General features: G+C 41.8%; 2 protein-coding genes and 1 long non-coding RNA gene across 6 annotated transcripts; 1 reads left to right on the top strand and 2 right to left on the bottom strand.

Moving 5' to 3' along the window:
• Window positions 1-44,334: 44,334 nt before the first annotated feature.
• Window positions 44,335-53,143, top strand: LOC125316899. The gene is made up of 2 exons (XR_007199894.1): window positions 44,335-47,003; window positions 49,465-53,143. It is a non-coding gene; the product is annotated as an uncharacterized LOC125316899 (long non-coding RNA).
• A 52,494-nt stretch (window positions 53,144-105,637) lies between these two features.
• On the bottom strand, window positions 105,638-184,261 carry FER1L6 (fer-1 like family member 6). Of its 2 annotated transcripts, none has more exons than XM_048287186.1 (41): window positions 184,166-184,261; window positions 164,552-164,634; window positions 163,724-163,850; window positions 163,051-163,105; window positions 162,824-162,955; window positions 162,076-162,138; window positions 157,379-157,457; window positions 155,719-155,875; window positions 154,450-154,636; window positions 152,652-152,844; window positions 151,271-151,620; window positions 148,509-148,617; window positions 146,581-146,761; window positions 143,489-143,609; window positions 142,094-142,194; window positions 141,339-141,429; window positions 140,452-140,571; window positions 139,236-139,388; window positions 137,713-137,899; window positions 137,033-137,157; window positions 134,961-135,095; window positions 134,270-134,419; window positions 131,009-131,119; window positions 130,181-130,342; window positions 129,293-129,476; window positions 128,920-129,116; window positions 128,235-128,357; window positions 128,064-128,103; window positions 126,178-126,293; window positions 124,921-125,052; window positions 123,787-123,912; window positions 122,616-122,743; window positions 121,166-121,336; window positions 119,845-120,005; window positions 116,808-116,950; window positions 116,149-116,237; window positions 114,135-114,233; window positions 112,133-112,374; window positions 111,660-111,823; window positions 110,368-110,468; window positions 105,638-106,241 (listed from the first exon to the last, which is right to left on the bottom strand). In XM_048287186.1, exons 1-41 carry the CDS (start codon window positions 184,183-184,185, stop codon window positions 106,055-106,057), a joined length of 5,595 nt encoding a protein of 1,864 aa, XP_048143143.1. In that variant the 5' UTR covers window positions 184,186-184,261; the 3' UTR covers window positions 105,638-106,054. The 2 variants fall into 2 exon arrangements, with proteins under 2 accessions (XP_048143143.1, XP_048143144.1); XM_048287187.1 differs by having other exon boundaries at window positions 128,920-129,110.
• A 30,232-nt stretch (window positions 184,262-214,493) lies between these two features.
• Window positions 214,494-242,896, bottom strand: FAM91A1 (family with sequence similarity 91 member A1). Of its 3 annotated transcripts, none has more exons than XM_048286596.1 (24): window positions 242,726-242,896; window positions 240,883-240,967; window positions 240,041-240,192; window positions 239,191-239,248; window positions 237,523-237,590; window positions 236,192-236,305; window positions 234,046-234,136; window positions 231,648-231,710; window positions 230,452-230,558; window positions 229,651-229,689; window positions 229,434-229,546; window positions 228,411-228,529; window positions 227,883-227,995; window positions 227,599-227,685; window positions 227,043-227,175; window positions 226,206-226,354; window positions 225,613-225,747; window positions 223,367-223,480; window positions 222,372-222,444; window positions 220,998-221,147; window positions 220,414-220,521; window positions 220,030-220,153; window positions 218,913-218,982; window positions 214,494-217,591 (listed from the first exon to the last, which is right to left on the bottom strand). In XM_048286596.1, exons 1-24 carry the CDS (start codon window positions 242,795-242,797, stop codon window positions 217,415-217,417), a joined length of 2,514 nt encoding a protein of 837 aa, XP_048142553.1. In that variant the 5' UTR covers window positions 242,798-242,896; the 3' UTR covers window positions 214,494-217,414. The 3 variants fall into 3 exon arrangements, with proteins under 3 accessions (XP_048142553.1, XP_048142554.1, XP_048142555.1); XM_048286597.1 differs by lacking the exon at window positions 242,726-242,896 and adding an exon at window positions 241,265-242,417; XM_048286598.1 differs by lacking the exons at window positions 214,494-217,591; window positions 218,913-218,982; window positions 220,030-220,153 and having other exon boundaries at window positions 220,457-220,538.
• Between the last annotated feature and the right edge of the window lie 718 nt (window positions 242,897-243,614).

Below are 243,614 nucleotides of genomic sequence, written 5' to 3'. Positions count from 1 at the left end.
TTCTCGGCATTACTGACCACCCATGCAAAACGAATATTTTTTGCTAGTTTTCTCCACAATCTGTGTCTCTTTTTTTTCCCCCCATAATTTTGAAGAACTATTAAATGTTCAACTCACAGGAGCAAACTCTGATTTTGCTGATCTTAGTGAATCAATTTATAGAAGCTGGCAGTTTTGTCAATAACATTGCTGGAGGAATCTAGAGCATGTTAGCTTGTCATTCTGTTTGCAGGGTAGTATTTGTCTCATTTAACTGTGGCTGTCTAGAAGTTGCACATCCCTCTGAGCCACACAGGGAGTCAGAGAGGCACCTCTGGAGGATGTTGCATTCCCCTGCTTTCAAAGAGGAAGAATAGCTGACTAACTGTAAGTTATGCCCCAAACTACACTTGTGGGTGAGGTGAGGTAAATCCAGTGTCAGCACTTTATGGCTTTTGAACTGTGTTTAGTTTCTGGCTCCTCAGGACCAGATCCTGTGCTCATGGTGTATCAGACTGTGGGGCTGTTTGCTACCCAGTGTGGGAGAAGGTGAGCCAGCAAAGCCTGTTGCACATCTGAATCACAGGGGTGATGCAGCCCAGTGAAATGGGCATTTGCAGATGTGATGGATACCTCCTGGGGCTGTCCCACGTTAATTTCCCTGACTCCTGGGACTTTTGACTGCATGGTGATTTTGATACATGGCTTGTAGGGTCTGGAAGATGAGTGACTTTTGCAATCAGTGTAAGTGTAGAGAGGAATAATAGTGGTGAATGAGAATTGATTTTAACATGACTATGCTCCAACTTAGAGTAAACTCAAAGCTAAGAGTAAACTCAAAGTCTTTCACCTTCAGGACTAAACACTATGAAATTCAAAATAAAGGCATTGTTTTTGGTTGTGGTGTGGGGTTAGCAGAGTGGCATTTCTGTTGGCAGACAATAAAAGGGCTGCTGTCCTTTACTGGAAAAACAGGGAGACTGTTGCGTTATTGGCCTGAAAGAAGTATAGTGCCTTATCCATATTGGAGACTTGGCTCAATGTCTTAAGTGACTTTTGGAAAAGCAGCTCAGACTCTTTGCTAAACTCCTTTCACAGCCTCTAGTTCCCTATTCAGCTTCAGAAACTTGGCAGAGCAGATTCTGGCAGTGGTATACCAGATCTTCTAGACAATTTGAAGCACATTTGACAGGGCTGTGACCAGAACACAACAGTAAATGGAAAATGTGCAAAGACTTTTTGAATTCTGTGAACAGACAGCAGGGCCTCAGTCCAGTGGCTGCTGGTCTGATTCTCCGCCAGGTGATATGCACAGATTGCTGTGGGCATTTTTTGTCTGTTTAAGGTGCATGATGAGTGTCTGGGTAATTGGGGAGGCTCCTTTTCCAGGAGCATAAGCTCTGGTTAAACTTGAGCAGCTGCTACGGGATGAGCACCCATTGTGTGCACAAGACCTCGGGTAAACTCGTGTTGTGCTGAGGCCACTCCAATTTATTTCTTGTGATGAGCCCTTTAGTTAAAGTTTATTCGGGCCTATCTGTGCATAGGTACAGAGCATCTAACTATAGATATGGTGCATTCCTGCCCTCTGCAATGCTGTAGGTGTATTATTTGTCTATTTACTTGGGCTTTTAACACCAAAGTACATATGTAACTACTAAGGATCCAGTCTGGTGAAGCTGGAATCACTCAGGTGTGGAAAGTTACAGTTCAATGTCTCCCTGCAGCAGTGTTCTGGGGTAAAGGGTTCATGGTATCTGAGGTACAGGACCAATAGCAAGTAAGGTGTGAATGGCCCTTCAGTCTAGAAGACGAGGATTTACTGTAGGCACAGGATTTTTTTTACCAAATGATAATAGAGATTTCTCCTTATGCTGTGGAAAAATTGGTGGTTTTTTGGTCACAAGTGTGGCAGATTTTGTCATGACATCGAGAGGTTTTCCATCCCTGTTGCCTCAGTGTGACACTCACTTGTCCTGTCATAGCTTCAGCCTGCCTTGCTGACCTGATGTTTGGCCTCTAGTCATGTGGGTGAAGAAATCTGCTGAGGAAACTCATTCATTGAGGAGCTGCTGGCAGACAGCATCAGTGACAGCAAAGGGTTCCAGCCAAGTCTGGCACCAGGAGAAATTGGGTTCATACCAGCAACAGGGAGATGTTGATGCATTTAAAAGACAATTTGGCACTGGACACAAAACCAACTGTCATAGCAACGCAGTGCTAAGTCCAGCTACTCATACTGAATGCTTGGTGCTGTGGAAGAGAGGTCTTAAAAATTGTTAGAAGCTCACAACTTGGGAAGAAAGCCCCGTGGAGTCAGTGAGGAAGGAGAGGCAGGAGGAAAAGAGGAAAAGTAGCACTGAAAGTCATGGTGGTTGAAATGGGATGTAAGCTTGTTTCAGAAGGGTTGTGACATATATGTGAGGGATGCCTACTGCTGTGGAAGTTTATTTGGAGTGCACAGAATGGATGGGTCAAACAGGGAGGTGTGAGAGAAAACAGTATTTGGGTGTTAAAAACTGGTCTGACGGGGAGGGGTAAGTGATGAGTCAGCAGGACAGAGGGCAGATGAAGGAGGGATGAGAATTCACTTCTAAGAAATTGATAGAAATAAGGAAAAAATGCTTCAGAATGTTGTCAAATTAACCAACATATCAAAACTTCATAGGGATGTGTGGACTGTTACGGATATTAAGGCAGGCAGTAGGAATGCCCTTGCCAGTATTCTTTGGGCTCTGATAGTGGGTTGCTGTGAAATAGTGTTGCTGTGAAAATCAGAGATGCTTTGGTTGAAGAGCTTGAGACACTGCATTTTGTTGCTCTGATTAACCTGCTTGAAAGGTTTAGATTCTGCATGACTTTCCTTGTGATCTTGGGGTTGTTTTAGAAATGTCTGGCATTTTGTTGCAATTTGGCAGAGATGTGCAGCTTTTTGCATTTCAGAATGGAAATTGATTAAATTGGGGGCTAATCTGTGTAGCTCAGTAGCAGATAGAAGTCAAGAAATTTCACTCTCACCTGGCTTCAAACGAAGCCATCTTAATTAACATGCATTTCATAACACATGCTTAGTCTTTATCATTAATCTTAATATAGATCATGAGTTTAAGTCAAGAGGCAACAAGAATAAGTCAGCATATGAATGGCTGTGGCACATTCTTTTCACTCAGGAACACATTTATCTTGATGACATCTCTGCTGGAGTTCCAGCAAAAGTGCTTTTCCAGGGGAGATAGGGGAAGGAATAGCTACTTACCTGATTGTAATACAAACCTCGCTCTGATGTTAAATTGGTTATTCTTAAACAAAGCAGGAATGTGTGTTGTTCTAGATAAGCATAAAACTGAATTATAATTCAAGGATCATCATTATTTAAACTTTAAAACAGTGTAATTTGTCCTGTGCTACATGTGCATCACTTCTCTCTAGTTCTAAATGAATTTGGGTACCCTTCTACAGACATGATGGGCACAGTGGTCAAGTGGAGAGTGATGGATGTTGTTTATCCTGCCTTTAGCAAGTGGACAGTGAAGTGGACTGAAAACTGTCCGAATATCTGGACACAGAGCCGTATTCAGCCAGAGGACAGTCACTGCTGGTGGCCCAGGGGTTGATACTGGGGTCACAACTGTTTAACCTCATTGTTAATGAACCTGGTTGATTGTGCTGCTGTGTCAGCACATTTGCAGATGATATGAAATTGGGAAGAGTGGCTAATGCACCAGAGTTGTGCTGCCATCCAGGGGGACCTGGACAGGCTGGAGAAATGTGACAGGATCCTCATGATGTCCAACCAAGGGATATGACAAGTGCTTGCACTGGGCAGGAGTAGCCCCATGCACTGCTACAGGCTGGGGCTGACCCCAGAAAGGCCCTTGGGGTCTTGATGGACTCCAGGATGACCATAAGCCATCAATTGCCCTTGTGGCAGAGGTGACCATCTATGTCTGGGACCTGTGCCCAAAGATGGGCTCCTTGTTACAGGAGAGACATGGACATACTGGAGCAAATCTAGTAAAGTGCCATAAAGATGGTTAAGGAATGGAGCATATGTCATATGAGAGGGCTTTAGAGAGCTGGGATTATTTAGTCTGGAGAAGGGAAGGTTCAAGGGGAAGGTTCAAGGGGACCTTATCCATGTGTGAATACTTGATTGGGGGGGAGGGTAAAGAACAGAGATCTAGTTCTCAGTGGTCCCCTGTGTTGGGACAGGAAATTCTATTTAACCATAACAAAACACCCAACATTTTATTGTGAGAGTGATGGAAACTGGATCAGGTTGTCCAAAGAGATTGTGGAGTCTCCATCCTTGAAGATACTGAAAACCTGACTGGACACAGCACTGAGCAACATGCTGTAGGTGACCCTGTTTTGAGAAAGAGGTTGGACTAAGCCACCTATAGAGGTCTCTTCCCACCCCAGTCATGATGTGATTCCATGGGTAGGATATATTTTTGTTACCATGTGAAAAAAAAAATTCTTCACTGGAATGAAACTGCAATTGTTCAGATGGTTTCAGTAAAAAATAGGAGTAAAAAGCACTGTATAGCTAAAAGTTCATTGGTAGTTAAAACTTGAAAACATTGCTGTGTTCAAATCCATGTTTTATCTTTTACTGGATTGTCAGTTCTTGTCAGAGGATCACAGAATCATAGTGGTTTGGGTTGGAAGGAACATTAAAAATCATTTAATTCTGCCCCTGCCACCATGGACAGGAGATGCCACCCACTAAGTCAGGTTGCTCAGGACCCCATCTAGCCTGGCCTTGGAAGAGAATGAAGGGAATTTGCTTTGAACTACACTAAGAGAGTTTTGGTGGTGGAAGCCTGGCGTGGAAAAAGTGACTTTGAATTTCTTAGCAGGATGAGCTCTTGAAAGCAGCCTATCAAGTACATGGTGTTACCTGTGTGTGTGATGTACCACAGCTGGGGGGAATTCCTAGAAGAGCTTGTCTGCTTCTGTGCTTCCCAGCCAACAGTAAACGGGACCAGGATCTCTACTGCTTTTTAAACACATCTGATTTGTTGCTCACCTCCTTTTTGTGTGTTTATTCCCAGAGGTGTTGGCTTTCTAAGTTGGTTGGCTCTGAGAAAGCTGGGGGTATAACAGCTGCAGGATCTGATCTCTCTGGAATGGGTTTCTTATAACACGTGAGAAATGCAGTCTAAAACTTCAGTAGCTTGCAGGGCTTGGCATGAATTAGCTCTTGTGGGTCCCTTCCAACCTGAGGTATTCTGTGATTCTCTTCTGGGCCAAGTTTATCTCAGTGCAGCCACTGAGCATTATTCGTACCCTCTGGGCTGTTCCCTCCTGTAAGCCATGGTTTTGTAATCAAGCCTGGAGAGTATTGATCACTGGAAGGTGTAACTTGGCGGTTTTGAGGGCTCTCTTTGAACTGGAGGTGGCAGCAGTGGGAGTGGGCATTTATTTTTGTCTGGAGGGGAGAGAAGAAAACTGAAGAATTTTATTCGAAACCATCTTTGTTATTAATGTGTGGTTTAAACAGTGGCTGGGGAGGGGATATAATCTGCAGTTGACTGGTGGTGGGCATAAGAAAAGGACTGGTTGTAGTGTAAGTGAAAAAGATGCTGGCAAGAAGAGCTTCTGAAGTACTATCTGCTGAATAGTAATCCTGGTTACAGGCACCCCCAGTGTAATTAGTGTGTGAGTGGGCTGTGGGGCTGCAGCTGGAGAAGAGAATTTTCTTCCGAATATATTTATCATTGTGAATAAAAACGTGGAGAGGAGGTGGGTTTTTTATTAACGAAAATTGCTGCACATCATCAGCTTTATACAAATATTGGATAAGAGACATGTCTTGTGCACAATGAGATGTAAAAGCTGCTGGAATAAAACTTGGAAAACATAAAGGCTTTCTGTTCTGTGCAGTGTGGGGAATGCATGGGCCTGACATGATGAAAACATGTTTTTTACAGCTGTCTGTGTTAGACTCCTGGATCCCAGGTTTCTTTTACAGTCAAGACTTTTGGACCCATCTGGAAGTAGTGTGAATTCACTATACCAAAGCCTGCATCCACGCAGAGATCCTGCAGTAACCCTGTACCTTGGGAGTATATAAAATGATGCTTGCTCTGCAGGATTTTCTGGATAAGCCATAGAAACTTTATGTTGATTCCTGTCCCTGGAGATGCAAGGTTGGATTTCTCCATCAGGAAAGAAATCCTGCTACTCCTGCATCGACAAGGAGGAGGTAGACCCTTTCTTCTTTACCCTTTCTTCCCTGACTTTCACATCAGTCATGGCAGAGTCAGGCCCTTGGCCTTTCCCTGCCCAGAAGCTCTAGGGGTGAGTGATGAGGACTCATTTCCAGTGGGACAGAAAAAAGTTCAGGATGGGCTAATTTCCCTCTGTTTCCTCAAACTGTGCTGATGCTCAACCCTATGGCACCATCTCAGTACTTAGTTAACATTCAGGCTGGTGCAGAGCTGGTGAGAGTTGTCTCTGCACTCAGGCTGGACACTGGAGGAGGCTTTCACCAAGCACTGGGGCAGGAGGTAGGGAAGAGTCAGGGTGCAAAATACACAAGAACAGAGGATGATGAGACAGTCAGTGATTGCTATGAATCATAGTTGGCCTGGTGGAAGGCCCACACAGGGTGGGTCAGGGTTGGATCCTGGATACTTATGTATGCCTGCAAGGACCTAAACTTGAAATTTAGAGGAAAACTGAAGATTTCCAGAAATTCTGAAACTCAGAAGAACTGCAGCTAACAAATCCTTTTGTGTTTATCCTTAGAGTTTCCCAGGGGCCAACTGCATCAGTGTGAGCCTCCTTCAGCAGCCACAGCAAGAGCTGATACTTGCTGTTGGTGAGTTCGATCCCATCTTACTGCTGGAGAGAGCTCCTTTTTCTTGATGTCTGAGGGTGCCTTGAACTCTGAATATTTAAAATTCAGCATGAAATGAGGCTGGTCTTTTTAAGTGCAAGAAAGTTGTTGCTGACAAGTTTGCAACAATGTGTAAACAAACAAGAGACGATAGGGAGCAAGAAATGTGTCTGTGGTTATAAAAGTAAATGTAAATATTAGGCTTAGAGAGAACCAGAATGGTGTTGCAATCAGTTCTCCAGGCTGTTGGTTCCCTACCATTTCATGAGGCTTTCCTGCTGTGCCTTTGTACAGAGGCTTTTCAGGTTGAACCTGACCCTAACACTGGTCAAGACCAAGGAAACACAAAGACCAGAGATGAGCGGATCACCAGAAGTGAGCCTGTGAGACCAGCAGCATTACAGAGAAACCACATGCAGGATTCACCCATTCAGACCCTCTCTCTCTAATAAGGATGCTGATAGAAAAAGTATTTAACTCTCTGTGGTAATTAGAAAAGGGAATGGTGAGACTTAGTTGCCATTCAAGAGAAGAGAGGCAGCCAGGGCAGAGAAGTGTGCTAGTACCTGTCTGCTGGGGCTTGGCTACAGCCTGGGCTTGAAAGCTGGAAGGAGGAAAAAAGGAGCTAGGTGAAGGGAGACTTTCAGAAATTTCTTCAGAGCAGCCTGTCTTGGGCAGATAGAATGTCTTTGGTGCACTGTAAGACCAAACACAGACATGTTGCTGAGTTGAACCTGCAACAGAGATGCCCATGATGTCATTTGCCTTTTACATAATGTGGACTTAAGAACAAATATAACTTGGAGGCAGAATGAGGACTATGCAGCTTGGTGAGCAGTTAAATTTTATTTCTATTTTTTGAAACCTCTGTAAGGACTGCTGTAAAATCTTGGTCATCACCTTGGAGTTTTTGGTATAAACATGAATTAATGAGTAGCAAACAAGAGGGCAAAATGAAAATGTGTGAACCATTATAACAGCTTTGGAAGAGAGAGCTGTCTCCTGGGTCTCACTAGCAGGTTCTCCTGGAGTACAAGGCTATTTACACCAGGGCTGCTCAGCAGCTGAGCCCTCAGGACAGACTCACAGACACCACAGTGCAGCTGCAAATCTGATGTGGAGAGCATCTTCCATGTTTTTGAGAATAATGGGCTAGTTGCATTGGTATAATCCAGCTGTTTCCTGCATTTGTGCTGCAAGCCAGTCATCCTTCACAGGTGAATGACCAGAACTAAATGGCCATCACCTGCATGGGAGCATTTTAAATGTTTTGTATTTTGCAGCATTTCACATTAGCTGGAATAAATTCAATCTTCAGGTGGAATATATTCCCAGTGGAGAGTGTAGTTTCATCAAAATGGAAATGTTCACCTGATACCTGCTGATTTTTATGGATCTCTAACTGGAAGATCTCTTTTCTTCCATTGAAATGCCTTAAGTGTTTCCTTTAGACTTACGTCTGCAAAGAGGTTATTGTATTCCCTTTGGTGTAATACAATATTCAAACTTGAGTGAGTGGAAAAGATGCAAATGGAAAGTGCCAGAAGGAGCAGAGAGAGACTTTGTTCTGTAAGAAAGGGGTTGAAGTTTCATGTCAGAGGCACTACTGGCAATGTTTGTGCTGATTAATAATACATTTTTGTGGGGGAATTTATTGTAAATAAAATGTAACTTAGCTGTGATGTTTAATCTTAAGGTATGGTGTATTTAGGGGTTTTATCAATAAGAATTTGGAGCAATTGTGAGATTACATAGTCTGATCTCATAGACTCCTGGAATTCTCTTCTAAATTTTGTATATTATTCCCTTAAACTGACACTTGATACATTGTGTTGGAGCTTGAACAGATAGAGGTGGACTATAATGTGAGATAAACCATGGGCACAGAGGAAGAGAATGAATGAATGCAAGAGGTGAGCAAGGTGATGCATTTGAAGGCCAGTGCTTTTCTAAGGCACAGAGGAGGAACCTGGCCTGTGTCCCAGAGCTCCATCTACCTCTCTCTTCCTTTCCGTAGTGTGGAGGGGATGAGTGGAGGGCCCCAAACCTCCTGCCATGAAGGTGCGGTGCAGAAGGTGCCATTGCTGGTGACTGCCTTCCCACAGCCTCCAGCTCTCAGAGGCCAAGCAGCATTTCTCTGGACCACCAGGAAGCAGGCATGGCCTGGTGCTTGGGACCTGACGTGCCAAAGGGACAATCTGCAGTCAGCCCCAAGCAATTAGTTTTGAAGAGACGCTGTTGTTTTGTAAAGATGCCAGGCTCTGGATGGAGTCAGGATGTGGATTTATTTATTCAAATTAATTCTCTTGCTGGCAAACAGGATAATTCCCTTTCCAGGCGCTGCTGCAGGCACTGACTGTGGTGCCACTGCTCAGCACTAAGGTAAACCAAACCCCTTTGGGGGACCCTGTGTAAGCCCCCAAAAATCTCGCTTGACAAGACACTTAAAAGGGTTTAGTTGTTCATGTACTCTGAATTAGACACATGGGAGAAATACCAATGATATTCCCAAGAGGTCAAAACAACAGAAAGAACTCTACTGGCAACTTTAGAAAAATCAAAGAACTTCGACAAAAGATTTAGAGCAGCATTCAGTCAACATAAAACACTTCTCAAAGCATTAAGTTAGCCCATTCAACTAGCAAAACTCTAAACCTGATTTTAAGTTTTCAAAATCCCAAGAAGAGAGAAAGTGAGAAAGACAGAAAAGATAGAAAAGAACAAACATAACTACCACTCCTGGTTCCAGCGGTGTTCAGCTGATAGAAATTCTAAGAGGAGGTAGGGTCAAGATGTGCTCGCCTCATGTCTCAGGTTAAATACCCTTTGGCTTTCCTGGGCTCATCCCTTAGGTGGGACTCCCAGTCATTTGGCCTCTCAAGAGCTGGGCTAGGAGCTCCAGAGGTGGGTGTGGAGTGTTGCCTCTGGTGTGCCAGGGATTGTCAGCCACTGCAGAGCTGGGATACAGGCTGGGGGTGTGGGGTGTGTGGGGCAGGGCAGGCCTTGGCTCTGCTGAGGTGATGCCCTGCCCCTTCCCCCCAACACCTGCCCGAAATATTTCGAGCCAGCAATGCTTCCAGCCTTTCACACCCTGAGGTGCTGCCCTCCCCTTGGCAGGCACACATGAACAACCGTGTAGAGTGGGGTTGCAGAGAGCTGGCCCTGTGCTGTCCCACCACGGCACAACAAGGGCTGCATGTGGGATGTGTCCAGCCCCAGTTGTGTCCCAGGCAGACAGTGTAAGGCTGGGATAAAAACTGCCTCCTTTACCAGCTGTATATATTTTTATGCAATCTTCTTTCCGCTCATAATTTTTCTACACCTTGACTTAGCAATTTCTGACTTTCATCTTTCTCCAAAATTCAGTTCTTTTGACTTGAATGGAGCAGAGGAATGAATAACCTGAGGAAAGATGGAATGATTTCGTGTCTAAGGGAGCTGAATGCTTTGTTCAATATATTCATAACAAACTAAAAAGGGGAATGATCAATGGCAGTAAGCTTTTGGGGGCAGTAAAAAAATCAGACCATGTGTGAAGAATTCAAAAAGGATCTTTGGAGGCATAATGACTAGGCAGAAAACCATGAGATTCCAGTATTTGTAATTGTACAGGGATATATGTGGTGAAAACTAGTCCTAACGTCATGTACAAAATATTTGGCTCTGAGCTGACCATTGCCATTCAGGTGAGATTTACCTGGGCTGTGACAGCTTGTCAAGACATTGTCTTGGTTGCTCAACAGTGGTCAAAAAAATAAGTCAAGGTGCCCAGGGATTAGTAGGAAGAGGACAGACCAGCAAATTCTAGGACTCTGAGCAGTCTCAGGCAATCAGGATAACAACCGATTCAGGATATGGAAAACTCCAGTCAAATGTGTCATGTGAGCATTTAAGTAATGGTAAGCAGGTGTTATTCATAAGGGTATGGCTATACTGGAGTACAGGCAGAGCAAATTTATACCCTAAACCCATTAGACACTTACCTGTAAGCATCACTGCTGGTGTTATGCACAGCAGAAAATTCAGTGATGCAATGTAAATTTTTACTGGCTCAAATTCAAGACTGAGTACATTATTCATTAGAAGCAAAGGTACTACTGAATTATTCCGGGCTTGCTGAACAAGTGTTGAAAATCCAGCAACACCACACTAACTTAAGTGGGTTTTTTTTTAATTATACCACAGCCTGCAAAGCCAGGGCCCTCTAGCTGTTGCAGCTTTCTCTATAGGCTTGGTAGCCTAAAACAAATACTTGATGCTCAAAATATGCATATGAGACATCAATGGGTTTTCTTGATCAATGGCTTCATGATAATGTGTTGCAGCTTGTTTGCACATTTCCAGCAGCTTGGGGAGGATGTCTAAAAGTGCCGTGGCAGGTGCTGATAGCTGAGATGGCAGCAGGATCACCCTGCTCTGGCTGTTCTGTGTATTTATGGAGGAAAAAATGTCTCAATCCTCTCCTCCTGAGAAGGTTAAGACACCAAGACAGTCTCCCTGCTCACACACACGGTTCTCCCTCCTAGTTGCATCCTGGGCAGAGTGAGCCCAGTGGGTGCTGCCAGCAGATGCAGATGTTGCTGCACAGCAGTAAGGAACTCTCATTTCCAGAGATTGTAAGATATGTCTGGTGTTTGTTAAAGGCTGAGCATTATTTACCCTGCAAATGAGATTTATAGAATTTTAAAGAGAAACTCTATGCCTTTGGGGGAAAAGAGATTTTATGTGCTATTTTCAGGGTTACTGAATTTTTAAAGCCTTCCTTAGAGAGTGGGTCACATTTTCACCTGGCATAAATATTGTGCAGTTAATGTGAAGCATATACTGGCCTTTTGCCAAGTGAACACCTGACTTTTTATGTAACTTCCTAAAATCCATTGTAAAAATATTTTCTTGTTTTTCTCAATGCAAGGATTTTCTTGCTAGGGGGGAGGGTAACTGTCCAGTTATGCACACAACATTGACTAAAAGACAACATAAATAATGAAAACGGGTTAAAATGTGTGTCTGCTTTCTCAGAAGCCTTGGCATGTTGTCTAACTGCATAAATACACAACTTTGGGTCAGGTTTCTGGCTGTTTGAACTGGTGGTTGATGTACAAGGTATTCCCTTTCCCAGTATTTAGAAGCATTAGAGTGCAAGCTGTCAAACTTGGAAATGGAGTTAGTGGGAAGAGAGCTGGTGAGATGGTCAGACATAAATGGTATCTTTGGGAAAATCACTGCTGGCTGAGGAAATGTCATTTGTAGAACAAGACAAAACATTGTACCTTATTAATTTAACTGAACAGGGAAATAAAAGCACCCTTTTTATGCTTTTTTGTTTTTCCTTTCTGTGTGATACAGTGATAGCACTACAGACTTCTGGCGCTACTAGTTCTGCTTCCCAGAGTGAAGCCCCTCCTGCTATTAATGGGTGCCATCCAGCTTGCTGAAAAAAGCCACAGCAAAAGTCTGATTAAATTCTGTTGATTTCATTAAAGACCTCTGTCGACCTGCACTGTCCTATTCCTGATAGGTGATGGGCATCACGCAGGAAGACCCCTGAGCCTGCAGAAGCCTGCAGGGATTTCTGTGTCACTGTCAGCTGGGTTGAGGCCAGCACAGGTAATTGGCCTTTCTCATACTGATAAGGTGCTGCAGTTATCTCTGGCACGGTCTGAATGAACAGTGCTACGTCTGTACTTTTTAACTGAATCTCCAATGACTCTGTCAACAGCCATCTTTTAGGGCTCCTCAGCATATTGCTCATGTCCACCTGACAGCTCTTAGACATTCACTTAAAGATCTCATTGCTGAGCTTTTCAGGGGCCTCTTGCCCAGCAGGACCTTTGCCATTTTGGGAAGACCTTCTCAAAAGGACCTGTAATTTTGTAATTTTATTTTCTCTCTTAAATGCCCTTATATTCATTGATTCAAATCTTCAACTATGAGCTAAGTGCATTATACCCTAAAACCATTCCAAATAGCCAAAATAATTTTCTCTACTTCATTATAAGTTTCCCTGGCTAGCTGTGTCACATGGGTTCTCAACTGGTTGTTAAATAGCAAAGCAAAAATTGTTTTTATGCCTGTAGGTTAAATACAGGCTAAACACATCTCACAAATGAAATTTCCAAATTAAGCATGGATATACCTAATCCATTCTGATTTGGCTTTTCTGTGGTTACCCATACAGATAAGAATTCCTATTAACTAGTCTGATTTATCTCTCTTTCCAACCCCTTTCAGATTAAATAATATTTTTTTTTTCTATTATGACAGTATTATGCCATTAAAAATTACGGGCAAACATTAGATTTAATCACCTCAATGTTTTAGAGGCAAAGTTTGATTGATGGACTCCCAGGACAGCTTCTCAAAATAAGTTTTCACCTATCTTCACACAACATACTGTCATGACACATTTTTGTTAGGCAGGTAGCAGTTATTTGGATTTTAAAAAGTGCTCTTGAACTTCTTATCTTCAGTTTTAACTTCTAGATCTGAGTCTGGATGTCCAGCATTTTACTTGTCAAAGCAATTAAGTCTATCATCCTGAAAGGTCACATCTGGTTTAGTTTAGCCTTTTGCTTTTGGTAGTTCAGTCTGCCTAACTTCTATAAGTAGAAACCATCCTTCATGTTGGTGATCTAATCAACTGATTTAATGCTTGAACCATGTCTGTTATAAATTATTTTCTTAAATTTAACTTTTTAACTCCCTAGCCTGTTAAATAACAGTCATCTGGTTGGTTGAGGTGAACTGTAGTCAGTCAGAAGGTCTCTTAGGTATGAATCATCATTACATCAAGTAGTACTGACAGCAAAGTAATACTGCCTATAATTTAAAACTTGAGAACAATTTACACTGGAAACCACGCTGACCTATTAAATTTGTCAAATAAAGCTACAGGACTGCCAGAGGCAGACAAAGCAATAAATGAGCCAATAACACCTTTGATCAATGCTTTGTGCTTTTTCAAGGAAGATCCTTTTCAAGCTCATATTGCTATTACTAAAAAATGTTTGTCTATCTTTCTGTTGCAAGATTTTTAGAAATTGAGGGTAGAATTAGACTCATGGTGTCTAGCCACATCAAACCCCTGGCCCCCCATATTTAGTGGAGGAAGGGAGACCTCTCTAGAGATGAGCTATTACACCCACACAAATCCCTGTGTTAGGATGGGCTCATGCTTTTCTTTTGGAACAGCTAAATGTTTAGAATCACACAGAAAAACATTTTACTGATGCCCACTTCAAATGGATTCAGTTATCATTTGAATTCTGTTAAGGTTAAGAAGCTTAGATTCTCTCTTTCAGATAAGTATCTGGCATAAATATTTTATTGACTCCAGTCATATTTTTATGGGTCCCCATAAAAAAAGTCTCCATTTTATTTGTCAGACTTTTACAGGAAAATGGATGGACTCTGAAAGTCCATACCAGTACTTTCTCTTCTATCTTTTTCCTGTAAAGTTAGTTTGCTTAGTAACATAAATCCAGCTGCTCAGATTGGGAAATATGTAGAGGTGGGTCCTTCTAGGAGCTCTAAAAATATTAAAATTAATACATAACTCCCTAATGATCTGCTTTAGGATCTGATTTGCTAGGCAAGGACATAAACCCTAAATCTCTCTGTGTAAGTTGGAAATGCTTACCCTGGATGGAGGATAGAGCCTTTGCTTTTTTGTAAACATGGGCTGCCAGAACTTGTCAGTTCAGCACCAGGAACCAGCCACTAGCACAACTGGGAAAGGTGAAGGAGACTAATTAATGTATGGCTCACCTGATTGCTCACTTGATCAAAGATCATCAATCACCCTTATTAATGTGATGGCCACAACTCACATCTGTAACCTAAATGGGTTTGTGCCCTTGTTGGGGCAGCAGAGGGATGTCTGACGACCCACGGTTGCCCTGCTTGAAATAGGAGTAGCAGAAGGCAGGAATTGTCATCTGTACAGAGGGGATGTGACACAATGAGGGGGCCCAAGCACAACACAGATTTTGTCAAGCACCTGGTGCCTCAGCTGCTGTCCTTGCTAGGGGAGCTCTTCCACTCTCTCCTTGTGCAGAGCATTAACATCATAACACACATGGTGAAGCATCACCGCAGGAAGAGGTTTAGGAAGGAGATGAGGTGAGGTGCCTGTAAATACAGGTGAGTGTTTTTCCCTGGGCAGATGGACTGCAGTTAATGACAGTCCAGGTCCTTCCATGAACAAAAGCATTTATATCTGAAAATGAAATGGTGAAAGAAGAAACAAACATGCTAAAGTGATTGCAGAAACCTTACACTGGTGTTTAGCACTGGAAAGTTATTTCATGGGTTAGCAAGCATAGTCCCGGAAGTGATGTTCTTGCAAAGGGGTGCTTACAGCTTCCTCTGTGACCTGATAGAACCTATCAGATGGCCAGTTTGAATATGGACAATTCTTTAAGCCACTTAAAATTGTGACCACCTCTGTGATCCACACTTAAGAATAGAAACTCCCCCCCACAGCTCTCTCTCGTTTCCGGTGCTGGGACAGGTGGCTGCGGGCCCCGTGTGGGGGCCAGCGGGCCCGGCCCAGGCCCTGCTCGGGCCAGGCCGGGTCGGGCCACGGCCATCCTGGAGCCGATGGGCCCTGTTCTACCTGCAGAACCCCCCCCACATCCCTGGTGTGGGCAGCCGGAGCAGCTCGGCTCCCCCCCCCCCCTCCAGTGTGGCCAAGATTCAGCTGAAGCTGCACCGCTGTCCGGCAAAAGATCATGTGACCAACAGTGATAAGCAACATTCCAGCTGCAAGGCCTGGGTGAGATTAACCTTTTTAGTGCTGGGAAGAGCTGAAAACCTGAGGGAAGAGAAAGAGGAGATGATTAAAGCTGAAATTCTGTTGTGAAGCTATGATATATCAGAGTATCCCGTTGTAATTTCATGAAGATATGGGGGATGGAGTGTTCAACTCGTAAGCAAAAGCACCTGTGCTGAGATAGGCAGATGCTGATGCAGCTGTAAGTTCATGAGAAGTTTGAACAGGGAGAGATGGAAGCGATGAGGACTTTTGCTCCAAATGGGAAAGGAGAAAACCTCTGTTCCTAGAGATGCTCCCAAAGATTTCTTAGAGATGAAATGCTCCCAGAGATGGGTAAAGAGAACTTTTGTTTCTGAACGGCTCAACCTTAAAATTGTACCCCAAAAACCTTCAAGAGTGGACCCTTGAAAGCAGTTGTGGGAAAAGCTGCAAGTTGGGGGAAGGGACTCACATGCGGGCAGAGAGACTCCTCTTCCCTAAATGGACTGAACAAAGTTATTTGGAAGTGGGCGGCTGTCTCGTTGTCATAATGTTTTCATAGCATGGGCAAGAGAGACTCCTCTTCCTAAATGGACTGAACAAGGTTATTATGGAAGTGGTAAACAGACTGAACATCTGAAGGGTTGTCTTTTTACATTGTCACTGGGAGAAGAGAGAAAGGTGGGGGGAGGAGAAGAGTTCTGAAGGTGTGGTATGATTTATTTTCTTCTTTTAGGTCTCTTAATAAACTTCTTTATAGTCTTTCAAGATTGGTGCCTGCTTTGCAGTTCTCCTAATTCTTATCTCACAGAAGGTAAACAGTAATGAGTATTTTGGACCAAACCACTACATCACCAGGTGTCCTATGGTGGCAGAGGGAAGCCAGATGTTTCCTGCAGGAGTAGCAAGTACCAGCTACTTTCAACAACCCAAATGCCTGTCAAGTGTTCTGATACGCTGTGCTAGAAGCCAGAAGGAGCAGTGCACTGGAAAATGAATAGAGCAATGAGTTTCTGATGGGGCAGTCAACAAGTGTTATGGGCATCATTTTATCCTAGTGTAAGAAAGAAACTTTTTACAGTGAGAACAATCAATCACTGAAACAACCTCCTCAAGGATGTGGCAAAGTCCCCATCACTGGAGGTTTTCAAGGTGTGATAGGATATGGTGCTATGTGTCTTGGTTTTGGAGACAAAACTTCAGGAGGAAACACTCCAGAATGAGTGTCTCCTCCAAAGGGAAAAGGGCTTCCCCTTTCCCTCCACCAATAAGACAAGTGAAAGTGGAAAAAAACAAACTGTTTATTAACACACAAACAAAACAGGGTAGAACAGGATTAAAAAACCCCTGAAAATACAACGAATTCCCACAAAGGGAACAGACACGCAGGCTCGGACCAGCTGGGGCCACCCCGCGGGCCAGCCGGGGCCACCCCTGCAGGCTCCGCAGACTGGCGGGGAGGGAAGGGAGGCCGTAAGGCAAGGGGAGGGAAGAGGAAAAAGAACAAGAAAAAAACAAACAGAACCTTTTCCCAGCTAGCTGGAACACGCAGGAAACCCAGAAAAGCAGCACAGTGCTCCCAGCGCTCCCTCCCGAGCCCCACCGAGCTCCCCAAGCCCCCGAGCCGCTGGGCTGAGCCGCTGAACCGCCCCGCACTCGGGTCCTGCGGCTCCGGCCCCGCCCCCGGGTCCATCCTGAAGGCACAGCGTCCTTGGGCATTGAGCGGATGGTTAAGGAATGAAGGGACTTCATAACATCACCCCAGGACACTAGCTAATTTCATCCAGGCTCCCCTTTCCACAGAAGGTTGCCCCAGGTGACCTTTCAACGTTCCCTTCCTGACCCGGTCTATGATTCTAAAAGTGGAAGCCCTAGTGACATGGGCCTGGATGTGGGTATGTAAGAGCCATCAATTTGTTCTTGGGATTCAACTGTGTGTTATACTGATCAAACTTATCTGAGGAATTTGCACTAAACTTTCTTAGGGCACAGTTGCTGCTGAAGGATGCCAGGAAGAGACATTCTGCTTCAACATTTGATTGCCCATACCAGAATGTGCCAGAGCAACTCTACTTGGGCAGGACAAGGTGAGTCAAGAGTAAATACATTGCTGTTGTTCCTGTGCAGGAGTAATTTCTACCTCATTTGATAGAAAGCCAAGCAGCACAAATCTTACCTGCTTCCATCATTTTCCACACTTCAATTTTGCACTCTTGAAATTCAAATTTCCTTTGGTTGCTTCACAATACCAGGTTAACACAACATTAATGAAATCAGAAGCATTTTTTCCCTCTGAAGCCTCATGCATTGATTAGTTGGGAGGTGGCAGAAGAAGAAACAAATGTTTGTATATCCCATTCCAAGCAGCTAAAGCAGTGTGCAGGTTGCTGATTTTCATTCCAAACACATCCTAGTGATGCATTCCACACTGGGGATAGCACAGCGTGAAGGAGAGGTGTTCAGGATAAAGATCAGCAGTGCTATTCCTCAGTCTTGTATTTGTGAGCTAGTGAGACTACAGAGTCATCACTACAAAACTCCACTTATTGCACCAGTGTCACTGAACATGTGTTGCTTCAATCTACATAGGGAACTGGAAAACATCAGGAGAGGCTTTAACCAGTCCCAGGATTGTTGTGATTCTCCTTGCTGAGCCCTTCCTCACTGGGTCTCACAGCAGCCACTCTTAAGTACAGATTGTCTGCAGCATCAAGGCACTGCAAGGAAAGGGCCAGGGCAAGCTTGGGAACTCACTGGAGACCTGAAAAGTAGAGTGATTTCCTGAGCTCACCCAGACCAAGAGATGCTTCTGAGCACACCCAGGCCCAGGAGTATCCTCATTCCCATAAACACTTGTACAAGATTTAACCAACACTTCACCTGATGTCAGAGTTTCATCCCTCATGGTTTTCCACCATTATGGCTCCTTTCTTCCCTGGCTTTATATTTTCCATTCCTTGTAATGTACTTAGCTCCTTTTGATAGCCCACTATCTTTCTTCTAATTTATAAATATTTTGATAACAAAACCAAACCTGGAACACAAGCTAGGATGCAGATATTTTCCTTTTGTTAATAAAGATCCAGACAATCCCAAACCATTTTGGGGCTGACTCATTTGCTACCCTTGCAGCATTTGATGGACTGCCAAGCATCCATAGCATCCAACTTCTAATTGTTGAGTTTGTAAGCATGTTTAATATGGAAAATCTGCCAGCTCCAGACTGCTAACAGACTTCAACATGGGCCACAGTTTGGAAACTGCTGCAATGCAAAATAAGAGCAGTAACTGTGTGACACTGTTTGGTAGATGGTGACACTGTCATTCAGTTGTGGCAGAAATGGAGCCTGCCATATTCATCCATACTGTCCTGTTGCAGGTTGACCATGACAGGGAAAGAAGTGGATTTGCCTGTGCAGCTGATGTAGAAGTGCTTCTTCTCTGTGTATACTGGGACTGTATAGTTACCTCCAATGAACCCAAACAGTATGTCCTAGTGACCCCGGCACTGTGTTCCACCAAGAAAGCTGGAGATACCTGCTTTGAAAGCAGGGAAAGTTTTCCCAAGACAGACCCATGTCTCTTTATCCCGCTGAAACCTGCTGCAACTCTAGGAGCAGACTAGGCAAGGATGATCACTTTCCCCCAAAATGGAAGGATTTGATCTAATCTAGGGGAGGGGAAAACATGTCCTCCATTCCTTGATCAGGCTTTGTGGGTGACCTTCAACAGCTGTTTTCAGCTCTGTGCCTCAAGTGCCGACTTCTAGAAAGAGGTAATGGCACCGACCCACTTGTCCCACGTGGGTCAGAAATATCCAGACAGGCTGGGTAAGCACCAACAGTGCTTGTGGGTGGGAAAGTTGCCAATCACTGGTTTCTGGTGGCTTCCATTCAGTAGCAGGGGAACAGCTCTTGTGTGATGGAGAATTGAGACTCTGTCTAATGGAGAATAATGGCAACTTCTGAAAGTTTTGTTCAAAATCAGGCTGAGAGCAAATGATCTGGTTTATGATTACTCATATGGGCTTGGTTAAGAGATGAGGAGAGCTGTGGCTTCCTCTCCTCCTGTACAGAGCAATGACAAAGCATCAAATGACTGTGAGAAGTGTCAGTGCAGGCTGGAAGTAATGAGCTGCACCAGCAGGATGCAATTGGAAGGGGCAGGGGCCAAGAAACCTTTGCAAGGTGAGCAGATGAGTAGCAGTAGTCTCCATATAGATGTTGCTGTTTTTCTCACAAAAATGCCTAAGAGGCTTAAGAGGTTAATCAGAAATTTGTGAAGGGATGCCTGGCAGCTGGCCAGTGCTTTATGAAAGACAGCAGCTTCCTTAAAATAAATGAGGCTGTTAACTAATCATTGGGTTCTTGGCATATAGTTATCAATATGCATAGGCAAATGAGCAAATGAATAATTTTATTAGCTTATTCACAGTGGTTTATACTCAATGAATGCTAATTTAAGTGTCAGTAAAAATGTGAGGTTAATTCTGGCATATCTAATTATAACATAAATAGGTTTTACTTCTCACTATTGAGATACTCAGTTAAAATCTAAAGTGAATAAAATGACTGTGAAAGCCTCCAGTACCCTGCAGAGTCTGCAGGCCTCATACTTGAGGTGGAGGGCACTGTTTTATGCCCCACCTGCCCTGCAGAGGCAAGCAGAGACAGGTATGGGGTGGGAGGTGAGCTGGCAGCTCTCAGGAATGACATTTCCTCCCTGGTTTGCATCAGGGATTTGGTGCCGATGCAGCTCTGTGTGTGCGGCCAAGCTGTGCTGGCACTGTATGAAAACACGCCAAAGTAGAGGTGCAGCTGCAGAGCTCATAGTAAGTGGGATATGAGGAAGAGGAGGAATGGAAAGTTGCTGATATTTCCAGGCTACAAATGAGATATGAAGAGGGATAAAATTGTTTTGCTTAAGTCATGCAAGGCAGTACTACTGGAGCACTCAGCTTCTGCCTCCTGCACCCCAGCCCAGCATCTCACATGGGTCCTGCCTCTCAGCTTCTCCTGGCTCAGTCCTATGGCAGGGGAAGTCCTCTTTCCTCTTTTTTTCCTTTTTTATATGGCCATATTTTTATATGGGCATATTTTCCCATATTATGGCATCCAAAATAGTTGTGTGTTATTTTTTTTTCTCTTTCCCTGTGGTTACTCATGAATAAAGAGCAGCAGAAAAGTAATTACAGTAAATAAATGCTGATTACAGTGTCAGACTGAAGCGGTGAATTGTGAGGGTGACAGTTAACTCTCTGATTCATCTGCATTATTTTTGGTTTGTGAATATTTTAAAAAATCCATAGCTCATCAGTAGGAATCTGTGAGTCAGGACCCAAGGCTTTTCCACACAACATGATACAGTGAAGAAGTTACAGGCAGAGATCAATGAGTGAAACTCAGGGGACTTGTGTAGTCCCATGGAGAACCTGGGAGGCTACTGCTGGATGGGGAGGTCCGTGCCACCGGTGTGCAGTGCTGCAAACCTACAGCCTGTTATTAGAAATAAGTCTGCAGTTGGAGTTCAAGAATTTTTTAACAATATGTAACTTCTCCTTTGGGGTCATGTGAAAGACAATATGAGCATAAGCACATAGGAGCTGTCCTTGAGGAACAGCCTGCTTGAGAAACTTAGTTTGTAGATGCTTTTACCGAAATCCCCTTCTGCCTTCCCCATACAAATCAGGATTTCAGCCTTCCTGTATTGACTTCAGCTGCTAAACGTGTGTTAGTCTTACAAGAGCACCATGAAGAGTTTAGCAAATATCACAAATTAAATGCTCAGTTTTATGCCAAAAATTAATATCTCCATAAATGAAGAAATGATCCCAGATTGACTGGAAATAAATAAAACCAGCAAATAGTAAACCAGCAAATAGTGTCCAACAGCAAATAGTAGAACAAAAACATATCTTGTCAGCTTTGTGCAGCAGCCAAGATATTCTTGAAAAAAAGAAGAGTAGAAAACAATAGATGATTATACTGTTTATTCTTTTACCATAACAGGTGCACATGAGGAAGGGGTACAAAGAAAATGCTTTTTACAAACCCACTACCTGCAGCATCAAATCAACCAATGTTGTTAAGAAAAAGAATGGACTTGAATGTTTGAAAGGCAGCAAATGTCTGAGTGTGAAAAGGACAGAGATGGCTGGTCTGTCTTCAGAATCTCTGAGGCAACAGTGATTTTAGAATTGGATATTTCTTTTGATTTGTAACTGTTCTGTCTCAGATGAGTCATATCATGGTTATCCATTCTCTTTGCTGTGTTTTATGGTGGTAGCATGTTCCTTAACTCTGAGACTCAGATTTACTGAATGTTCGACAAGTAATGCCTCCTAAATCTGGAAGAGGATGAGCAAAACCTGTCCAGTAGAGATTGGAAAAATAATTGAATTTTACCAAGTTGAAACGAGCTTTTCTGGAGCAGAACTTTGGCCTGTATTGAGCTAACTCTGATTTCTTTGAACTCAATAGGAATACAGAGCCTGTGTAGGGCACTTTTAAGAGTCTCAATGAGTTTATTTTCATAGTATCCTGAGAATACTGCTGTAGTCAGATGCCTCTGGCCTGAATTCATGTTTTCTCAAATGCTTTTATGTGGCTCAAGGTAAGGTGTCTGACATTGTCTGTTGAAGAGAAGGTGTGAGTTGGCAGATGCTGTTTCTTTGCAGACTGTGGTGCCAGAGGCCTTGGGGTGGGGAACAGCTCACCCTAGCAGAGAGCAAGGGAAAAAGCTGCCATCAGCAGAAAGCTTTAAGCAACAAAAGTATTTCAGAGTTGTTAGATGTCCTGTGGCATTCACCCAGCCATTAATCAGTACCACAGAAATGCACACACCTACTTACGTGCTTGTTGGCAAAGCTGAATTTGCTTAATATGATTCAGCCTCTTCTTAGGGCATAGAAATCACTTTGCAACTTAGTTCTATAAATACTGTACTCATACGGAAACTGTCCCCATGTTTTACTGCCTACACCTCACTCACATGTATAGCTCTATCCTCTACTTTCTGCTCCCTATAAACAGTTCCATAGGATCCCAAAAGGTAGATTCAACACATCACTGGAAACCCTCTCACTGACTGCAGTGTGTTTTGATGTGGGTTGTAGGTGAGTGATAGAGAAGATACAAAGTCAGGTTGTTAGAAAAAAACCCCAGGATTTCTTGTTGTATCTTTGCTACTGTGCAGTTGTATGGGATTTGTTTCAAGTCAGCAATGAAAACACCAGTTTTCAGAACAGTTTCAGGGAAGAGTGATCTTCCACAGCTGACCTGTTACTTCTTGTTTCAGAACAGTAAAGTAACCAGATTCCGCAAAGGACACTTGCATATAAATGCTAATTTACCACAGGTCTGCTAGTGATCTCTCAAAAATGAAATACATGCAGTGTCTGCCTCTACTGAGAGGGGAAAGATATGTCTGATATTTGCAGTAAATCAATAATCTTCTTTCTGTCTCTCTATACTTTTGTTTATTCAACTGTAAAACAGAATTTAAAAATTCTTGCCCAGCGAGCCTATTTTAAACACTAATATCTGCAGAAATGTGTTCTGAACTCTGAACAGGAAGTATTTCTTATTCTAAGTGAAGAGGAACACTAAATTTCAACTTCAGGTTTCATTTTTTTCATCAATTCACCACAGCAGCAAAATTTGACAGTCTTACATAAACAAATTTTCTTTTTGGATTTAAATAATGAAAATAATGGCTAAAGGAACCAATAAACAATTACTACACTGTTTCCTTGCACTATATAGAAAATTTTGAGTAAAATTGTGATGGAATAAATTTCTTTGCTAATGGCAAGGTATTAATAAGGAATACACATTTTTAATGAGGAACTCAGTGGAGGTGATAGGCATGGTGTTCCTCTGTGCAGAGCACCAGGGCTGCCATGGCTGATGTTGGCTTCAGAGCTGGCTGCTGTGTGTTGTGCTGATGTGCCACCTGTAATTTTGTGTATATTGTGATTACTGCATGTCTGTATCTGAGCAAGTTTTCTAGACCCACTTTACAGTCCATGGGGGAAAACTGACAGTCTCAGAATTTTCTTCATGTCATTCTATAGTTTTAGAATTAAACTACATTTAGAAATACTTAGAACGAAACATATTTAGAATATGTTGTTTGGACAAAGGTGCCTGTTTCCTTCCATTTAACATAAAAACAGTCCATGCTAACCAGCTAAGAAAGAGAGATAGAACACTCAGTGAAGTGAGTCTCCTGTTGTGCTGATTTTGGCTGGGATGGAGTTAATTTTCTCCACAGCAGCTGTATCAGGCTGTGTTTTGGATTTGTGCTGGAAACAGTTGATGAAGCACTGATGTTTCCATTATTCCTGAGCACTGCTGACACAGAGTCAAGGCCTTTTCTGCTCCTCACCCCACCAGTGAGGTGGCTGGGGGTGCACAAAGAGTTGGGAGGGGACACAGCCAGAACAGCTGACCTTAGCACTGGTGGCCCCTTTCTGCCATTCAGCTCCAGACAGGGCATGGGCTCCTGGGCCTGGTGCCACATATGGAGGCCAATATGGATTTGGTAAACTGAGATGAAAGAAAATTGTATACTAAAGGCTTGCCCTCCATTCTCACCATGGATTCATGGATGGGGAATTCAGTAGTTAGCAAAGACAGAAAGTTGTGAAGTCCACTGCCAATAAGTTATTCAGAAAGGGCATATGCTTCCTTGAAACATACATTTTAAAATACTACCTTGTCTCGGTTTTGAAAAGACAGGTGTCTGCTAAGGAAGGCAGAGGCCCCCCTTGAAGTGGCAGATATAACCCCTTTTCCCTCCAAGTTATTATATTTTGAAATCAAGAGCCTTTAGGCGAAGATGTGGGAAATAGGAATAACAGTTCTTTACTATATATATATATGTATATAACCAGTCAAACAAAACAACAACAACTATGGCAGTAACAGCAAACATAAACCCAGTCCCAGCCTTCTCGGCTGTCGGGCCCTTTCCCCTCGGGTGCAGTTCCGCTCGCAGCCGGTAGGGGCGCTGGCGGCTCCCGGTGAGCAGGGCAGGTGCGATGGTTCCCCCGCGGCTGCAGGGGGCGCTCCGGAGCGAGCTCGGGGAGCACGCGGCACTGGCGGCCTGGGATCCCGGGAAGGGATGGGACAAAGGCTTCACAAACCCCTGGGCAGCTGATCCCGGGCTCTCGGGAACAGCAGGCTGAAACGGCAGGGACGAACGGCAAATCCCGCGTGGCAGACGAGATGTATCCAGATGGGAAAAAAACCACGGAGGCCCAGGCAGGCAGGGCGAGCAGGGCTACAGCGTAGCGAAAACTCGAAGCAGCAGCGGAGCAGGGCAGCCACAGCTCGGTCTCCAGCAGGGCAGGGAAAGCGGCTTTTGGGGTCCCGGCGTTGCTTCCAGCAGGAAGAAAGAACGGCCAAAAAGAAAGAAGCAGCAGCTCCTTTCTCTGCAGCTTCTCTCTCCGGACGCTCAGAGCGAACTGTCCCCACACCCAGGTGTAGACAAAAGAGTAGCCAGGCCCGCCCCACTCCCCTTTTTGTCTTTCTTAAGTACAGCTATTTGTCCCCTAGCAACATGCATATGGGAGAAAATTCCTTTAACAGGAAAACCTAAGACTAAACTAAAACCCCAACATACCTGGAATAGTTTACTTTTTTCCCAATCATTTACCTACAAGATAAATATTCATGATGATTTCACTGCATGTCATTGATAATGTCACTTGCTGATGTGGGCTACATTATCAGTCTTGGGAAACTTATTTTCCATTAGGAAGAGTAAATAGATCAAATCATGATTAGGTTAAAAATGTTGCTGGTTTAAGGCCTTTCTTGTCAGTTTAATGTCATTCCTTTGAGACCTTTGCAAATCAAAATATTGATACCATGATCTGAATAGTCAGAATATCTTTTCTGACTGGCATGTACACTTTTGCTCTTCTGACATCTCTTATTCTCTTGATTCTCTACATTAATTAATCCTGTCTGTCAAAAACTCCCCACAAATCTCTTGGTGTGGTCTATGTCCAAAACCATGTATTTCCTTGTAATGTTGGGGCAGTTATGATGGTGAGAGCTCAGACAGGCGGCTGCACTCTGCTCCTTCCGGCTGTCTCGGGAATCTTGAGGAGGACTCTTCAGTGGCGTGTGTTGCCTCTGCAGATCTCAGCCTTCAAACGAAAGTTTACAACATGCTGAGGAGTATTTCTAACAGCTGTAACTTTTGTTCTCTGACACCCAACAGATGTCAGCACATTTTAATGCTTTGCTGTCAAAGAACTATCGATCTCACTATGGCATGCTTAGAAATGTGCTTTCTTTATCCAGTGTAAAGAAACCGGTTCTTTAATGCAGTTTCCCATATTCAAATGCATTCTTTTAAATTCTGTCCATTTTACCAAGTAGTCCAGATCACTTTGCAAAGTAAGACATTCTCTTGCTTGCTTGCTAGTTGCCTGATCTTGTTATCTGCTGCATATTTTACCAGCAAAACGCATGTGTCGCAGTCAAAGCATTTATTTAATGCTGGCTCAGAGTCTGATCTGCAGGAGCCTGCAACAAACAAGTCCCCTTTGGCACTGTTGATGCCTGGGCACACTTGAAGACCTATATGTGACCCAGCCTTGAATGTATCTAATCATTCATAATCACAGAATCATAGAACGTGCTGAGTTGGAAGGGACTCACCAGGATCATCGAGTCCAACTCCAGGCCCTGCGCAGGACACCCCAAGAATCACACCATGTGCCTCCAAGCATTGTCCCAACGCTTCTTGAACCCAGACAGTCTTGGTGCTGTGACCACTTCCCTTTGGCAAGCCAAAGCCCAGAGTGGGCTCCACATGAGGCACGGGGTGTACACCTCTGTCAGGCAGGTTGATTGATGAACACACTTGTTGTGGTTTAACCCCAGCCAGCAACTCAGCCCCACACAGCTGCTCACTCACTCTCCCAGTGAGGTGAGGGAGAGACCAAGAGCAATAAAAATGAGAAAACTTGTGGGTTCAGGTAGAGACAGTTTAACAGGTAAAGCAAAATCCGCATGCTCAAGCAAAGCAAACCAAGGAATTCATTCGCCACATCCTATGGGCAGTCAGGTGTTCAGCCATCCCCTGCAAAGCAGGGCTCCATCACGCGTAACTGTGACTTGAGAAGACAAATGCCATCTCTCCAAACATCCCCCCACCTTCTTCCTTCTTCATCAGCTTTATGAGCTGAGCACGATGTCATATGGTGTGGGATGTCCCTTGGGTCAGTTGGGGTCAGCTGTCCTTGGTGTGTCCCCTTCCAGCTCCTTGTGTACCCTTGGCCTCCTCGCTGGTGGGGTGAGGAGCAGAAAAGGCCTTGACCCTTTCTCAGCACTGCTCAGGAGTAACAAAACATCCCTGTATTACCACACTGTTTCCAGCACAAATCCAAAACACAGCCCCATACAGCTACTATGAAGAAAATTAATACTATATCAGCCAAAACCAGCACAATATTGCATAACACTCAAGTGGCTCAGGAATATCTAAGAATATATACAGTGTATAGATCTGTAATCTTGTTGGGAAAATGCCCAAGCCTTCCTTTTTCACAAGCCTTTGCTGAATTACAGAGTCAGATCTGCTGATCTAGACCCTAAATTAAATGGTTGTTTTACTGATCTGAGATAACCTTCCTACAATGTACAATACCTGGGGTCATCATGTTCTTTGGGCGCTTCAGCAGCGTTTCAGCCCCATGGTGCTTCCCCTAGTTTCCTTAGAGATGTTGAAACATCTCTGCTTCCTCCCTCCAGGGGTCTTGTCTGCAAATTTTAGCATGTGGCACCTCACCTCCTCTTCTGTTCTTCCTGTGGGTTGAACACCATGGTCACCAACATCATATGAATTAAATATATCCCTCTGCTTCAGTCCCAGTTTGGCACGGGCAAGACAAAGCCCAGAGTGGGCTCCACACGAGGCACAGGGTGTCTGCTCAAGCACCAGCAGTGCCTGGACTGCAGCTCCCAGCCCAGACAGGCAGGAAGCCTTGCCCTGCCACAGCTTCTGTTGGGACAAGTGTGCAGGAGTGGCACAGTACAGTCTGTACCTACTTGGTAGAAAACAGTACTAACGTGTACTATATATTTCACAGTGCCTTGGGAGCTGAAAAGCTAAACACTTACACAACAAGCTTGGCAACTGTCTAAACCTACACATCTAAACCTGATGAGAGCTGAAGATTTTCATATTAAAATATTGCCAAAATCAACGTGTTCTAGTGCAAAAACTTGCAGTATGGCTGTACGTAGGATTTTCTCTCTGGCTAAATGACTCTGTAGGCACAGCCCAAAGCAGCTCATGGTAAGGACACGGTTGGCCCTTTTGGCTGCCAGCTCATGCTCTTGGCTCAGTTCAGCTTCCATCAGCCCAAATGAATTTTAGAACTCATGGCTGTCTTAAGTGGGCAGTTTAGTCAGAAAAGCTGTCTGAGTCAGCTGGTGTTTCTAGGATCACTCCTGGTGTCAGTGTGGGATAAGCACAAGGAAAGTGGTGGCTCCTCTGCCACAGAGTGCCACATGTGAGCCATCAGCAGAGCCAGGACATTGTCCCCGGCAGTGACAGGAGCTGGTGCCACACAGGCAGGGCAGCAGACACTGACTGGTGCAGGCTGGTGCTTAGGCTGGCTCTGGCATTTGTGCAACACATGGACTGAGAACTGAGACCTTCTCATTTCAAGGCTGTTTCATCCAGGTTTCATGGAAAAGTTGCTGTATGAAGTGCTCAGTCATCTGGCTCTGCTACAGATCAGACTTGAGTTATGATCTGAAATCGAAGGCAACAAGATCACAGGGGATGGTATTCAAGATTTTCCTTTATTGCTTCTGTCTCTTGTCTCTCTCAGAGAATCACATAGGAAAAGGTAAAAAAGCATGAATTTTGCAAGGTGCCTCTTTGGAAATGTTTTGGCAATATTTTGATATACTTGCAAACTAAGTTATAGTGAGGTTTTGTCCATTCATTTCTCCTAGATAAATATCTCAGAAATCGGAGGCACTTTTCAGATTCAGCAGTACCAAGGGAGACAGCAAAGATGATGGGTCAGATTTGGGTCTGCTTTTTAGTGCAGGTCTACTTGTTTTCCTGGTACAGAAGAGGGACTTCAGCTAACAGCCATGACTTCAGAGAAATCAGGGCAAATATTTCAGGGGAGGTTCCAAGATGCTGCCTACTTGGTACCTAACCTAGAAAACATCCTTTTAAGCAAAAAAATTAAACTCAGAAAAGGAATTTTTGTGGTCTGAGCTGTACCACAGGCTGCTGCCTGTACCTGAGCACAGAGTCTAACTCCCTGCATGTTAACCTTCTCTGTGCTTTGGAAAATGGAAATGTGCCACTGGAAAATTTCTCCTGGAAAAGGAGATGATGGGTGTCCTGTGCTGCCATAAAGTTTCTGCATACTGGAATGAGTTTCCTTTAATATGATTACTTATTTGAGGTGTGAAGGACACCAATAACTCTCTCTAATTTGATGGGAGTTGTAAGCACTCAGTCCATTAAATACGGAGAATGGTGTGTAGAGGTGGGTAAACACACATCATCTCATAAATACAAGAGAAAGCTGCAGTGCTTTTTCCTCCTAGTCTGACACACACATCAAATCCTATACACATATTTTTCAGCAGCATTTCACTTTTTATAAGGCAACCACATTACCGGAAAATTAAAATTAGCCATAGAGAGACAGATCCTGCAAATTCTTTGGAGTGGAGGGAGAGAAAACGGACAGAGTTTTATCAGGAAATTAAAATCAGGCTGGCTTTATTGCTTCATCAGGTGTTATTTATTGCAATGGGCTTGTTTTAACTCCAGCACTCATTTAAAGAAAAGCCTCAAACCAGCCATCTGATCTGAATGAACAAACTGACTTCCCAATGCAAAGCCATTCACAGAGTGTGCAGCAGTTTGCTCAGTAGCTCAGTTTGTGCCACAGAATGAATGGGAAGGTTTTGCCAAGCAGTTTACTAGTCTTTTGCCTTTATTACAAGCAGAGGTACTGACAAGAATGAAGCTGTATCCATGAATCTCCATCCTGCTCCTTCTTTCCTGAGGTGGCTGTGGAGACACTGTCCCCAGGATGTTGCTCTGTGTGTGTGTGCAACTGCAAGAGGACCAAGACTGTACCAGTTTGTGCCTGTCTACTGGCCCCATTTTCTTCACTTTCCAGCTGAGCACTGAGCCTTGTTGATTCTCCCCACTTTTCCTTTGGTAAAACGTGGGATAGCCCTAAATACAAAACCTGAACCCAATTTTTTACCAAGCTTGAAAGCAGTTCACCCATAAAATTATTGCTTCTACAGTCAGGTTTGATTATTATTAATCAGCTGCTAATCAAAAAATAACATGTTATATAAACAAACTGCTACCACCCCCAGCCTCAAAATTTATTTTTTGAAAGATATTTTTGCATGGAGTTAAAATACTCCTGTTGATAGATTTTCACTCTGCCTCCTCTACACTTCACAGATAACAGTGGAGTTATATTTAGTGACAGAGTCTGGTGGTAGTGAGGAAGTATTTCCTGAGGAGGCTGTTACTGGTGTGTGTTTAGGTTAGAGCTGCAGACACAATCCTGCCCCACCAGCGTGGGCAGTGAGAGTCTCAGTGGCATGGGAATGCCATGACAGTGTGCACCTTTATTCTGCCTGCACCACTAAAGACAAACAGTGGACGACACTTGAATGGGAGAGAAGTCATCATGTTCCATGGGTGGGAGCACTGAAGTCAGGGCAAGAGGCACAAATTGTTGCTAATTCTGCCATTTTCTATAGGATCATATATAAATATTAAGCAGACAGTTAATTGCTATGAGCTTTTAGGAGCAAGGGAGCTTTTACATGGTTTTACAAACTGTCTAGCAGAGTGGGAGTATCAGCTTGGCAGGGAGCTATACAAGGTGAAGTCTTTATATTATAGCACAACTACAATGGACTAGAGAGAAAAGATGGGCAAGAACAGAGGCTCAGTGTTAATTCGGGGCTCTTATTCCTCCAAGCCAGCATGTGGTGGAAGGAGAATGGGGGAGTGAAATCCCCCTGAGGGCAAATAAGAAAATAGAAGATGAAAGTTGGAGCGAAGCGGTGATACAAAGGTCAGACAGGTCATTTCCATGGGAGCCATAGGGGGTTGTGAAGAGACAGTTCCCATCAAACTGATACAGTCTGTTCTCACAGTACCTTGCACTTCAGCTGCCCAAAGGCACCCTGAACCCAAACTGTTTGAACAGAACAGCTCAGCCTGGTTTCTCTGTGTAAACCATGAGAAGTCCTATTCAGTGGTTCAAGCATCAGATCTGGAGTTGAGACCTGGTCGCTTCACCTCTATTTATAACACCTCCTCACCCCTGCCCTTGCCTGTGCTGTACTCCACTGAGAGGGTGAAGTCACAGCTATTGCTGACAGAACTGGTCTAGGCTAGAGCTTAGCTAAGTGAGCAAGTGGGTTTGAATTCTTCATCTATTTCCTTTATGCCTTGTGTCACTTAGGACTCATAACTCGAACATGCAGAGCAAGCAGACCAATGTTGCTGAAGCCAGAGGAGCATCATCCTGAGCGCCTGCTCAGGGCAAGGGGCTCCTCGCCGTGTGTTGTGTTGTCACCAGGAGAGGAGACAGTGCATTTGCAAAGCATTTTGACTCCTCCTAATAACGAGGTTATAAATAAGGCAGTGGAGTATCTTTCTTTTCATTTGTGCTTGATTAGGGCTGCTTCAGCTTCTAATGTACTTTGGAATGGTAGCAAAGCTTTACTATTAAACAGTCCAAGTCTCCTGCTGAATCTCTGGGTGAACTGAGGACTGGAGATACTGCGGCACCACACAGGTTGCTCTGGCTCCATGATGGGAAGAAACCCCTGTAGCAACAGCCCTGGACATAATGTTTCCTCTCCTGCCACAGATTTTTGTGGCCCTGGCAGTTGCTTAATGCCTGTGGCTGGATGAGGATAAAGGCACACATCTGTACTTGTTCCCTGATGCTGAGCCCAGCTGCTGCGGGGTGGCCCATGTCTTCCAGGCAAACTTCAGATGGTGTAGCCTGACCACATCCAGTCTGTGTGTTGACAATGGTGTCAGCTCCACGTGCAAGCCTGAGCCATGTCTGGGGATTATCAGAGACAGTGCTTGCCAGCACTATCGTGACAATTTAACAATATGGAAAATTGAGAACCTGTGCCAGGGAATGTTTCCTTTGGGCTTTCCAGGCTGAGGCACATCTTTACATCAGCAGAGGTAAAATTGCAAAGGTGCACACACATGTATATGCATAAATTATATACAAGGCATAGTTATGAGATTAAATATAGGAAACATTTTTTAGGTGCTTGGATTTATAGCAAAGATATTTAGGCCCTAATGGTCTAAGAAATGTCAGTGGGAATTCAGTATATCTCCGTATTTGCAGATCTAGGCCACAGTCCTTGTCCCAGAGGGGTTATAGTCCCACTAGATACTTCTCTGCTATCAAGAATGAAGGACCAGCATAAATGATGATGTGCATTTTCCTTTGATCCTTCCCCTGCTTGGGATTCTCTTCCTTTGATAAGCCAATCACTCTCACATGCTCCCCCCACTGTTCTTTTTTTTTTCCAGACCACACAGAGGAAGCTCAGAGGTACTTGCAGTGATTTGAGTGGGCTGATTAGCCTTCACCAGCCCTCAGTGCCCCAGGTATGGAGCTGAAGGCCATAAATCTCATTCAAATTGCCATCTTAATGTGGTTTCTTGAGGCTCTTTAGGCTGGGGTTTGGATGGAGCTGCTCACTGCGTTCATTCATTTTTCTTACTCTGTTGCAGATTTCACCAGCTTACTGGTCTATATTTAGGTCAGCTTCATAAAGCCTGATTTCTGTTCTAGGGCTTCATAAAGTATCAATTCTGTTCTAGTCTTCATCTGGGAAAACGGTTGGAGGGGGCTGGATGACAAATGGATGAGACTGCATGGATCTCCAAAGTGAGTGTTGGTCTGTGGCTCTTACTTAGTGCCTTATAACTATTTGCAAAGACTTGTGAATTGCAGTAAGCTGTGTGTGAGAGACAGAAATTGTTAAACATTGCTAAAATCATTGAAGGACTTTTGCCCACCATAGCAAACAGCAAAGACAGAGCTGAACATCTGTGAGCACCGAATCCCATCCCTCCCCAAATATGTCTAATAACTGGAATTTGGACTGTGACAGGAACTTGAGATAAGATAAAGGACATACTGCTGTCCAATCATCCCAGATCTAGGGAGGAGAATGAATCCACAAGCAATACTGGAAGAGAGACTGGAATGCTGATGGTTCAAACATTCAGGGGGGAAGCTGCCAATGTGCAAAGGCGCAGAGGGTGAGCACAGCGCACCTCAGACTACAGCTGGTGTTGAACGAAATAACAAGAGGCAAACCTTGTGGGGCGAGAATTGTCTCCTTGTCCTTACTCCAGTGAACTCAGATGTGTTAACTCCCCTGCTGGGGAAGTACCAGAACACTCAGAAGTAGCCTGGAGGTGTTCATCTCTGCTGATGGGCCACCATGGGCCGTAATGGACTCAACTGCACTGATGCAAGAGGCAGCTGTGTCTTCTTAGAAGGTGTCAAAGACTTCCAATCCACAACATTACATCATCCAGTTGAAACTCCCCGCCCCAGGGGAGGTATCTGGGCATTCCTGCTTGAGCCTGAGTGAATAGAAATCAGAGTTTGTGTTCTGGGGGTTTTTTCACCATCTGATTGGTCCAGTCTGTAACTCCTGCTTTGACTAAGACTGTGACCATCACTTTGACCAATAAATGTCAAAATTGCAACAGCTGTGCCTCTTCACAAGGCCTATGTGTGGTGAGATATTTCTATTCTTTTACTTTTCTTTCTTACACATTTTCTTAAGTGATATTTTTATGCTTTTATATTGTCATATTACTGTAGATAACAGCAACCAAAATGGCTACACGCCTGTTTCCTGTGCAACCAAATTGTTCTACATTAAACCCTACATATGTATAACTACAAAAAAATCCAATAAACCGATCATTCAGTGTTGTTTCACTCTAATCCACCCCAAATGAGTGGAATACTGAGGTGTATTGATAGTATGGGCTAAAAGTGTTTAAAATGGGGTGAGTGATCCAAGGCTGGCTGTAGGGGGTGAACTCTCCTTTAAAGGTGGCACAGTGGGGGCTTGGCTGCTGGTGGGGAAGAGCAGAAAGGGAAGAAAAGCAGATAGAGTTTAATGGCAAATGGTTTTCTGCTTTGTTAATCATGAAACAAGGATTTAAAAAGGAAGTCTGGGTAGCTGTGAGGTCAGACCTGGCAGCAGTATGCACAACCTCTGCCATAAGAGTGACAAGGAAGAAGCTGGAGTTGGGTGAAGAAGGAGAAAAGGAAGGCAAAGCAGGCAAAGAAGAAAAGAGGTGTGAAGGCTGAGTGGGAGAAAGGGAGAACAATTAAATGATCATAAAGCCTGATCTACATTTGTACAAGATGTATGGTTTTTACAGATTCTCAGAAGAGAGAAAAGTCTGCTCAGAAACAGCTTTATCTGTCACTTTGCAAAGCAAATCTCTTTTTTCACACTAGTAGGGAAAAGCCATAAAACAGCACTTTGCAGAAGTGAACTGAGTTCCCATGATCAGCTAGACTCTAAACCCGTCCTCATCAGGCTCTTTTTCTGTACTAGGGACCTCATTCATGTCAGTTTTTGAATCAAGCAGTCGAAGTGTAGCCCTTCAGTGAATTGGAAGGGATGAAAAATTAGAGGTCAGAACAATCTTATTATAAATGAGGAAGGAGACTTACCTTTTCTCTGGATCCATAATCTGATTTTTCCATTGTAGCTTTTCTCCAAACATTAAATGTCCAAGAAAAAGAATTTAGTTTAATGGTTAGATAATAATTTTCCAGATGGTTTCTATTAAATTTGAAAATTACAAATATCTCAGTTAAATTTAAAAAAAACATGCTGTTCCTAATAAATTTCAGCAGACATCTGCAAATGAGGCAAATCTTATGTAAGGCAAGTGCTTGAGTTGCAGGAATATTGAAAAATAGAGGAAAAGTCTACATGTGCATCACTATGCACACACATAAATAGCAACAGATGTTAATATGTAGGCAACCATCCTTTGGGGTGTTTGCCAATTAAACCAGCTCCAAAGCTGCCTATATTCCCATCACGCTGAGAAGGGATTCAGCTTGCAGCAAAGATTTCAAAGTGTCACTTAATTGTGTAGTGTAGTCAGGGCCAGTCAGACTTCACAAAGCCTCATGGTGTGGGAAAGGTAAGTCATGAACCTGAATGGGTGAGAAGGAGATGTGAACTTTCCCCCCATGTACAACAAATTGTGGTGTGTCTGCAACTGGTATTTGGGAGGAAGCTTCATTTTTATCATGATTTAAAAATCCTAGTACAAACCCCAAGCAAGGATTACATTTCCTTTCAGCAGCACTAATTTGCCATTCTATGAGTCCCAGCAGGTGTTTTGCCATTGCAGTTTTTGTGTGTTTTAGAGTTTGTATTTTTCTGACTCCCATTTTAATTTTTTTTCTAGAGTTCCCCCTCTGCAAGGCCATTTTCTTGCTCTTGGCTCTGCTGGGATGAAAGAGAGGTCAAGTGCAGGGGCCAGCTTTCCCATGCTGTGCCTGGTCCTTCCATCTGCAGCAGCCCCACTGGAGAGGGAATCCCCCTGACAGGAGCCTGGAGCTTGTGCAGGATCCCTGGGGAGTGCCTATGCTTTCCTTCCACACATTGCTACCTGCTTGTTAAATTCCCCAAGCTATAAAGCTGGCCAGGAAAACAAGCATGTTATTTGAAGCTAGAGCCCTACTCTCATTTGAGCTCCCATAGGAGCTGTGGTGATATTTTAGGAACTCAGGATGGCTGAGATGGTTTGCCTCTCTGAAATGTGAATGTTCAGGGCTTTGTTGCCTTGTTAAATAATAAAGTTACTGACTGTCAAGTGCATTGAAGACCTGGGATGAAAACTGTCTCCTCTTAAGCAATCTCTGATTTTAGTGTGATGGTGGTAGGCTGCCTGCTAAGGCTCTCTTGAAACTGGTAACCCAGCTCCCTGTGAGGCCTGCTGTGACTCCAGACACGTGATGTCTTAATTTTCAGAGAGCAGCAAGCAGATCAGTCAACAGCTTGCAGATCAGAGGACAATGCTGCAGCAAGAGGGAACTGGGACTTCAGTATATTGTCTAATAAAAACAAACCCAGCTAACTTGTTTTCTATACAGGACACAGCCTGGTTCTTAATGCTTTATTTATTCTGCAGCTGCATAGCAATGTGGGGTTTGAGTTTGCTTCTGAAGAGGAGCTGAGTGCTGCAAGGTCAGGTCATGGCACAGAAGCACCTGCTGTGCCAGGGGAAGGCTACAGGAATTTAGAAGCATTTGGGTCTAAGACATCTACTTTGTTAGAGTACAATTTCCTTTCCAAATCTATTTCCAGAAAGCAGAAGCTGTAGGTCACTGCCCCAAAAGCTTCCTGCGGGAGGAGGGAGTAATCTAAACAGAAGGGACACTCAAACAGAGCTGGGAGGACCAAAACAGGGTACTGGTTTCTCACACAGCAAAGCTGAAAGATCCCACCTTTGGATGTCAGTCTGTGCCTTTCCCCAGGTTCCCCCTCCTTCAGGTGTCTGTTCATGCTTCATCTGTCACCCCATGGCAGATGAAAGTAAAATGTTGCTGGTAAGATTTTCTCTCCACTGTTGCTGACAAGCAAGCTGTCCATTGCTTATCTTTAACACTGTGCTAGAGATCCCTGCTCATCTGTGTGTACTGCTAAAAGTCTTGCAGCTGATATGGAAATGTCTAACGTGTCTGCATTCCCTGGACCTCGCATTACAGTGGGGACTGACATTTCCTTTAGAACTGAGGTCAAAATCCATATAAAAATAAAAACCCTTTATCAGATGATATAAATGAACTTGCTCCATAGCTGGCCTGAACCTCCTCAGTATCCACAGCAATCAGGTCAGTAATATTTTCTAAGATAACAAGGTTCCAGAATAAAAGCTTCTCTGTTCCCAGAGCACTGTTGGAAAATAAAAGCATCCCTTTTTATCCATCCAAGATCCAGTGCTTTGTTCCTGCCCTGTGAGCAGTACTAGCATCTTCCCCACAGGTCAGTCCAGCTTTGAGATCCTGATGAGTGTTATACTACAGATTTGTTGGCACTAAGCATTGGTGGCGTTCCAGGCTCCCTTGTCTGATTTAGGTGGCAAAATCTGACCCAAGGATGTTGAGAACTAACGCAACCGGGGGCTTGTCAGCACAAGTCCCGGTGTGCCCTCGGGCAGAGGGGACGCAGCGCTGGCCTCCACAGCGTCCTCGCTGGACGGCTCAGTGGAATCAGCGTGAGATGGGTGCGTGCGCTGGCTCCTCCTCAGAGGAAGCACGTCGGGCAGCCGGTGGATTGGGCTCGCGTTAGTCCGGAGGCAAAGAAGGCGGGAGGGGCTCCTGGTGTGAGTTCCAACAGGTTTATTTGCAGGAGGGACCAGGGACCAGCAAAAAGCCCCGAGGAGACGCGGGCTAGCCCCCTTTATGGGGGGGTGGAGTAAGGCAGGGAAAAGGAAAACAACCAATGGGGTACAAGCAGAGGGGAGGATACAATTTTTCAGAACAAATGGGGAAAACAGGGAGGCAGGAGTCGTAACAGGGAACCAATTAATAACTACAAAAGGGAGAACTTTCTGGAACAGGGGGAGGTAATTTAGGATTGGGAGGCACCCAGGGGGAGGTAACCTAGACCGCAGTGATCTCTTCTGGTGACTGACATTTGATGGTTTCAGCCTGAGAGCGGGCTGAGCCACACCAACAGAGAACATCTGGAGGAACTCAGGACAAAAGCTGGATGGAACAGCCTTGTCCCAGAAGTGGCCTGCCTGCCAAAGACTCTTCTCCCAAAACTTTCTCAGTGTACTGTTATCTATTGTCATCATTGTCACCACAGTTATTAATAATTTGAACCACTGTACTGCTTTGAGTATATGTCTATTCTAGGAAGAGGATCTCCCTGAAGTAGAGTGCATCTATGTGTAGCAAGAGATGGTCCATGCAATGGAGAGCTCACAACATAAATATGTGAGATTGGAGGCTGGGACAAAGCAGGTGGCAGATCCTCCACTCAAGGCTCCTCTCCCTGTATTAAGCTCTACCCTACTTATGAAACCCAGAAAGATCTTTGGCAACCATATGCTGTTAGTAGGAAAGCTCAATTGTTCTTAAATCCTTACAGGATGTGGCTTAGCAGGTAGGAGTGTACATCCATCTCCAGCTATTTAGGAGTTAGCCATCTCCTCTAAACTAGTTTTCCATGGTATAACTTTGAGAAAGAGATAGGAACATATTGACTGCATTCTTTGGCTACTCTCTTCAAAGTGTAATGAGTGCTTCCTTTGGGAGTGCCCACCTGCTAACAGAAGGTGCTTAGGTAGGTCTCTCAGACTAGAACTTAACATCCATGTGATCAGATTAATTGAGATTATAAACAAACTTGTGGAATAAGTGACAGAAGAAAATGCTGAGCTGTTGGTAAGCAAATAACTGCTGAGAAGTTTCAGGAACTCCAGCTGTATCGTTTTAGGATATCATTAGATTAGTAAAGAGCACCTCAACTACATGCTTTGGAAAAAGGGGTGTTTCTTCCCATGTCTTTATGGAGGTTGCAGATCTCACCTAGCAACAGATGTAGCTGGAGTTTTTGGACCTCTTCCTCAGGACAAAGCCTGAAGGTTTAAGCTACCTGAAGCCCCACTGATGAGTGGTGGGTGCTGGTGGCAACAGAGAACATTAAAAGCCTCAAAGAAAAAAGATTAGAAAATCTGTAGAAAGGGGCAAGAGAAAATATTAAAATAATCTCAACACTTTAATCCTCATCCCATTTTAATTTAGGACTGTGCTCTGTTAGCATAAAAATACCAATTACATTTATTTTTTTAAGGCTTTGGTGAGTAGACTGACCCCTAGACTGATGCAGTCATCAAGCATACTTCTGTTCTACACAGAGGTGAACAGATGACTTTTTTTGTGTGTGACTGTTTAAGAAAACCCATTTCTGCAAACAGGGGATGTCAGGCAAGTTAGTGGAACAAACTTCTCCTTCTGTAACAAATTAATTGTCTGGCAAAACAGAGCTTAGTGTCAGGTTCGTTTCCACTCAGCTCAGGTAAATTAATTAACTTTCCAGTGTGTTACTGGAAAACTGAAGGATATGCTGGTGTTTCTGGATGTGTATGACATCAGAACACACATTGCAAGTGGGACCAGGAGCCTTTTCCTCCTTGCTGATATCAACATAACCCCTGTCATAGCTCAGTCTGGCTTGGATGGCAATGAATCAATGATGGATACTTTAAAAAGATAGCTGTGAAATCCCATTGAAGAGTAAAATATTTGGGGCTAGGAAAAGCCATTAATGACCATCTCAACCCTCAGTAAGGCAGAGGGAAAGATTTTCAATTGGTTAGGTTCAGATGCATTGTATTGTATCTGATTATACTGGTAAAACAATGAAATACCTTTTTATTGCTGACTGCTAATAAAAATATTTTTGTATTAAAACATTAAATCTCATTAACTAGAATTAGAAATACATATATCTATGTATTTTAAATGGATATGTGCTGCTGAATATGAGCAAAAATATTGTGATTACTCCCATTTGGCTGCAGACATGTTTGATGAAGACTCTGTCTAAGCTTTGGAGAGAAACAGGGACTTCAAGGGCTCATCAGACTAATTTTAGGCATTTGCATTATGATGAGATGGTCAAAACCTTAAAGACTCTATAGCTCTGTGCTGATTGAAATGAAGAGGTAATGATTAACACAGAGGTAAATGTCTGCATTGAAGGCATCCATATTTCCTAAATAAATCTGACTGTATTTTTACTGAAAAACTTTTAGTATTAAAAAAAAAAAAAAAAAGGCATTCCTTAGAAAAACCTGGAAGAGTTTGTAAATTGGCCAGGTGAAATTCCCAGGCTCCTTTGTCATGCACCAGAAATTACAATGGGAAAAAACTCAACTTTGAGTGCTCTGTGCTCCTGGGATTTTACTAAATAAGGGCATGCAACTGCCAAGTGAAGACTTACATGCAAGCTGCATTTGAACTACACTTCATAGAGATTAACACTTTATTGAGTTAATCAGAATCTATATAAATTTAGGTTGCTTTTTCTCAGATGTGGAAGGGATGGTAAGCAGAGTGAAGGCAGCAGAGGCTGTGAATAATGATAAATATACATGACATGTCTTTGTTATAGTAAATAGGATTATTTCTGCCAAAATCAGTGCTCTGTTTTAACTTGAATATTCAGCCAGGCCTATTATTATACTGCACAAATTATGTGACTTAAAACTTTTCATCTGATGCCTGTCTTAAAGGCCAGGAAAATTCAGTGAGAGAATGGCATGAACTACAAGCATAACAGTTTTCCCTCTGACTCAAGATAGCCGTGTATCAGCAGTGTTCCCAAGTCAGTTTATTAATCTTCAGCGTGCAAAGATATTTTTTAGAAAAGGTTGAAGAGAAAAAGAAAGAGAAATCAAAATTGAAGAGTTGGTGAGATGCTGAAATGCAACATTTGCAAGATACTATTTAGAAAATTTCACATGCAGAAGGAATTTTGAGAAAAGAGAGCTTTTTCCAGTGCTACTTTCTCAGAGCAGAATTACCTCTTTGTGAAGTTTTCAGTCTCATCTGCAGTGCTGAGGTTTTGTTCTCCCCTCCACCAGGGCTTCAGGAGCTCATGGGGTTCATTACACAGCAGGAAGTCAGGAGTATCTTCTGTCCTGCTACAAGTCAAGTGGGCTGACCACAGAGGAGCTGGTGTAGTGACATCTGGAAAGAGATACTCAAACCTGACATGAATACTACCTACAGGTAGTGAGTATAAACTTACCTGAGTCTTCTGGGGGGAGCCTCAAGAGGTGTCCCATGGACCTCAGAGCCAGGGAAGGAGGAGACTGGGGCATGGCTTGCCTTGGACTCCACTGCTCAGTGTGGAGCTGGCTCTCAAGAACATGGGCCTCTTTCACCCTGTTGTTCTCTGTCCTTCTCTCACCCTGGGCTGGGTGTGGTGTGTGGGCAGCATCCCTGCAGGAACACCTTATAGATCCATCCCAGCTGGGGTCATAATCCTGCTCTGCAGATCAAGGATGCTTTTCCTCATCTCCTCCTGCTGCACAGGAAGGGTAATGATGCCAAGTAACTTATAAAACTTCATATCCAACATATTTTGGCTTCTTTCTGCATTCATAGAGAGCCAAGTGTGTCTGACCATTTTCTCTGTTTATAGGCAGGGCATGGAAACAACATCAAGGACATGTGTAGCTGTGCAGCTTAGATTGCGGAATAAACCAGCAAGCACTGGCACACAGAGCTACATATGGCAAAGGTACACAGCCCCACACAGCAAAGTCTGTATGATATAATGATGCCAAGTCCTATAGCTCCCTCTGGAAGCTTTGGGTATGTCTTTCTGGGCACCCAGGAGTGCTTGACCTCATGTGCTTCTCCTTTGTGCCTTTTTCTTCTACTTACTGCTGATGATAAATTGCTGTCTGACATAGAGAAATAACTGGGCCAAAGTACACTCAGGCAGGAAGGAGAAAAGGAAAATGTGTGTTATATTTATGTACATTTTATAGCTGCCACAGAAGCACAAGCTTTGATGTGCAGTATTTTCAGGAGCTCAAACCCTAGTACTAATTGTGACGTGAGTGGTATTTACCATGTATAGGTTTTCCTTAAGGGGGATAATGTGAAGTCATCACTGCTATCCAGACTGGCATTTTCGGAGAAGGGCACCCTCTGTCCCACAAAATCCCTTGTGCCTTGTGTACCCCCTCCCTTGTGCTGGTGGCAGCAGCTCAGCTATGTACCAAAGGTTAGCTGCTGAGTCACTGGAACCAAAGCAGCCAAATAGTGACTTACTTGAAAGCTACTTGTTAGGAATGGTGATTCACTGATTTGAGGTCTCTTTCATATGACTTTGAGAGTAATTTGATTACCCTTCTTTCCTGAAAGATTTTTTTGATTTCATACTTTTCCAGGAACAGGAGCAGCAGAGCAGCCATACCATGCTGGATGCTCATCTTGGCAATTTCCAAAGTGCTGTGAGCAGAGTATGTCAGGAATCTTGTTTCTAAACAACCACTCAAGTTCTTCTGCCTCTGTAAAAGCTTCCAGGCTCCTTATTCTGAAAGCTAGAAAACTTTTCCTATGCATAAATACATTAAACCTCTCTGTGCAAACTTGGGCTTTTTGACTTACCTGAGGAAGCTGCCCTAGCACTTCCTTGGACTGAATCTGCTTTTCCCTGCTCTTGTTCCACAGACCTACAGTCACTAAGTCAGTCACCCTGTCTGCTGTTAAACATTGAAATTAATCCCCTACTTGTTATTTTGGCAGTATCCTCATTAGGCCAAGTTCTTTCTGATACGGCTTTCAGCTAGGAGAAAACCAGCTTTATCTGAGAACTGCCTGGAGAAACTCAGTGTGAGTTCCAGAGTACTTACACACAGTGGATAAGCATGGCTTGGTAACTCACAGGTGACTGAGCGATTTAGTAGAAGAATCAGAAACAGAGCTGCAGCTTCCTAATTAGCACAACTTGATATAACTTAGCAGAGGGCAAAATCCCACTTGGTTTACCCAGGCTCCATGTGCTGTACAGTGAAAGGTAATTATTGGAGCATGATTTTTTACAGGATGTGACAACAGTCTCTCTAAGTTCTTGGGGTTCAGATTAATTTTTTCATTTCATATCTGTCTGGTACCTAGCACACTTGTTGTTTTGTCTTATCATAGAGATTCCAGTAATAACATCATCATATTCGTAACAGCCCCTGCATTTTCTGACCTGTATTTCTCTTGCAGACAAAAACCATATAAATACAGTCTCATGGAGCAAAGGTGCAGTCTGGGCTATCAGCCTGGGATGGAAGAAGAGAATTATGCTTTACTCTTTTGGTTTTCTGAATTGCAATCCCGCTGAGCACAGCTGGGAATTGCATTAAATCAAAATATTCAGGACAGAGCTGAAGACTTTAGTGCACACGTTGTCAAACACTGCCTCACATGAGAGAAAGTTTCCCTGACTTGGTTGGAAGAAATAGTGTCTTGACTGTACCTTTTATTTTTTAACCCAGACAGGGAGATGTAAATAGCCCAGGCCAAGGGTGCCATGTATCTGGAGCTGCAGAGCAAATTAATGAGCTGTAACAAAAGTGGAAAAAGAGGTGATTTCTTGCAGCATCAGATTGCAAGTTACAGACTATAGATTTTGTGTCCAAAAGAGTTGAGGAGTGCCTGCAGATGTGTTGAGCAGGATCTGACTGATCATGAATCATCAGAATTCCCTGACATGGGAGAAGGAACTAGCTTCCCTTATATTCAACCAAGAGAAACAGTAATTTCTACACAGGATCCCTAATATAGACACCCACATTGACTAGAAAGGAATTTATGGGTGACATGACTCTACCTTCATCTATAATTAGATCATGTATTTCATTTGTGATTTCATGGCTGCTCATACTCAAATGTCCGAAAACCCCCAACTTTGCCCTCCGGGTGGTCACTCAGGGTGGCTTTCCAAGGACAGTCCTGGCCAGCTGGTTTGTCAATACAGATCTGCTTCGCACTTGCCTTGGCTACATAAACTGTCTTGCAGATCAAGAGGCGCTATCCTAATGTGGAAAGGCTGTTTGTATTCCTGTTACTGTTTTGATTCTATTCCCTGAGCTTTCTCCATGCATTGAATTAAATTGAATGTGTCTGTTTAGGCTAACAAGAGAGACTACATGAAGACTGGGACAGTGAACAAACTGTCTTTGTAAATAGGGTAAATATGTGCTTCCCATGCAACACACAAGCCCTTAGGGGAAAAAAAAAAAAAAGAAAAAGAGGCAGTTTTGAATCTCTCTTTCATCCTCATGAAAGTAGCTAGGAACACTTGTTACCACTTGTTTATGAATTGAACTTGATTTAGTGATTTAGGAACCACTTACCTCCACATTCTTGGAATGAAAGTGGTTAAAAATTAATCCAGGTGGTTTACACTTCAGGAACTGGCAACCTGTCTAAAACAAGCTTTCAAACACTGGAATCTTCTAGTGTTATTGGCCACTCAGAAATGACAGAATTATTCTGGAAAAGATCTCTTAAAACAGAATTGAATGTTCTGCAGTAACTCAACTGTTGAGGTCCTTATCAGCCAGTGGCAGCTTGAGTCAAATACAATCCACAGCAGATTGAAACTTCAGAGCATTTGACACTTATGTGCCTGGGAGGGATTTTGGAGCTGTGAGTTGATATGTGTTTGGATTCCTTGAACTCAGTGAACTTGATGCCTGAAGAGGCCACCTAAAACAGAGACTAGACAAGAATAAGGGAATAAAGGTAGGTATTTATTTGAAGGGCCTTCAAATGTACACCCTGGGGAGCCAGAGGCTACTGCAAAAATGGACCCCAAGATAGACAACACGTCACGAGTTCTTCACACTTTTATAAGTTTGGGTCATTTGCATATCAGGGTTAATTCTCCAATTAAGGCTTCAGTCAATGATGTAGTTTCCCCAAGCCTGCCCCCCCTTCAGAGGCTTTGGTTTACATTTTGGGCCTAGGACAGTCTGAGTGTCCTTGGAGAGCAGGCCCAGAGAGGCTTTGTTATGTCTACCTAGCATTAGAGAGCAGAAGTTAACAGGCTACAAGAAACTTCAGAGTTACACACTAGGCAGTACAGGATTTAAAAAATATAAAAGTTAAAACCTAAGGCATCAAACTGAGTAAAGGAGAGTGTGATGGTAACAGATGCCAATGCCCTTGCTTCCCAGAGGCTGGAGCAGGAGGTGAGCACCACAAGGGCCTGAGGAAAGGGCTTTCTGATGCTTTTTGGTGTGACTGAGAAGGGATTTTCCTAATAAGAAAAGTAAATCAGTGCAGTGATTAGCCAGACCTACTATCACTGTTTTTGCTTTCTTTGCAGCTGCTGCCCTTGTGGCACAAACCCCACTGCAGCAATAGAGTGATTCCTGCCTCTGCCTTACAGGAGAGACAGCCTGGACTCTCTCCATCAGTCAGATAAACTTGTTGGCTTTTTGTGAAGGAATGCGTTCTTTCAAACAATAGTAGGGGAACCACAGCAGTCCTTACAGCTCTCGGTGAGACACCAGATGTTATATTTAACACTTTAAATATACAAATGCAACTGTCTTTTTGTTGTATAGCTTAGTAATGAGAACCTTTTTTGCCAAAATGCCTACAAAAACAATTTCTGCTAGCCTGCCCTGACCTTCCTGTTCCTCCTCTCTGCATATCATGCTGAGAAGCGAGGAGAGCTGTTAGAGGGCGGGAAAAAAAACAAGCAGCGCTTTTCTGGTGTTTGGATTGCTGTGGTGATTTATGCACAGGGTTATCTGCTGGAGCTTAAGGGAGCAGCAATTATAGATCTCAGGTCATCAGATTAGTTCTCAAGGGGCCAAAAGCTCCCCTTAGGAGTGGTGACAGATTCAGCTACCAAGCTCTGCCTTTCATGGAGCATCAGCAGTCACTTTAGAAGGCCAAAGGTTTTGCTGCAAATGAGATTTTTTTTTAAAATTTGCCGCAGAGCAAAGAACCAGAAAACAGCAGGTCTTGCCCCAGGGCACGTCCATTACTGGGAGGGGATGAAGGAACTGTGTTTCTGCAGAGCCAGTGGGGCTGGTCCCAGCTCCCCCCAGCCCTCCCCACCCAAACAATGGTGCCTGCCTTCGCAGGGAGTGTTTGCACAAGTGCAGCACGATCCAGTCTCTCCCTTGCCATGCTCTGTGCTGGGCCACTTCCAGCTGGGAGATCTTCAAGGACCTTGAGGACTTGTGCTGCATCTCACAGGGAATAAGCAGTGCCTTACATCTGAGTGTGCTCAGAGCTTATGGGCTTCCCCAGCACCAGTGCAGCAAAGATTCATCCCATGTACAGGACAAGATCTCTCTGCTGTGCCTTTGCTATGTGGGAGGTAAGATAATGTAGCTATGTCTGTGTGGCCCCGATGTGTAACTGATTGAAAGGGCAGCAAGAGGCTGATCAAAATTATTATTTATACTTGTGAATTGAACTGAGTTAAACCAGACAGCAAAGATGCTGCGAGCAATAATGGGCAGTATTTTCCTTGAAATTGCATTGAAGTTTTATCACTGCTGCTGTTGAATTCATATTCTTAAGAGACCCATTCAAACAATGGGCTGGCTGGTAAACGTGAGCCACCATGGCCCAAAGCTGGTCCCATCACTGATGTGCAGACACCAGGGCAAAACAGCACTGTGTTTTTAAAGCAAGGAACTGGATCATTTTATTTGAAATAACCAGTTAAGTAAAAAAATCAGTTCATAATCATTGGTTGTTTAGTAGGCAGTTAAAGAGAAATGCTGTTCATTAGATAATCTCATTAAAAGCCAAGGAAATCAAGCAATTTACTGACACCTATGCGGGCTATTAGTTTGCTCATTTCCATTGATTTGTCTCATTTCACATTTCTGGAATAATGCTTACCATCCCTTTCCAAGAAGCCTATAAATTATGGTATGCACCGTGCAAGCTCTGTCAGAGAGGCTCTAACACACAAAATATTCTCTTACTTCAATAAACAATCGAATGTTTCCCTAAGAAAACACAGCACCTTATGATCTTCTCCTTAATGAAGTCAGAGTAAGTTTTGTAGTACATATGGAATTTCCATATCCAAGGAAGATGGAAAGCTGGCTCTGATTTTGGAATAAAGAAAATTATTTTCTTTATTAAGCAGGGTAACTTGGGTATTGACTGGGCAATGACCATGTCCTGTAGAAGTTTTCAAAGAGAAGTAAAACTGATTTTGTAGAGGGTGACTTGGGAACGCCATCTCAGTCTGTCCTGGTCTAACTACTGATGCTTTTGCATTTGAGGTTGAGGCTCCTCAGGCTGTTGCAGATTCACAGTCACCATTCAAATGTGGCACCTGAAGGTGACAAAAGCCACAGTTTGTGGACCCGGGGCCATTATGGAAGTTTCCAGCTGCTATAACTGTCCTGTCTGATGCAGAATAAGTATCCTTCATAAATTCACCAATAGGAAAAGAAACCCCTGTGCTTTTCTCTGTATGTCTGTCTGTGCCCTGAATTCTCTCTCAGACATTGTCTCCAGTAGCCCTCAGCCAAAGAAATGCCTTTTCTATTTAACCCTAACAGATGATACATTTTATATCTGCTTTAAACTCGCAAAGTTCTTTGGATGCATTATTTATTTTCTTTTTTCTTTTTTTCGCTCTTTTTTTCCCCCAGTGGATAGATTACAGTTGTCCTGCTTGGCAAAGCACAGAACTGAGATGGTTTCTCTTCATTCAGGCTTGCGATGAGTAACTTCACAGTCCCATTTTCAACATTGACTTTAGTCATTTATATCCTGACAAGGTGAACTATCTCCTGCAATCTGGATCTAACTAATGTGATGAAGGATGTATGATAAGTTACTCTAATAAGTTCTAAGTTCAGAAATACCTGTCTTGGTCTTGCCTAGATTGTGATCCAGAAGAGGTTTATGGTGATTGGCAGTACTGTGGGAATAATCATTAACAACACCTTAGGGCTTCTTAGGACTAGAAAAATTATCTTGAGTAATTCAACTTCACAGCACATCTGAGAAGGTGAGTGATGATTTGCCAGTCTCTGAGACAAGAGAAAACTGAGCTGTGCTAGTTTACCTCACACCCAAGTTTCAGAGCCCAAACACAGCCCCAGTTTTGTTTGCTAACCTCTGAGGCCACTATTCACTTACAAGTGGAGTCCATCCATTTAGCTGGCCATGTGAAAAATTTTGTTGGTTTGTTTTTGGTTGGGTGTTTTTGTCAAAACCTTCTGATCAGAAGCACTTTCCTGCATCAAATGTAAAACTGGCACTCAGAACCAAACTCTCTGAACTACATTCCCAGCACTGCCTGCAGGAGTTTGGCAGGGAGTTCAGTGGAAACAGAATAACGTTCATATTTCAGCTACTGTAGATTTGCATTAAATAGCCAAAGTATGTAAAAAAAAAGTTGCTTAAATGCAAATGAAGCTCTGCCTCAGTACAGTTATGCATCTTAAGATGCCAAACAACTTCTCTGTTCTAGCCATGAAATAACAATATAACATTGGCAGCATTGCGTACTTGCCTTGCAGTCCCAGAATGCATGTGGAACTCAATGAAGAGCTGGAGAGAAATATGTATGCTTTCTGAATGCCTCATGAGCCACAATGAAACTTAGCACTTCTGACTACAAAAATATCAGTTGTCATATTGGCCTTTTTTTAAGGCAGTGGCTTGCTCAAAGCTTCTGATCCAAATGGAGGATCAGCATGCTGCTATGTGGTATGTATACACCTACAAACTAATGAGCTTACTTCCCTTAATCCTTGAGTGGAAACTAATTAGTCTTTATAAAGTTAATGTAAACTGGATAGAAATAGAAATATTGGCTGCTGGGACTTTTAAAGAATGCTCTATATTTCACTTTTTATAAGCATTGAATAAAATGTGATTGATCAAAATGTACAACCACATTATGAAGATAAATGTCTGTGCTGTTTGTGCACATTAAATATCTCCAAACACATAATACAAATAGGGTAAAACAGATTTTGTTCTAAAACATTCCCCAGATAGCTTATGTAGGTGCTTTGTTCCTATGTCTGAAGAATCTAAGAGCAATTCTTTAGTGAAGGTCATTATTGATTTACAGAAGATGTATATATTTAGAATTTGAATAAATAAACAGCTAAAAAAATTAATACTCATAAAAACTGAAGTTCTTCCCTGAAGAACATTGGCCTTGTCAGGTGTTCCAATTTTAAAATACCTAGTGATATTTTTAACCCAAAATTATGCTATTTATGGCTCAATATGGCTTTTAATTATTTAGGCTAATATTTTTGGTAAACAGAATATGACATCAAAATACTTTCCACTGTCATCAAACTTTTTTTTGACATGCAGTTTCAAGCCTCCAAGATTTGGAATTATTGTCTTCATCTAAAAATGACTTTTTTATCCCTAAGATGAGAAGGCAACTGTATAAGATATTTGTTGTTCATGAAAGCATGGCTTGGGGGTTCATTTCCCTTCCAGGCTAATCCCTTCTAGGGACAGTTAAATCTGTTATTAATATCCTCAGATGCCCGGCAGTGGCTGTGGCGCTTGGCCAAAATGTGGCCTTATGTACCTTGATAGTGGTGTGTGGTTTGGAGTTGTTCAATATTTTATCATCCTTCCACACTGTTGCTGGAAGCCCCTGGATATCGTTTAGCCTGCTGATGACACAAAGTAGATGTTTTCTAATAGTGCTTAATGTGGAAAACAGAGCAGCTGAATTAGACAAAGCAGTGTAATGAGGTGGTAAATAATCTTGTCAGGTGTTGTCTTAATAGGCAGTAGAAGGTAGTTACCTCCAAAGGGATCCCCAACTAATTAATTGTTAGCCAGACAATTCAGCTCACTGGTTGTTCAGAGAACCTCAAATGCTGTCACATGCTCCTATGGGCTAATTGCCTTAGCCAAGGGCCTTCAGGTGATAAAACCTTGTAAACATAAATACGATTGATTTGACCACTGGTTCTACCCATATTGAAGTGTGGATTTAACCACAGTAATTAGTTTTAAATTTTACAATAAAAGGAACTGGCTGGAGCATCATGTGGAACTGTAAATACAAGGTAGACCCAGGTTCTGGTTATATTAATCGCAGAATAGTTAGGGTTGGAAGGGACCTCTGGAGTTTGTCTAGTCCAACCCCTGATCTTCTAGTCCCCTTGTGGAAAGGTACTGCAGTAATGTCAGATTTTTTGTGTGACTTCAGGCTGATGCTGACAAATTTTCATAACCTTCATGCTGTTACAGATCTGTCCTACAGAGCTGGAGGGACCAACCTAAACAGATCCTCCCGGGTGACCATGTCTCTCTGGCCCGGGTACCAGTCTGGTCTACAAGGAATTTTCTCCAAGAAGAGTTGTGAGAATGAAAACTGAGTTTCCTTTCCTCTTACATGACTGAAGCAGCCAAAAGCTGTTGGAGCCCTCACTCGTGTTGTGTGTGAGTGAGGCAGCGCTGCCGGTCACTGGCTGCCCATGTTTGTCATGGGTCCCACTCCAGAATGGTACATGGGTCTGGTGTGATTGGAGTGTCTGAGGATGAGCTTAGAGCAACAGTGGGGATTCATCTTCTGAATGGTCTCAGCTACTAACAGCCTCATTGCCCTGGCCTGGTCTGTTCTCCTTACAGTACAATTGAGAGAACAGCCAGGGCTTGGGCCATCTTGTGGAAAAGAGTTTTCAGCACACTGAAGTGCTGCCAAGGGATGTTAAACCCATTTGCTGGGTAAAATGTGCCTCCTGCTAACCCCAAGTGTGGTTGGTTGCTTAAGTACCCACACTTGCCTTCCTTCAGCCACAATCCATGTGCCTCACATGCTCACATTTGAACCCTCCTGCTCAGAAGCTGCAGTGCCTGGAAATGTCCCAGTCCCTCAAAGTGCCTCCTGCTCTTTGCGTGCACTCACCTTTGCATGCACTCGGGAGAAGAACAGTGTTTCAGTGACACAATCACTTCTCAGGAAGACCAGGTAAAGCCATCAGAATTGGCTGGAAGGAGGTGATGCAAACCATCAGAGAGCCAAGACCTCACTGACGAATTACCTTCAGAGGCAAGGTCAGGGGTCACTGAATCCACTGATTTTGTTTTTCAGAGCCTCCAACAATTCACTTTCTTTCCTCACTGAGATGGCAGATGCCAGTGCATTGGCAGTGAAAAAAGGAATTCTGCTGTTGAAATAACTCACTAATTTTAAGAGCATGACCTGAACGGCACAATGGAGAACTGATGATGTAAAACCAGAAGAGAGGACCTAAAATGTGTTCCCCCATCAGTACTTTGTAGTCAGCTTTGTAACATTAAAAAAACAGGCTTTTGTGAGAATGCAATCCAACAAACCCCATTTCAAATGAATAAATCAACTTTCCCTGATGGCAAGCTATGTGCAGTACTGAAGCATTTAGCGTAGCTATGGTAACAGTATCTTCCTGCTAACAAAGAAATAAGCTGCAATCAGAGAAGGATTTGTGAACAACCAATAAGTGGGCATCCAGACAACAAGAGTTTGTAGAAAACAGTGTTGCAAAGTTCTTGGACATGAGTGTTTGTAATACACTATTTCGGTGTTACAATTTGATTCTGAAAACAGCCAAACCAGCACTTGCTTGGTTTGCTGAAGGGGCATAACTGGGCCAGGATTACAGCTTTTTGTCATTTGTAAAGGTTGTGGCTTAACTCTGCTTTGACAATTTTCAGCTCCTGTGGAAAAAGTCTCCTGAACTTTTCACCCAGCTGATGTTTGCTCACAGCCTGGATGTGCATACACAGAGCTGCCCTGTTCCTGTCATGGCTCAAGGGACTTTTCCTACACAAATCTCTGGAGATCTTGGAGAGAGCGGGTTGTTGAGGGACAGTAATTACAACATGGTGGTGGTGGGCAGCCACAGGTTCTATTACACAACTGTCTGCCAGGCTGTATCCCCACAAGGCATATCCATCATACTCTCCATTGCACATCCAAAAATTCATACCTGCACTGTGTTTCTCTCAGGTCACACAGCCCATCCTGGCATAGTAGAGCAGCTGTGTCAGACTGTGTGGTGCAGACTGTTCTGGTACTGCCAGCACCTCTGCTGGTTAACTTGTGCCTGCCCCTCAGATGGCTGCTGGGAATCAGCAGATGGCTCATCCCCAGGTCCCCAGCAATGGCACATCTCTCTTGGCTGCTCAAACAGCGTGTAAAACACGGTGTCCATTGATAACAGAAATGTTTTCTGGGCAGTTTCCATCCTGTTCATACAACCTTTCTGTTGGTCATTTAAATTGCCAGAGGCTCACACTGTGAGCACCCAGCATCTGCTCCTTTAATAACATACTCTTTTCCTGCTGTAGGGCAGTTGTTATATTTGATATATTTCTTCATTTTCCAAGGAAGTGACAGTATGGAAGATTTTAGGAAGCATTCAGCACTGCAACACTGCCAGGATGAGTATGTCAGCTTGGAGGAAGATATCCTTGCCCAAAGCTTTCAAAAACATTTTGTTGTCCCTGTGGTCACTAGCACATGGACATCACTGGTGTCAATGTCACTTCCTTGATTATCTGTGCCTCTGCTGGGTTTGTGACAGAAGTCTAAAATCATGGGTCGAACAGAAGAAGTAAATAAGAAAGAAAAGGTGAGTTGGCTTCACAGCACAAACGAGGAGCACTGCATAGAGGGTTCAAAAGAAACATGAGATTACTGTCTGCAACACATGGCTGACTGGTGGGACTCTCACTGCAGAGTGACACTCTGGGACTGGACAAGTGTTTCCTTGAAGATGGGAGAAATGGGAATAACAAGCCTTACTCTCAGCTCCTGAAGTCCCTGAGCAGCAATTCCTTGGAGGTCTCCAGGACAGTGTTACATTCTGGTTGTCTAGCCTTCTTTGTCTTAATAGCCCGCTGGCTGTTATCAGAGATGGAATAACAAGTTTTCTTAGGCTTTAGCTTCACACACTGTGCTTGTCCTCACCTGCCAGTGCTGCAGTGCCATGGTAATGTGCACTGAGAGCCCAAGATGGAGGAGGAAGCAGTGCCAGGAGATATTTCATTTTTTATTCTGCAATGGAAAGAGAAATCCATGTCATGGACCTGGGCTGTTATCTCTGCTCAAAATAATGATGCACTGCAGCCAGGCACACCACGTGGCTCTGCCTGTCTGTTGATGGCTGCACTCACTGGGAAGGTGTCCAACACCAAGCAAAATGCCCTGAAGCAGCAAACCACTGTGGCTGGGTTCTGGAGCAGAACTACATAATTTCTTTGCCTGAAGGCCAGTGGGGTGAGCTGGGCACACTGCTATATCAGCATGGCTTGCCCACCATGAAGACCTCAGGAATGATACATTTTCTTCAGTATTCCAGGAGACCTCTCACCCTGGGAATTCCCACTGCAATCACATCCCAGGAGGGTGGGCTGCCCATGCAAAAGGGAATCAAGTGGAAAACATGGCATCAGAAAAAAGGATGTTGAAAACTCTTATTGGCAGCATTTCACCCGTTTACGGCAGACAAGCTCTTTGATTTGATGCTGCCCACTGCTCTTGATACCAAATGGGGTGACCATGCCTGAGTTTGACTGGCTAAGCTCATTTTTCTTCTGAGTTTGCTGGGCCTTGTAGTATGGTACTTAACACTTTTCCTCCATGTCTCACTGAGAGAGGTTGGATTGTGTGGTTATTATTAGCACACATTCAGGCTCTTAGCAGCTGTAGGACACAAGCAGTAGCACATGTAAGGAGATTGGGTAATGTGACCTTTTGTTTGTGCCAAGGTATGGGCATGAGTTCAGAGATACAGAAAGTACCCTGGACCTTTCTTCCCTCCCTTGTTCTATTTACAACCTGAGTGTATTTAGGGTACAGGGACATGAATCAAAACTGACTTAGACTTTACTTACCGCTGTAGTTGCAGTTCTTATTTTGACCCCATTAAATATTTTCTTGGAAGACTGATTTCCTTTGGCTCATTCATTGATCATTTCATATGAGAAGTATCGAGGAATTTATTGATTTTTTTTACTGCTTTGCCTCTACAGTTAATTTTATAAACTGGTTCTTCAGACCAGTAGGTGGACAGTCAGTATTTCAATGTAGCTGTTACAGAAAGGTGTGTACCTGGTGCTATCACAAAATGCTTTGGGGAGTGAATCAACCAGTATTTGTCATGTGTGAGCTTAACATGCTCACTAAACAGCCTTTTCATGCTGTTTCTTTCTAAAATAGGAAATGATGACGTAAAAGATGATCATCTCAATAATAATATTTAGGAAGTGTATATCACCTTTCACCTCAAGATATAAGTGTTTTATAAACTACTAAGACTCAAACCTAGCAGGGTGTTATTGTAATGAATATTGAGACATCCTACTTCACCTTGAGCTGAAAATAGCCTTGAGGATGCCAATAAGTTTCTATTATAGACCTCCCTATGGTGAGTGTTAGCAGGGGTTGAGCTATTACGAACAGGATGGGCAGTCAAAAATTAAGGTCAAAGTAAAAATTGTTGTGGTTTACAAAGACAACAAAAGTAGTTTCTTTTCCAAATGCCCCTAAGGAAAATAGGATTTTTGTTTTATTTTTATTAATACAAATGGTTATTTAACTAGCATGGGAAAAGATCCCCTTCTTAAAATTTCAATTGTAAACCAAGCTCCAAAGTCCATCATATGATTTTTTTTCATTGTTTTATTTACTTAAATTTGTTGGGGAGACACTTTTTTTTTTAAAGCAGAAGTGTTCACATCATCATGTGATTTCAGAAGGTCTAGTTTTAAGTAAAACACCAGGTATTAAGAGTTTTATGATAAAATGATAAGAAGTAGCAAAAATTACAAGAGAATTATTTATTGAACCTAAACCAAGTCTTGTTCAGTATTTCTTCATGGATCAACAGGAGTTGTAAAGGAATATGAATTGTTATAAAACAATGTCAGCAGAGGGGTAGGGAAGGTGATATAAATTCTTACATAGAAAAGAATGAAACCAGGAGACATTTTAAATTTCTGAATGGGATATGACACTAACTATGTTGTAAAGAGCAAAGGTGTTGTGAATAGGAAAGTTTGCATTTCTAGTTTCACTGTAAGCACAACTTTAGTATTTCTGATGTTGCTATAAATATCCCATCCTAGTGGCACTGAACTTCAACAACTAAAAATACTAATAAGGTCACAGAATGATGTTTTTGTCAGTATTTGTTGGTAAACTCAGAAGGAGCATGAAACTCTGTCAGAAAAGAGTTTTAAAGTGTCTTTAATAATCCCATGGCATCCTTCAGGAGTTTATCCAGGTTCAGGTCATTACAGCCCAGTAGTTGCTGGATTCATCACAAATTAAACTAGTGATAACCCATCAAACATGCAATTTCCATCTAAATTGGAAATAGCTACTAATGATTTTTATTAATGGGTTTAGTATAGAATGATTAGATACTGTTCTCATATACATGATGGGCTTTTCACCCACTCAGACAAGGATATAGTTTCATTTGGAATTTGCTGTATGAAAACTGTGGCTCTTCTACCCATAAAAGCCCTTGAGATTTCTAGCTAGCCAAGGGCTTTTTGTATTCTAGTTTGATGCATTTTTCTGACTTGGTCTGTTTAATCGTGCTACTCTCCTGCCTTTCCTGTTACACAGCAGAAAGATCAAGGAATGAGTTTAAAAACAATAAAAGGTCCCTTCTCTTTCTTGATTCAACAACAGAAACAGACAGCTTGAAAAACCTGGAAGCTGATGCCTGCTATTTTATTTTCTGCTTTTTTTTTTTCAGCTGGGAACATTTTTCTTTTGCTACTTGACCAAACAAGTACCCTCCCCCCATATTCAGCACTTGCCTATTTTATGTGCAGGCATAAAGGCAGCTTCAAGCTTCAAGGCCGTAACTGAAGCACACACTTTATTGCCCATTTCTTGGTAAGATGTGACTCGTCCTCAAAAATAACGAAAACTATACTCTCTGAAATGATTTGTGCCACCTTTGCTCTTTCTGTAACATTGCTGGGACAAATCTTGTGCACACAACCATTGCCAGCACCACATGTAGGCCCATAGCAGTCAGGTGTGCAGCACGGACCATAGCTCTAACTGATGAAATGAGTTTAAACCCATTTAAACGTGCACTGGAGCTTTCAAGTTGATTAGGAATCTTTAATATCTGTGTGAAGTGGCACAGACAGAAATATGTTGTTCATGAGAAGAGGCCTCCACTCAACACAGTTCCTCTTCCCATCTAACTTGGTGGCATATCTTCATGGTGCTGGGTAACAGAGATGTGATGCAACCTTCTCCCTGTCATAGACAGGTGACAGAACTCTTGACTCAGCTCTGAAATGTCTGTATTTTTCATATGGCAATGAATTAACCCAACCAAAGCATTCCTGTTTATAAAGGTTGGCTGAACCTATTCCCTGTAAAGAAAAATCCCCATAGCCAGTGATACAGGGAACAGCTGAAGAGACACCGTGGTTAGATACCAGTGCAAGAGGCAGTTCCAGTGCACAGCCCTACAAGCTACATTCTGACTTCAGAAAATTATAGGAGAGACATATTCATTTCTTAAAATGCTTCTCTTGGCACATGCTTGTATCCTGGCTTGTGAACCCACCAGCTGTATGGTAATGTCCTGATGGATTTGGCTCTGCCTGTACCTTGGAGAAGGTTCACCATGGGTAGCACAAGGAGCTTGAAGGAGCACACCAAGAATAACCCTCCTTAGTCAAAGCCACCCAGCTCGAAGGAAAGTGGGAGTCTGTCGTGAGAGTGATGGAAGACAGAGGGGCTTCAGGCAGCCTCCCATTATGAGTTATGTGTTTAGCATTATTTCTAGAGCAGATGCAATTTAATCTCCTTCCAGTCAATACACAGACATTTGTTTTCTGCTTAAGTCAGGTATATACCTCAGAAAGATATATAGAGCTGTTATTCTAAAGCCACTTTTCCTTACACAGACAAAAAAGTCAGGAACAAAATATGCTTGGATGTTTTGGTAGATACATTTTTGAGGAGTACAACTCAAATGCTGTGGAAACTTAGGTAGCTGGCAGGAAAACAGACCAACTCTGTGCTGCCTTCAAAATCCCTGCATTTTTAACTCTTTTTTTGATGTCTCTGTTTTTTACCACAGATATTGATTCTGTCAATTCTGATTTCAACCAGGCTGCATGTGAGAGAAAAATGAGGTCTGAGCAGATGGTTGACATGAAATAAACAGTGAATTACTCCACAACTGTAGGAAGTCCAGCACATTCTGCAATGCTCTAAGTCTACAGGTAATATGGATGCCAAAGCAATCAGACTTGAGGGACACTCAAACATTTAGGAATAGATATGAAGTATACAGCCTAAAGACTGAAATCCTTGATCCTATGAACAGAAATGCTTTATCAAAATTTCTATAGATTGGACTTCTTGTTCCCCTCATGATAAAGCAATATGGACAGCATATATTGAGGGAATATGTAGAAATCCAAATTTTACTTGTCTCTGCAACAAAACTTTCTGCAGAGGGATAGACCAGATATCCCAAGGTACAGGGCTTGATTATTTTAAATGACTGAACAGGAGCTAGGAAAAGATTAGACAATTGTCTTGATAAAAGTAGTACCTGTAACCAGAATAGACAGAGTGAAAGCAGTTCTGCAATAGATTTCTAGTTTATAGTTTGGGTCACAAGTTAATCAGTACCTGAAAGGACATCGACAGAAACCATTTTTCAGGGCAAATCATTGCATGACAACCCTGGGGACAGCAATTCAACTTCTGGATCCTCCAGAGACGGCTTTCCTCAGAGATGGAGGACCAGGCTTCGAGTGCTAGATGGGGTGAAGCTGACCTGGTAGTCCCTTGCTTGCTGTACGTCCTACCTAAATGCTTGATGAAAAAAAGCATTAAAAATTGTGTGTGCTCACCATGAGAATGTGTTGTGGCTGGCATCTAGCTTGAGTGGCTCCATCCCACCTATGTAGCACCCCTCTGTGCTTCTGGGTAGGAAGAGAGAAAGCATAGTTTATGGTATCTTGCCTTTATACAACACACCACCCGATTTCAGTCATGAGCGAATATGAAAAGACGGTGTCAGTGGATCGACGCCGTGTTTATTCCACAGGGTCCCTCATGGACGGCTCAGGCGGCGCTCTGCCAGCACCCACGCGTGCACACAGTCTCACCTTCGCAGGTGGTCGCGAACAGCCGCTCACACCCACAGTCTGTGCACGAACCGGAGACAAGAGAGGCGAGAGGGGCTCTCTGCATGCGATTCCAAGGCATTTAATGAAACCAACACACTCGAAGGAAGCAGGGACAAAGAACCAAGAACGAAAGGCACACGTGGTTTTAACCCAAAGGGTCCCAGAGACGGCCTCAGAAGCCAATGTCTGAGGGCTAGGGGGCAGAGGCAAGGGTGAGTGACACAACAGGAGCCAATGGGAGAAGGGATAGGAGGGGGGAGAGAGTCAGTGACCAGTGGAATCTCGGTAAAGGGAGAACTTTATATCACAGAGGTTTAGGGAGAGATCACTTTCAAAGCAACGTGGGGGTGTAAAGTGGACTTTGCCACTGCAACAAGTGAAGTGTTCCCTGAGCCAAAGTTATCCCGGCAGTTGCTGACTTTGCAAAATATTTTGGAACCAAAAAGGTGAAACATACTAAATAAGTGCAGAATTTTCTTATTTAATTGAAAATTAAGTAGTTCTTGGATGATCTGGCAGTGCTAAATCCTAACGGTAATTCTTCTGGCCTGAAATGTTTCTTCCCCAGTTTAATCTAGGTCAGAGAGAAAGCTAATTCAATATTGCAGCCATGAGTATTCTGCCTGGGTGGATTAATGGACTATACTGAGCTTCTACCTCTTCCCCCATGATACTGGGTCAAAGACCTTAGTCAGTAATTATTAATACTATTGGCCTACATTCCTGTCTACTTGTGTATATATATATTCTGTAAAATTATTTTCTTCAGTTTTAGCCTGGTGAAAGGGGCTCTTTGATGTTTTCATTTACAAGCAGACAGCTGGATCACAGGCCATCACATAGAACTGTGGCTCCTGGGCTGAACACAGCACTGCCTGTCTCCTCTGAATTTTAGCCTGATAGGCAGCAAAGCATTCCCTCCATCCCAAGCTTTTAAAAGGCAGGCAGAGAGATCTGGGCCTTAAAATCTGGATGGCAGTTTTAACATCATTTAGATTTGCAGTCTTAGGGGCTGGCATAACATTAAGCCTGTTGGCCTAGGGAGAGCTGGGGAACTGGAAATGATTCAGGGCTGAGCACAAGCATAATCAATCAGTGAGGACTTCTCTCTCCTTTCCTTCCAGTATTGTTTTCCAGCACTATTCTTGCCTTTTTCCTGCAGAAGAAGGGACTGATCTGCTTTGTTTGCTGAAGCAGTTGTCAGAGTGTTCCAGGACATGAGCATTTCAAACAGCTACACTGGGTGGAATAGAGGATTCCTTGGGTTGGAACCAGGTCTTCAAAACAGCCACATAGCTAATACTAAATTTTCATTTTCATTAGTGCTATCACATCAAGTGCTCTGTAGGGAAAAAATGGCTAAACTTTACAGATACCATTTAGTAAAAATGAAGAAGGAGGTCAATTTATTAAGTAATGATCTTCATGACAATTCACCTTTTCACATACTGCAGTTTCAAAATGGAGAAGGCATGGGACAAATTTCCATGTTTCCTTGACTCTGACAATTATTTTCATTCTGAAAAGCCTACATGTACCATGAAGTTTTCAACAGGGGCTGGGGAGAAGCTAAACGTAGGAATTTGGATAATACTGGAGGTTTTAGCAGGATGCCAAATTGCTTGCTTTTTGGGTCGTTCACTTTGGAAGGTATTTACACTAGTTGTTCATGTATTTTGATGGACTGAACAACTAAATGGAGTCCTTGTGAAACAGAAATATAATCATGTTTAATTTGATGAGGAAACAGGTGCTTCCCAGCAGTCTTACTCCTTTCACCAAAGACATTGTTTAGATACATTGAAAGTATGTTGAAGTATATCATTCATGACTGTTCTCGCTCACAATTAGCTCCATAAGTAAATGCTCAAATATCTGTAAATGGGAAGATAATTTATCGTGAGCACAAAAGATCTATGAAGAGCTTTGATATCGTTCTTGTATGAAGGAATTACCATTATCAAAATACACATTTGGCTGCTACTGTTTAGGGCAGCTAAATTTTGACAATCTGGATGGAGAATTGATGCATTTTGCAATGTTACTCATAGTTTTCATCACCAGACAGAATCATGCTTTGTCTGCTCTCAGGGGTGCAGCCTAAACATCCTAACAAATACATTTTCTTGTAAACAGGACAGATTTTGGTCACTTGAAATACAGAGGGAAACACCTAACATAGCTTCTTCAGACTTTTTTGCTTTATCTTTATTTTTTATCTTGTTTTGTAGTGACCTTGGTAATAACAAGTAAGTTAGGAGACAGGATTTTTTAAGTCTTATTTCCAGTATGGCAAAGTTTGTAGAACTGCATTTCTGTCTGTCAGTGAGTTATTGCCACCCAATACTTCTCAAATCTGCCTGTTTCATCAGCTTTGACAAAGATAAGGAGCCTGAAATTTGGTTAAGTGCCAGTAAGTTTCAGAGACACAGAGAAGAGAAAAATCGGTCAGTTTCACCTTGGCAATAAAGTTCTCTGTGAGAGCTCCTTGGCTACATGCTTGGTTTGACTCACCAGCTTTCTGCAAGAGTGAGGACACAGGGCAGCATGAGTCTGCTGCCTAGGGCTTCTCTTCTGGTTGTTCTGGTTTTCTTTGCCCCTGGAACAAACCAAAAAATGATGTTTCTGTGGAGGGCTGTGAGCCCTCGGCACAGGAGCCCTCTGCACTCCAATGGAAAGAGGCCTGAGGGCCAAAAGAATCTCCCCAGAGATAAGCAATCTTCCTTGGGTCCCACATGCCTTACTTCTTTATGGTAATAGCCTGTACCCAGCTGGGTAATTGGTTTCTACCCCACCCCCTGCCCTTCCCATAAAAAGCCCCTGTTCCCCCCCTTGAGGAGGGGGTGTTTGTTCCTGGCTTCACTGTCACAGGGGCTTCTGGACAATTAAAGCTGCCTCTGTGGAATTGCCAAATGAGGCTCCTGTCTCTCTGTCCCCGAGTTCTCCTTGGGTGATTTCACAAAGAGCTGATTCACAAGAGCTGGAATCACTTGTAGCTGTAAAATTGCTACTCTTGCTAAAATCACCTGTTGCTCAGGGAGGCCTGCCATCACCCCTGGAAGAGTTGTTCTTTGCAGGATGTTCTCTCTAGGAAGGTCATGGCATACTGGTGCTGACCAGCATTGGACCTCCTGCAGTATGTTTCTATCTTGTATTCTGGATAGGCATGGCCAGGTTCAGAGAAGCAGTTCCTTTGTGCATGAAAGGTTCTGTTAAAGTAGGATACATCAAGCTTTTACAGCACCCAATTAACAGGTAAGTTGCCCAAAAAGCAAGAAGTGATGTGCCAGAATAATTCCCTGTTAACAGAGGTTGATTTTGTTGACTATCCCAAGCTTTTATTGGTATCATTCTGCTTACAGACTGACAATTTAGTGTGACTGGAACAGCAACACGAGTGAGCTGGACTCATGGACATATCTGTGACATCCCTGCCTCCCTGATAACAGATGTGGTCATCCTTAGTCTGTGAGATACTGTAGTACACTGAACACCCTCTTTTCTCCCCGTTCACCTTTCTAGGCCTTTCTTCCCTGAGCACAAGGGCCTCCCTTTACCCGAGGATGCTGTAAGCCCCAAAAAGGTCACAAACAACACGAAAGCAATCGAAAGGACCAAGAAATAGTGTTTACCTATTTCCAAAGTCGTACTTAATATCTCTTTTGTCCCTAAAGTTTGAGGCTGTCAGGTCTCCAAAATATGTCCATGCAAAGGAGTTTGGGTCCCACAGCTGAAGTTGTCATGATGGAATTCAGATGGATTAGGGTACCAGAGGTACCAGATTGGGTACTGGATTAGGGTACCAGAGGTCATGGCCCAACATGACTTGTAGCAAAGGAGCTCTGTGTTCCCTTGTTCCTTTGAAGTTTTTCTCCAAGAACTAAGGGAAATCAGAAAAAAGTCCTCTCTATTTCCCAGATCTGCATTGAAAAAGGGCAGCCTTTTTCTCCCTGGTTATTCTCAGCCTTATGCGCTCAGAGACAGAGCCCATAAATTTACAGAAAAAGCTCATGCTTTTTCCCTAGGAGAATAGGAAAGAAGGATCAAACAGATCTCCTCCTGGCACTGAATTCCCTCTCTCCTTTTCTGTAGTCTAAGTCAGCTGCTCTTCCAAATTTTCTATCGCAGTATCATGGCACAGTTGCTAAAGCAAAGCTCTGTTAAAGTGGTTGTGTTAGGTCTTGCCAGGGCACACAGCCCAGGTGAGGGGATCTGCAGGCATGTTACAAAGCTGAAGCATTTTGATTTCACTTACAATGCCATTCCAAGGGTGAGGTTAGCAAGATTATATTCCTTCCCTGCCCTCATCTTTCCTAAGGGGATGCGCAACCCGCAATTAAGAGCCACCATAATTGCAACCCGTGCTCATCAGGTCTATGGATGTGCTGCAAATAATAGCACCAGCATGGGGAAGCTGCAAGTCAGCAAAGATGTTTCCAGGAAAATAAATTTCCCCTTGCTCTTCTGCCCTCTCAAACTATGCTCCCCAGAGCTTCTTTGAGTGGGATGGCAGAGCACTGGGGCAGCCAGCTGGGAGTGCTGTGAGCTCTGCAGCTCTCCTCTCTGCCAAAAACAAATCAGAAAACCTGCAGTGAGTTCAGGAGCTCAGAGCCAGCATGGAGAGCTGAAAGGACTTTGCAAAGCAGAGATTAATTTCTGGCAAAGGATGTTTGACATTCATGAGCTATTAAAGCTTTCGGATATAAAAAGCACTGGCCTGTTTTATTACGGGTGAGCCCAGCTAGCTGGGTTTCTTTGCCGTGGGAACTGAAATGCTGCTGCTTTCTGAACCCACAAGTCAGTTTTATAACTCTGCTCAACTGCCATTTCTTTGCTTCCACTCTTCACTGCATGTGCTTGGGTCAGAGCTGAATGACGTGACTGGCATTTGTTCCACATCTGGATCCTGTCACTAGAAATGAAGATATTTTTAGCCTGAGTTGAATCATTGCTATTCTTAGATTTTTGGCTGGAGCTTCTGCTGTATTCTCCCTTCTTCTCCATCTTCTATCTCCTGAAGGTTTTTGGTTTGTTTCTCCCAAAGCTCACTAATGAGGGTGTTGGGAATATATTGCTGCTAGTAGAGGAGGGAGTGTTAGGATTGCTCTGAATTTTAAAAGACTATAAGAATAATGTGCAAGTCTTTCTGTAAGAAAGCATAATCACTGCATTATTGGAGGGGGGGATGTTACTTTTAAAATCTGTCTCCAGATTTTGTCTTACAGGTAGGATCTTGTCTTGACTTGCTTGGACTAGGAAAAGCATAAAGGTAAGATACATATAGCTCCTGACCTCTTAAATGGCAAAAAATAAAACAAAGGAGAGATGAAATGATCAGAGATCCCTGAATGCATCAGCATCACCATGAAACCCAGCTCTTCTCAGCTGGGAGTGAGGTTGTCTTTGCCCTGTGTCTACAATTGTTCTTGCTCCCATTTTGCCCACCATTGTGCAACCTTCTGAGAGAGCTGGTGGTTTGAGATTGTGCTATAGGGGAAAACAAATGAACTGATAAAATCTTTTATTTCCCTTCTTTTATTAGAAGCAGATATCTTAAATTAATGCCAAAGCTGTCATTTAAAGTCAAGCGTCCTCTAAATTGTCCAATTTAATTTAGTTGGGGGGAGCTCATTTCATTGTAACTGGTTATAAAAATATGTAATAATGAAGTTGATAATAATAATAATATACACTGCTCAGGCATTAACAGGGCATGATTTCTCTTGAGTTATTGCCATGCCATGAAGCTGCCAGCTGGGGTCCATCCCCAGGGCTTTAAGGCAGCCAAACACTAACAAGGAAGTAGGTGGGTGCTGTACTGAGATAGTTTTTAGTACAGAGGCACAACAGCTCCTTCCTTTTAGCAGCTTGGCTCAGTGGCTGTCTCTGAGCTGGTGGTTACTCAGGCAGGAAGGTGAGGAGAGAGTTCAGTCAACCCAGGCTTGCCACTTCCTCCTCCACAGGGCATTTGGGGACTGGTGGATGATTATACAGATCCCCATAACAAAGGGGGATTGAGCAACATGGTGACCCTCAGAGCTGCCTCTTTCCTGCACTCTGTCCACCCATCAGGAGATATATCTGCCCTTACCAGGAGCTCTGAGCAGCTTGTATTAGCAGCTACAGCTGCAGGAATATCAACATACCCAGAAAAACATCTCCTTCCTCTAGCTTCCCCAAACAGTTTCTATTCAGCTGGGACGCAGTGGAGTTCAGTCCTTCCCTGTGCCTAGGATATGATTTTCCACAAAACCCTCAGGACAGAAATGGGGAAAATATCCTTGCGGAAAACTTAATTCTTCTTCAAAAATTAGGAACCAAAGAGTTTGCTGAAGACAGAGAGGTGTGCAAGTATGTTGGTCTATGTAGAACAAGAGTTTTCAGAGCATTATAAAGAAGACAGAACATTGACTATGAGAGATAGTCTCTCTTGGCCTCACAGGAGGCTATCTGGGAGCCCCTTATGCATTTGCAGGCTGTCTGTCAAGGCTGATTGTACAATCCAGCAGAAGTACTTTGCTGTGCACTGGCTGTAACAGTCTATAGGGCTTTATTCTGCTTCTCACGAGCAGCTCTGTGGCTGCTGCCTCCAACTCAGTGTACCTCCATGCAAGGACTCCAGGTTGTGCTGGATGTGGGTCACTCAAACTTCAGCAGCACCCCAATACATCACCCAGCATCCACTCCTCTGAGCACAGGGTTATGGTCTCCCCTTGACTTGTAAACTGCTCAGATTGAAACTGTTGCTCATAGGGAAGTGATGAAAAATGGCACCCCAAAAGCAGTCTAAGATACCAGCCTTGCTTTTCAAAAGGCTGTTACAAGCAGAAAAAATGGTAGCACAAGAACAGATGTGTTACTGACAGTCACATGCTTTTGAATGCCTATGTTTGCAAAATTCAAGGGTGAGATTAACAAATTAACAAGGACATAGTTTTAAGCAGTGTGCCTGCATGTGTAGCTGTGTGTACATGCTTTGTTCGGGTTTCTAAAATGCAAAAGTAGCAGAAAAACCTTACAGGTTTTTGGGTTTATAACATGGCACATGCAAATACTTTTCTTCAATTCACATTTCTGCTTCTTTTGTTATCCTAAATCGACTTTTATTCCATTAAACTGTAATAGAAATCTATAATCCTACCAGCTACCTGGAGCAGAGAAGAAAGCATATTTGCTGCCATTCCTTATCAAATCCCAGTGGCAGAATATGGAAGTAGATTGTGTTTGTCAGCACAAACAGCACTCCTTTCAAACAAACTCAGGAGGACACAACAGTGAAACATGAAATTGCTTTCAAGGTAGGAAGAACAAGATGACAAACCAAAGTGTGCAGCTAAACATAATAATAGATTTGATGCTGTTGGGCCACCTGACATCAACCATTGCAATAACATAACAGTGCGTCGCTGCTTCTCTTACTGGCCACCCTGAAAGATAGATGTAGCTGTATCCTCCATAAGACAGTTATACAAAAATAGATCACTTAATTGCATTTTAATGCATCTAAAATTATAAAGACCTGAGCTGCAGAAGGAAGGCTTCAGTTCCATTTTTCTGTATTGGAGGTAATCAGATTTCTGTCTCTGAAGGTTTGCTGCCCATTTATGACCCTTACCAACTTGTCATGTCCTACCCCAATCAGCTGCAGTATTTTCATTTTTGAAGGTTTATGAAAGTTTGGAATTTTCAGCTGTTGTTTGTTTATTCAGCCACTTACACAAGAAAGCAGCTGGAGAGTTGAGAGAAGCCTGAGCACATTTGGGACTGGGCTGTGACATGACAGATTTTAGTTGCTTACACACAAATGCATCATCTTAATGTGGGTCTTGGTTTGATAGAGCAGGGAAAGCAGGCTTCTCCCACAGCTGCAGCATGGAAATAAAAGGAGAGGCAGTTTCCATGTGGAGTTACTGCTAAGCTAACCCTGCACACAGCTGGAGAAAGCAGATTTAATACGTTCTCTCAAAAACTCAGTTTCCAAATAGAAGAACAACAGAAAAATTTCAGCTAGACTTGAACAGAATATACATCTTAATAGTGCAACTGCCTACTCCCTCTGTCCTCTCAGAGGACCCACTGAGAAAACAACAGACTTTTCTAAGTATTACATGTCTCAGTAAGAGAAGCCTTGGTTGGCCTTGGGTGGCCCCATTTCGGATCTCTGAACTCTCCTGTGATCTGATGACGATATTAAACATGAGCAGGGACACACCAGCTCCTGGTCCTTCTCTAGTCACACAGCAAGCCCTGGCTGGTGAACACAAGGGACCTTGAAAGGTCATCTGAGCCTCGATGCGATTATGTACCACCCGGCCTCATCATAGCTTGAAACCCCTCAGTGACGGGGCTCCACCACACGCCTGCAGAGGTTGTTACAGTGTGTCATCATTCTCACTGTAAAAAATGTCTTTGTTAGATCGAGAAGAAACTTCTTATTGTGCAAGTTGTACCTGCTGACCTCCTCTCTGTGTGCCTTTGTGAAGAGACTCCCATCCTCTTTGTAGCTTCCCTTTAAGTATTGAAATAGTCTGATGAGTCTCCCACTGAGCCTTCTCCAGGATGAAAAGAACTATTTCCCTCCACCTTCCCTCACAGGGCAGGTTCTCCAGCCCTCTGAATATCTCCGTGGCCCTCCTTTGGACCCTATCCAGTCTGTTCATGTCTTTTTTGAATTGTAGGAACCGGAACCGTAGAAATTATCTCCAAGCACAGGTTCATCTTTAACTGTTGTCCTTGTTTTTGTTGTTATCCCTCTATGACATTATCATCCATATGCAGCTTTTCATACACAGACCACACAACAACTGCAAGTGAAGATGAGAATTTGAAAAAATGTCCACTTGAAGGAGTGTCTTGGTTTGAAAGACAGGTGTCTGCTAAGGAAGGCAGGAGCCTCCCTTGGAATGGAAAAATGTAACCCCCTGCCCTCTGAATTATTATAATTTTGAAATTACAGGGCTTTCAGGCAAAGATATGAGAAACAGGAATAACAGTTCTTTACTAGTATATATAACAAGGCAATAATACAGAAACACTGGCCTAAACTGCCAGAGTCAGGATATGACCTGACACCCTGCTGGGCAGGGTGGTGGCAGCAGTCCAGTTAAATGGTGGCTGCAGTCCTCTTGAGGTGATAGATGTGATTCTGTTGAAGCAGTGATCCTGTAGAAGGATCTGGTCTTCCTCTGATGGTCCAGTGGTGGCTATGTAGCTCTTGTCCTCTGAGAATCCAGTAGTAAGGGCTGACTGTGGTGTTCCAAACCTCAGATTATATCCAGGTAGGAAAGCTTGGTTCCTCCCCCTGGGCGGAGCATCTCACAATGGGATGATGTAATTTTATGAGTCAGGTAGTGAAGCTGGATGGCCCATTAACAAAAGATATCTCTCTGGAGGGAGTTATCAGGGATATGTCATGGAAGAGACAAAGAACACTGCCCCACCTGGTTTCAACAGATGGTGATAGAATACATACTTTTGGTTACATCTTACATTGTAACCTAAGACAAGGAGTTTTCAAAGTTTGCAGAATATGGGAAATATTCAGTACATAATCCCTCAGAAAGTTTAGGTGAAAGGTTATTATTCTTAGCTGTGAAATGACACTTCAGAATTAGGGCTGTAATGGCTGCAATTTTAATCTTAATGTGTAGCACTGAAAGATGCACATAAACATTTGCTTATAGTGAGTGTCAAGTAGTAACTTCTGAAGCAGCTTCAGGGAGGTCTTGATAATGCTTAAAAATACACTTGTCTCCACTGCAAAATAAGAAGTGTGAGTTACTTGTGACAAAGCAGGAGAGAGCGCAGAAATGCATTTTGAACTTCTCATATAGCTTAATTATAAGCATCTTTTCCATAAGAAATTAGGATTTGACAGTGTTCCTGAGAAGATATTTTTAACTGATGCGTCTTGAATGTAGTGACAAAGATCCTGTTTACTATAAAAGGGCAGAATCATGCACTTAATGAAAATACATGAGTTTGCAAAAGGTAATTTCTTTCCTCCAGTCAGTTCCATAATATTTTTACTACTGCAGCATCTTGTTGTAAAGCATTTCAGTAAGGTTGAATGTCAGGTTCAGTGCGTGTCTCTTTCTCTAACACTTAATTTGGTGTTTTAGTGCTGAGACTTTCCCTAATTAAAAGTTATTTACATGGCATAGAAAGATTGTTCACCAGATTTTTTTTTAATAGATAAATTAATTCAATCACTTGCAAATTTGGCAATCAGTTGTCATGCAAACTGAGATGATCCTTAGACTACAAATTCACCACTTTGCATTCCAACTCTTCTCTGGCTTTCCCTAGCTCTTTTAATCATGAGGTTATGCAGACAACCCTCTTGTGCTTGTGCCTCTGCCTCTTTCTTATTTTAGACTTTGCATTCTTTTTTCCCAGTATTCTCTTGAAATCTGGTTTCAAAGTGCCATGGTGCTGCCGGAGTTACCGATGCAGCAAATAAACACCAAGTGAGGTTTACTTCAGCAATACAGGCTGATTAAACATGTTTACCTCTGATAAATCAATATGTGGAATAGTGTGTGTGGGTCAGGTCACCCTGTCTCCCAAAGAATAGAGTACAACTTGAAACAGAACTGACAAAGGCAACAAGGACGATCACGCTGCCTTAGTATGAAGAAAGGCTTTAAAAGGGATTTCAGTCTGGAATGAAAACAAGAGAGTGGATGTAACAAAAGAGAAAAGGAAAGTATTCATTTCTTCTCACAATCCATGCCACAGGTAGAGCTTAGTTAAATGCCTAGGTCATAGGTTTATATGAGAGAAGAGAACACACTGTTTGATAGGAAGTGCAACTTCACAGCTGGGCTTCTTAAAGGAGCTCAAAAGTAGAAACAGGCTCTGAAAGGGAATAGATAAACTCACACCGTAATGAACTATCAGCAGGTATTAGACACAGTTACCTGTGTGAAGCTTCTGTCTAAGACATCATCAAAGCACTGTTTAAAAACATTAAAATTATTTCCAGATGGTTAATTTGGATTTGCTCCACTCTGGTCCTGAAGACTGAACACCCATCAGCAGTGGGAGTGCTTGGGGTGTTCCAGGAGCACAACTCAGATTCATTTCAACTGAAAGAAGCTCAGATCCTGTCCAGCAACACTTGGGGACACAGACTGAAGCAGAATAAGACAATCAAGAAATTGTTTTCTGAAGTGCTTAGATGTGAACTGCAACATACATGACGGCTCACCATTATACAGTTATGGATAAAGCACTTCAGTGATTCACTTTCTTTGGAAGGGGAGGATGGAAGAAAAATTATCTCCCCACATTAGTATTCAGATGACATAAATACATGAAGTGCATTAAGTGCACCTAATTATAGAAAATGGCCTAAGCATATAGTAACACTCTGGAGCACCCACAGAGGTGTTCACGATGACCATGTGGAAAATGGCCTTTGAGTGAAAAATGACTTTCCCTCTCATGGGTGGAAAATGGGTTTGGCTTTTAAGGCTGTCACCAAATTTTCAAATTTTGTACCTGCAGGGACCTGTTTTCATGGTATATGTCTGTCTTTCTTCCTCATCCAACAGCAGAGATTTTAAGGGTGACATACAAGTAGTCACTGATTAACAATTGACTGAGGATTAGGTCCAGGCTTTTAAATTCCCTTCTTTTAAAACAACACAGCACATAAAACCTTCCTTGCTTTGATATACCAGAAAAGGAGAAAGAAAACAAAGGAATGTTGAAATTCTGAAATTTGATCCTCTTTAATATGAAGATATTGCTGCTGTTCACAGTTAGTTTACCCTACAAGTTCTTAGAGCATATAAAAAAAGTGTTTGAATTTTAAAATTCAGAATATATGTAGGAAAACGTGTTTTCCTCAGTTGACTGGCTCCTAATGGCACAGTGACAATGTAGGAAAAAAGCTAGACATTTCTCCAGCTTGTGAGTTCTGTTTTTCTGGGTTTTTGTCTGGGCTGCAGTGACATCTATTAGTTGATGAACAGTTATTTCTCTCTGAGCATCACTCTTTTTCTAGAGAGGGTAAATCTCATGGTTTGAGATGTCAAGAATCTGTTGATTCTTATGGTGTTGAACCTTATGACGTTGCTCCTGGTTTCCAGTTGGTGTTATTGAGGAAATTTTATTTCTTGTGTATTTATAATAATTTCACCCTTCTTTCTGTTTTTAAAAGTCTCTCCTCCATGACAGTGTGGCAAATTGAAAATACAGCCAGAATAAAATGTACAGGCTCAAGCAGCAGAAAGCAAGCAAAAAGATGTTAAAATATTTATTTGAAGTCTTGAAAGGATTATATCAGTGGCTGATTTTTTTGGCCGGAACAAAGATTTTTTAAATGCAGCCATTCACTTCCACCTCACCTGGGAATGTTCTTGGCAACATGCATTTCTAAGAAACATGAATTCTTACAGGAGTCTCACTGGATTTGCTCTTAATTTGCTGATCAGTTAACATGAAAATGATAAGTAGGTAGCAAGCTAATATTCTTCAGTTGATTACTTCACATAATTTTACATTATATTGATAGTGTTTCTATAGAAATGTTAGGAGGTGGGCACAACATATGAACAGCTAGACTAAAAATAATCAGAGAAAATAATCTTATGGTTCAGAATTATAATTTGAGCACCTGGCTTGGTGTAATAAAATGGTAAATAAAACCAAACAAGAACAGATCACAAGGCAGACTTGCAAGACTCCAGTCTGCTTCTTAGTAAGCAATCAGTCAAAAAAGCATATTAAAGATTGCTGATGAGAAGCAGTATTCAAAAGAAAAACTGGTTTGCCCAAATTATTTGTTTTGTATTTTCAACAAAACTAATCACACATGTTATTGTAGCCAGGAAGGAGGGAGAGCATCAGGATTAATTTCATGGGGACAGAGCTGTTTAGATCCACAGGTCATGTCAGTTCACTTCAGTCTCTGGGAGTCAGTAAATCTGTTTAGTTTTTCCAGCTTTTTCACAGAGGCAGATCAAGTCTAAGCTTGGCACATATCCCAGCTGAACTCTGAAATAGCTCCTTCAAAGGACCAGGTACTTCTAGAGGTTCTTATTAATTTGTTTTATGAGCACTACTAGGGAAACTATTCTCACTGCTATTTTGCAGGTGGGTGGCAGTCCCATAGGCAGGGAAGGACTCAGACACACAATCCAGTCACTGTTTCAGCAGATCCATGGTCCTTTTTCTTACTTTGGAGACTGTGGCAAATGTGATTCAGTTTGATTTTCTTTGATCCTGACTCAAATACTAACCTGTTTGGAACTGTTTCACCAGAATAGCTATCTTGCAAAGATGTTTCATTATACATAATGAAACTAAGGCAAAATTGTTCAGCAGCCTATTAATGCTGGAAAGAATTCTTCAGGTAAATTCAGCAACTGGTCAGAAACTGGAGATATACAATGGTACCTCCAGTGCACGAAGCTACCAGCAACTAAGAGCCAGCACCAGTCCATGCGAGGTGTCAGGGCTCACTAACCACAACAGTAATGCTCTTTTCAGTCTGCCTGGTAGGTCACCAATGGAACAACAACAAATATTTTTGCAAGCCCTGTTCTGCACCTTTTGGTAGTACTGCTAGATGGAAAAGCCCAGAGGTAAAAGCCCAGCCTTGCAGGAGTTTCAGTGTTCTTGGGGATCTTGCAGACATCAGTGAAAGCTGTGTGCCTTAGATCCTTGAAAATGTGGGTCCTGGCTTTTTGCACCAAGAATCTATAGTTTCAGTTGAATTAAATTAAAAAGACACATCTGATTATATCCCATCGTTTCTGTGTCTGTTTCCCCATCTGTACAAGGCATATACACCTTTTAATGACTTTTTTGGTTGTGAAGTCCCCTGTCTAAGTCAGGTAGATTGATTCCACCACTGGAGAGATAGAGGGGTGAATCCAGTGCTGCCCCTTGGATCATCCATCCTCCATTCTCATCCCACAGGCATGTTCAGAAGTCCAGATGAGAAATAAGGCTAGGAAAAACAGGACATGTTTCAAAGGCTCATTGGGTGATTGACGGAACTGCTTTGCCTAAACAATCCATTCAGAAGAGTTGGTTGTTTTCTGAGTCATGATGGCTGCTGAGATGTATAAAGAACTTCAGACTATTAATTACTGAAGAATCATTCAACCTGAGAATTGAAGTTCCCATACGAGAGACAGCAAAGAGAAAATAATAAAGGAGCAGCATGTCCCCAGTTGGTACACGTGTTTGAAAGGAAGATGTGAATGGGTTTTATATTAAGAGTAATCCAAAATTTCCATCACTTCATGTTTGATCAGAGGGACTGCTCCAGCTCTTGACAATTTGATTCTTTTGTCATCTGAGTACATTCAGCCCTACAAATACACAAAATTGGCCCTAACAGAGGCAACATACAGAGTGACCCTGTCTTTCTACCATTTTGGCTTTATGTAGGAGAAAGAGCCTTTTTCTAAACTGTCAGCATGGTATTGTAATTCTTTGTCTGAATAAATCCTCTGCTGGATATTCAACATTTCTAAGAAGGAGCTGAGGGAAATAATTTTCCATGATTAAAGGTTTCTGAGATGTTTTTGAGCATCCACTCCCACAGTTACTGCAGTGTAACTCATCAGGCAGACTGTAAACAAAGACTTAATTGTTGTTGACTAACTCAAAGTTTTTTGAACATCCACATGGGATGAACTTTTCCCATGCTGAAAAAGTGACTGTAAAAACCATCAAAAAGGAGGCAATCCCATCATTCAAAATCTGCTGTATATAATTCATCCATGTAAAACCATGCTTAGTGCCTCTGCCAATGAATCCAACAGCCTCCTCCCACCCTGCACCTCTGACCTGAAGCACAGGCATACTTTTGAGCTCTGATAAACATTTCTATGTATCTGTGTCTAAAATACTACAAGGATTGACTATGAAGGTTCATGGGACAGTTTTATCTGTCTCAGTAAGAGTTTTTTGGGAACCTTAATGTCTATAAGTCTTTTGCTCTTGCTAGTATAGGATAGCTGGGAATGTAGTGTACCCACCACAGACCATTAATTTAAAAAGTTTCTCCTGGACAGAACCCAATACAATTTTTTAAAATAAAGCAATAACATTGTTAAAATCGTCATTCCATGTGCCATTTCATAGCAGCTATAAAACATAGTGCTAAAGTTTAAAACTGTTTAGTGTTTCACATTTCTTGAGAAATGTATATCATCACCTCCTAGGTCGATAAAACTCTAATCCTTGTTGTTCGATGGGTTGTGGGTTGCTATAAACCTTTCATTTCCTGATAGTCTACAACTGGATGTTGCCATGATTTATGTAATGTGGATAAAATGCAAGAAGAAGGGATGTAATATTAGTATATTTAAATTCATTTACCTTTTTTTTCCACTCATATTTTTATCCCTGGTAAATTATATCTGATAGTCCAAAACAATGCTCTCACTGTGTTGGTTTGAGTCCTGAACAGACAAATGATAACAAAGTGGCTGAAGACATTAGAAAAAGCCAAAGAGGAACTATGTATCAAAAGTAAGTGCAAAATCTTCAGTTTGTTTTCAGTTATTATTCAGAAAGATGTCCGAATTGATTGACTAGTTCTACCTCCCATCTTCTGGTGGCTGCTTTCACATATCCCTAGTTCCTGATTTGGATGGTCATATTTGACACAGACTGAGCTCCTTATTCCTTGTGCTTGAAGTAAAACTTAAAAAATAAATGTTATGATTCAAATATCAGACAGAATGCAAATTAAAAGGATAGTTTTTTCTAGATGTGATAGCTTTAAAGACACTGTTTGTGCATCTGGTTCTTGGGGTTTTTTGGGGTTTTTTTTGATAGCTATTGGGATTAGCATTCAAGAAAGATGGTCCCAAAGAGCTAATATGGAAACCGTTCGGATGAGAGCTCTTTATCCAGAGACCGGTTTGTCCAGTGCTTAAAAGTTCTGACCAATTTTTCATGCTATGGAGAATTCATCTTGCTACCTAGAGAAAAGACCAGAACTGCAGAGACCACTGCTGGTAGTGCCAAATCCTCTCCTCCCAGTCTTGGGGCAGCTCTGGGCTGCTCCTGCAGACAGCCCATGGGGTGAGACTGTCACTGAAGCTGCTCTGCAGTCCTGTCTGTGATCCCAGGTCCTGCTGCATCCCAGCTGAGGAGGACTCATAAACAGGCAGAGAGCAGGAATGCATCAGGGCCTGGGAAGACACTTGCTCCATTTTTTCGTAACTGAAATTTTGGCAGAGGAAGAGTTTTGTGTCAGTTTACAGCCTGGTTTGTTTCCAAAGTGAAATCTAACCCCCTTCACAATGATGAAACCACCTATTTGTCCAAAGGCTCTATGGGATATTTTTGTATAAATGCCAGCCTCTCAGTGAAATAAGGCAGGGCACCAGCAATAAGAGGGACTGCAAAGCCCCCACAAATTATGACAATAAGGAGGGGATTTGCTCCAAACACTAGCACGGCACACATGAGATCAGTGCAGCCCTTTTTAAAGCCTGTGGAAGGACAAAGGTTTGTGGAAGAATGGTTTCTTGGGCAGCCTGGGGCAACACAACCAATAGAGACTGGGGGTCCAAGGGACCAGGTGGAAACTCATCAAAATTGCACCCCTTCTGCTCCCACCACACAGCACAGAGGGAAAAACCTCAGCACCAAAAAATCTGATCTATCAAATTGCTTGCTGCTGGAGGCATTGCTAATATGGGCCATGAAATGGCCTTAAATGTCTTTATTTTTAAAAGCACATCAATTCCCAGCTGTATGTAAGACTGAATGACCATAATGATTTTAGTACCTTCTTAGTACCTTCTTTCCCCATCTGTAAACCAAAAATAGTAACGCTAAGCCTAACAACAGATGTGGTGAGGCTAAATTAACTTCTCTCTCTCATCAAAGGATACAGTTTAGGACCACTGCCTTTGATAATGCTATGCTCATACTCCTCACTAGATTTATCCCACTGGCTGTTTTATCTGATATCTTTGAATTGTAGGTGTTAGATAGAAAATAAATGGAAAAATATTTTCGGGCTGAAGAGTAAAGCCATTATAAATTTTGCCAACCATTTCATAAACAAGAAAGTGATAAACCCCCTAAAGACTATTTTAAAAAACAATAACAAAAGCCAATGGGATTATTTTCACTTGCCATCTGGTTTTTATTCTTTAAATGCACAGATATTAAATCCAGGAAAGACTGTTAAATAATTCGTTATGATAGTCTGAATGGAAGGAGCTTAAACTTCCTCCTTTGGACTCCTGGTTGAAACCTAACAGCATGTGTTTGAGTAAAACAAGCCTTCCAGAAACACATCTTGTTCGGCTGAGCTTTCCAGAGAGGCAGAAGAGTCTGAGATCCACACAAAGGTTTAGAATGGGAACAGCTTACAAGTAAATATGAGATTTTTTCATTGCCAAATATGACCCACCTCAGCATTAGGGACCTTCAGAAAAATACATTGTGAAGCCACAAGAGTTGGCAGCTAGAGGAATTTTAAATGATGGATGCTCACTTCTTGTGTTGCTTTTGAACCATTAAGCTGATGTTTGCACCTTTAGTTTCATGAAGACTTTCTGCTTTTGCTCCTGACCATTCACACAAATGCTCTCTCTGACAGAGAGTGTACAACCCAGACATCATGCTTGGAGAAACACTCAGAATTCATTCCCCACCAATTTCTAGCCCTGTGTCAAAGCAGGTTGATTTTATTTTTTCCCTATTTTATGAAAATAACTGTCTTCAACATGGGATGTATATGACAGATGAATAAAACAGGTTAGAGACCATATATGAGAGATACATCCTAACAGAAATTAAAAATGCACCCATAAATTTTCTAACTTGCCCTGTGACATGCTGCTACAGATGAGAAGATAATAGGCCATGACTCTTCTGCCTCATTCCCATCTCTGGTACAGCTGCAGTGTAAGGGCAGTGGGACCATCTAGCTTGCAAAAAGTGCTTTCCCACAGAAAGACTCCCCTCAAATCAGAGGTCCCCTGATTTGGAAGTAAGGTCTCCTGATTTAGAGGCAAGGTCATTCTTCTGTTTCTAATTGTCAACTCTGGTCTAATTTTCAGAGTGTTAACAGGGCATCACTTTATGGTTTGCTGATTGAAGATAGCTATGCGAGCAGGACATCTTCTTGAGCTATTGCATGGCAGGCCCTGCTCCAGCACTTAAAACTGGAGAAGGCAGGAAGTACCTACACATTTTCTCCCTCTGGATTGGATGACTGCATGACTTTGGTGTCAGATTTTGGGCATGGCCCACTATGGCACATGACAGATATTAGGCCCCATGCAAACAGAATGAAAAGACAGCACTGGATGGAGAGGGCATTGTTAATACTGTCTTATTTTACTCTTTGTGGTCAGTGCTGCAGACTGCAAACATATCTGTGTGAGAAACTCACTTCAGCTGCTGCTTGAACCACATTTTCTTGTTATTTTCATATTTAGTGGTCTGGCTTAGACCACACACATATTACAAAGTGTGTTACGACATGCGGCTGTTGCTGCTGATTGATCTTTGGTTTACCAATGCCACAAAATTTCTCCACATATCTCCACTACTCCACACCCCAAATCCTCCATATTGTTGCACATATATATATTACTATATATGGGACTATTAGTCCCATAAACCTAAATTTCCTAAACCCAGGTTTCCAACACCCAACTTCCTTCAGCTGATATCAACTTCCTTCAGCTATAGTGTGGGAGAACAAGCTGAAGGCCTATTCTCACTGGGAAATGAAATCTCATTTTTCAAGTTCACAGTCCCGTGCTTCCTCCACATCCTGCAAGGACAGGAATGGCTCTTTTTTTTCAAATGTATAGATTTGTCTCTGGCCATGCCATCCATTGAGGCTCCACATGGCCCTGCAGTCAATCATAACCTGTGCTAGAAGTGGATTTTTAAATGGGTCTTCTATGTTAAGCTGTATAATTGATAATATGATGATGAGACAGAAAAAAAAGGAAAATAAATGTAAGCCTGTTTAGAAATCTATGTTCCTTTTGAACATAGATTAGAAATTAGACTTTGCCTAATTTTCTGAATGCAGAGTAAATTATTTCTGTGTGTAGATACAGAAAAGAATTGCCACACAAATGATTGTCGTAGGTGAAGCTTAGATTTTTCAGACTGACTGACTGGCTTAGATAGTAACCAAACAGTGGAGATGGAACAAGTTACCTCTGGTATGTCGAACTGTCCAAGTTACTGCACTATGAAGTAAAGCCCCAAAGGGGAGGTAGTAGGTCAAAATACAGTGGAAGACAATACAGACCAACTTTAATGACCAGATAAAAAAAGATTGTCCCATTACTTTCTGAGTGGTAAGACACAGTTATTAATAGCCAAGTTTACTAAGATTTGTCAAAATCACTTTGGATGCTCATAGAACATTCTTGCATCTCAATCTCTTTCTTAGTCAATGAAGACAGACTGTGGGGAATAATTCTGCTTATTTAAACACTGTTGTAAACAGAAACAAACTGAATGTTAAATCTTTCTAGTCTACTTTGCAGACTTCTGTGGGTGTCTAGATGATGCAGTCCAGGAGGAGACATGGAAGACATTCTTCTACAGAGAAGCCAGTACTTAGTCAGAAGAATCCTGCCTGTTAATCCTCCCAGTTAAATCTCCTTAACACACTTTTTATCTGGACCTTGAGTTGCTTAGGATCATTTCAGATCATCCAATCCACAGAAATAAGAAAAGTTTGAGTGATTTTTCAAATACCTGTCCAAAGACTGGAGACACGAACACAGGTGTGCACCAGAAATCCCACACCCTCAAAATTCCAGAGTTAAGTCTGTAAAACTATTACCACAAATTCATGCTGATTTTCATCAGTACCATTTATTATGTTGGAAAGTACTTAGAGGATAAAAGTAATTTAGTAGTAATCATGCTCTGAAATGGAATTAAATTACTTGAGAACTTTAAAGCTTTTCTTTAAGTTGAACTCTTCTTCCAGATTATGCACATTACTTTTCCTTTTGAAAACATGCACAACAACATAGCCCTGACTTAAATGCACAGACAATACAGTCCCACACATGGGCTGTGCATTTTCTTGTGCAAATGAGGTCTGGTCTTGCAACCACTGAATGTGAATGAAAAGATCTATTAACTCTGGTGTGCAGGACCATGATCATGGGTACCTGTGAATGTGATTTTTGATTTTTCCCTACCACTATCACTCAGCTTCTAAGACTTGCAGGACATAACTACACCAATTTTTCCGCGGTAGAAGTTCCAGTCAATTGGTGTGAATTAGTGTCTCCTTGTCTTTCTGGCAAGGAAAGACATCCCTTTCATTAAAGGAATAATGTGGCAAGAAAGCAGACTACACATTGGGGTTTAGGTTTTTGAATTATGTCAGGAGCATTCACACAGTCTGAACACACCGTGGTAAATCATCCTTGCTTTCCCCTCACAACCTGTGTATGGAAGAGACAGGTATTTAAAAGATTTGAGGAAACTGTTATAATCAAATGATTGAATAGAGAGGATTTCCCCATCCTCTTTTCCCCCGTGCTGCTCCTTCTGTCTCTGAGACTGTGAGAGCTGGCAAACACTAGCCCCTTCCTTGCCCAGGCAGCATGTTTCAGAGAGGCTCCTGATATTTTCATGTTTCAGGAGGTTCCATCTGACATGGGAAAAAAGGACTTAAGCAACTGACATCAATGGAGAATGGAGTACCACAGAACTTGCCTGTTTGTGCCCCTCCTGCTGCTCCCATTGGATTCAGCCTGTGCATTCCTCTCAGTGCTGTGCAAGCAGAAAGCAGTGTATGTCCAAATGTCCTTGAACATTTCCCAACACATTGCACAATCCTTGTGTCAGTGTGAGCTGGGAGGTACGTGACCTCCTCATGTCTTGGGAGAACATTTGATACTGCCCACACTCCCTCACTGGCATAGTAAGTGCTGGCAATTTGTGATCAAAGAGTACTTTGAGCTTCCTGGGAGCAGTGGGGCGAGGTGGAATGCCAAGGGGGATGTTCTTCTCCACCCACCCTGGTGCAGACCCAAGGGAACCACACAGCTGTTGTGTGACAGCCTCCAGAAAATCCTTTGAGGACAGGGAAGTCCAGTCACAGATGCTGGGCCATTGTTCATTGGCCTCTAAGAAAACCCAAATCAAACAATTATACAGTAAATATATGTCATCTTCCAGATGGAGATGTGCAGGCTCTGGGACTGGGTTTAGCTTGCCATGAAGACAAGGATGTCCTCTGCCTTTGTGAAGCCAAGACCCTTGTACGCAAATTGGAGGCATTAGAGTTTTTTCCAAAATACATTAGGTTTTAATACGCAAAACATAAACCATGTCTCAGATGATGAAATGGGTTGAGCAGCTGGTAAGAAAGTCCTCTCTTGAGGACTATTAAAGCAGGAACATTTAGATACATAAAGGCCATTGAGTAAAGGCCAACAAAAACTCATCCCCTGACAAGCTGCTGTTTAATTCTGCTACAATTTTTGTCTCTCTGGGCCATGCTCCTGGACTCTGAGCAGTGCCCATGCACTGAACACTGGGGACATGGTGTCTCATTTTACTGCTGCAAAGTCAGAGTGATTTGGTGCTAAAATTACTCGTGTTGCGGGGTGATTGTGGACCTACACCAGCAACTGGACCCTGCAAGAGCATGGGACCAGGCCATGTGCATTCTGGGGACACTGTTTGACAGTGGCTGAATACGAACCAGCATGTGCCCAGGTGGCCAAGAAGGCCAATGGCATCCTGACTTGTATCAGAAACAGTGTGGCCAGCAGGACCAAGGCAGTGATTGTCCCCTGTCCTTGGCACTGGTGAGGTGACACCTCAAATTCTGTGTTTAATTCTGGGCCCCTCACTATAAGGAGGACATTGAGGTGCTGGAGCATGTCCAAAAAGGGCAACAAAGCTGGACAATAGTCTGGAGAAGTCTGATGAGGAGCAGCTGAGGGATCTGTGGTTATTCAGCCTGAAGAAAAGGAGGCTCAAGGTTAGGTCAATGTTAGGTTAATGTTTGTATTCAATGATCTTAAAGGTCTTTTCCAACCTAAATGATTCTATTGTCTCAGAGTTGAATCGGGACAGAATTATTATCAATCAAATTCCTATCTTTAGGTGTATTCTTGCTTTTTCACAGGGGGACAGGCTTCTATATCTAATGGTATGGAATTGTGCAGGACAAATTTCATGATAAAGGATCTCTTTTGCCCTCATAATTGCCTAAAAGACTAAACTATCAGTAGGGTAGAGGAATTTTCCTTTAAGCAGAGACTGAGCAGTAATGAGAGACTGAAAAGGATTTGAATGCCGTAGTGAACATTAAGTTCCTTCTTCTGTTCTTTATTTAGATTATAGGCAAGCATGTAGCCAGATAGACAGTTAAAGATACCAAAATCATAGAGTTTGGGGAAATTAAGTATTAGGGCTTGGCTTGACCTGAACTCATATGAAAAACTTCCTTTCAACATTTATTATTGTCTTGAACACTGGGATTAGGCTGTACTAAGCACTGAGGAAAAAAAACCCCAAACCCAACAACACAAAACTAAACAAAATCCCTGCTGGTATGAATTTACCATCTGGATACAAGTGACACTGAGCACAGACCACGTACAGAGTCTCTCATGCCTGTGTTCAGAGCTGAGGTTTTGGTCCTAACTGATCTACCCTCAGATTTTCACCTGGATTCCCAAAGCTATTGTTTCTCACCACATTTGTAGAATCATAGGAAAATTCAGTGGCAGGGGTTCTTGATTCTCAAAAGTGGCCCACAGATATATGGTTGCATGGGATACATTAGAAAGGAATTACATTAAAACCAGATTTAAAATGTCTTGAACAAAATAGGAGGTAGTGTTTCGTAAGAGATATGTACACTGCAATCGTGCACAGCACTTGAAATCTCATTACGCTCCACGTTTTGTGTGCTGTGTGAGGAGATCTGCAGCAGAGCATGGTGTCCTGTCCTGGCTGAGTGCTCAGCCTGATCCTGACTGACTGAACCCTCACTCGTTCAGAGGAAACATGCATAATGACTGAGAAAAAGCAAATTACGAAAAAATTTCAGAAGAGAAACAACTCAGTTGTTGACTTGTGCTAAAAATACTTGCATGGTTAACACATAGGACTGTGAGATCCTGGGTCATGCATGTGCCTCACAGGGCCTAGAGTCATGCGAGTGAATGAGCAGTAATTCTCAAATGACCTTTTTCCAGTGTGTTAGGGGAGTATGGCTGGAGGTATAAATCACTGTGAAAGCTACCATCATTTGCAAGCTAACACACTGAACAGCTGTGTTTTTTTCCACTATTAAGTCAAGTGCAATTACAACCTACAGTAATCAAATGTGAAGATAATGTTTAAAATAAGAACAGCATTAGGAAGTGGAAAAAAAATAGGAAGCAGAAAAACCCAGTGTGCTCTGTAGCCTGGAGGAAGGCAGAAAGAACTGGGACATATTTCTGCATTTTGTTCCCTTATGTCAGTCAGTTCCACACAGCACATACTGTGGAGGAACCGGACGAACAGACATAAAATAGCAACAAGACCACAACGTATGAGGAAACGTAATCCAGAGCCCAGAGCAGGGCAGAACTGGGAGGTGTGACTGGGAGGGGTGTCAGCGGCTGTGGCAATTCCTTACAGAGAGGAATTCAGCCAGTTTAAAAATAGAAGTTGTCAGGCAAAACAGAAAGTCCTGGATACAAGCAGGTGGCTGCAGCAGATTTTTGTGTGAAATGATAAGGTGGAGGAAAATTACCATCTTCATCCAACCTTTCTGTTTCTTGAAATTGAGAAGAAGCCAGGAAAGCTCATGGAAATCTCTTGCCTTCCCACTGAGCACCCTTTTTCATGGAAAAATTAAGATAATGTGCAATATGAACTATTGCTGCTTCTCCAGTTAGTGTACTGATGTTCTCTTTGCTCCCACAGTTTGCAAGGTCACATAGAGGCCGGATACTCTTCCAAATGTAAGATGTAATTTACTGCCTGTGTCAAAGGTTTTTTTAGTTTCTCCAGGGCTCTGAAACACTCATCCTCATTCCTGCTAGCACTTGGAGACAGTTGCTTCTGGCAAGGAAGGAAGGGATCTATTCCTGAAGTAACCAGATTATGTCAGAAATGGGAACAGGCAGAAGCAGACAAACAACAGCCAGTGCAATCTATCAGTGATTCCCGCGGCTCTTAGCAAACAGCCTTGACACGCTGGGTGCAGGAATTTACCATCAGTGTAACCAAATAAAGCTCCATGCACTGCAAGAAGAACAAAGAATTTTCTTTGATTAGATGCTACATGTAAACCAATAAACATATCGTCAAAGTACATGCTTTTGTAGATAATTTGTTTTAAAAAGAGTGGACATAGGTTTTTGTGACAAAAATACCTCTGCTGTACAGGGAAAGATACATTATTCCTAATTTTGGATGACTACAGTGCTTGTTTATCTATCTGAGCTCCTGACTGCCAATGGAAACAAAAATTAGGCAGTTTAAAATATGATTTATATAGTGTATTTTAGATATTCACTTTAGAGTGACATAATGGACAGTTGTAACCACTGTTAAGAAAAGCCAGATGAATGTCTCTGACATACTGTTCTCCACATCTGGTCACATGGGAAGGAGTAGTTTAATCTAACAGACCTTGGCCTGTGTAGACCAGCACTGCCCAGTAGCTATAACCTCCTGCCCAATGTGGATGGGCTGGTTTATTTAACCTACAATGTTTTACAGTCATCTGGGACAACCTCACTGGTCTGCTCAAGCTAGCAATGGGAGGATTATGTAACAGACCCATGCCTTTGGGGCGGCACTGTCTGAACCAGGTCTCTTTTCTGGACTGGTATTGTATCTTTGTATTTTCAGGGATGCCTGAACTCTCCACTTTTCATTCCCCAAACAGCAATAGGGACTGCAAGAGCTGTACTTCAAAGTGTATCACCAGGAAGACAAGCAGTCTAGTCTTTTCCTGTTCCTTTTCCTGTTCCACTGGAAAAGGTATTGACAGCAGTATATCAGCCTACAAAGTTCTGAGGCATAGATAAGGTCCCCCCAAATCCTTTGGTTTTCAGCTGCACACCCTGATATACTCTGGTGTGTAGGTGACTAATTTCCACTTGGTTTCTTCTGTAGATCTATCCTGCTCTCTTTGTCTTTCTCCTGAAGCTTCTTGCCATTTCTTTTAGTTATTTTTTTCCACAAAATGTGTTCATTTTGCAAATTTATAACTGTTCAAGGGCAGTATGAAAGGCATGAAGTAGGCCTGAAATCAGAGTCTGGGTAGGACATTTCCAATTAATTTCCATCCTTTGAGTTCCTCAGAAATGGCAGGTTCCACCACTGGGAAACTCTAGCATTTCTGACCTTATATTCCAAATTGAAAAACCCCAAATCAACCAGGAAATCTTAAATCTTATACCAGTACAGGCATTTTCACCTGTGGCTGTGTGCTAAGGGATTAAGAGGGAAGTTTGAATTCTGCAAAACAAATATTTTTCAAAGGAAAAATGTTAGTTATGATATTTTCAGCCACAGATAAATGAAGTCTATCTCTTTATTCAGATCTGACTTTCTTCACTAAATTCACTTGGCAGGATACTGGCTTAAGAGAGATTATTTTGCCAGCATGCTGTTGTGCAGCATTTTCCAATTTTGTTCAAATAGCTTTTCCCCAGATAGCCCATGGGTAGGTGGTATAAACAGTAGCATATATATTGCAATTACCTTTCCAATTTCAAAGAAAGTTCAAGTTCACTTGCTATTGCAATGTCTATCTGGCAAATGACTTCTAGTCATAATCTATGATGCTACCTTCTGTGTTTGTGCAATTAAAAAGACATGATCAATCTTAAAAATATCACGTTGTAATGCCACTAATGACCTTGTCTGCACATTCAGGGGATGAACACTTTGCCTGTATTCCTCTTATAGTAATGAAGTGTCTTTGTTCTTGTTACTGCCTTTTCTGTGGAAAAGGTAGGAAATGTTAAATACATCTCTGGCGTAAACCAATGCATCTTATAAAGACACAGATTTGATTAAGTGGTTTTGAAGTGGTTTTCTCCAACTGATAGAAAATATGGATACGAAGCCTCAAAAGTGCAGCACAGGATACAAAGGGAATTTGCTCAGTTCATCTGTTAGAGAGAGCAATATGTGTGCATGTATTTCCATACTCAGGATGCAGAAGGGAGGGGGTGTTAGGATCCAGTTATTAAAATTGTTAGAGATATGCCTCTGCCCTGACTAAGATGCAAACGAGACCATGTGCCAAAGTCAATAGTATGGATTGTATTTAGCAGTAAATATGAGGTAGAGAGAGAGAAAGAAAGAGAAAAGGGGAGTGGGGGAAGAGAGTGATGGAGAGATAGATTAAGTAGAAAATGTCACCACTCCATGGATCCCAACAGCATCCTGTTGATCCTCTTCTTCTGCTCTTCTTGGTGGTGGGTGTCCCACTAAACACAGAGTTTAGTGGATTAATATATGTTCAGACTGGGTGGGAATACCCAGGTACCTCACCTTGTTGGGGGGAAGTTTGGAGCTGTCTCTTGCAAGACTCTGGATCTGTTGCATCATTTGGCATCACATGCAGCCTCTCTGGTGCCAGGCCTCAGGAATGAGTCTGGGGTGCTTTGCGTGTCTTTGATGGTTTATGACAACTCTTCAGCTGCCTATCACATAAATGTCCTCTGTGTATGTGGCCTTCCCATGGTGGGGGCTTTTACAACTGAGACAGTTTGTGTAAGGCAGGATGGGTGTTCACTCCCTCTGACCAGAGGTTACACCACACACCCAAAACCCCTCCTTCTCCTGCCTTGGTTGGGGGGGAGTGTGTGCAAACCTGGCCTCAGCAAATGAGTCTATGGGCTATGGCCTCTCCCAGTCCGAACCCGGCCAGGGCTGAGTATCAGGGCAGCTGCTGGCTTTGGCTTTCCTTGTGGATACATTCGTCTCCTTAGACCTGGCACAGCTTGACTCACAGTCCAGTTCTTATCAGGAGGCGTATCTGGGTGGGGAGTGGGCTTTGGTGGTTGCAGCTTCTTTAACGATGTTTAAGCCATTAACCATAACTTTTCAGTCTCTCACAGGGGGTTTTATATTGTGGGCAGTAGAACATGAGCTTCTTCAGTATCTTCTGGGTCCTATGTAGAACTACCAGAGCACTGCCAAGCAAGCCAGTCCCATGGGGACTTCAGCCATCACCTCACTTCACCTCTGTCCTGGCCTTCTAATATTTCCTCTGTGAGCAACAGCTGCGTGTCAGGGTAAGCTCTGCTCAGGACGAAGATTGACTGGCATCCTCCTCCCACATCATTCTGGCAAAAGATCTTTGACCTCTGCTCCTCTTCCCTTCCTTTCTTTCCCAGTCTGCTTCCTGTAAATTCAGTTCTCAGGGGAAAAAATGTTGTTGTGACACCTGTAAGTGAAATGAATAATGGTAACTCCTTTTATCTGAGATTTTTGTGCTTCTGAAAACACTTCAATGAAGTCTGTAAGTTGGCATCTCATTTTTTCTTTGGCTGAGGTCTCTGAGGCATAAGGGCAAAACAAGGACTGTAGGGCAGTATCTGTGCCAGCCTGTAGACACTGAAGACTAGGATAGGAATAGAATAGCATAGAACAGAACAGAATGGAAGAGAATATTTTGGTTGGAAGGGACCTACAAGGATCATCTAGTCCAACTGCCTAACCAATCCCAGGGCTGACCAAGTTAAAGCATTTTGTTAAGGGCATTATCCAAATGCCTCTTAAACACTGACAGGCTTGGGGCATTTACCACCTCTCCAGGAAGCCTGTTCCAGTGTTTGGCCACCCTCTTGGTACAGAAATGCTTCCCAGTATCCAGTCTAAACCTCTCCTGGTACAGCTTTGAACTATTCCCACATATCCTATCACTGGATCTCAGGGAGAAGAGTTCAGCCCTCTTCCCTTGCCCTCATCAGGAAGCTGCAGCAATGAGGTTGACACTCAGCTGCCACTTCTCCGAACCAGACAAGCCCAGAGTCTGTTGCCACTCCTCACAGGACATGTCACAGGATGTGCCTTCCAGCCTTTTCACCAGCTTTGTTGTCCTTCTCTGAACACACTCAAGCACCTTCACTTCCTTCTTAATTGTTGGGGCCAAGAACTGCACACAGTGCTCAGGGTGAGGCTGCACTAAGAGCCTCAGCAGTGGGATAATCACCTCTTTAGATATCTCCATTTGAACTCGACACCTTAGCTTCCCTTTCCAGTTAGCAGACAGAAGTAGTCTGAGTCATCATGCCTATGGTAGATAAGATGAACTGCAGCCATTCCTCTCCACTGATCAGAGGTAATGCAGTGATGACAAGCTTGGCAGCAGATATCTGTGTTTTAGAAGCTGATGTAGAATGAGTGGCATTTTCTCCATTTTGATAAATGTCAGCATTCTCTGGCATTAGTTTTGATACACCATCAAGACTACCTGCTGCCCTGTGATGAATGTCATGTTCAGGCTCAGCTCCAAGGTAAGGATGAGACTGATGTTGCTTGGTCTGGGGTGTAACTTCTAGGTCTTATCTAATGTCTTCAGCAAACTTTGTGACTGAAAAGTTCCACAAGGTAGTTGACTACAAAGGACATTTGCCAGCCTTTAACTTGTGTAAAAGAGTGAGAAAACAAGATGAAAGAACTGTTTTTGTGGTCTTGATATTACTCAGCATTAGAGAGCTTTAGAACCAGTTAGCCTTGATTAAGGAGGGTAAAAACCAGGAAAACAGAACGAGTGAACAAGAAATTTACTTTTTAGACTGTGGTAACTTTTGAAAACCCTGTCCTTCCTACTCATCACATTCCAGTGTACATCTCTTGAGAGACACAGTTTTTTCCAAGTGTGGGCCCTTGCCAATCCCAGGTTAAAAAATGCCCTGTTCTGAATTACCACAGATTATATAATTTACTCATTGTTAGCTTCTTCACCAGAATGTTTTGGAAAACAGCATTTGTAGGACTGGCATTATGCAGAGCCAAGATCTCTAGGTAGTATGAAAATGTCATATTCCTTTTCACTTTATTTTCAGTTTTACGATCTTGCATGATAAACATAAAACAAATTACTTCTCACTCATTGTATCTTCCAGTAAAGAAGACCCAAGCCATATCTCCAGGGTAAACAGTGTAAAAAGAGTCGCATAACATTGTGAGACACCTTGTCTTGGCACAGCCAGCTGTCTTTGGCTGAGAGAAATTACAGTCATCTCATCTTTGCCTGTACTGCCACTGGGATACATATCTTCTTGAAGCAGTTACTCTCAAATTCCATTCGAGTCCCTTGTGATAGTCATAGTACCACAGAAACCATTTATCAATGCCCTAAAGGTCCATTTTGATTTATCTAGAGGAAACAGGGAGATAAAATATTATAATTTCTTCCTGATTAAAGAAGTCCCACATCTCAGATTTAATTTTAATGGGGTGGGAGGAGGGGTATGTTTAAAGAATCATATCCATTTGGCTGAATTAATTATTGAGATTAAAAGCTCTGACATAATCAAGCAGGAAAGATGAAATCATACTGGGAAGCAAATACTGTATTTGGGAATCAAGACACTTATTTGCATATATGCCACAAGAGGAAGATAAAGGACAGATGGCTTCTTGATCATCAATTCAGTTTTCATCTTGTCAAGTCTTACAGAGATACCAGCTTTGCAGGCCAGGTCAAAAAAACCTAAACCAGTAAATTGAAGTGTAAAGAAGGATTATGTTTGGTTTTTATATCAATCTTGTGATTCTCTGTGCAGGATAGAATCAGCTGCCCCTGAGCCATGCTGGGCCTGAAATCAGTTAATTGTGTAGGCACAATTTCTGTATATTCAATGTCATCTTCTTCATATGGGATAATATTTAAATTCCTATCTGAATGCCAAAACAAACAAACATACAAGCAAAAACCCAACAAAAAATGTTGAGAGGAAGTATAAAGCCAAGAGGAAAAGGATTTTTATGTCTTCCGTTCAGCCAAGTCTGAAAGCCATGGGCTGAGTGTTCCAGTGGACCAACATTATCTTATGTTGGGGTTTTAGGAGCTCTCCTGGTTTTTTTTTCTGTTAAAGGAATTTCCCCCATATGTATTGCTAGGGGGACAAATTGCTGGGTACTTAAGAAAAACAGAAGAGCTGGCTATGGGGGTGGGGTGCATCTGGCTACTCTTTTGTTTCACCTGGGTGTGCGGACAGTCGGTCCCTGGCGTTTGGATGGAGAGGGAGGCTGTTCCGTTGGCTGCTTTTCCTTCTGCCAGAGAAACCCCAGGATCCCAAGCCCGCCTTCCCTGCCCCACTGGGAGCTGGGCCGTGGCCGCGCTGCCCGCACCGTTGCTTCGAGCCTTTGCTATGTTGTAGCCGTGCTCACCCTGCCTGCCCAGACCTCCGGGGGGTTCCCCGTTTGGATACATCTCGTCTGCCATCTGGGATTTGTGCTCGTCCCTGCTGCTCCAGCCTGCCATTCCAGCCTGCTGTTCCTGAGGGTCTGGCCGGACACCGGGATCAGCTGCCCAGGGGTTTGTGAAGCCTTTGTCCCATCCCTTCCCGGGATCCCAGGCCGCCAGTGCCGCGTGCTCCCCGAGCTCGCTCCGGAGCGCCCCCTGCAGCCGCGGGGGAACCATCGCACCTGCCCTGCTCACCGGGAGCCGCCAGCGCCCCTGCCGGCTGCGAGCGGAACTGCACCCGAGGGGAAAGGGCCCGACAGCCGAGAAGGCTGGGACTGGGTTTGTGATTGTTTGCTGTTACTGCCATAGTTATTGTTGCTTGTTTGACTTGTTGTACACATATAGATATATAATAGTAAAAAACTGTTATTCCTATTTCCCACATCTTTGCCTAAAAGCCCCTTGATTTCAAAATTATAATAACTCGGAGGGAAGGGGGGTCGCATCTGCCATTCCAAGGGAGGCTCCTGCCTTCCTTAGCAGACACCTGCCTTTCAAACCAAGACATCTTACAAGGCACATAAGCATCTCTTAGCAGAAGTAGCTCAGATCTGATTGAGCTGCTCTCTCATCTCACAGTGCTCATGAACTGTTTCAGCTGTATTACAGGATCATGCTTGCTCTTCGTAGAAACACAAGCAGAACAAGCAGTTTAAGAGTTCAGGCTTTGCTTGTTGCCTAAAGGTGAGCTAGCTGATTAATTGAATGGATTTCTTTGTTATCTAGAGAGATGACTGCTCTAGACCTTACCTGCTGGCCACATGTGGAAGGAAAGACAGAGCATGATCCTGGAAGTAACTGAAATACCTGTACTGGCTATTTTCTCAAAAATATTCATTCTCAAAAGATGGACATGCCTTAAAGTTCTGGGTACTGAGTTTAATCCTACTGAGGAGTCTTTGGGGAGACACGTGCTGACTTCAGAAGCAGCTGAATTGTGCCTAATTTCCCCAATGAATTACAATGGAGTACCCAAATTAACTGCTGTCACATTTTATATATATAGGGCTATAATCATTTAAAAATGGACATGATAAGAATATGAAGGAAAACAGAGATGTCCTGTGCTGTTATATTCACTTCCTGTGTGCCTGTACAGAGGGGAGATTGCCTAGACAAAGCAGTGTGTGTGGGCACAGTGGTCGGTCAGCACAGGAGTACGTGCCCACAAAGACAGAAAATCTCTGTCCTTGGAGATTTCCAAAACTCAGCTATGCAAGGTGCTGAGAATCCTGATCTAACTTTGAAGGTATACATGCTTTGAGCAGGAAGCTGGACCAGATGATTTCCAGAGGACCCTTCCAAGATAAATGTACCCAAATCATGAGACTGTATAAAGCTGCTGAGAAGTTTGAAAATGCAGCAAGAATAGAACAAACCTACTTGATGTTCTGAAAAGAAACAAAGAGTGGAAAGTTAAAAACCCCAAACTACAAGCCTACCATCATTCTTTCAAATTGTTTAATTGCCCATAATAATAACTTAAATCAGTCATCTTTTCCTCTCATTCTGTGTGCTAATGCTAGAGCAGAGTAAAAGTTTTCCCTTTTTGCAGCTCTACAGTTTCCTTTTTTCCTCTTGTGTCCCACCCTTACACATCTCTGTCGTATCTGTTCACTACCACAAGAAAACACACTGCAAGAAGTTGCATCTATTGCCATACTCTGCCGTCTCTGAGTTTCATGAATTTGAATCCATGAAGTTTCACAGAGTGACACTTTCCTTTATACTCCAACCCAAATTCGTGAGGATATTTGGTGCCCTCCTACTCCTTTAGGCAAGGCAGACTGCCATGTAGGTGTTGTTAGATCTTCCACAGCTCAGCCCATCACCCCAGCCTCTCAGATGTTACATTTCTCTGCCGCTGAGATTTTACAAATCCACTGACAGGGTCCTACAGTGCCTACCTAGGGTTAAAGACTCACAAAATTGCAGGTAAGAGCCTCACACTGTGTTTGCCTTGAACAGAGAGCTTTATGAAATCCTGTTGGTACCTTCTGCTTGCTAATGGACCACCAGACAAAAGTCGTAAAAGTTCTCTCTCCAAAAAGTATCATATATGGTTATATAAATGTATTGGGATGGAGGAACATCAGCAGAAAGGGGGAGTGGGAGTGGGACACTGAGAGTGTTGCACAGAAAGGAGACAGGACACCTAAGTAGGTGACCTGGAGGGAAACAGAGGATAAAGTCCTGTCTGGGACCTGTCTGTGGCTCATGACCCACCCATGTTCATAAATCCCCATCCCTTTTAGGAAAGATGTAGGTTCAAGTCTGAAACTTTCTAGGAGATGATTGGAAGGGCAAAGCTGACCACATTTAAATCTTTGAAGATTTGGTGATGTGTACACCCTCCACCTGGACTGCCTCTGTTCTGGCACAGGAGTGACCGGGCTGCTCATGGGCTGCAGCATGTCCATAGGGACAGCACGGTGCTCAGAGCTGAGGAGCAGTGCCTGATCTCTATGCACCAGATCTCCATGGTGGAGGTGCCAGCAGAAGGCACTCAGATATGCACAGAGTGGTCCCAGAGTGGCTGAGAAGTCTGTGCCCTGCAAATGTCTCCTTCTGTGCAGCACTTCTCATGAGCTGTTCTCCAAACACAGCCAGAGAACAGGAAAGCAGGTTTCATTTCACACTGATTTTTTAAAATGGCGATGGATAAATATATTTAATTACATGACTGTGAAATAAATACATTATTTCAGCCAGGATAGTGGGGAAAAAAAAAAACCCAACCAAATTCAGGTGGGAGCATGAATCAGATTATTTCCATCAAATTCCAAAACTTCTGTGCAGAGGAGATAGATGGAAACTCTACAAAGTACACATTTTCTACTCTAGTCCAGTGTGTAAAAGGGTTCAAATCTGCCTAGAGAGGACAGAAAAAAATAGGAATCATGTTGGATTTTCAAGTGAAAAAAATATTATAAGGTTTTATTTTCCACAGAGTAAAATTAAAAGCAAGGAAGAACAAGTCACAAACCTCCAAGTGGAACCAACTTTTGCTGGTGTAGAGGGAGGCAGCTGACCCAAATCACCAGAAGGGCAGTGACACAGCTGGAACTGGACAGCGAACCTCCCACATGCACCTATTCTGCCTCCCATGTGGCTGTCCTTCATCAGTTCTTCTCCCTGGATCAAAAACATTTTATCTGGTTAATTATTTCTAGAGCACTTTTCGCCTGCCATATCACTTGTTCTGAATTATGTGTGAGGTATAGATGAGAAAATATGTGTATTGTGCCTCTGCACCAGCAAGGAAAGCTGCTTGTGCAGTCTTGCTTTCCACAATCCACATTTTCCAGACATACAACTTTCCCTTTTTCTCTCTGTTCCCTTCTTGAGAATTTCATTGCCTTTCACCTAAACTTTTGCTCATTTCCTTCCTTGTATCTTCAAAAGCAAGGAAAAGAAAAAAAAAAAAAGAGGTAGACATATTTAATAGCTGAATTTTCTGGCCGAAGAACACTGCAGCAAACTCAGAGTAAAAAGTAAGTTTCACAAATTTCAGCTTTTTAATGAATGCCAGATAGAGCTCACTGAAAGAAATTAAGATGTAAGAATTTGGTGCTGTGAAGGAGGTTTTATTGGTATTCTGTCCTCCTGAATCATCAACACTGTAAAATTATGAGCTCTTTTGTCCATAGTGATACATGAGGGATTAATTTGGTCTTTCTTGCTACTTTATAACGCTCTGGACAGCAGGTGTTACATGACTCAGACTGAAGCACAGTTTTGCTGAGCTATGGGCTCATTGCCTCTCAGAGGGTGGCCCCTCAATGCACACCTGCAGGGAAGCGCCACAACCTCCTCTTTTCCCACAAGCTCACAGGACACGGGCACAAAGATATCAGCATTGAAACTCCATCAAATGGGCTGTAAGAGGAGCAGGGAGGAAGATGAAGGAGGGAAAAGGTTAGCTATAGAGTTGAGCATTTCTCCAAGTAGTGCCTGAGAAAACACAAGGACACCATTCTTATTTACACCTATGGCATTTGTGGAATATAATTCATGCATTACACTGAGAATTGAGGTGTTGGGCTGGAGAGATGGGGCCAGTGCTCGAGTCCTGGTTCTGGGATAGTGTGTGCCACCAGTTCCCTTCATGGACCTCACTCAGTCATCTCCTCTTAAGACTCTTCCATGGTGGGTCACTCCCAGGGCTTGCTTAATGCAATATCACTTTTTTTTATAAAAATCCCTTGTATCTAACCCTTTAAATCTGAATTAATATGTAGCTATATCTTTTTAATATCCACTTACAATTTCCCTCTAGAAAACATAATATCCATTTTACAACCAGTATATTAATTTCTTCCACTAGTAGAAACCAGTTTCTCTTACACATTTCCTCTGTTCCAGCCTTGGAATATTTTCATGCTGCTTTGACACAGATAAAAAACCTGTAGCACTCTGTAGAAAATGTGGGAAAAAATTAATCTTATTAAATCAAAGAATACATTAAAACAGAAACAGACTTCAAAAAAGCTTCACTGGCTATGGTTAGTCAAGGTGCAACCTCTCACGGTGGAATGCTGGTATCATTCTATGGACTTTAATAGAAATAAAAGGAACTGAGTGAAATTTTAAATGGATTCAAAAATCTTTCACCAACAAATTTCTGATCCAGAATTGCTCTTAATTAAGTCCTTCATTTCTTTTCATTCACCACTCTCTGGATACCTGAATCACTTTTATTGCACCAGAAGAGGGATCATGAAATAATTTATAAAAATAATCAATCTTCTGCCCAGCCTGTCACAAGTAATCCGCTACTAACAGAAGTGGGAGGCTGAGTTTGCACTGGAGACAGTCGTTGGTGGATACTGTAATGTGGTACATTTTTCATCTGATCTACAAAGTTCACTTAATAATTGCCATCTGACCTGAGGTCAAGATAAGACACAGAATTTAGATGACATGCAAATAAGTCACGTCTGCCCCTTTCTTGGTCTTTGAGGTTCTGTCTGAGCAGAGTTTTTTTTTGTTACTGTCTCCTCTGCTCATATTCTGCATGTAATAGCCCATAATGTTACTCTGCATATAATGATATGTTGGAGTAAAAAAGAAGTGTCCTGATACAATAACATATCTTCCACAATTCAGTGTATTGTGCACTCCCAAAGTATCTTTCAACTGGAAAGCTTTAAGAACAACTTTATAGATCCACTGGGATTAACAATGGAGAAAATAAACGGATTTCTTTCACCATTTTTTTCTTTCTCCATGGCTGGCTGCAGTACATGCCTAAGAAACAGGGACAACAGAGCAAGTGACTGGATCTGCCTGACTCCCCCACCTTTCTCCAAGTGATACAGCTTGGCAGGTTACACCAGACTAATTGTGACGGTGACTTTTGCAGTTAGACTACATGGCCCCTGAGGGTACCCTGCTGCCCTGTTCAGCAGGAATGAGGTCTCAGCTGATGCATTTGGATACATTCAGAGTCAAAGACCCAGAAAAAATAGAAAGGTCTTGAAATATATGTTAGGTTTCTATTAGGGAGAAAGAAGTAATACCCCCTTCCACCCCAGGATGGGTAGAATAAGAAGCAATCAAGGAAATGTGAAAGATTTTACATATTGGAAAGCAGGAAACACTTTCTGTGAGAGCAATAGATGTTCTACTACCTTCTCACCTGCTCTGAAGCAAGGATCCTTCTAATCCTACAATTTCCTCTATAATAAACACTTGTAAGTTTCCTCAATTGTAATTGCTTGAGATAAAATTTTCCAGCCTGGGAAATCTCCCTGGACCTGAGCTTTAGTCAAACTTTCAGCCCAAGCAGCAACAAAATTTTATGTTCTACCACTTGTCTTGACTCCATTGCTAAGTTGGACTGGAAGGATTTGGTTTGGAAAAACTGCAGTCTTTGCTGTTCCCAGTCATCCAATCCAAACTGGAAAAATTACTTTAGAAGACCCCAAACCTCAATACGTACCTGTGGTGGATGGTTAGGCTGTGGTACAAAGAACAGAGACAGTGTGCGGTAAGACAGTCCCTAGTACCAGAGACTTCTGTTCAGATCACGGTGAGAAAAGAAGCCTGTCTCAGAATGCATTGTTCTCTTATGTTAATCTACCCCAGTTGGCTGTTGGCTGCTCCGCCTCCTTGCTACCTTATATGTTTCATATCCCAGAAAGTTCTCCACTCCAGGTTCCCGCCATTGGCCTTTGCCCCTCACCACTCCCCCAAAGCTTCCCCATGGGTCCCCATTCCCTAGTCTTGCCTTTTTACCGCCCCCGTACTTAAACCTAGACCCTCCATTGGTCTCAGTCTTTGCCTCTGGGATCCTTCACAGTGTGGAAGCAATAAACCGCTCCTGTGGAAATCTATGCAAAGATCCTTCCAGCCTCTTTGCTGTCAACTTATATTACTGAAGCTATCCATGCGTTTGTGCGTGCACGTGTGTGTGAGTGGATATAGCTGATCCTGCTGAGTGCCTTCGCTTTGGAGACGCTTTTTAGAGATCGCTACACCTTGCACTCAGGCACAGAAGCTGCGGAGCTTGAGATAGAGATACATACCCAACAGAATTTGTATTTTGTGGTTATCAAATAGAAAAACTCTGCATTCAGAGAATTGAGCTCAAATAAGTGATGTTTGAGCAGGTGTTGAAGAAGTTCCTTTTACTGGTTCTTTTGACAGTAGGTGTAACACTCACAAGGTCTTTAATGTCTCACATGTGGCTTTTTTTCCATTGTAAATGAAATGAAAAAGTGATGCAAGTGTGGCTACATCTCAAATAATTGGTATAGGACCTATCTCAGGCCCTTGTCTCTGCTTAAACACTCTTCTTGAATTTGGAAACTGAGATGAAGCACAAGCTTTTCCCATCTATTTGATGTCAGCCTGCCAGGATTGCTAAATCAGCTGCTCCTGTTGCCAGAGTGCTGTACAAAGCTTCTGCACCTTCACCTGCCTGAGGGGAGATAGCCATTCAGATCCTGTCGGCCTTTCTGAACAGGATGTGCTCCCTGCTGCCATTCATGGAACCAGCATCCGGCTTCTGGTCTGGTTTCATGATGAAATGGGCTTTTTATCAATCAAACACCTACTTGCAACACAGTTTAATTCTTCAGCTATTATTAACTTTAATAATAGCAATTAGCAGATTGGAAGAGCCTACTTGACTTCTGAAGTCTCTGCAATGATTTTCCTGCTATCAAAGAACAGCAAAGTCCTGAACCCTGATAGAAATACAAGAAACATCTGTATCAGAACAGCTGTGGAAATGTGACAATGATATCACCATTTGAACAGAAATAAACAGCTATCTCATATTGTGCAAAAGTGACTGATGGGAAAATGCTGTGATGATAGCAGAATCATGGTATTTTCCCTTGGTCAAATAGAGGGGTGAGATAATTCCCCCTTTCTTCATGTTATCTCAGATAGGTCACGCCCAAGCATTGGCTGAGATGAGGCAATGCAGTCTGTGTGAGGACAGAGAGATACTTGCTGGGGCAGTTGTGCTGGGCCTGGCAGTGATCTCACAGGATCAAAAGAGAAAAATACTCTGCAGGAGGAAAGACATGAGTGTTTTGGGGACTTCCTTGCATAAAACTTTTCATTCTGCTGTACAAGGGAGGCATGTGCCAAGAGCAGACAATGAGAGAAGGGTGCCTGGAGCTAGAAGCTGTCGCTCAGGTGCTGGAGAGGGACTTCTGTCTGGGAGCTGGCACTGGGGAAAACTGTCTAATGAGCTGCATTTGAAGCTCTGCAAGAGGCATAGTGTCACTCATCCTGGGTGGCAGGTCCCAGTGGTACTGCCTGTGCACATCTCTAACTCCCCTGGTGCACAGGCTTCTCACTTTCCCAAGACTTCTCACAAGGCAAGGCAGGGGTGGCAACATGACGGATTTAGTTCAGCCAAGCCAAATTAAGGTAGCTGCACTTCAAGTAGGGGAAAAGATTACAGAAGAGAAAGGCAGAATAAATGAACCCAATCTCAGTTAAATGAACCCAACCTCAGATCCTACCTGTGTAGAAACATTCCTCCCTGGTAGTTGCTGAGATGCCCTGAGGCTTTTCTCATCTGAAGAGCAGAAAGAAGTTCAGGCATTGACACTCCTCTTCCTGCATGCTGCTTTCAGTGTTGAACCCTAAAAGGATTTGACCTCTGAGGTCTTAGCCCTGACCAAATACCTTCCATATCCCTCCTGTGGTGGCTGTGGCTGAGCTCTCTCTTGCTCTTTTTATCTGTGATGGGCCTCCTTCCCAGCTGCATTTGAATTCTGCTTGCTAGTTCTTCCCTGTGGTAGGAAGGCAGCCTTGGCTCAGATTATTGTTATATTGGACCATCTGGTCTAACAAAAGACAGGCTCCAAAAGACAGGCTTGGAGGGATAATGTGCAAATGTAACAGGACTTCTCTTGTCCTCCTAGGCAGCCCTTCAGTTCTAGAGTCTTCTTAGGCTGAAGCTTTCCTTCTGAATTCCTATGACTCACACTTGTAAGACACATTTATTGTACAGACACCATGGGAAACCCACGGCCCTGCTGGACTTTATCTCTCTACAGGGACCTAGAACTACATCACTAATGCAGAGGCTGGAGTTGTCCAAACTGCTCATTCCCACACCTGCCCACACACTGCTCACAGAGGACCTGCTGGGAAGTCAATATCTATTTATTTATTGTGCTGTGGGGTACAGAGGAAGCAGCTGAAAAGTTTTTCATTACCTTGGTCACTACCAGAAAGCAAACTTTTTCCTTGATTTAAGTAACTATGAAGGCACACTTTCTGAGTGCCTAAAACTCTTTGAAGGGTTTTACCACCTCCCTGACTGTGACAGTGTGCTTTCCCCTCTCCCTTTTCCTGCTTATGCAATAGCCACCAGTGGTGGTCATGAAGGCCATGTCCAGCTTAGAAAGAACAACACAATAATTAAGGGCCATAAATCTTGTTCAACAGCTGAGGACTAGTTGAGCATGTGCCAACCCAGAATACAACTGGTGTGTAAATATGACTATGCCAATCATCCTACTCCATAAATAGCAGGCAGCCCAGGGTCCATTGGATTCTCCTGCAGGGCAGCAGGCTGCATGACACAATCTCCCCTTGTGTAGGGATGCCTCCCTAGGTTACTCTCGAGGCTGACAGATGCTTACATGCTAAACTTTGAAATCTTACCTAAGGGATATAAGGAATTGATTGTGCCTATATAACCCTCTAGACATAAGTGGTTGACTGAGTCTGGGACTAAACTTGGATCTGGCTGCACCTACATCTCCATCTCCTAACCACAAAGGTTTGATTGGCGGGTTTATTAAAATAGCTTGTTCTTGGTCAGTGCTGCTGTGCAATCTGAACTCAGGAGCTCTCTCTCCACTGTCACTCTGAATTCTCTGCTACGTACTGTTTGTTCCTTCTTCCAGCATTGAAATGCTCATGACTAGGAGGGTTCAATTCTGCAGCCACTGACTGCTATAAATGCTTCATGGCATCTCCTGCCCCATCTCAGTATGTCCCATAAGGTGTTATTTGCAGCCAGAGCTCATATCCAGGCTTGGATAAGCATCTTCAGATCTCCTGGAGAAGATGGGCTGGTGAGGTCCTCGCATCAGGTGCTGCAGGGGGGGATGGTGGTGTGAGCACAAGCAACTGACTGTGCTGCTTCTGCTCTGCCTCCCAGTGCCTGCACCACTTTACCCGTGCAAACGGGGCATCTCATGGTGGCCCTGCCCTCATGTCTCCAAGGTGATGTCTCTCCATGCCACCCACTGCTTCAGAACTGCACCCTGACAGCCTGGATGGGAGAAATTGATCCCCAGGGTTGCAGTCACGCTGCAGGAGTTTAGAGGAGCTTTTTTTTTTTTTTCCCCAGAGAGGTTTATTGTGGGCTTTTTACCAGCCCCCACCTCCCCCCTCCCCCCCCCCCCCCAGCCCTCATGTTGAGTTCTGCACTACAAAAGTCTGAAAATGTGAAATACTGAAGCTACTTACAGCTTTTTTATAATGGAGCATTCAATCACAGTGGCTCTCTCTTTGCTGTGTGCTCTGTTTCCTCCAACATACAAAACTGTGAGAAGCACATATATTTGATGAGAACCAACAGAGGTTTTTTCAAAGCTTTCAGCTGCAAAGTTGCTCTCAGTCTGCTGACTGTTTGAAATCTAGCAATCTCAAGCCCCACACACACCAGAAACAACTCCCACTGTGTTCAGCAAGAGCAGTACTACTTTCGTATGTGTTGCTTTGGCAGAGAGTCATTTCAGTTTAATATTTAAGCTGTGCTGGGGATGATTGACCACACAAAACATATTGTCTGCTAATTAGTTAATTGAGCATGAATGCTGTGGCATACCAATGTTTCAGGGGCTCTTTGATGATGGGTCTCATCATCAGAGCTTTGCAAGGTGTGAGCAGGATGCATTCCAGCTGCACACAGTTCAGCAGATACCTTGCAAATGCCCACATGCCCCACTTTGTTTGCTTCCTTTTCAGTTAAGTATGTGGTAGCAAGTAAAACCAGCTCACAAGGGTTCTTGTATAAAAGACCTTAGTGCCCTGAGATGACAGGTGTTTTGATGGATTAAAAAATGGAGATCACAGTCAGGCACATTCAAAAATCAAGAGCCTGGTAAAAGCTCTGAGTTAATGTAATTATAAGCAGTGCAATCAAAGAGCTCTCACATATGAAGGACTTGCCAGTTGCCCCAGGTTAAAAGAACATTTTTTGTTGACAAATTCACCCTGCTCTCTCAAAAGCATGGAAAAAACCCCCATACTGCCTGTTTTTCTGATACAGGTATCATCATTTATTTAATTCAGTTACAAGAGAAACTACCAGTGGTTTTGAATCAACCATAGCCTTTGAAAAACTTGTAAAATACACTGAACTGCCTACAGACCCACAGAGCTGAGATGAGACCAGATCATGTAGGATTGAGCTATTGCTGTCAGACACTGACCCTGATCAGTGCTGAGGAGCCTCAGCATCGTCAGAGGCTGTCCTCAACCACACATCCCACAGGGCAGCCTGCTCCAGTTGATAAGCCTGCTCCTGTCGGTATCAAGCTGCTCTGAAACCTGGAGGTAGCAGGATCAGCTGTGCTTCTGTTGTGGGTTGGAATGTGCAGGAGCAGGGTTCCAGGTCTGGGTCTGATTTGTGCTGCCAACCCTGCTCGTAAAATGCATTTTCTTAAACTAAATTTCACTTTCTTTCCAAGCAGGCAAGTTTCCCAGTCCCAAGGACTGCAGAGATATGAACCACCTGATTTTATAGTTTAATTTACAGCCAATAACAGAAGAAAGTCAATAATACAGGCTCAGTAATCAACATGCTGTTGGCCTCACACGGAGCAATGATGAGCAGAGATAAACCAGGTATGTTCTGCTTTTCATTGCTGGAGGAGGAAGAGCTTGTTCCATCAGTATTTAAAATTAAAGAAGAACCCAAAATGTTGCTTACGTCCAAAGAGGGAATGACTTATGTGCTCTTGCAGTAGTGGGAACAGGTGGTACAGGGGAGAAGAAACAGGAGTTTTAGAAGGCCACTTGGCAATGGTGAGTGTTTAATTTTAGTAGTGAGTGAGACCTGATTTGGAAACCTTGTCTTGTGATCAGGGACTGCAGGAAAAACCTTGTGCCCTTGAAGGATGCAGAGGAGAGGTCTGAAGGCAGGGAGTCACCCAAAGGTAATTAACAGGTAGAATTCATGCTCTGCTTGTCCTTCAGCCTCACTGTATGGGTTCAATTAACAAAGCAAGGCGTGATCAGCAGGGCTCGTTAAGTATTGCAGCCGTTACAAGTCCAGACTCAAACAGAGAGCTGATATTTCTCTCACAAGGTGTCAGTCCCCCAACCTGTCTGGGAGTCCTCAGGATGCTCATGGGGACTCATGAGGAACATCCTTTCAGGGTAGCAAAATGAATGGGAGTAAATTCAGAGTCAAACCTGTCACTTTTTTGTGAAGCTAATGAAATGTAAATGATTGCAGCAACCGGGGTTTAGTTTTGTGTGCAGCAAGATCATTTTCTTCCATGAATAAATCAGCATATCTGAATACTAACCAAGTGGAACAACCTTTCAGGCATCTATCAGACCTCTTTTATTCTGTGCCTAAAAAAAGTTTTGTGCGTGGCATAAGCAATGGACTATCTGGGATCTGACACAGACTGAGATGCCACAGGGAATTTAATCAGCACCCCAGTGACCACAGGGGCAGGAGATCTACAGGTGCAATTTCCTTCTTTGGCTCTAATGGGAAGCCACCTTGGACAACCTAACATCTGCTAGGAAATAATTTGCCCGACGTAGTAATAAAAGGCTTTGGCAAGGAGGAGTTCAGCTACACAAGATCTCACACTCTGGAGTGTGTTTATGATACAGACCCCCAAAGACTGATGGAAGAACTCAGCTGCTGCTGGGTGGGCAGATGACTTTGATGGCTCACAGTCCAGCCAGAGACAGTAAAACCAAGTTCTCATTAGTCTCTGCTTCCCTATCCATAAATCCAGCTGACTTCTCAAACCACTGAATGGAAATGGAACCACTAAAGCTAATCTATAAAATTTCAGCCCCCAAACTAGAGATATTGTGTGGGAAAGTGAGGTTTTCAGAAATAAAGATGCTTTAGCTCTTGATCTGAGGGCCTGTGGGGGCTCTACAGTCACTGGAACATTAGAGGGTTGTAATAGGATTTGAACTACAAATATAGTTCTTCCCTAACTTTTCCTTTTTATCTCCCTGTACAATCTTTGGTTTTACAAACTAAAAATGTCTTGACCAAAAACCTGTGGAGACAGTCGAAAGCATTAAGCCTTTCTATCTTTCCTCTCCCCATCATAGATGCTACAGAAAAAGAAACAGATATGCTGACAAAGCATCCCAGCTCCACTTTCCAGGCTGAAAAGTTTTTCCTGTCCAAAACTCCAACAACTGTTCCTGTTTTTACAGCACATGCGTTGACTCCACACTGCAGAGGTCTGTGGTGGGCGTGTCCTTCAAGGGCACATCTATCACCAGTGATAGATGTTGATCCAGGATCACATGCACAGCACTGGTTAAGGCAGATGTTCAACTCTCTTAAGGTTCTATCATGGCCCTGGGAGGGAAAATCAGAATGCTTGGCTTTGAAACCCATCCTCCATATTGTCACATTTTAAATACCCAGTCCAATAGTGCTCCTCACAAATAGCTACTGCAGCTCCTTGTGCCAAGAACAGGAAGACCTGGCCGTGGTACTTCAAAATCCAGTGTCCAGAGCCATGAGCAAATCCACTTTGTGGTCATAGCTGCTGATGGAATATCTGTGTGAGCTGCATACCATCAGCGTTCAGTCAAAGCAGAGCTTGGGACATGCGAACCATTTCCAAATAAAGATGATGAAGGGGAAGAAATGTGCTAACTGAGCAGAACAAATCCTCCTAAAGTGTTGCTCTTATTATCACTCTTTTCTTAATATATTGACTTTTCTGCACTGTATTCACCGCAGTTGTGTTCCAAGGCACTAAAATAGCCTTTGAAGCTGCTATAGTGTAGCACTTTTGCACAAGCTGTGTGCATCCATCTGCGCTGTGGGTACCAGCTCCAGAGAGCTGTTGGTTGAAGGCAAAGCTGCTCTCTTGGGTGAAACTATTCACACACCAAAAGCAAGAGCATAATGATTGTGTCAAGAGGCTTTTGAAAAGTGTTTTGTTAAGTGCTTTGGTGAGGTTTTATTGCTATGGCTAATCAAAAGTTCATCACAAGCACTAAACACAGCCAATGTTTATTTGCTGTACAGTCATATTGACAGGCCAGTGCTTTGTCAGTATATTAGAACTGTGTGCTGGTTTCTGGAGAGGATTAACTATTGCTTATCTGTCAGGAAAAAGAAACATCACTAACAAATAAGTAAACAAACAAACAAATCCTTGTCTCTCATGTTGTATCAGCCTTTGCATTTGGCTCTTTTTCTAACATTTTTCTAAAATCTGGCATGTAAGTTGCAGTGCAAAGCTAATCAGTGTGTGCCAGCATGCTTTGGGCATGACAAACCTATCTGGATTTTCTGGTGCCTGAAATATGTCCCTTGGCCCAATGGGGGCTTGCAGCTGTAACCACTGCTCGTGGGTGCAAGGTGCCTTGATCCAGGATGAAGGGCTGAGAGGCAGGGCTTCCAAATATGGCTGCAGGACCATCTGCAGCCACTTAGGCTGCAAGCTGCAAAAGTGGGCGAGGGATTCCTCTGAGATGTGGTGTCCCAGAGTGGCTGACTGCCCTGGTTCAGGAACTGAGGGCACACAGAGACCCTTAATGGATGAGAACTTCAGAGAATGACAAAGAACTAAAGGAAAAGGAATCCACTGGAAGAAGGTTATGACAGTACAACTATACTGTTTGACTATCCCACCTAGCAGTGTAGACACCCGACAACTTTCTAGTCTGTATTCATTATATATTTTTATATATATTTCAGTATTTCCCAATCTCCAGTGATTCTCAGTTTTGCCCACTAGTGGATACCAAATTTCTGTACGTCCCTGTCTTAAAAGACATTTGGGAAAGAAGTCTTACAGCACTTGTTGATATCACCTACAGGTCTGGCATGTTTTCAGTATTTGAATGCTGAGGGAAAATCAGGCTGCACATTTAAATTGAAGGTGGTTTCCCTCCTCTCTGTCAGTCTCCCCTTCACTCCAACTTCTGAGGCAGCAGTTGCCTGCAGTGCACTTGCAGCTTTCCAGTTGCTCCCTGGCAGGAGCCAGCTGCTTGGTAAAGAGCTACAGCCACCCCTGCAGCAAAAAGAGGCATTGCTGGGAGCAGTATTCTCTTGTGTTGGTGGGTCAAGCACAGCCCTTTTGAGGAGCTGCAATATGAAAAAGTTCTGAGCTGTGATGGGCAGGTAACTCCGAAAGAACAGCATGTTGGAATTAGCCAGTTAATGAACTATCAGTGTCATCACAGAGAGTTCAGCCAGGGCCACTCTTCGGTCAGAGGGAAGGAACATCCAGAGATCTTTCTGGCTTGTTCCTAATGAAGGCAGCCTCTGTTCCTGACGTGGAGTCCTGGAGCCACAGCAGAGGCATCCAGGAAGCAGACACAGAGTTTCTGCTAATCATTGTAGCTCTGATTAGTCTTCATAGCTGCTTACAGAAGTTCTTAAAAGAGAGGCTGTCTGGAACAGTTCTATAAATTAGCCTTTCTCCAACAGAAATACATGAAAATTTATTTGTTTGCTATTGAGACAGAGATTAATTAGAAAATGGAAGGAAGTGGCTGTCATATACCAAATGTCTGGGAGGCTGGAACCAGATCTTGGGTTGAGCTTTTCCCCAGTCACAAATAGCTGATAAAAAACATAACAACTAGTCTGGAAGGAGACTGCACTTTGGAGCTGATGGCAAGCAGGCTATTCAGCCAAGACAATAAAAATCCCTTTGGAGGGGGCAGCTGGCACACAGAGCAATGAGGAGCTCTGCCTGGCAACCAAACCCCCTTTCTGTGACTAATATGTGAAGAAAGCAAATTCTTATATCACCTTGTCAAGGGATTTCTTTCTTCCAAATATAAAAATCATTTTAACATAATGATTAGTCACTATGAGACCAATCTGCTGGCTCCAGTGCAGTTTGCAGGCTGGGAGCAAGGCACAGAATATTCTGCAGAAATCAGAACAGAGCAGACCACAGTCCAGTGCTTCACACAGTCCAAGGCAGCAAGAACAAGCAAGCAGAGTAAGGACAGATTAACACAACAGCTGCCATGCAGGATCAGGACCTCTGACCTGACACACTAGAAAAAATTCAGATGCATTGCCTTTTTGGCTGTCACAACATACTCCAGTTATCAATATTTATCTCTCATCTTTTGCACCAAAATAGTTTTATTTGCTCTCACTGGAGCTTTTAAATTTCATTTCCAAAACTCATGGTATGATGAGACATATTAGGAGAAACAGTATTATTTTTCTGTTTCATACAGGTTTAGTTGCAATATAGCACAAAATTTAAAATGTGGTTTCAGATGAATATGTCACACATGGTGTGTGAGCAGAGACTGCACCAGACAATGGCCTGGTGCAGAGGGATATGAGAGGAAGAGGGACTCCAGGGTGATCAGCACCTTTCCATATCACTTGCTTTAAGGCAGATTCAACCCTGTAATTGTGTTCTAATTTCTCGGTCATATTAAATACACTTTCTAAAGGAAAATAAACAGAAAAATTCATTCACTGTGGTCCTTTGCCACATGTCTAGTTGTAATCTACTCACATATCTGGATAATTTAGTTATATTTATTATATACTTAGAACATGAAATTTAGAAGAAAAACTGAGTAACAATTTGCCGGAAGGAGTGGGGATGGAATGCTTTCACCTTGCCTTATCCATCTGCCACTATCATCTGTGGAATGGGAAAGAGGCACTTTTAGAGCAAGTTGTCCCATCCAAAATAAGCCTCCAAAGTGCTCTTCAAAGTAAGGTATTGATACCTTGAGAGACCACCTAAAAACAGAGACTAGACAGGAGTAAGGGAATAAAGGTAGGTATTTATTTGAAAGGCCTCCAGAGGTACCCCCTGGGGAGCCGGAGGCTACTGCCAAGATGGACCCCAAGATGGATGACAGGTCACGAGTTCTTCACATTTTTATAAGTTTGGTTCATTTGCATGCCAGCATAAATTCTCCAATAAAGCTCCAGTTAATGATGTAATTCCCCTCAGCTTGCCCTCCTTTCAGAAACTTTTGGTTTACACATTTTGGGCCTAGGACAGTCTGAGTGTCCTTGGAGAGCAGGCCCAGAGAGGCTTTGTTATGTCTACCTAGCATTAGAGAGCAGAAATTAACAGGCTACAAGAAACTTCAGAGTTACACACTAGGCAGCACAGGATTTAAAAAATATGAAAGTTAAAACCTCCCTGTGGAAGTTTCACTGACATCTATTTTCCAGACTGATTCCAGACTAATTACTTTGTTGTAGGCCAGAGGGGAACACAGAGGCTCATTGCACAGTCATAACAGGCCAGGTACAAGCAGTACCAAACAAGCTTCCTTTGGAAATGGCCTCTGAGAATTATCAAGGTGCTGCTTTTCTATTCCTGCACCCTGAGCTTGGCAGAATTATCAGCATTTATAGAATCTCTTTGTCTTGCCTTTTGATACTTTAAAATGTGCAAAGGGTGCTCACACTTTGTATGAGTGGTGCATGGTGGAAAGCAGTTTCACAAAGGTTGTCTTTACAACAGGTCTGACTGTGGTCGACACTGGGGGAGGTTTGGATGGCTAAATTCAAATTCATAACCACTCATCTGAAGGCCAAGTGGGGTCATTGAGTTATCAAGCCTTGCCTTATGCCTGACACGGGTAGCAACATTTTATGTATTCTTAAGCAGGATGAGGATTTTCACAGTGACAACTGTGCAAGGCTTTTTCCCTTGTTTTCTTTAATACTCCATGGTTTGTTCCACTCTGCAGCCCTTCTCTTTTCCATTGCTCTTTGCCTTTGCTTTTCAAGCAGCAGGATTTTTCCTGTTCCCTGTCGTCTACAAGGATCATTTGTTACCACAATGCCCATGGATGAGTCTTCATCTTCCTGATCCCTCTCCTCCAGAGACCACCAGCACTGTCAAATTGCAGCTGGAAAAAGGTTCTTTCAGTCTCTGCTACTACATCCCTGTCACGGGCACTTAGCTCATTTATGAGTGTGTGAGATGTTTTTGTAGAACACAGCATTTTTACCGAGAGGTGCAGGATAAATTCTACACAACACCAAATGAGACCATTTAACTTTAGACGTCTTTTAATAATACCTTTTATCTAAAAATATGGCATTATAAGGTTATTGAAAAACAGTTAAAATAATTAATTACAAAACTATGCAACGACTGTATTATACATTTACCTTTGTGTAAAGATTTGACCTTAATATTTAATCGCTCATCTGTAATAATAAATACTTGACTGAGAAATCAGTTTCTGCATTGCATTTAGGAATTTACTCTTAAATTCAGTTTTAGGTACACAATGACACTTTCAATAATAATGTCAATAAAGCTGCAGCAGTAATGACGTACATTATTAATATACATCATTAATGTACATTAATGATAATGTACATTAGGGATGGGTCTTAATGAGTATTCAAAGAAGATGTTCAAATATTCTGAGAGCTCCCGTTTCTGGTGTGAATAGTTATTTTTCTTTTTCGAAAGAATGAGATGTTTCAGATTAATTAATTCTTTTTGCCTGACTTATTTTTAGTGGAAGTTTTCATATTTGATTGACTACAATGAGAGCCATGATCTACCCTCTTCCTATAACTATCCTTTCACTAATTGCACCTGGCAGTGTGTAGATGAAGAGAACCAGAAAGACAACGAGAATAAGCAGAATTATGCCAATGATGATGTACTTCTTGTAATTCCTCCAGATCAGGTGATACAAACACTTGAAAGGATTTACAAACCAAGAGAAGGACGTGTCTGGTCGGCTAAAGGGGAAGAAAGAAAAAGAAAATCTTTTGTTAAGGCAGATCCATCTCTTTCCAAAATGATCCCACTGCAAAATATATATTTGAGTCTAAAAAGGACCTTTAACTCCTGGGAACCCACTACAGAGATTAGAGGGAATGTCCACAAGTTTCACAAGCTGTTGGGTCACTTCCACCCATTCACGAACCCAAGCTCCACACACCCCTTGTAATGAAATTCCAGCTCACACATCATAAATACTTCCATTTATGTCATGATATAGGGTTTAAATTTGAAAACAAGATCATGATAAACCCTAAAGAAGAAATGCAGGCATCATGAACTTGAGTACAAAAGCTTTCTTATAATTTTAAGAAATTTAGCATCACAAAAGTGGTAATGAACTGCTACAAAAAAATCTGATTGCACAGTGATAGTCATGGTTCCAGAATAATCAGAGCCAGCTCAGATCTGGCATGTGGCCCAAAATGGTGTAGTTTTAGAAGGAAATTTAAAACAGGCCTCCTGAAAACAGGAAATGATGAAATGAAACCCAGATGGTTTGCTTGTGTACATAAAAAAGAGCCTCCTTCTGCCAGTGGAGAATATCTGTATCCCACAATCCAAGTTTTTCCAAATGTTGCCCCATGTGTTCTCCTCCACACCCAGAAGTTTTTTCACACTGTACAACAAAGCTGACTGCATACAGAGAGGAAAACAATGTTCTACTTAGGAAAAATGTTGGCCTGGTCTCTCCTCTGATTGGGTGGGCACTGTGCCTCTCACTCCAACAGCCCTACCCAAGGCAGCATCTGTCAGCTTTTTCGATGGGATGACCCAATGAACGCAGTGGTGTGGGGCAACATTAACACCTGAAAAACTGGGGCAGGTTGTCTTTCTTATCCAATGTCACCATAGTTGTGCAGATAGTGCAGCAATAAGGAAAATGAAATTAACTGAGGGTCACAAAAAGCTGTGGCCGTGTCTCACTCCGGAACGGTGTTTCAGGAATTTAAGCAATCTTAGTTATCTGATGAACTCAGCATTCAGGCAGTGGGAGTGAATGCCAATGTGACAGAAAGTCTGTAAATCCAAAAGGCCAACTGAATATCTTTTAATGAAAGACTGAGCTTCATACTGAGGTAGAAATGACTCAGAAATAAATCATCAGATTAGCCCTCCAGGTTAAAAGGAATTATTAAAAAACTGGACACTCTGAAGAATAAAACTACTTGAGTAACAAGACCCTTAATCTGCATGTACCAACTGCTTGAGGACTTTTCATAACCCTTAAAGGCTGGGGAAAAAAAAAAAACCCAGACTGTTGCTTATTTAATTTGTTTCCTTTGCAATGTAGGCAATAGAATTCATTATCAGTTATAGTAGTGCATTTATTGTAATAGACTGCATCCGGAAAGGCATCCTGTCTTGATCAGCAGAAATGAAGAGATGAATAACCTCACAGTGCTCTGGCCAGGAGGAAATTACACTCATTGAACCTTATTCTCCTTTTACATGTTTCTCTCTCTAGTTCACAGACATTTAATCTTTGTCCACCTTTGCTTTGGTACATTAGAGTCTGCTACTGTCTATAGCTCCTAGAAAATAATTTTTGTTTTGAAATTATTTTGTTTCTTAATTAGAAAGAAGAATTTTGCAAAACAATCAGAAAATTTGTCTGCTTCTCTGGGTGTTCCTATGTGATGAGGAAAAAAACAGAGTGAACCTGCAGTAGTGGCATAGAGACGTGGAAGTCTTGACAAAAAGATCCTTGAGATCCATTCCTTCCTGAAGAGGACTCATTTGAAGGGTAGAATCAATTACCTTTTATCTCCCAGCTGATTGTGACTACTCTGCATGTATGAACCACATATTGCATCACTTGGGGGTACTGAGCTTGATGCTCCGAGGCATCAAGCTGGTAAACTTTAATACCTTTAAACTTAAATGAAACTGGGGCTTGCAATGTCTTCAACTATTTATTTTCCTTCCAGTGAGTGAGTGTCTAGCTAAAATATTTTTTACTATTCACATGCTATATTGCTTTAGTAACCTTAGGATTTATTTTGTCTAACTTTAAAACCTAGGTGCTCAGTCTGGTCATTCATGGGCTGTCTGCATGGGGAGAGGAAGGACCTTCTGGAGGCCAAGTCATCTCTTTCCCCATCTCACATCTTAAGATATGTGTGGTAGGTAGATGGGATGACTCCCCCACCTGTACCACGAGCAGCTGCAAAAGGAGCCTGAATATTTTGCTTCTGAGATGGGTAGTGTCAAATGACACTAGCCCCACCCTACTTTTGCTTTAATTGAGGCATACATCTCAATTAAGAATAGAGTAGAACTAGAGCCATGTGTTGGCTGTGTATTCACACCACAAAAACCACTGATTACTCAGTGCAAGATTTGGAGGAAGACTCTGGTTTTGTGGCTTCTGGGTCAAAGCACCTCCAGGCTGTGCAGCAGAGAAGGGGCCACCAGGCTGGTGACAACCTTTTGGCCCAGCAGCACATTTGCAGATAAAATGCCCTTGAGCTGAAAACACTGGGAGCCCTAGTCAGCCATGGGTGCATGGGCTGGGTCTCAAAAAATGAGAATAAAATGAGACAGTGCCTTGTGCATCCTGTCAACAATCTTCTGGACATGTAGTCTTTCTACTACACTTGACACTCCCTCTTAAAACTCCCTAGGCTGATTGCTTTCCACTACATGTATTTCAGAGCTATCCCCACTCCTCTCTCCTCTGAAAAAAGTGCTTTAGTTTCCATTACTGGGTGTCTTTCAGGCAGACACCTGTCAGGCAAAGCTTATCCTGCCTTTGGGTAAAGGTGTTGAGTGAAGTGATTGACTAAAGTCTTTCCAAGGCTTGTTTTAAAAAATGCTCTGATACCTCTGACCTGACAATTCCTTTATGCTGCTTCCTCTTTTCTCATATTTATCCTGAGATATATCTCAGACCAACAAAATTAAACAGAATTACCATTATGACTAGCAATTGAATTTTAGAAATTTTGGTAGCAGGAAATATAGCATCAATTCCTCTCAATTTTTTTATCTAGCTCATTAAAAAAGTGCTCAAATGTTTTAGTAGAACAAAGCATTTGAGCCAAAACAGATTAAAAGTACTTTTTTTCTGAATGCAAAAAACTCAGCTGATATTTTTTTAATGTGACAAATACTGAAAGATAAACTGCTGCTTCTAGATCATTTGCCTTAGTTAAAACACTTAAAATGTCCTCATTAAAAAGTCTTATGATGAAAAATAAGTGTCTTCATTCTTTAAGTATGAAGAAAAATAAAATTAGAGACAGAATTTTGAAGTCATAGCCTTTGTGTGTCTACAGAAGGGCAATGATGCCAGTGAAAGCTCTGGAGCACGAGTCTTGGGAGAAGCAGCTGAGGGAACTGGAGTTGTTTATCCTGGAGAAACAAAGGCTTATTGCTCTTTACAACCACCTGAAAGGAGGCTATAGCCAGGTGGGAATTGGTCTCTTCTCCCAAGTAACAAATGACAGGATGAGAGGAAATGACCTTGAGTTGTTCCAAGGAGGGTTTAGACTGGATATTGGGAAAAATTTACTGACCAAAAGGACATTGAAACAAGCTTCCCAGGCAAGTGGTGGAGTCACCATTCCTGGAGGTATTTAAAAGACGTGTAGATGTCATGCTTAGAAACATGAGTCAGTGATGGATTTGGAAGTGCTGGATTAATGGTTGGACTCAATGATCTTAAAGATAATTTCCAACCTAAATTATTGTATTATTAATATAATAAATATAATCCATCTGATCTTTATAGGTGACCAAACTGAGATGTTAGCTGTATGTGTAAACTGTGATGATTTAAGATATTATCACGTGCCACATCAGCTATGGAATGAGGTCATGTGTGAATTCTAGCTGAGGACAAATGTGCAGCTATGCAATTTATTTGGGCTTCCAGAGGAAGACATTTAAGCAAACCTGGAAGGTGCTGCCAGCAGGAGTGCCAGCCACCAGGCCATGCACAAGCTGGACAAATTACTTGCTGAAGGTTGCAGCATGAAAGAGAAGAATATCCAGGAGACCAGAGAGGACACCTGTCCTTCCCCATCTCCTGCTGAATGCCCCTGCCCTGGCATCTTTAATGAGTATGCTTCTACTCACTTGGGTTTTTCCAAGGGCTCGGGCTCCTTTCGAGCTTTGCCTACTGGATTCTTCTCGGCTTCTTCTGCTGTGACCAAGTGAAACTCGGCTTCTACCTTGCCCTGGATCAGAGAGAGAATAGTAAGCATCCAATCCTGGGTTATTATCATCACTAATTCACAGCAAATTCCTCTTGTTGAGAAATGATGGAACCAGTTCAGGGCAAAGGAAATTGAGTAAGGAAAATAAGATAGTCTTTGCTGTTGAAGAGAAAGAACAAAGGAAAACCCATGCACAAATTCCTGACTTATGCTCAAGGACCATGAGGAAAGAGAGGTAAGATATTTTCTTCCATTAATATATTTTCTCCTTCCTAAATTATAACATAATTAATCTGAGAAGATGTCTTCTACATATCACACATTCTGGCAGAGCTGAATATCTGAGGTAGAAACTGTGTTGCTGACGTGGACCAGATGTAATCCATCTGCAGGGGGAAATTCAGCCAGTCACAAGTGCTGGGGCCATTGAGCTGTGGGTCTCAGCTCACAAAAGGAACATGGGATTCCAGTAACAATTAAGAGCAGATGAATCAAATCAGCTTTATAGAATCTGTGATGGATAAAAAACAGACAAATGGCTTTACATATATTTGTGATTTTCCTACCCTATACCTTTGTGGATGGTATTAATCTAAAGTGTTGATCTATGGCCACTAGGTGGGATTCAGCAGGAACAGGGATGAAAGAAGGTTGCCAATAAAAGGAGTAAAGGTGGAAGCAGGGAAGAGAGTGGACCGAGAGAAAGGGAATCAATTGTACTGGAGCTGAGAATATAAGTAAATCCAGCATTTAGAAGTGGAGTTCATTCACTAAATCCATGGAAAGTACACAGTCAGCTTCAAGCTGAAGAAGGCAATGAACTTGAAGATGGAACTTTTTATTAAAACATTCTTTTTGCTGGAATAGACACAAAAGTGAAAGAATTGTGAGGTTTAGGGAAACCTTTGGAGAATCAATAAATATCTAGAGACAGAGGGAGAAACCCCTGAAAAAGGACCAAAGCAGGTGAATTTCTAGAGGGCTATACTACTGGAAATGAGTTTGTAGCTCTTGGTTTGTGTCCCCCCATGGAACTGAATGCACCTAAAAAGACTCTTTAGTGCTCAGTTGCCTGGGTTTTTCTGAACCAAATATATGGAGAACTACTAACATTTGGAGGAGTCCTATGGATTGCCAGTGGTGGTTGTTCAAAATCCAAAATTAGCATATCGGTCCCAGAGAAAACCTGTTAATCTGTAGTGAGGTGCTTACTGTGAGCTCCCCAGCCTTGATGAAAGGCCACCAGCCTTTGATGCGCTTCTGCTGAAATATGGAGATCTTGTTTTCTTCACTTGCTGCCACAACTGTGCCTAGGTCACAGCTCTTGGCTGTCTTTGCTGCTCGAGGGAACCCATTCAGGTCCAATTCAAGAGTGCCTGGAGAAAGAAGTAATGTGACAACACTCAGGGACCAGAGAGACATAAAAACATTCAAGTAGCAGCTTCCAGATGAGATACACGGAGGAATGCAGCAGCCGGGCATTTCTCTGTACTGTTGGTCATTCATTTGTATTGCCCTGGCATTCTCATCTGATTCCTAATTATTGAATTGACAAGAAATGTGTAAGTTAGCACTGTGGTGCTTCAGAAAGAGAAAAGCAAAAGCTGGGGCTCAGACAGCACTTTTTGCATACCTCTGCAAAACACTGGTGAGACGAAGTTCAGGCAGATCCATTGCATACTTACCCAAGAAATCATCTGAAGAGAGTCTTTCGAAATCCCACACCTGAAGCACCAGCTCAGCAGGTATTTTGCGTTCTGTCTTTTCTAAGGAAAATATGTTTTCTCTTTTAGTAACCACCATTTGTTTCTCTGCTGGGAGATAGTGGAACGGGAACACAAAGCGCCAGTTGAAGTTGCCCTCTCCTGTCAAGGAATTGTAATGTACATCTGTCTCCTGTTTGTCCTCTTCCAGGCCCTTTATCCACCTACAGCAGGCACACAGTGGAAAGCATCGGTGTCACCAGGGGATCTTGAATTGTAATCGTTGTTATTTGGTTACAGGCCTGACCATTTACTAATTCCTCCCTAACCAGTAAAGGCAACACACTGTTCAGGACTGTGACAGGCAGCAACAGCCCTGGGTCAGGCATCTTGGGACACAGGCTGCTGTAATGATCAGTGGTGATCAAAAGCTGAGAGTGAGGACATGGTTTTTATTTCAGTCAGACCCCAAAGTACCAGGTGGCCCTTTGCTATTGGCCAGGACACCTCTCTTCTTTGGGACAGGCAGTGGTGACAGCATCAGTCATTTATCCAGCACTAAATATCCTGTATTGATGTTTTGCCACACTAACAAATTCTGTGTCGGTGTCTCAAGACTGTTATCAGTGCTCAGTATTAGAGGCTAATTTTTTTTTTAGTTGCTGTTTGCAGGTATAAACATAGCGTTAGTATGGCTGGAGAAGTCCCTCGGGGTTTTTTGTGATTTCCTCTTGGTTTCTGCTACAGTATGCACAATATCAGATGTGCAGTGGTACAAAGGACAATGCTTTCTTAAACATAATTTTCTCGTCTGAAGAGCTCCACTGAGGTAATGATCCAGCTAGGTATGTTTTAGTTCTGTAGATGATTTATCACAGCTTGAGTAAAGATTAGCATTTTTGAGCTGTATCCAAAGAGAGCTTTTCCCCTGCAAGCCCAGTGTTTCAAAAAGGAATTGTGAAAAATGGTAACAATCTGAAACATGGCACTGCCCCAAGTGCAAATCCATGGCTGCTGACAGATACAGTGCCACATGCACTGTTTGAACATAATGAGATTTGTGTCTTTATCATTAAGGCACAAAAGCAAAAAGTTTCCCACTCCTGGCTTCTCTGTCAGACTGCTCTGGCACTGATGGTGATGTTCTCATCACACAGCTCAGCACAAAGACTGGCTCCCTATTTAATTCCTCGAATTCGTGTTCTCAAAGCTACTCTGCTACTGCTCTGAACACACAATTCATATTGGCATATTAAACTTACTCTCTAGTAGTGGAAAAATGGCAAGAAATCTAAGACCAGTCTGGCACCTGAGATTTTCAGTACTTTGTACTACCACTTATACCGTAATTTCCTCCCAGCCTTCCCTAGTACCTGCATTCAAATCCTGCTCAGAAGCAGAAACTGCAAAGCGGTGTTCTAAAACAGGCAAGGAATTAAGAAATAACTGGCTACAATCTCAGGAAAGGAAGGAGATGGAGAGCAAAAAGTGCCCATGTGATGTTCTCCTCAGCAAGACCATGGTCATTCACCCACACACACTCCCCACATGAGGTTAGAAAATATTTCTAACAGAAAAAGCTTGGCAAACACCTGCTTTCTTATTTCTAATGTGGTTATGATGCTCCTTTCTCTGATTATGTCGAAACTCTCTGCATCTGTGTAAGCTCTTACAGTTCAAGTCCTGTAAGTGTTTGATCTCTCTGTGCTAAACCGTGAGCTTGGTGCTTGTTTTGTGCCATCTCTGCCTGAGAAGGAACTAACGACTAGTGTCATTTTACAGTTACTCGATTTTCAGAGGAAATAAAACAGGAAAAAAGGGAGCAGTATCCAATATGGGTGAGTAATTTGGGCAGGCATTCAGAGCAAAGTGCCAAGGTCACTGAATAGTTTATCAAATATTCTCACAACCCTTTTTTTTTTTTTCTCTGATTTTTGAATGAAATATTCCATGTTATTTTGATGATGAGTGCTGAAGAACTTACCCTTTTACATAGATATCACTTGATTTTTGCCCTGTAAAGATATTTTCGTCTTCTAGAATTACATCCTCTGTATTCCAGATTATTACCCTCAGTTCATACCTGAAAAAGAAAGTAGGCCTGTGTGTAAAGCTCTGGTCAGGCACTAATGCAAACCTCTATCAAATCACGCTTTTATAAAGTGAGAAATACTGTATTTGTGCATCAGACTCAGGCCTCTTCTGTTTACAAGAGTCTAGTGATAGAATGGGGATGTTGGTTCCTCTCAGCTTATGGAATATGATTGACAACAACAGGGTCACTGCCAGCTTTGGAGGGATGGAGAATTCCTTTCTTTTTATATGCCTGTTCATTTTCAACTCTTTTCACAAAAATAGTGCAGTGGAACAAGACAAAGTTGATCTGAAAAACTTTGTCAGAGCAGTCTCCAAAACAGTGATCAGCTTGCTAATAAAGAACAGAGCTGCCTGAGAAGTGCTTTTTAGAAGAAATGTCCAAAAACATTGCATTTTGTGCAATCTAGTGCATTAAAAGGGAAGAGAAGGTCTGCTTGGAGATATTTGCATTTAAGCAGGTACAATCATCTTTAGAAACAACAGTAAAAGGAATTAAAGTTTCTCCATCCTTTCCACTCCCTATATGCAGACATTTATGGTGGCCATCCAAAGCTCTCAAAACTTGATGTGAAATACAGATATTGCAGGTGACATAAAAAATTAATGCTGAAAGATTTAGGTATTCCTTGAGTCATTGTATGAACTGCAAAATACATTAAAAAGACAAACAAACTATGTTTGATAACACCAACATATGATTTCCCTGATATGACATATTTTGTCTTGGAAATAGCCTCAATCTCAGGGTGTGGAACAATTTGCTTCAGAACTTACCAGATACTCCACGTCACGGAGCTCTTAGGGAGCTCCATGAAAACCAAGCCTTTGCAATTGCCAAAGAAACTTGAATCTGCAATGCTTCCCCTTAGCCTTGTTCAATCAAAGATCATCAATAAGAAATATTTTCACGAAAGTGCTTGAACTTTTATAGACGCTGGAGCCTGTTTTGCTGCAGAAGATACGCATTTGTCAGCAAGATGTGTAACTTGTGTCTACATGTACTGGGTTTTTTCTCATAATTAATGTTTGACACTATTTTCCCCTGCTGTAGTAGACTATAAAAATGGCAGCAACAATTTTTTTTTATGGGCATGATTAATTTTAAATATTTTTGGATTGTAAAATGCTTGTTGTTAAGTAGTTTTATAGAAAGTTCTGGTCTGAAGGAAGTAATTGCTACATGGATTCTTGTTTGTTTGTCAAATAAAATAATGTAGGAGTAGTACCAGATGATGTTTCAGAAGTTAAATTCTCAGGAAAGGTCTTGCTAAAATACAGGATGGGCTGAGAACTCTGTTCCTCATTTTTGTGTTTTCTTTACAATATTCAATTAGCTTGAAGAACTATGTGCAGTATTGCATGTAAAGCAGTATAAGTAAATGAGAGAAGGCTATTCCCAACAGAGATTTTCTATCTGTTGCTGCTTTATGTGTTTCTTGATCTTATCCTTGAACAAATTTCTGGAAATCCAATATGCATAATGCTATTGCAGCAGATGAAAGAGCTCAACTAGGGTCAAGTAAGTTATCTCAATGAAAGAGGTAGTGAAGCTAGAATTACTTCTTGCAGCTCAAAAAGTAGATGATAACATCAGAATTATTTGCCTCTAGCCACCTGCAATCTATTTACTGGGATAAAGGATAAAAAAGGATATCTTGGTAAGAGGTGTGTGATAGCTCTTGCTGAAAAAATCACCAACAGTTTTTTGAGTTGTTCAATGGAGGAAACCAAATTAGATGCTCCTGTTTGACTTGAAGCCATATGAACCTAAGAAAACTTTCCTCAGGACTGAAGAGGTTTGTTTTAGTAGTTTGTTTTCTTTTTATTTCCAGACACTTAAGAAAGACTTGATCTTTGAAGAGTTATTGCCACAGTGGTAGGAGGAAAGCACAGAGTATTACCCTTTGGGTTTTCTTGGTGAAATGTCCACAGGGGGTCCTGGCAGAGGCATATCATTAGGAAACATGTCAACCCACATCTGTACACGACCCTTGAAAACAAAGAGATAAACATCCCTGTAACAATTATTTTACAGAGGCTGTAAAAGGCCTAAATGTAGTTCTGACAGCCAAAATCACCACTTCTTCTACAAGCACCAACCAGCTCAATATCCTGTAACTATGATTTAATCTAGGAACTTTCTATACAATATCTTTTTCATGCACATATTCTTTCAATCTTTCAGGTATTTGTTGAAGTTGAAATAGAGCTCAAACATTGTCAGCTTCAAGGTAAAATCCATGCAAAAATATTATGTGAGGAACAGAAAAAAAGAGAACCAAGGTCTAGATACAAGCAGAGGTTTTGTTAACTTAATAAAGCATTTAAAAGAATGAAAATTTGCAGTTACACCTTGTATGATTACTGTGTATTTGGGTAATTGGCTGTATACACACATGGGTAACAATTTCCAGGTTGATACTGTACAAAGTCTCGTGTTTGGTGCAACGCTGGGGTGCTGACTCTGTAAGTTTGCAGTTACAAATAGAAACCACAATAACTGGAGGAAATGAAAACTGCTCCTGGGTCTACCACCACCACCACCTCTGAGCTGCTCTACCTGTTCCATTCCTGGCTTATCCTTATGATAGAGAGGCCGAGTCTCAATGTGCTCTGGGACCAGTTTGTAGCTAGCTCCAGGGATTTCTTCCCAAGCATGTAAAACCTTTAAGGAGAGATGTTCATATGATTCGACTGGCTCCTCTATAGGAAAGAGTAAAACAAAAAGAACAATGAGAGCTGAATTTTAATATTATCAGTAATATTGAAACCCTTGGTAGTATGTTTCATTAGTTATTACAGGTACTCATTAAAAATTTGCTTGAGTTAAGAGGAAGGCTTTATGTATTCCAGCTAAATAAAGAAGGGCTTTGAAATGCTTCTAATTCACATAAATAAGGGGACCCATGGGATTAACTAGAAGATTAGCACTCAGGCAGCAGTCCTGTAAAACACAGCAAATCATTCCACTACTACAGCAGCAGTTTTTAACAGGAAGATGGAAGAAAAATGCCAACTATTCTTTTGACAGAAAATTGCAAATTTTTAAAGCTTGTGAAAAACAAGGAGACTTGGATTTGACAAAGCCAACAGTAAATAGGCCCTAGGAGTTAACTACGCTTCTCTTTTCTTTGTGATAGCAACAGCAAAGACTGCCTTGGAGAATTTAATCACACCTCAGAGGAAGAGAGTTGAAGTCCATGGGCAGGAACATTTCACCTCCTGACCATCTCACCTTGGCCACTGGAAGGGAGACCCAGAGAATCCCAGAGAATGGCACCTCAAGGAAGGACCAGTGGTATTATTGAAAGTAGGGTGGATGTTAGAAAGCAGAGAAAGCTCTTTGAACTCTTGAGCTTCTCTCTCCTCCTTTTTTGTGTGGGCTCCACACAAAAGGAGTCCAAAATTTTGACAAGTGATATGTTCTAGATTAAAAGTCCCTAAGTGAGAAGAAGGTTAAGATTTATTTGTGTCAACAAATTGTTATCACTTTTCCTACGCATGTTGCTATGTCGGAATTACTAATAGCTGGCAAAAGACTCACTTGGAATTTAAACAGTAGGTGTTAAAACCTCCCTAATGGCTCAGGAATTGAGGAAGGATGATCCTGTGGTTATGAATCTTGGTTCCCTCTTGTGCACCAACATCTTATTTTAGCCAGCAAAAAAACAAGGTCTCTAGCTGCTATTCAGTCAGGCAGCCTCAGTAACAATGACACAGGTTATCCTACAATATCCTATATCCTCTCAAAGACACCTTTATAAAGATTTTTTTTTACCTCTGAAGATGCATATTTCTTCCCATTGGCTACAGGTAGTCCTAGACTACCTGGGAGTAGTGGACAGGCAGTTGGACTAGATGATTGTTGTAGGTCTGTTCCAACTGGACTATCCTCTCCTCTCCCCTCCCCCCTCACCTCCCTCCCCTCTCTTCTGTCCTGTCCTAATTTCTTTGTTCCTAGAGCAAAGTTAAATTATTCCTTCCCTTGCAAGTTAAAGCTGGGTGGATAAGTGCAATTTTCTCCACCCATACAGTGGAAATGGTACTGCTTTCCCTTTTCAGTACGCCTCTAGAGCTCAAATCTGGGGTCTTTGTTAGTTTTACAGATCCAAATGAGACCCACCACGGAAATCCATCAGGAAATGAGGACCCAGATGTACTTGTCAGAACAGCAATCTGGATAGAAATTATGTAAAGACTGTATGCAATAAACTATTTCTGTACAATACTGAAAAACTTGTGTACATAAGTACTTTGGTCTTTGCCATCTGGTTCTATATTTCCTTGCTTCTGATTTCCATCATCTTATTTGACATTGGTTTGTCTGAAGCTCATTTTAGTGAACCAAAATTTTGATTTAGACATCCTATTGCTGGTAGTCACACTCAGTCATCTGATAGTGAGGAAAACAAACAGCAATACTGGAGTAAAAAATCTCTTTCAGGCCAAGAAAACCAAAATCAACTCTTCTCCCTTCAACAGTGCTTCCTTGGCAGCCTTCCACTCAAGGTGTTACCTGTATTTTGTAATTGCCAAGAAGAATGTGGTCAAAGACAAATCAACACAGATAAGGGAGTGGAGGTTTTCTTACACTGCCACAGTGTCTACTACTGTCTCCAAGATCAGCTCCTTTCATTCCCCTTGAAAGGCTCCATCCTCACATCTCTTTTCCTTATTCTAAGCATAAAACTGAGTCATAGAATGGTTTGAGTTGGAAGGAATGTTCAAAGACAATCTTGTCCATCCCCTCTGCCATGGGCAGGGGCACCTTTCACTGATTACTCTGTCCCACTCCACCCCAATGTGATATGGACACTCAAGGTCCCGATTGACCTCTTTTTAACCTGGGAGTTCCAACATTAAGTTCTGTGCTGCCATCTGGATTCATGGACCCCACAGATACCTGGATTTACAAAATACTATGTCAGTGCTTCAGAAGAGCAGTCAGTGTGGCAGTAACCAGGAGGAGGAAAAAGCCAACAGAGAGGAAAGACAAGTAGTTAAGGTGGGACTGACAGGTAAGTGGCCTGGAATCTAACTATGGTCAGATTTGTCTGACCTTGAGTAACTCCCTTCAAAATAGTATTTCCCTTCCCTCTTCTTCTCACTTCTTGGTCTGTCTATTCTAGTGTTTTAATTTAGACAGAGAATACATTTTTTGAAAGACTCTCCCTGACTTTCCATGCTTTGATATGCTGTGGGGAAGGATTTCAGAGCTTGCAAGCTGGACTCCTTTCAGACCAACAGTAAGCCCAAAGACACGATCCAAGAGGGTCCCCCACACTCCAGCCAATCCTGGACATCCCATCCTTGGGATCAGGTAGCAGCTAGTCCAAGGTATTCCCCAACAGCCACCATGGGGATGTCAAGTCATCAGCAACAAACTGTTTCATTCGACAGATTCTTTGCAATTAAGCGACAGCAAAAGCTAATACAGACACAGCCTTCATTGCCAGATTTATATGAGTGTTTAAGAGCAGAGACAGGCTCCAGTAACCTGATTTCAGAGTTCACAGCACAACAGGGCTCCAGCTACAGCTGGGCAGGCTCCTGGTACTGCTACAATGCAAAGGAAGGATGCTGAACTACTTTGTTACCGTTCTCATCTTCTGTGAAGACTGTCTGTCCCTTGAAGATTTTTGTTCCTACTTGTATCTCCCCTGGCCGCATGAAGGGTCCACTTATTCTGTAGTCCTTACACAGCTTAGTGAGGATCTCACTTGGCTTGGTTGCATCTCGCCATGCATTGTACCCTTCTCTGCAAGGAGAGAACAGAGTGAAGCAAAATGGGTGAGGTTTTCCTTCTGAAGAGTGCACTGACAGATCAGGAATTTCTATGCAGAGATTCGCTTTATGGTCAGTGGCCCTGATATCTGCTCAGTAAAATTTTCCTTTGTCCAGCACTGCTTCTTACTTGAGACACTGCCTCTGTCTGCTCAGGTCCTGGAGATCAACCACTCGTTTCTCTTAAAACACAGGAGAAGCTGAGGCAGCCTTGTCCACAGCTTAGATAAAATAATAGCATGGGCATACTTCCCATGAGGAAAAGGAACAGAGCTTGTTCCCTGTTGTACCTAAAAGATTCGAGTTTACATGTGCTGCCTCCATTCAAGGAGAATTATTCTGCAGCTTTCAGATGCAAAGGATGAGCTCAGGTTATCTCGGACCTGGAATAAGCGCGTAAAGAAATATCTCACACTGGAGACTGAGCTGGCAAGGGAAGCTTTGAGGCTTGTTCTGTGTTCCTGGATTACTTTTTGACATTGTCCACCCTTGGTTTGTAGATAAAATGAGAAACAATCATAGATGAACCCCAAACACACATCTCCCAGGTTAGCGCCCCACCCCAGGGCAGCAGAGTTATTTTAGATTGACTTTCTCTGCATTAATTAATTTTTATGCACAATGTCTTTGAGAGTGCAGCTGTCTGGCCCGGACCAGGAGCTCAGCCTCACTGCCCCATGACTCACCCTGTTACAGAGGTCATGTCAGCAGCCTCTGCTCCTGCTCCCCCCAGTGCCACACCAGTCCCACCAGCCTTGCTGCAACCACTCCAGCTGCAGCTGAATAAGAGAGAGTGAAGTAGAGCCCTGGCATAATTTCTATGAGAGATTTTCCCCATTAGCCCTTTATGCCTGTCCAAAGGCAGTTTATCAAGCAGGTATGTAGTAAACATCAGCTGTTTACTATCTAAAATACTTCTTGAACAAACAGTGCTGTTAATTTAAAAATATCCACTTCCCACTGAGGCTGGCAGTTACCCAAAGCCACCACTAAGCTCTTTGGTGAATTTTAATTAAAATACCCCTGTGACACTTTTGTGCTGAAGAAAGCATAATATCTGGAACACATTTGTAATTTCTCCTTCAAGTCAAGTCACTCACTGTGAGCTCTGTTGCTGCCTGAAGAAGTACTTACATTTCATATTGACTCTGTAACCCACAGGTAGCTCGATGTCTGCTGTAGAAACGATTTTCCAAATCAATTTTAGTCTCTCCAATAAGATCATCTGTCCCAATGAAGTCATGGTCATAGATCAAGACTGTGAGCAACGAATCCTTGGGGAATGTAGCTTGGATTTCAAATGATCTACAGGAAAAATTTAAACCTACATGAAGTCAGATCAATTTTGAAGCCGAGAAGACTAGGCTAATTCATGCCATGCAAACAGTGTGTGAGTGGTATTTCTTCTAATAAGCAGTAGCTTTTCCGGTAGTGCTTTTTGCTTCAATTAAATATTTGAACATGCTGGAAACACACAGTGCAAAAGTATATTCTTTCTCCTGCTTCCCTAGCACCCTGCGTAGAGTCCTAAGATTGTTCCTACAATCCTGACTCCATGAAGGCTAGTACAGCTGTATGTAAGAGTTCTCACACATTTTTCAGAACCCCCAAAAGGGACATATAAGTCTTTTCTGGTTTCTTGCAAAAGCTGCAGGTTAAATATTGAATATAGGAATCTGGAGGCACCAAACAAAATGATCAGGCAAAAGTTTAAACAAATCTCAAAAAAGCAAAGATAAGAACTCCCTTTTCACTGGGTGCATTTTTCAGGAATCATTATTGTTGAAAATATAAAACTGATTGTAAAAGGGATTTGACAAATTAGCGAAAGACAGGACACCCTGATCACCACAACACTGGCTCTAGATTTCTCCAAAGCACAGACAAAACTGAGCTTTGTCTCCTGAAGGATGAGTTTTGTACTTTTCCCCCCCCGTTCTAGGGGTCTTTCAGTCCAAAGTAGTATAGTGTCTCTGTCTTAATGTTCTTCCACCCAATTCAAAGTATTTTCAACCTTTTTAAAATAGGGAAATCTTCTGGGAAAAAAAAAAAAAATCACAGCCATTAGCATTAAAAATATAAATAAGTATAAAGCATTGATAATACAAACTGGCTATTTACCGACAGCTTGCCCCTGGCTCCTCCATTAAGAAGGCTATATGAGTTAAAAAAACTCATATGTCCTAGAATTATGAGATTTATTTAGCACTCTATTTAACCTGAAACAGCAACAAAGATTGTGAAATCACACTTTACTGTTCTGATATTTATTTTGCTTTAAACTTAATGATTGTATTAATTTTCACAGACAATTATCATTTGTTGCCTCATTTCCTCTTACACATAAATTTGCAAAACCTCTCACAGATTGCATTACTTGGTATGTTTTGACGGGTATGAAAATGAAATATTTTATCATCAAACAGTGTGACACCAATTACCAACATTTTAAGCATCAGAATTACAGAACATCCAAACTGGCAGAAATCAGCATATAGCAAACACTTCGTAACAGTAACAGCAACTGTGGTAGCAAGTGATAAAGCACAAATTACACTGAATACAAAAATAAGCCATCACTGACCTTCCAAATATAGGGTTTAGCTGCTTGGGGATGTAGTTTTCCCTGTCTTTAATTTCTGTGTTGCCCAGCCTCAGCACAATGTAGGGATCTGACTTGCCATCTGGATCAGCTGGGCTGAGGTTAAATGCCTGTTAAGAAGAAAAATTGTGTCCTCAAGAAGTTTGCGTAAATACAGCATGGTCCCTGCACAGGACTATGGTTTTCCTGCCTAGTCATGGGTGATCTGGAAGTCCAGGGGCTTTGCTTGCCTCATGTAATGTAAAATTTGGCCTACAAAAAAAGTTTTGTAGGCTTCTAGGAAAAGATGATCTGGAGGAGAAGAGAGTTTGCAAAGCTGGAAGTGCTGTCCCATCACTAAGATAGAAAAAGCTGAGCGGGAGAGGCAATACTGAGGAAGAAGCTGGTGCACAAGTGCAGGTAGGATTCAGGAAAGAATTACCTACAAATATTGTTCCAGATCCTTGAACAGTGCAAACCAATTCTTTATAGAATCTCAGAATTTTTAAAGTCTGAAAAGACCTCTAAGTCTTTATATTTGTTCAGGAAGTAAAACAATCTCTTCATATTTTGTTGCCACAGCCTCTCTGCATGCCATCTTTCTGTCTTGGATTACCTGCAACTCTCTTGTTTCTCTGAAATACCAGTTCATTCTACCCATTTTACCTCTCACACCATTCTCTCTCATCTTGTCCTCTGTATTTCTACCTTTATTGACCCCAAAATTTATTCACAACATGTAGAACTTTGATAGTATGCTATTCATAGCCCCCCAAAAATATGCTATCATTTCCTCCTTACTGAGGTTTTGTTTAAATGTGTGTTATTTTGAAACAACTCTACTGATTAAAACTGGCTGCATTTGCATATTGTGGCTGGAAAAGGTTGTGTATACTATGTTAGTTATTTATCCAGCTGTTTTAGTTTGAACAAGTAAAGGGATTCTCCAGTCTTGCAGAAATCTCCAGAGTTCTTGTGAGGAATATATATAACATTTTCTACTCTGAACACTCATTTCTACAGTATGAAACATTGGCTGAAATATGACCAGAAAAAAACCGAACCTCATGGATGAGGCTTTTCAGAAGCTTCACTGCGAAGACAATAGAAGCAAACAGAGTTGAAAAGAAACACCCAAGTTATTTCAAGGTTAAAAGACCATCTGTCTACTTACTGCCACAATATAAACCCTGATGAGCACTTTGACAGAGTGGTTTGGGGGTATCCCTTGCAGGATGCGGGGCTGCCCTCCATCCAGCAAGCTGCCATCCTCAGGACTTGGGTATATGCAGAAGGAGCCCTGGAAATGCATTGGCTTTTATCTCCCTTGAAAACAGATCAAGTGCAATACAAAATACAAAAACAATCCTTTGAATGAAAAAATCATCATTCATGCAACTGATTTTGTGGTAACCCTCACAGGGAACCCAACCTGCAGTGCACTAAACATCAGCTTTTAAAACATCTTTTCTCTACGACATGGTACTATCACATCTAGAGGTTTACAAGAACTACCTGCCTATTGACTATTTTTAACTAATACCTGTAGGTGTTCTAAATCCGGTTTTCATATAATTCATATTTTTTAAATAATATATTGACCTTAACTGTATATTGGCAAATTAATAATTCCATTGGGTAAGTTTCATAACAGTGTGACAGGAATCCAGCTGTATTTTTGCAGCCACCATACAACTCGTATAAATCAATATTGACTCATGTTGCTGAGTAGCTCATACTGCCTGAAAGCAACTAACAACTCATTTAAGCAGAAATTTGCATTGCAAACTAATTGAGATATCAATGAGTTTAATCAGTTCCTCTAAACTACAAAGTGCTTGAAATCCTGATAGCATTACTCAGGCTTTGAACTTTTCAGATTGCCTGATGGAGTCCTGGATCAGGCTGTAGCTGTGAGGCCCTACACTTAAATTACACAAAATTACGTACAAGGTTCTGTAACTAATACTGTAGAAACAAAGTTGCATTAGTGAAATCTGGACTACATAATATATCTCTTCTTCCTCTTCTGTAATTTCAAACTCCTTGTAATTCCTTATTTCAAAACAGAAGTGAACACCTGGTGCTGGATGCTGTTTTTTTCTATCAGGTAATGGGAAAGGAAAAAAAAATTAACACTAAACAAAATAAAACTAATTCTATTTACAACAGACTATCAATGTCTATTTCTTTCATCCCTGGCATACCTGAAATATCTGAAGTCTCTAAATTATTACCCATTTAATCAACATCAACTAAATTGGTGTTTCCGCCCGGGTTACAAACCCAACCCGCGACAAAAGCTTACCTTAAATTTTCCTATTATTCTGTCTTCAGTGTCAGCATGAACTTCATCATTAGATTTTCCTCTTAAGAGCTGGAAAGTTTTCACCCAGTCTTCAAAGTTATTAAATTCACTCTCCAAGTCTCCTTCATAAATCTTTGAAAACAAAAGAAGGCTTATATTTTGTCGTGCAGTGAATACATTTATAGCAACTTTTTATTAGAGAGTGAATAGAAATTCATTTTGACCCAAAATGCAGACTTTAATAAAAACCAAGGTTTTGCAAAAGTCCTTGAGGAAAAGAGTTAATTCCCTATTTAAAACAGGACCAGTTTTGTCCTCAACCAAAGTCTTTCCCAACTATTGAAATAGCACATTAATGCAACAGGTGGAAGCAACTCTGGAGGGGCCAAAATGAACATTTGTAAGCACTGGTGTGAGTGAAAAAGTGCAGATGTGTTGCTCTTTGCTTCTGTTTCCTTGCTGCATCATGCCTTTGTTGCATTGACCCATTCTGCTACGTTAATGTGTCAGAACTTGAGAGCAAAGCAGACAATAATAAAGTGCTGTGGGGACAGAGCTTTAGGATAGCTCAAAAGACCAAACCATTTTTCAGAGAACATGTTTTTTCAATACTCTCTCCCAGTAATTTTTCAAGTGTTATTCAGTGTGAAACAGAAGGGCCAATATAACTGCCATCTCTAAAAAAATGGAAACAGCAGTTTCAAATTCCCATTTACTCAGCTACAATCTAATCCAAACAGTCCTAATCTTTTCAAACCTCTCATCTCTCCAGACAGTTTGCACAACCCATATAGTTTTCTTTGAATTCCTTCTATCATTACCCAACCAAATCTAATGTGAGCCGAATATTATCTCCCATCAGGGAGGATGCACTAGCCATCACAGCAATGCTTTCCATCTCTTTTTTTAAGACATTCTTAATAGGCCCAAATATTTCTAACATGAAATTTTGGATTTCTAACTACAGTGTTTTACATGCAAACAACAAAACTGGATTTCACAGAAGTCTCTCTGAGTTTGTCTACACCAATGAATTCTATGTCTAAGACCAAGTTTGCCTCATGCACCCTATGAGACCCTGTTTTCCTCTGTGTCCCTTGTGCTGGAGGGCATTATGACTATAATTTAGTGTGTTTTATTCATTTTAAGGTGTCTGAAATATATGTAAGGGGGGTTTGTCAAACTTAGCTGCTGATGTCAAACTTTGGAGAGACAGTGAATAACAACAGCCTTACCTCAGCCTTATTTTTCTCTTACCTGCAGTGTTGCTAGGTTTGGAGTTTCTTTCTGTATCCTTTTCAATGTCTTATCCTTCTTCTTCCTGTCTGGCTCATCCTCTATGATCAACGCTATGTGGTCAGATGTCTGCTTATCTGCAGAAATTTAATGACATCATGTACGTTTTAGTAAGCAAAGCATATAAAATGCTTCAGAGAAGGATGCAAATATACATTTTTGAAGAGTCTCCTTGCTCTTTCTCTATTTATTCCTCTACTGCCAGACACAGGAATCTTCTCTATTACCACTGGTCCTCTCAGGAAGAGAGGTGGCAATTTATGCTCTCTGTGGCTACCAGTCTTCATAATGAGCTTGTTTGACCAAGAGTGATGGTGTCCTGTATGACTCCCTCCCTGATGCCACCTCCCAGACCACCCTTTTCCTCCTTCTCTGACTCCTCCCCAATGCAAATAAACAGATCTTAACAGCTTTCACATAAAATTTAAGGTTTATTTAAAACTGAAAGCTGTTACTTAGGCTGTCAGATATTTAGCTGTTATTTAGATTTCAGGGTGACCCATGTCCTCTGCTTAAAGGTATCACAAAATAGGGTGTATCTCACCTGGTCAAAGCCTAGAAGTGTGAGAAATGGGAGGAGGTAGATCAGACTAAAGTCAGATTCCAAACACTGAGAGGGGATTTCCCAACAAAAAGAGGGTGAGCCATCAAAAGTTACACTGAGATGGTTCAGCTCTTCAGCTGAAATCTGGATTTTAAGTTCACTTTACTTTCATTTTTTGAGTAGATCATGTGTGTTTGACAGCAATAAATATTTAGAGATACATATTTCATGTCAGAGATGTCCTGTATGTATAATGCTTATCATCACAGGTGAAAATTTGTAATAAAAATGATCAGGAGAGAATTTAAAAGGTCTGAAGTAATCAGTCAGAACCAATACACCACAACTGCCTGAATAGTCTGTGGGTGGATGTCACAACTGTAAATGAACATCATATCCTTGTAGAACATTTTCTGTGTAAATATTACCTCTATTTGGACAAAGGAGCTTCACTCAGAAACTGATCTCCTCCTCATCTCTCAGCAGCCCTGATGATCACTGAAGTACCATTATCTGCTATTTCCAGAATGATATCATGTGATATTTAGGTCATGTCTTCCATTCAGAGCAATCTCAACACCCCCTTTAAACCTTTAAATCACCTCAGTCACTGGTGGAGTGCGGTCAGCTCTGGCATTAAAAGGTGATTAATTTCATTCTGAATAGCAGCTCTGTGTAAACATCAAATATTTGTTTACTTTCCCAGCCTTCTCAAGCAGTCATATTTGTCCAAAAATAAAATTTTCTAGAGTTCAGTTTGATTGTGGGAGGACCTGTTGAGCCACGGAATATATATGTATGGAGACATATATACATATGCACACAGAGCCTATTTCTGGCCAATTTTTTTAGGTTCTTGTGAAAAAAAAATTTTTATTGGACCTGAGCTAGATAAAGCTTTCCAGCTATGGAAATAACACACGTGACTACAAGTCTCCTAGCAGAAGCTGTTCCTGCATCACTGATCCTGAACTGGGTTAAAAATTGAGAGGAGCTTCTTTTTCTGAACCTGTTACAAATGCAGCCTAAGATCAGGATAATCTCTATCTTGTATCCTTTAGGACTTTAACTTTGCTAATCTTTGTGCACAATATTTGAGTGACGGGAAATTCATGTTAACTCAACACTGGCTCTGAAGTTTTAACCTACCCATCGTCTGATCAGCTGTAGAGGAAAGAGCCCAGTACACCAACAGTACTCTGGTACCAAACATTAATTGTTGCCAGTAAAATAGTAGAGAAGCGATACTAGAGAAAGTATTAGTAGTGCAAAATAATAGAAAAAATGCAAATAATTTACTTACTGTCTTCAGGTTTTTCTTCACTGGAAAAAATTCCTTTTGCCTTTCAAAAGAAAAACATGATGGACAAGCTCCTCATTATGAGTGTAATACCAAAAAGGAATCATTCAGCAGTAAATCTACTTTTATAACATTGCTCATTCATAAGAGTTTTGAAAATGCTGGGTGACTCACCTTTTGCATTTTGAACACAGAAGCATAGTATTTTGACCACCAGTCAATAACATTTTCAGCTGATTCATCTGCAATTGTTCTTTTTCTTCTCTTTGTTGACCGTCGGATGGATTTTTTCCTATCCTACCAAATGATGGCAAAAGTACTAGAACTGATTAAAACTAATCACCTGACTTATGACATTAAGCATGAACAGATGTATACACAGAAAATTTCAGCCTCCAAGAGTTAAATAAAATGCAATATGAATTTCTGTCTCTGTCTTTTATTCCAAGATACTTCATCGTGATCATCACATTATTAAAGCTATCTCTGTATTTCCTGCTGACTACGCCAAGATTTTAATATTGGAGACACTGCCACAGGAGCACCCCATACAACAGGCAAATCTACACAGATAATAAATAATGATGTTTTAAGGGATGCAAACGTTCAGATACAAATTGGCTTCTCCCACTTGAGTCTGCAAGTATTTTAAGAATCTATTAATGTAAGTAATAAAATTCTGTGTGGTCAAAGCTGCATTGTTAACTAGTTCTCTTGAGGGCGAGCAAGATAGTGTGGGTGTCAACATTAATACCTAAAATATCTAAACCTGGGGTCAGCAGATTACCACTTTATAAGGAAGGGCTAAAGTCTGCAAGACTGCAGGAGGAAGTTAGCTGGTAGCTTCAGCTGTACCCACCTTCTGTTTCCTCTCTTGCCCTGGCTCAGAGGCGGAGTGCTCCGGTTCAGCGGCAGGAAGTGCTGTGAGGGACGAGTCTGGCTCTGTCACTGTCCATTTACCCTGCTTCACCTCAGCGTAGATGTGATCGGCTAAAACTGGTTCTTCTTGGGATAGCTCAGCAGGCTGGGATGACTCAGGTGAAGCTGAGACTGAAACTTTGCAAGTTAGGTAAGATTTTGCCAGAAATACTGCCATAGCATTTGATGATCATCACATAATCATGTGATTAAGGGTTTGACCCCTATGCTCAACACAATAAAGCACACTTCTAAGTGTAAGCCTCTAAGCAGATGCTTTGTCTTTTTATTTGGAGTCAGAATTGAACACTTACCTTTCTCAATTTCTGCAATGTCTACTCTGTTAGCTGCAGCTTGAGGACCCAATGGGGTTTTACATAGGAATTGCTTAAGGCAATTGATGGTATGTGTTCCAACAAGAGTACTCCTCCCAAATGCTCTCCAGTCGACCACACAGATGCTTAATGGTGGATGCAAAAGTTCATTTTCAGGCAGCTCCTAGTGCAGAGGACAGACAGCAGAATGAGAGAATTGCTGGAGAATATAGAACATGTGTAGAGTATTTCTCATGCATAGCAATAAGGCTTGTACTCTTCCCTCCCTCCCTTCTTCTCAGCTATTAATATAATCATAATGCAAAATGCATTCAGCATAGGCAATATGATTTTTGTTTCCTGCAAAATCTGGAGAAAGCCTTGTTCTTAAGAATGCAGAGTGGACTGTACAGGCTGCGCTGCTGAGTTGAATCCCACGCTGTCATATTCAAGTATCTCTTGTTAGAATAAACAGGGAGAATCAGGAGTGTTCAGAAGGATGGAATGCAGTGTGGGAAGTTGTGAGTCTTAATGCCACTGCTGCTGTGTTGAAGGCTATTAACCCTATCTGCCTCAGTTGCCCAACAACAAGATGTGGACCATGGGTGGTTACATGCCTTATGGGGTGAACTACCAAGAGGAAAACAGCTCTTAGGACATACACCATAAAAGCTAAAAATACTGTGGAAACTGTACTTCCTTATCCAGTTTATTGTTTTGATATATTTTTCTCTTATAAATAAAATTCCCTCTTGATGGTAGCAACAAGAGCAAATTGAACAAATCAAGACACAGAGGAAATTATTTGACAAGAAAGGAAGAATAATGGTAATTAACATCTTGCCTAACCAGAGAACAGACAGGCAAGGGGCAGCATGCTATACGTACCACTTCAAACCAGTCTGCAAGGCCAGTGAAATTGGGATTTTTCTTGTAGCTCTGTATGACAGAGGATTTAACTCCTTTGCCTGCACACTCGATGAGAACCTGGGGGCGATCTACCGAGAGGAGCTGGACTTTCTTCAGCTCTCGAACACCCCAGAACAGGACCTGTGGTGTGCAGAGAGAAACACTGTTAGCTTGCAGAAACCCTGACTTGGCATGGGGAAATGGGCTAATAAGCAGGTGGTGTGAAGGCTGCAGAATGAGTGGCAGTGAACGGTGAGGCTGGGCAGCATCAGGCATCACAGTGATAGGAAAAGCTGCCACTTTTCCCAGCTTTCTAATATAAGGCTACTTTGGACACAAATCGTACAGGAGAGAAGGGCAGGGGAGGTGTAGACATTTGTAGACACAGACAGAAGGCATTGTTTGGCTGAAGTCTGGGACCCAGAAAAAGCCTGTGAGACAGCTGATACCAAACTTCAGCTCCAGTGATGTCATTTGCAAGGGGAAGCTCTCCATCTCCTGTGGACACTTCCTTGGGCTGCACAGAATGTGGGTCCACCAGCCATGCTCTGCCACGAGAGAAGTCCCTTCCCAGCAGGTCACGACTGAGACACAGCCCCACTGTTCCCTCAGTGGAAGCACAGCCTGGCATGCTCAGCCTCAGAGAAACAATTTGGTCTGAACTTACCACATCCATTTTGGGATTTATATGCTATTTTCATGTGAATCCTATTGATCAAGATTGTAAAATCATCAGTTACTGTTACAGTTCAATAAGAGAATAAAAGGAGATGAGATCAGGAAAAGGAAATATACAAAGTATCTCACCTCCACTCTGTATTTGCTTAAAACAGGCCGTATGTTAGCTGGGACTGAGTAAATCTGGCCAGTATCTGGTGGATCCAGTGGAGGAAGTCTGTCTGGATCTGACTCAGGAATCTGAAAAATGAAGCAAATGTAACTCAGGCTGGTTTTTGGAAGAATAAAACCAGTATCAGATGTATCTGTTGATAATGGCACATAGAACACTCCAACTGAATCAGTTTTATAAGACAAGTTGCAGAGCAGAACAGCTGTGCTGTGAAAGGAATGTGACTCAAAATGCTCTCTCTCATGAAGTGATGCTAAAACACACAGCAGAAAGAGTATCCAATAGATTGGGTTTATGTTTCTTTCTGAAAAAAGGGCTCCTTTGTCCTAGTAGGACATAATTTGGCCTAAAGACATGCCTGTACTGAAGCGTGGTAATTCTATTTTAAAAAACCTAAGCAAAACTGCTTAGAAGACTTCCACAGGAAGATTCTAGATCTGATTCTAGTTAAAAAGAGCTGGTGAACAGACAGCACACATCAGCAAAACCACACATTTGCTGGAGAGACATAATATTCTCCAGCTGCTATGGAATAATGTTCTTGCATTATTGCATGTTCTTGTCATTTGAGAACTTGCAAACCACCTCTCCAGCATTAGGGCTGAGTCTTCTCTGTGCAGCTACTAAAATCTTGTGGCAGGCAGCACTTTTGTTCCTCGTGTGTGATTGCACATGAACCTGCCCCATGTTCAGGAGCATATTTGGGTGTACATGACTGCCCTGTCCCAGCTGGGTGGGAGGAGAGCAGTCTCCACAGAGCTCTGAGGCGTGACCATCTCTGCCTCTTGTTGTGCTCCAGGCTTTGCTGCCTACTTGGTGCACCTTCTGTGATAAAGCTCATTGGCTTCACTTCCCAACACCTTCCTAATTTTTAACTGCGTATTTGTGACATTCTCATTCCATACAGGGCAGATCTGAAGCCTGGCCTGATTTAGCAAATTCCTACATAAAACAGCAGAAGCCAGGACATGATGATGAGTTCTGTCAGAAGCTCAGGCTGTGGCAGCAGGGAACAACCTACAGACAGAGCTCTTCTCAGCTTTCACTTGAAGCATGGTACCTAAGGAGTACTGTATATGCAGCTTCTGGGAAAAGAAGCACGACATCTGGAGTGCATCAGTATTCCTAAGCTAACTTGTCACTACTGAGAGGTGAAGCAGGTGAGATACAGCTCTCAAAGGGTCCTGTGAAGTTGAAATCTTCTGCTTTATTTAACCGGGCTATGTACAGTTGTGGGGGAGTCTAATTACCATAAGGGAGAAAGGATGTGTTCCTTGGTTCCTTGTAGGTGAAGAAAGAGATAGGAGAAAAACTTAATATCTAAAACAGCACCTGCAGCAGAGGTGAGTATTCACATATTACCAGCAATAACGCACGTGCACATGTGATCTACATTTTATCAGTAAAAATCCAAAGCAGTTAATATAATACCTGCACAGAACAAGAGGTGAAAAATTATCTAGTACTCAAATGAAAATAGAGTGAAATACCTGCATGAAGCTTTACAAAGGGATTTTGCTTTTTTGATTAAAAATATCAATAAACCCTGAGTTCATTCTGAACAAAATCAAGACTCTCAGTATTCATTTTTGGTGTACTCCTTCTCTAAATGCCAGGATGCTTCATTGTAAGATTAATTTTATCCCTTCAGCAAGACACAACATTCATTTTGAAAGAACAAAGGAGCATTCACTTCATACACAACACTCTTCAGCTGAACCAAACAGTACCTGCAGATCAGAGTTATCAAGAATGGTAGTATGTTATAGGAAAGGTTATGGGTTCAGAACAAGAATAAATCAATGATGAGGGAGTTTTGTTTCCTTTCTCACACAGAACACCATCAGAAATCCCCTGAGGTTGGAAAAAGCCAACAGCACATCAGCTCTTGGAATGCTTTGGGATTGAGATGAAATGAGGTGCAGTGGAAAGGATAAAACTTCCCGAAATGATCCTCATTGAAATTCTGAAATCAGGGAATGATGTGAAATGAAGCGATTGGAGAAGAAATTGATGAATTGAAATGCTTGGGGGGAAAAAAAAGGAAATTCTGAAACAATGTGAAAACAATAAAATTGATTGGGATGACATGAAGTGCAGGGAAATGGACCAAAGCTTCCCAAATTGATACTCATGGAAATAGTAAGATCTCATTTCCTTTCATGAAATGATGTTGTCAACTTTCTAGGGAATTCCTAGTAGTATATTTGAATATATCCCCTAAATTGTGTTGCTTCTTTGTCCCATAAGATAGCAAAACAAAATATAATATATAACTCTTTTTTCACCAAAAAGTGAAATCACAGAAAGTTTCACTCACACCTCTATAATTCCTTAGACTTGAACCATTGAGAATCTGAGACTATGATTGAACCCAGCCACACTCAGGCTCCTCTCTGAGAAGAAGTTTAGAAAGCAGAGGGGTCCTTTCTGCACCTTGTGACTCAACAGGAGGGCTTCTCTAATGAACTTTGAAGCTCTCACTCTCTCCTGTGACACCACCACAATGAGGAAATATTTCACACGGTGTTGTATTCCAGGCTTCCACCAAAACCATAATTAGCTATCATGATTAAAAGCCTGTTTTATCTGTGAAACATGTTATGACATTCCACATTTTTCCCATTTCAGATTTCAGAATAAACTACTGTAGATTTTCAGCAGACAAAAGTTACCTTTAACTGGTGGCTCTGCAAATTTCAGTGAAATTACCTGAAATTCCAGCATGATACACTCCAGTCCTGCATCTACCAGGACCGAATTTTCCTTTTGTTTTGCAGATGGAAATCATGTAATGTTTCTTTTAATATAGTAGGGGTATCTGAAAATTCAACCTCCCTAATCCAATCCTTATTATTCACCATTTCATTTTCCTAAGAGTGAAAGCAACATTGGGAGCTTCAAGGCTGGTAGTCAGGGCCATGTGCTACTCCAAACAGCAGGTCATTGCAATGGCAGTGGGATTTTCACAGTGTCTCAGGCTGGAGCACAGTTTAGGGCGGGGCAAATGACAGGCAAAGGAGGCTTACAGTGTGTGAAGGGCTGGCAGTGGTGTGTGTGTGGGCAGTGGACCCTGATGGGGTGGAGCAGGTGACATGAATCCCAATGGCTCCCGTTGCAATTCCTATTAATTCAAGATGGTCACGGACCTTGATGCCATGGCAGCTTTTGTGAACCCCAGGATGTAAAAGTGTAATTGTCAAGAAAGTCAAGTTTACCTCCAGAAGCTCAAATGTGGCAAGAAGGTCTCCTCCTGAAAGACTTCCACAGTGCACTGGGTGGTAACAAAGTTTTGGTGGTTCATAGTTTTGATGAGCAAGTCTCACCACAGGGGCAGCCACTGTAGACCCAATATATTCTGCCTTACCCTAAATAAAGGAGAATACAGGGGTCAAATGCATTTGCATTTCACAACAGTCATAGGAGCCAAGATGATGCAGAGCTTAGTATTTATGAAAAAACCTTCTCCTGAAGGAAAGGCCCAGGTAAGATGCAAGGCAGCTGTGAAAAGGAAGAGCTGAGTACTTATTAGCTCTTGAGAGTATCCAAAATTTCTAGCTCTATATTCAGTCAGTGAGACTGCGTCAGAATCTGCATGGTCTTGACCCAGACTTAGATACAATATTTACAGTTGTGTTCAAGGGACCTAGGGGAAAGATGCTTCTGATTTCTGCAAGCTGGTCTTTGGCAGCAAGATTCACTTGGGGAAAATACAAGGCCACATCTTTGCAAGGACATGCAGTGAATCTCAGGGCTGCTCTCAGATGTTAAACTGCAAACCACAGTAGCACTGAGCTCTATTCAGCCAGGTGATCCATTTAAAGCCTACTCAGTGATTCAGCTTTGCTTCCACGCTTGCAGTAGCATGTAGGAGCCCAGGTTTTTTAGTGAGAAGAATTTTGAGCTTACCACTGCGTCATCATCGTACAGCTCGATGACAATCTCTGGTGGGAACTGGGCAATGTCCTCTTTGTCACCATGAAGGACGATGCTGTTGAAGAGCAGTGTCTGGTTCCAGGTGGGAGATAATGTCTGAGAAATGATCTAATGGAAGAGAGGAAATGTTTAATGAGCTGTCTGGTTGGCTGTCCTTCAGCAGGACATGCTCATCTGCTGATGACATCCTTTCCCACAGCCTGAACAATGCCACGACTGAGACATCCCATTTTTTCAGCACCTCCTCCTAGTCGGAGGAATATGACTCTTTCACTTTGAGGCTGGTATCTCCAATTTCTCCATTTCCCTGTTTGCCTCACAAATCCCTGGCAAGCATATCAATACATGACAACCAGTCTGTGTAGACAAACTTCATTATTAAAGTTAGAGGAAAGCTGTTGGTTTAGGAAAGCAGGCACATGCCAAGTCCTATTAAAATAAACCCTTTGCCATAACTGAGGCCAGTTTTCACTTTTCCAGGGCACATTTTTAAAATCTTATTTTTAGTTCTGTGTAATGACACTTAACACTTTATGAAAAAAAAATATATTTTCATGAATCACTCAAAATAAATGGGAAATTTTTAATTTGTTGTAATTTGAATTAGGTGGATGCTTATAGCATTTCATCATAAACAATGTTTTAACTGTCTAGGCAGAAAATATATTTAACAAAGATAACATTTAAAGTGGAAAAATGTGCCAACTTCAAAATGACTCATAACTTGTTATCATTCTTTTGAATGGAAATAAGGCTCTACTACCATTTATTGGCACTTGGCTGACACACTTATGAAAACATGCAAGGTATCAGCTGCAATATTTTATTCAGGGGGTGAATAAACTTAACACTTCTGTGCCTATAAACCACTATTTTTCCTGGGCCAAATTCTATTTTCCAGAATCTGGTGCATCTAGACGCAAATTTAATTGGATTCATTCACCATCTTCTATTAGAAGTTAAAATCACATTATGGGAAAAAATCAATTAATAACCCTGAGGCAAAAGTAGCACAAGCAGGCATTTACAACTTAGAGAAAGGTTTTTATTTCTTGCTCCCTTTGGCACATGTAACATAACTTGCTTTGTAACAGAATAAGTTGTCAGAAGAATTTTAGAATTAATTAAATTAAAACAGTCATCTGTGAAGTTTTGGAGGGAGGGGCTGGATGGGAGGGTTAAATACTTTTTGTGAAGCAAGACCATATTTGGCTCAGCAAATTCTGTTTGTGGCATCATTGTCAGAATTCCTGCCCAATTTTAACTCCAGGATAGTTATAAAGAGCTCAGGATCTTTGAAAGCCAGTCTTCATGTTCTGTGAGAGACCGTCCTTGTGCTCACTTTCCTGGGCTGTACTTCAACTGTTCTTGCTGAAACTCTGTAGAAGTTTCCACTTCTCTCTAGAGGCCCCACAGGAGACCATTTGATCCCTGGAGTTTCCTGAGGGAGATTGGAGACCATTCCCTATGGGCATATTTTAGCACCCTTTAAGTCTCCCACCTCTCTGTTTTCAGCTCATTTCCATCTTAGCGCTCTAAAACCACCAGTGTGCTTTGCCACATTCCATCACAAAGCCATGCTGGCTCACATGGCTACAGAAGCCATAGAAAGGTCTTCACTCTGCTCAATGACTGAATGCATAGGCTAGTGGAAAAGAGAGCCATGAGGGTTCATCCTTATATCCACCTTTATACCTAGCAATGATGACAGTCCAAATTTAAAACATGTAAAAAAAGATGTGAAGAAAGGTACACTTGCTCCAAAGTCCCAATAGTCCCAGAGAATTTGATATCTGAGCTAAAATAAACTAGTACTGCTGCACCTCTTATTAGAGTAGTGAGTAACACGTAAACTTTTGCCTTGTTTGCAGTGGACTCTCAGGATCTGGTCTTTAACAGCAGGCATCTAACTTTTCTTGCTAGGTGCCTCCTTACAAAACCAAGGTTTTCCCTTTTCATAGCTTAATTGTAAAAAAAAAAAAACAAAAAAAACAAAACCAAAACCAAAAAAGCTTTTAGTCACCAAAAGAGACTTTGGAACTTACTTTTGTGGTCTGGCAGCGTGATGTGAAGGTAACCTTTGCAAAAGGATCAGAAAGTCCAGTGCTGTCAGCGGCAATGAGCCCCCTTGCCTGATACATGTGGGCTCTCAGCTGGAAGAGGTGCGGGGCTACATCATGACAGAGAAAACAGTAGCATCAGCTCCGTAGAAATAGTGCAGCACATGGGTAGGAGGGCAAGATGCATCAGCTGCTGTCCAACCAGGATCTGACAAGGGGTACTGTTGCTAGTGCTGTCTCACTGAAGAAACACCTGAGACACTCAGAAGTTGTGCGAGACGTCTGAATTCACTTAAAATCAGTTATGTAGGTCTCTACTGCAAGGCTATTAAGTGCCAATTTTTATCTCCCATCACTCTTTTATCTACTAGGTGTTCTATGCATCATCAGGAGAACTGAGGGATGCTTCCTCTGCAAGGAGACAGATCCATGGGACAGGGAACAGAAAATGCAAGCAAACAAGTTCTTTCTTTCCCTGACATCTACAAAGTGTCCATGGCAAAACTGATGACTTGGCAATGACGCCAGCCTTTTCTGATGGGAAGAAACAAAGCCATTATCATCTCAGAACAGTTGCTTTATATAGGGGTTGTGCCACACTGTGAACTAGTGCTTTTGAGGCCATTTCTCTTAATTGTTAATATGAAGAAGGAAGAATGTCTTACTTTTATACAGCAGGCAAGCAGGTGAGGGCACCACACTGTGCCCTGAGCTGGTGTTAGATGGTAATTCAATCTCATATCCTACAGGCAAATTCTCCATGGCACTGTGGGCATAGCTGGTAGGTCCAAGCCATAGGTAGATGTCCACCTTTGCCTGCACAGGCCAGCCCTGTGGGCGCTTGCCTGGAAGCTTAAGAAAAAATCCAACATCACCAACAAGCTCAAGAGAGACGGCTGGATGCTGAGTCTCATCAAGCCAGAGTGAAACAAAGCACCATTCTCTGAGCTGATATACTGATAAATGGCATTTCTCCACAGTGAGTGGCCCCTGAGACGCATTTAGCACAAGAAACTTCTGTGATTCTTAGGGCAGGAATTAGTAGTTTGCTCAACTAACAGTCTGTGTAAACTGCATACTGCCTAATATGCAGAGGTTGTGCAGGCTACCTTATAGCTGCACACATATAAGTGCTATCTTATGCCCTACTTTGCCCAGACTTCAGCCCACTTTCCATTTTATGCAGTTTTGCTAGTCTCCAGTACTTAGTCCCATGTACTAAAAATATTACTCCATTGGGCAGGTCAGAAAACATTTCCACTGTAAAATGTTACTAGGCTTGACCTATTATTTCCTTTTTCTTCCTTCCCACTTCATCTAGATCTGCTAAGTTCAGAGTTTAGTATTGTCTGTTCCTAAGGTAGTTCTTAATACTGAAGGGGCTGGATAGTTAGTTGCAGAATATTTTATTTCATGCAGGCAAGTAGCACTTTGCTTAGCAAGTAGTACTTTGCTTAGCAAGTACCTATGGCAAGTATCTCAGGATCTTAGATGTTTTTATCTGCTCTTTAGCTGTGCTTTATGGGAGTATTCCCAGAAGTCCAAGGTGAAAAACCACTAAAATGTCATTATATGAAGCTACTGTTGTCTGGAGCATTTGGGTTTTTCCTGATTGTCACAGTGGCAATTACACTGCACAGTATTCCACTCTAGGTACTACCAGTCTCCCTGCCTTTGTAGGAGTATATCCACTAGGGCTTTCCTTCAACATGAATAATCCCATAACAGTATTTTGGACATATATTGCACAAACTTATGCATGTTTTAAATAGAAAGTATAAATAATTCCTGTATTACCCCTGAATACCTAGGTTTCCTTGCTGAGTGCTGATCTCTCACCAGTCTGCTCGCAGACTTTCATGTGCTGCATTCTGACGTTTTTGCCAGCAAAGAGGCTGAACCTTTTCTATTTGTTTATGTATACAGACATTGATAAACAATGTTCTATACTTGCCATAAGAAGTAGTAAGGGAATTAATTGCTCATACATCTAAAGCCTAGCAATGATACAGTGCTTAAAGAATGACAAGCATAAATGTAAGAAGCAAATACTAATAAATGGCAGATACAAATCTGTACATATTTTTACACTACAAAGATGAATCTGTAAAATATCATCCCTGGAAGAAATTTGAATACCTAATGCCCCCCAGGCATTACCTGTGTTTGCAGAGTGCCAAAGACTTACTTTCAGGAAATGAGTTTTAATCTTCCCACAGTCCTTGCCTCTCTGCTCTTTCGCTGGGGAGTAGAGTATGCTTTTTGCTGGGACTCTTGCATATGCAACTCTTTTGTTGTTGCTGATCATCCAGATGAACACATCAGGCACTGTATTCTGCGGCTGTTAAACAAAGAATATTGAACTAAAACTGAATTTTTTCTGTGAGCCACCACCATTGTATTTTTGTTGAAACACTCTGATGCCCTCATGGCTCCTGTGGAGTGGCAGATGTGCACCTGAACTAAAAGAGGCTGTCACTTCATGCTTTGCAGTCCACACCTCCATGTCTAATTACAGCTGAAGGTAAAGAGCTTTGTAGAGTGATTAAGGAGCACCCACCTCATAAATCATTTTAGGAGAAACTAAAATTAAGGATCTGGGTATAACTCTGTCCCAGGAAATAACTTAACCACAGACCACATAAGTAACTACCATGGAAATACCATCAACTTCATTACACCAGCAAACCAAAAAGGACCAGGACCAAACTCAAACATTGGCATATGATCATCTTTTCTGCTTGTGACGATGCTCAGTGAGATTACCTTGCCCTGTCCCAAATAATGTTTCCCCAAGCAAAGCTTCAGTGAGGTTTGAAACAAAGACCAGCCAAGGGGCTGTTCCCCGGAGGAACTGTAAGCAGGATTACTCTGTTATTGGAAGGAAGAGAATTTGTGTGTAGGATGCAACCATGCCGCTGTGCCACTTGGTCTCTGAGCCAGGGAACAGCCATGGCCCTGTTTGGTTTGTGAGCACAGGCAGCTCTCAGAGGCACAGCTCTCCAGTGGCTAGCTTTTGGCCCAACCAAATAAATAAATTCTTCTGTTATTCTCAAGCTAAATAATATAGACACCCCTGAGCTCATCTAAGTCCAAATCCAAACAGGTGTCCATACAGGTGGAGACATGAGTTCAGATCAGAAAGTTGGCTTCTCCAAGCCACAAGGTATCGGATGACCTTATTATAAAAAATATATCTGTGATGCATCCTCTCCATACCACACAGCCCAGCCTTTCCTACCCCGGTTTGATAACAGGTCCACTCAATGCAAAACAGGATTGGGTCCAGATATCTGAAGGAGAACTCTTTGGATAACCAAGCCAGGATTTATTAATCACATGGGATTATGAAAATTAAAGCCAAGTCTTGGATTTTAATTTTTTCTGAATTCTGTGTGGATTACCTCATCAACCAAGAAACGAATTTTATCTATAAAGCTCTGAGTCTCACGAATCATTTCATCTAGTGGCATCTTCTTTTTCTGCTGCTGAACAATTCCCTTGGCATCACTGGACATTGCTTCCTGCAGTCAGGAAAGACAATAAATACTTTTCATCTGTTATCAAGTAGTTTGAACTGGAAGAGGACCAGTCTTTGATTCAAGTCAAAAAGAGAAGATGGAGACACTTTGTTCAATGTTTCTTTGTCACAACAGAAACAGATAAACTCTTTGGAGCTGGATAACACAAAAAGTGAATGTCCTCCGTTTGGTCTTTGTGTGTATACTGCATGTATGGAAGCCCCCAAAAACATGTGATTGCCACCTGGAATTACTGGGCCTTAATCCTGCCAGAAGGCACAACCTTTTGTGCTACAAGCAGTAAAAAAAGCTAATAAATACTCAGATGACCTCCATCCAGTTTTGTTTCTTCTCACTGGTTCCCTGGAGGAGATTACTAGGTCCAGGAATATCAAATGCCAGACTTTACTAGTCTTGAGGTTCAGCAGCACCACAGTAGTTAAATGTCTAACAGCAGTGTAAATTTGGTGCTTTTCCACTAAACTCAGCATCATGCCATTTTAAGATGCATGGACAAGAACAATAATCTCATTATTATAATGTCTTATTTGTATTTAAAAGCAACATCTTTGGATTCATTTTAGTGTATCTGGCAACTCTTCATTAAGCACAGTGGGATTTATTAAAAAATATGCTCATGGATACTATATTCATATGAATTACAAAGCATTCCCATATGGTGGAATCAAACAAAAAATAAAATGTCTACAACCAGTGTGCTTTCAGTAATCTTCATTACATCAATGCTTATAGGAAAAGAACACACATACCAACTCTTGCTTGAACAGCATGAGCCTCTTTTTGTCCAAAGCAGTGTAGTTCAACCCTTTGGGCTTCTTTTCAGCAATGACCATGAACGTCCTAGGACACATGAATAGCAGGTTTTCTAAATCTGTTATTTTTTTAAAGTGAGAATCCTAATGTGCTAAAATACATTGGAATGTTCTATGTCTGCTGCAGTACATGAAGCAGAAGACAAAGATGCTGAAAATCTCTAAAATATTATGCAACTATAAGATTCAAAGAAAAGAATCCAAAACCTCTGCACCACGCTTCAGAGAAATGGGTTAATAATATCTAGAAATAAGGGGTTATACCTATTTTGAGCCCAATCATGTCATTTGATACAGAGCCCACTGGATCCATACCAAAATGTGGCATCCTTTGTCTTTATATTAACCTTGTCTTTTTATTTTTTACAGTGTATCTATCACACACTTTATTAAATCCTACTTATCACATATGCAACGTATTCTTAGAGTCCTGAAAGCCAAAATAATATGACAATGATTGGCAATTGTCTATTGTCAGTTCTGAATATGGAAAATAGCAATAAATATTTTCTCAGTCTAAATAGAAACTGTAATTTGGGAAGGCCTTTACTTTTACAGAAGAATAAATAAAATATATATCTCAGTAAGTTTACTGTACTTTTTAAAAATTATCATCAGTTTCCTTGCCTAGCCTTGAATTTGTAGCCAGCATTAAATTTGATTTTCTGTATGCATCTAGTAAATGTTATTACCTGCTTTGATTGATAAAACCATTTAGGGTCTTCTTCATTTTCTCCTCAGCTGCAGTCTCTGAAACCTTGATCAAGTCCTTTACTTGCTCTAATGATTCTTCCTATGAAAAACACATGAGAAAGCCATTATGCACAGGAGGGCACTCTGTCATTCTGTCGGTGTTACAGCACCATTTATGACTAGCAGGAATGAGGGAGGCTCATTCAAAGGGAAACTTTGTGGCCTGACAGAAAGAACCTTTGATATATCACTATACTTGAAGTGCACAGAGAAAAGACATAATATATTTTGACCTTTTCCCAGTCTTTCCAATTACTAGTCCAAGCTATTACTGCTTGGAGCAACTTTGTGTTCTTACTTCTTTGAGGAAGATCAATCAGTGAGAAACATTATCTGTTAGGTAGGAGAAAAAAAGCTAGTTCTTCTTGGTTCTGTTTCTAACCCTGCTGCTTAACTTTAGCAAGCTGCTGGAGTTAACATCTTAAACTTCAGTGGTCACCTAAATCCATATGTAAGGTCCATCACAAAACCTGCTGTTGTCCATGAGGAATGGAGTCTGTTCTCACAAGCTAAAATAAATAGCTGGATTTCCAGCAGGGCCTGTGGGGGTTCAGGTGCACTGACAAACATATCTCTCCACATTTGTATATTCAGTTGTTTAATTTTCAAATACCTGGATTCAAAACGTTGGCTTATAAGTCATTGTATTCTCCTGATACAACCTTGCATAAGTATGACTTCAGTGTCACTGCTCACGAGATATATATGGATAAATGAGGGATGAATCAGACTCTTAATCTCAGTGCCCCACATTAAAATATTCAGCATTAGAAGTCACTTTTAAAAAAACCAAACAGCAAAACCTACATTCTTGAGACTGTTGATAGTCAACTTTAAACAAGGGCAGGAAAAAACCATCATTATGGGAGATCACTATGACTAGGACATCAGAGTGACTGCCCTTAAGATAATATGCCATTCTGTCTCTGTCAATGTTTTAGGAAAACTAAGAGCAAATACTGTCCTTTAAGGAGTGCCCAGCATAAATATATGGCAAGAAGACATTAGAGGAAGAGCCATAGGAGACAGAATTGCTCTGTATCTCATATTTTTTTTGTTTGAATGTTTTTACAAAGAATAAAACATTGCTGAGGAAAGAATGCAGACCTACAGCCAAAAAATAGAGTTGTGGTCAGGAATACTTGGGCAGCTTTAATAGTTCAAAGCAATTTGGGGGGAGAAAAAAGGAAAGGGTTAATATCAGCTACTTTCTCACAAAATTAACAACAAGGAATGCAGCTGGGCAAAATTTTGAAGGCCAGATTTGGGAAATGTGGCCTCTCACTGCTATACTTTACTGAGTACAGGAGCCTGGGAGGATGGTTGCCACTTACCAGGTGATCTGCCATTTTCTCAAGAGTGTTGGAGGAGTACAGCCGGAAGGTCTGGTTGCCCCAGTAGCTCTTTACACAGGTACAGGGCTTCCTCTCATCATATGGCAGGTACTGGTAGTTCCTGTGAAAACAAAGGTAGGGAACAGATCATGAAGATGACAAAGCAGTTCAAGGGGAGGCAGAGCAAAGAAAAATTGTTTGGTGCTCTCACAGCACAGAAACTGTAGACACAACAGGATGTGTTCTCACGAACTGACAAGTAAATCCTGGAAAGAGCAAACACAAACATCACTTATGCTATCTGTGAGATCCCTGAAGAGAAAAGGTTTGAGATCAATGGATCTACTTTCAGTGCTTTCCAGGGTGGGAGAAAAGCCAGACAAAAAGGCATGCAGAGAGGTTCTGAAATACTATTAATGGTGGGAAGCCACGAGGGAAAAAGGAACAAAGACTAATATCTGATCACCTCTCCAAAAGCAATGGTTCCACACACTGCACAGTGGGAGAGGCATGGCAGAGTCTCAACACCACATTACTTCCACAAGATGCTCTTTTTCAGAGTTTGTGGAGACTGACATTCCCTATCAGAAACTGATCTGCAAGGCCCTGCTTAGTAAAAGTAGTACCAAACTCATAATAACTCAGTGATAAAATGGATCCACTGCTCTCTCTTTTCGCACTGTTGATCTTAGGTCCAAGTTGTCATATTGACTCTTCTTGTAACTCTGCTTTGTGTGCTCAGCTGCATGAGTGACTTGCACTGAAAAAAAATGAGCAGGATGCCAGCATAACCAGAGTCTCTGCAGACCTGCCACAAAGCTTGATGTTTTGATTAGAGCTGTAATAGGTACTATGTCAAGTCCATATATCTGATAAGCACATTGTCCTCCTTTATATAAATACTACAGCCTCATGAAACTTAATTGCTTGGCCACACTGGATTTAACAATAGAGGAATAGAGGTCTCCTCATTTTCCATACCAATGGTGGGACAGTGGAGACCTTTTTAATGTGTATGAACATCTGCAAACCACTTCACGTTCTTCTGGCCATGGCTCTAATGGCCTCAGATAGTCTCAGTGATTTCAGGTAGAACTGGCCACATGTCTTTCATCATCAAACCAAGACCATGGAAATCAAATCACTTGCTGTTCTTGAGTGTCATATCAATGACTCCAAACTTCCACACACCCCTAAGAGGTTTATGTGTGAATTTTTTCCACTTAAAAAGATTAATATCTTCTCTGTTAACTTCATTTTAGTTCCCCATGTGATATCAAAAGAGAGAGAATTTTCCATTTACTTTCTCCTCAATAACCTACTACAAAGTGAGAATTACCCATTGAATTTGGTGCACAGCAGAGCTACACAGGCCTTGGGCATCATTAATTTTGGTGCTTCCATAAAAGAGAAAATCAATTCAACTATCTCCCAGGGCCTGAACATATTAACCTGAAATTCATAGAGCTTATGAGCTTTTTCATTGGATTTACTAAGATGAGTATATAGCCATAAAAAAATTCAAATGGAAAACTGAAATTTCATGTCTATTATTCCCACTATCACAATTTTGAGGAATTTGAATTTTTTCAGTGTTATCTTATCCTTAGTATATAAGTTTTGACATAAATGTGGAAAACTCCTGGCAGTATCACGGGGTCTGCTTTAGAAGCCTTATTGCTTTGCCTGATCCTTTAATTAGTTAGTGGTTTTAATCTCCAAAATATACTCTTCTTTTTGTTTTCCATTATTCATTTATGAATCTAAAATGCAGTTTATCTAAACTACTGAATATCCCATTAAATACTGATTAATACTAAAAATATCCAGTGGTGAGACCAGTAAGATGCCATTATAAGAAGACAATGAAAAACTCATTAATTGGTATCTGTGGCTGGCCAAGCTGTTTTAAATAGCACAGGAGGGAAAAAAATATGCAGCATTCTACATAAATTTGAGGAAAAGGGATCTTTAATGAGAGAAAACTTTATTAATACGGGAGCAAGCCAAGAAGCAAATAGCTGATTTGAAGAGTGATTCATTCTTTTATAACAGTTCTTTAAATCTAAATTCTTGTTAAGGGAAAACTAAAAAATCCCAGCTTCTCTCAGGGAGGATAATAATGCTCTGCATGCACCCAAATCTGCAGTTCTGTTAACAAGGAAAGGCAACAATCCTTCTATCAAGCACTGAGGTTTTTTCCCTCTTTTTTTTTACTTGCTGCAAAACCAAAATTTTTTACCATGATATTGTCATTCTTGTTTTCTTTCACAAGTTCTTATTTAATCTAAGTGAGCCATCGACTGCAGAAAAGAATGAAAGTGCTTTTTAAATTTAGAGATATCCAGAAACCAAACAGATCCAGGTTGATATTTTCCTCCTGGTCCTTGTATCTGTAGACTGCTTGGCCTTCTAAAGAAAGAGGTACCATCTAGTCTTGGCAGTCACCTATATTGGGGATTGTTCTACCTACCAAAGCGATAAAGAAAATATTTCTTTTTATTAGCATCTTTCGAATGAATTAAACCTTTGTGATTCTGTTTATAAACAAGGCTATTTAGAAGAACTGTTCTGCATGTTTTCTTCCATTGCTCCATTTCTTTTCTCAAGGACTATTTCCTCCTACTTCTGTTACTACTTGCTGTTTAAGTCTGTATCTGTAATTATTAGCTCTGGAAAGTGTTCTGGGAAGTTGAATTTGCCTTGACCAGATGTCAATATTTCACATGTGGTATTGTGCTTCTGGAGCTGGACACTGGCTGGATGTTACTTGTGATCACAGTGTGGGACCCTAAACCAGGGATGGCACTGAAGTTGTGTTTTCCTGCAGCTTTTCAATGTACAGTTGGTGTAACACAGCCCTTTTAGAAAGGGTTCAAGAGCCCAAGATTAGATGAGTATAAAATGGCTCAGAGCCTGTTCACTTCAGTGAAGACTAAAAAATTTACTGTTGTGAGAGATGTAATTGAGGACCTAAAAGCCTCCATTTCACACAAACTCTTTAATGCTGCCAAGGTTCCTCAATGAGTCCCACAGGATTATAAAATAAGAACCAGAGTCCTACATGACATTTTTGAAACACAGATCCTCACCTGTTCCCACCTGTGATCAGTGGCTTCTCGGGAGGTGTGGTAGATATCAGGGGTACTCCAAGGTCATGAGAAATGTCATCTTCCCCCTCATGCAGAAGGCTTTCTTCTGCTTCTCCATTATGTGTCTTCTTTTTCCCTCCAGCTCCTGCTGACACCCCATCAGTAGTACTTCCAAAGTTACCTAGAGACCCAGGGTTACAGGAGATGTCTAACTTGGAGGTGGTAAACATGAATGGGTTTAAAAAAAGAAAACAACCAGTCATACCAGTGGGAAATCTTTGTCCCCTCCTGTTCATTTAGCTGTTTTAACCACACCACAGTTTATAAAGGTTGTGACAGGTTATGTTTGTCTGTGGAATGTCAGGTGCCAGGACAGTGTTTCCTTACCTGTCCCATGTGATATATACCTAGGATATCACATCACTAACTGATGTGATCCTCTGGTTGCTGGCCCCCAGGACCTCCAGCTTTTGCTAAAGAAATTCAGAAACCAAAACAATACTGCTGTTGATATTTCTATACTCCAGAGCCCTGATATGGCATTGATTTACACAGAAAATGTATGTTTTCTTCAAACATATGGATGATCATTTCAAAGTTTAGTCTCAGAAGTGATAAACTCTTTTTCAGACAAGTAAATTTTGTATAGTAGGGTTGCAGAGTTAGTAATTACAATGCTTTGAGGCCTCAGCTTCAAGCCTAATGCCAGACAACTCTGCTAATGATACAATCATCTTCCCGAAAAGGATTTTGCTTTAAAGGGCAATTAGCACTGGGAAAGAGGTACATCCATCAAACTGATAATTACAGATTTTAAAAGAGACAGGCAGAAAATAATCCCTGCAAGAGAAGAGTGTACTGAATCACCCCATATGACCTCCTGATCTGAATTGTTGGTTCAGCCTTTTGTGTAAATAATGACAACTTGCCAAGTTTGGATCCAAATTTCCACTACACAGGTAGCTAATAGATGTTCAGGTCCAGAATTCAGAGCCAGATTCATCTTTAGTATTAATTCTGACAAGAATCAATATCGTTTCTTGCCCAACTATTTAAATGAGTTTCTTGTCATTCTCAGCTCAGCTTCCTGCTAAGTTTCGGCAGGAATCAGTATCACTCCTTGATTCCTGTTTGTCACAGCATCTCTCCCTGCACACATAGCCTTACAGCTGAGCACAGTCATGGACGCGAGCAAAGACTGAAAGTGTCAGGGTGCTACCGTGCACCTGGGCTCTTGCTGGGTCTGGTACAGAGATAATCAAACCCCTGCAAGGGAAACGAGACCAATTTCTCTCTTAAGAGAAAGTTCTTCTGCTTTGAAAATATGCACTCAATGTTCATGAAAATGTCTTCATTTTCTCTTCAGTCTGCTTCCATGGACAACCTAGCTCCATGATGAGGAGCACATGGAGTACAGTCCTGCTTTCCACTGGAAGAGGAAAGGACTTACCAGGAGAATGTTAGGACAAGCTGGTGCATTCAATTTGAGTCTTGGCTGTACATCACCCCCCTGCCCCACTCCAGACCCACAGGTAATTAATGGGATTGGCCAATACAATGGACAGGGATCCTTTCCAAAAAGGGCTCCCTCACAGCCAGGGACTAATTGCAATGGACATCACAGAATGAACTCAGCCTGAAGTAAATTATGTGAGTTTGATCTCACATAAGAGGCTAAATACTGGCTAAGTTGCTGTATATAGTGGGTGAGAGGATTTGTATTAATACAGGGCATTTGGGGCATAACACAGCATCAGTATGCTCAGCTTGACAGTTATCCAGAGAAATGATAATCAGGGTTTAACTCAAATGTAAGCTCTACTCTGAAGCTGACTCCTGAACCCTGAGACACACCAGTCAGTAACACCTATCATCCCATTGCTCCTGAGGCTCCCCCTCTGCTTTGGGTAAGACCATAACACACTTACCAACAGAAACCTCAAAGGTTATTGGCTTGTCCCCAAACTTCCTATCAATCATTGTGGCTTCAAAAAATGTCCCAAAGAGAAGGAATTCCTCAAATTTCTCTTCATAGATCTATTGGAGAAGAAGGAGGAAAATGTTGGCATTTGTTTTACCGTTTACTATTTCTTAAAGGACAAAGGAAAAGCGTAATGGTCTTTTGTGGAGTTTTAAGGCTCTGCTGGGCTCTGTTTACACCTATGGGAGACCCAGCATCTGCTTGTCCCTGGGATGGACTCTCAATCAAGGAGGACCAGCTAACACTTCTGATGCTCTTGGGTCATTAACAAAAAAGCTATTAGGCCCAAGCCAAGACTAAGCTCAAAGGTGACATACTTTATGGTTTGAGTTCTCCCCAGATTTACACCCCAGGTGCTGCCATCTTCCCATCCAAACCCTTCTCATTTCACAAGTGCAAACTGAGGCCCATTAGGCAAGATCAGCAGTAGCTTCTTCTGCAATGTGTGTGAGGCAATGAATGAAATATCATCTCTACATGAATATTTGTTTCCCTGTCTTCTGCAAAGCAGAAAAACTTTTTGACACAGTCCATGATCTCTGCATTTTGAAAAACCTCTGCCATACACAGCAAAAGAGCATAGGTCTTCAGTGAAAGGATTAGCAGCATTGTATAAAGTCAACAGCACAAACAGAGTGCAGCTCCAGAGTAACTTTAGCTTTTTATACTTTTCCAGTATGAAATCCAGAACATAGGGTGTCTAATAAAGCCGAGGCTCAGAGACTACGACACACGCATCTATCTCCCATTATAAAAAAACCAAATTTTAATATCTTCTTGCTGTTGGACTAGGTCAATAAAGTTGTGCTGTGGGGATGGATAATTTGCCTCTGTTGTCTTGGAGGGTCTATGAGACATTTTTCACATTATTGGTAATGTCTCCAGTTCCTGCTTTTCCTTTCAGAGTTGTAATACAATTACTGTCTACTGTAGCACGAAATATTGCTGAATGTCAAAACCAAAAGAATATCAAGCATCACTGTATCATGTTGTTGCCTTTTATTCCTTCTCTATTTGAAACTGAGACACAGCAGCTGGAAATAAATCCTTATTATTACTATTAATGTTTTTTGGTGTTACAGCAGGGTTTGTTTCCCTACCTGGGGTATTTCGCCAGGACCTAAGACCATAGTGTCTGAGCTACTCATAATGGATTTATTGCATATAAAGGAAAATTTATATGGAAATAAAGGTCTTTGAATGTCACCTCTATTACAGTCTTCAGAGAAGAACTGAGGGACAGAGGTAATTTACAACTATATGAGTAAATAAGTAAGAGCGGGGCACAGGTTCACACAACTGGCTTGCAATTGCCCATGCCAGTTCTCTGCCAACACACTCCTTGACCCACTCCAGCCAGCCCTCATGCCAGAAGTGCCAGGGCACATGCCAAGAAAAAGCACTTCTCAAGGCTAGGCCTCAAGACCAAAGAATAATTGCTCCTCTCCTATTTACTTGTAGAGATGGAGTTGAAAGACCAAGAATCAGAAGTAATGAAGGACACATATCTTAAGAAGTGAGCTAGAACTCGCACTACAAAAGCCAAAGTTTTGATCAATGATATAGATTCACAAAATCATCAAAGTTGGAAAAGACTTCTGAGATCATCAAGTCCAAATTTGACTGAACCTGCTCATTGAACTATGTCACAAAACACCACATCTACTCATTTTTTGAACACTTCCAGCAATGGTGACTCCACCACTTCCCTGGGGAACCTGTTCCAATGCTTAACCACTCTTTCAGCGAAGACATTTTTCCTAATATCCAACCTGAACCTCCCCTGGCACAACTCATGGCCATTTCCCCTTGTCCTATTGCTAGCTGACTGGGAGAAGAGGCCAACCTCCACCTCACCACAACCTCCTTTCAGGCAGTTGTCATAGATACACGAAAATGAGAGGAAAATTGGTTATGAGAATATTTTTTTCCTATTTATTGGGTTAAAAAAAAGAGCTTGCTTATGCAGTAATTGCTGTTGCTCCCAGACAGTGATGTGGTGGAGCAGAGAATCAAAGCTCCAACACTGGCCCTGCTCCCAAGCCCACACGCCCTGCCACAACTGTCCAACCTACTCAAAGCACCACAGTGCAGATCTTCCCATGATGTAATCCTATACAACAGATGGAATTAGGCAAACATCAATTAACACTGTTTGAAACTGAGAACATAATTTTCAGCTCTTCTTCTAAAGAGATTATCAACCTAACGCTAACACCACATTGGCAATGTAATATTAAAGGAAGAGACTAAATCAGGCTAGACTGCATCTATCTCTCTGCATTTGCACAAAATCTATGTCAGTGATTCTCTATTGACTTCAATTGACAACCATGGGTTTTCTTGGATGAATGCAGGAAGTCAGGCTTTATAATTCCCAGCTGCCCACACTGGCTCTCTAGCAGATATTAAGTTAGATAAGTGTCTAGTAGGAACATGTGGATGCAGCTAGTGCAAAAAGAATAATAGGACAGGAGACTAAGTTTTATGAACACCAAATCTTACTTGATAGTTTTTTGACTTACAGGTACACACTAAACACTGCATTTGTGCTGTATTATTATGGGGAGGTCCCAAGAATGTGGAAGCATGGAGAAACCAGGGAGCACAAAAGGCAGTATTATATGGCCTGACCCCAAACACACACACCAGTGCTGTTCTTGGAGGTTTACCGACACGTGACAACCATTCTCTTGATATCATACTGACCTCTAAAGGTACATCAAAAGGCTCAACTTCCACTTCAGTTGAGTTCATCTTGTCTGAAGGAGAAGCTGACTTTCGGTCCTCTCCTGCTTTCTCAGTTTTGTCTTTTCCTTTGAGTGCTTTGAAGTCTTTATCTTTAGATGACAATTTGATATCCTTGATAATGCTTGAAAACTTCGACTCACGGGCTCCTCCTGAAAGTATCTCCACAGCAATCTCAAGGAAGAGACGTCCCCTGAAGGAGACCCCTTCTCCAAAACCTTCATTCAGCTCTTGGTGGTCATCAATGAGGCTGTGGTTCCTGGGTGAGCCATAGAGATTGATCCAGGCAGGCCCAAAGGTAGGCAAAAATCCTGGAGATAAAGTACCTTTTGTGGCTTTTCTGTTAGGTGTTAGCATGCTCTCCTCACTGTCTGCTCCAAGAAATCCTGCCTCTAATGCCCCAAAAGCCAAACCTGGACCCATTTCTGTGCAGTTGGGGATCACTTCACACAGAGCACTGCTTTGCAGGGCAATTCTTAGACACCAAAGAACCTCTGCCAATACCCAAGCGACTCTGCTGGTTTGGAGCTCTTTCTCAGAAGGTCATGGTACCACACGTGCTGGGCAGGAGGTCTATTGCATCTCTTGAAAAAAGAGCTTGCCGCTGCAGGCTAAGGGCTGGGACATGATGGGAGAGGATAGAAGCTTTCTCCTTTAGTTCAAATTGTTTCCAAGTCTGTGTCACTCAGTTTATATGAATTTTTCTTTTATTTTCTGATTAAGGACTCAGATACACATTTGAATTGGCAGGTTTAAGGAGTCACTGTGCCTTCACTGAGCTGTGATAATTGACCATGTTCTACACATAGGTCACACAACATCAACAAGGCTATACATGCAGACTCAAACATCGGTGAAAAGACTCCAGATAGCGAGCCTCTCCTCACACAGAGGATAACACACTAGTTCACAGTGCCTCCCTGGGCTGTGATAGCGCCCAGCTGAGCCTTACCTAAACACTTTGCTTCCAGTGGGTAGATCAAAAACACAAGCCCACTCTGCCATTGATTTTTAGTGATTTTCATTTTGTGGCTTCATTGCTCAACAGAAACTCACATGAACTATAAACTTACATCAGTCATCCCCTGTGGATTAGAGTAGACTATTGCCACAGCCACAAAGATGGTACCAAAGTAGGCAGCAGCCCTTTAACAAGAACAACGTCAGACCCTCCATGCACTGAGCACAGTGTAATATAATGTGAAATTAAGCAACAGAAGGTGTATCAGAACCAACACTTTAACTCTGGATATTCCTAAAATAGGATTAGCCAGTGCCAAGATCCCATGCAAGTAGATTTTATCTTAGGGGCATATCCTGGAACAGACATTTTCCCCTTTACCTTTGTCACCATCTTGTTCATTTGATATTTTCTTCAGATCAATGAAATGGGTGGCTAAGGCCACATCATTCATGCTGCCTTCATCCCAGACCTGGATTTTGACTCTTCGACAGAGTGGAGGGAACATTTCTTTGAAGATAATCTGTTCATGCCACATGGGATCTGCACAGTTCTTTTGCACTGTTGTCCGGCCCTGAAATGAAAGTCCAGCAAACTTAACTCCAGAGGGGTTGAACTCTGGAGAAGGCAAGGAGTACAGCAGAAATTGTGCTTAGCAACATCTCTCTGGCCATTTCTAAAGTACAAATAATCTATCTTGAAAGTACTTTGGCTTTTCTATTAGCTTGTTCATTTTGCCCTCCATATCTAATAAAAGACCACATTATGGCTAAAGATTTCTCACTGGAAAACAGCAGAGCCTGGAATAAAATCTAACTCTTCAGGATCGTTATCCACTAAAAGTATCTGTAAAACCAGACTTTGGCATTTCTGCTACAAACTGCACATCTTCAAATGTCTTTTAAAATATCTGGGTAGTGGTGATGCAGCGCAGTTTTTCTCATAAAAGACTAAATTCATTACAGGTGCCAGGCTGCATGTGCCAATGGGATTACTTTAAATGAGGCAATTTATCTAGCATAAAATATGATTATTGTGGTTCATGTTCTGGACGTATGCCTATGTGCAGGAGGTGTAGGTCCTGGAGCTATTCCTCCAAACCTAAGGAGATGGCAGGACTGTATCACAGTCTGTGCAGTCACTGGCCATGGCATGACTTCTGCTTTCACATTAGCTGGGGAGAACTGAGTCAGAAAACCCACCAACGCTGCCTATAAACCCATATTTTGCACACCAGTGTCCGAACTCACATCAGTGACCCATTACTATGTCTTTGTTAGCCCTCTATTGAACCTGAAGGTGCTGCATGTGTTTGCCTGTTTTAATCCACAGTAGTATAAGAAGTAGTACTTTGCAATTTGGATCCACGACAAAACACGCAATCAGCATCAAGAGCCTTGTTCTCATGCCTGAAATATTTGGAAAGGACTGACTGGAGCTGTCCCTAAATTTTCCTTGCACACAGAAAGCATTGCTGGCTTAAAATAGTTTCCATTTTGATCCTTTGTTTATTTACACCAATAATCAAGACAGGCTCCCTGATACAGTGTCTCATGGGTGTACCCCAGGGGAACCAGGCCCGTGGACCTCCTCTACACTCCTCTTCCACCAGAGTCAGAAGCCCCTCTAAGCAGTAATCTGTCACACCATGTTTGATGCTGAAGTTGCTCTAGGAGCAATGAAGCCAGGCAACACTGTGCCACACTGCTAGAATGCTTACTCCACCCACAGGAAAGCTGAGAAGGTCCTGAATTTCAGAGTAATTCAGAAATCAATGCACAGCTCTGAAACTCTGATTGAACCATCCTCACTGATTTCAGCCCTGCTTCCTTATCTCACTCTAGGGAGACCAGAACATAGCACTTACCTAATACTGTGCTGGGTAAATCACTGTCTTGTAACTCAATATTTTAGTAACAGTGCTACAGAATTCTCTTTCCCCTCCTGCTGCCTGCCTCTAACCTACTGCTGTGAGGCTGATGCTAGATCTGCTGGCATTAAGTGCCTCCATGACTTTATTTCTGCATAATTTAAGAACTGAACAATTTCTGATGACCAAGATACATGTTTTACCTAATTTATGTAACTACAAGTTAAAGGACATCAGCATAATCACCTGCCTGTAGCACAGCTAATAGGAAAGAAAGTCTGCTTTTGTGATCAAGAGGATCCCAATTACCATTTGACCTGCAAACATGACCACCACATAGGGATCCACAAGGTCCTTACTGTCGCCTATGAATGCTTTGGTGACATTGGCCACGATGCTAGAGTTCATCTTCGGAAGTCCTTCTGCTTTGTAAATTCTCACATAAAATCTGGCCCATGGTCTTTCAGATGGAAAGCCTTTGGGGATCAAGAGATTCCTGAAAGGAAAAGAGAAGCCATTTTCTTAAAATTGAAAACTTGGACAATGAAATGATATTTTTTCCAACAGCATTGTGACCTTGAGTTAGCACGCACCTGAGAAGACACAAAAAGGTGTATGAATTTGCTTTTTCATTTGAACCAAAAAATATATATTTTTACCACTAGAAAATGATATGGCATTACTCAGCAAACTTGTCTATGTGATATAGAATCAGGTCCAGTCAGATGAAGTTCTCAGGACCTTGTTCAGTAAATTCTGAATATCTTAAAGGACAGAGATTTCCCACTCTCTTCGGGCCCCTGTTACATTTGACCATCTCCATGGTAAAAAAAAAATCTTTTCTGAAATTCCTTTGTTCTTGCCTGCCTCCAAAGCCCTCATCCTTCTACTGAAAAGAGCCACTCATCTGAAAAGAGCCTGTCTCTGCTCTCTTCATGTATTATACCCCTTTGAGTGCTCTTCTTTAGGCTCAAAAAACCAACTCCCACCGCCCTTCCCCATAGACCCTGTGCTCCAGTCCTCCATCAGCTTGGTGACTTTCCACAGACTAGGTCCAGGATGTCAGCACTGACCAGAAACATTGCTTCAGTAAAATTTAAATTATGCTGGTAGCATATTTACCACCTTGAACTTCTGTATTTTACAAGGAGAATGATAATGGACTTGAGTTTATTTAAGGATATGGAGATATCCATACACACGCATCCGAGAGTGGAGAAGGAATAGGCTTTCCTCATATTTTTTCTTCTTGCTTCACTGCTTTAAGAAATCATTAGTTGGTTTCAGATCAATGAACCTTCTGTCAGGGGTAATTTGTAACTTAGCCAACAGGACTTGGTCTATTCTATCAGCTGCAGAGAAGTGACCCTAACATGCCCTTCAATTTAGATGAGAGGACTGTAAAAACTCTCTTTGAGCATGTGAGAACAGCCAAGTGTACAGTGTTATCCTGCTATTAACCCCACGTTAAAAAGGAAAGGACTGAAATGAGGACAGAGGACTATTGAGGCACCTAGTAAGGAAGAAAGCAGTTAAAAAAAAAAAACAACAAAACCCCCCAAAAAATTATTGCAGTACTTTTCAATCTGTTCCTCAGTATCAGCTGTTTTCTGTGTAGCTTGTATTGCATCACCTTTCCCAGTCACACTGATGTCACACTTCAGGTACCCCTTGGCTCCTGTCCTAATGTCAGCAGGGTCTGTGAGAAGTGCCCACTTGTCACAAAACTGATGACCTGTAAGAAGGACAAGCTTAAACACTCAAATAGAGGACATAAAAAAATGCAAATATTTTCCTCTTCACTCCCAGAAAAGGTACATCCAACAACGTTTGTTCTGTTGGAGGGATTGTGCTGAAGTGTACTGATATACCAGACACTTCTAGAGAGTCCAAAATGTTGTGTGATCAAAAAGGCAAGCAAAGGATTGATCCAGAGCTTGTGAGAAACAAGCTCATTTTCATCAATGTTTACTGAGATCAATGACTAAAGACCAGTGGAAGGCTGGGTGAGATTTCAGCAGTTGAACTAAAGCTTTATGAGGAAAGGCCACCTCTTTGACGAGAACTGTCTGAAGATCTCAGAACTCTGTGGCAGCAAAACCCTTGCTGGGTGCTGTGGCCACCGTAACACTGGAAGTCAGCTGAGAAAGGAAGGAAGGAGAGTGGACAGCCGTCAGAGGAAGAATTAGCCAGAAGCAGGTTAAGCTCCACCTTTCAAGGGGGAAAACGTACAAGGCAATTCACCCACAACAGCCCTTTCTGTAACCCTACTTCAAGAACCCTGAGAAAGACCCTAAGATTATATGTTAAGTCCTTGGATGTCACCTTGGGTGGGTAAAGGAGTGGGAAGGAGAGACCACAGTGTATCTGGGATATGAGCTCAAGATCAACCCTCAAACATCACCCTCCTGTTAGAGGGTGAGCAGGAGGTATGGGGCAGAATTCAGAGACTAACACAGCCTGAGCACGTATGTAGACTGCTCACTTCAGATAGGCCATTTCTCTCCACTGACTCTTACAGAAACTCTGCAGAGAAGGTAGCCTGAATGACTCTACACTCTTCCTGTAACTCTGACATCTACGGCAAGTGGCCTAAATATGTTCTTTCCCAAAGACAAAGAAGAGACTGTGTCCTTGAGTAATTATGGAAGAGAAAAAGGTACATGTTTAGTGGATGGTTGTGAAAAAAAAACACCAAAAGAGAGGTAGGTGATCTTTTCTTAGCTTCTAATTTCAGAAAGCACTGAACACCTCTGAAGATGAAAGGTCAAGTGGACCCATGGTCACCTCTTTGTCATCTTCTCTCTCCTGTTATGATCTGTTCCTCCTCTTGTCTTGTGCTCTCCTCACCATTACTTGAACTCTCCATCCTGCTCTCCCTCCCTCTGCTCCTTCTACCCCAACACAGGTGGCAGAGCTTTGGATGCTCCGTAACAAATGAGTGCAGTTCAGTTTTGTAGAACACTCAGCTGCCCACTCTGATCACTTAAAGCAATGCCATCCTTGAAAAGTGCTACCCACCAAGGGGCAGGTTGCCAAGGTGTTTTCAGTATTGAACTTCTTTCCAACAGTTTTGCTGGTACTCTGCTCTCCAAATAGGAAAACAACCCTCCCAAAAGCTTTAAGTTGGTGTAAACCACAACCACCTCAGTGGAAAAGCAGCATATCTCCCTCTCCTCTCCTTCCCTGCCTCACAAACCACTTAAAAGACAAAAAGGGCAGAAAATGCACCACTCACCTGGTTGAAGGTACACTGTACCCAGATCCACTTTAAAGGAGCCTATCAGCACACTCCCAATCAGTTTATTGTGCATAACCTGTTTGAAAAAGGCTTATTAAAGAATGTCACTATCTCTCTTCCCAGTCAGCATAAGAAAGAGCATCCAAACAAAGATCACATTTGGTTCAGAGGCAATAAGCAGCAACATCCAGCACCACCCAAAACTGGGGGCACATAGCCACAGCAAATACAGCAAGTATTTGAAATACGTTCTTTACCCAACATTGTGCCAATTTAGAAAACAATATAATTGCATCTGAGTGGAATCACACATGATCATCCCAGGTCCCTGGGTATAGAGAACAGGAATTAGATGGATGTTCCTTCAGAGCAGATGCAGTTATATTACTTACCCTGCCAGTTTTAAATAAATCATAATGAATATAAACACATGGGACATAATTGGTTTCACACTAGGCTGCAGAAAACTTATCACTTTCTGTGCAATAGCTGAATTGCCGTAAAAACTGAGTACACTCAGAGGAGAAAGAATTTAAGTGTTTCTTGGCAACATTTTGATGTGCACATAAACCAAGAGACTCAATTCTAGTCTACCCCCCACAACATTAATGAAATCGGAGAAGTGATATAGATGTAAATTAGATGGCAAGCAGGCCCCAGCGAGTCTGTGTCCGTATTCTTCCTGCCAAGTAATTAATTTAATTTAATTCAAATTTAATTAATAATTTTCAATTGCCATGATTCCCAGACCTATGTATTTCCGTGTCTGGTTTTCAAATACTTGCATGTGGTTCACTTTACAGACAAGGCAGAGGCTAGCAACATCTTCTAAGGGAAGATTTCCTCTAGAACTGTATTTCTCACAAAATGCATCTCAGCTGGTTTCAGAATAGCTTAAAAGGTTGAAACCTATTCCTTGGTTGTGGAAAAGCCTCTGAAAGAGGCTGAATTTTCTGGAACACCTTGGTCAAATTGCAAAGAGAAACTAAGCTCATTCAACTCCACAGAAGCTAAATCCAAATATTGAAAGTAAACAATCAAGCCTCTGACAGCATTTCAGGAATCTGGAATACATCACATCTTCTCTTTGGACCTACACATCATAAATAAGGATACTTCTAGATAGGAAGACTTCTGCAATTGTGCACTGGATTTGTTATGTGAATTTATTTTCTACACTTTTCAAGAGCAGGAAACATACGTTTCAAAGTAAAGATCACTGACACCTTCCTCAAGATTCACCAGAAAATTCAGGAAGTTTCTAGTTGCAATATAATGTCACTCCCTGTTAAGGGCCTATGGCCACTGTGTCACTGTGACCTAAGAAACACACTCAGTTGCTCTTGGTAATTCCTCACTTCAATATGGAAGCAGTTTCCAGAGCTGAAAAATCAAGAGTGGACAAAGGAGCAGTTTTCTTTACTCTGCTATTAAAGCTTAAAATTGAAACAACCTTGATGTGGAAGAGGAGCCAGTGTGAAGTCAATGCTTCGTGCACAACTACTGCTTTTCCTAAATCCCTGATGCTGTCAGGTCCCATCATAGCACTGGACCCTTCCTCCTATGAGGTTGGACTAGGGCACACGAAGAGTTGGGAAGAAGCCTTGAAAACTGTTGGGTCTCTCCCTGAAGCCAGGCAATATTACAGCTTTGGAAGAAGTACATGGGAATGCTCAAATCAACAGATGCAACCAGGATAGATTAAACGAGGAAGAAGGCTGTAGCCTTTCTGTAGGAAAAAAACCTAGGAGCTTCTTTAAGACTCAAAACCAAGATGAAGGTATGTGGTGAGTCCAAAGTGGTGCTGTCTCATTGCTCTTTGCTTATTTCCTCTCCATAACAGCATTTCCAGAGAGTGTCAAACGTTAAATGTGTAAAACTCACTTCTCTGTCCTTGAGGTTTGCTTTGTGAAATGTAAATGCTCCTGTTCCACTGAAATGATGCGGGTTTCCATTCCCTGCAGTACACGTTGCTTTTAATGCTGAGGAAATAACTCATTGCTTCTATTAAACACTCTGCATCTTTCCTGATCCTTTTTATTCCAAGCGTGTTTTCTTCTAATGCAACAAAGCAAGTGAGTGTGAAGTTTATAGCAAACATCTCTTGTCTTCTCTGAGGGAGAACATCATGTCCACACCATATCTAATTAAAGATTAGTGTCTTTTCACTTGGCTGTAGATGACCAAAGGATTTTCTTCAGATTTTCTGAATGAGCACAAACACACATAGTGTTACACTGAGGAATATTTCAGTAAGGGAGATACAGGTTTAGCACAAAAGGGGCACCTTAGTTTTACTGTGGTATTACTACAAGTTTGCTGAAATGTATGGGAAGAGAATAATGAGGAAAACAATCTAGTAATTAGCAAGTGCTGGGACATTGAAAGTCTCATCTCTCTCTCAAATGCAGGGTTTGAATACAACTAGACTAACTGCTAAACTGATGGACAAGGGCACTAATCTATTTTGTTTTCCTTGAGCTTCCATATGTAGATAAGTTCATTTTTACAGATTAAGCAAATTTGGTGCATTAATTATTGCTGATAATGGAGGCTGCCAATCTTTGTTTCTTCTTAAACGAGATTTGTGCTAAGCAAGTGCTGTGAAACTTTCCATCCCTCGGGGTTTCCTTCACTCCAAGCACACATATTTCCTCTCTTTGTTTCTGTTCCCCTGATAGATTGCATTCTCCAAAACTATGTTGCAAGGTAATGAATCTCTGTTTTCAGTAACATACATGAGCATTTCCCAAGGTTAGTTCATTGTTGTTACTGAGTTTTTTCCTAAAGTCATTTTTACCTAGAAGACCTTTAATTTCTTAGTGTTGCACCTTCATCAGCTATAAATAAAGTAAGTTTGCTGAGCCTGATGAAACTGTGCAGATAAACAGCAGGTAACGGTGACACATTTTCCCACACCCCCAATGCAGTCAGAAAGCTGGTGCTTTCCCCTCCACCACTGGATATATGGAATCTTTATCAAAAGAATGTGAAATTGGAAAGACTGGCTATACCTCCGAGAAAAATAATTTTACATCCCCCAAAGCAGCAGCAGCACCACACAGGAGTTGGTGCCTTGGCATTGTGCTGATGCACAAACCATGCCTGAAACACCTATGCGGCCACATGTGATATGTCATAGCAGTGAGGTGATATCTACTCCCATGCCATTGTCAGCCTGTAGTAAATTCTGTGCTCACAAGAAAGATGAGATCAGATCTGCAGATACCTTATGTAGTTATGCACTTCATATATTTGAGCTCTGTGTGTGATACAGTGGATTTGAACGGAACTTTAGGATTCCAACTGTCAGTTTACTCCCAGCATTGAAAACCTAGTTGTCCAGCTGCCCATGTGTAAATGAATACATTTTATTCTGTAGCTGAGAAAGGTCACTCTATTAGCAGCTCAGAAAAGGAAGTAGAGAGCAATGTGCCCTATAGCTCCTGAGCACTGCTTGTTTCTTTCAAGCTCAACCAGCACAGATCTTTTCCTGGTGTACATTACTGAAATAGACAAAGCTCTTCAGAAAAAAAGAACTTTTCCTGGAGCAACAACACACTGTTTATTTGCCAGAGAAGTCTCTGACAAAATGGATGGACTTTTAGCAAAAACAAAGAGTTCACGAAGAACACAGCTTGTGATATTTCTAAATAACACAAATACAGCACTGCCCAGAGTCTCGTGAGATCTGTAATTCCCTAGCAGCTTTGCTAAGTGTGGTGATGAGTTTCGGACAAGATAATTAACACAGCTCCATAGACTTCCAAACTGCACATCATTATCTAATGCTCCAAGTCCAAGAGCATGCATGTCTTCCATCAGGACTGTTCTGAGATGTCACAGAATCATGGAGTCACTTAGGTTGGAAAAGAACTTTAAGATGGAGCCCAACCATTAAGGCAGCAATGCAAAATCCATCACTAAACCAACTGCAACATCCACATGCCTTTTAAATCCCTGGAGGGGTGGTGATTCCACCACTTCGCTGGGCAGTCTGTTCCCAATGCTTGTCTACCTGTTCAGTGAAGAAATTTTTCCTAATATCCAAGCTAAATTTCTCCTGGTGCAACTTGAGGCCATTTCCTCTTGTCCTGTCTCATTGCTTAGGAGAAGAGACCAACCCACACCTGCCTCTAACCTTGTTTCAGGTATTTGGAGACAGCAATAAGGTCCCCTGATAGTTTTGCTGGAACTTTAGTTGCAGTGAGCAGTGGAAGCAACACTGAACTCTTGGAGACAGCTCCCAGAGCCCCTGCTGAGGATAAGGCATCTGCATTAATTCAGTTTAGTTAGAAACAGTTATATCTGAGGAACTGATACAAACCAGAAGTTTCAACTCAGTCATTTGGATGAAGTGGCAGCTTGAAAATTAGATGGATGAAGACAGTGAGGAGAAGAGGGACCTAAGCTGAATTTTGTCATTCTACCTTGCAGTTTGCCACGCCAGCAACGAGTGTCGCTGAAAATGCAGACTAAATCTTCCTTTTGGGTTATGCTCCTTCAAATCTCTGCTGTCTCTCCTCCTTATCCTCTCTTCTATCCTTTCTCTGTCCCATACTTCATGCTGACTTTCTAGCACTCTTAGTACCTAAAATTATTTCTTTTTAACTACATTAAGAATCATTTTGAGTTGAAGTCAGACAAAAAACAACGACCTTTACTTACTGTGCTAAGCTTTCCTAGATACTTACAGAGATGTTGATTATTTTGTCAAACAGCAACACCTGTGGTCCAACAAAATCAAACACAAAGTACTGTGGGAAAAGAGGACAGCAGATCAGAATCATCCTTGTGCAGGTAGCCAGGGCTGTCAGCTGCATGATTCAGCATTCTGTGTTACGGCACAGAGCCTCAGTGAGATGCTTGGGGTGCTGGGGGGCAGTGGTGGACAATGAAAAACTCTTTCCTTTCCCCTGACATGTTTCTGCCATGGCCCAGACTTGTTTTCTACTCTACTCCTTGCATGGCTGCACAATACTTGCTTCACAAATGCCCATGAGCCTCAGTGTGAATCAGAAGGCATTGTCAAAAGGGACAGGATGCACAAGGAAATGTAAAGGACCTAGTGGCTTTGGGGGTTGTTTTGGCCTTGTTTGTCACCAATTGGAACAAACATATGTCAAGAAAAGGCTAAAACCATGAAATAGTAGAAAAGGGAGTGGAGGTGGTGGGGGTGCAGTGCAGACAGAGCTCCCAAAAGGATGATTTGAAAAACTGCAGCAGCAGTGGTGGAGAGGGTGGGGAACAGGTGGGACAAAAGAAAAAGAGCAAATGGATCTAAACCCAAGGGAGATATTGCTGGTGCTTTGTCCCTGGAGAGACCTCCCTGCTCAGATGTGGAAGTGCTGCAAATTTAATTCATCCCCTTATGAGCTACCAAATGGCAGAGTTGACCCAGAGTCACTGAAGAAAGTGTCTTCTTTAAGAGAAAGCACCTACCTCATTGTAGAAAGGGGCATTTGTGCCTTCCTTTACTGTAGTTTGCTTCTTCTCATCACCTATCTCGATGATCACCACAGGATCGATGTTCTCACCCACCAGCTGCCTGGCCTCGATGATGGTGATGGCAATCTGTGGGGCACAAGGACACCAAGAACACTCCTGGGCTCAGGTGCAGCCCGCCTGGGGAATTCACAGGCACATAAGGGCTGTCACCCCCTGCTCACCTGGTAGTTCTGGGATTTCATCTCCTCTTCATGAATTCTGGTCACCAGCTTTGCCCTGTTTAAATGACAAAAGAAGTCATTAGACATCTCTAGGCAAGGGCTGGTACTTGGACACACACTGGAAAGACTTCTCAACAGTAAACCAGTATTATTTATGGCAGACAGCTTTGTTGTGAACTGTTAGGCTTGATTTCATCAGCAAAGACCATCTCTGTCTTTCTCATATACTTTTTGATAGGGAAATGTTTTGCATCCACACAAACCAGTGCAGCTACCTATCACGTAAGGCAATGATTTCACTACTTGATCCCATCAAATATTCCCATTCCTCCCTGGACTGCATTCCTCCCCTGTATGAAAAACACAACTACACAAGCTCTTTGCTATAGAGATTGCTGTTCCCTTTGGCTCATTATCTTTAGCAGAGTTCCTTAGCACAGTTGAGGCACTCTCAGGATCCATTTCAATCTCTTCCTGCACTGGATAGCATCTGGTGATACCACTGAGCTGACAAGTGCATTCCACTCTGTCATGTGGGAGAGCAGGAGTGGAGAGATCACTGCTGTCAGCAAATGGATTTTCTGACAGACATTTTGTTCTAGGATAATGCCCTTCCTGGCCAGGGTGGAAAAGACATTTAGGGGGGTGTTAGGTAAGATACATGAAGGAACACCTTTTCCTGTTTGGGCTTAAGGATCCAAAAGCACTGGACAAGGCATCGTTGTTCATTAGGTCTTCCTCTACTTCTTCTTGTTTTCCAAGAGTGTTGTGGAGAAAATTTGCACTTCTATCATGATCACCTGATAAAGAAAACAAAGAAGTAAACCCCACATCTGATTTCTAGTAACAAAAATCTCACTTGGAGCAGAGCAGTGAATTTATCATCATGAACTGAGCATTTTACTTATCTGGGTGTCCCAGTTAGAGATACTCTCATGGTCTGTATCGAGCAGCATTGATTATGGCAGCAGCTCCCCTCCTGTGCAAAATCATTTTCCATATCTATGTGGCTGTAGCCACTCTCCACACCCCATGTGCACCCATGACAGGCACATGCACGCTCCTGAGTAAAGCTGCCAGCTTTATTGAGCCAGCCCATCCAGCCATCAGAGCCTATGAAGGTTGTGTACTTAAGGTTTCTGAAAGAAGCAGAACTTCTGGAGGAATTGCACACTTGTAATAGATTATCTACCTATAAAGTAGAAAAAAAAGCCCTCAAAAATGTGCCATCTCTCTATGGTAAGAGGCAGGCTGACATTTTTAGTTTACTCTACCAAACAGAGCAGTATGAACTCACAGAATCTGAACGTGGACTTAATGAAACAGCTAACGCAAACAGAATTAGCTCTCTGTTTATTTGGGAATGATAAGGAGTTTACTGCCTGTTTTATCAATGCTAAGCCTTAAGACACAATTCAAATGAGTTCACATGAAATCAGACCTAATCTAACCCCCCACCACCTGCTCTTCCCTGTTGCAATATTGATTTATGAGGCCTTACCCAACGCATCTTTGTTTGCAATAGTCAGCCCTTTCTCGCCTTTTTTCTTCTTCTTCAGCTTCATGCCAGCAAACAGCCCCTTTCTGAAAAATTAAAGAAAACAGATCAGTGCCGTATCTCCAAACCTTTTTCTGTACTGGACTCTAATTTAACTCAAGGAGTTGTTAAGAGGGAGTTTTGATTCCCGAGCAAGATCGTTATATTCTGAATTTCCTTTTATCGACAGCAAACGAGAGAAAGCTCTGACTTTTTGCTTCATCTGATTTAGTTTCTTTTTAAAGTTTGGCCATGTACAGGCAAACATAATGTGACAAGAGCCAAAACTTCTGTTCAAACCAAGACAGCAAGATGCAAAGAAAGGAAATCAAAGATAAATTTCCAATCTACCAACTTCCCACACATGTAGTTCATTCCTTATGCCTGTGACAAAACCAGAGATAAAAGGCAGATTACAGGATCCAGATCAAAAGCAGTTTTCCACTGAATTAAGACAAAGCCATTTGTGTAAATTCCTTGGTAATGACACCCAAGGTATCAGTGGCACATACACCACATAATTTAGGTAGTTCTCACTCCCCTTCAGCAGCAAAGCAATGAACAAGTCTGGACAAGGGTTTCTCCTCAAGCTATATTAGAGAGATGCTTCTGCCTAACATCAGTTCTTCCAAGAAAATAAATATGCCATGTTTCAGAGGGAGAAACAATCTGTGCTGCTTGCAAATTTTGTGCTATTAACTCTACCGACAAACAAACCTGGTAGTGAGAGTAAAGCACAGAGGATTTAGTATAATAGCAGCATTTTTCAGGTTCTTTGTTGGTCACAAGCATGCAGTGACAAACATTCAGCACATTTCTTTCCCCCCCTGTCATTAGAGGATTTGTTTGCCTGAATTACTGTAGGTATAAAAATTTACCTGGAGAAGCACACAGCCCAACTAGCCAAAACAAGCAGGCACCTAAAAGCTGAGTAAACCTGATAGCAACCAGTGCTCAAACATCTGAAATCATTGGCAAACTTGAGCTGTGGAGGAAAAGATACTGCAAACTGGAAAGGGAAGTTGGTAATGTTTAAAGGTTGTATTCAGAGCAAGCAAATTAAGTTTATTGGCCAGCCCAAGTGGAATGTCAGCAATGTAGGGTACAATAGCAGAAAATGGACAACTTCTGTCTGTCAAAGAATGCTAAAATCTGATCAGTATGAGTGCAAATGTAGTACCCAGACATAAACATGCTTCAAGCAAAGCAAGAGTCAGACTGTGACTGGAGGAAATAATCATTAATAAAGCCTGATGTGTTAACTGGGCTGTCTTCCATTATTCTTATGTTTACATAACCCTTGAAACTGCTTAAAGACAGAACTGCAGAAGGTGCCACAGGGTGACAGAAAGAGAACTAGCCAAGCTTTGGATAACTACATGGTGTCAAGTGCAAAATCCATCTTTGAAGTAAACCAGATTTCAGTTTCAGGTTTTTAGTCTGCCAGGGGTTTGGGCACAAAAAGGCATCAGGCTGCACCTGAGCTCTCCTGCACCCCTGACCCCAGAGGTTACCTTAACCAAGGCAAACATGCAGAGAAGTACTCCTTGACAGTGCCAGAGAGGCAGCAAGCACAGGTCACTTGCAAGGCTCAGCTACAGGAAAGAAGAGTGTGGGTTTGTTTACCAAGAGAGCAGGGCTGCGTTCTCTGTATATGGGATTTGCCAGAGACAATCTTCTCTGTAAGGGTCTAAACTAAGTAAATGAAGTCTTCAGGGAACTGAATGAATCAATCCTTCACAACAGGCTCCATCACTTTGATATGTAAGCTGCTTGTCAGCCAGTGTCAGTGTGCACACTCTAATAGTGTGCACATGGGTAACATCCACACTGCTTAATAAGACCAGTTAGGCTTCTTTAAAATGTTCTGTGGCGACTCTTCTTGTGGTAGACAGTTTGTTCTCATGGAAGGAATAAAAAAAAGTAACCTTTCTCCAAATTTCCACAAAATGTTTTTCACTGAAGCTTTAACATAAATTCAATCAGCTGCTGAAAACCTGAAAATTATTCCATCCCCTCTTCCCCAAGATGGCACAAATTTTAACAAGAGAAAGTTTCAGCCTTCTATGCAGTTATACCAGATTTGATAATGACCCCAGAGTTATCCATACCCATCTATATCCCTAAGCCAGGCATAAAACTGTGTTCCACCTCTAGGTAAACCCCAAAGATACAATGAGGAAATGTCTCCTGTGTTCTCCCAGGACCTCCTGGCTATCAGCAAGGCACAAACACGGGAAATCAGGAGAGACTTGTGGTGCAGAAAAACTCATTCACCTGTCATGGAGCTGTGGGGAGGTTGGAGGGTGTCAGTGTTGTGGTATTACTTACAAACATCAGTGAAGATTTAACCCCCATATGCTACATGATGCACAAATAGAGGGTTTGCTCCTTCTTGGATCCTACAAGTTAATTTGAGATACAATAAAGCAATTTTGTGTCCAAAGAGAAGGCAGATGAAAGAATTCTTATGGGCTACCAAGAGGTTTCCTGTTTTAAGTGCTTTGATTAGAAGCAATTAAAAATCAGCCATCTCAGCTAATCAAGAACATTTCTTAGTTCAAAGAGGACTGAGAGTCCCAGTTGCTTTCACATGGGGATTGTTAAAAAATCTGAAGTTAGGAGAACTTTTTCTTTTCTGCATACGCACAGTACAATGCAGACCTTAGTTTATGACTGTGATTCACTGAGGTTTCTCTGATATAAATAGTAAATAAGAGTGGAACATCAACCATACCCCAGCATTTGACTATACTCAGACCATGGTGAATTTGCACCAGAACTCTGTAAATACAAGGGTTCATTTCCTGTTATCAGTGCCACAGGGCCACTGGGCCTCTGAATTAATTTTCATACTTCAAAAGAAAGACTCTGAAATTTTGTTCTCCTCTTGTCAAGGTTCCTCCCTGGCAGCTTCCAGCTTTCAAAAAATTGCTTTCATGCCTTTCTTTTCATTTAAGCTGTTCCATCATCACAGAGGCTTCGTGAGCACTTCCTGCACAGCATAATGTTCTCTCAGATATCCAATAATTGCAATTTGCAGTCTAATTTAGAGGAAAGTTGGCAAAAAACATTGAGTTCAGAGCTGTCAGCATGAGAGTTCAAGTGACCTTATTAATACTGAACCTCAGAGTTCCTCCACATTGTTTATTACTATTATATATATAGTATTTTCTGCCAGCAAAATCTTTTCAGAAGTCTGTGTGCTTGGAGAGTTGATGTAAGAGGAGATTGGCTTCTTGCTGTGGGAATGGTCACACACCATCCAGAGACAAACAGGAGCTCCTAGGCTGCAGGCTACCTACCCCACTCTAGGCACTCACTGTAGGATGGCAGAGAACACTTCTCCCTTGCTTACAAAGTCAGAAGAATAAACTGAGCCATCTAAACACAGGCATGTGCAGCTTGAGGAGGAACCTTCTGTCCTCTTCTACAGAGTTCCCTCTCCCTGCAGTTTTCCAGCACTTGTTCAAGCAAAACCCAGACTTGGGCTTAGCATGCATTAGACCAAGATACTTGTCAAGGTCCATTTTTGTAGTCTTGAGATGCCCTTCCCTTGCGCTGGTGTGTGAGCTGCACCCCTGGTGGGCACAGAGGAATGAAACCAGGGAGTGAGATTTGGAAACACAGAGGACAGAAGCAGATACAAAGCCTGTTTTATCCAGTATGTCTCCTGAGACCATCCAGTTCTGACATGGACAAGGCTGAGTGAGCTGCCAACGTGCTCCTGGCAGCAGAAAATCCTTATTGGAGCAGCTGCCCTGCTTTTTCCCCCAAGTCCCTTACTCCCTGGAAACACCAATCTCAGTAAACCTTTTGGAACCAAAAATGATTTAGTTCAGGGATGATCAAAGGTTTGTGCAGCTCAGCTCTGAGCCAGCTCCAGTGCTTCAGGATTGTAAGCCATGGGTATGGTGACTGCCTTGGCTAAGGAAGTATTAGAAACTGAAGAAAGAGGAAAAACAGCCTTCCTACACACGAATGTAAATTTTGTTAGGTGGGTTTGTATCTTTGGATTTTGTTATTTGCATTTTGTAAGATGTCTTGGTGGGGTTTTTATTCAGCTCCTTAAAATTCCACTTCTTTCAACATAAGTTCATTTACAAAAGAGTTTTTCAGTAGATTAAACAGTACTGCACTAGGTGAATAATTATCTAGACATGATTAGTTCTAATTTCCATGAAATAAACACAAGCAACAAGAACCTAATTCTCTAGGTTATAAAGATGTTTCTTCTTTTCAAATGGAAAAAAAAATTTGACACCTAAGAATGAGTCTTGGCTCATTTTATCACTTCCACAATATGTACTAGTCAAAGAAATTGAAAGGAAAAGTAAATTATCTCATAACTTAAACCCCTTTTTCCAAAGAATAAAATATAATTAAAATACAAAGATGGGGCTTCAAAATGAAAAGTCTTACCAGTCTGAAAGAGTCACATAAGCACAGGTGGTTAATTCAGAGCCATTTTTTATAAAGACAGTATGTCATTTGTGATAATAAATGAAGTCCCAGAGAAGAAATTTATTGCACTACATTTAATTATCAAAGAGGGCTGAATAAAATAAATTCTATGATCTTGGGCACATGGAAAGCAAGAAAATCTTAATAAGTGGTTACTGAGGTACTCATTTCACGCCTTCCTTTCTCAGGATTATAGAAGTTCAGGGAAAGACTTCGCCTGTTTATTCATTTAATTTACTCTGTTTCCCAGTGAAGGGTTGCTTCATTCAGTATACTGCCAGATCCTTCATCCTGTTTCTGTAAAGAACCTCCCTTTATCCCCATATGCACTATTTCTGCTGTGGTTCTTTCAAAGCTTGGAGCTCTTACGAGCTGCCTTAACCTGTTTACATTTTTCCTGATTTCTCCCGCTTCTGCTGTTTTGACAGGTCCAAGGATTTGCAATAGGGAAGCTTCAGCTCTTCAAGAAGGTGAATACAGAATCCTGTATGACAAGCTGCAATTTAAAAAATAGCTGAGGCACACACACAGGTTATGAATCTTGGGGTTTTTCATATCTATGTGACATTGGGACTTTACCTGTCTTGTCTCCACTATTAATATCTCATCAATTAGAAAACAAAATTGCAAGCTGACAATACAGTGGTCAGGATTAGTTACACACTGGCTCTGTGCATTCAAGAACAGGCTCTAAAACAGCTACTCAGGAGAAATTCTGCTGTCTTCGAGGATAATTCTGTGTAAAACTTCAGTTTCTTACACTGCAGCAGTCAAAACCTGAAATCAGCCATTAGAAAGCATAAGAAATGAGATAAAAATATGTCAGGGAACATCTTGTGCCACTAAATTACTGCATTTTGGCTACAACTTGCTGCTTTGTCTTCCCCTCTCAAAAGGAGCCCAAAACTCAGCAAAGCAAAGAAAACACTGTGAAGTGTGATCAAAAGAAGGTCCTGGCAGAGTCTATTCAGCCTGGGAAAGAGACGATAGCCTGTTTTTCAGGAGGTGCGGTGAGGTAAAAACAATGAAGCATGTCTGAGAAGTGTTGAACTGGCCACCAAACACTAGAAGATGGTCCTGGAGTCATCCCTGGTGGTCTCTGAAGTCAGCAGCTCAGTGTGCAGCATCATTTAAGAACACCACACCTTACTGGATGTTGTCAGGATGGATGTTAGAAAGAAAGGAGCGAGTGTCATTTTGCCTCTAAAGCACTGGTGAACCTACACAAGGTCATTACACAGGATCACAGAATAAATCAGGTTAACATCTCACATTCTGTGTGCAGCTTTAGTCTCCACATCTCAAATAAGGCAACAGGGTTAGAGAAGGCACAGAAAAAGGGTGGGAAAAGTTAGTTTAAGACAGACTGAAACAGTTGTAACTGTTCCTTTGGAGAGGAGATGACTGAGTGGAAATAGGATGAAATTTTATAAATTCAAACTGACAAATAGCATGAAAGCAGAACTGCTTGTTACTCAGCATAATTCACAGCACTAGAATAAGGATGCACTTGATGAAACAAGACTGAAAATACTAAAAGGACCTGACAGGGATGTATCCATTAACGCTTGTGATAAAAATGTTCTGGATGCTAAGTAGAATGGATCACAGAAAGTGCCCAGGCTCATGTGCTCTCCCTGAATATCCCATCCTTTTGCCACTGCTGGAGAAAAGCACAGTGCCAGATGAATACAGGATCTGACCTCACAGGATATTTCTCCTGTTCTGGTCATTGCCTGATCATAAATACCAAATCTGTGCATGGCTGGGTCACCTGGCAGTCATGCTGGATTTGAATCAGGTATGGGTTCATGATCATGTTTCTGTCTGAATGATCAAAGCACACAGCACAAGTTTTTGCCAAAATTATACTTAAACCAGCATAAAGCCTGATAGTGAAAAACACTGAAAGTGGAACACACTTGAACAGGAAGCTGAATTCATCCCCAGCTAGCACGGCCTCATGTGACCACTATGTTTTTGAGAGGTACCTGGATTTACTGTATTGTTTAACCACACCTGAAGTGGTCTTTGGAAGCGAGCTATAAAATAATGAGTGACATGGAAAGATGGAGAGAAAGGGAGTGTCTCAGTTTCACTCTCCAGACCACAAAACCACAGCGCTCAACGACATTATCAGGCAGCAAGTTTAAAACAAAGGAGGGTGTGAACAAATGAGGTGTTCTTCAGTGAGACACATAAATCATAAGATGCATTGCAAGGAAGGTCGTTGAGTTAGAGAATTCAAAGATATTTTGGACATATTAATGGAGTTTGTGGACAGACAGTCTGATATCCATTCGGCTCATAAATTTAAGTGCATGGAATTGCTGAGGGCCTTGCTCATACCTATTTCACAAACTGCATTTCCAATTATCCACCTTTGGCCCCTCTTGGGAAGCACAAACTGCTTTGACACAGTTGCTTCCGTGTTTTTCAGCATTTTAATATAAAAAAATTGTTTCTCTAGATGCAGAAGAAGAAATATCAGGCATACTGATACAAACTCTGAACAAGCTGTAATTTGAACTTTTGCATTGTGCACAGCTCTGCCTCAAACAATCCAAAACTCCAAACTCCGAGAAGGTTTCAGAAACAGCAGCACCAGAGCACAGAATCTCTGCAAACACTAGCCATTTACCCTGGTACACACAGCCTGTCCCTTCTGAAGAAAACCAACGACTTTTTATTGACAAATTTAGCATCCTTATGCATCATGAGTCATGACAGCAAGGAAGCCACATCCTGAACAGATGCAAATTAGTGGTCATATTCAACAACTTTTCTCATGTCAATGCACAAGAGCTGGGTAACAGATCTACTAAACACTAACATATGCCTACAAAACAAAGAATGCAGTTGTTACATGCAGGGAGGTAATTTCTTTTGTTCCTGTGCCTCCTAGAGCTCTTTCCTCCCTGTACAGGGATCCTGAGCTATCATCTGCTGAACTCTGAAGGACTTTCCATGGCTTTGTGCAGTTAGAAATTATTAGACAGCACAAAACATTATAGACTAGATCTGTATCAGAAATAATAATCACACCTCTAGGAACAGTTAAAACAAGCATTAAAGGACTTGTTGATTTTCTTTTCCTTCAAGAAAAAAATCTTTATATATAGTTAGCTGAATTTATTCAAACCTTGGGGGAATTTCCTGAGGGTATGAGACATACCTGTGGGCCTGAGGTGCTGCTGTTGAGGGCTCCATCCTGCTGTTTATCTTTCAGTCTCTACCTTTTACATTGTGAACAGGGTCTACAAACTTACAGAACCATTTACATTGGAAAAGACCTCTAAGATCATCAAGTCCAACCATTAACCTGAGACTGCCAAGTTCACCACTAAACCATGTCCCTGAGTGCCACCTCTACACATCTTTTAAATACCTCCAGAGACGGTGACTCAGCCACTTTCCTGGGCAAGCCTGTTTCATTGGTTGATAACCCTTTCAGTGAAGAAAGTTTTTGCAATATCCAATCTAAAACCTCCGCTGGCCACATTTGAGGCTGTCCCCTCTTGTTCTATTTGTATTTAAGTTTGTTTCTTGCTGGTAGCAAATGTGGTGCCTGGTTAATCAATCTGGTAAACACTGAACAAGAACAAAGATTTATTTTAGTGCAAACATTAACTCCTCTTGCTCTGCAGAGATCTGCAGGAGCCAGTCAGTTGTGGAAGGCCTGCACTGCTCTTGAACAACAGCTCCAAGCTAAAAGGCCACCAGGATTTTCACACCCACCAAGACACCTTGAAGAAGTTTAGATTTCAGACAGCCTTAGCAACCACTCTCTGGAAAAATAGGCCTATCTGAAGTATTCTTGTATTTGCACTCACTTTTTTTTTAATAAGAACATTTCTTTTTCTCTATTTTCTTTTTCCACCCGTAGCTTGCCCAACTTCTCTCTATTGTGGCCCAGTGTACAAGGCTCTGGATTGTGGTTCCCCCTTCTACTCCTCCCACCTCCCCAGTTCAAAGGCTTAATATCTGTTATTTTTAGTTAATAAACCAATATATCAGTCACAACTCTTGCCTCCAGTCTTGTAAGTACAGCTACTTCCTTGACATTTCCTCTTGGACATACTCCAGTCCTCACTGAGAACAAATTACAGAGGGACAAGACCACTTTTGTTCTGCACTTCCCAAAGGCCATTTTTACATTGTTCTTAACCTTGTCTGATGGGAGATGGCCTTTAAAGAGGACATTATATTACCGTGAGTTGGAACATCTCATTAAGGAATCTCATCTCATTTGGAATTAAACATTTGAACCCCAGCAGAAGGATTAATTATTCCCAAAATACATAATTAAGTTCCCTGCCGTAATGAAGTACCCATAGCATGTAAGGTATCAGCAATTTTGCTGGAGTGAAAAATGTAGAGAAATTAGATTACAACAGGCAGCTAAACCCAAGTGATCAAGCATGGTCAAAATTCTCCATCCTTTTGTTTCTTTCAGCAGAATCTAGGGAGATGGCTGCCTCTGCACATTATTTGCTCTTCCTCTGTTCAAGAAGATTCCAGCCTAGCTGTCCAGAAGCTGCCCTGCCTTTCACCAGCATCCACCACATTCTTGTTTGACTTGAGTGATTGAGCACAGTTCTGCTCAGAGGAGAAATGGTAATTAAATCAGATATCTCATATGCTCCTGTATCTTTAAAAAGCATATGCAAAATTCCTTTTTCTCCACTGGAGTAGAAAATTAATGCTTTTTTTTCATTAATCCTTCTGAATTTGCAATTAGCCCCAAGTTCTTGTGCTGGCTTTAACTGGGGATACTCATTTTAAATTTCTTTTCTTTTTCTCATCTTCCTGTCTTTCTCAGTTTTGGGTAATGATGTGCCTATGCCACAGGCAGTTACTGTTGCTTTACCTATCTAATTCCCTTAAAAGACTTAATAACTTTCTCATTAAACAGCATGAGCTACACTAAGGAAGGGAATTGGAACACGGATAATAGCACATAATAGCACACCTAGTCCAGGCAGACTGGGCTGACAGCAGAACAGTGTGGTCCCCTGGGACACTCCACACAGCATGGCCATTCCAAAACACTTCGACCAAAGTGAGGTTTTAAAGCACCCTGTTCCTAGATGAAATCCTAAACACACAGAGCAGTCAGTGAGCCCTCTCAGTGGAGGGGCTGCTTGCGCAGTCTGCTAAAATTTTTAAAAAATTCTCTCTTGCAAGGCTGAATTGAGAAATGATTCATGACCTGTACAGAATAGTTTCACTACCCTGACCTAGAGTTGCAACCAAGTAAGCAGAACTGGCAGCTCTGCAGGAAAAAAGCTGACAGGGAGAGAGAGAGTCCTGGGCACCCAAGTACATACCAGTAGATGATTAGTTTTGCTTACCAACATCCTGTCAGGCAACCAAACTCTGCTTACCTCTCCAGAGAGCTTCTCTGCCAGGCTGCAAGCACCCTACACCACCCAGGTCTCAAACAGCATATTTTCTAACTGGGCAAATCTTCCCATGAGACCTGAAACAATCCAATAACATCCCCTCTGCTCCGCTGGAAATGGTGGCTCTTCGTTGAGGACTCAATTAGCACTTGAATAGCAAAAGCTGAGGTGACCATTCAGCAGCTGCCCTGACCTAATTGCTAATTGGGACTCTTTCTTGCTTGCTTTCTTTCTTAGAAGGCAACAAACTCAAATCTTGATTAAAAGGGGAGACACTTTGTTGGGAAGAAGGAGAAAGTAGAGAGTATGTTTGTCTTGACTGGTTCATTTTCCATAGGAAATGTTTTCAGACTTAGGAAATTTAACGGTTCAGATTCAATGTGTAAAGAGGTGTAAATCAGCCTTCAGGCCATATGGGGTGCCTGCCTTAAGCTGCCAACAGGGCTTTTTTTAAGTGCATGTAAACATGGACACTGCTCTTCAGTCCATGTGCCTCCAGACTGGCAAGGCTGGCAAGAAATCCCACAGGCTGTTTTATAACTAAGTGCTGTAACAGCAAGGAAAGGCTGTGAGGGTGGTGTCTCCTGTTCTTGTTGCTGTGAAGGACCACGTCCCAGGTGCAACTTCAGCCCATGTTTTCTGAAGTTTATGTTTCCAGAACTGCTGTGCAACAAGTAGGGCAGAAGCAGACTCCATGTGTGTGTCTATACATGCTCTGAAATCAAGCCATGTTTGCCGAGTACATAGTACAATGGAGACTCTTCTTCCAGGAACTACCCTTTCCATTTATTACTGCTCACTAGAAAAGCCAAGGGTGCCCTATAGAAGCTAGAGATTGAATTAGTGAAATCAGACCGTGTAATACTTCCTATCTGTATGACCACAGTACTGACAATTCCATTCCTCTCACCCTTTGCTAGTGAAACTAAAAACTCTTCAAGACAGAGACTTTCTGTGAACATACCCAGACCTAAATGCAGCGGGGTCCTGGCCTTTACCTGCCATAGTATCAAAGACAGTGAAAAATGTTACCATAGTAATCCTGGCAATTGCTGTGGCACACAGTAAGTGCTGCGTGAGGGGCACAGTCCCCACGGTTGGGAGAACAGGCTTCAGGGTGGTGGTAGCCAAAAGTGAAACTTTCGTCAGCAGGTGATTAACAGCATCTTATTAAAACGGGTGTAAAACAAAGGGGGCTGGTTCCAGCTGTGGTGTTAATACAGGAAAGCAGCAACAAGGAGCCCCACAGTTACCCTGCCTTCACCAGATGTCCATCACAGATCATAAAACACATCACGAATCACTGCCTAGGGGGAACACTTTCCCAAGCCTTGCCCCCCTTTCTCCCCTCTCTTAGTAAATCCAACCTCAGCAACATTTGTTAAATTCATTTTTTTCCCACCATGCTCAAAGTTCAGTTTTGCGTCTCCCACTCGCACCCAGCAGGAAGACCCCTGCACCAGCTGTGAGCCTCAACCCACTGGCCAAGCACCACAGGACAGTAGTCCCTCTGCCCGACGGATTGCTCTGTGCCACAGGAACAGAAGGACAGAAAGTGCTGGCATGTTCATTTTATGAATCTGAGGCTGAATAGAAACTCCCTTGTATTTACAGAGTGGGTGTTTCTCTGAGCTGCCTGATAAATCAAGGTGGTGGCTGTACCCAGCACCAAGTTATAGGATACTTAGGAGTGTCAAGAAATAGAAAGCTTACATAAGGGGAGTTTCTCAATAGTCAGTAAGTTAAAAAGGTGACTCAGCCCCTCTCCTGTCATAAAAAAGTAGACCAGACCCAGGCTAAGCCCAGCTTCCGGTGGAAGGCGAGGGATAAGAAGAAAATCAAGACACAGTCTATTTCCAGCCTCATTCCTGCCATATCAATAAAGTTGTGTAGCTTTGAGTGGTCTCTTCAGTTAATGGATTTAGAACATTTACCTGTCCTGTGGGAAGAGCATCAGACTTCAGTGGTTTGAAATGTGCTTGGATCAAAAGCATAGCATTTATAGAGATGGGCTGGTGCACCTGAGGACAAAATGGTTCCTCACAACTACCCTGGGCGCTTAGTGATCCACATGTCTTGTGTTCAGTTTCTTTAATGGGTGCAGAATATTGTTCTCAATCGCCTCTGAGACTGAGGGACCTGATGCCATTTGTTGCACTGAGACAGGTAGTAGATGCCCCATCTCTACATTCCAGGACAGGCTGGACAGGTCCCTGAGCAACCAGATCTAGTTGAAGATGTCCCTACCTGTGGCAGGGGATTGGGAGCAGATGACCATTAAAGATCTCTTTCAACCCAAACCATTCTATGATTCCAAATCAAACTCAGCATGTTGCTGCCAAATGCAAGCAGTTATAAACAGTCATGACTTCATTTTGTGGCAAGTCAGAGAACATGAAGCATAAATCATTTGCTGACAGAGAGTCCTCAAAGCATTGGAATGACCTCTTTTGGAGAGTGATACTTGGTTAGAAAAACTGAGATGTTAACTAGGCTGTCTGCTCAGCAGGTATAAATTGGTGTGTTCTCTCAGTGACTGGGTGGCCCTATAAATGGGATTCCTCTAGTTTTTCAGGGAAGAATACATGTGTCAAAAACCATGCAGAAGCATCTAGCTAATGATCCAGCTGAAAATAAGTAAAGAGGTTTGATAGAGCCAAGTGTAAAGAGCAGAATTTGGCTTTTGCAAGTGGTGCTGCAAAGCTTACCAAGGTCCAAGTGAAGTGCAGATATGGAAGTGGCTGTACAGGGTCATAACGGGAGCATTTTTCCAATGCTTCCTATAGCTTTGAGGAGCAGGTTGCAAGACGGTCACACAGGGATAGAGAGGCAGAACCTGCTGGCCTCCGCAACACCTGGCTGGTGTGGGGCAATGCTGTTGGATTACCCTCAGTAAGTGTATTTCTTCCTGAGTATTGAAAAGGTGGATGCTTTGATGTAAAGGAAAATATTTCATATTTGAGAAATACAGTAAGTGCTTGTGGAAGTGAAGTATTACATTCAGTGTCCTGCCCACGGAGACGTCAGTGTTCTGATACCATCCCTAACTCAATCTTTTAGCTCTTGCTTTACTAAAAATTTTTATTTCAGGGAGATAAAGATATACAAAAGGTCAGAGGGAGTGGTGCTTGAGAGCCCTGAGTTGTAATCCCACCTTTGCGCAAGGCAGGTGAGCAGCTGCTGGCAGGTCTCTGTGCCCGTGCTTCCCCTTCCACCTCCCTGCTTGTACAGCAGGTGTTGCTATGTGGCTCAGGCAGCACAAAGTGACTCAGACCCCTGCTAATGCCTTTGGTTCTATTGCAGTCATAAAAGCTACTGTATCTGCAGAAGTAATGAAGCATCAGTGACAGACTAGGGGTTGTGCTGGTTGGCAAAAGAAACCTGCTCAGCTGCCAAGTCACAGAGCAGTCTCACTGCCAGGTCAGCCAGGAAGGGTCTGTAAGGCAGTGATGATACTGAGTGCCCTGTGAGTGTTAAAACAAGCCTGGGGCTTGTTCCTGACCAAGCCTTGTTCTGTGAAGCTAGGCAGACAAGCATTCCTTGCTGAGCCATTTCTCACAGGCAGTGCTTCAACTCTTCACAGGCCATGCCATGTCTCAGTATTCAGCCCATGCTTTGCAGCTCAGCTGTGCAATCGACCTCTCCCCAAGGGGCTTGTTATTTTACAGTACTCACAATATACTTACTCTTTGACTTTCCAAAGTCCGTTAGCAAGATTTGTCAGCAAATTATTGTGGAGCTAGAAAAGGAGAGGAATCATCAATCCCATCTGGGTGGACTTGGCCCACAATATTATGTATGCTTTGGACATGGCTGTCAATCCCAAGTCAGAGGTAGTCTCTTGTCAAGGTATGAGTTAAGTCATGGTGGTTTAATTCCTCTCCCTGCCTTGCATTCCTGGTTATGGAAGGCTGCCTGGGTCATGGATATGAAACACACTTACGGCTGCCCTACTTTGTACCAAACCCTGTCAGTGCCAACAAGCAGTGCCGCGAGCTCTCACATGCTCTGATGGGGAAACAAGGCTCTGCCTTCTGCCCAGTATGGCTGTCAGGACTCATGACCCAAAAATACAGCCCACCAATATAACCCTGAAACTGCTGGCTAGGTCATCAACCTCCCATGATGACATAAAATATACTATAAATGTCAATTAAGCAGTGACATTTGCAAAGATGCTTCTGTTTATCAGTAGATTGTTTGCACTGGAACGTAACCATTGGCTTGTGGGCAGGGAAGTATTAATCCCAAATAAATCCTTTCTGACACAGCAACAAAACCACACTGTTTGCTGAGGGAAGAGCTCAGCATCTCAGCTTATCACACCCACAAACTGAGATTCTCTACCAGGTAGACATGAAGTACAAACATGGCTCAGGAGGACAAGCAGGATGGTTTCCATAAACAAAAAAATGTGAGCACAAAGCAGCTCAGAAGTTACTACACCTGGCACAGAGCTGCTTTTATATTCCAGCCTCAGTAAGGTTGTAGCTAACCTTACCAAGACAAGTACAGACATCCAGAAGAAAGGGTCCTGGTGAGCAAATGTGGAAGATAAGGGATGTATATTGCCCTCCCAGAATTCTACCAAAAGCTACTGATAATTCTTGAGCACATAATATAGTTCTCTATTTACAAATGCCTACGTATGAGATTGAAGTTATGCGTTTTGCATTGCCCACGGACTGAAAACACTTTTTCACTTCCTGTGTCCCTGTGATCCCACACCACCAACATTAGATCTCTTTCCTTTTTAGATCTATCCTTACAGGATAAATCTGTTCTTATTGTCCCTACTTCAGTCCCAGTCCAAATAAGTGAAAAGACCATAATTGACCAATGTAAAAGATGCTCCTAGATGAAGAGGCAAGCAGCTTGTGATTCTGACATTTCTTGAAACAGGATGAACATCCCACTTACCTTAAAGTGCAGAGGACTCATTTATTCTGGCTCAGTGGGGCTGTGAAATGCTAGAGCTCACCCGTAACATATTCCAGAATAACCTCCTGTTCTGCAAAACCTTCAAATTAATCTTCAATATGATTTTAGAGGATTATCTTCATAACAGACATATCTTTTGAAAACCAGAAGAACAGATGCTGCCTTCAGCATTTCTATAGATATCAAGTTTAAAGTGAGTATTTTATGGAACAGCTGCTGCAGTAATTCTGTTCTGGTCCAGACAGCAATCATTGGAAGGTGACTTGATTTTCACTATGGATAGCCTGTACCCTGCCAGGCCAAATCAATGCCTTTATTCTCCAGACCTGAACCACTCACAAGAGAGAGAGAAAAATAATAACACCTTGAACAATTACTTGTGTTGCAATGGTAGAGTGTGAGGATAATTTCCTGAGCCAAATCCCAGGGAGGCTCCAAAGGCTACAAGCAGGACACGGGGCTCCTGCCACTCAGCACTAGGTGACCCTTTGGAAGTGCTCATCAGTGCCACACTACATGTGTGTCCTGGTTTACCCTGGCAGGGAGCTAAACACCACACCACCATCCACTTACTCCCCCTCAGTGGAGAGGGGGAGAGAATAGGACAAAAAGGGGAAAACTCTTTTGTTGAGATAAAGAAGTTCAATAGGACAAAAATGAAAGGGGATATAATACTAATACTAATACTAATACTTACATTAATACTACTATTAATAATAAATAATGGTAATAATAATAAATAAAAATAGTAATAGTAATAGTAATGATGATGAGAACATATACAAAACAAATTATGCACAACACAGTTTGCTCACCACCTGCTGATGCCCAGCCATTCCCCGAGCAGCAGGCCACCACCCACAGTGAATTCTCCCAGTTTACTGTTCAGCATGATGCCATATGGTGTGGAATATGCCCTGGATCATTTGGGGTCAGCTGTCCCAGCTGTGTCCACTCACAACTTTTTGTACACCTCCCGAATCCTCACTGGCAGAGCAGTGTGAGAAGCTGAAAAGTCCTTGACAGAGTGTAAGCACTGCTCAGTGACAATGAAAACATCAATCCTAAATCCTAATCCTACAGCACTGTACCAGCTACTAGGAAAAAAACTAACTGTATCCTGGCTGAAACCAGGACTATGTGCTTCATTCTGATTGTGCAAAATGCCTTTAAACTGGACTGGAAGTCAGTCTCCTCTGGTACTCAGTTTCCACTTGCTACCAGAAAATCCAAACCTGTAAAAGAAAGCGTGTGACCAGTCCAGACTTTCCACAAAATCACACCTTAATTCAAAGACAGTTTTATCTTTCAAAGGAGAGGGCCTGAAAGTTCTGGACAAATATCTTCTCTCTCACTTTGTATCACAGCCATCCATATAACATTGTTTATTAATATTGCTCCTTCATTTTACTGCTGCTACAGGGAAGCAGCTCAAATAAAGGCTGCATAAAATGTCTAGAGCACTACTAATGTCTACAGTAAACATCTTTATGTCTCAATATTTGTGTCTCATCAATGTGCTTGAAAGCATCCTCCCTTCACAGGGTGGAATCCAAAGGAGTGTGCTCTTTGGGGGTATGATTCACACTTTGTCAATAATAAGCACATTTGGTTGAACCAAGTTCTTTTGGTTATTGCAGTATTTCTCAAGATGTTTGGAAGGAAGTTACTGCAATTGCCACAAGCCCTGTTAGTGTCAGAGATAGAAATGGCTGGTCAAAAATACCTGTCTGTGCAGTCTGGCAAGGAGCCTGTCTCCACATAAAAATTGGTCCTCTTGTGAGGAATCAGGTCTGCATCATTATTATTATATGAAGAAAAATTGCTGGATGAATTACTAATAATGCCCCTTTGTATATAAACATACAGAGAGATAATTAATCTTCTATTCATAGAATCATGGAAGAATAGATTGGTTCAGGTTGAAAGGGACCTTTGAAAATTATTCAGCCCAAGCCCTCCACCACAGACAGGGACATCTTTCACCAGACCGGGTTGCTCCAAGCCCTATCCAAACTGGTCTTGAGCACTTCCCAGGTTGGGATATCTACAACTCCTCTGGACAACCTGTTCCAGTGTCTCACTGCCCTCATCAAAAGAATTCTTCCTTATGTCCAATTTAAACCTACTGACTTTCAGTTAAAAACCATTGCCCCTTGTCCTGCCACTGCCTGTTCTGGTAAAAAGTCTTTCTCCATTATTCTGTAAGTGCCCTCTATATATTGAGAGGCTGCAATAAGGTCTCCCTTGACCCTTCTCCAGGCTGAACAATCTCAACTCTCTTGGCTTTTCTTCAAAGGAGAGGTGATCCAGCCCCTGGTCATTGTTGTGGCCTCCTCTGGTCCCACTCCAAGAGTCTTTCTTATGTTGAAGACCCCAGAGCTGAACACAGTGTGGGGGCAGGGGACTCCAGGTGGGTTCTCACAGAGCACATTAGAGGGGAGGAATCACCTGCTGGCCATGTTTCTTTCGATGCAGCCCAGGACATGGTTGGCTTTCTGGACTGCAAGTGCATATTGCCAGCTCGTGTCCACTGTTCCATCCACCAGGATCCCCAAGTCTTTCTCCTCAGGGCTGTTCTCAACCCATTCATTCTGCAATACTGATATTGGGGATTGCAACCCATGTACAGGACCTTGTACTTGGCCTTGTTGAACTTCATAAAGTTCACACAGACCCACTACTCAAGCCTGCCCCTCCAGTTGACATCCCTTCCCTCAAGTGAATCTGCTGCAGCACTCAGCTTTATGTCTTCTGCAAACTTGCTGAGGGTATTCATATGACTCAAAGAGGAAAGTAGTATGTCCCTGAAGTAATTTTCCATATCCACTGTTTCAAAAACGTTTCATCCCTAGCACAATTGATTTGCTTTTTCTTGTGCTGCAGTCCCTGACAGAGCTGCTGAGTTGTAGTGAACAGGAATATAGCTCCAAACTTGAAATAAAGGTCCTCACTATGTCCACTATCTCAACCACTGTTGAGATAGAGGGAGGGAGCCAGAGTTTGGTCCCACTGCACATTAGCAGGCAGGATCCTCCTGGAAGACCAGTGGAGACAGACAGGCTCTTCCAGAGAACATTTAGCCACAAGGACTTATCTGGTGTTATGTGAATTGTTTTCAGGAAGAATACTTCCCTCAGGGACATCAAGCATCCTGGATACAACATAATACCTAAAATTAATCCGAATAATCCCACCCAGCCTGCTATTGACTTTCTTCTGCGATAAACCCTTTTCAGAAAACACTTGCTTTTGTTAACTTTAAAGGTATTCCTCAGTAATGCAGAATAAACATCTATGTGATAATAACTAGAAAATCTTTCTTCTTTGATAAAGATATCCCTTGTCTGCAGGATCAGTCCCACAGAACAATAAATGACTTGGACTCCAAAATCACATATATATATATATATCAGCAGAACAAGTCCATTTCAGCAGAAGAAATTGAAAAAGTTGATATAAATCTTACCAGAGCTAATGCTAGTTTAGCTTTAGGTAGATATTCTTAGATTGTTTCAAAGAAGGAAGCAAACCATTAAAACAAAACATGACTTTCTATTCGCACACAAAAAAACCTTGTGCAGTTGTCCTAGGATTTAGGGCGAGGCACAAATTAAAATTTGTCGCTACACTGAATTTGTTTAATCACTACCATTTATTTACTATTTATATAAATTATATAAAATTCTAAGGCAAATTTTCTAAGAACTTTGGCCAAGCTTTGGTCTCAGTTCCACATCTCTGAGTCTGTAGAGATGCTACAAAATCCATGAAAAAGTTCTGGGTTTGTTCTCCTACAGCCAAGGCAAAATTTGTTTTCTAGATCCACATTCTACAGCAAAAGAAGGTAGAAACAAGAATATATGCTGCAAGCAGGACATCCTATTTAAATAATCTTACTGTTAACAGAAACACAGAAACATTTGACCAAACATGGATATATGCATATATATATATATATATATATGCATATGCTCGAAGACACAAACACCCACATATTCCTCTGTTCTCTTTCAGCAAAAAGCCAGTGACCTTTCCTTATGAAAAACAAGCACTTCATAAATTAGAGCTAATCCCCAGCTCATGAATTAGATCAATTTCAGGAAAGTAAGATTATTTCCAGCTGTTGCACCTGAGCATTAAAAGATTTAAGTGTCAAATTTTGCCTTTAGATGCATCCTATTGAAATCAAAGCACATTCTCAATGGATAAACTGATGCATACATGTATCTACCTATTTATCTACCTATGAAACACAGCAATGCTGTTTCTAAGTAATTCTTCAGGGCAGAATCACAAAATTACAGGGAGAGATACCAGTTATGTTGGGCCAACTGGTGCAGACACAGAAAACACTCTTGTACGTTCACGCCCCACAGCCCTGCACCAGGGTGTTCCAAGGGATTTCTGTTCTCTCAACTTGTACTGCTGGGTCAACGCACACCAAGTGTGAGCCAGAGTGATCCTGAAGACACTAAACTTCGAGAAAATGGTGGACAGGAAAAGAAAAACCTAAAGATATGAGAAAAATGCTTGCCAGAGACATTAATCTCCTCCCATTTGCAGTTCAGTAGAATACATGATCTTCCCTTGAAGACTTTCGGAGCAAAAAAATTAATAATACAAAACCTGCTGACTTAAATGCAACCCTCATGCAAGCACCTTAGTATTAAAGTTCTAAGTCTCTAAGTAGTCCCAAATCTCATTTTTTCTAACTGCAGATGTCTTACATTTTCACTGCCAAAAAAAAAAGTAAAGGAGACATTACCTGGGCTTTTTTTCCTCCATCTCCTACACTTTCCTGTTGTCTGGTGTCAAGCTGGCCTTCAGCAACTCATCCCAAACATGCCAGACACACCAGTCTTCTTCCTTTGGCTGACACAGAGAATCTGCTTGTGGTTATGATTAACGCACCGAGAGATCCGCCACAGTAGGGTGAGGCTGTTTAAACACTTAATTATATTCATGACGGGTATTGTAGATAAGATTTCCCAAAGCACTGAAGTGTACAAGTGCAGTTAGCTGCTTACTGAAGCCTAGCAAAAGTCTGTGGTTTTGGCTCATAGTGCTCCTTTACAGAGACATTTTTCCTCCTCCTACCATGCTGCTGTAGTTGGGTGGGATCAGCTTATAGCTCAGCCCATGTTTTGGCTCATAAAACAGCCCCAGAGGCAAAATAGCCTCATGTTCTGGGGTGCAATGATGTCAAAATGCAGTATGCTGGGGTTTTTGGGGTTATGGGGTATATGTCCTCTCACAGGCCTTCATGCTGTTCAGGTATTTGCTGCACTAACATAGTTCCTGCTCCTTCTTCACATGCATAGACCCTCCCTCCAGACTTACCAGTCCAGACTTTTTTCCCCAATGTACAATTATCCCAACAAAATCTATGGGAGTTTGGCCAAGATATCAGAGTGGATAGGCACAAGAAAAATCTTGCTTAGTTTAGTTCCTCCTACAGTTCAGAGTTATTGCTCCCTATATGTCCCAGACATACAAAAAAACTGTTCTCAATTATGAGGACGGTAACAACCTGCTCAGAGAGTCTGTGCGAACTCTGTCCTGGCAGATTTTCAAAACCTGGTTGGACAAAGCCTTGGGCAACCTGGTCTGTACTCATGAATCTCTCTCCTCTGAGCAGGAGGTTGAACTAGAGCCCACCCAAGGGCCCTTGCTCAATTCTCCTGTGATCCTGTCCTGTGATCCTATATTCTGACACTGGGATGGTTGTGCAGGCATATCCAGATTTACAGCATGGGTTGAGGATGAAATCTACTCCCCATAGAGATGTTGGTCATACATCTTCTCTGAATTACAGCTTATGCAGCTGCTATATGGGAATCATTCTAGTTTCTTATTTCCCTGGGGCATTTGCAGGCATAGTATAACATTTTAAAATTATTCATATGGAAAATTATGTTCTACAGTCTCACAGCAGTAGACCAATGCAACGTTTCCATTAGTGCTTGAAGTGATGTAAGTGTAGACTTTGGGACAAAGCACAGGCATAGTTTAGGCAATATCTTGCTTCACCTAATTAAACTAACTGAACATCAACCTACTGACCAAATACAGAGGGTGTTAACTAGCTCATCATTTCATGTGTCATATAAAAAAACATACATATGCTATGCTGTGCTCCATGGTTCTGCCTCTTCCATGTATTAAAAAATGCATTAAATTAATAAAGAATAAAGAAACTGCTGTAATTAATAAGCACAAAAAGAGGGGACCTGTCTCACTGAGCAGTCCATTGCATATGCAGTCATTTTTCTACTCAGTGCAGTATCTCGGCAATTCATTTCTAAGTGTTGCCAAAGAGTAGTGTTGAAGAGTAAATGAGGAAGAAGAGAAAAGCCTGACTACTTGGCAAGAGGAATGTCTTAAACCATGAAGGTTAATTCAGGTCTTTCCAAACAGGAACTGCTCTCTATCTTAGTTAAGAACAGATTATGATAGAGGGAAACAGTAAAGGGCATCAACATTTATTACTATTTTCTAAATTGATTTTTTAGGGCTTATGGCTGTTTTAGCACTTGGCTACTCACACAGATGCTCTCAGTGCTAAGGAAAACTCACAGGGACACATTCATATCCCATAGTGTAGACATTTGTCATTGATTGCTTTTCACATGGCAATCTGAGTCAATTTAACAGCTCTATGCTGTTGAGAAGGGATGGGGGCATCACTCCAATTTACCAGTCCCCTCTTTGCTCTCAGCCATCTTTCTGATGCATATGTTATGCCAACTATAGCAACACTCCTCTGAGACAGTTTATCAACCAGAAAGCAGTGGACAGTTTGGAACTGTCTTCCAGGAGGAACCAGAGAGTCTGGAGCCCAGGAGGAAAGGAGGGAGAGCCATCATGCGGTTGGGAACAGGAGAAAGGACAGCAGGGAAGATAGAGCCATCAGGGTGGCTCAGATCCTGGTGAAACCACCATCTTAAGCGCTTTTTCTCCACTCACATGTTCCCTTGTGTGGCCTATGAAGGTGTCAGGTGAGCAGTTTCTTCATTCCTTCACCCAATTATATGTTTATCCTGACAAAGTAGTTCTAGCAGCTTTCTGAGGAAGGCTCTAGGTATGTTTAGGTGAATGCTCATCAGGACAGCAATAGGAAAAAGGAGAGGACCCAATCTTCAAAATAAGGATGCAAACGAAGCACTGCGGCTCAACAGAGGCAACCGGTGCCATCTGCAGTGCTTCAGGACATCCTGCTTGGTCTCCAGTCACTACTCCAGAAATAGGTGGGTGTCCTATAGATCCTGTGTTATACTTACCAACTCTTCTGTGTGGCTGGCCTCCATGACATCTCTAATGGCACAAGATGCCTGTTTTTATACAGTTCCAATTTGTCTTGTGACACAGCACTTTAGGAGCACTGAGTGTGATGCACTAGTTTTTGGCAGGTAATGCTGCAGGCCTCAGCTTTGAAAACTGAATAAAATAAAATAAAAGATGGAAACTCAATCATTTTAAAGGTAATTCCAAGCTATACTGGGTGATCTCAATCAGTCCAGCTCCCATACTCAAGAAAGTTTGTCTTTCATGGTGCAGAGCTCTTTCACTTCATAATTACTTCAGGCATTTTTCTGAGGCACAGTTAGTTCAGTGGATATTATAGCTGCAATTGATCATTACTTTACAGAATTGATGTCGTTTCCTTCACATTTAGGATACCGACCTTAAGGTGACAGAATCATCTCTCGTGTTGACAGACATCCATCAGGTATCAGCTGTCCTCAGTTCAGCAGTCCAGGGTGCTTTCTAATGTGCCTGTCCAGAGGAGGCCAGCAAAGCTGTGCCTCACTGCTCTGCATGAACTGGAAAGGGCCTATATGACATTAAGTGACATTAATCTCACCCTCAGTATTTTGATTTCTCTAATTCCCTCAAAGATGCCAGTCTCCTGGCTCTGTGGGAGACCACTGATGGCTCTATTGCACAGGGGGCACAGGGGAGTTACTATGAATTAGTATTTAAAGTGGACAAATTCAACTGCATTCATCTCTGTGTAGAGATGTGCTCTGAACTGCTATGACAGTAATTCAATTTAGTTTCCTTAAGTTTGGAAATGAAATAAATGAAAGTGAAATGAGGGACACTTCAGTGCCCTGGAGGAGGTCACCCAGAATTGCTGTGAGGTCTGTCTGATCTGCTTGAACACCATGGGGGCAGGGGAGGGTGCAAAATGTAACCGTGAGCTGAAAAGCAGTGACTGTAGTGAAGGTTTGCTGTCTGCAGGAAGGAAAGGAAGAGGAAAAATGTGTCAATACCAGGCTTTTAGTCTGCTGATATCTTAGGGTTAATACGTCCTCACAGAAATAGCAGGGTACCTTGTAGCACAGTCTTTGCAATGAGAGATAATGATTGATACCATTGGAAACCCAAAGTGGGGCTCCTCTTGTCCTCAGACTGTGGGATTTGGGTTGGTATTAATTGACACTAAAACCTCAAGAAGAACACGTGAACTTTTTTTTTCTCAACAGCTATCCAATGATTGAACGTAGAAAAATTTGCCATGTTTCAGTAGTGGGAGAAAAGTGAAATCAGGTCTGTCTGGACCCATCTCCAGCAATGCACTGCTCTTTGGAGAGACCTCCCTGGCCAAGGGATTACATAAACCTGGGCACTTTCCTGCTTCTCAGGAAGCTGTCTTCTAGAAACACCATGACTCATAAATGTTTACCCACCAATATCCCCACCTCTAACAAGGCAATTTGGTTGAGAGTTTAGCTGAGAGCAGCCACAAGGTGTGGCTGGTTGTCATTATATGGTTATCCTAATTAGTTTGAACAGTGCCATTATACCTGCAAGGGAGGGTTTGGGTAATGCAACGTAGTGCATTGAAGTGCTGAGCAGGATCCCCGTCCGGGTAAAGCACATTGCTGGACAGAAATGGGAAAACAGGCAATGAGGAAAAGGGCTCCACCCAGGCAGATGCAAAGCTGCCAGAGGTCTTATACACGTCAGAAAGAAAGCACAAATAAAGACAAATTAAGAGGTTCATTTTGAATATTCATTCAGGGATTTAATTACAAGGACATTTTATTTATGCAGTGGCCATGTCCAGGAGTCCCTTTTGTGGATGAAGCATCTATCATTTCTTCATTTTGTGACAAAAAGGATTATGCCACTCTACACACCTAGTTTTACACTCTGTGCAGTCTAACACGGTGTGCAGTTCTCCCAAAAGAAGACAATAGAACGTCTCAGGGGACAGAGGAGAGTGACTGAGGTCACCAAGGGCATGGGGTGCCTTCCAGACAAATTACAGCTTGGACACTGATGCTTGGAAAAGGCAAATTGTGAAAAATGAGACAACTCTTAAAAAGATTAATTTATTGAAAACAGAAAAATTGAAAAATTACAGAAATCAGAAAAATATAAAAATTTGGGATCCTATGGCTCAGTAGATGGTATGCCCCAGGAGCGCAGGGATTTGAGATCTTCTGGCTGAGACAGCACAAGACCTCAGGTAGAGAAAAAGAACTTGCAGTGCTGGGTTGACTTTAAAAAAATTACTAAAAGCCCCTTAAAAGGGGTAAGGCTTTGAATGCCCCAGCACCGACGTCTCCCACAGCTGGTCTGGAGAGAGCAAGAGGGGAAAAAGAGACCCCCCCTCTCCGCTTCATCCTTTTCATAGTTTTTGCTCCGCCCCCAGTCCGCCCCCAGTCTGCCCACAGCCCGCCCACAGCCCACCCCTTCGGTCCAAAGCAATTGGTGCTTTCCCTTTGATGGATCATCTCCGTCCACCAATGGCTCATTGTTGTCCGGGGGGGGGGGGGGTGGTATCAGTTGAGATAAGGGAATACAATGCCTTCATTAAAATTCAGGTATTCAGGTTGCCATGGAGCTTGCCTGCAGAGTAATGGCCGTGGCTAAAAATAGCTGCTTGCTATTAGACTGGGTGGGGGTTTTTTGGCCTTGGAATCAGAAAGCAAGTGAAAACACTTACAAAAAAAGTATTAAAATACATCCAACACATCTCAAAACACTTGTAAAAGTATACAGTAAACACAGGAAAGGTAGCTCTTATGGTGTACCAGTGGTTTGAAGTTTGAAAAGGGCAAGTTTGTGATTTTTTAACTGGGAAGGGTGCAACTCTCTTAATAAATTACTTTAAACAAATGAAAACACTGATAATGGAACTGGATTTTTGTACCCGGGCTGATGGGTTAATTTTAAGATTCAATTTAAAAATAATTAACTCAAAATTAATTAATTAAAGCACTTAATATGCAAAGACCAAGCACAAATGGGGATTTCATGTATGACACAAATGGGTGGGATGCTTTAGGGCCTCTAAAATCATTAGTGGAATGGCAAAGATGAGCCCAAAACACTTACAGTTTATCACTGAAGAAGTGTTTTGCATGACACATTGCTACAATGTGGAACAGATGAAGCCATTTAGCTGCTGCTACTTAGCACATGACCATGTAACATTGAGATATCAGAAGAAATTAAGGGTAAAGCTACTCCATTCAGAGCACAGAGTACAAGGTTCTCAAATACAGTTGGTTTTCAAATAAAAGGTTTTTTTAAAATTCACAATTAATAGATCATCTATTTGGCTTCTCTAGCAGTTCATGCTTCTTGGAAAAATTTGCTGAGTTTTCGTGAAAAAATCCAGTCCTGAAAAGGTGGTTATTGATGTAGAAGAATTGGAATAGACATGCACAGCTACTATAAAAAAAATTTCCATGCTCTGAAATGGAAGAAGAGTTCTCATGTAAATGAACTACAAGCTGCCATAAAAGTTTGATGGCCCCTTTCTCTCTGCTTTCAGAACAGGAACCCCCTGAGGCACTCAGATAAAATTTTATGCTGCCAACCAAAGCTGATGTGAAGTCTGGAGCATATCAGGGAGGCTTTGGCCCATCCCTGGCCAGCCCCAGCCTGGGCAAAGAGTAAGCCTGTGACATCCTCTCCTGGAATGGCTTGTGCTGGAAGTTGCTCAGGCATGAGGCCTCCTGGAGGTCCAAGCCTTCCCTGCTTTTCTCTGAATTAGTTAATAGAGACAGCAGCAAGAGAAATATCTGCTGGGAAATGGAGGCAGGACACACTCCTAAGAAACCCTGATAAGGGAGACAAACCCCCCCCAGAGATGGATTTTCTGGGTCTGCAGCACCTGAATTGGGAGGAGTCTCTCTTTCATTTTACTTCATTTATCAGTTTACCCCATCTTAAAACAATCTATTTCCCCGTTTAGCCACCAATCTAATAAAAAAGGTGCAAAATGAAGACAGTCAGGCACAAGCCAACTCCAACATAAAAGGAGGATCTTGAACCTGCTGTCAAATTTCTTACTTTTCTATTGCTGTTTCCTCTCTGCTTTCCTCTCAGAAGCGAGTTGTGCTGGAAATCACACAGTTTGCTAGGTCATAACCGAGCTAATGTGGATGACAGAGGTGAGATTCATCTCTCCTAACTCTACATGTCTGCAGACTAAATGTTGATGTGTGAAATAGTCACCTAGAACATCTTGGTCAGTGGAAGTAAAGAAACATTTTGAGACTTATCCAACCTAACACATTCTGGAGAGGTCATGCAGGTGTGGACATCCAGCCAGGGAACCCCCGAGTTCTCTTGTCAGGTTCAGGTTTAACATTTGCAGCCGTGGCCCAGGAAAGAGGGTGGAATAAATGACCCAAAAGTCCTTCCCAGTAATCTGGTACTGAGATTACACTCAATGGCATAACAAGAAGACATAGTTAATAACTAATGTCATGACAGGAGTAGCTTCTGTTCAATACCCTCCTCAAGCTCAAAACATCAGGCCACCCTAGTCTTACAACCAACAAGGTCCCCACACCATATTAGCTGGCATTTCCCAAGAACTCTGCAATGTTTGTTTCTGGTATCAAGTAGAAAGGACATCACACAAATACACACCAGACTGACCTGTCCTGCAGTGTGATCACTGACACCTTGTCTGTCTGCTCCACAGGCAAAGCTTCAGCCATGTCCTTCACTTAGTCTGTCTTAACAAAATCAAAAGCAGCTTACAAAGGCTTGTATCTGGATCCCCCAATGCTTTAAATGAGCACCTTTTATTGGTTTGAAGGTAACATACAAAAAGCCATCTCTGCTCCATATGCATCCCTTTCTCCCTTTTACATATAGTATGAAGAGATTGAGATTTACACAGATTTATCCCATGTGAATCAAATAAAATTCTCTTCATTTATATAATTACAGCTTCCCATGCAGCTCAGTTATAGATGCTTCAGGTTCCCTCTGTGATACAATTCTGTATAAACCATTCAAACAGTTGTATGTTCACAACCGTAATTAAAAACGTGGTAAAGTTGGTTTGCTTCCTTCCTCAGATGTGCTGCATTAGAAAAGGGAAAGAGTGTTTTTTTAATATGTGCACTTCTTAGTATTTCATACAGATATGCTCTGTTGGTTTATTTAATCCACAACAAGCTTATTCATTTAAATTGAATCTGAAATCCTGTGGGTGACATTTTCATGCCCGTATGTCAGCAGATGTCATTTTGGGATTGTTTCTTTCACTTCAACAGAAACAACTTTATACAGAATTTTCTCAGCAGTGTCCATAATTCAAATTCCACCTCTAAGCAAGCTTCCAAGCCTCAGTGGCTTGTCATATGCATCAGAGTGTGTTCTGTGCTTTAAAACCTCACACAGTATTACCCACAGCAACCTTCCATTCCCCTTTCCAAAATTTATCATGTTATTGTCCTCTGTTGACCCTGAACCTAATTTTCTACAAGCAAGTTACTTTAAAGCTAACATTGCCCACAGAATTATTTGTATACCTTCTCCCCTTCTGCAAGACCAAGTAGTTACTGCATCCATAACATCACGTTTCTTTATTTTGTTTAGACCTTATTATATAGCATAGGCTTGATAAGGCAAAGACAGCTATACCTTTGAAATGATTTTCACTTGGGTGTGATTCAGACCAAGCCACTGGTCACATGATTTTTTTTTTATTTCCCAATTTCTGCATTAAACAGATTTCATTTCTTCTATAGGCACCTGTGAAACATTCACTTCTCCTTGTAAAGTTTGATTGCCATAAATTCTGATTTTACCATCTTTATATTTTTTTCTCTTTGTGTATAGCTATGGAGAATAGTTATTGCCAATGCCTTGCACAGCTCCCCCATTACTGTTCCAGCCTCAGCTTTGTGAGCATTGCTTGGAGAATGCATTTTTATCAATTTATGGACACCTGCCCACAAATTTCCATAATAGACGTGGGGTTTCTAAGCACATCTACTGCTAATGGATTTGGAATTGCTCCATGTATTTTATCTGTATTGCTTTGCCTTCAAAATACTAGTGGTATAATTTGTAAAGCAGTTTTCATATTATCTCCTTATTTAATTTTCTTCTGTGATGTCTCAAACCAGGATGAGACCAGAATGGTGATGTCTTCGTATGGCTCTGCTTCAAAGCTGCATGCAGGTCTTAAAAAAGAGATCACAGCAGCAACAGGCAGCAGTCTCTCTTCCTGAACCCTTGCAGACCAGCTCCAGAAACCAAAATAGAGCAGAGGGCCAGTTGCAGACACGGACTGTCTGAAGAGCAGCCTCCAGTACAGGCACCACAGACCCTAAAAAGCCCAGTCACCCAAACACTGTAACTCAGCCTCAAAAATATTTCCCAATACTGTTGATAAACACTTTTCAGGTGTGGCCTCGTTTACCAATATGAGGTGCCACTCTCCCCCTCATTTGATTTTATAAGGAGGCAAAGGCCCCTCCATGAAGAACTCTGCCCATGTACTGACTGTCCTGGGCCAGGAAACACCAACTCTGACTCTTGAGCATCTCACCTAACAAGCTTTCCAAATGATTGTGTTAACTTTTGGGCACAGTTAACACCTTCACAAATAGCCACACTCGCACTTCCAAATATCTGATAACCTGGCCCTGATTTAGGCATCCCAGATGGTGTTCAGCTCTCATTAGTTCTTGCAAACCACTCAGTCAGTATTAGCTTAATTCAGTTAAAGAAAATGACAAACGTCATACTTTCTGATATCAAACCAACAAGCTGGAAGTGGTTTTTTTTACTTAGTGGGTAGGGCACAAGGTCATTACATGAACAGGAAAAATGTTACACATTTTTCACAAGTATTTCCATGACTGGGTTTATCTTGATTTTGTAATTATTTTTGTAATTATCTTGATTTTTGTAATCAGTCAAGATCTAACCAAGTATTGTAGTCTCCTTTTGCATCTTTTATTGTGTGTGGGTTTGGCTTTTTTTTTAAATAGCCTGAGCTGTTGGAATAATATCACCTGAGAATTTCAGCCTTTTCTTAAATACTCCTCTCCACCTCTAGTATGATTTGGCTGCAAAGTAAAACCCATCCACCTGTCCACCAAAACCACCTACAGGCTGAGAAATCAAGGAATAACTCCAAATCTTATCTGTTGGGGCACTCCATTCCAGATGGTCTACAGTTTTTAATGTTCCCACATATCATGCAAATCAGTCTTAAGAGATCAGAGAATTTGACACAATTATTGTAAATTATTTAGGCATAGTAGATATCAAATGGGCAGCCAGGCACAAGTATAAAATTGGGCTATAACATGGAGTTCTGCCAAGTTGGTTGGTGTGTCAACACCCCTGTACACAGTGTGTTTGGACCAGGTGAGTCAATATTGAACAAGGAGCTAAATTTGAGGAAGTATCTTGTTATTTCAGTGCCACTTTTATGAGAATTTTCCTTGTGCTTTTGTCAAATGTGTGTTTACCTAGTCAGGATTTCAGGTGCAACTTCAAAATGGAATATGCAAAGCCAGGATGGTGGTTTCTCTGACTCTGAGAACCCACTTTCCTTATCAGGGCACAGAGGAGATGGCAAGGCTGGCAAACATGACCCAAGAGAGTCACCCTTGTGGATCTCACCGGCCTTGTCCCTGGTGGGTACCTCCTGGCTCCATGTTTGCACTTCATATCTTTTTCCTTGGTCACGCAAACCTCTTTCTCAGAGAGAGGCTGCTGTTGGCCAAACACAAGTATTTTATATCTCCCTGAACTGCCTCAGCAACTGCTAAGTAGTTGAGAGTGTCTCAGTTTCAGCAAGAGTGACAACTCCTTAAAGACCCCACTCAAAATCTGGGTGCCACCCTCTTAACACCTATTCAGACCTGTGCAGAGGAATAGTTCCTGCCCTCAAAAAATTAAAAACCTGAGCAAACAAGGTCTGCTTCTGTAAGTGCACTGCCCTATAAATAGACCCTGAGGCATAGCCTTCTCTTCATTGACTTTACTTTTCACATCATTTTCATATAACTCAAGTATAAAACTGATTTACAGAATGAGAAAATGGAAACAAAAATTGAGCTCAATAAAATAGGAGGTGGGTAAGGTCACACAGATTGAGCCCAGAGCACTCAACTCCCACTTCAGAGAATGAATGAGGCAGCCCAGAGCTCCATACTGAGCTGTAGAAGAAAGCAGAGTCACGTAGAGATGCCAGAAGCATCAGTGTGCCCCCAAGGCAGGAAGTTCAGCAGGGCCCTGCTGAGCCCTTGGAGGTACCAGCAAGGGACAGTCAGCCCAGGCTGTGATCCATGGACGGTGGGACCAAGGTGAAGGAGAGACTGCCCCTCTGCTTTGCATTACCCAAAACCTGCCCCAAGGGACCCTGAGCCTTTATAGGGGTAATTGTAATAACCAGACTCCTGTTCATTCACACCCTGCATGCTTTTGTTCTCTCAGCTGGTGATGGTGGTCTTTAATCACCTGCACAGGTCTGGCTGAAACGTGGGTCCAAGTTCTTTTTGTGGCAGCACTTTCTCCCTACCAAAACTTCAAAGAATGGACAAGAGCATTTTGGTCCTAGGACTTTAATCAAGAGTTTTAAACCCAAACCAAGGGCTAAAAGGAGCTTGAATATGGATACACTATTCCATCCCTCTCCAAACACCAAGTACACAGTCTGATTGCAGGATAATGTGATTTCACAGTGCAAGTTTGGCATCTTCATTAAGATCACTGCCTCAAACTGTACTAAAAATACAGTAAGCATGAAAGGCAAAGGTAAAAGCAGATGATGCTTTTTATACAAATAACTTCTATGCTCATTTTGTATCACTCTGAGACATTCAGGGCAACATTCCACTGGGCTCCATCTGACAGAGGCAGGAAAACATAGCTGCTGCCTCAAATCACGCATGAGCCAGCAAAGAAGAAAGGATATGAGAGATGAGGCATCTCCCTAAGCTCCCAGTGATTTGACTCATTGTTTATCAGGAGGGTTTGATTTGTTAATGGGAGGCAATATGTCTCCATTGAATTGTCTTCCCGCACCAAACACATGCTGCAAGAATTATAGCCCTGGTTAAACAAGGAGGCACACACGAAGCTGCATCGCTTCGTGACAGTTATTCTGCCGAAAATTAAGTTAGGGATAATAGTTGATATTCTGAAGTGCCATAAGTCACAGCAGAAATGCCCAGCTACTGAACACACCAACACTGCCAGGATCAACACAAAAACAGCCCAACCTCCTCACAGCACCAGCTCTGGTGAGTAAGGCAGAAAAGCCAAATACTTACCTTTCTGATTTGGAAGCACATTTGTTTGCCTGCAAAGAGACTGATTTATTTTAAATAGGAAAAATCCACTACACTGGGGACCTGGAAGCTAGATAAAATAAGCATCTAGGAATATAAATAAGAAAAAACAGACAGAAAGGAGATAAGCTTTTTTGTCATTCATCTCAATAAACGTGAATTAAGATTTTTTTTTTCCAAGACGTGTAATTCAGTTTTGTGAGAGGTACTGTGTAGGCTGATAAGCCACACTTTTCAATATGAATTTAGATATTAATATAATTGAAAGATAACAGAAATTTCAGATGTAATAAAATTTAATTAGTACAAAACAAATCCAAGCAGCACTGTGAAACCCATAAAATTAGAAATGCAGCTGTCCGTCACCTGTGATATAACTTACTTACATCAGCATTTGAGCACATACAGCCTTTGCTTTTTTGCAAAATCTCTGTAAAACACAGACCTGGATTGCTCTCATACAGGGGTTTATATCCAGGGGTAGTATATCAAACCACTCACACCCAGGAAACGGGAATACTTAAGAAATTTATAGCTGCACCCAAAAGCCTGCTTCTTCTTGTTGCATGCCTCCTTTTAAAATAACTAGCTGATCCTTCATGAAAAAAAATTGTGTACCTAAAAACACTATCACATTTACAAAAAAAAATCCGCATTTTTTTAGAGATGTAGAAAATTTAACAAAATGAACTTCAGATGGAACTGTTTTGGGTGAAAATTACTGCAGATGGAATAGAGGAAAATTCAGGATCTGTGAGATTTCTCTGAAAAGAGCCACTTGCAGGAATTTCTGAGTGCAAAAGTGAGCAACTGCACTTCGGAGTCATAGACTTGCAGACCTCGGTATCTGAAGGAGTCTGCAAGAAAGTCTGCAAGGAAAATGCCAGACTTTGTTTTAACTCCTCTGCCTTCTCCACAGCTACCGTGGTTTATGAAAGATTTAGCAAAGTTCATTTACCTGTCATGTTTTCACCCAAACACAGAACAGAATTGGAGGGAAGAAAGCTTGATGCTTTTTTGCAAAGGATAACCAAGATCCTTTGTCACTTATTTTTTCTCTTTCCAGGTAAAGAACCCTTGGCAAGCAGAGCCCAGAGCCCATCTGCTCTCTCCCTTTCCCCTCAAAAGCTGCAGCAGCAGAACCCCCATCCCATTTCTTAGAGATCCATTTCCACCATAGCTACCGAAACTCAGCTGCAGCAGCAGGAACACCCAGAGCTCTGACCACATGCTGCAAATAATGTCATATCTTTATCTATTCATTATATATATATATATATATATATATATATATATATATATATATATATATGTAGTTCCAGCTCCCCTGTCATGGATAGTGATATCTTCCACTAGAACAGGTTGCTCAAAGCCCCATCCAGCCTGGCCTTGAACACTTCCAGGGATGGGGCAGCCACAACTTCTCTGGACAGTCTGTTCCAGGGCCTCACCACCCTCACAGTAAACATGAAATGACATTTATTTCCAAAATCTCTGGGCATTTCTCCTGAACTGCTTGTATAGCAATTGAAACTTTCCATGATAAAGTCTTCCACTCAACAGCTACTAAGGTATTTCCTTAAAAAATTCCATTAAAATGTGGGAAAAGCCAGGTTAAGTCATTGTCTGATAGAAATTCAACAAGGAGGTTAGTCTTCTACATCCTACCTGGATGTGTTAACCGTGATACTATGAATTTAGGAAAAATGAAAAGAGACAGGAAACATGAGTCTTCGTCTCTCCTGAACCTGTTCTTCGGCATTATATAAAGCATCTCCCCTATTTGATGTGGAAGCAGGGAGAGGCTCTTTGAGCCAGTGTGCCCACGGTACAGCCTGAAACTGCTCCACCCACGGGTCCCCTGCCCTCGGCCGGGCTAGGTCCGGGCGGGGTCTCAGAGCCAGCAGACAAACATGTTCTCCAAATAGACCAAAACAGAAAATAAACAGACCTCGGGTCTCTGCCAAGCCCATCCCTCGGGTGCTAGGCTGCCGCGGCGCAGGATCGCCCCGCCCTGGGGCAGCCCAGGAGGCACGGTGGCAGCAGAGCACATGAACAGGCACTCGGGGGCTGAGTGCAGAGCAAATGCAAGACTTTGAGGGATCGTGTCAGCGTTCCGTATTTTATTTTCAAGTCAGCTACCCTCAAGAACAGTTTGCCTGTAAGAACGATGAAATCATCTTTAATTTTTTCTGATAGCTGTTGCCAAGTTGCTGGAGCTTCCCCACTGCACAATTCTAGTCCCCCTTCACTAGCACAATTCTGCAGATGTATTTCACTACAGGCTGTTCCTATAAAGCAAACCCTTGGCTTGGAAAACCTTGAGCCATTGCCCGCCCAGTTCTCTTTCCAGATTTACTTCAGCTTCTGTTACCTGGTCTCTTGCAGGTTTAAAAAGTGCAGCGGATTTATAAGACAAATTCAGGCTTGAATCCTGGCAGCCAGTGCCTGAATAGCTCAGGACTACAAAGGTCCCTATAGATACAGGTCAGAGGAGCTGAAGCCAGACCTTGTATTTCTTTTATCTGTCTGGTTATACTGCAATGATGGCAGCAGCAAATTCAACAATATTTGTGAGAAGTTTTACCCTAATTCAAGTGTACAACAGGAATAAAATTCCTATTTTGGCTGACAGTGGGATAAATCTCTACTGCAACCAGCACTAGGGACAGGTATGTGGATCTTGGTAGTGTCCCTGCCTGTGGCAGGGATCTGGAACTAGATGATCTTTAAGGTCCCTTCCAACCCAAACCACTCTGAAATCCTATGATTTCAAAACATCCCATCATTTTGTCCTCTAACTTGCAATGACAAATCCTTAGTGTCAACAACAGCAGTGCAGGGCACATTCCCAAAAACATCCAATTTAACCAAGTATTTGCCAGAAAGGCAGGACATTGTGCATTTTGTGAGTCTGTTTAGAAATACTCTCTGCCAAAGAGCCATTCCAAACTACACAAAACCAGCTGTATTTGAAACTACCCGATGTAGGAATTTGCATGGTATTTTCGGAACTAATCTGGTGCATTGAAAGCCAAGACCCTTCAGACACTTCACCTCTTTTACTGTCACAGATCAGATAAGGTGGGTTGCTCCTGGGGAACTTGCTATTGTGGTAACCATACTGGCTTTGGAGTGTTTCAGCAATCTTGGATTCAGCACAGTTAGGAAATAAGCAAGTTTTTCACTGCACTCCATTGTGATGATACAGATCTCCACTCTTTTCCTCTAAACAAAAGGAACTTTTTGACCACCACAATGCCATCCATAACACTGATGTGATGGTGAAGCTGATGAGTCAGTCCTAAGGGGGTGGTAGGGACGACTGTAATTAGGACATCCCTTCATTTCTGTCCTTCTATTTTCATCCAGCTCTTTACTTCTTATTCTGAAGTACTATTGTTTCAGGTATCAGCCACACAGACACAGCACTGCTGCTCAGCAAGGCAAGAAAACTGAGGCATTACACAGAGTTAAAACCTTTTTGCCCTTTACATCTCTCCAACAGATAAACCTATTGACATAGTTACAACCTCACTGCAGCACTTTGCCATCCACAGGGTACACACAGCAGCCTTGCAGCTGTCTCATGTTGTGTCGCCGACCAAAAGGAGAGGAGCAGTTTGGTTCAGCTGGTGAAGTGAAGAATATAACCTTGGTCAGTTTGGAATCGAATCAAACATCTGTTTTAGTATGATTCTCCCCCTCCCCCCTCCCCCCCCCCCCCCCCCCAAATTCAAACATAGGCAAAGTATCTCACAATGGCATACATTTAGATTAAATCTGCAAACAGTTCAGCAAAAAAAAAGCCTATTTCATCTGCATTTCTTTAACAGGCAAATTTTTTGTCAAAAAAAAGTCATTCAAATAGAGTGCCTCAGCTCCAATCTTCAGCTTTAACTGACTTGTTTGCATCAGTAAAGAAATGGGGTGATCCTTCAGCCTGAAGTTTTAAAAAATGCTATGATTCTTTCAGAGATGATCATAAACAACTACATCCCCCTGTAGATACATACTTTGATATTAGTGTGAGCATTTTTTTCCTTGCTTAGATAAAAATGTTTCATCAATTTTCTGTTTACTTTTGGTTTATACCTGATACAGGAAAAATCAACTCCATTTTTCCAGAAAATACCACTTATCTGTATTATTTGAAGCGAGTGATAAAAACAAATTAGAGCTTGGTGCAGGCATGAATCTTTTTGCCATCCTGTTCCTTGCACAGGACTGCAGATTGGTTTGCAAATTTTTTAATCAAGTGAGAGTGAAATCTCGAGATAAATTTGAGCAGCAGAACACAGACAATTAATATTTTTCCTACTGCCTGCATTCACCCCAAAGAAGAGCTGCCAAAAGCCAGGCCTGTGGAGGACACTTGTGAGAGGTATGCAGCACAGCAGAAGGATATGTAGGGTATGGGTGCTGCATTTCTCCCTCCGTATCTGGCCCGGAAGTTGCAAAAACTATTCTAGTCTTCAGAGTTTGAGATGACAGGCTGCAGAAGTGAAATTCTACCTTTTTCAGAATAAATATAGTATGATCAAAGGAAGACCTTCAAGTGATTTTTGTTTCCTGGAGCTCCCAGCACACTGAAATGAAACTTCTGATACTCCTAAGCACAAACTGTCTACTGTATTTTTCCTTAAAAAAATTTTCAGCCATAAATACCAAGGCAGGGAACTTTGCAGAGAGGAAGCTGTTCTGGTTTGGTCAAATTTAGGAATATATCCTCTGAGAGAAGGCACAATCACCCCTCCCCCACCAGGTTTGGGAAAAATAAATTTTCCTCGAAGGAAAGTGAAAGAGATAAAAACTATTTATTTAACAAACACACAGAAAAAGGAAAATAATGCTAAATAATAAAATTTCTCTATGGAAAAAAAACCTGGGAAAGTGTTCAAGTCCTCCTTTTGGTCTCCTCAGAGCTGGGGCTTGGCCCAGGGCCAGGCCCTCTGTGCCCGGTGGAAAGTCCTCCCGATGTGTTCTGATATTTAAGCAGTCCAGCAGAAAAGGGAGAAAATCTGAAATTCCAGGAAAGGAAAAAAAATTCAACTCTCAGTCTCTCTCCAGAGAAAAAGAAACTGAACAACTGGCCAAAAGCTGACTGGAAAAAAACCCCTCAAGCCGGGTGCTTCCTCGCTTCCCTGCTGCAGCTGGAAAAAAAAGTCGCTATCTCTGTGTGACCTTGAACAAGCTGCAAACTGCTTTGAGAAAGTTTTGCTCAGTTTTTCCTTCCTCCTCTCAGGCTCAGTTTAAAGGCATAGAAAGGCACAAGAAATAATTTCTGGGCATAGGGCAGCGATATGGGATACACATCATAAAGTCACCCCAAGACAGAAGCACAGTTAAAATACAGACCAGATGATGCAAGTACATGATGCTGTCCCATCCACTGCTCTTTCTCACCTGAGGATGCTAAAAAAAACCCCAAAGGGCATCAAATACAACACTAGCAAGAGGCCATGAACATCTTGGCCAATAAAATATTTGTGTGTTTTGCTCCAAAACCCACCAGAGAAGTTGGTTTCCCCTTGGCTTTGCCCAAGGCAGGCAGCAGCCTAGGCTCACTGCAGATTTGCTGCTGTTTGTGGCAGGTGAGGGCTGAACTGAGCTCAAAGCAGGAGCCACAAAACAGCATGTGGCATTCCTCTGAGAGGAATACTCAACACAGGACATTCTTTCTTACAGAGGAGCAGTCTCAGTCCCTGCCTGTACCGGGGAAGAGAAAGAACAGCCCCATCCCAGCGGGAAAGCCTCCTGGCTGCCACCTCTGTTCCCTGCCAGACACCCTGTCATCCCCTACACCTCACTTCTGATGGCACATGAAATCTGGGAAGCTGTGTGCTTTCCTCTCTGGCCACAGCGTGAAACACCCTACATCAGCCTGACAGCCCAGCCTGAGGATGTTTTAATTACAGTTTCCAGGGCTGAGCTCTCAGTGACAAAGCATAGCGCTGCCATGGCTCAGCTCACACTGTGAGCAGGGCTTAACAGAACCGTCATGATGGATTTTGGTTCCAACATCATCACTCAAGACACGACACATAGGTAGTTAAATATAAGCAGAAAACCTCCATGCTGAAAATGGCTTTTCTCACCTCAGCACTCAGTGGCAGCAAATATAAAAGTATCACTGTTGCCAACAGACCATCGACTGCAACTCAGGTTCACAAATATATTTCTAGGTTTTCAGCACTGAGTATCTGCTTCAAACACATAAGAAACCACAGTTTGCAATTGCAAATCAATAAATTTCTATAGATTGAAAAGTTTGTGTCTAACTTTAAAATATTATTTGGATTTTTAAAATTTACTTTGTTCAAAATACAAAAACTGCATTATTCTTTAAATTTTCATTTAAAGGTACTCGCCTTTCTGGAAAAAGTGAGCGTCACATTCAAATGATCTGTAAAACTAACAACAGCTCTTCCAGAGTCTAATTCAGTGATTTTTTCAACCTCTTCAGAGCAGATAACCAAAATCCATTTACAGAAATCCCAGCACCCTGTACAAATCTTGAATACTTCGTAGAGGACTACAACACCAGCATCAGGGCAGTAGGTGTTAGGCAGGGATTAAATGCCAGGAAAGACAGTCACTTAAATAAAACTCTTTTAGCAGCCAGATACTAAACCCTCCAATCCTTTCTGCATTACATTCGCAGAGGTGCAACTCTATCCAGAACTGCTAACGCAACTAATATCAGTTAATGTTCCTGTGCGTAAAATAAACATACGAGCCATAACAAGTCCCTGTCTACAACACTCTAATAGGTTTTAAACATATAAATTGTTATAGTATGGCTATGCTTCATATGTATTTGGGTTGAATTTTATTTCCCATTAGTCTTCTACCAGGATAGTCTGATAAAAATATCAAGTTGAGTGCAGGGCAGCTGGTTCACAAAATCATACTAGGAAGTTAAAAAATTATGGTAAAAAAGCAACTATTAAATATGACAGCAAAAATGCCATGAAGCTCAGCTAAAGTCTGCAGGCACTGTGGTAAACTTTGAAAATACAATGTTCATCAGTGTAACAGCCTCAGACCCATATTCAGATGAGTGTTTCAGATCTGCTTCATGCTTTGAGCATTCATACAGCTCTTCATCCTGGAGAGTCCCAGCTCAGTTTTGGTAACCTCCTTGTTGCCTTCCTGAGTGCTTTCAACCAATTCCATGCAAAAGCTCAAAGGGTATCTCCCTGACCTGCCATTTTAGGAATATCACACAGACATATTTGCAACTACTCACTTGTTTCTTCCAGACATAATCGCATGGTTTATGCCATTACAGTCCCTCTTGGTAAAATGCCCACTTGTGTATTTTGCTGCTGAACCATAATAAATTGTTATAATAATAATTTTAATTGACTGTGCAAGATATTTAAAGAATTAGTGAGAGAAAGTTCTGGGGAACATGGGGAAGAAAAGGTTGTCTTTAAAAGTGTCCTGGGTTGCAGTGTATTCTATTACCATCCCCATCAGCTGTTGAAATCAGGTGGGGCAGTGTTTCCTTGCCTCCTCCCCCCAGACTATCTTTCTGTTAATTGCCCATCATTGTCCTGCCGCCTGACTCAGAGATAACTCCCTCTGGACTATCTTCTGTTAATGAGCCTAATCAACACTTTGCCTCATGACTCGTTACCCCATTGTGAGATGCTCCACCCAGAGGGAGGAACCAAGCATCCCATCGTGGATATAAGCTGAGGCTGAACACCAGAGATGCTGGCTTCCCACTGGATTTCCAGAGGACAGGAGCTATGCAGCCACCATTGGACTTCCTGAGGAAGAGCAGACTGTTTTACTACAGGATCACTGCTTCAGAGGACTGCGGCCACCATTCTACCAGACTGCTACCACCACCCTGCCTAACAGGGTGTCAGGTTGTACCTTGACTCTGTCAGTTTGACAGTGTTTTCTTTTACCTTTTTTTTCCCCTTTTCTTTAATTTCCATTAAATTGTTATTCTGACTTGGTGCCTCCCACTGGTTTGTTTTCAAACTAGTACAAAAAGTCAGTTCTCCTTTTCTTAAAATAATTTGTTTTCTTTGAAGTTAAGAGAAGAAGGATCTGAACTGTGGATTGATGTTTTGTAGCCTTTGCAATACAATTAACCATTTTTTATTGCTGAAAATTTCAGAAAGTTTTCTTGCTGCATAATTGATGCCACAGATAAAAAGGACTTGGGTGTTTCCTTCTGCAGTCATGTAACTATGCTTGATTCTCATCTTTGTGTTTTAGAAAACCTACTTGTTTCCCATAATCTGAGCATAAACTGCTGATTCTACAGTCAAAGACAAAAATCCCTTAGCATAAAGGTTTTTTTAATATTTTACGACTTTTTTCAGGTTGGGAAGACTCATGCTGGCTGGACATGTAAGTGCTGCATGTCTGATAGCATGTGGAACAACGACCACTTTGGCCAATTTTAGTCACTTCATGAGAATCATATGCCTTGAAACAAGGCAGAGCCTAGAACAGAAAGTTGTGCTTTTTCCACAGTGTTACCAGATTTAGATTTTAATTAGCTGCAGCTCATTCATTAACACCTCTTTTTGTCTTTGCTCTTCAGGATTTCAGTGTAGGAGTTTAAATCAGCTTATCAAGTGGGACAAGGATGATTTGTTGCTATGAATTTCTATGCCTGAGATCTCTCTCTTAACAGCATCAGACAGAAACAGACAATGTGGATCCCGTGGGAGGGTGTCTGACAGGGTGATAAGGTAGGAGGCTTTTCACTCACAGACTCACCTGAGAGCATTTCCTCCTGACGCACTTGGCAGGGGAACACATCAGAGATGGGAGAGAGGGCACAGAAGAAAGGAACACATATGTGGCACTATATACACACGATGCACAGACACACACACAGCTTTCCAGAACTATCCATTAGACTCCTAGGTTTCAGTAGAAGCAGGCAACATTACATGGGAGCTCTTCACACCAAAGACAAAGCTGTCTCTGCCATGCAGGATGCAGAACAACTTTCCAGTACCTTTCTGGGCAATAACGTTAAAAGTTCAGTCAAGTTTGCAAATCTACAGCATATTCATTCCTTTGAGACTTGGTGCTTTTTAGACACAGCCCAGTACAGAGGCAGGGCAAAGCTTGGACACCTCCTGACTCATCTCCCTCCATTCACCCACAGCTGACCTTCTGCTGACTCAAGCCCTGGCAAGAGCTCTGGCAGCAGCCCAGGGAAGGGGTAAGTCAAGGGGAAAAGGTCTCCCTCAATTCTAGAACAGCAATGCGCTGTTCTGCAGGTACCATGCAAACATCACACTGTCAGCTGTAAAATCTCTCTGACTTTGTTATAACTCCTTAAAAATGCCACCTTCATGGGTGAAGTATATTTTTTTAAAATTTTGAGTAAGAAGGTTTATCGCACAGTCACTGGTGGCCTAACTATTTTTATTTAAAAATAAAAAGGCATAATGCAATCACAGTCATTGTCTTCTATCCCACTTAGAGCAAAGATAAGCCTGCAGCAAAATAACTTGATACACAGCATTGTTCTGTAACTTTTGGAGCTAGGAGCTCTATTTCTAAATATTAATAAGATATCCCAAACCACAGAACATCTTCATCCATTTTCATTTGGTTTAAGCATTTTGTCCTTCCCTCAAAATACCAGTCCTGTCCTGAGCCTGCTCCCCACATCACCCATTCACAGGCAGCCTCACACAGCCTGAGAAGCCACTGAGCACTGAAGCCCCAAGCCCACGTGTGACAGACACACCAGGACAATGAGTTAACAGAGGGTGCCTGTGCTGTTGTAATAAAAAAGCCTAGAACTTCTAATGTGACTAAATACAGTGAAATTAGTTCTTCCTGAGCCTAACCTGTACCTCAGCAATGCAGATGAACTGTTGGCAGAAAGGGATAACCTTTTCTCACAGCTATAATTAGCATGACACCTTCATAATTACATGGGAATTTAGATGTGTTTGGAGAAGGAGATAAAAAGTCTGCTGGGATCCTGTTGACTGAACTTGTTATCCACAGAAGTGTTAGCATCTGGATCAGGGTTGGGCATAGACAGCTACAGGTGGTGGTATGGAATTCCAGAGCATGCTTCCTGCTCTGTACGTGTGAGACTGGGGACATCCCAGGGACAGCCATGAACAAACTCCTCCAGTTTCTAAATAGTCAAAGCCAACTATTTGGTTCTTTTCTTTCATGCCACTGTAGCTCACAGTTAACACGACAGATGCAGAAAAATGAGGGTAATGAGCTATAGCTCGAGCATCCAGACTTCTGGGTTCCCTTCCACAATCATCACTGGGCTGTGCAGGGATACATGAGAGTGCAATGCAGTTCGGGGTGGCAAAATGAGAAAGCACCTGCAAAGGGCTGTGCTTGCTTGTTGCATCCACAGTGTTGGGATGGTTTATCAGTCACGCAACACAAGAGAAGCTGAACAGCAGGGTGCAAGATCACTGCAGTCAGGGGCTGGCTGTCCCTAACCCCAGCTAGTCCTGAGGAGCTCTGTGTTAAGTGTATTAGATACTTATTAAATAGGTCAGGGTGCTAAGGCCTCCAGCCCAGCCTTGCCAAAGTCCTCTGATGGAAAGAAATTGAACCTGGCATTTCCCCAGCAAAGACCTAGCCCAGATTAAGCTAGTGGCTTTCTTGCAGCTTAACCCTGGCAGAAGGGAGGTCAGTGCAGCTGGCCCATGGACCAGCTGTGCTGAAGCATCCCCAGGATAGCAAGCACAGAACCAGTCCAGCCAGGCTCCCTCTGCTGCACTTGCAGAACCAGAAATGCTCTTACAGCACCCATCTCCTCTGTGAGAGCTTTTGCAGAGGTGATGACAGTAAGTCCTCACGGCCTCCAGCGAGGCCAGTGATGCTGCATTTGCACCTCTCTGACAAAAAAGAGGCAGAGAAACAGCTTGAAAAGGGCAGCAGGAGCTGGCAGCAGTGCTTAATGTCAGGAGTTGAGCTCCTGTGCCCAGTTTACACCTGTTGTTCTTTACCTCTGAAGATAGCAGGGAGCAAAGAGGGGCTGTGAAAGATGTCACTGCTTCTCACTCAGTCCTCCACCTTTTCAGTGCTTTTTTAGAAAGACCAAGACAAAGAAATTAAAATATATTTGGTGATGACATCTTTCTTCCCAAAAATAATAGGCATGAATTTCCACAGCCTTTTCAAATGATCCAGTGCAAGGAAATTTACTCTTGGATCATTTTCCATAGTTGCTTCAAAGCATACGTTTCCAAAGGCAACACCAGAGCCTCCCCCTACCCACTGCATGAAAAAGTAAATCTACTCTGGGGACAACATTTTATTTTTCTGCAGAGCAGTAAGTCAGCAAAGGAATCTAATTCACCCCCAGTATAAAACACCAGTGCCAATCTTTCACATCAGGGCAGGTAAAAATTGCACAACATTCCCCAAATGCAAATTTTGACCATTTTGTTGAGGGAAAACGTGCTAAGGCTGTAATTGCTTTATAGTCCCAGATAATTCAAGAAAGCACTTTCCTGGACTGACTTCTGAAGCCAGGGGACCTTTAGGTATCTGGTTACAGGATCATGGCAAGGAGATGATAGATATATATCCTTACAGGGGACATTTTAAATATATATATAAAAACCATGCTCAGAATTGGGATACACAAATTCTGCTGGGAGTTCAATGAAACCCAAGAGGAAACCTTTCCATCTCCCTGCTGTTGGCACATGTCAGGTGTCAGAGAAGCGAAGACATCAAACTGGCTCACTGGAGCTGCTATAAAAAGCCAAAACCCTCAGGAAACATTCCCAAGTGGGAAGTGATATCCAGTATTACTTCAATGTTGTATGCCATTCACTCCCTCCTCTTTTAAACATTTTTTAAGAGAAAATACTATAAAAACTGAAGGAAGAGGAACACTCCATGGAGCAGCTTTCCACAGTGAGCAAACTGCAGGGTGTCCAACCTCCACATAGGTCCCTGGGGCAGAAATTTACTGAGGAAAACAGGATGGAAGGCAGGAAGGGCTGGTGGTATCCCATTTTATCTGCTACAGTGGGGATTCTGTAACACAATGTATCAAACAAGGAGGCCATGGAAAAGAAATATATATGGACGGATTCTTGATAGATGTCTCAGAGATGTTTATTTCTCCAGCCGCATGGCCGGGACTCTCCGAGGAACTGTTCAATCCCGGGGCCCGAGGGTCCTTGCCCGTGCAGGGGAACACAAAACAACCAACGGGGAACGAGGCTGACCAGGGGCAGGGAAACCCCGTGCCTCCCCTCCAGGGCCCCTCTCCCAGGACCACATGGCAGGGGGGAGGGACCCCAACGTTTATCCACGTTTATCTGCAAAAGTCCAAACTAGTTTGGAGGTAGGAGCCTGGCTTTGCAAAATCTTTTTTCTTTTTTTTCCAAGCCAAGCCTGACCCTGGAGGATAGCTACAGTTTTTACCAGACATGCATGAGATTAAAAACACCCTTGATAGGTAAGCTCATCTGATAACTTCTTTGAAGCACTTGAACATTTTCTGTAATTTTTTCCTTCATGTGCATGTAAAGTGGGATTGGCAGTTTGAAGCTTGCTATTAATTTAGCTCCAGTTTTAAACCTGAGGGACCATAATGTATGACAAAGCAAAATTTAAGCATTTGAAACCTATAAGAAGACGTGAAGACAGAGGAAGGGGCAAGAAATGCTCCAGTAGAGTGACCAGCAGCTCAGGTATGGCAGTGTAACACCCCACGGGGACACCTAATCCCAGGTTAAAAATAACCCTATTTCAGACTGACATCTCCTCTTTCAAGAATAATTACCCTCTTCCTGAGATGCCATTCAATTCCCTGCTCCAGAAAAATTAAAACTTTGTAGTGATTATGATTGGAAAGATTTATTTCAGAGACACAACAATTAAAAAGGGTCCACAGAATTAAAAATAAGCTTGCTGCATTTTTTCCATGCATGTAACCCCCCTTCTAACACTTTGCAAGGCTTCTGACAACATCAATCTTTTAATTTTTGTTGTGCACAGAACAATCTTTTCAAATGTAATGGCTACATAAGCTCTGCAGCTCTGAAAGCCTCTGTTCTCAGTGCACACCTTCAGGAGACACCTTTCTTCTTACAGAGACGCTACAGCTCTTTCAGAGTCCTCTCTGCTGGTTATTTAACACACCAGTGGCCACAGCTGCCCAGGGGCCCAGCTGTCCCTTCCAGCCATGGGACCCCTGCACAGACCTTTCTGAGGCTATCTGAGATGACAGGACCCCAAGATGCTCAGGAGCAGTTTGGGACACATTTGCTGTCCATCTCTTCTTGTCAAGCAGGGTAAAGGCCCTGTGAGTGAGAAGGGGAGGTGAGCAGTGAGGCACAGGCAGGAGCCTCAGCTGACAAGACACAGCTCAACTCTGTCGTGGGGAAAAACCCTTCCCAAAGAGCTGTTATGTGCTGTAATACCAACATAGAGCAAGTCATGGGTTTGACAGCAGGGCCAGAGGAAATGGAGTGGAAAGATCTGCAAAAGCAGTGTTGGCCCACCAGTCCTGGCACAGAATGCAGCAGCAACAGCAGTAAAATTCCTGCAAGTCTCCTCAGTTGTGTGGTACCATCAATTTCTACTCTTCATTTCCTGCAATGCTGCTAAGAGCCCAGAGGTACCCCAGCATCAGGCTCCTTTCTTTGAATCATCTCACCAGTGCTGCTAACTGATCTCAGCACAAACTAGCTGATCTCAGGAGATTTTTTCCATCATGACAATACTTCAGCAGACCACATAGTGTTTAATCAAACTACGCTTATCATCTAAATATTTTAAGAAATCCACCTAAAGCTGTTCTCTACTGAAGCAAATGAAAATCTATTACGAACACTAAAAATTCTTGTGTTTTTTTACTAATAAGATCCTTGCACTAAGAATAATTTCTTCCCATCTCTCTCCTTCCCTCCTCCCACAAAATATTATGTGACTGTTAGCACACAAAAAAGCAAAGCATAAACAGGGGACACCCGTCTACAAATTACTTAAGGTAATCCATCAGGCTGTGGCACCAGCTTGGGTTTGGAACAAGCCAGCCAACCCCCACCCCACTGCAAGGGCAGCAAGGAGTCCAGCCTTGTTTTGCTAATGTGGGATGGTCCAAAGGAGTCAGACATTGCTGACATGGTCCAGGGGTCCCTTTTAAGCACAGAGGGAGCGATGGTGTTCACTCAGTGGGTGTACAAACACCAACTGCAAAAACACACAGCTGTTGGCAGCTGGGCTCTGGGCACTATACAATTGTCATTCCTGGGAAAAGGCAATTGGCCAGGTGGGGATACAGCTCAGGCTGCCAGGCACAGCACACTAGCACTTGCTGGGGTCCTCAGTGGGCAGTGAGGGCCCACTGCCAGCACACAGCAGGGGCCACATCAGCCCTGGGGCACTTGCAAAGATGAAGGAAAGCAAGACAAAGGAAAACCCAAGCCAGGAGCTGCAGTCAGAAATTTAAACCTCCACACTGAGCTCATCCACTCTGGAGATGGAGATGCAGATGAATAGAGATAGGAAGGGAGAGGGTCTTTTTAGAAAAACAAAAGTATTTTTCTAAAAATCAAGAGCTCCTGGGTAGCTGCTCTTGACTCTTACCCTAGGAGAATCAGACACAACAGCACTTCTCTGCAATAGATTAGTATCATTTTTTAAATGCAAGGCTGCTCCCTGTAGGACTGGAGAAGTCCTGCCTGCTGTTAGGAACATTTTAAAGCCCAGTCAGGCAGCAACTGGTGCTCTTCCAGTATCAGCAGCACACTGGTTCCACTGGCTGGGAGTTAAAAATCAGTTTATGAAAAAAGCAATAGATTGTTTTGCATCCTAAGAAAGCAGTAGCTGGATTTTCCCCTTGATAAACAAAGCAGCTGTTCTGCCGAACTCAGAGCCAGGACTATAAACAATTCTCCTACATGGAATGCTGATTATTTTTTTTCTAATTGCTGGCTTCAGAGTTTCATTCCATAATATGCAGCTATTTATATGAATTATACTAGTTACAGCAAAGATGATCATACTGCTTCAGAGTAATGGCACACCTGTTTCAAAGCAGGGACTGAGTACCCTGCAGACATGTCTCTGCTGCAGGGAAAAGGATCCATTGCACACATCCAGGCATATCAGGCTCATGTAGTTCCCTTTCAGCAAATCAGCATTTTCTATGCAGGACTGCTTGTAGAAGTTGGCTTGGGCACTTCATGTATTCATGCAGCTTCATGGGTCTATTTAGTAGCCAAGACCAAACTCTTCACTACTGCTGGCTTTGCACGAGGCTGGTTGCCTTTGCCCAACTCACCTCACTGAAAACAAGTTTAGTGACCCCCTCAGGAGCTCCTGGCTTCACCAACTCAATCTTCAGGTTTGACTTAGATAATTTAATTATTTCAATGCATAAGCTCAAGTATAAAGATAGTCTCCAAACTGTCTTGTCCAGAGGAACAGGCTCTATTTTATCTTGTTTCACTCCCACCTCAGGGCACCTTCACCTCCTGTACAGGCATCCTCAAGACAAGTGCAGAACACTTGAATTATATAGATCCTGCCATCTGTTCAGTAATGGATCTCAGATGCATCTGTGCTGAAGATTAGAGATAAAAATGGAGTATCACCTTCCCTCTTCTGAAATATTATCACATGTGCTACCATGGATAAACCTTCAGTTTTGTCACTGACATCCATTCAGTCCCCTCAAAACATATTCTGCATAGTTGTGACATCAGCTCTCTAGGAAGAGGGCAAGAAGTGTTGGTCTAATGAAGAATATGAGCCAACAAAATCACACTCCTTAGCCAAAGAAACTAATACTTTAGAAACTGCTGTATGGAAATTCAGCTAATAATACTTTCTTGGACTGCCTTGGAAACAAGTGTCAAGGAAAAGAGCTCTTTAGTTAATTCATGAGGTCAGAAATTCAGAGACAGCCTAGACAAAATGCTAACCAGGATCAATATAGAGCAAGAAAAGCACAGAATGCTACAAAACTGAACTTCAGCAGTCTTCTAAATACAAACCCCAAATCTCTTTCTGAATCAAGTGGCTATGCTGATATCATCAGACTTGCCAGGCTGCTGAGAGAGTACCAAGTTCAAGAGAGAGGGTGCTCCATGCCTATTTTCTTCCTATGCATTAAAAAGAAGGTTTAAATTAACTCTTTCATCCTCCCAACCACAATTATAAAATAAATGTTCTGTAAGCAGCACTAAACCATGTTTCTCCTCCTTCTTCCAAGGTGTTTCAGACCCAAGTTCTCCATGTTGCTCAGACACTTGAGGCATACACATTTACTCATAACTGAATGACCCTTCCAGAGCTGGACTCCAGTGCTCCAGGAAGGCTGGGTTCAAGTATGCCTGCCCTTGTTGGATTTACAGCAGGTGAACAAACATGAATGTGAACCAGCTGCTTGTAAGTCCTATACCTCACACTGAGGTTCATGACTGCTTCAAAAGTCAGAACTCTGCCAACCTGGAGCTAATGCTTAACCTAAGAGATGCTGTCACATATGGCAGAGCACATTACAGCTGGTGAATGTCATTTGTTTCAATATTTGCCAAAGGCTTAGTCCTATTGTTTAGATAGTTTTATAAATAGCTATATGATATTCTGTATGTAGCATTTTAACCAAGTCAATTTTCTGAAGCCTCTTTATCGAGTAAGGAGAGCTGTGCCAGTTAATTATATAAAACTTTGCCTAAATAGTATTCACTAGCAAAGAACATCCACTTGAATACTTTTAATTTAAAAAAACCAACCAACCCCTCCAAAAATCCACTGTTTTTTCCTGCTACTCCTGTTGCTGGAAGTCAGGAAAATAGCAAGAGACGTGCTGACACCTACAGGACACTTGTGTGTCTAGAAAAGTCCTACTACATCACTCACACTGTGGTACAGTTAAACAAGCAGATGGCTTCAGAGTACACAGCTACTCAATCAGAATTAATTTACAAATGACTGGAGTAATACTTCATACACTTTTTCAACACTTTAATACATCTTGTGAACATACAATCGAGGCCAATTCATGCTGATTTTTTGAAGCTCAGAAAGCTCAAAAAATAAGCTATCAGAGTACTTTCCAATTCTGTTTATACTCCCTACTTCCCTGTCTGCTCACAACCTTGGCACTTATCATTTTTGTGTCTAGATTATTTCCCTTTTTTTTGGCAGGGGTGAGTAAGGAATGGTCCCTGAGCACAGGTAATTAAAAGATGTATTTCCATTTCTTTATTCTGTTAACAGCAAGCTCTATGACATAACAAGTCAGAAAGATGCTTCCCCCTTCTCCCAACACTTTTTCTAGACTATTATCCTTCCCCTCTCCTAGTCATTAGTTTCTTCTCATTTCCATTTTTCCCTAGCTGAATGTAATAATTTAATGTATCAAAGGTGTCACAAACTAATGCCTCCATCAGTGTGATACTTTGAATTCACTTCTGTGCAATTCTGCACAATCAAGGACAAAGGAGTTTGCACAGAGGAGTCCTGTGCAGCCCTAAAGCCCTAAAGCCTGTGTAGCTGAGGGCAGAGACTCAGGTTGCCACAACCTGAGGCCATTGTCCCACCTCACTCAACTCTGTGTGTATCAGATGGAACCCTGAGCTCAGCACCTCACTGCAGCTCCACAAGGACTCCATGTTTCCAGGCCCAGCTCCATTCCTATACCCTGCCCAGCCCCAACCTGCCCTCACCAGGAGGACCATTTCCAAAAGATCTCTTTCATACCAAGTAGCTCCTAAGAAAGCAATCTTGATTATCAAAGTAATCCAAAGCCATTTCCAAGAAGCGTTAAGAAGCTTGGCTTTGTTCCAGGGGACTGGGGGGAGGATTAACACTAGCTTCAAGTGCTGAACAATAAAACCAGATACATTTCTTTGTGGTGCAAAAGGAGCCTTGAGCTCTATCACGATGACAAAGTTAGAGACATGCATCAGGAGTTTTCCAGTGGAACAAATGGTGAAGAGGAAAAACATAGAAAAAGGTAGTTACATACACATTCTCAATAAATCCAGGCCAGAATAAAGGAAGGTTTAAGCACAAGGAGGAGGTTATTTGGTTTCTTTCAACATCTAGGTCTGTATTTCTTTTTTCATATTGACGCCAGATTCATTACAGTTATACTGCTAAAATGAATCCCCACCCTGCATGATCTTACATAAAGAATTTTGGTCTCATTTCTTTCAAGTTCCTAGTAAAAAATTGTCCATAGCCAAAGCAAACAGGTAAGACACCACATGCACAAGTGCCTTCAAATACCCAGCATTCAAAACTCCAGGTTTAGATTGTGGCTGGAGGAGATGCAGCATACACAATGCTCTTATCCTTCCCCTTCTCCTCACAGGTTAAGTACTTGGGATGGGAAAGACCACACTAGAAGAGAGGGCTTCCACTCATTAAACTGCATCTCTGCAGAACTGCTGGTGTACTGGGAAAAAGATACTTCAATGACATTTGGTGGGCTTGAGCACTACGGTGACAGAGAGACATTTTAGAGCTGTGCCCAAGAATAAAAGTACTACATGAGAAGGATGCTGCACATGGTTTGACCTACACCACAGTTTATTTGTAAACATTTGTTACATGTGCCAATAATTTAATTGAACACAGACTTTGTACAATTCAATGTGTAATATTAACAATGTCACACTAGAGGAGCACAACTGTATTCAGTTACAGTTGTACTTAAAACTTCCAAAATACAAACCATTTGAAACACTGAAGAAAGTAAGAGAAAATTTGAGAACAATGAAGGAAAAGAAAAAAGTGCAATAAGTCATGATCAAAAAAACTGAAAACAAATGTAACACACTTCTTAGCTGGCTCCTGAGCATCTTCAGGTATATCCATCTAGCTTCAGTACTACTTGGGTTGTGCCAGAGCATGAAGCCAAGCTGTCTTCTGCAAGTTAAAAATCTTGCTGAAACAGAAACTTAAAACAGCTTCACAATATGTAATGCACGTGATTTTCCCCACAGTCAATAAAACTACCTGAAGAAATTGATTTAATTTGTCTTTATTTGCAAAACAATATAAAATAGATTCTTTTGGTATGAAGATCTTTGAGACCTGTTGGGTGTTTACACTGTATTTAAAACAAAAGTCACATAGTTTGAAGCCTGTTGACCATCTCAAGCACTGGTGCTGTACTAGTGTCAGGAATTTCAATAGACTTCTTTGGTTGCAATTTATTCAGTAAACATCAGATATGCAGATTTGAATATTTAAGCTCCTAAACTAGTGTTGAAGCCCCTAAATTAGGGTGGCTTGAGTTCTAAGAAACTGCAACACATCTGGAATTCTCACCATTAACTGTAAGATTTATGGGTATTAACCAACTCTGAGGAACAGGCTACTTTTATTTAGAAACTTTACTTTAGACAACCTAATAACAAAGGATATCCTTCACTCAGCAACACTGAAGAATATGCAGTGAGAACAGTAAGTTTTCATCTATTTTCAAACTTTTATACAACTTGCACTATCATCACTTTACATACTAGTATGGATAGTGCATGGCAAAATTCAATACAACATAGCAAACTAGCTCACCTACTGCAGCTCACAGTAGCACTTAAAGTAACATCTATAGCCCTGAAAGTGTAAGCCATCACCTACTACTAAGTTCCTCCACAGTGCCAGGTACTGGCCTAATCTCCACATAACAGTTCTCACAGTAAGGGTTTTCTCAGCTATTTCTAGCAGATTGACATCCAATTCCTCTTTAATTTACTTTGGAGGAAATAAGGCAACTTAAAAACTGCTATGGAGAATATGCATGTCCAGTACAAAAAGTCACTGTAGTGTAAATGATCAACTTTATATGGATAATGTAACTGTGACATATGCAGAATGCTACTAAGCTCAGCTGCTGCTGGTAAAATTCCAGAAAAAAACAGATGTAAGAAAGCAGCACTGAGCAAACTGAAGAACTATAGACTTTCAGTTTCTTACAGCACAAGTCCTACTCTTACACTTCAGGAATGCACGTGAAGCCAATGAAAAAGAATGGGATCTTCACAGTTGGAAATTAAGTCACTGCTTTATCCTATCATGGTACATTTGTCCTCTTCAAGCTTTTGACGTGTTTTTTTCATGCAGAACAGGACACAAACCCAAATGTTGCCATTTTTCTCCTTGCTGGTGTTCAGCACCATCTGTGCCACAGATCCTTGAGCTATTACGTGTAGCAGGATAGTAATGACAGGATGATAAAGTCTCACTTTTAGTTATGACTATTTAAAACAAGGCAGTTCTAGTAAAGAAGGGAGCTAGCAGAGAAGTCTTAACACACTGCATCGCTTGTTCTCCTCATGTGCTGAACGGGACAGACATTTTAAAGCTGGCAGTAAGTTGTTAATACCTAATACAAACAAAAGTAAAATCATGCTACATAAAGTCATCCCCTACAAATAAAGCCAGAACATTATTTAGATGAAACAGCTTACTGTTAATTTTTGTCATGATCAACAGCTAATAGTTCAAGGAACACAGATTCACTGAAGTTTCTGTCTTCACATCCTCTGCTGTTATCTTCCTTTGCTAATGACTGATGTGAAAAATCAAGACCTCTGTTCTTTCAAACATTAATCAACAGGACAGAATTAGTTATCTACCTTAAATTCAATTTATAACAACAGAAGTTTGCCCACAGGAATCATCACCAGCTTCAAATTACAGCAAAAGACTCCCAGTGGGATCAAATCTCAGACACTCCTGGTTTCACACCAAGAGGAGGATGAATCAATTATCATTAAGAACTCTGCGAACAGAGATAACCACCTCAAATCTTCCACAATTCCATACCTCCACCAAATACTGACAGGGGTGGAAGTGAACCACTCATCAGCAGCGGCCTTAGGTCATCAGCAGGACACTGAGTCTGCCCTAACTCAGCCTCCTCCTTCCATTGTACTGATTTGTCAAGGCCCCAGCATCAAGCTGAACTACAGAATTCAACAATCCTTAATGCCCCATATCATCATGATACTTTTATTTAATCAGTTGGTATCACTGAGCTTTCAGAGGAAGAATCAAATCTCTTACCTTTATACAGAAAGATTTTCAGTAATACAGTACAAAACTAAACAGAATTTATGTCTGAGTAACGAACATAGAAAACTACTATTGCAATTTTGTGGTGACAGCATAGAAATTTAACAATCATCAGAAAGCCTAGAAAGGGCATGTTTAGTTATAAAAGAAAGATTGTCTCAAGATAAAAATAGTGCTGACAGCTAAAAAGCTCTCTGTTGCAGCAAGATATGCAGTAATGAGTAACAAGTTCTAGACAGTTTAAGTACTTCCCCAATACTGCAACACAACACATTTTTGTAACACTACTTTTACATGGGTTATGCTGCAGCAGCAGTACACTTCTTAGTGGTTGGCACTAGGAATTAACCCTAATAGGAGAAAGGCATTTAGTGATCAATGCACAAAACCTCTATTTGACTTGTTCCTTAGGTGTGGTTGAAAAAAACTGAGGAAGGGGCCCATCCATTCCATTCAGATAATACACCTTCCTTGAACATGAGATTCTTGGCAGGAAGAGGAACACCCATATCTGCAGAAATCGGCTGCAGAAGTGAACTTGAAGAACCAGCATCATGGAGCTGATCCAGCGTTGAAATACCTTCCTAAAAGCAAAAAGAAGAAAACCGTGTCTTCAAAGCAAAGAATATGACAGATTAATCTAATCTGCAAATACACTTTGAGTTTCTGAAGTGTGTTACTATAATCCAATAAATACCAAATAATTATGAAGTAAAAACAGAATAAACAAAATTAAATAAGCATACAGATGCCTCAGCTGCATCTGTGCATGCATAATTTGCCTTCCAACAAACCTCTAGGGAAAACTGGGACTTAAAACTGAAGACCTAGAAAAAATAAATGGAAATCTCTAAAATCTTCAGGACAGCTATCAGACTGCTATTTATCCTCTACCATGCTAAGATGGATACATGTATTTGGAGGCAATTACTTGACCATATGCTGAAGGTATTATTTCTCAGAAGTTTGGTTTTCTCATATTAAAACTCTCATCAGCACTTTTTTTTTCCCCCTTTCTACAGTCATCATGTAGAAAAGTGTATCTCAGAGATAACATCTAACACATTAGGACAGGAGTCACTTGAGACAGACAGTTGGTTTCAGGGCTTCAAACCTACTGGGAATCTCCAACATTCTCATCAAGAGACAGTTTCAGGATCACAGCGTCCATAACACTACCTGGTTAAATAACCTGCAAATTCATTATCTTATTGAAAACCCAGAGTTTTAGAGAAAAGTATCGTAAGACAGAGCAGCTAAGCAGATCCCATGTTACACATGCACATGGCTTGCTTCTATGCAGAATTAAGAGCAGGCTGCAGACCTGGCATTCCTCTTTGCTTACTACACAAGATCCCTATTTCCTACCTACACTCTTAAACAATCCTTCCAGAGTATGTCGTTTTATGTATTTATACTCATTGAACACTAAGGTCTAGAGGATCTTAGGACAAGTACAAAAATGAAATCCATGTTAATATATTTTTTTTTCTAAGGAAACACATTGACTTGAGAGGCAGATAAAATTAGCATCTCCCTGGTTAGCAGTAAATCTCTCCAACATATCCAAGCAGCCACCACATAACCAGCAGAGTAGGCTGTGTTACAGCAGGAGGAGTGAAGGACAACTCTGCTGAGCAAGTGTCCTAAAAAACAATGAAAATAATTACGCACCAGGAGCAACCACAGAGTTGACACAAGTATTAAGTGAGGCTAGAGAAGGGATAGAGAAGTACTTGCTTTGTCCTTCAAGTAGCACTTGGGTGCTTAATACTGGTACCATTTGAAGAAAAGACAAATAAAACAAACCACGTATGTTTCCATACACCCAAGAAAGGCAAGAGGGCAGAAAGGGATGACAGACCATACAGAATGATTAACATCTGGATTATTATTGCTTCTTACCTGGAATGAATGAACAAAATTAAGGACCTGAAGAGACAGCTTTCTACTGGAATGTAGGAGTTTTTGAAGGCTGGAAAAAACAAAAGAAAAGAAGCTATGGTCAAGGAACACAATTTTTCACTAGTAAAGTACCCATGTAGTAACTTGCTCACAAATAACTCCAGTAGTATCTAACATCATGTGACCAAGTTAAAAGCTTTCACACATAAAGCTTGATAATACGGTAATCACTGAAGAGGTGCTTGACTCATCTGCTCGAGTCTAGTCAGGTAAAAGCTATTTTCCACACCATTTATACTAAGTAAAATGAAACTATTGCAATTGAAAAATATTATTTTATGTAAGATACTAATATATTAGACTCATTCTTATATAGGACAGTCTGGTAACATGACTTTTATTAAATATATTAGTGACACACTGTTACAAGCAGGTCAACTACCGTAAGAAGCTTAAGCTTATTTTCAAGCACCCTTACTTTTGATTTCCAGAATCATGCCTTAGGGGAAAAAAAAAAAGCCACAAAAAATAATCCATAAAAACCCCCAATTCCCCACAAAACAAGAGAAACAAACCCCAAAACCCCATTGTTGAAAGAATAATCTTTCATAAAGAAAAGCTGCAGTAAAAAGCATTAGATAGCTGGATCATAAACTGTGACTAAACTTATCAAGTATGATACCAACAGTAAAGAAAATTTCCGTAAGAGCTAAATGCATTTTGCATCAAAGCATTACCAGCAAGCTTTCCTCCTCCACTACAGAACAATTAGGAGGAGGAAAAAAAGCCTGTGCTAGGCTAGGAAGGGAAAATGAGTAGGAAGGCACCCAAATTTACTTTTTTCCTGATCTGCTCATAGACAGTTTACAACAAAGAATTAATTTTTGCATTACAGAAACTATAAAAAAAGCCTAATCTTTATCTTACCACAACTAAGGACTACTTGTACTTATCTATGAGCCAAAAAACAACTCCCTTACACATCAGAATTACCTACTCTATAAACATAGCTCAGTTCTGCTTTATAGTCATGTAGTTGTAGGTATCTCTTCTTACAGAAGCTCCAGACATAATACACACTACCTGTTAAAGCTGCAGCCAATAAATTACAGCTCACCTTTCTTTTCTACATAATCCATGAGTAGCAATTTTTCTGCAGACTTTCTGATTCAACTCAGAGCTGAAAAGTGGAATGCCAAAGCATAATTCCAGGGGAACCCATTCCAGTTCAGTTGTGGGTACTACAGAAATAAAAACAAGAGATAACTGAAGTGTTAGGGAAAAAAAGGCAAGAAAGCTCATTGGGGGGTCAACAGTCTTAGATCTGGATCCAGTAGACAGTTCATGCTTTTTGAAGACAGGTCATTTACTGAACTGCTCAAATATATAAGGGAATCTGAAGAGGAATTTAGCATTGGACTTGCCCCAGAGAATAATCAATGAATTCAGATCCTTAAAAACAAGGTAAACGTTTAATACAAGCTGTTTGTCATGTTTTTACCTTCAAGGCTTTGCTTGACTGCAGAATCCATTGAGGGTTCTTCTATTACCATCTCAAATGATTCTGTGCTCCCATTTACATCAGATCCTGATGCTAGTTCAGTCTCTCCTAAAGGCAAAGTAATTCTTACATAAACACAAACATGAATGTAAGTTCGGTTGCCTCTGCCCAAGGACTATAAAGCTATAAAACTGGAAGAAGGGATAGAGAGAAACATAGGGCCTGACTCATTTTGGGACTGAAGAGTTATTTAGGGATCCTCAACACTTATGAAAGATTAAGTTCTGGCATATAAAAATGACACAATTTGTTTGTAATATTTAAAAAAGTATTTTTTCCCTTCACTGACTGTTCTAGTTCAGCCATTTATCAATCTCTATTTGGTATTTCTGAGCTAGTCTCGAAGAATTGGGAAGTAAGCCTACTGCCAATAGATTTACACTCAAAATGGGTTCCTATCTGTGTTGGATAGTATTTTGTAGAGTTATAAATCAAAGAATTTAAGCTTATGTTCACCTTTGCTCAAGTAACTGTATGTGAAATTAAGGGGACACAGACAAAAAAGACAATTATTGGTAACAAACCTCTTCCATCAGAAGCATCACTCAGCTTTCTGTCAGCACGTTGACTTGAAGGATTCAACATTGTGACATAGCCACAAAAATGCTGCAAGTCCACTTTGTTTCTCAGTATTTTTAAAGCCGTATGAATGCCCATGTTCACACGAGAGAAGGCTAAGGAGGAAACAAAACATATTCCAGCTTACAAGAGGTCTCCCCCATAACCATGTGGTTCCTCTCTAGGCCAGGTTAAGTTTTTTATTTGGATTTTTCCTGCTTGTAATGCTGCATCTTAGTGATCACATTGTTATATATGGGATAACAACAAGCATGACGTGGTATTTTATAGTACAGTAATAGAGCAAATGAGAAAGAAAAATGCAAACAGAAGACAATCTCTCCCTCCTACATAGAGATATTCAGACAGCAGAAATGGCAAGGTTCAGCTAGGAATCGGGTGTCCAGCTCTTTCAGTGCCAGAGTCTTTTATGGCAAATTCAATGCAAGATATATGCTTCACATCTGAAATTCTGAAGAATTAGAATACAGCATTAGAGCTTAACAACAGATTTTAACACTGAGCTGTTCATGTCAGGACTTGAGAGATTCTAACTTCAGGGTTTCTTCTACTGATACTAAATGAAAAACCAGACATGTCAGAGAGTACAAACATAAAAGTAACAAATTTTGAACCTAGTAAAAACTAAATGAGGAAGTTAATTTTATTTCTAATTGTGCCACACTTTTCTAAGTGGTAGCTTAAAAATTTTTAGATTTTGTATCTGGAAATTCACACTTTTATGGCAGCTCTCACTTGGAGAGGTTATGGCCTCAACTTTGCAAAGCTTCTGTCCTACTCATCAAGGAGTTTTGGGAAGATGTTAATTCCTGCCTTTCAAAATCAGTTGAGCTAGGCAGACTTTGAAGGCATAGATTTTGCTAGCAAAACTTTTCCTGGGGAAGAAACCTCCTGGTAGTAGGTTCCTGGTGCTAATAATCAAGGTTTGTTCAGTTATGTTCTCACCTAACAGTCAAGAAATGCTCAATGTAATATATGGAAGAATTATTTATGCAGTTTATAAATATGCTAGTTAATAAGTAAGTAGGCACAAAGAAAGATTTAGACGTATTTGTGGAAGTTACTTCTTTACATCTGTGTTAGGAGGGAAGAGAGGCCAGAAAACAGATTCTAATTAGGTCAGAGAAGATAGAAAGGGGAAGGTGATACCTCTAAGCTCAGAACAGACTTGTCAACCATTTAAAACTTACCATTTTCTCATATGACTCATAAGATCAACAAAATTTGTTTTAAAAGGATTATTGCAACCTTACTGCACAAGGTGATGTGCAATAGATGTGTAATGTAATGCAGAAATTACACAGAAGATGATCAGTTACCTCCCTGTTGCTCAGCTTCATCAAAAGGGAAAGGTATGTGCATTGTTTCTCCCATTCCATGCATGCCATGCCCCTGAACATCAAGAAATTATATTAGGAACAGAAAAAATACTCATCAGCTTAGCTCAGTCTCACTTGTGCTCCCTTTTAAGGAGTACCAGCCAAGTTGATGAAACAAACAAATGGAGGTATTTATGCATTAAAGGTCTTCCTTAGCAGAAACAACTGAAGTACCCCACCTATCCCCTTAAAATGCACGTGGTAAACACAGTGAGGCTAAGTTTCACTGAAGAGGAGCAATTTTTCTCTCCAATTACTGGCTACAAAAGTATTTTCTAAAGGCTGAGCACTTCTGGAGCAAAAGGGAGCTTCCACCCCTGCATACAGAACATTTTTCAGCAGTCACAGGCTGCTTATAAGTCGGCCTTTGAGACTGTGCAATTTTATGTTTGTAACAATATTAAAACATCTGTTTATTTAAATGATTAATTCAAAGACTATTTCAGCTGAACCAAAGAAATTGTCGAGGAAGCCATTTTACTTCTCCCAAATAGAAAAGTTCAACCTATTCTGCTGTTTATGATAAACAGCATGTTTTGTTCATACTTTACTGTAAGAGCTAAATACCAAGCAGTCTGAAAAGGCGCATTTCTTCAGTAACAGTTCATAATACCAGTTGGTTACCTTGTGTCACTGCTGTCTAAAAAGCTTGTGGGCCCCTTGCTTTCATTCCAGTTTACTATCTCCCCTACTTTAGCTACCAAAACTTGTTATGCTTGCCCACAAAACAGTAACACATGCATAATGTGAATTCTGTCCAAAACCCGTGTCTTAACCGCCACTGAATCACAGCAGCACTGCCTACAGAAGTTAAACAAATTTTTCAGCTCTTGGCAAAAGTGCAGCTCTTCTACATTGTTAATAGCCTCTACCATGTAACAGCTTAACTCAAAAAATTATGCAGGTTTTCATCATTTATACAGAGCACTCTGTACCTGAATTAGAACAGCAGAATGTGTTAAAGCATCATTCAACATTGTGAGCACATTTGAAGTAGGAACTACTCCTGGGTCATGACCCCAAGATGTTATTAGTAAGCGATCATAACCCTGGAAGAGAGAAATTCAAAGTGTTTATTGTAGTAATGAATTATCTAAGCACATTAAGTGAAATACAAGAGTTAAGCATTAGTATATTGTTACAACTAGGAAGTTACCATAGGTAACTACAGCTCTACAGTGTTGTACTTGGAACCAAGGATCACTCACGTTTGTACTCCTGGTAAAGACAGAAGTTTGCCAACCTCAAAGTTAAGATGCTATTCTGGACAGGAAGTATCTGCTACCAAGTCCTGTAGAGCTATATGGCCATTGCAGCAGCCTTCTAGCAAACCGGAGATTAATATAATCCCACATAAATTTCAAGGAAAATATAAGATGGATAAACTAACACTCCCAGCAATGAACAAAGATAAATCAACCCCCAAAACACCTGTCAAGGGCAGGGTGGGAAACAGGAAGACAAAACCACTAATTAATTTCCTAGTGTCTCAGTTTTCAAGATTCAATTCCACTGCATCTCCATAAGATTTCTAGAAACCTCTTGACAGTTCCCTAAGAAAATGACATTACAAAACAGCAGCAGGAGAGAGCACTCATATTCCCACAGAGGAAAAAAGTCCAGACTGGGAGATCATTTAGTTCAAGAAAATCTGTCCTATCAGCACACTGAGATTCATGCAATATTGAAGTTTTCCAAGGCTACCACACTGAATGCTTTTTTACTAATAAAAGTGCACAATCCATACATGTACTGGTGGTTTAAACTAATGACAGACTAGGGTTTGAAGCAAAGTCATCACCAATATCCTTACAAAATGCCTTCTGCTCTAGAAGACTTGATTCACTTAATCCTATGTGATCTTACAGTAAATCTTAGAAATGGAGGTATGTACAAAATTTTTGAAATCATAAAGGGAAGGGACACATGAAAGGTTTGAGGAATGGAATCTACAAATCCTAGTGCTAGAGAGGACTGCTGATGTAGGTACACCAAAGAATGCAGTCCCTCTCTGAATGTCTCAATACCTTTCTAATATATTTAGCTCCTCAAGAATCTACAAGATGAAAAAAATGAGATGAAAACTGTAGAGGCCTCTCTGCAATTATAAACTTGAACAATACTGTTTTGTAAATTCCACTGTAAGCAGCAAAACCCAAACACTGCTAAATGCCCATGGCATTTCAAATCAAAGTCAACGGATGCAAAGATTTTCTGGTTTGGGCAAGTTTAGAAGTTGTCATGGCCAGTTCCACCTACATTTGTCTACTATACAGAATATCCAGCAGTGTTCCTTTGTGGTACATTTGTCTTTATTAGCATCTCAGAGACAGAATGGCAGAAGGCAGCATCTGAAATTTTTCAGGCAGAAGTTGATCACCTGTGCTGTTTTCTGGGACTCCTTGCCAAAGCACTGTATGGACACTAAAAAGTTAGGTGGATTCAAGGCTGGAAGGAATTGAGGAAATCAGCTCATCAGTGCAGAGCCAAGAATTTGAGTCACAATCTCTGTGTACAGAGAATCACATGCAGCTCAGGGAGTTCCGAACCAGAACATGCAGAAGAGTGGAAAGGTCTTACAAGGAAGTATTACTTAATGTGCTGCTACCCCCTGCTTCCAGACACTGCTACAAGCCAGCCTACGGGGCCAGGAAGACCTTTTTTCCAACCTAATGCAACTTCTATTAAATTATTCCGTCACTTAAATTGCAGGGAGAATTACAGCCAATACTCCAAAGTCTCCAGCATAGATTTGGACAAACTGGAAGTGATCATGATAGCTATCTTCTAAACAGGCAGAATTATGTGTAGAAGTGACGTTTCTTGCACAATACGAAAAAAAAAGCACAATATACTAGGTCTCCATCTTTTCACACTGCTCTTCTACATCTTTGTAGCACTCTCTGTGGATGGGCTAACAAACCTCAATTCTTAAGACTGCATACCACATTTTACACCGGACTTGAAAGGGGTGGCATTAAATATACTGGAGTCTCATTCTGACAGAGACATATATAGCATTCCTTTTTCACAACCTTGAAAGAAAACAAACCAAGATGCTACATAAAACTAGCTTCTAGAAAAGGAACATCATCTACAATGAATTGTACCTCTGACTTCAACTGTAATCGCTTTGAAACACTTGGAGAAGGAAGGGAGAATAAATCCATGCGCAGACTACCTGAAAAACATCTGGAAGTTTTCGAAGACGTGTTCCTTTAGAGAGCAACAGGGAGGGTGGTCCTTGTCCAGTTATATGGTATATATACAGTTTGAACCAAACTGAACTGACTTCTGGTATTGCAGGCCCAATATGCTGAAGAGAGATTATTCAAGAAATTAGAAATAACTTCATATTGCAACCATCATACATACAGATTTAATTTAAGAAGCAACAGTTTTAAAGAAATAGAAATCCAGTTTTTCAGCACTGAAGTACAAATGTATTACTCTCTACTGACTATATTCTAGGTACTTAGTCCAGTGATACAAGACTCTTCACAGAAAGGTGACAGTATTTTCTATTAATCCAAATTCAAGAACTAAAATGTCTGTCACTGACACTAATTTGAACAGAAAAACTGTTAATAAGTTAAACAAACTTAATTTACTAAATATTCACGTTTCCTCAACTTAACATTTTTTATTAGATTAATTACAGTGATATTCTAAACGCTAATAATTTTGTCACTTTAAAAGGGACATCTAACAAATGTATCCAAAAAAGCTATTAGGAAGGGGGAGGGAGGGACAAATCCCTCAGCATTTTTTCACCTGGGGTGTACAGCTGCTAATAGGTCGAATTTCATTGGTGAGCGGTGCCATGGAAACCAGCAGAGTGTAATTTTTGTTGAGAACTCTGCTGCAGGTAGCTGGATCCAAACCGAGCAAACTCTCACATCGTAACAAGTCCAAGGGGAACCCTATGTTCAAAATACAAGGTTCTTAAATTATCACTTAAAATGGAACATACAAACACAAACCATGATTTTAGATTTTCCATTCTCTGCTAAGCCATTAGGGCAGTATTTTCCACAATGAAGTTTTAAACAATTGGGGTGAATTTTAATAAATCGGCACAAAATTTTAGCAATTCTAGGCATACAGGGTTGTCTGAGACTGAACTAGTTCCTCACCAACTAACTGAACCCAGGAAATAAACACAGAGGTACTGAGGAAGTTACCTAAGTTAAAAAAAAAAAACACCACTAAAAAATTATCCCCATTAGAGGAATACATTCATTTTCATGGCTTGAAAAATATTTCTTTGACAGAACAGCTGTGAATTACTCCTCTGAAAAAACTACTCCTCTATATGGCTTTCAGAAGCATGTGATTTGAAACAATCTCCTTCTCAAGTTCAGCTTGTCTTGCCTTTATTACGCTTTAATCTCTTGCTCTGGATCTTAAGTGCAAGCCTTGTTAACCAAATCCGTCATTCAACAAGCAAACCCAATAACACAGTCTCAAAGGATGATGAAAAATATTTCAAAATATTTTTAAGCAAGTAGGATACTGACTGCTTTCTACAAAAGCAGCAAGGGCAGAAAGCTGAGTCTATGGCAGATAAGTAAACCAACTAAGAAGGATTTCTGAAAGTGCTCACAGTACCATTATTTGGCTGATCAGGCTGCACAGCTTGTGACCCCAGGTCTTTGTTATGCCGCAGAAACAGGATCGTGTTTCTTAGTGTGAGGGCGTGATCAAAGTATCGTTGTGCTTCCCCTTCCCCTGTGCTTTGAACCTAAACAAGAAACAAAATAAACGCATACAAGTGGCAGGTTGTTTACATAAGCATCAATTGCACCAAAGGAAAGATGAACAAATTAGAATTCTAAAGCTTTGTAATTGAGTAATAACCCTGCAGCTTATATCCAAAGGTGATCTACAGCAACTATTAAATGAAAAGCAGGTCTTGGCCATGCTAGTGGAACAGTCAAAAAGTACACAAAGACAATATCTATATATCAGAACCATGATTCAGTCTTTAGGTAAAAGGATTGAAGTGTCCAGTCATCCTGACTGGTATGAAATGATACAGCAATTGACAGCACTGCTCCTACATAATTCTACAGTTGTCTTTCTAGATTTATCTTTGAAGGTGGAGTTGGACCCTTTAACACTTCAAGTGCTGAAAAAGCATTTTGCCCAACATGTAACAACTTACCTTTTCCAGCTCCACCAAGAAGCTGTCAAGACTCTCATCTGACAGTTTCCCAACTTCAAACATTGTGACTGCATGACTTTTCAAGTTCTGGAACAACAGAACAAAACTGTCTTCTCTGAGAAGAGAATGGGCAAGTAAAAGTTATATTAAGCAAACTACTTAAAAATAATAGAGATTTTTTTAATATTTATTTTTTAAATAAAGCTGTATTATATTGATGTCAGAGTAATTTAAAGCTCTACATATTTATTCTTGGCATAATACATCAAACAATTTGGACATACTGGTGAGAGATTCCCCATCATTAGAAAGGCTGTAAGGGTAGAATCAAACAGGAAGGCAATGCGCTTTGTGTGTCCACTGGACAGGTTCAGGCTGCTCACGCTGGCTGTTTCAGCTAATAGAAAACAAAAAGGAAGTAGATGATCACATTTGTTTCATTTAAAAACAGTATCATCAAGTTTAATTAAATCTAATAACAAAGAAAAAAATACATTAGTTATCACTATACCAAGTAAAACAAAATTCCCTCCTTACTATTAAACTACTGATTAACTTAATTTAGAAGCTGGTATCTTTGCATCAATTTATATCCACTATACAGATCAGTCTCATCTTCAGAAAAAAGCTATTTAGCTAAAGACTATTAAACCAAGAAGTAGATACCACCTCCCCCACTGAATAGTCCATATGACAAAAGGATCTATATAGTCTGTGTTTAACTTATTTCTAGACCTCTTTACAGCCTGTGCCACTCTATAAACATAAAAATAATTGATCCTAATGTATTAAAATTTACTATTAGTGCTAACCTGGATCATCTTGACTGTTGGTATCTGTATCTGTGGCTGATGACCCAGCTTCCTGTATAGGACTTCTGTTTTCCCCACTGTCCCAGGAAAGCAGCATCTTCTGAGGATCCAAAGTACTCCTATCAATGTGAATTAAAATCCACATCTATTGGTCACTGCAGCACCAGAGAAGTATCTCTGCTTTCCAGTGCTAGTAGTCCATGCACAGGCATACCCAACACATGCCTTTCAATATGTCTAAGCCCTAAATCAGCCAAGCTTAATAACTTTCAGGGTCCTGCTTTAGCTTCAGCAGAAAGGCTTATTGGGGGGTTGAAAATATCAGTTGTGAAAAGACCTGAAAAATCAAACCACCATAATTGAAGAATCCAATGGAAAAAATCTAATCCACTTTGTTCTCACAGTCTGAAGAAGCATTAAAGAAAACAGGCATAGCAGTAAATTTTAAATGGCTTAGCAGATATTGAACTAAAAGCACCTGACAATTCTTAACTAATCCAATTTGGCATTTCAGCTTGGAGAACTCTTTGTTGACTGGTATTATCTGCCCTTTCCTGGGAGTGGTATCGATGCACAGGTATGTGAGAATGTCACTGACAGAATTGCAATGGTTCCTTACACCAAACAAGTGATCTTTATGCACATATTCACTGCCAGCAGTGCCAAGAGCCACAGCCTCTCTAATAGCACACTGACAGCTGTTATTTCTAGCCCCAGGAGTGTAAAACAAATGCACATTCATCTGCTGAAAAAGTGAGCAACTAGGTACCCAAAGGTGAAAAAGCCAGCACTAAGTAACAGCACCAAATGGAGTATTCTGAATTTACAGTCTGAATTACCATTCCTCATCCTCAGATTAACATGAGGATCAAGCATTCTTGTCATTATACGCATTAGAAAGCCAAATGAGATTTGTTATTGCAGAAGTCAAAGAAAGCAACCAATAGCTTTAAAATCAGATGTTGGTTCTAAGTTTTCCCTTCAATGAGAAAAATAAGCCTAAGAAAGAGTAAAGACACTTACTTCAGTCTGTTTACCGAAGGAACATTCTTCCATGATGGATGAAGATTATCCAGGTTTATTACTTGGCCTTTCTTATGAGCAAAGCCTAACCGACAATACATGGACACAGCATTCTGCAGGAACATACATACAGAGTAAGGAACTGCTGTATGAAACCAAGGTTGCAAGACAGTGAACTTTCTGTATCCAGTTAAACAAATGCATTGCATACACATACCTTTACTAAAGATAAGTCAATCTCTAACACATTTGCCAGCTAATAAAAAAAAAAAAAAAAATGAGATGAGTCAGCAATACAGTATTAACAGGGCACGTAATTCACTTTTTGGTGGGCTTTGGCACCTTTTTGTTGGTCTTATATCTAAACCCAGCCTGTACTATTAGAAGAAATTTTGTCTGCATCAAATACGATGAAAAAAGAGCACAAAGCCTCATAATTGTCCCACTTGAAAGCATGCAAAAGAAATATGAGGCTATCTTCAACTTTGTAATTTCTAGGCTAACCATGTATGTATCATTCTAGGTTAGTCACGTATGTCACAAGACACACGAAGAGAAAAACAAATCCTGGATACATTTAATGGGTATTTTTCAGATATTTATTCACCAAGTTTTGAGAAGACCTTATGAAAACATATTTCTCATACTCAAACTATGCTTACGCAAAAGCTACATTCCCACTTTAAGCCAACACCCTGTGTGTTTTCACTGCCAAAGAAAAAAATTACTTGAACTTTTTTATTTCACATTAGCAAAACAGACTTTGTTCCAGTTCTAACTCATACAAAAGCCTACTTTAGCCACCTCTGTGTAAATTCATTCCAGCTAATGGAATTGTTTCACTGAACTGAAGGTATTCCTTCAAGCTTATAAAAGCTACAGGTTGGATCTTAAGCCTGGCAATATGTCTAAACAAAATCACTGTATATCAATCAGAATCCTTAAGTGTTTTTAGCAGTGTGCTTTGGGCCATTTTCAAGTATTTCTATCGCCCTGACACAGGGTAAGTTTTACTTACCTCTGCCACATTAGTATGTTCATCTATTGAAACAAATATCTTGTACAGGAGTGTTTCAAAGTAATCACCTTGCACTCTGTTCATCACAAAACCTTCCAGTGGTGGCACTGAAATAAGAATCACTTTCAAAATTACAATTTGGTAACTTATTTATTGAACTGAAACTGTACTAAAACAGAAAAATGAGTTTACACTTCAGTTTTCATGGTACCTGCAATTTTGAGGGTTTCCCAGGCACAAAGAATAAAAACCTGAAGATAATATATGAGGTATTAAAAATTCCTCCATGCCTTAAGAAAGTAATGCCTGTCAATATGTTTTCTTATAGACACTAAAGCCACTCTAACTGGCATCAAAGCCTTGCACTCTCCAGCTCATCAACTACAGATAATTTCCAGTGTCCAGCCAATAAAATGATTTTGTAATGTGGATGGAGACTAAATCACTACTGTGATTGGAGTAGGACACAAAAAACCCCACACCACCAACATACTCCAGAACTGAGACTTCCAAAGCAATTATCTAAGCAGTAAGTCTCCTGTATTTAGAAGACTTTCACTTAAATGATCTCTATACAGCAATGCCAGGTACTTTTGCATGACCATGTTCCAAACAATGTATGCCTTTGCAGATTATAGTGAATTCAGAAACCCCTGAGAGCTATCACAGCATAACAAGCTGTTCAAAGGGCAGCCCACATGCTGTGCTAGTTTAAGCTCCTACACAGTCCCCAGACACAATCCATGACTAATTGAGATGACAATACCCATGAAGAATAGAACTGGTATCTATTAAAACCTTACATCTGTCTGGAAAGAAGTCAAAAACCCATGTATGTTTGGTAAGCTAGCTACAATTCTCCATGCTATTCTTCCTTTTCATTACAAACTTCTGGGAAGGTACTTATTAATTCATGCCATGACTCTCATAAAAGAATCTCATCTTACCTAAATATATGTTCAATATAACCTAAGAATTCAAGTTGAAATAAATTCTATACACAATAAAAACAATGTTTTAATAGGGTTGAAAACATTTAGTCAGGAAAAAGTTTCACAACTCAAGTGTTTTGTTTGAGGACACACATGGACACAGACAAGCAGCTTCCAAGACAGAGAATTACATGAAACAATTGAAAGGACAACTGAAAGGAAACTGAGTAAACACAGGTATAATAACATTAAATAGTTACTCACCTGCTATACAGCTGTCATCAGATATTGGTACATCAAGGTAAATAAATCCTTTGTTATACAAACCTTTATAAATAAAAGGACACCATTTTAGAAAAAAAAAAAAAAAAAGCATTTTCCAAAGTACTGAAGATAGAGAGCAGACTTCCCCATCAGCCAATTCAGATTTTCAAGTAATTTTTTCTAATAGCCTCCCCAGTAGGATACTCCTTTGCAATGCACAGGTCAATAAACCACACCTAATACCAACCAGGTGTTACCCTAAACCAGAGTTCCTCACTCATAGCCTGATGCAGCATGCTTGGAACTCTACAAGTACTTCCAGGACAGCACAGCAAAATGACCACAAATCAAAGCAACTCCATTTAAAAAAAATGAGCACATCTTTTCCTAAATGTTAACTTAGTTTTCACCATCATCACTGTACTGTCAAGAAGCGTGGTTTTTATCCTGAATTGGCTTTGTCAGCTGAGGATGCTGGCTACATTTGGCTACTGAGGCCAGAACTCACCCACTTGGTAGCAAGGATACAAACTAAAACACAGCTCTGGTGGTCTCACACATTCTTGCCACACATCTTCACAGAAAGTGTTTATACAACTGCAAAAGTAAATTCTGGTGCATTTCAGCACCACGCATTAGCAAAGCTGCAGCAGATACAGACAGACACTGCATACAACAAGGACAACAATATGGTAAACATTTAAACTGCACTTTCCCGGCTTGAAACTGATTTGAGCACTAACCATCTCAACTCAACTGCAGACAGAAAAGATAAATCAGTAAGAAGATTTTAAGAAATGGAAAAAAGATTACAGTATGGTTATCTTTAGAGTCTGAGGTTTGTAACAGGGATCATATAATGTTCTGAGCTGGAAGGGACTCATCACGACCATGGAGTCCAACTCCTGACTCTGCACAGCACACCCCAAGAATCATGCCATGTGCCTGAAAGCATTGTTTAAATGTTTCTTGAACATTAGCTATACTTTAATGGCAAGGCATAAAGCTGAACTGCACAGCATAAGTAAACCAAATTTATTGTCCATGGTTCCTTTGGTGTTACCCAAGATCAGTCCATCTACACCACATTCATGATGGTGCCGGTGAAGTTACCAACAGCCCTCAGGTGAAGTGCTACTGAAAACCTGAAGTGGAACTGTCAGGATGTTTCATGAACACACAGAGCTCACCTACAGTAGGCTCACCTACACCTCAGCCTATACATCTATAGTATATTTAGTTAAATTACCACCCTCAATCAGATCTTAAATAAAATGTCTGCATTAACCCATCAACTCACTTGGATTCACGCTGATTCACTGTTCAGCACTGGCAGTAACACACTCAGCTTTGCAAAATGATGTGTATGAACAAAACAGCTTTAATAGGTCAGGATGACATTACAGATCATCAACATGCTGAGTGTGCTCTACACTGTCTCTCCTCAAGATTCATTTCTTACAATTGATACAACCTTATCTACACACCTGAAATGTACTGGTTGCAGCATAGTTTGGACTCGGCAGTCCTCTTTGCCCTGAAAATATGATCCTTCTCACACTCTCATTACTTTAATTGTCTGCACATTCTTTTTCCACACATTAGATCCTTCTAAACCTACTAAACCTGAGCTGTAACACTCTCCACAAACAACAGCAGGCCATTTATACAGAAGGATTGTGAAGTGGTCTTGGAATTCAAATTTTATTAAGCCCTATACTGTTTCAGATCCCCTCAAGAGCATGAATTTCATCTACTTCACTTTTTTAATTGTTTTGTTCTTCTCAGTAACAGGCAACGAAATTCTGCCTCAATTTCTTATTAAAAACTACAGTGGCAGGTTTGAGTGCTTGTAGTAAGCCAAACCCTTACAGACAAGACTTTTCAAGGACGATTTTGTCGGTGAATTTTCATTCCCTGATTTGCCTATACCTACTACTTGTTACGCTAAAATGAGAAGCCAGTAACAGCTGCAGATTTCTGTGAAACAAGACAACCCCATTTTATTGTATTAAAATAGTAGAAAAAGCTAAAAAACTCTCCTTTGAAAAGCAAGAAGTGCACTTTAATTACTCAGGATTACCAACTCTAACATTTTTAATTTTAGTTTCTCTTGTTCTCATCTACATTCTCTTCCCCCACAATCTTTACTGAAGGTTTCTAACAAAAGAATTTGTTGACTCAAACAGTTACAGAATAATAACAGAGCTGCTAATTGTTCACCATTAAACAATTTACAAGATCTAGACTGCAGTCTGTACAAGCTTTTGAATATTTTCCTCCAGCTCTCCTTTATGCCTCAGCTGTTTACATCGCCTTTATTCCTAGTTTCCAGACACTCTCCTCTCAGAATTTCCTAAGCAAAATCTAAAATCAGAAATGCTCATTAAAAACTTACTGTGAACTACATTGAAGTCTAATGAACCAGCAAGTTGAGGACCTGAATCAATTATCTTATCAATAGCAGACTTCTCTGATGTAGTACAAATCTAGGTTAAAAGAAAAAAAAAAATCACATTAGTTTCTTGTAGAAATGAGTCTATGCAACTTAGTATCACTCAAAAAACTCCCAAACACTTAAGCCTCAAATCAGTCACAAGTAATATAAGAGTATAGGGAGTAACCCACATTCCTAACCAAAATATTTGCACAGAAGAATTTAATGCAGTTCCAGTTAAAAGTCTCCAAATTTTTTAGCTTGTCCTCACATGAAATTATGCATGCTCTAGGAAAGGAAATTAATTGCACAAGAATTTGGCAAGTGAAGTCCACAGTATAACAGATTTGCTCTTTAAAACTTCCAAACTGAGTATTCAGCCACACAACTGGAATCATTCTAGAAAGAGGTCCATTACAATATCAAAGTAGCTTCAAGTTAATTATCCTGGGTTGGTGGGATGTCAGAATATGAGTAGCCTAAGATATTTCAAAAAAGAAAAGCCATCACTGCTTTAAATATGTTCTAATCTAAACAAAAACTTCTAGAGAAGAAAATAAATCCAGATCAAATTACTGTAAAAAAACCACCTGTGAGAAATGAAAGCTGAATGAGGATGAAACATTAAGTCATCTCACAAGCTTTTTATGTGCAAACAATGAAAAACTAAGCAGACAAAAAGAACAGAAACAATGAAAACATGCAACAAATCCACTGCCATTCTGTGCTGCAGTGCAAGTGGCAGTGGCCACTGCAGCAGACCATTCAGAGGACTGCTGGACAGGCCTCCAGAACACAGAGGTCTGATTCTCACCCCACGGTTAGTGAGTTCCTATGTTCCAAGTGGTTCTTAGTTCACATGTTTTAAGTTTATTGGTTCAGGAGTTCTCCACCCAGTTTTATGTATAAGTTTATGTTTATGTATTTCCAAGAGTTGCTTATGTATTAGTTCTGGAAAGTTCTCCCTTCTTCGATGCCCCATTGGTCTACTCATGTAATTCCCTCCCCTAAATTATCCCTGTTATCTCCTCCTCCTCAGTCGATCCCCATTGCAACCAGTTTTCCTCCTGAAAAATTTCTGCAGTGGTACAGTCCATTTGAGATAGTAATAAAGAGCATTTCACATGCACAGATATTCATTTACCTTTATAAAAACTGATCTGTATAAACTAATAAAATAAAAATAATAAAAATAATTTTTAAAATGTGCTCTTCCCTTTGTTCCACCCCCGTATAAAATGCTGTGCTTTCCCCTTTTTCCTGGTCTTTGTCCCTGGATTTTCCACCGGCAATAAACCAGCTGGAACCTACACAGAGACCCCTCTCTGATCCTTTGCCTCTGACGATGCGTTTACACCACCTTTGTTTGGGGCGCACTCCTTGCTGCAGCTGACAGCTTTCCCTACAAGCTGCAGCCAGCCCCTGCCTGTTGCAGCTGACAGCTTTCCCTACAAGCTGCAGCTGACAGCTTTCCCTACAAGCTGCAGCCAGCCCCTGCCTGTTGCAGCTGACAGCTTTCCCTACAAGCTGCAGCTGACAGCTTTCCCTACAAGCTGCAGCCAGCCCCTGCCTGTTGCAGCTGACAGCTTTCCCTACAAGCTGCAGCCAGCCCCTGCCTGTTGCAGCTGACAGCTTTCCCTGCTTGCTGCAGCTGACCCCTGCCTGCAGCAGCAGAAGCCAAGGACATCTGCAGCTGGATGCTGTGCTGCCTCGGGCAGTCCCAACAGTGTCAATTCTGATACTAACTACAGTGAAGTTAAAGATTCAGTCAAAACTGACCTGTCAGGGCTTAAATATGGAATTTGAGAAAACTTATTTTGTTCCTTGTTCCCTACAAAACATATGACTGTGCATATAAGTTACCACAGACTGATTAATGCAAAACCACCTCTACACTGTACATAGTGCAGAAAGTACAAAGGGGAGAGAGGGCAGAACATGACAAAGAAAACATCAGAATTTCCTTTAGTTCCAATCTCTATTTCCATAAGAGAGTTGCTGCAAATCTTTAACATAATCTTTGTCTATTTCACACAAAAGAAAGCCTCTGCTTTCATGGACTATCAGTATTCACCCAGATTTAGAGATGCAATCCATACTACTCTACCTTGATGTCATCCTCAGTGATGTAACCAGCCTGCACGACCCACCACGCTTCTATAGAGATCTCTACAGGCTTCACGGGTAACAGATCATGGGCAGTTTTCCTTCTGAAAAATTTCTGCAGTGGTACAGTCCATTTGAGATAGTAATAAAGAGCATTTCACATGCACAGATATTCATTTACCTTTATAAAAACTGATCTGTATAAACATCCATTTTTAAGTACATTATATTCACAGACTGGAGACACACATACTATACTGTTAGTGTTGTCATTTAGCAGAAGTTTCCTCTCTCAGATCACATGGAAATAGAATGGAAAAATAAAATTTACATCTGATATTGTTAAACCTTCCCATAAGCTCATCCATATTTTAAGTGTTGCTAATTAAAATCCACACTGTTCCACTGTATTAGGATCAAGTCCAAATTTAAACAATTTGTGACATTTTTTAATTTGAACAGGTAAGAGAGCACAAGTATAGAAATAGGGTATTCTAAAGAAGTTCAGTGATTTCAAAAAACACATTTTAGGAACATATTTCATTTACTTAAAGGGACAAAGTGAAACTTTCTCGATAAGCACAGTGCTAAAATATACAGTGAATGTCAGTCCAAGAAAGAAAAACTGGAGGATACTGTTTATTTACAGACCTAAACAGTTTCTCTTCCATTGCACAACCATTACTTTTTGGTTCACTATCAGGTGCATATTTCGGTAAGCTCACTTTCAGTTAAAGGACTGTGAAGCTACTGCAAGAGCACTTCTGAGGTCCCTGAAGAAAGGAAGGAACTGTTGCAAACTAAAGGCCCTGCTTCTATCAACTGCCATCACAACGTTTTCCACGTGTGCTGTTCACATCCAAGGATGTCTGTGCACTCATTAGCATTGTCTTAGAGACAAACTTACACACTGCAAGGATTTACACCTAGATGGAAGACTGCTCCACAATAAACTGTGATCTCAACTGCACACATAGGAACATGGAAAAATTCTTTCAGAACCAGCATCATTATTCCCCGCTTATAGTAGCCAGGAGACATTATTTATCTGGTATTCTAAAGTACAGCTCCAAAAATATAAGATTTATAAAAATGAAAAAGTAGTAATTAATACATATGCCTTTACTATACTTTGATTTTAAACCAAAAAGATCTTTACTAACATGAGGAAATGTAATGTAATTAACAATACACTACATCATACTCAATTAGCCACACTATTAAACTGACCAGGGCCAGGAAATTATTCCATTCTGCATTTCCTATGAAATAATATGGGAGAGAGGGAGGGAAGGGTAAGGGAAAGGGAGAGAAAATTAAAGACAAACTTACTTTTGAAGACCTACATTCGTTCATTAGATCAATATACTGGTTTCTTCCTATGCCAAGAAGTCTTAGACCTGAAAAATAAGTAAGGTTTTATTTCTCTTAAGACAGGTTTAAGCTGAAGATATATTAAACATTCTTCAAAAAATCAGACCTACTTCTATAATAACCTTTTTAGTTACTCTTACCCAAAATCAAAGGACAGTTAGAGGAGCTAAATTCATTCCATATCCCCATTCATTCACTGGGTACAGGTTACATAAAAAAAACAACAAAAAAGAAATCCCCTATCACTCCAGTCACAGGGTAGCAGGGAATAATCCAACCCTTCTCTCCTACACTCCCATCAACAACTTCAGATTAATAGTGATAGTTTTTCTTTCCCCTAACAAAGCCCATGCCATGCACTGGATTAGAACTAAGAATTAGACACAAAGGGCCACTTAATCTCCTAAGGAAGATAATCAAGAATCACTTGAATTAAACTGAATCAAAATTTAATTCTATAATCTCTAGCCTTCAACCATTAAAGACCCTGAACAGATAGTAGAAAAGTATTCATTGGTTTTAAACCATATTCTGTCTCAGTTTTAACTGCAGCTTTCTAGTTCAACACTAGATTTATGAAAAAATGTAATTAAGGAAGTTTAAGTCAATTATACTGCAGTCACTAACCTGCAGCTGTGGTAAGTTAACAGAATTGTTGGGGGGGGGGGGGGGGGGGAGCAGAAATCAAACAAAAACAGGAAAGCCTTTCCCTTCTTCATACTCCTGACTAATACTAGATTTCCAACAAGCGAAATTGTGCTGAGGAAAGTTCTTCATCATCTGTTTCCCTGCTGTGAACATTACACAGAGGCTAACTAGTAGTTAACTGACAATATCCTTCTAAAACCAAAACCAACTGTTTTCAAAAGCTGCAGGTTACTCCTCACCTCTCTACACACTGTCCTTAAAAAGAACTGCATGAATGTATACCAAAGGCAAAAATTAAGTGTTACTATAGGTAACTGTTCAGTGGCTGGTTTGATTAATACCCTCCTGGTGCCATCAGTTTACATTTTGCTCTGTAAGACTTCTCATTATTGATCTTACTCAGTTCTCCTATACCAGGTTCAAGGTTGTCGCTTTCCTAATCTCCCCATCCCATACCAAGAGTGATGTAATAGATAAAACATCTGGCACATCTGATATGTCACAAAATACCAGAGCCTCTTCCCTCTCTTCTCTGGTACATCATCCCTCAATCCACATTGATGCCAATTCACAGGAGTGTCAGCAGCCTCTCAGTGTCCTGCTGAAGTCTTCTGCCCAACACATGCCCCAAAAAGCACACTAGCTCAGTTTGCTGATGTACATGAGCTGGAAGTGCAGGCAAACAGGAATGCACAACAAGCAAGGACAGAGGCAAGGTTTTGTACCATGCCTAGCTGTGCTCAAACCAGCCCAATTCCAGTCCTGCCTGTACAGACAGAACTCTGTATGAAGAGGACACACTCCTTAAGTGTTAAAAAAAAAAATCACTATTTATAAAGTTTAAAAATCACTATTTAAATGCTTTTACACCTTCATTCACGTGCTCATATTCAAGCAAACAGATGCCCCCAAACCCTTTTTCAGAAGCTCCTTATTTCTAACTCACTGAAAGCAGGAATTAATCTAGGTAATACTTACAGTCAGCAGCAGTGAAGTTGGGTAAAGAATCATAGCTTTTTTCACTGTTCATTATATCCTTAAAAAGAAAATAAAACTTGTAAGTTGCAAGAAGAAAGTCATTGTTTCAGAGAAGCAGGTCCAAAATTCTGCCTGTCCTTTTTACTTTAAGAATGAAATTAATTTTAAACAGATCTATAAAAGCCAGTTCCCTTATCAAACTTGACAATTATTGACTAATCATTACACAGTAAGTTAAACACATAAAAGGTGAGACTTATGTTTAATATAAGTTTTGTAAAGAAAAATGTTGGCTGAAAGACTAATAAACAAAATCCTGTATCTCTCTTCACAAAAACAAACCAGCACACAGAATCACCAACAGTAATAACAGAATAAACAAACAACTAATCCATTATGTCTGCAATCACTGTACACAAAATAAAATAAAAGCATTTCAAATATCCAACAAAAATAAAAGAAGGTTGCCAGAGTGCTGACAGAAAACAGAACCATCTTTGTTCTCATAAAAACAGATTTGCTTCAGGCTTCTCAAAAAGTTTCCAGTATGGTTAAAATGAGGTATTTCTTTTACAGTTTGAAGTGAAGACACAAATGTCAAACATCAAAAGAGAGAGTCTGGTCTCAGAGCGAGTCCCATCCCAGAAACACATGACAAAAGTCCAGCTCTTGAAAGGTTAATGAGGCAGAAGAGAAAACACTGCAGGTAAAAGCACTTCTCCAGAAACTTTCCTTGCAGGCCTACACAAAACCAAACAAACTACCTGACACTGCCTCGTACACATTACTGGGCCATTACCAACATCTCCAGACAGAGAACAACACCCTCCCACCACAGTTCTGCACTCACCTCCATTATGCCTGTGTAATAGGAAAATGGTGTTACCCTCAGACCTTTTACCATGATGTCAGACAAATGATATGGGTACAGCATGAGATGATCTCGACTGTATTTTAACAGATCTTCATAATATTTACGTTCATCTTTCTTGACATGCTTAACTACAAGGGGAGAAAAAGTTACAATGTTCTATGACATTCAACTTTTTTAAAAAGTGTTATAACAAAGGATTAAAAATAGCAGAATGGCAATTGCAGAAAACTACAAGCAAAATAAAGTAGTGGTGCAAGGAATTCAGCATCCAAGAATTACTACATATGATACAAGTCGCCTCAGAGACTTTAAGGAGCAGATTTATCTAAAAGATTGCCAGGAAGTGGCCCATTGAGACAGAGCTCGTGCACGCTGTAGAAAGTTACCTTTCAATTAGTGAAATTATTATCTGCTTTGGGAAGACAGATTCAGTCAATGTAAACTAAATTGAAAGTCTGCAAACAAGTCATAGCCAAAAGCTCCTGTGAGTCAGGGTAACTGTCTGCATCTCACCTAGTGACAGGCTTCACTAGTCAAATCCTCTCTTAACATCTCTTAATTACTTCAAAAATGGCAGCAGAACTACAGTAGGAATTCAGTTCCACCTGCCAATGCAGTAACCTTCAAGAGTGCTTTGCTAGAAAAGTTGCCATATGGACTCAGAAGCGAAGATTTTTCATGATCTTTTATTATTTAAAAGCATTTATTTTCAAGGAAAGAAGGAAGGACCTTCTTGTTTTTGCCGCTTTACAGTAAAGACAAGCTTCCACACAGAAGACTAGGGCAGCAATCAGAAGTTACTTTTCTTCTTTACTCACCTAAGTTATTGCGGTATCGCAACTGATTGCGGATGCTGTAGAGTACGACTTGCCTTTCATATTCCCTCTGGGAGTTTCCAAGACCCTTGAAAACATAAAGGCCTTTTAACTGACTTGCACAACCCCCCACCTTTTAGTTAAACCACTGCAAAGTGTCTTACGAGGAAACATGTGCAGGCAGTTGTCATTGCTCAGGGAGTCTCCCAGTTGAACAGTGACAATATCTTTAGTCTCTCTCTGAGTTCAAAATACCTTTAAATAGGTCTCTACATAGGATGCATATTTAAGCAATCATTTTTAGATTTTTTTTTTCCTAATACCACTCTGATAAAAAGGGAGCATCTGATTTTCAAATCAAAGACATGATTAATCAAACATTTACCAAGCATTCAGTGCCTTTCAGCCTTGAGAAATTACTCAGAATTCGTGTAGCACAAACCAAGCATGGTGAATTAGGTGAAGCTTTAGTTGCTGTACCTAAGAAACTTTTAACACACACAAAGAAAAAAAAAAAAAAGTGGAACAGCTCAAGTTGCAGCTTTGCGGAAGTAAAACTATCAAGTGATCCTAGATCACAAGATTAAGGAACAAGCACAGCACATTACTTGACTATCATGAAAGACGATAAAAAGAGAACTTTGGTTCATGCTTCAGATGCCTTATTTCAAAAACTGTCCCTTCAATATTCCCCATATTACTCTTTTATATCTGCAACAAGTGATCTGGGTTGTTTGGTTTTTTCCTTCCCTCTCTTGGTTCCTTCATTGATGCTTGTATTAAGAGATCCCCTTAAAAAAAAAAGTACTTTTCTGCATATATGGGAAAAACAAGAAAGTCGCACACAAACTGCAGAATCAGGTATCAGAAAAGCAACACCTGATATCACAGACAGGGTCTGGAATTGATTAAATACCCAAAGAGAGAGCCCAGTATTTGCTCAAAGGACAAAAATATTAAGGACTATACTAACACTAAAGTAGACAAAACAGTATTCCAGAAGTTACACTAGAGTAAATAATGCAATAAATACTGGTGTATTTTCTATCCTGAATCACAAAGACAACAATATGGCACTCAGCTGGACAGGTAAAGAGAAATCATCCTTCATTCTCCTCTTACTGCTCCTGGAATCTCAAACTCAAGAAACTACATTACTCGTGGCCTGCAGCCACTACTCATCCTCTCCACCCTTCCTCTGTGCAAGAGCAGGAATTGTTTAACAGCATCTGCTTTAAAGCAGTGTAAGACTTCGGAACAAGAACCTCCTCTCAACTCCACACAATACCTCCCCTCTGCTATCACACGCCCATTAAATCCAGGCAATCAAAATTTCATGAGGTTTTCTTTTCCATGAGCCACTTGCAGCACGCAATTCTCTGGCTACCGAAACACGGGGCTGCACAAGCCTCCGAGGGCACCTGCCCTGGTCCGGCTCCCATCACTCACGGCTGGCATAAGGGACACCGGACTCAGCAGTTTTACACTTGCACAAGCTGAGCAAGGACCCCACATCTTCCTCTGGCCATTGGGACCCCAAGGCACCCCGATTCACCCCTCTCCTCACTGACGCCACACACCCCCACACTCCCCGCTTCTCACACACAGAACACAGACCGCTTTCCTACCCCCTTCTCCCCAGAGACACCACGCACAGAGAGTCGCCCTTTCCCCACAGAGGGGCCGTGCACACCCCATATCCCCCTGTCCCCACAGAGAACCCCACGTCCCCTCGCCGGCACCCCACGGCCCCCGTGGGCCCCCCAGCCTTGCGCCGGGGCAGGCAGGGCCGAGTGCCCCGTGTTACCCCGCCGCTTTCTCGGGCCGGGAGCCCGGCAGCCCGCACCTGCCTGACGCTGGCGGGCAGCCGGGCCCAGGGGTAGTTGTGGCGGATGTGGAACTCCACGTCGATGTTCATGGCGAGCAGGCCGAGCCGCGGGCCCCGCCGCCGGGAGGCGCTCCGGCCCGCGAAGGAGCCGCTGCGGCCCGGGGCCGCCCCGCACTGCCCTGCCCTGCCCTCCGCCCGCCGCCTCCCGCCGGCGCCGCTGCCCCGGCCCGCCCCGGAAGCGCCGCGCACGCAGTTCCGCAGGCGGGGCGGGCGCTCGGCGCGGCGGGGACGGGAGGCTTGGGCTGCGGCGCTGGTGCCTCGGCAAGGCGATCGCTCACCTTGGCTGCGGCCCCCGACCGCCGGCTGACACTGACCGGGAACAGAGCCAAGCCTGAAATGCCTCTGTTGCCTGCTTGGTTCGGTTTGACAGCAGTGTCCTCCTAGTGCAGATCAGGTTACACCCGGACAGACGCGAGTGGCTGCTCAGATCAAGGGCTGCAGGGGCACAAACGAGCATTCCACGGCAGGGAATCACAGGATCAATTAGGTTGGAAAAGACCTCCACGATCATCGAGTCCAACCTGTGACAGAACGCCACGGTGTCAAATAGAATATGGCACGGAGTGCCATATCCAGTTTTTCTTTAAACACCTCAGGGACGGTGACTCCACCACCTCCCTGGGCAGCCCGTTCCAGTGTGGAAGGGAACGGACTGAATGAGGGAGATCATTGCGTTGAGCCGTGGCCCTGGGCTATCCAGCTGAGTGTGCCCCGGTGTGCACAGCAGGGACTGAGAGCCAGCAGCCCTGAGTGCCAGCAGCATCCCATCCTGTGTGTACCCCCTGCCCGGCGTCCCGAGCAGGTGGAGAGTGTCACCAAGGACGCTGCTTCAAGTAAAACAGCAGCA

The sequence above is a fragment of the Corvus hawaiiensis genome, chromosome 26 (assembly GCF_020740725.1).
Source record: "Corvus hawaiiensis isolate bCorHaw1 chromosome 26, bCorHaw1.pri.cur, whole genome shotgun sequence".
In the NCBI taxonomy this organism is placed as follows: Eukaryota; Metazoa; Chordata; class Aves; order Passeriformes; family Corvidae; genus Corvus; species Corvus hawaiiensis.
Note: the sequence above shows the minus strand (reverse complement) of the source record. Positions and strands in the feature narration are given on the sequence as shown.

Coding starts and splice junctions, on each gene's coding strand:
- FAM91A1 (XM_048286596.1), bottom strand. CDS start 242,797: ATGAACATCGACGTGGAGTTCCACATCCGCCACAACTACCCCTGGGCC. Junction 230,559..231,647: donor TGATGACAGCTGTATAGCAG/GTGAGTAACTAT, acceptor TTCTTATTTCAG/TGCCACCACTGGAAGGTTTT. Junction 229,547..229,650: donor TTGACTTATCTTTAGTAAAG/GTATGTGTATGC, acceptor ATGTTCCTGCAG/AATGCTGTGTCCATGTATTG.
- FER1L6 (XM_048287186.1), bottom strand. CDS start 184,185: ATGGAGGAAAAAAAGCCCAG. Junction 134,420..134,960: donor TGTACGATGATGACGCAGTG/GTAAGCTCAAAA, acceptor TCCTTTATTTAG/GGTAAGGCAGAATATATTGG. Junction 126,294..128,063: donor TGAAGAAAAACCTGAAGACA/GTAAGTAAATTA, acceptor AAATTTCTGCAG/ATAAGCAGACATCTGACCAC.